This window comes from Tamandua tetradactyla, chromosome 4 (assembly GCF_023851605.1).
Source record: "Tamandua tetradactyla isolate mTamTet1 chromosome 4, mTamTet1.pri, whole genome shotgun sequence".
NCBI lineage: Eukaryota > Metazoa > Chordata > Mammalia > Pilosa > Myrmecophagidae > Tamandua > Tamandua tetradactyla.
The window spans coordinates 9462167-9736941 of record NC_135330.1 but is presented as its reverse complement, the minus strand read 5'-3'; the positions used below and the strand labels follow the sequence as shown (position 1 = coordinate 9736941).

Here is a 274775-nt window from a genome sequence, read left to right as displayed (position 1 = left end):
GCTCCCTGGGGTGTCCCCACCAGGAGCAGGCTCTGCCTCCGAGAATCTGAGAAGAGAGACAGCTGTTGCTTCAGGGAGTCCCAGCTAAGAGACAAAGCCCCTAGTCTTGGGAAGTTCTACCTGAGGAGAAGATGGGACACAGAAGACCTTAAATTAGTGGTGGGGCTGGGGAAGGATTGTCAGCCCAGGAAGGAGCCTTGGAGAAGAGGGATGGAAGTGGGAAGCTCCCTCTCCCAGCCTCAGCCCACCTCATCTCTGCCGATTCCTGCCTAGGACTCCCCCAAACGTCCCAAGGAGGTTGAGGACCCTGAAGGGGAGGAGAAGGAGGCAGCCACCTTGGAGGGTGAGAGGCCTGTCCCTGTGGAGGTGGAGAAGAACAGCACCCCCTCGGAGCCTGGCTCTGGCCGGGGGCCTCCTCAGGAGGAGGAGGAAGAGGAGGAAGAGGACGAAGAAGAGGCTACCAAGGAAGATGCTGAGGCCTCAGATGTCAGAGATCATGAGAGGTAAGTGAGAACCTGCCTTTTCGGCAGCTGGGCTGGGAGGGCCCAGCCACCTGTGGAGAGGAGGCGGCGGGCCTGTGGTCAGCCTCTTGGGAGGCAGGGTGGGCTCTCCCAGGAGACCGGCACAGGCTGGGGTGAGGCCAGGCCAAGGCCACCCCATTAACCCTTCTCCCCTCCAACCCTCCCCTGCAGCCTGTAGCCACCAATGTTTCAAGAGGAGCCCCCGCCCCGTTCCTGCTGCTGTCTGGGTGCTACTGGGGAAACTGGCCATGGCCTGCAAACTGGGAACCCCTTCCCCACCCCAACCTGCTCTCCTCTTCCACTCACTCTCCCTCCCCCCCTCCAAGCCCAGCCCCAGGAGACTGGCCTGGTTGGGGCAGACCACCAGGCCCTTGGCTCCATGTTCCCACTCCCCTGTAATTTGAGTCAGGGCTATGTCCCCTGCTCCCTGGGATAAGATGAGACCATTGTGTCCCTCCCTGCCGGGAGCTGTTTTCCACGGCTTCTCCTGGGGCCTGGACCAGCTGTTCCTATCAGCTGACACCCCCTCTCCACTCCTCCAGACATTGTTGGCCTCTGAGTTGGGATTAGGGGTAGGTGTGGAAGGGATGGAGGATAAACAGCAGGGTATACTTCACAGGGCCTGGGAAGCACAATTCTCAAATTGCCCTGGGTGCAGGGGTGGGGAAAGGAGGGTGGCATCTTCCTGAGCTCCTCTCCCTCCCACACCTAACATCCCTGTTGCCTAGAATCAGGGAAATTGGGCCAGCTTGTGGGGGAGGGGTTTGCTCCCTTCCATAAAACCTTAATAATTGGCAATGCCCATTTTTCCTTTTGCTGACCCAGGGAGTTCTGGGAATTAGTTTATCAAAAGATTTGGGGACTTCCAAGTTGTTTGGGCCAAGGATCTGAGGTGTGAAGGATTGACTTCATCCAGCTTGGGTAGTAGGGGAGTGGTGAGAAGCATCTGAACGTTTTTTACATCCCTGGGGCCAGCCATGGAGATGTCATGGGGAGACCCCTAGCTGCCCTTTTCCCTCTACCCACAGCACTCACGGCCAGCCTGCAGTCATATATAATCACCCAGACATAAAGGAAAAACACATTTTTTAGGAAATGTTTTTAATAAAATAAAATTGCAAAAAAAAAAAAAGATTTTAAAGATCCCCCACCCTTTTGTGTGCCCCACTCTGCTCCTATCTGCCCCACCACTGCCCCCGTTTCTGAGGTGCACTGGGAGGCTCCCCTTCTGTTTGGGGCTTGATGACTTTCTTTTTGTAGCTGGGGCTGTAGTGTTCCTTCTGGTGTCATTTCCCATCCATATATCCCCACTGGTCCCCTCAGTGCTGTCACCAGATCTGATTTGTAACCTACCGAGAGGACACAGGGAAATAAGTGCCCTCTGCCAGCCTCTTCCTAGTCCACTGTCTGCCTCTCTTCAGACTCTTGTCTTTCACCTTTGCCCCTTTCCCATGGGCTCTGATGAAAAATTGCTGACTGTAGCTTTGGAAGTTAAGCTCTGAGAACCGTAGATGATTTCAGTTGTAGATTATTTCAGTTCTAGGAGAATAAAACCCGTTGATTACTATGTTGGATTCTGACTGATTCTTTGGGGGTATATTGGTTAACTGAAGAGGGGGCGTGGGGAAGGAGAATGTGAATGATTTGCGAATCGTCTCAGTTTGAGGTAGGGGGTGTCAGCCTTTCCTCTATTCCCAGGTGGTTAGAAATCCAAACTTCTAGATGAAGACAGAGTCTCAGAGTAAACCACGCCATTCAGTGCATCTCTCCTGCCCAGCCACTGTCTAACGGGCTCCTCCATGAACTGGAAGGGTTTAAAAAAAGAAAAAGAAAAGGTCACAAGAAAGTGGGGTGCAGGGGGATGCCAGTATAGCCAGTTTGTGATAGCACAGAAGTGGGATGTTTGAACTGGCTGTAGAAACAACTTTGACCCCAAGGGCAGACCAAAGAAAAGAAACCCTAACCTTTTCTCCTTGCTATACTCGCAGGGGTGTCTGTCCCCCTTAACTGATGGCGTGTGGAAGGTTGGCGCTGATCTCTGGCTCCGAGTCTGCCGCTGATTGCTTGTGCGATTCTGGGCAAGTGTGTTTTCTTTTTCTTGGTCTCCTCAACCTTTCCATCAGTTAAATGGGACAGCCGAATCAAATAATCTTTTCCTTCCGTGTCTGACATTTTGTGACTAGATAACTATCTTTGGCCTCCATTTAATCCCTTCCCCTAGAAGCCCTGTAACAGTTTTAGGTTCTGTCCTAGTCCCCTCCAGCAGAAAAGGACGGGAAGAGTATTAGTAGTAATCTTATCTGTAAAGGGGACCCGCTGCCTCTAATAGGAAGCCACAACCCAACACCAGAAAATGGAGCCATCTTCCAGAAACTGCGCTCTTCAGCCGCCAGCACGCGGAGCATGCGCAGAGACGGGGCCGCCCATCCTGTTTTTGCCTTCAACTACCGGCGTGCTTCACCGCGGCCTTGCTTCCCACTCCCTGCCAGATTTCCGGTTCCCCGCGTGCTTCCTCGCGGTGGACTACAGCTCCCAGCATGCAGAGAGGCTACGTCCGCGCTGAGCGGCCGCTCTGCGACGAGACTACATTTCCCAGATGGCCGAGGGGTGGGGCGGGCGGGGTCAGGGGCCCACGTGCCGAGGTGACGGGCGGCAGCAAGGCAAGAGGCGCAGGTGAGGCCCGTGCGGCCCGGGGGTGTTGTAGTCCCGGGGTTCGTCCGGGAGGCGGTGCGGAGAGGGCTCTCCTTCTCCCTGGCCTGGGCCAGAGCGCCTTCCCAGGCGTCCCTCTTACCGGTAACTTGAAGTGGGTGTGTGTTGAAGACTTTAAGGCCTGTCGGTGTCCAGGATCCGGATCCGCGCCCGGGATGGGGTGGTCGGGGAAGTCCTTGGAGCCGGAGCCGGAAGGGTCGGCGTACGCCCCCAATACCTTGAACGGCGTCTCCAGAGCACGAGGTGATGAGCCGCATTGTCGAAGGGGCACCAGCCTCTCCAGGGTGTAGAGATAAAGAAAGGGAAGGCCTAGGGGGCGCGCAAGCTGCCCTGGTCCGGCTCGCTCCTGGGATCTCCTCCCAGAGCCTCAGAGCTACAATAACTGAAGTTAAGGGACTTCTTACAGCAATCACGCTGGGAACTTGGGCCTTAAGATTGGCCTTGCCATATAAAGCTGAATGAATGAGGGCAAGTCACCCCAGCTCTTGGCCTTGGGTTTTCTCTTTAAAATGATACTCATGGTGTTTGCACCTAAGAACACCAAATGCCAGTAACAGTGAAATTCCCGGCTAGATCTGTCACATAGTAGTTGCTGCTCCGTAAACATTTGTTGAATATGAATGGGAAAACTGTGCTGCTTACATTCAACCAGCATTAATTGAAAATAACATTAGGCCTTTTTTTCTTCTTTTTTCATACTGAGAAGTATAAAGGAAAAAAATGACCCTGATATCTTACTGTTCAGATAAACTCAGTTGATATTATGAAAAACTGGGGAGCACAAATGAAACAAGAAGGAAAGATAAACAATAAAGACTGAGATGGTATAATCTAAGAATGCCTAGAGTGTGCAATGATAGTGACTAAATGTACAAATTAAAAAATGTTTTTGTATGAGGAAGAACAAAGGAATGTCAGTATTGCAGGGTGTTAAAAATAGATGGTCATTCATATTTTAAAAGTTATGTGTGAGACGAAAGAAGAAGTTTGTTTGGTACAAAATTTATATTTTGACTAATGCTTTTCCTAATATAATTTATATGGACAGTTTAGTTGAACATCATAAGTACATGGAACCTTGAATAGGGCATCAGATTTTGTAGGTTTATCCAGAGTGATGCCCTGATAAATCCTAGAGTAACTTGAACAGTGAATAAAAAAGTATTTGCAAAAATCCCCTTGGGGGAATGAGGAGAAAGCAGGAAAATTCAACTTCCCATTTGGAGAATCCCTGATATTCTTGCAAGCAGTGGGGACAACCAAATCAATAGGCTGAACCCTCAATCTTGGGGTTTGTTCATATGAAACATCCTGGTAAAGGATAGACTAAGCCTACTTAAAATTAGGCCCAAGAGTCACCCACAAGAGAACCTCTTTTGTTGCTCAGATGTGGCCTATCTGTCTCTCAGCCAGCACAGCGAGCAAACTTACTGCCCTCCCCCTCGCTATGTGAAACATAACTCCCAGGGGTCTAAACCACCTTGGCAACGTGGGACAGAACTCCTAGAATGACCTGGGACTCAGCATCAAGGGATTGAGAAAATCTTTTCGACCAAAAAGGGAAGAGAGAAATGAGACAAAATAAAGTGCCAATGGCTGAGAGATTTCTAACAGAGTCTAGAGGTTATCCTGGAGGCTATTCTTATGCATTTTATAGATACCCCCTTTTAGTTTAAGGTGTATTTAGAGAGATTGGAGGGAAGTGACTGGAACTGTAGAGCTGTGTCCCATAGCCATGTGTCTTACAGATGAATGTATAATTGTATAGCTTTTGCAGTGTGACTGTGTGATTGTGAAAACCTTGTGCCTGATGCTCCTTTTATCTACAGTATTGACAGATGAGTAAAAAATATGGATTATAAATAAATAAATAATGGGGGAACAAATATTAAAAAAGAGAAGGAAAATGCAGATGGTTAGAAAATGCAAGTGTTTTGTTAAGAAACAAGATGGAAAGTAACAACCCTCCCAAACATTTCCTCTCCCTAAAAGTAAGTACAGTTAGTTATTTCCTGTTTACTTCCCCAAAATGTTTATACCTATGTCAAAAGTTGTATTTTTTCTTTAATGTTTCAAAATTTTTGTTGTAATGATATGTACATATACAACACAAAAAATCCCTGTTTTAACCACTTTCATTGTACAATTCAGGGATATTAATTTCATCACCAAAAGTAGGAGCTCTGTGCTCATTAAGTAGACTCCTCCATCCTACTTAGCTCCAGCCCCTTAAATTTACCTTCCAACTTTATGTATTTGTTTATAAGTAAGATCATACAATATTTGTCCTTTTGTATTTGGCTTATTTCACTCAAAGTGAGGTCTTCAAGGTTCATCAAGGTTGTAGCATGTATCAGAACTTCTTTCCTTTTTATGGCTGCATAATATTCCATCGTATTATATACCACATTTTGTTTATCCATTAATCTGTTGATGGACACTTGGGTTGCATCTACCTTCTGGCTGTGGTGAATACTGGCCCCAACATTGGTGTACAAATATCCGAGTTTCTGCTTTCAATTATTTTGGGTATATATATATCTAGGAGTGTAATTGTTGGGTCATATGGTAATGGAATATATATTTTAAAAATTGTTCGAAAGGGATAATACTATTCATATTATTGTACACTTTGCTTTGTTAACGAGTACTTAAAAATCATTTAAATGATACCAATAACTCTGAAGTTTTATGGGTGATGAAACCCAAGCTCAGAAGATATGTAGTTGCCTAGGGTCACACGGTAGGATAATGGCAGAACCCAGGTTCTCTGATTGCCAGCCCAGAGCTCTTTATACCATTACAGTACACTTCATTTGTACTTTGAGGTTAAGCTTCATTCCTACCTATAAAACAAGATTAGTAGTACCTTTTTCATGAGTTTGTCCTAAGGCTCAAATGAGATGATACAGGAAAGCACTTAGCATGGCAGTGGCAGGTAGCAAATACCCAATAAATTGAAGCACTTATTATTTTTGTCCACAGTTCCCTATCAGCCCATTAATTTAGTCCCTTACCCAAACTTGGGAGGCTTGGAATGGATACTTAGTTGGTCGGTTTAGGACCCAGTAAACCTAGTCTGGGCCTGGGTCCTTTTCATTTAGAAACTACTCTGTATTAGAAAGGGGGATTATCTCCCGTCTGAGGGTAGGAATGGGAAGTGGGATAAGGACGTTTTAACTCGGTTTTTATCTCTGCTAACAATTTCTTTGTTTCATCTTAAAGCTGCTTGCCTTATGGCCCTGGGTCAGTGTTTTCTTCGTATTCTACTGATCATCATTTATTGAGTAGCTATGTGAGCACCACCTTTGCGCCAGCACTACTGAGGTCTGCTGTACTGGAGAGTGAGCCAGATAGCGGTCTCAGCCTCAGTGAACCCTTTGACTTTGAAAGCAGATACAGGTGGGCATTAGCTTTGTGACCATGGGCAAATCATTTACGCTCTCTTGAGTCTATGTCCTCATCTGTGAAGTGAAGATAATATCATCTTGTGAGGACTCAATGAGATGAGTTCCACTGAGCAACAAAGTGTTTTTTAAAAAAAATGTTCCTTCTACCACAGGTTGTTTATCCATTCACCAGTTGGACAGTTGGATTGTTTCCAATTTTTTTATCAACATGAATAAAATTGTTATGAACGTTAAAACAAAATCTTGCTTCTTTGCCCTCTTGTTTCTGCCTGTCTACTCCAGAGTTGCCTAGTGAGATTTCTGAGTCTTTCAACGGCAAGGGGATTTCTGTCAGCCTCCAGCCATGCGTCTCTCTGCCCTCCTGGCCTTGGTATCCAAGGTCAACCTGCCCCCTGAATATCGGTATGGGATGAGCCGCCCAGGCTCCCTGGCAGACAAGAGGAAGAACCCTCCAGGGACCAGACGGCGCCGGGTGGCTGTAGAACCCGTTTCTGATGAAGACTGGCATCTGTTCTGTGGTGACATGGTGCGAGCATCAGACGGGAGTAGAATGATGGGAAAGCTCCTGGACAAGAGTCCCCCTCCTTGACCCTTGTGTCTTCTCACAGGTCGAAATCCTGGAAGGGAAGGATGCTGGGAAGCAGGGTAAAGTGGTTCAAGTTATCCGGCAGCGAAACTGGGTCGTCCTGGAGGGGCTGAACACAGTAAGTGATGGGGGAGGACAGGGGTGCTCAGGAAGCCTGTCCCATCTGTCCCTCTCTATTAGAACAGCATAGGGAAGCAGGAGACTGGCTGAGGGGATGCTAACACGACTGAAACTCCTGTTTTTCAATTTGGGCTTAATTCTGAGTGGAAGTGGGCTAATTTCCCTTCACATCCCTTGGTTTCTGACATCCTTCCTCTCTTGGACAGCATTTCCGCTACATTGGCAAGACCAGCAATTACCGGGGAACCATGATCCCTAGTGAAGCCCCCCTGCTGCACCGCCAGGTCAAACTTGTGGATCCTGTGGACAGGCAAGCACACGGGGCTCTGGTCAGAGGGTTTCCTCCCCTCTGAGTCACTTAGGTGTTGACCACAACAGGTGTGCACAGCCCACTTCTCCAGTGGGAATAGAGAGGGTGGGGAGGTCAGACAGTATCCGAGCAGATAAGATGGGGGGTTGGATGCTCTAGGGATTGAGAGGGGCATCTCAATGGGCATGACCCCCCTGTGGGCAATCCCAGCACCCAGAACAGGAGGTGGCAGGGAAATGAGGTGGGTGGCCTTGGTGCTCTCAACAGTTGAATCCACTTTTAGGGAGGAGTATGGCAAGGGGCCTTGGCTCCTAAGCCAGGCTCATCCTGCCTCTCCCATAGGAAGCCCACTGAGGTGGAGTGGAGGTTCACTGAGGCAGGAGAACGGGTACGGGTCTCCACAAGATCAGGAAGAATTATCCCCAAACCTGAATTTCCTAGAGCTGATGGCATCGTACCTGAAACGTGGATTGGTGAGGCTGGGTAAAGGACAGGAAGGTGGGAATGGGGAGTGATTGGGTGGGTAGGAGTTGGGTGAAGGGATGTTAAGGAGACTGAAGTTGGCAAACTTTCCCACCCGCCCATCTCCTTTTCTCTGGCCCAATAGATGGCCCCAAAGACACATCAGTAGAAGATGCTCTACAAAAAACCTATGTGCCCCGTCTAAAGACACTGGAGGAGGAAGTGATGGAGGCAATGGGGATCCAGGAAACCCGGAAACACAAGAAAGTCTATTGGTATTGAGCCTGGGGAGAGCAGTTTCTCCCCCACTTATCTGTCTAAGCTTTGAAATCTGATCCCACTTCTTCTGTGGACTCCAATAAAGAGCCATGAATAGTCTCCTGTGTGCAGCTGCTGTCTTCCAATAGACCGGCACCCTTAACCCCAGTGTACCCCAGCATCAAGGACTCAAGGGAGGGAGAATCTGTCCTGATGTTATGATAAAACCTGAGTAGAAGTTAGCCACCTTTAAGAAGGCCTTCCAAGGGGCAGAGCCTACAGATTCTGGGATGGACCAAAGGGAAAGGGATTCCTTCCATGGAGACCTGTGAGTAACAGAACGTAGAGCCTAAACCCCATTATGGAGGACTGTGGGATTGGGGGTGTGAAAACTAATTGTAGGGCCTCTGAAGATCTCAGTAGAGAAGATGCATGTCTGTCCTTTTCTATACTATAGAAATAGAAGGGAAATAAAGATTTCAATTTTTTAATAAAAATAAAATTTTCCATAATTTTACATAACACATGGAGGGAACATAAGAAAATGAGACAGAAGGTTTGTGGGGAAGCAGGAGGCCAAGGAAGATGCAAAATGCTGCTTCTCTAGGTGAGGAGGTACAGACTCTGCCACCCCACTGGGGCATCTCAGTGGCTTCACATAGGGTCTGGGATGTGCCCTTCTTCAGACTGTGTCAGCCATCTTCAGTCTCCAGGACAGAGAAGGCCTGCCCCAGGGGCATCTTAGTGGCCACCAGAACCAGGTTTCTGGGAGAGAGTTCAGGACTAAAGATGGGCAGGAGCTCAGCATGGAATCCTGGGAGAAAGGCAGGACTACTCAAAAGGTGAGAAATATATCAAACCCTCCCTCAGCTACTACTTCCTTCTCAGTCTGTAGGCATAACCCCCTTTTCCCATGGAGAGGCTCCAGAGGGACTAAGGAGACCCAGTTCTCTACCTGAGGCCCCAACTTGGAGGAGGCGGTCCTCAGTGCACTGTAGATTCTTAAATGCCTAGGATGCTTGCTCAAAATGCACCCCAGGTGGGACTGAGAAAACCTCGACCAAAAGGGGGAAGAGTGAAATGAGACAAAGTGTCAATGGCTGAGAGATTCCAAACAGAGTCGAGAGGTTATCCTGGAGGTTATTCTTATGCATTAAGTAGATATCACCTTGTTATCCAAGTAATGGAGAGGCTGGAGGGAACTGCCTGAAAATGTAGAGCTGTGTTCCAGTAGCCATGTTTCTTGATGATGATTGTATAATGATATAGCTTTCACAATGTGACTGTGATTGTGAAAACCTTGTGTCTGATGCTCCTTTTATCTACCTTGTCAACAGATGAGAGGAACATATGGACTAAAAATAAATAATAGGGGGAACAAATGTTAAAATAGATTTAGTTTGAAATGCTAGTGATCAATGAAAGGGATCAGTAAGGGGTATGGCCTGTAAAATTTTTTTTTTCTGTTTGTTATATTTTTCTGTTGTCTTTTTATTTATTTTTCTGAATTGATGCTAATGTTCTGGGAAATGATCATGATGATGAATATGCAACTATGTGATAGATATTGTGAATTGCTGAGTGTATGTGTTGGAAATGTTTGTTTCTTGTAATTTTTTTTAATTAAAAAAAAAATGCACCCCGGGGATGGAGACCCAGAGGCTGAATTAGCAGGAATCTGCCTTTTTAACCAGTTTCCCACCCCAACCTACTGGTGATTCTGAAGCAGGTGATTCAAGAATCACCGCAGTGATGAACCCACTCCCAGATGTGGGAGCTAGAAATCGAAAGAGGAGCCCCAGCCCTCCACCCCTTTGGCCTGGGTCCCTGCTGTCGGCCACCCTTACCTTGCTCCTGCAGGTAGAGCAGCCGGTCCAGTAGAATCAGTGTCTCTACAAGTGGGGCCAGCAGGAGGGCCAGACTGAAGAAGGCCACTACACGGTGTTCCTGGGCCTGGTGGGCCTGAAGGGCAGCCAGGTTCAGTGGGAGCTGGGGGTCCAGCCCCACCCTCTGCAGACCCCGCTGCACGTATCTATGTGACCAGCACAGACAGCACTCAGTTTGGTTTTAGGAACCCCCCACCTCCCACTTAGGCTTCCTAATTTTATTCCAGCTTTGCTTAATTTTCTACACTAATATTCATTCTAAAATATTTCTTCAGCTGTGGGTGGTCTATCCAAGAGAAAATCGATCCAAAAATTTACTTTTAGCCATATTTTTAGCATTTAAAAACTATTTCTTTGATAAAATTCTCCAGATAAAAAAGTAACAACTCCTTAAAGGAATTTGGGGAAGCCACTCAAGGTATTCTGTGTACTTTTAGATTTTCTTTAGGACATGCTAACAGGTGAGGGTGGGAGGGGAATCAGATCTCCAGTTGGTGACACTCCCGTCCCACCCCACCACCCCCAACCTCACTCTTCAATCTTGAGCTCGTGGACCCTGGGGATCCCCTGCACGCCTGGCCGTCGGAGCTCGGGCCGGGCACGGCGGATCACCGTCTCCAGTGCTGCACGATAGCAGTGGGTTCGGAGGCTGGGGCCTGCTTTCTGTAGCCGCTCAGCATATTCCTCTAGAGCATGGCAGGCCCCCTCCCGCAGCCTGTAGGGCAGTTCACAGCCAGGCAGCCCAGCTACCCAGTGGCTCAGTGGGTAGCCACCAGGGTCACTCAGCTTCATGTAGCAGCAGCCCACGGAGGCCAGGGCTGCAACCTCAGAGCAGCAGGAGAAGTGCCTCAGCAAGGCGACACTCAGATCCCCACAGGCATGGAGGCCTGCCAGCAGCAAGCGGGCCCCACCCTGAGGCAGGGGCTCCAGTGGAAGCAGGAGCTCCTCACACAGGGCTGTGGGGTCCACCCACCTAACCATGTGGTGTGGAGGGTGGCGAGGGCCAGCTTGAACCACCTGTGGAGGCAAGAAAGGACAAGGGCAGATGGGAAGTCTGCTGTCCCCATGCCACTCAGGCCACAGGAAAGGATCTGTCCTGTGTTTCCTCCCAAGGAGGAACATGGCAGAGAAGCTGGGGCATAGCAGAGAGCTGGACCATGAATGAGGAGATGGGATAAATTCTGGATCCTACCAATTGTTAACTTTGCAAAACTTCATTTTGATCTCCATTCACAGGATGTATCCGTGTGGAAAGCACTTTGTAACCTAGTGAGTGCCTGTGAGATATGGAATGGCTTTGGGGAAGAGGGGACCTGGGGAAGAGGGAGCAGATACAGGGGCCATACCATCTCAAACCGAGAAACCTGAAAGAGAATTCAGCCTTGGTGCCCAATTACAGCCAAGCAGACCCTATTCTTAAAGTCCTGGCTGCAGGAGGGAGTGGCTTACCTTTGGGTTCCTCTTCTCCTCTTTCTCCAGAGCCTGCAGGAGCGCTTCATCCAGCCGCTGGGCTCTCTCCACCAGTCTCTGATCTCCTTCAATGCTCTTCACCAAAAGCCCCAGTCCCAAAGACATGAAGCGGGAGAGATGGCCCTGAAGTCACGAGAGGGTAGAGACAACCCTGTTTAGTGCCTATTCGACTATCACCCCCCTTTGGACCCACTGAAGGCTTAAATTCTGTCCTGCCTGGTTCCACCATTCTCAGCATTTGCCTCCCTGGCCTGTAGGCCTGACAGCCTCTCCCTTCCAGCTGTTCTGTCCCCCACAACTCAAAAGAACAGTATATAAGAGGTCTGGCTCACCTGGCCTGAGCCTACATCCACAACCTGGGTGCAGCCTGTGAGGTCACTCAGCTTCTTCACCAACTGAAAAAGGAGGGACTCCTGGCCATTTGTTCTTGATTCCCAGGGAAAACCCCCGTAATGAAAGTAAAGGAACTGAAGATGGCAGAGGAAGATGGACAGAGAGAGCCACCGAAGAGGCAACAGATACGGAAAGCAAAATGGGCGAGGGGAGAATGGGTGCTGACCCCAGGTGCAGGCTACTCTCCTTACTCCTCTCAGGTTAGTGAGTCACCCTCCCTCATAAATGAGGAAGAGCCCTGCTGTGAATCCATGAGCAGGTTGTGGACATATGAGAAGAGGAATAAGATTGTTATTCAGACATAGCCACTGACCAACCCAGAAAGAGGTGGGGGAAAAGAAAAAAGGAGCATGGAAATATGATTATATAGTAGGTCTACCAAGGAAGGGGGCTTCTAGGAACTCTGGTCCTGCATGTGAGGTAAGGAACATGTAATTTTGTACCCCAGGACTCCCAGATACCACCTATATGCCCAGCCATTTCTTCACCTCTCCCAGCCTTCGGATCTCATGTTGCTTCTTGGGCCTGACATGTTTCCGGAAGGGAGCTGTCAGTCGGGAGCTCTGGCTGGGGTTCTCCAGGAATTCTGAAGGTGTCTGGAACCCAGGAGTCCGGGTAAAGGCCAGGGCAAAGGCTGTGGACTTCAGGGCCAGCAGGGTGAGTGGCCACACTGACCTGTACCTGAGATAGCCCGGCCCAGGCCAACAATGAAGAGTCCCATCACACCCTGAGTGCAGCAATTTACAACCCAGGGGACCGAGAAAGCCCTTGTGCGATTCTCTGAGCAATGGCTAGCTACAAGGCTCAGTGCCCTGAGTTCTCACCCATACCTGACCACCTCCCCTTCCCCAGGCATCCCCAGCAACATCGTGGCCAGCTGTGGTGGGTTCAGTCCATCCAGTGCTTCCTGCCATGAACAAGGGAGTGTGCCCCACAAGTTGTCAGTGAAAAATTCCTGCAAAAGGGGAAAAGCCATCAGCAGACCACTACCATTCCCATTCTACGCCACCCGACTCACAGCTCCCATCTTGTCTCCTGGCTTTTCCCAGCACTGTTGCTACACAGGGCCACTGGCTGCAACCAGCAAGTATCTTGTACTCATCCTTGAGACCTCTTCTCTGAAGTCTGCTCCAGCCTCCCACAGTTCCCAGGTGGTTGACTTCTTCCTCTGTGCCCAGACTGCATTCTGGACAAACCTCTCTGTTTAGAAATCTCCTCACTTATCTATGACTTGTTTTCTCTACTCAACTGCACTTCTTAACAGCAAGAATGGTGTCTTGTTCACGTCTGCATCCCCACAGTGACTGACAGACAATAGTATGTTACCATTTAGTAACCTATCATTATTTGTGCCAGACATCAAGTGTGTTTATTCATTCATTTGGTTAACACAAATTCTGGGGCACACAAATTACTGTTCCAGGCTTGGGATACAGCCCTGAACCAGAGATGATGCTCCTGCTCTCGTGGGGTTTACATTAAAACAATTTTTTTTTTCAGATATCAAATGCCACAAACAATAAAACGCTAATGAAACAGTAGTGGAGGATCTGAGAGATGACTATTTTAGATAGCGTGATGAGGGAAGACTTGTCAGAGGAGGTGACATATGAACTCAATCTTGAATGACAGACACGAATCAGGCATATAAAAAAAATACAGGTAATAGCAAAACTGATGTAATACTTTAATCTGCCAGGCACTGTTCTAGACATTTTAGATGAATTTATACATTCAATCTCTAGAGCAACCGTATGAGGTAGGTACTGTTGTTATCCCCCATTTTACAGATAAGGAAACTGATGCACAGCTATTAACTGGCCCAAGTCAAGAGATTCTAAGTAGCTGAGCCAATTTTGAAAGCCGTACAACTCTAGAGACCTTGCTCTTATCCATTCTGCTCTATTGCCTCTCTCTTGAAAGAGCCGTTCCAGTCTGAGCAGTAAGTGTGGAGGCCTGGAAGCCTACAATCTGTGTGGAACAGGAAGCAAGCCAGTGTAGGTGTGGCACAGTGAACATGGGAGAGAATGAAATGTGAAGGGACTGAAGAGGCAGCAGGAGCCAGATCAAGTAGGGCTTTACCTTATATATAAGGATTAGGACTTTACACAAAGCACCCAGGAAGCAAGGTGAGTAATCATGTTCAGGTTTACATGATAGAGATCAATCTGGTGGCTCTGGAAATTTGGTAATAGAGGGCCAGAGCTAAACCCAGATCTGTTAGCTATTGTAGTCGTTTAGAGCAGAGGCAGTGGTTTGACCCAGGGTGGTAGCACCGGAGAGGAAGAGAAGTGGATAAATCTATTATCTATTCTGGAGGTAGAGGCAACAGGACTTGCTGAATGATTTAACTGGGGATCAAGCTAAGGAAAGAGTGGAATCAAGGATGACTTCTGGGTCTGAATATTTCAGTGGATACTGGTGCCATTTACACATTATCTAATTTATTCGTCACAATGACTTATTCTTCCCTTCAGACAGAGATCCATTTTACAGCTGAGGAAACCAGGAAGAGGGAGATTTGTAAAAACAATCTTGTTTTAAGGCAAACACAGAAGGGGAGGATTCTAGTCCAGTCTGTCTGATTGCAAGCTGAAACTGTCCACAACACAAACACACGAGGTCAGTCAGAACTGGGTGAACATACGTGTTCTAGAAACACCTCACATGTTCCTAGAATGGGAGTTCAATGTGACTGCAATACGGCTCACATGTCTATGCGTTTATTCACCTTGATTTGGGAAAATTAGAAAACCACCTACGTATCAGAAATATTAATATTTGCAGCAGATGAAAAAAAATGGGAGTGGGGGTGGAAGAACCAACCCAATTTTAACCCTTTTCGTAGACACAGAAGACTAAAATTCATATAAGAAAAGTGCTCAGGGCCAACTCCGGATTCTCTCCCTGCCGTGGGCACCTAAGCGATCACACACCCAGTACTTGCCCCGGGAGCACCCCCCACACCCCTGCGGCCTCACGATGATGTAGGCGTCCAGGATGGAGCGGTAGAGCGCCAGGACACGGGTGAGGTTCACAGCTAGCCGCCTCCTCGCCTCGAGAGAGAGGCCGCGGGCAGAGACGCCCGGCATCCGGGGCTCCTGCCGGTCGAGAGGGCAGCGAGATCGCGCCGAAGGATCCAAGGTCACCACCACGCAGGTCCAAGACGCGGGCTGGATTAAACTCTGCGGGGGGCACGGGAAGAAAAGGTTTGGGGTCTGGCCCCCAACGCTGCCTTTCCGGCATCTCAGGCTGGGGCTGAAGATATGAGGCACCCCCTTGACGTCATAGATCGCAACTTCTCACAGCGCTGAGATGTCAGCGTCGTGAGACAGGAGGGGCAGGCTGACAGAGGACTGACGCCACAGAGGCTTGCGGCGGAGCCACGCCCACGAAGGGGGCGGGCCAAGTTCCAGATCGCGCGCCTTCCTGTACACGCCCCTCCCCTCCCGGAAGTAAGGTCACGTCTCGGCGCGCTTCCGTTCTGGTTTGTCGCGGCTTCCCCGCACCTTCGAGTTGTACCTCCACGGGGCTAGAGGGGCCGGGGAGCGCATCCCGCCCCCGCCCCCACCCACCCCGCCCCCCCCACCGGCGCCGCTGCCGCTCCTCACACACTCGGAATCCCTAACTTCGCTCCCCGAGGTAGGGGCTCTGCGGGCGCGCGCGCGCCGGCCGCCAGCGCGTTCCAACCCGCGCGCCTTCCGTCCCGGCCCTCGTCGACGGGCGCCAGTTTCCGCATCCGGCTCCGGGCGCTTCCGGTCTTAACAGCGCACACCCTGAAGGTAGGTTTGTTGGAGCATTGGTCCCGGCCTGGGTGTGTTGGGGAAACGATCTCCGTGGCGAGAATCAAAGTGCTTTCGCCGAGGTGGGCTCACCGAGCCTGAATTTCCCTCCGCTCCTCCCCCCCGCTGATAAGTGGCCCCTTCTTGGGAGAAGGATTTGGATGAGATGTATTGGAGACTCCCCCCACCTGGAGCTAAGAGAAAGGGGTACCTGGATTTGTATTTCTATTGGTGGAACCCGGGGATGTCTAGATAACCTAGAGGTCATCTGTGCCATGCCCGTCCCTGCGTTTGAGCATATTTATAGTACCCTCCCTGGATAAATCTTTATAAAACTCAACTATTCTGGTATTCCAGACTCACAGAGAGTTCGAGCTCCACGGGCTCCCCAGCCCTTTCGGTTAACAAATGAGGCTGAGACTTAGAGAGGGAACGACCCTCCTAAGACCATGCGGCTCCCAACTCAGAGCAGTGTGCTCCGTTCGTTAATTCCCTTTGCATCTCATTCCTCTTCTACCTGGGAGGTTGCTCTGCTATCTTAACTTCTTCCTTAAGTCCTACGGAGATCTGTCTTTTCTTATTCTTCTCCCAGGTTTATGGGCTCGATTATCAGGGTAACTTTCTTCCCCAGGGTATACTACAAACTTCCAGATGTTGGTTTTGGGGATTCAGCAGAGAATGAGTCCCACATCCTCCTTTCATCCATAAGCCACTCTCCCCAACTGCTTTCCCACCATCTACTGTCTTCATGTCTACCTTACTTCTAAATCTGGATTTTGGGGAACCTCCCCCCAAAAAGACATTAGAGGGGAATGCCAAGCACCGAAATTTTGTCAAGAAGCGGCGGCTCTTGGAACGGAGAGGCTTTTTGAATAAGAAGAACCAGCCCCCTAGCAAGAATCCTAGGTTGCACTCAGAACCTCCAAAGAAAGGGGAAGCTCCTAGGGTAGATGGCACTTGGAAGGGTCCTCCCATCCCAAAAAAGAAGAAGAAAACTGTGTCCAGCAGTGAGTCAGAGCAGTCCCTGGACAAGAAAGCCACAGTGTCTTGGCTGACCCCAGCCCCTTTACAGAAGCCTGGATCTGTTGTAGCTAAAGTAGATTTGCTGGGGGAGTTCCAGAGCGCCCTTCCAAAGGTTAAGAGCCGCTCAGCTCGCTCCCAGAAGAAGGGCCCCCAGAAGAACCCTCCTCAGAAGAATGGTCCACAGAAGGATTCCACTCAAGCACACTCAGAGAGTAAATGCACTGGAGCATCCCAGAAAATACCAAGAAAGATGGTGGCAATTGACTGTGAGATGGTGGGCACAGGACCCAAGGGGCATGTCAGTTCTTTAGCGCGATGTAGTATTGTCAACTACAATGGAGATGTGCTTTATGACGAATACGTCCTTCCCCCCTGTCGCATTGTGGACTACAGGACCAGATGGAGTGGTATCCGGAAGCAGCACATGGCGAATGCCACACCCTTCAAGATTGCTCGGAGCCAGGTGAGGGACATGGGGCATGCTGGTGGCAGTAACGTGGGTAGGGGAAGGTCCGTGTCATTTTTCTGGCAAAGGATATATCACCTTGGGAAGATATCAAAAGGATTGGGAAGGTTGGGAGGGGGATATTAGATGATTAAGGCTCCTGTTGGGGTAAGGTGAAAGGCAGGAAGTTTAGAATTAGGTGATGTAGCAGACTTCATTAGCCTGCACCTATTTTAGGTGCCAAGTAGGTTCCTGATTTGGGAAACCGGAAATCTGCATAGAGAAGTAACAGCCACTGATGTAACTGGACAGAACAGCAGCACGAGTGCTGGGGAGAGGGCTGAACTCGGAAATACCTTATAGAGTTTGTGCCTGTGCTTACGAGCAGAGAGGTAGAGAAGGCTTCCAAGCAAGAAGTAGCCTGAGCAAAGTATTGGTGGTAGGAGAGGGCAGAAAGTTGAGAAAACACTGAGGCATATTTATATAACTGGAATAGGAGGGCTGTGATAAAGAGATATAGAGGGCTGGTTGTGTCTGGGTTCTCATCTCATTCATTGATCAAACCTACTCATTCTAGTCCTGTGCTGAATGCTGGGATCACAACAAATGAACAGGAAAGGAGAGTGAGGGAGGAGAGGGGAAAGGAGGAAGTGGAGAGAGGAAGAGAGCAAGGAGAAAGGAGAGCCTGCCGACCTTTGGAGGCCTCCAGAGGGCACCCTTGGTCCACTGTTTTGCAATTTCAGCTCTACTTTTTTGCCATTCCTAGACAACACTGTTCCAAGAATTCCTTTTATTTCCACAATATGGTCAATTGTTGGGGGATTCATCAGAGGTGGATTGCCAGTTTTTTAGGAAGGACTTGGAAGGAAGCAATGAAGAAAGTCCTTTGCACAAGGGGCACAGTTTAGGCACAGGCTCGAGAGGGGCAGAATATGGGGTGGGTCTGAAACAGCAGATCCTCTTAGCTTTAATGCGAGCTGTGTGTTGAGGTTAATACGAACTAAGGGTAGTGGTGGAGAGTGAACCCATATGCATACCCATTTGCATACAATCTGGAGCTTCTGTCACCTCTTTGGAGCCCATCTTTGACTCTCAGGGTCCAGCCACATGTCTAAGGCCAGCACAGTAATAATGGTTAAAGGGCTTGTACGGGACCAAGCAGCAAACCAGAACTGAACTAGTTACATGAACATCTCAAATGCAAGTGTGATTTAGGGCTGAAATCAAATTAATTTGACATTAGAGTAGACACTAATAGGAAGGTAAGGAGGCACTGGTGATACATGTTCTCACGAGGTTACACTATGGAAATTACTTACTTGTCTGAAATAGAGGGAGTGGGTTTGGGGGGAAAGAAAACTTACGGGAGAATGGGCATTTCAAGGATGGGGCACGTGGGCAGTAAGTGGAAAGAACTCTGGACTGCGTTGGGCTTTTAGGACACAGGAGCTCCACTTTTGATTCCTCCTCACCGCCCCCTCTGCCATGCCTATTTCAGATCTTGAAGATACTGGCAGGGAAGATAGTGGTGGGGCACGCCATCCACAACGACTTCAAAGCTCTTCAGTACTTTCATCCCAAGTCCCTCACCCGTGACACCTCCCACATCCCCCCTCTCAACCGTAAAGCCGACTGCCCGGAGAACGCCACCATGTCTCTGAAGCGCCTCACCAAGAAGCTGCTGAACCGGGACATCCAGGTACCTCTCCTCAAATGCTGCCTGGTACCTGGCTTGGGCACAGAGGAGGCTCTTGTTGCTACCTCGCCCCAGGAGGTGGCCCCAGAATTCCTCCGGTTGTAGAGGTCTCGGAGGGCTCCTTTGATGGGACGAGCTTTGAGCTACAGGGCCCAGTATTCTCTGTCCGTCTGTACACCTGGGAGAACGAGTCCTGTTCTCTACCACATACAGTTAGAGATGATAGCTGAAAGGATACTTTGGAAAAGGAGAAAAAACCTAAATGGGTGTAAAACTCCAACTAACAAAGGAGGAAATCGGGTAGAGCTGGTGGTGGTCTGGAAGCCCACACAGCAGAGGTAAGGACGTCACACATTTCGTGTTTGGTATTCAGGGAAGAAGTGGGCGAGAAGAATGAGAACATGAGTCATACATAGAGCGGTTAAGGGACTGGGGAAAGTGGAAGGCTCGGAAGGCCTGTCCCCACTCCTCGCTTAACAACATTTATTGACGGACTGCTGTGTGCTCTCGGGCACTGTTATGGCACTTTAAATGGCCTTGATTTTCATAGGGACCATGGAGCAGAAAAAGGAGGAGTTAGTGTAGAGAGAAACCAGGGGTGAACAGGGAGCTCCTCAAGGCCAGTTTTGGAACCTGATCCTTCAGGGTCTGCTACAGAGACCCTAGATGGAACCAGGATGCAGAGAGCCCCATACCAGCCAGTCACCCCCTGCCAGGACCCTCGCTGTTCATACCCACAGGCCACTCTAAGAACATTGCCTCTGCAGGGCGGGCCAAACCTTAAAGGGGAAAGGGCCACAGGGCACTGCCCCAGGTTGCAGGAGCAGAGGGCAGGGTTCCTGGACCACCTACGAGAAGCTCATGGGTTCCTGAAGCTCCTACTTAATCTTTTGAATCCTGAACTGGAAGAAAGCCGAATAGACAGGCTCTTGTAAGAATTCCATAAAGTTCTTAAGCTGTGAATTTCCCCATCACTTTGTGAACTCTTTTTCAAGGTTCACAGTCAAGGGCCCACTAGGTAGGCTTCAGGGCAGCAAGAAGGGGTTGCTGGGACGCAACATTTGTACATCCCTCTCAAAGCCAGGAGAGGGAGAAGAAGGAAGAGCAAGGTGCTGCAATGGGTGACTTCTTGGCAGGCTCCTGCAGACCATTCCAGGCCGAGGGCTGGCTCCTCCCCCACGGAACAGATGATTTTATTCAGCTGCTGCAGGCAGGAGCTGAGCTTATCCCATCACAGTTGGTTTTTTGTCTTTAAGAAGGCCTGTCTTTGAAGGGGAAAGGAGATTCTTTCTCCAGAGCTGGCAGATTAGCCAGTAGGTAGATTATAACCTAGTGTGAAGACAACTTTTCTACCCATTGGAGCCAATAATGGAGAGGGCTGCCTTGTGAGTTATCCCTGTTGGGTACTTTTTAAAAGGCAGGTTGGCCTCCTGTAGTTAGATGTTTTGGGGTAGGGGGTACTGCATGTCTTCTTTGTGTTGAACTCAGTGATTCCCCAAAGTCCTTCCCATCTCTGAGAGTTTCTGCTCCCTTGGCAGCTGTAGAGAAATACCAGCCTTTACAAAATCCCTCCTGTTCCCCAGATCCCCAGAGCCAAAGGCGAAAACCTCCAAGGAAGAGGCAGCTAAAAGGGGACCCAAGGAAGTTTAGCCCATTATATTCTGTCTTTACCTAACATAGAATAAGTTGGCATACACGTTACCACAGAAAGCATGGAGGTAGACAGTAGTAAGGACTTCCTAGAAGTTAAACTGAAGGGAGACGAATCAGGAGCCAGGCCAGACCAGAGGTACGTCTTTGCAGCCCACTGACTGCAGGAGAAACAGCATGTGTGTTAGGTAGTGGCCAGGTGTCGGAGTTAAATTGGAAATTGGGAAGAGAAGAAATAGTCTCTTATAGCTTCATCGTCTTCTCTTCCTTTTTCTTTCTTCCTTTTTTTTTTTGGTTGTTGTTTGTTTGCTTAATTTTAATTTTTTCCTTTCTTCTCTTCCTGTTTTAGGTTGGGAAAAGTGGACATTCCTCTGTGGAAGACGCCCAGGCAACCATGGAGCTGTATAAGTTGGTTGAAGTGGAGTGGGAACAGCATCTGGCCCAGAACCCCCCAAAAGACTAGCAGCAGTGGGGATACTGGTGATGGAGGCAGAGGCAGCCCCAGGAGAAACAGCAGCGACCCGTGGATACCTCTACCAGCTCCACACCCTTGGGAGATAGGGTTGCTGGGGAGAGTCAGGCTCTACTCCAGACTTAATATCCATTGAAATTTCACCTCAGATGTTGTGTTCTGTGTCTGGTTAAGTGTCCATGGAAGTGGAAACCCTCCATGTCAGAACCCAGCCCTGTACTGTTTACCTCTTAAATGGTGCTTACCACAGGTCCCAGGCTGTTTGCTCCAGTCAAGTTTTTTGACTTTCAAGGGGCAGGGCATACTGGGAAATGTAGTTTCTCAAATTGCCTTACCACTAGGATGGCCATGCTCCCAGTTCATGCTTTTTGTCCTTGAATAACTGATAGCACCCTGTGTCACTCTTAAAAGTATTCTGGTTTGGACAGTATGCTGTGTGGTCACATTGCATATCACAGACTCCGGGCTCTGGGCTCAGAGTCTCTATCAGACCGTGTTTGAATGTTCACCATTCTTCCTACTGTGACTTCCAGAGGAGCCATTCTTGGCGAGGTTTAGTTCTCCTTAGGGTTACAAGGCAGTAGAGGTAAGAGACTATAGCTTGGAAATGAACTTTTCTGATTTAGGAAAGCAAGGAGCCTCTTTCCTAATGTAATAAGAGGATTTATTTAACTTAGGTCCTCCTCAGTTATAAAAAGAATTTAAAGTGTTTTAATGGTTTTTAGTCTTTCAACTTGCTGAACCAAGTCTCTCAAAACTCGAATTAGTCCCTTGGTAAATTTTTTTAATGGAAAAACAACTGTGTGGTGTTTTATTTTAAACTTCATGTTAAATGGCTTTGACACAAGGTCTTTTATGAGCTCAGATTCTGTAAGGGAGTTCTCAGGGTCTCTGCGGAAGGCGCTGCCAACCTGGGGCCCTTGTTTGCTGAAACCCATCACCAAGAAGTGCTGACCAAGCCTTTGTATTTAACCCGTGCACTCTTGTGCCTTGTCCTCGTCCTTATCACAAATCGGCGAGCACACCTAAAACGACACCCCAAGCCATACGAACACTCTCAGACAGAAGGGCGTGTAATGAGAGTGAAGCAGGGAGTGAATCAGGGAGTGGGCATGCGGGAGGGACAGCAGGGGAGCAAGGGTGTTGGTGACGCTAGTCTGGTCGCCGCTGCCAGCTTTTCCTCAGTGGTGCACACCCGCATCTTGGGGAGATGAGTCATGGCTCTGACCTGGTGTCCAGGGTTCTTATGTCTGCACTCTGTCTTGAGAGAATGGATACTCTGCGTATACAGCAGGGCCTGGGCCCTTTTGAGTGACTGGGCTGGCTCAAGGGGCCAGAGTCACAGTCATGGCTTCCCGTAGAAGGGAAGTTCCTGCAGCCAAACTAGACCCCAAACGTTGTCTTACTGTCCTGTCCTACACTGCAGGATTGCTTGCACAGGCAGCGGCTGAGCAATGAGCAAGTTGGTTCCTGTTGAGCCCAGTGTCTGTAATGTCCATGACTGTTCACAAAGAGGTGCCAGGCGCCCTGGTACAGCTCTAAGTGGGCATAATCCAGGAAGGCCACACCAAAAACTGGGAATGCACATAAAAAGCAAGTTTTAATTACAGTGTGACTTGTAAACTGGAAAGATGACTGGAAAATTCTCATTTGGGTTCAGAATTCAAGGTACCGGTTGGCGGAAACAAACCTGGCTTTGTGTGTGTCACAGTAAAGTAGCAAATGGCTTTTATGCTCCACCCACCCCACCCATGTCCAGAAAGGTACCTGGTCTCAATCTAATGTTTGAAGGAGCTCAGTCTTACTTTTTGCCTGCCAGGAAGAACCTGGGAGACCAGAGGACTTTGCAGCCTTTTCCTTCCTATTTCCCCTCATGGCACTTTCTGATGAGAGCCCCACCCACCTCACAAGGGTGCCTAGGAATTCCCTCAACTTGAGTCTCCTTCCTTTTCTGTCCCTCTATCCTCACAGTCCTGGCTTCATCCAGCTGTTGGCAGACAAGCTTCCTTCTATATTGCTTCTTGAATCTAAATTAGCAAGTCCTGTTTTGATTTAAATCTAATGTCTTTCAGAGCGTAGCACACACATAAAATCTTTTGCTAACCAATATCATTCTTTTCATAGCATGATGATGTTTTGAAGTGCCAAGAGATGCCCCTGCTGCAGGTGAAAATGGGAAAGGGCAAGAGATGTGAAACTATCCTGCCAAACATACTTGGATCATCTAAAATTTCATTTGACAGTGAACTCAAAAGTGGGGAGGAGGGCATTTGACTTGAAATTTCAGGTGATATTGCTGCCACCTTAAGAACCACTGGTCTAGCAAAGCCTTCAAGGAGGAATAATTTGATTCTAGCTTAACCCATGGGTACAGCTGACAATAGGAAAGATCAGCACTATTGAAATTGTGAACTTGCCGGAGAGCACATGAGCCCAAGTTCAAGTTGAGAGAGACAAACAGCCGTGTGTGCTATACATCACGTTTATGGAAATACATCTACAGTCTGTGTATTGTAGTTTTCAAAGCACTTTCACTTACCCTAAATAATAAAGCAGGTTCATCAAACAGCAGCCAGTTAGCAATGGCAAGTTACATGGTATTGATCCTTGCTTCCAAGTTTGATTTTGCCATTGACTAAATTTGTGACAATGAGTAAGTCACTTTGCCTCTTGAAGCCTCAGTGGCTCTACCATCAAAATCCTGGATCTTTTCTAACGTCGATGCTTAACTGATGGTTGCTATCATTAATAGTAGCAACCATTTATTGAGTGTCTATACCAGGCGCTGTGCTAAATCCTTTATGTGCATTATCTCATTCTCTGTAAGTCAGGTGGTATTATCCTGCTATTACAGCTGAGGAAACCAAGGCTGACAAAAAGGTAAAAAACCTTCCACTAGCCAAATAGCTGGAATTGGCAGTGCTGGCATTCAGACCTACCAGGTCTGTCTGCTGGAAGCCTCTGCTCTTAACCACTGCCCTACTCTACTGTTAATACAACCAAGAGGCATCTGGTGAGACTTAGAATCCTTTCACTTAAACATTTATTAAGCACCTGCTATGTGCCAGGCATTGTGCTAGGCACTGGGGAACAGCATTATCTTTGCCCCTGAGTTGCTTACAACAACCTGAGTAAAAGAAACCAGTAAATTAATTTCAGCACACTGTAGCAAGTGCTGCCCAGAGTTACTGAAGTCTTTAAAGCAGTGGAGCAATGTGATCAGGTTTGTGTTTTAAGAAGATGGTCCTGGCAGCCACATGGCAGCTAGCTTGGAGAAGGGCCAGGAGGTGAGTTGGTCTGCTGGGGTGATTTGGATGAGCAGTGGCGGAGGCCTACAGCAGTGAGGTGGAGGATGCATATGAGTGTCACTGAGGAGGCAGAACCGACAGGACTGACTTAGACGTCAGGGCAAGAGAATAAAAGGTTAACTTGATACTTCTGATTTGGAGTAAGTAGGCAGTGGTAGGGCTATTCACGAAGATTGAGAATATGGTGGGCGGGGGAGGGGTGGGGGCAGGAGAGCAGGTTTGAAAATGAATTGGGTGTTGATTGACTTGACTTGAAACTATCTGAAGATATCCAGGTAGAGATGTCCAGCCAGCAGCTAGCTACACCAGACTGGAGCTTAGCAAAGCAGAGAGATCTAGGGCTGGAAATTAAGGCTTTGGGACAACAGTGTAAGAGTGGGATGGAAGCCTTGGATTGGGGTGCAGCCTTTCAGGGAGGGTAGATAAAGAAGAGTAGAAGAAGGTCAAGATCAGAGTCTTGGGAAATACTAGTACTTTAAGACTGCAGGAGGAAGAAGCCTAAGATGGCTATTGGACAGGTAATAGAGAAAGCAAGAGGACACTGTTCAGAAGGGCAGTGATAGTATCAGGTACTATGGGGAGGGTCAGCAAAATGAGAGCAACAGGTCCGTTTATTGTAGCAATTTGGTGCCGCTCATCTGAGCAGTGTCCAGTGGTGGTGGGGAGAGCAGAAGAAGCTCTAGTACAGTGGACTGAAGACTAAATCGGAGGTGAGGAAAAAGAGAAGGTGGGTGTGGACCACTCTTCTTGGCTCTAAAGGGAAGCAAATGAGGGTAACTACAAGGGCTGCGGGATGGATTCAGTAGAGAATGCAGGTGAATGCTATAATGGATCCCAAAAGAATGGTGGATGGAATCCCAAGCTGAGCCTAAGCCAGCAATAGGGACACCTTGTCTTCTGAGACAGAAAGGAAAGCAGAAAGGGTGAAGGCAGATGGTCATATTTCTGCATGGTGGTGGAATAAAGGGATCATCTTCTGGTGACCTTGATTTTTCATTAAATTGGAGGCAGAGTGGTCTGCAGAGAGCGAGAGGAAAGCCAGTGGGTCAGAAACTTGGAAAAAATAAAGACAGTTTGAAGAAGCCACTGAGAAGAATGAGAGAACACCAGGCAGGGCTGCTAAGCAAATGTTGAAGTTCCCAAATGAGGTCAGAAATTGTGAGTTTCTGGGTGCACTGCAAGCTGGTTGTAAGGTTTTATTTTGTTTTATTTTCTTCCAGCACCATCCCAATCCCAGTACCATCTTCCAGCTGCATCCCAATCCACTCCATATAGAAGTGGAGAGTTTAAGGGGTTGGGGCTGTGTAGGCTGCAATGGAGGGACAGGGTGTGGTCCCAGAAGCAAGTGTCTGAAAGGGAACGGAGACGGGTTGGTGGCGTCCAGGGAGTGAAGGGACCTGGAAGCTAAGCTGTTGCATTCGTGCTGAAGGCCCCAGCTGGAGGCAGGGCTGGGGGCAGAGGAAGGTCAGGAATTTGAGTTACATCCTCAGCGACCTGAAGGGGCAGTTGCAGCAGATGAGGCGTGGAAGATGGGATAGGTGCGTGGCATGGCCCTGAAAGTGGGGTGAGGGACTTTGGGGAAGGGCAGCGGAAGCATAGGAAACATCAGTGAGAAACATGGAGCGTTCAGAGCACTACAGCGAGCGGTTAAAGTCTCAGCCAGGGCTGTGTCTCTCACGTTTTCAGACCAAATAAATTTTTCAAAGTATTTATTTGATGCATGAGACCTCCCATCAAGGACAATTAAATGATTAAATCAAGAACAAATGAAAGGCACAGATATTTCTTGAGCTTTAGTAGACCTTTACCGGTTGCTGGAGTTAGGCTGAAAATGCATTTGCTTACGTTTTATTCATTGTTCAACACATATTTATTGAGCCCCAACCATGTGGCACATGCTGTTATAGGTCAGCGAAGCCTACATGGACTTACCTTCTGGTGAGGGGATGATGAGAGATAGGGAGAAAAATGAGATAGAACAGGTATACATACATAAGATTTTACATGGGCTATTTTGGGAAGACCTCACTGAGGAGGTGACATGTGAGTAGAGACCTGAATGAAAGGAAAAAGCAGATCAGGTAAATAGCCAGAAGAACATCCCAGACAAAGGAAGTGGTCAGTGCAAAGACCCGGAGGCAGGAGTGTGCTTGGTGTATTCAGGGAGCAGCGAGGAGGCCAGCATGAGTGAGCGGAAGTAAGAGAAGAGGCCACAGAGGAGACGGAGATGCTGGGCAGATAATGTAGGACCGTAGAGGCCATTGTAAGGACTTGGGCATTTACTCTGTATGAAAAGGAGAGACTTGCAGAGTTGTTGTTCTTGTTGCATTTTAACTGTTTAAATTATAATATACGCAAAGCAAAGAAAGAAAAAAACAATAGTTTTCAAAGCACTCTTCAACAAGTAGTTATAGGACAGATCCCAGAGTTTGTCTTGGGCTGCCATACCATCATCTCAGATTTCTCCTTCTGGCTGCTCCAGAACACTGGAAGCTAGAAGGAATAAATATTTTTTTACCATCACAATCGACTTTTTTTCTTTTTTGCGAAAAACAACATATATACAAAAAAACAATAAATTTCAAAGCACAGCACAACAATTCGTTATAAAACAGATTTCAGAGTTTGGTACGGGTTACAATTCCACAATTTTAGGTTTTTATTTCTAGCTGCCCTAAGATACTGGAGACTAAAAGAAATATCAATATAATGATTCAGCACTCATACTCTCTGTATAAGACCTTCTCTGTATAACTTCACCATCACCTTTGATCTTTCTATCCCACTCTTTAGGGGTGCTTGGGCTATGGCCATTCTAACTTTTTCATGTTGGAAGGGGCTGTCGCTAGTATGGGGTAGGGAGATGGAACTGGTTGATGTTCTGGAGAGGCTGGGCCCTCTAGGTTTTAGGACTTCTCTGGCCCAAGGAGTCATCTGGAGGAGCAGAGGAGCGGCATGAATGACTTGCAGTTTAGAGGGCTCCTTCTGACTTCTGTGAGGGGAAGAGAACTGAAACAGAGAGAACCAGCAGGGACATGCTTGCTATCCTCTCGGCAGGAGACAACGAGAGCGGTGGCTGTGGTCTGATTTGGGACAGATTAACTTTGCACGCATTTGGATGACCTTTAATGCTGTGGATGCTGAGCAAATGTTTAAGCCCAGGCTGACATCCTTGGCCTGGCCTCCCAACTCTCACCCGAGCCCCTGTGCACGCTGGCCCACCAAAGAGTGCTCGGGGAGTGCACGTGCCCCCAGAAGTGGCCAGCCCAAGTGTGGGCAGGGGTGGCGGTGTGCTGCACACCTGTGTGGCTGACAGTCGGCACCCCATGATCATTTTTAGGCAATGAATAAATATGTAAGTGACATCTACTCACACCCCTAAGGGCCGAGGACATGGTGAGCCAGGCCTCTCTCCGCCCACCCCCTCACGGCCCCAGCCCCAGGCCTGTGTGAACTGCTGCAGTCTTTGTTCCCCTCTTCACTGTGCCCTCCCATCACTTAGCTGCCGTGACTTACTGGTTTTGCCTCATATTATTTTATAAGCGTATGGCTCCTGGCCTTGTGGGGGACAATAAATACATCGGAATGGAATTTGGTTGAGCCTGGAAGAGAATTAAAGAATGCTTTTCTCTCTATTCCAAATTCTTTTCTCCCCTCTCTCTAACAAAAGCCTATGTATTATACATAAGCCCTTGCAAAGACAGTCTAGGGTTGATGGTGGTTAAGAGCAAAGCTTTGGGATCGTGCTGAGCCAGGGCAGCGGGTGTAAACTTCTGCCACAATGGTAATTCCAGAATAAGTGCCACTCCTCTCCCAGGTCTGGCCACCGAGTGGGGGGCCCATGCTGCGACCTGACCCTTCTGTCAGAGCACAAAGCAGCACCAGAGACGTAAATTGTCTGGCACCCCTAGACCAGAGGCCGATTCCTCAGAGACAAGCCCTTTGCTCCTTCCCTGTGGAATCCTGCGTGGTCGCTTCCTTGGAAGGATTCCATGAGAGTGCTCCAAACCATGACCAAAGGAGGAAGAAAGCAGGCTGCCCCTGCCCTAGGTGCTAGGGGAGAGATGGAGCCCACACCCAGGACAGACCGACAGGAGGCAGAGGCAGGTAATCCAGCCTGGCAACTCTAGACCCAAGGGCTGGGGCTGATCTCTAGGTTGCCGAGTGAGTAGATCCAGGAAGGCTTCCTGAGGGAGGGGAGGGAGGAGCTCAAGGTGGGAGGAAAAAGGCCAGGACTAGGGAAAGGACAGAATTCTCTTGGCTTCTTCCTAAGCTTGAACCCCCCTCCGCTGCAGAAACCCCCAAGGCGGGGGCCTGCCTCCTTTTAGCTTTGGAATCAATTCTCTGGGACTCCTGGGAGTCTGGCACCTGGGGATCCGGGAGCCTAAAAGAAGAAAGGACCATTGGCCCAAAGAGAACACAAGCACCCACAAAGAGTGTGAATGGCGGCCGCAGTGAGCATCCTGGACCCTGGGTTTGGGCGGCTCCCTCTCCAGGTCTGTGGCTGTGAGCTTGGCGGGAAGACTGACCCAAACTCCAGAGCATCTGGGAACCGGGCGCGTAGGGTCCCAGAGCGCTGGCATTTAGGAGGTGTGAGACTGCGGCCAGGAGGTGGGAGGCTGTGAAATATGGGAGCTGCCAGCTCCTTTGATCCTCAAGAGACATGTCCCCACGGATCCCCAAGTTCCAGAGTTCCAGCCCTGATGCCTTCCTTGCCCCAGGTGGGTCGAGGACTAGGGCAGGAGGAGGCTGCGGGCTTCGGCAGTGCGATGTGCATCCTCCACCTGGCTAACCCTGAAATTCACAGGCATTAGCTCAGTGCCCTCTGAGACAGGCTGGGGGGCCCTGGTGGACGGAGTAGGGTAGGGGGTACTGGTGTGGCGGGGACTCTTCAGTCTCGCCTTTGACAGCTGATATTTTCCAGAGCTGGCGCCCGCAAGGAGAGGAAATCAGAGCTTCCCACCTCACACATCTTTTTCCCATTTTGTTCATGCTGCCCAGGGAAAGCCATTAGAGCCGGGTCAGTCTGGGGCCTCCCCTGCCCATCTCTCTGGCTCCACTATAAGGAGGGGTGGGGGTGGGGTGGGGTGCGGTGGGGTCACTGGAAGGACAAGGCCCTAGCCCGGCTAAGAGGCCAGGCTCTGAACTCTTGCATCCCTTCTTAATTCCCTGCCCGCTCAAGATGAGAGGGTGGGGGCAGGGACCAGGAAACTAGGCTCCTGGAGCCCTCCCTTACTCTACCCAAATTCCCCTGAACCACTAACTCTGTCTCTAGGGAGTCTGGTCCCCAGCTACAAAGGAAAGGGTCTGCGGGGCAGCTGGGCCTGAGCTGGTCTGCGGCAGGAAGGGCCCAGGGGTAGGGGAGGCTGGTCCTTATTACTCAGCTCCTGGGACTCCAGCCTCCTTCCTGGAGCCACTGGAACAGGTGGTTTCCATAGGCCTTTGGGAGTCAGGCTAGGAGCTAGAAAGAAGAGGCTAAGAAGCCTCGGAGAGAAGCTTAGTCTTCCCTGGAGCTGCCTGATCAACCCTCTTATCTCCAACCCCCCCACCTGGGACAGTAAGGCGAATGTCATTACTCTTTCTGTCCCTATCCAGAACCTCAAAGCCCAGATCTGAATCCCCCTGTCTCCTCTTCTCTGGGACCTTGTCCTTCTCTGCTCACTCCTGCCTTTTCTTCCATTCCAGAATCTGGTGATGTGGGCACTGAGGGGAACATACCCCCAGTCTATAGCACCCCTTATCCCTCCCAGATCTCTTCCTCCTCCCTCCAGAAACTACAAATCATCTCAGTGTCGGGGTGGAAGAGAATCCCCCCAAGCCCAGCTCTTCTTCTATTTGCGGTCCTCAGAGAGTGGCAGAAGAGGCATCTGGGAGATGGCGTGGGGTCCCCAGATGCAGCACGCGGGGCAGCCGCGGAAGGAATGGAGGCCAGACTGCCGGCTGTTCATCTGCTCCCAGGGCCGGCCGCTTCCCGTGGGTGCCACGCACACCCAGGTTCTCAGCCTGCCAAGCTTGCCAGGGCCACCCCTCCCGCTCCTGTCCTGGGCTGCCAGGGGTTAAGCAGCAGATGCAGGGCAGGGGGTGGGAGTGGCAGGGGGTCTGGCCCTCGTAACTGGATCATAAAAGCCATGAGGAGTTTAACTGCAGGTCGCTCTGCTCACCCACTTCTCCATCTAGCAAAGCCGCCCTGGGGGGATTTCTTCAGGATGGGGGGAGAGGGTGTCACAGCCCGGTGGGGTCAGGCCCAGGCCTGCCTAGCTGCCACCAACAGCCCCAGCCCCACCGGCCCCCACCTCAGCCTGGAGGCTCTCTGTAAAGCAGGGAGGGTCCAGAGGAAGGGGTGCCTGCCCTTGCTTCCATTCACTGTAGGTGGAGAGAAAACCGAGCAGGGGCCTGAGTCCGGGAAGAGACTAGCCCCATGCCAGAGTGGAGGCAGGCAGAGGGACGGAAAAGCCGAAACCCCAGGGACAGAGAACAAGACAGCGCAGGAGGCCATGTGCCCCTCTGCAGTGTCTCCAGGCCCTTCAGTGGCTGTCCCACCTCTGTGCCACCCTTCTGCAGGGCCGAGCTGAGCCAGGGGCCTCTCCCAAAGGGACAGAGACCCAGTCTGGACACGTCCTCAGCCAGTGCATCCCCACTCCTCCCTCTCCCCTCCCTCGGCTTAGCCTGCCCAGCCCAACCCTAAAGAAAGCGTTGGCAGCTGGAGCTGGGAACAAGGTGGCAGAGCCAAGAACAACAGAGGTGCTGCCTGGGTGCTGGGTGCTGGGCAGTTCCTCTCCTGGTCTAACTGCAGTCCCTCCTATTTCAGGCAGCCCCCTCCTACACCCAGTGGGCAGACAGGAATGGGTCACTTCCCTCCATACTGAGGATCAGACCAGCCTGGGAGGCGGGACTTCGGGCTGGGTTGGCTTGGTGCTGAGTGGAAGACTGAGGGACTGTCCGCCCTGGCCACCCCTGACCTCGCCCTCCCACTCACAGACCTCCCCAGCTTCTATGGGAGTCCTGCCCTCTTTCCTGCTCCTATTCGGAGCCGCAGAGACCCAGGTGTCCAGCTCCACCTGGGTTTAATTTCTACATGACTCCCAGCCAACAAACCCTCTGACCCAGCAGATACAATAACAGCGCTCAGGGCGAGGCTCTTCTACAAGTGCTGAATTTGGCCAGAGAATCTGCTTGGTCCCGGTTGGGGTTGAGGGGTTCATGACTCTCCCACTCTCATCCCCCTCTTCCCCCTCCCCCCCCAGCGACTGGGCTCTGTGGTCCCTCCTTCCCCATCCAGTCTGAGAAGCAGTGATGGGGAGGATTGGGGTGTCTCTGCTTCCCAGCCCTCCCCCCCAGACCCCTCCATGGTGCACTCATCCATGCCCATTCACACTCCCACTCCTTCCGAGTCTTCCGCACATCTTTCCTTCCCGTGCAAACCCAGCTACTTTCCTCTTAGCCAAACTGTAGTGAGACCAAAGCTCCAGAATGTTCCTTTCTTAACTCTCTCAAGCCTCAGACTGTTTCCTCCCCTCCCTACCCCCAATCCTGCCTCTGCTCCCCCAGCTTCTTTCACCTACTTTGGGCCCTCCCCCGACTAGAGTCTCCAAATTCCTGGGGGAGCCTTGAGAAAGGCTCCTGGAGAGGGGGAAGGGGTCGCCCTGGGCAGATCTGCAGCAGATTTGGTCATAATTAAAAGGCCAGCGACACTGGGAAATTCCTTCTCCTTATTGATCCCGGCGGGAAATTAAAGCCAGTTGTTTGTGACTGAGGCTGGTGCAGGCAAGCTCCTCCCCATTGCCTGGCTCCAGGCCCCAGCCCCTTCCCCTAGGCTCCTCCATCCTCCCAGGCTCCCCTCCACTCTCTGCACAGCCCCCCACCCCAACCCTCTCATCTCCCACTCCCATTCCCCAATGCCCTTCCCTAGTGTCTCCCCCAACACTGCCAGTTCTCATGGGGGTAATGGAGGCTTCTGGAGGCCGAGACCTCCAGCCCCAGCTGTTCAGCATCGTGCTCCAGGACCCTCTACCCACCTCCCTCGGCCAGGGTTGGGGTGCTGGAGCTGGAGCTCAGGCCCAGAGCTGCCAAACCGCAAACACACACATCTGGAAAGAATTCCCCTCCCAGCCCGACTTCTCTTTGTCTTACTTCTGTCTCTTTGGAAATCCTGCCTGGCTGGCTGGCAGGGGGAGTAGGGAAGTGAAGGGAGGGGAGTGGGCCCAGACTTCCCTGTCCCCACCCCGGGAAGCCCACCTCTCCCTGGCTCCAGCTCCCACAGAACGCTTAGCCCAGAGCCACTGAGCCAGGGAGGCTGCTCTAGTGTCAAGGGGCCAGGCAACCTCCCTGGGTTCCCTCCTCCTAGTCATTGTCTTTGGGGTGAGGTTTTAACATCCCTAGTCCCAAGGCTTGTGGGGGAGAGGGACTGCAATGGGCCCTTCCCTTCTGTAGTGAGAGGGACGCCTGGAGCAGAAGATTTGATCCTTTTGGCTGGAGGCTCAAGAGGGCTGGAGTGGAGCTGGAGAGAGTGGAGCTGGACACAATGACCTGGGTGGGAGAAGCAGGGGGCAGTGAGGGGGGGGAGGGCAGCTGGAGTCTGGTTTCCGCCAGCCACGACCGCCTCGTTCCCTCCCCCAGCCTCTCCTCATCCCTTTGGCTAGGTGCCTGATTACACTGTCAGAACCTAATCCCTGTCCTTTTACCTACAGCGCTGCAGGGCCGGCAGGGGGGCGGGGGGGGGGGGCGCTGGGCAGTGCTGCAACCCCAGGCCCCAGGCACCCCCCAGACACCCTCCCTTCCTCCCCCCCCACCCCGCCTTTGTCTGTCCTTCCTTAGAGAGTTCCTCGACCTGCTGCTCTTACTTCCAGAAACCCAGACCCCTCACACCCCCAAATAAACTCTCTCACACAAATCCTGAACCCCTAAAGCAGGGCAAAGCATCCAGCTTCCTTCTTCAAATGTTAGTTTATTGGCTACTCCTGGGTGGAGTCCCACCAAGATATTCCTTCTACAATCTAACCACCATGCCTCCTGCTGCAGTCAGCCTAGCTACTTTTTTTCTCTGTCTCTCTGAACACTCCATTATTCAGAGTTCCCTTGTCAGAGCCCAGAGGCCAGACCATAGTACATCCTCCAGCTTTCGGATCTCAACACCACATCAAATTCTCCAACTCCTCTCCGCCCCCACCCCCCACCCCGGCCCGGGTCCCTCCGGGCTCCTCCCCAGCTCCCACCAAGGCCCCCAGCCTGTTAGACCGCTGCGGAGCCTTAAGAGTAGGGGCTCCAGGATCCAGAGAGCCTGCGGGCTGCTGACCCCTAGCCACATTGGCAGGGAGGGACCAGGGCGGGGACCCAGGGCTAGGACCAGATGCGGGATTTTCCGTTCGGCCCCCGCCGTGGGCTGATCTGAGAGGGCGGGTCCCGGGAGGGTGAGCGTCCGGGCAGCGGGGCCACGTGCTGCGAAGCCGCCCAGGGGACCCGGCCGCAGCGGTTCTTAGCGCCGGACAGGCCGGGGCGCTCGGGCACCTCATCTCGCCCGACTCTCCTCTTTGGTTTCTCATTTTGAGTCTCCCGGCCTGGCCTCCATTTCCGTTTCTCTGCCTCCCAGTCTTTGCCGCTGGGATCTCGCCCACTCCCACCCGGGTCTCCTCCTCCCCCTCCTCCCCCTCCTTTGATCTCCCACTTCAAAGCCGCTCCTTCGGCGCGTTTCACGGCTCAGGAAGGTGACACCTGAGACCCCTGCGCCGCCTCCTCCCGAGCACCCAGACTCTTTCCAACCTGGGTGGCAAAGTGGCGCGCCAGCGCTCCGCGCCGGTCCCGCCTCCCCTTCCTGCCGCCTACCGCGACCCGCTCGGGGCCTAGGGAACCGAGCTGCCGGGAAAGCGCCTTCATAAAGAGTTTGTGTCGAGTGATCGGCTGTGACCTCTGCCCTCCCCCAGTCTTGCGCCCCGGGCTCCTGCTTAACCCTTCGAAGGTCACCCAGCACCTTAAGAGGAATGAGTCACCCTTCGCGGACTTGAAAGTGCCCAGGCGCAAGCCCGGCCGGAAGCCCGGAGGAGGGGGACGGTGCCACCCCCGTGGAGTTGTTCCAGCAGGGGGCGCCGTTGCTTTGCCAGGTGGCTGCCCCAGCCTGGGCCTCAGGGCCGCCCACCCGCTCACCCCTGAGACCCGCGCCGGCGCACCCCTCCATTAAGGCATCAGAGCAGCGGGGCCCGGCCGCCCGGCCTTTCCCGGCTCTCGCTCGCCAACAGGGCTTCGCCTGCTGGCCCGCTCGCTCTCTCGATGGCTCGCGGGTGGGGTTGCAAGGTGTCCTACTCCGACGAGCCAGTGCACCCAGTCAATATGGGGAGGGGTAGGAAGCAGGCGAGGTGCGGCCCTGCGGCCCGGGCTGCAGGACGTGGCACCCAGGCGTTGGCGCCCCGGCCTCGGCGCCCCCTCCTCTCGGCCGACAGCCGGGTGCGAGGGCTCGCCCTCCTCCCGCCTCCCCATCCACCCGCTGGCGCCGGAGCAAACTGTCAGCCCCCAGCTTATCCTGAACCCACCCAGGGACTAGATGCAGAGGCCAGGGTGGGGGACGGGAGTGCGAGGCCCGGAGCTGGGCCCCCCAGGTGGGGCGATGGGCGGGGCGGGGGCGGGGCCCCCTCATTCCTGGCCAGGGGCTGGCCAGGCGCCGTGTATAAAAGCGCCCCGCGCGGGCGCCCGGGCCAGCGTTGGGGTTGCCCTGGACGTCTCCCAGTTCGTGAGTCTAGCGATCCGGCGAGGGCGGCCACTTCTCCCTCGACTAGAGAGCTTGGTGTCCATTGCTCCAGCCGAGGGACCTCGGGAGCCCGCCAGCCGCGCCGCCACCATGCCCAACTTCTCCGGCAACTGGAGGATCACCCAGTCGGAAAACTTCGAGGATTTGCTCAAAGCTCTGGGTAAGGAGGTTTCCGAGCACCCGAACAGAGTGAGAGGGGCTCTGGGATCCTCCGAGGCGGGCACAAGAAAGAAAGGGGAGCTGGATCGGGAGGGGCAGGAGTTAGGGCGTGGGAGGCTGGGCGCCCGCACCCAAGGAAAGGTGCTGGACGCCTGGGTCCGGACGCCTAAGCCCTGCGTCTCTCTCACGGGGTGCCCACCGGTGCCAGCTCCTGCGGTGACTCAGAGCCTGTGAACCAAGCAGAAACCAGAAGCACGAGGCCGGTTTCCCTAGTGGTGGTGGCGGGGGGGTTGTGCTAGCCTCGGGGCCCTGGCCGGGCTGACCAGAGCACTTGACTGCGCAATTCCCAGGCTGCCAGCCGGGAGAGTCTGAAACCCTGCGGCCACGCTGGAAATCTGGGCACCTATCCAGCAGAGCCCCTCAAAGACATTCCGGCCTCCTCCTTATCCCTGTGTGTGTGGTGTCGCCCACCCCCGGCCCCCACGTAACCCAATCCCTCCGGCTGGTTCTTGCCCCTCTGAGCCCGCCTCCACCCACTAGGTGATTCACTGCCTTGGCGCCCCCTGCTCCCCATTCTCCCTTCAGCTCTCTCCCCTCTGCTCCCCGCTCCTCACCCCACCCTCCCACCCCCACCCCCATCCCATCTGTGAGACAGATATTTTCCTACAGCGAGCAGCTCCAGTGTCCTAGAATCGCTCTGGATAATTATCACTTTCTTGGATTTCAGCAAATGGCTTCGTGTGAAGCCCCAACCTCTCTTTTGCAAAAATCCCTTTCCCGGCCTTTCTCCCTCCCTCTGTGGAGAAGGGCTCTGACCCCCTGAGGCGTTGGTCAGAAGCAGGGGGAGGCTGGACCAACGCTGATGCCCTTCCAGGCTTCCCCACCGGACTCCTGCAGCCCCCTCTGGGGCTGGGCTGGGTTGGAGGCTCAGGGGACAGGGAGGGGGCAAGGGCTCCTGGCCAGGAACACTGCTAGGGAATGGAGGTCAGACCTCCTCCAGAATGGCCCAGCAAGCCGGAGGGTGTCTGGGAGCCCCAGAAAATAATAGTACTCAGGGTTTCAATTTCCGGACTGAACAGAGGTCCAGTCATGCTGAGGGGTAGCCCTGGCAGGGATTGTAGGACTGATACAGGGCCTAGGAAGGGTCTGGAAATGGTGTGGGGAGATTAGCTATTTCCATCACTCCTTGATGTTAGGAATCCTTCCTGCAATCTAACCACAAATACTTCTTGCAATTGTGTCAATCCTTCTTGCCTCACCCTTTCTGAAATTAAAGACCAAAGGATAGAAGTTTTCCCATCAGAAAGCCTAGATGCCACCCCCCTTCCCCCATCTTCTCTGGATTCTGGCCCCTCTCTCCCATGGATGAGGTTGTGGCTTGGCACAGCCCCCAGGCCCCAGCTGAGAGTAAGATCCAAAGCCCTGCCTTGTTGTCTGTCTGTCTTCAGTCTGTTTGTCCTCCCTGCAGGGTCCCCCAGAGCCACGTGCCCTCCTCAGGCCCTGCTGAGGGACAGATTAGAAACAGACCCTTTATACAAACACAGTCCTGAGTCAGCCAAGGTCAGCTGAGCCTCTGCTCCCTGCCCCCCACCTCCCACTGCCCCAGGCTTCTTAGGCACCAGGGGCTGGCTGGGGGTGGGGGGTGGGGGCGGGTGTCTCCTTCTAGCCAGCCTTACTTCCAAAGAAACCTTAGTGACTTCTCACCCCCCTCTGCTTTAGTCACAGGCCGACCCCCCCTCCTCCTGGTTAGGGATGCTCATGCATTTAGAAGATATTTATCCCATCCAGGGTGATGGTCATAGGACATAACAGATTCTGCTTCTGAAACAAGAAAAACAGATGTTAGAAAACAGGAAGGATTTCCCAGCCAGTAGCAGAGAGTGAAGTAGTTTCCATCTAAGATGGGGTGGCACATGTCTCCTCCAACAAGTCAGTGGGCTTGGGGGACCTGAGTCAGTTCTCCTTGGCCCCACGAGATCAGGTCCAAGAAGCAGGGCTTCTAGGTCTCACGAGGGGCAGGGCTTCCTGCCTTCTTCCCCTCCCCTCTGTCTGGAGCCGGGGGTCTGCTTTAGTGTGGAGGAGGAAGAGGATTTGTTTCTCTAGGAACCCAGGTCTGGGGGAGGGCCAGGTGTGGGCCAGCCAGGGCCAGGGAGTCAGGGCCTGACCAGGGGCAGGGCAGCCCCGCTTGCCTGGCCCAGCCCAGTTTGGCCCTTTCCTCCCCACCTTTTGCTTCCTTGGAGGATTCTGCTCCAGCTCAGGGTGGGAAGCCAGGCGACGTGAGGCAGGGACGTGGAGCTCAGGACTGGACCCTGGTCAGAGGTGCCTCCTGCCTGCTGGTCTTTCCGCCACAAGGGTTCTCTGTCCCATCTGCAGGGGAGCAGAGAGAAGGGGCCCAGTGGATGTGGAGAGTGGGGGAGGACAGGAACTCTGAATCCACAGAGGCTGAATGAAAAGGCCTGACCCACTGGGGGGTGGGGGTGACCTTGGAGTAGGGGACACATCAGGACCAGGGGCGAACAATGACCCTTTCTGTCCCTGCTCTGGGACAGGAAAGAGTCCCCTTGAGGGGAGATTTCAGGAGAGCAGATGAGCTGGGAATCTGATGCCCCTTTTCTGGCTCTCTCTTTGCCTTCCCTTTTGTCAGAAAAATAGTAGTAACGATAACAATAGCAGCAGCTGCCTGAGAAGCTGAGGGTGTGGTGGTCCTGCCGGGTGAGCCCCTCCTAAACAGCATCATCCCAGTTCGTGGCTTTTAAGGAAATTATTTCCATTTTATAATTGAGGAAACTGAGGCTCAGAGAGGTTAAGCTATTTGCCCAAGCTTACTCAGCCAGGAAGGGGACCAAGCCAGGTGGAAATCACAGCCTAATGGCTCTTTTTTCCTTTTTTTTGTCCCCAACCTGTTTTTTGGGGGGAGGATGGTGGTACGCCGGCTGGGAACTGAGCCCGGGTCTCCTGTAGGGCAGGCAAGAACTCTGCCACTGAACTACCCTTACACCCTGTGCCCAGTGGATCTTGCTCCAGAGCCTCTGGTTTCCCCAAGTTGCTGGCCGTTTTGCAGAGAGAAATAGCTGCCTCATCTCTTTCTTTTCTGAGAACCCCTGCTTCTTCTATTTTCACTAAAGAAGCAGAGATTGGACAAATGATGGCCTTTCTAGCACCAGATCTCGGGCAGGGGTGGGAGGAGAAAGGGCAGAGAGGGGAGCAGTGGGGCCCAGCGGGGGAGGGTCCGCCCTGCCCTTGGGCAGCGATGAAGACACTGTGACCCTGATGGTCCCACTCCAGCAGGGAGTCTGAAGCCAGGATGGGCGATGAGGTAAACAGAGCAAAGCCCCACAGTGGTTTGCTTGTTGGAAGAGGGGGGTGAGGGGAAGTCTAAGAGCTGACACGTGGGGAGCCCAATAGACCTACTCACTCACCAAGTTGGGGCCACAGCCAGGAGCAGGGACTCCTGGGGGCACAGCACGGTCTCTCTGCCCCTCCTCCCTAAACCCCGTCCCCTGCTGTCTCTTCCAGGCCACTTTCCTGGATGCTCAGGCAGACCCCGTCCCCCCCACCAACCACTCACTGCACAGCCTCCTCCACTGTCCCCACGGGGAATGTGAGCCAGGTGCTTGGAGCGCCACTCAAGGAGAGCCCCTCCCTCTCCCTGCAGGGGTCAATGTGATGCTGAGAAAGATTGCAGTGGCCGCAGCGTCCAAGCCAGCCGTGGAGATCAAACAGGATGGAGACACTTTCTACATCAAAACCTCCACCACCGTGCGCACCACGGAAATCAATTTCAAGGTCGGGGAGGAGTTTGAGGAGCAGACCGTGGACGGCAGACCCTGTAAGGTGAGGGTCAGGAAGGCTCTGCCTCTCATCGCAGCCTCTTCCAGTCTCTCTTGCATTCTTTTTCTCCGTTTCCAGCGGAAGAGAGGCGTGGCAGGGGACAGAGCCCTCGCCCCTCCTGCCGCAGCGCCCCTGCAGGGCCCGAGCTCACCAGGCCGCCTCTCTCCCGCAGAGCCTGGTGAAATGGGAGAGGGAGAACAAACTGGTCTGCGAGCAGAGGCTTCTGAAGGGAGAAGGCCCCAAGACCTCCTGGTCCAGAGAACTGACCAACGATGGCCAGCTGATCCTGGTAAGCCTGGCCTCCCGCCTTGGGCCATGAGGTTCAGCGACAACCATGGCTGGTCTCCCTACTTTCCTGAGAGGGCTGCAGGGGCAGGACCAAGCTGTCCCTTTCCCTCACGGTGCATTTGTGTGAATTAGAAACGATGGCCCTTCGGTGGGCACACAGGCTCCCCGCCTATGAGGTGGCAACAGGATACCGTGTGCCTACCATCTGGAACATTCTGTCTTGCACGTCAGTAGGGACATGCACAGGGGGCCCAGCAGTTCTCCTAGGGGATTTTCCTGACTTGAGGAGGGGGAGGGAGAAGGGCCCCTGGGACCCTGTCACCTCCCTCCCTCCCCAGGCATTCTGGGGCCAGCTCCTGCCTTCTGGTCCTGAGCCAAGAAGGAAGGATCTGGAAGCTAAGCAAAGTACCTCCTCCGCCTCCAAAGCCCTAGGACCCCAGGGGCCTCCCAGGTCAACAACTACTTCTTCCTTCCAGACCATGACGGCAGATGACATTGTGTGCACCAGAGTCTACATCCGAGAGTGAGCACCGTGCTCCAGGAGCTGCCGGGCCGCGTGCAGTCCACGCCACTGCCCTGCGCCATTGCCCGTGGGCCACCGCCCTCCCTCCCACTCCCTCCCTCTAGACTAGCCTCTCCCCTTACCTGTCACTTCTGGGGTTCACTGGGAGGCCTCCTGCAGGGCCTTTGTTTTTTCTGACCCCTTAGCCTCTCCCCTACACCACCGAAGGGGGATGGATGGCAGGAGCCCAGAGCACCCATTCCGAGTCACTACCCGCCCCGCCCAAGTCCGCACCAGCCCCAAGCCAGGGTCCCTCTCTCTGTGGGGGAACTTGAGGGCCAGAGTAAAAAGGACTGGCCCTCTGGCATCTACTCCTTGTTCCTGTAGCCTATACAGTTTAGAATATTTATTTGTTAATTTTATTAAAATGTTTTAAAAAAATAAAACCCGCTTCTGGTTCAGTGGGAAGGGGGTAGACAAGTCGCCTGAGTGCAACCTCGCCTTTGCAGAGAAGCGTTGATGGTCCAGAAACGTGGATTTGAGTCAGACGACAGAGAAGACAAATCTTCCCCTCCCCTTCTCACCAACACCACTTCACTAATGCTGAGTCCACGAGCACCACCCCCCTTCCTTGTCTCCAACCCCCCTAGTCCCCTGCGCTGGCCTCCAAGGTCACGGGAACCACCACCGCCTCCTCAGCAGGGGACTGAAGAGCTGAGCCCCATCTTCTCCTCCCGTGTCTGCTGTGACGGGGACACAGCTTCCTCCTCGTTCTCCAGTTCCTTCTCTCCTCCCGCCCCCCACGGCTCCCCACATGAGCTCACCGAGACCCACACACTGGCCCTTTTGCTTAGGTCTCTTGAGGAGATGTCCCATCCCTCCTGTTGGAGACACTAGTCCATCTCTGCTCCCATCCTTCTTCCTCCTTCTTGCAGGCCCCCCACACCCTCTGCCCTTGGCTCCTGGCTGTTCCAGGTCCCTTGAATACCCCATCTTCTTAAGCTCCCACTTTATACCACGTCTTCTCAAAGCCCTCCATGGTGGCTCTCAGATACCCTCCTTCCCTGTTCACTGCCCTTGACCAGGCCCTTCTCACTGCCCACCTGCTCGGACACAGCAGCGGCTCTTCTTTGGTTCACCTGTCCACGTTCTCCCCACTCCCTGGCATGGTGGGCTGAGAGGGCACAGGTGTTGGAATGAAAAAGGGATTCAAATTCCTGGTTCTGCCATGTACTAGCCATGTGACCTTGGACACATTTATTAGTTTCTCCAAGCCTTAGTTTTCTGTTAAAACACACACACACACACTCACAAACACACAAATGCAATTGAATGGCTTATGTTCTGGTAAGTTCCAACTGGGTCGAGCTTCAGTTGTGGCTCGACCCAGGGTCTCAGACCAGGTCATCAATTTCTCCATTTTCATCCATTGTTCTGCTCATCTGTCTTCTTTGTTCATTGGCCATAGTCAACCAAAACTCAACAGTGTTTTCTCCAAGTCATGGGAAATTGGCTTCTGACACCCTAAGTGCACATGGCTACAGCTCGAGATCCAAAAAAGACAGGCACTCCCCGAGGGTCCATACTCCAATAATCTAGGACTCAATTTGGTCCTGCCTGGATTGCATGGACCACCCCCTGGATTAGTTGCTGTTGGCAGGGCAAGGGGTCTACGTGATTGCCAGGCCAGGGTCTCATGCCACATCCATGGCCCAGGAATAAGTGGGGAAATGGGATTGACAACCCCACCAGAATCCTTTGGGAAGGAGCAGTTTTCCAATAAAGAGGGCCACTCTGAGACTCGGTTTTCCAATCTATAAAATGGCGGTTATAACAAGATTGTTTTAAGAATTAAAATAAGTTCACTAAGCAGGTGGCACTAGCAATTATAAGTTCTCAAAAAAAAAAAAAAAAACAAAAAAAACGATGGGCCTAGTCTGGCCCTGGCACTGTGGGATCAGCAATGCCATGCTGATCAAAAGGGGAAAAGAAGTGTAATAAATAAGGTATCAGTGGCTGTCCTAGTTTGCTAGCTGCCGGAATGTAGTATACCAGGAACAGAATGACTTTTTAAAAGGGGAATTTAATAAGTTGCAAGTTCACAGTTCTAAGGCCGAGAAAATGTCCCAATTAAAACAAGTCTATGGAAATGTCCAATCAAAGGCATCCAGGGAAAGATACCTTGGTTCAAGAAGGATGATGAAGTTCAGGGTTTCTCTCTCAAGTGGAAGGGCACGTGGTGAACACAGCATCATCTGCTGGCTTCTTCTCTTGGCTTCCTGTTTCATGAAGCTCCACAGAAGGCATTTTCCTTCTTCATCTCCAAAGGTCGCTGGCTGGTGGACTCTGCTTCTCATGGCTATGTCCTTCTGCTCTGCTCTCTCTGAATCTCCTTCATTCTCCAAAATGTTTCCTCCAGAAGCTCATCAAGACCCACCCAAATGGGTGGAGACATGTCATCACCTAATCCAGTTTAACAACCACTCTTGATTAAATCACATCTCCAGGGAGATGATCTGATTACAGTTTCAAACACACAGTATTGAATATGGATTATTCTGCCTTTATGAAATGGGATTTAGATTAAAACATGGCTTTTCTAGGGGACATACATCCTTTCAAACCAGCACAGTGGCTGAGAGAGTTCAAATAGAGTCAAGAGGCTACTCTGAAGGTCACTCTTACTCAGGCCTCAGTTAGTCATTGCTACCTATCATAGCTTGCCAAATCCCAACCAAAGCCATTCCTGCCAATCTTTTTTTTTTTTTTTATTAATTAAAAAAAGAATTAACAAAACAATTAGAAATCATTCCAATCTACATGTACAATCAGTAATTCTTAATAACATCACATAGTTGCATATTCATCATTTCTTAGTACATTTGCATCGATTTAGAAAAAGAAATAAAAAGACAACAGAATAAGAATTAAAACAATAATAGAAAGAAAAAAAACCAAAAAAAACAAAAACAAAAAACCTATACCTCACATGCAGCTTCATTCAGTGTTTTAACATAATTGCATTACAATTGGGTAGTATTGTGCTGTCCATTTCTGAGTTTTTATATCCAGTCCCGTTGTACAGTCTGTATCCCTTCATCTCCAATTATCCCTTCTCTTTTTTTTTTTTTTTTTTAATTAACGGAAAAAAAGAAATTAACCCAACATTTAGAGATCATACCATTCTACACATGCAATCATTAATTCTTAACATCATCACATAGATGCATGATCATCATTTCTTAGTACATTTGCCTTGGTTTAGAAGAACTAGCAACATAACCGAAAAAGATATAGAATGTTAATATAGAGAAAAAAATAAAAGTAATAATAGTAAAATCAAAACAAAACAAAACAAAACAAAACAAAAACCTATAGCTCAGATGCAGCTTCATTCAGTGTTTTAACATGATTACTTTACAATTAGGTATTATTGTGCTGTCCATTTTTGAGTTTTTGTATCTAGTCCTGTTGCACAGTCTGTATCCCTTCAGCTTCAATTACCCATTGTCTTACCCTGTTTCTAACTCCTGCTGAACTCTGTTACCAATGACATATTTCAAGTTTATTCTCGAATGTCCGTTCACATCAGTGGGACCATACAGTATTTGTCCTTTAGTTTTTGGCTGGATTCACTCAGCATAATATTCTCTAGGTCCATCCATGTTATTACATGGTTCATAAGTTTATCTTGTCTTAAAGCTGCATAATATTCCATCGTATGTATATACCACAGTTTGTTTAGCCACTCTTCTACTGATGGAGATTTTGGCTGTTTCCATCTCTTTGCAATTGTAAATAACGCTGCTATAAACATTGGTGTGCAAATGTCCGTTTGTGTCTTTGCCCTTAAGTCCTTTGAGTAGATACCTAGCAATGGTATTGCTGGGTCGTATGGCAATTCTATATTCAGCTTTTTGAGGAACCGCCAAACTGCCTTCCACAGTGGTTGCACCCTTTGACATTCCCACCAACAGTGGATAAGTGTGCCTCTTCATTCCTGCCAATCTTAAAGAGCACTTAGGGCTTTATATAAGATTCTACAAAGGTCCCATGCCCTAGGGTAACTTTCCAGAAACCTACAACCTCCAGATGGGTCCCTGGACCTTGTAAGTCCTGAAATGCAGAGGAGGCCAGCCTCTCCAGAACATCAACGAGTTCCATCCCCCTATCACTTATTATCAACAGCCCCTTCCAATATGAAAACGTTAGAATGGAAATAGCCCAAATACCCCTGATGAGTGGGATAGAAAGATCAAAGGTGATGATGAAGTTATACAGAGAAGGTGGGGTTTAACAAACAAGTAGGACTGCTAAATCATTATATTGATATCTCTTTTAGCCTCTAATATCTTCGGGCAGCTAGAAATAAAAACCTAAAACTGTGGAATTGTAACCCATACCAAACTCTGAAACCTGTTTACAATTAATTGTTGAGCTGTGCTTTGAATTTTATTGCTTTCTTTGTATGTATGTTATTTTTCACACACAAAAAAATTCTCCTAGCCTCTAGTGTTTTGGAGCAGTGAGAAGGAAAAATCTGAAATAGTGGAATAGTAACCCAAACAAACTCTGAAATCTGTTCTGTAACTACTTGCTGAAGTGCACTTTGAAAACCATTGCTTTTTCTTTCTTTTCTTTGTATATAAGTTATATCTAACAATAAAAAATGTTTTAAAATCCCCACGATGGTTCTACCTCTCTGGTCCATCCTCCACAATGGTGCCAGGGGACTGTTTCTAAATCATAAATTTTATCTTGTCAGAGCTCTGCTTAAAATAGTAACTCTCTTCTCTCTCACATGTAAAAAGCTTTAAATTTGGTTTTCATAATATCATTTTGAAAAATAAAGCTCAAGACAAGAAAGGCACTAGAAACAGACAAATTTATCTCCCAAGAAGCATTTTTAATGTTAACTCTCTTCTCTCTCACATGTAAAGAATCTTTAAATTTGGTTTTCATGCCTGCTTAAATAAAACAAAGCAAGGCTCACCTTAGCTGCGTCCCCTCTTTGGGTGCACTTAATAAAGCTCAGCCGCGTATTAAGACCCATTAGGACTCGGCACCCGCCCCTCTGCTCCGACCCCTCCGGGCTGGTGGACCGGCCCCAGCTCTCCTCCAAGCCCAGCTCCCGGCATAGCCCAAAGCAGCCTCTCCTCCCTCCATGATGCTCACAGCCAGTGGTCCCCTCCATAGCCTCAGGGTGCGCAGGGTGCCCGGGGCCAGATTGGCCCTCCTGCTCCTGTCCCAAGAGAGGCCACAGGCTGCAGTTGCAGGCCAGGCTGGGGGCGCGTGTTGGGAGTCCCAGGGCATGCGAGCTTCCCTCTCCGAGTGCAGGGTGTGGCAGTACGAGGCCCTCCCATTTAGTCATCCAGCAATTGCTTCTTGAGAACCACCTAGGAGCCCTGTAACTTGCTAGGTGTTGAGAACCCAGCAATGAATGAAACAGGCAAGATCTCTGCTCTTGTGGGGCCTGTGGGGAGAAATAGATTTTTTAGTGGGAAAATGAAGGTCATCAAAAAATGAATGCAGCGATAAATAGATCATGCATATTGTGGTAAGTGGTAGGAAAGAAAAGAACCGGGGTGCAGGGGGCAGTGGAGGACAGAATGACAGGGGAGACCTCATTTAGACTGGGGTGAGAGCAGGGGTGTCTGTTGAGGAGGACTCTTGGAGGACAAAGCACTTAAGGTGAGGCCTGGAGGAATGAGCCAAGGTCCCTTTGACAGGAGGGCAGGGGTGGGAAGGCTGGCCAGAGCCTGGATCACGTGAGCATTTCTTATTTCATTCTGAGAGCAATGAGAAGCCATTGAAGAATTTTTTAAAGTTTTTAAAGTTCCCTCTGGTTACTGGGTGAAGATGGATTGGAGGAAGGAAGGAGTGAAGCAAGAGCCAGCAGGAGGCGGTTGAGGTGGGGAAAATATGGTGGAGGGTGGGGCGTGGGCGATGGGGGAGGGTGCGGACTGGGCGGTGTATTAGGTGGAGGGTAAGGGAAAGGGAGGAGTCCAGGACGGCTCTCAGGCTTCTGGCCTTGGTCACTGGGTGGCTGGTGGTGATGTTTTCAGAAATGGACAAATGGACCAGGGTGGGCTGACTGCTGAGAGGTCTCTCTGGGTGCCTGTTTTTTTGTGATTTGTTTTTTAAATACTACTAATAATGATTTGTTTGACTCCAGAAGAACACTAACTGCTCAGCCTAACCTCTGCCTCCTCTCTTCCTTTCTACATCACCGTCTCCCATCTCTCTCCATCCTAGACTCCCAGTTCCAGCTAATCCCCAACCAGGTTTCCTGGCTTATAGAATTACCACTAGAGAAACCCATTTTCACACCCGCCTTGACCTGGACTTATTTTGTCTCATTTTACTCTTTTCCCTTTTGGTCCAGAAGTTTCTCTCAATTCCCTGATGCTGAGTCTCAGCTCATTCTAGGGGTTTTCTCCATCCCTTGATGCTGAGTCTCAGCTCATTCCAGGATTGCTGTCCCATGTTGCCAGGAAGGTCCACACCCCTGGGAATCATGTCCCATGTAGAGAGGGGGAGGGCAGTGAGTTTGCTTGTCGTGGTGGATGAGAGAGAGAGGCCACGTCTGAGCAACAAAAGAGGTTCTCTTGGGGGTGATTCTTAGGCCTAATTTTAAGTAGGCTTAACCTATCCTTTGTAGGGTTAAGTTTCATATGAACAAACCCCAAGATTTGTTCATTATAATCAGCCTATAGTTTGATTGTCTGCACTGCTTGTGAGAATATCAAGAATTCAACTTGGGTAAGTTGAATTTTCCCCCTTTCTCACCATTCCTGGAAGGGGACTTTTCCATATACAAAAATTTAACCTAAATCTACAACTCCTGCTTTAAACATAAATTAACTCAAATGGATCATAGATCTAAATATTTCAGGTGAAACTATATACATTTATTAGAAAACATGAGAAATCTCTGTGAACTGTGGTTAGACAATGAGTTCTTAGATAATTTACTAAAATCAAAATCCACCAAAGAAAATATTGACAAATTAGATTTATCAAAATTAAAATATTTTGCTCTGACAAAGACATTGTTAAGGTAACACAAATGTAAGGTACAGACTGGGGTGGACATATTCACATCACATATCCAACATAGTAAATATATATATGGAATAGAAAAAGAAATTTGAAAACTCAGCACTAGAAGAAACAACCTAGTTAATAAATGGACAAAAAAGTTGAACGGACATTTTACTAAAGGTGCTGTATGGAAGGCAAATAAATAATTGCATGATAAAATGCTCAACATCAGCAGCTATTATTAAAATGAATATTAAAAACAAAATGAGATCATGCTACATAAGTGTTTTAATGGCTAAAGTTTAAAAAAATTAAAAAAATAGGTATCAGAATTGGTGAATATCACATGGTGATGACTTTGATTGCATGAGCACTGAGTGAACCAATGTTTCTAATATATTTGTCCATCTATCTATGCATTTGTCTTTATACACGTATGAACTTATTTCTATTTCCTATAGACTCAAAATCTCCTCTGATGAATTTTGTGATTGCATGCCCACATATATGTTGAAGGTAGTATATAATGAAAAAATTCTACCATTTTCTAATATCTAGAACAACAGGAAACAATTAATCTGACGTAGATACTTGATTCTAAGCTGGATGCAATGACAACTTGGAGTTTAAGTTTTGAACATTCAGGCACGTTCTGGGTAGGAAAAGAATTGCACAAATTCATAGTTAAATTTCCATTATTAAAACCATTAGTTTTCACTGATATTCATTCTCCTCTTATTTAATGATAAAGAAAGTCTTGGGTAGCCATGGTGGTTCAGTGGCAGAGTTCTCACCTGCCATGCCAGAGACCCGGGTTCGAGTCCTGGTGCCTGCCCATGCAAAAAAAGGAAAGCCTTAGCTGGTCACACAATGAGAGTTATTTTCTAGACTTTTCTCCAGTTTTGTGTGGTTTTGTGACTAAATTTAGATGAGGGAACATGACTGGAAGTTCTGCCTGGTATTTCCAATTTGTACAACTAAAAAGGAGTAAGTAAGTGCTTCTCATTATCTCACTTAACTAGCATCCCCACCCCATTTTCTATCGTCTGGGAAATGATAAAGGTAGAGCTGGCCAATTGTGATGCACGGGTGAAAGACTCACATTGGGGATGACATCACTCAAAGGGTTAGACCTCTTTCTACTGAATTTTTCATAGACAAGAGACTTCTAATTAACTTGAGACTTTACTTTCCCATCTTTTATAGAATATCTTAATTTAAACCCCACGTAATTATAAATTTCTGATGTTCTCAATGCCTCGATTTCTCAATAATCCCAGAAAATAAATTATTCCTACAAAGCTGATTCTTGTCTAGCATTTACTTGAAATGGTCTAGAAAACAAGTGAAGTGTTTTATAAATATAATCATAATTAATACAAGTAACACATCTATGGATGTAGAAATTATAAGTAACTTTTTAAATTTGTATGAAATAGATGGAAATATAAAACCTGTTAAACGAAATAAAACAAAATAAGAGTTTCAAAAAAAAATGGATACAAGTGAGAGTCAGTCACAAGGCTTTTACAATCACTGAGGCAGAAGATAAAGGTTATGCAATCATTATCAGAGATCAGGGCAGCTGGGTTGCAGTTCAGAAATTCCAGGTATTCCCTTCTATCTGTTCTAATACACCAGGAAATAGAAAAAGGAATCTATATAATGATTCAGTAATCATAAGCATCCCAAACTTCTCAGTTATGGTACATTTGAGCACATATTCTTGCTTCTCTGCCTAGTTCCTCGAACAAAGTTGTTGGAAGGGGAGCGAGGGGAGGCCTATTCCTTTTTCCTGGGGATCCCTTAGAGTAGGAGGTATGTCTCCCCCATAAGACTGGGGGCTCCTGAAGGCAGTGGCTGTGTCCCCGCCCGCTCCCCACATACACACACACACACACACACACAACCCTGACGGGTGGCTGGGCCCTACCCTCTGGGTCTGTGTCTCTAGTCCTTTCCTGCCTGCTGGGCTGACACATCAGGGATGGTGAGATTGGATCAGGGAGGGGCCGCCTCCTCCAGCCCGCCTGGCCGGGCCCAGCCGGTGAGAAAATCTCTCCATCTTCCCTGCCCACCCCTAAGGCTTTCCTGGGCTCCTCTCCCGCTAGCTGTGCCTTCTCCCTGGGTCCTCGTTACTCAACTGTGCCTTGGGGAGGAAACACAGCAGTCCCTACCCTCTGCCTGTACCCAGGAGCCCCGTGGGACTCCGTGGGCAGTGTTCTCAGAGCCCCACTACAGGCGGCCCCCAGCCACGCAGGCAGCAGTGGGCCTGCAAGGGCAGAGGGCATGGTGGAGAGGCCCTTGGGGTTGGTAGGGTGACCTGCGGCAGGGTACTAGAAGGGTCTGCACCAACATTTTCGGGAAACTGAGGCTCGCACACCAAGACAGGAGAAAGAAGCTGAAAGACTCAGTGATGAAATACAGAGGTTCCGGGCAGCCCAGGGCCCAGGCGCGCTTCTGAGGCCCCAGCACCCATGCCGGTGTGTGGCAGGAAGAGCCAAGTTCAAGAAAACCAGAGAGGAGGGCGCACGGAGAGAGGAGCTAGAGACCGGAAGGCCCCCGACGACCGACGAGAGCGCGCCCCGCAGGAGAGAAGGGCAGCGAGGAAGGGGGAGGAGGAAAGCAGGAGAAAGGGGGAGGGAGCTCCTGACCCGAGGAGGCGAGACCCCGCAGGGGGTAGAGAGGACGCGGGAAGCCAGGGCCCCGGTGGTGGGGGTAGGAGGAGAGGGGGCGTGCCTGGCTCGGCCCTGTGACCCCGGTTCCCTCCCGACAAAGGGCTGGACGGACACCACGGGGAGAAGACGGATGGGCTGGGCCGGCCGCGGGGCCCCCTGAGGCGGGGACGAAGGCGAGCGGGCTCGGAGGAGAGAGTCCGGGGGGGCCCCCAGCCCTGCCTGGCTCCCTCCCCCCGCCCCCCGCAGCGACAGACCCAGGGGGTCCTCAAGCCGTGGGGGGGGGGCGGGGGTGAGTGACCGAGGAAGAAGGCGGGGCGGGGGGCGGGGCCAGTCCTACCCGCGGGAGACGCGGGCCAGCAGGGGAGGGGACGGGGCCCACGGTGCAGGCAGAAGGTGGGCCGACCACGTGCGAACGGGATGCCCCGCGCTGCCCACGGAGGCGCCGGGGGTTCCCGTGAGCGCCCCGAGCACCCTCCCCCCTCTCCTCCGGGCCTGGCACTGCCCTCCTGACCTCTCTGTCTCCTCCTGCCCTTCTCCCCCTTGGCGCTGCCAGTCGAGGAACCAGTTCTGTTCCTGCCCGGATAAGGATCTCTGGGCTGGGCGCTTCCCAGGCAGCGGCAGGAACCTGGCAGGCGGGCCGCGCCCCCGCCCCAGCCCGGGCTGCCAACCCCGCGCCCCAGGCCCGCCCCGCCGCCTGGCCCGCTCCTCGCCGTCTCCCAGCCCGAGACGCCCGGCTCCGCTCCCAGGGTCCAGGCTCGCCTTCCTTCCCCGCGGGGCGACCCCCGCCGGCGTCCGCACTCCGCCGGAGCCCCCTCCTCTCCCGTTCCAGCCCCAGCCCCTGGGAAGCGGCCCCTGCCTCTAACCTCCTCTCCCAGTGCCGTTCAGACCTCTGCCTCGCCCGGCCCCTTGCCCGCTCGGAGAGAAATTCTCCTCCCAAGATCTTTGCAGGAGGCCGATCCCTCTCCTGGCTTTTTCCTTGGGGGCATTGCAAAAGCCTTCCCCTGCCCACTCCCATTTCCCATCAGTTTTTGGGCTCAGCCACCGCTGCACCCCCCAACCCCCCCCCCCCCAGCCCTGGGATCAATCCCTGGCTCCCCTGGCCCAAAGGGGGTGGGGTGGGATCGAGCTGACCCCATTTAACCCCAGCCCATGGGCTCCTCTAGGACCATCACTCATGATCCATGACATTCCATTCCCTTTCTTCTCCCTCGGAGCTGCAGCCCACTCCTCCAACTGGAAAGGACTTTAAAAGGTCATCTCCTCCATTCTTCCGCTCCCCTCACCAAACGTCCGCCTGACCTCTGCCCCTGCCCGGCACCCCAGAAACCTCAGACTGCTCCAGCCACAGGGAGACCAGCCCCTCTGCAGAGATGCACCCACTTGCAGGAGGGGTGAGCAGAGAGAATGGCAGAGGAGAACAATTCTGGGAGCCATCGTGGGGGGACCCAGGGGCACCTGGGGGAGTTTGGACTGGGACCTCAGCTCCCACCCCTTCCCCTTGAGATGAGCAGGTGTGTCAGGCCAGGCCAGGAGCGGCCACTGACTTGGTCCCCAGCTGCCCGACCATGCGCAGTCCTCGGCCGTGGGCATTCCCCTCCCGCCACGCCGAGCTGCGATCCTAGAAGCTGGGCATTCTCGAGCCAGAGAAGAGAGTCCCAGAATCATGCTTCTCTCCTTTGTGGGAGAAGAAAGGGGTGCGGACAGCTTGGGGTCACTCGGCCATCAGGGAAATCACTGGCCACACAGGAGTGGCCTACTTGGCCTTAGTACAAGCCAGCTGGGTCAGCTAGCCACCCCCACCCACCGCCCCCACATCCTCTGTCTCCCCAGCAAGGGGAGTGGGTTCTTCAGTGCAGAGAAAGAGGTTAGTCTTCCCATAGTCTGTAGTCTAACCTTCTCTCATCCTGAAGCAGGGCAAGTCCTTCCCCCGCTCTGGGCCTCCTTCCTCTCCTTCCTGGCGGCAGATTAGGAGGCTGGGACAGGTGTGGGGCCCTTCAGGCCCAGGTGGGAGATTATGGGCTAAGGTTTCAGCAGGAGCCTGAGGGCAGGGGCTTCCTGGGCTCAGTCCAGAGCTGCAAGGAAGAGCCACCTGCCCCTGACCCGGCTGGAGGAGGGGCATGGGAGAGTCCTCAGAGGCCCCACCGAGCCCCTAGCCCCATCTCGGCCCATCCAGGGAGGTGCCTGAGGATAAGGAGACCCAGGAGGGGACGCGGACACAGCGGCCATTGCTGTTCCAGTGTTACCATGTTCACTGGGGTTCCTACAGGGCAGGGCCCAGGCCAGGCCTGGTCGTGGGCAGATGGACAGCATTCCTGCCCTAGACAGACAAGAGCAGGCCAATACAACCCTGACCCAAAGCTGCCCTCCAGCCTTCATCCGCTCATCCAATCTTCCATCCATCCATTCCTACTATGTGCCAAGCACCTCCGTTGCCACACCTCCCTCCCTTTCAGTTCCAGAGGCAGGGTGGGCCCTCTGCAGCAAGCTCTGGCAGACAAGGGGTCGAGGAGGGTCCCTCTTTGGGCACATCCCCTCCTCCGCTGTCCTCTGGCTGCCTAAGCTCCACCTCCTTCCTCACAGCTGTAAATAGAGGCAAAATCTTTCAGTGAAACTATCCTGCAATCGGCCTTCTGTCATCACAGCTCCTGACTCAGAAATCAACCAAGGAACGTGGGAACACAGAGGCAGACAGGTGAGGTCATCCTGTCAGGACACTTTCCACAGCCCAGCTGCGTCCTAGGACATACCAAGGAGAGACCACACCACCGCAACCCTCTCTGGCACATCCCTTCCCAATGTTTGAGCCCATTCTGCCTGGGAAGTCCTTCTTAAGAGCTAACTTAAGTGCCTACTGTTATAGCTTTTGCCCTTAACAGGAATGGAATCTAGGGGACAGAAGCAGTGTGGGCGCCCAGGTGGGAAAACTTTTTCCATCTTTCTGTCTGGCCTTTCTTTTCTCTTTCTCTTCCTCACCCCTCATTCTGTCCTCTTCCCTCCTCTCTCCAGAGTCTCCCCCACTCCCAGCTCCTGGCTGGGGGCCAGCATTGTTCCCGGCTGGCTCCCCTCTCCCCTCCTCCTTCCCTCCCTGCCCCCTCCAGCCAGCCCATGGGGCACCAGCCTACCAGAGCGCTGGCATGTGGCAGCCCCAGCCTGGGGGGCGGGACAGGAGAAGGAAACTTTCCTGCCCCATCCTCTGCTTCCTCATCACTCTGCCCTTCCACTCCCCAGTGGTGGCCCCTGCCCCTGCAAAGAAGGCTGGGGAGCTAGGGTTACCGCGGGCCCCCGGTTATTTTTAATGCCACCACTCAGCAGATAAATACACTTCCCCCTCCCCCCAGCCCCCTGGGGCAGACCCACCCCTCCTCCAGATTCCCTGCTCCTCCTACCACTCACCCAGTCTCCTCACACTCAGTTCACCCCCAGTGCCTTCTCACATTCTTTCCTAATTGGCCCCCTCCACTCTGGACCCCCAAATTGACCCCCTAGAGCCCATAAATGGTGTGGGAGAGCCTTGTGTCCTGCTCCCCCTCGTGGCTGTTTGAGGCATCACACTCAGCCCAGGGCTGGCGCCGGAGCCCCACCCTCTGTGATGGCAGGGGCCGCAGCAAGGAGCCAGTGTGTTCTAGGGAGGGACCCAGGACCCAGGACTGAAGCTGCTCTTGCAGGCTGCTCTCCCTACTCGGCCCCAGCCTCTCTGCCCGGTGCCCGCTCCTTCTTGGCTAGAGGTGGGACCGGTGGTCAGGAGCCCACCACCTCTCCCTCCTTCTTATCCTGCTCCACTTCTGTTTGCTCCCCCTATGCAGGGAATTTTAAAATTTTTGTTTTTAATTGTAGTAACGTACACAACATAAAAATTTCCCATTTTAACCACTTTCAACTATGCAACTCATTGGTATTAATTACACTCACAATCCAAAACCAACCACCCATTACCAAATTTTTTCCGTCACCCCAAATAGACTCTGCACCCATGAAGCATTAGCTCTCCACTCCTTCCCACTGTCTCTGGTAACCTGTAATTTACTTTTCTATCTCTATGAATCTGCATATTCTAGCCATTTCATGAAAGTAAGATCATACAATATTTGTTCTTTTCTGTCTGGCTTATGTCACGCAGCAGGAGGTCTTCAAGGCTCATCCATGTTTTCACACATCAGAACTTCATTCCTTTTTTATGGCTGCACAGTGTTCCATTGCAGGTATATATGGCATCTTGTTTGTCCACTCATCCGTTGATGGATTCTTGGGTTGCATCCACCTTTTGGCTATTGTGAATAATATTGCTGTGGACATTTCTGTACAAATATCTGAGTCCCTGCCTTCAATTCTCTTGGGTGTAGGGCAGTGCGATGGTGGCTCAGTGGCAGAATTCTCACCCGCCATGGTGGAGACCTAGGTTTGATTCCTAGTGCCTACCCATGCAAAAAAGAATTAAATTAAATTCTTTTGGGATATGCCTAGAAATGGGATTGCTGGCTTGTATAGTAATTCTATGTTTAACTTTATGTCAACAACCAAACTGTTTTCCATAGTGGTTGCACCATCTTACATTACCACCCAACGATGTCTGAGGGTTCTAATTTCTTCGTATCCTTGCCAATATTTGTTATTTTCTATTTTCTAAATAATAGCCATTCTAGTGGGTGTGAAGTGGTATCTCATTGTGGTTTTGATTTGCATTTCCATTATAGCTGATGATGTTTAGCATCATGTGCTTATTGGTCATTTGTGTATCTTCTTTGGAGGAATGTCTGTACCAGTTCTGTGCCCATTTTTTAATTAAGATATTCGTCTTTTTTGTTGTTGAGTTGTAAAGGTCCTTTATATATTCTAAATATTACATCCTTGTCAGATATATGGTTTCTAAATATTTTCTCCTATTCTGGAGGCTGTCTTTTCACTTTCTTGATAATGTCCTTTGGTGCACAAAAGTTTTCAATTTTTTACAGTTTTTAATTTTGATGAAGTCCTATTTATCTATTTTTTTCTTTTGTTTTTCATGCTTTAGGTGTAAAGTCTAAGAATTTATTACTTAAAACAAGGTCTAAAGACATTCCCCTAAGTTTTTTATTCTAAGAATGTTATAGTTTTAGTTCTTCTGTTTAGGTTATTGATCCATTTTGAATTAATTTTTGTTTATCATGGTAGGTAGCGTCCACTTTCATTTCTTTGCCTGTGGATACCCAGTTTTTCCAGCCCTGTTTGTTTGAAGAGACTATTTTTTCTTCATTGAGTAGGTTTGGGACCCTTGCCAAAATCAGTTGGCCAGAGATGTGTGGGTTTATTTCTGAGCTCTCAATTCTATTCCACTGGTTTATATATTTGTCCTTGTGCCAATACCACACTGTTTTGATTACTGTAGCTTTGTACTAAATTTTTAAATCAGGAAGTGTGAAGTCCTACAACTTTGTTCTTCTTTTTCAAGACAATTTTGGCTATTCAGAATCCCTTGCCCTTCCATTTGAATTTGATGATTGGCTTTTCCATTTCTGTTAGGAAGGCTGTTGGAATTTTATCGTGACTGTTTTGAATCTGTAAATCACTTTGATTAGTATTGGTATCTGACATTACGTCTTCTAATCCATGAATACAGGGTATCTTTCCATTTATTTAGGGCTTTAATTTCTTTTGTTTTGTACTTTTCCATTTACAAGTCTTTTGCATCCTTGGTTAAATTTATGCTTAGATAGTTTGTTCTTTTAGTTGCTATTGTGAATGGAATTGTTTTCCTGGATTTCCTTTTCAGATTGTTCATTGCTGATGTATAGAAATGCCACTGATGCTTGCGTGTTGATCTTGTACTCTGCACTTTGTTGAATTTATTTATAAACTCTAGCAGCTTTCTTGCAGATTCTTCGGAATTTTCTATGTATGAGATCATGCCATCTGCAAATAACAACAAATAACAATAGTTTTATACTTCTTCATTTCCAGTTTGGATGCCATTTTATTTCTTTTTTCTGCTTGTTCGCTTTGACTAGAAGTTCTGATATGATGTGGAAGAGCAGTGGTGTGAGCAGGCAGCCTTGTCTTGTTCCTATTCTGAGTGGGAAAGCTTCCAGCCTTTCATCGTCGGGCATGATATTCACTGTGGATTTTTACTGTAACCTTTATCACATTGAGGAAGTTCCAAGGAAGTTCTTCCTGGGACTAATTTCCAGGTCTCTCACTTTGGCCCAAAGAGCCCTCTTGGGAGAGTTCAAGGCAGAGATTGTGGCTCTCCAGAAAGGCGACAAGTGGGACCCAGTGGGATCAAGCTGTAGTTTCATTTATTACTAGGTTACTGGAGTCTCCAGTATTGAAAAAGCCACCAAGGCCCGCTAGGACAGAGCCCCGGGTGAGTGGTCATCTGGTCTGTGCCTGAACCTCTAAAAAAAAGGGCGCACCCGCCCTCTGGTGGCAGCGTGCTCCAGCACAGAAACGCATAGGTGACCTCTCCTTGGTCTGGGCTGAAATCTGGTCCCTGTAACTTCCATCCATCAGATCTAGCTCTACCTCCTGGACCCACATAGGAGAAGTCTGGGTCCTTTTATCCAAGAGTTCTTCAGACACTGAAGAGAACCCCACCTTACACATTTACTTACTTTTGAAATATTTAATATAATTGATTCTATTCCCATCCCATCCCAACCCAACCCAACCCAACCCAATCTATCCCATTCTATCCTATCCTATTCAACAGTGGTGTCTTTGCAGGCATCCCTTCCTTCTCCCCAGAGGGAACCATTCTCTTTATTTTATCATCATTTTACCTTTAAAAATATACCTACTACACATGGAAGTATCTCTATGTAATCCAGTGTTCGGTTTTGCAGGGTTTTGAGCTTTTCTGTAGGTGGTGTGGTGGTTTGAAGCATTTACGTACCCCAGGAAAGACTGTGTTCTTTTTAATCCATTCCCATGGGTGTAGACCTGTTGTGGGTGGGACCTTTTGATTGGTTGTTCCAATTGAGATGTGCCTACCCCATTCAAGGTGGGTCTCAGTCTCCTTGCTGGAGTCCTTTATAAGAGGAGAAAAGAAGAGAGAGAGAGAGAGAGAGAACTCAGAGAAGTTCAGAAAAAAGTCCCAGAGAAGCTAAGGGAAGACCCACAAAGAAAGCCTGTGGAGCCCAGAAGCTGAAAACAATGAAACCCAGGAGCAATGGATCAGCAGATGCTGGTCACATGCTTTCCCTTGTGACAGAGGAACCCTGGATGCCAGCAGCCTGTCTTCAGAGTCCAGGTATCATCTTGTTGATACCTTGAGTTGGTCATTTTCATGCAATATACCAGAAATTGGTTGGATTATACAATGGGGATTTATTAACTTACAATTTACACTTAGGTGGTGAAAATGTCCAACTCAAGGCATCAACAGGACTCTGAAGTCAGGTTGCCAGCATCCAGGGTTCCACCGTCACACGAGAAGGCACGTAGCTGGCTTCTCCTTGCTTCACACACAGGTCTCATTGCTTTCAGCCTCTGGTTCCAGTGGCCTCCTCTCTGAGCTTCTGCGGGTCCTCTGTTAGCTTCTCTGTTTTTTTTTTCTCCTTTAGTTTCCCTTAATTTCATCTCTTCTCTTCTGTAGGTGTTTTATTCTCTTAGAAAGGACTCCAGTAAGGGGATTAAGACCCAACTTGAATGGGGTGAGTCACATCTCAATTGAAACAATCTAATAAAAAGGTCCCACCCACAGTAGGTCTGCACCTACAGGAATGGATTACAAGAACATGGCCTTTTCTGGGGTACTTAACGGTTTCAAACTACCACAGCATCCCACTGTGTGTCCCTTACTGCAGATGGCTTTACCTGCTCAGCATATTTGTGAGGTCCTTCCATGCTGATGTCTCTTCACTGTTGTATAATATTCCCATCAAATGAACATGCCTCACAATAGCCCAAACTTAAAAAGCCTGACAGTACCAAGTGTTGGAGATAACATGGGACAAGGGGAACTCGTCATACAGGGCTGGGGGACAGAACACCTGTGTGACCACTTTAAAAAACAATGTCATCAGCGAAGTTGAAGATGTGCCATCCCTGTGACCAGCAGTTCCACTCGCAAGTTACACTTGGGAGAATGGTGTGCACACAGGTACCAGGAGGCACGTGCAAGAGTGTTCACAGCATCAGGGGTGGGACCAACGTAACCATCCCCAACTTATTTGTTCTTTTATTTATTCATTCTACAAATATCCTCCAAGCACTTGTGGTGGCCCAGACATTGGGAATTTGAAACAGACAGACCTAGTCCTTGCCCTTGCACAGCTCACTCTGTGCTCAGACGAGATGGGTATTATTGTGCCCATTTTACAGATAAGGAGGCTGAGACTCAGTAAGGTTAAGTGTCTCACTGGGACTCAAACTCAGGTCTGCCTCCAGAGCCTGTGCTCTCAACAGCCTGGGCACACTGCTTCTGGACTCTTCACCCTTCACTCATGGGCACAGGGTGGGGGGGGGGTGTCTCTGCCCTTCCTCAGTGGGGTGCTTAGAGCCAAATTCATCCCTGCAGGTGAGGTCAGACAAGCATAGCTGGACATTCAGTCAGCAAACACCTCAAGGTATGTCATGTGGCAGGGCATGAGGCACTGGCATACTGGTGGGAGATGGGGTGGGGAGAAGACTAGGTTTTGACCAGGAGAGAGGGTTTTGAGTCCAGTGTTGGCCCTCTCCTGGCTCCATGGACCCGAGGTGGCCTGAGTAAGAAGACAGGAGAAGCATGAGGGATGGTAGAGCGAAAAGACTTCTCTTCAAGTTCCCCTCTGACACGTCTTCTGACCCCCATCATCACCTTCTCTCCCAGAGACAGGGAGATGCAGGCTGGTTCATAACTCCGTGAGACCTTAACCTCCCTGAGCTGTGTCCTCATGTAGAAACTCACGGAGGATGATGATGTTCTTACCTCTCTAGGGGTCCAGCGGAAGGTAACTTTGCTTGAGGCAATATCGGTCCCTGATGGCTAAGCACCTCTGCGGCTCCTTCTGTTTCCTACAGGTTGAAACCCAAGCTGTGAGACGGGGAGCTGCTCATCAAACCACCAACCAGAGGGACGGATCCAGGATGCAACAGCACCCCGCGATGTGCCCACACCCTCTGTCCCTGAATGACCTCGTCCTCGCTCGCGTCCCCCTCACCCCTTCCATTTGTGCCCCCTCCTAAATCTGAGCCCCAGCCCTGTCCCTGCGGCAGCTGCCCTGACGTTCCCCATGCGGGTCCCACGTGCCTGTCCGATCCAGATGGCCCACCCCAGGTTGCTTACTCTTCCCCAAACCTGCTCCTCTTCTCTGGTGTCCATCTCAGGAGGGCAAGGCCACCCTCCCCAGCCCTCCCCAGGACACCCACGCCATATACGTGGGTCTTCTCCTTCTCTTCCGTCCCTCCCCACATGTTCTAGTTTGCTAGCTGCCGGAATGCAATGTACCAGAAACAGAATGGCTTTTAAAAGGGGGAATTTAATGAGTTGCTAGTTTACAGTTCTAAGGCCCAGAAAATGTCCCAGTTAAAGCAAGTCTATAGAAATGTCCAATCTAAGGCATCCAGGGAAAGATACCTTGGTTCAAGAAGGCCGATGAAGTTCAGGGTTTCTCGTCAACTGAGAAGGCACGTGGCAAACACAGTCAGAGTTTCTCTATCATCTGGAAAGGCACATGATGAATGCAGTCAGGGTTCCTCCCATCTGGAAGGGCACATAGTGAACACGGTATCATGCGCTATCTTCTTCTCCTGGCTTCCTGTTTCATGAAGCTCCCAGAGAGGCATTTTCCTCTTTCATCTCCAAAGGTTGCTGGCTGGTGGACTCTGCTTCTCATGGCTATGTCATTCGGCTCTGTTCTCTCTGAATCTCCCCCATTCTCCAAAATGTTTCCACTTTTATAGGACTCCAGAAACTAATCAAGACCCACCCAAATGTGTAGAGACCTGTCGTCACCAAATCCAGCTTAACAACCACTCTTGATTTAGTCACATCTCCAGGGAGATGATCTGATTACAGTTTAAACATACAGTATTGAATAGGGATTATTTTGCCTTTATGAAATGGGATTTTGATTAAAACATGGCTTTTCTAGGGGACAGGCATCCTTTCAAATCAGCACACCGCATCTAACCAATTCTCATCCTGGAACTGATGCACCTTAAACACTCTCACCCCTTCTCTCCACCCCTAGGTTAAGATCCCATCACCTCATTCCTGGATGGCGGCAACTGCGTCCTGAGTTGCCATCCTGCCTACCTCACCTCCCCATTCCAATCCTGCACTGCCTTATTTCTAAGATGCAAATCTGACCAGGCTACCTTTTCAACGGAGGGTTAAAACTTCAATAGCTCCTCACAGCTTTGAGGATTGTCATGGTCAGGTTCATGTGTCAACTTGGCCAGGTGGTGGTACCTGTTTGTCTGGTTGGGCAAGTGCTGGCCTGTGTGTTGAGATGAGGACATTTCATAGAATTAAATCGTGATCATGTCGGCTGCATCCACAGTTGGTTCCATTTGTAATCAGCCAAGGGGAATGTCTTCTGCAATGAGTGATGCTTAATCTAATCACTGGAAGCCTTTTAAGGGGGATTCAGAAGAGACAATCACTCTTCCTGCTTTGGCCAGCAAGCCTCTCCTGTGGAGTTCATCCAGACCCTCCATCAGAGTGGTCGGCTTCGCAGCCTGCCCTGCAGATTTTGGACTCTGCATTCCCACGGTTACGTGAGACACTTTTATAAATTTTATATTTATGAGTGTTCCCTGTTGATTCTGGTGCTCTAGAGAACCCTAACTAATGCAGTCATCTTCCTCTGGGATGAATTCCAGTCTGTCAAGGTCCCTCTTAAAATACAGTGTCCAGAACAATGCTCCAGGCATGGAAGGCAATGGGAACGGAATATCTTGCATCTATTAATCTCTTCTATCCTTCTTAATTTTTTTTGACAGTCATTTCACAATGTTGGCTCATACCAAGCTTGTGGTCTTCTAAAACTGTCAGGTCTTCTTCGCTAGACATACTGTGCTCTTTAGTTGGTTCTTCATCCACCCCTTCTTATGTTGATGTTATCCTATCAGAACTCTCAGTTCTTGCATAATCTGTAGATTTGATAAACATGGCCCTTACCTTTTAATTCAGGGCTTCATTAGGAACTTTTAATAGTCAGGACCAAGGATAGAGCCCCGTGGTGCAGCCCAAATTGCCCTGCTAAGCTTGCTCATGGACACCTCTAGGAATGGCTACTGAACTGACTTTGGATCCACCCACTGTAGTATTGGGCAACCTACATTCCCCTCCTGGCCCCAGGAATATGAGAAGAGATGCAGTCAAAGGTCTCATGAAAATTTGGTAACACAGTAGAACCCTGGGAGGAAAGAGGCGGCCTCCCGGACTGACTTATGCCACCTGAGCGTCTGCTGGCCCCCAGGGAGGGCGCTTGTTCTTTAAGTGCATCAAATCATTGGTTATCTGTTTAGAGTCTGCTAAGCACTGATGTCAGCTCCACCTGGCTGCGGTTGACAGACGCTACCTTCTCCTGCCTTAGGAAAATCACACTCTTTCCCAGCCTTCTTAGCCCATGTCTGCGCCCCACAATCCCCAAAACTCAGTGAGAGTAATAGTCATGGCTGGGTGGGCTTTCTTCAGCTTAACGGCTTCCATGTGGTCCTCAGAAAGTCTCTGTACAAAAGCCTCTTCATGCCTGGTCTGACCTTGACCCTGGAACAAACATATGGAAATGGAGAAGTGTCAGCCCCCTTTACCAAACAGTTACCTGAGGCTCACTCAGGCTCTATGACTTGCCCAAGGTCATTCAACTAGACAGTGTTAAAGCCAGACCTGGCTCTCTTTGCCTGAGACATAGTGCCAAGCGCGTCCCTGTGCTGGTCTGAATCTGGGGTGGACCCCAGAAAAGCCATGCCCTTTGATCCTCATTCAGTCTTGCCGGGTGGGAGCATTCTGATTGTTTCCATGAAGATGTGACCTGCCCAGTTGTGGCTGGTAGCTTTTGATGAGATGATTTCCATGGAGGTTTGTCTCCACCCACTGAAGGTAGAGTTGCTTACTGGAATCCTATAAAAGAGGAAACATTTTGGAGAAACAGATTCAGAGAGAGCAGAGAATGCTGCAGCACCATGAAGCAGAGAGTCCACCAGCCAGTGACCTTTGGAGATGAAGAAGAAAAATGCCTCCCATGGGAGCTTCATGAAACAGGAAGCCAGGAGAAGAAGCTAGCAGATGATGCCATGTTCACCATATGCCTTTCCAGATGAGAGAGGAACCCTGACCGTGTTCACCATGTGCCTTTCCAGATGAGAGAGGAACTCTGACTGTGTTCACCATGTGCCTTTCCAGATGAGAGAGAAACTCTGACTGTGTTCGCCACGTGCCCTTCCACTTGAGAGAGGAACCCTGAACTTCATCGGCCTTCTTGAACCAAGGTATCTTTCCCTGGGTGCCTCTGATTGGACATTTCTATAGACTTGCTTTAACTGGGACATTTTCTGGGCCTTAGAACTGTAAACTAGCAACTCATTAAATTCCCCCTTTTAAAAGCCATTCTGTTTCTGGTATATTGCATTCTGGCAGCTAGCAAACTAGAACACTCCCCTCTAGGTGGGTGGTGAGGGTCCCAGGGAGGAGCCCCTATTTCAATGCCACTTCACATCTCCAGGGGATCCTCTAAGGATCCAAAAGCAACTCAAATATTCCTAACTCATCTCCCTGCAGCCAGGAGGTGGAAGAGGAGGAAGAGCCCTGCATCGGCTCTCCTGGCTGCAACTCTCAGGCACCCCCAGCTCAAACCAAACCGCAGGATTTGTGAGGTGCTGCGAGGATGGAGAGACCTGGATCCTGGATCCTCAGGCTCTGAGTCTGCACCAAAGCTCAGTCAACCCTCCTAGTGGCTCTTCCCCAGCCTCTACCCCATATGCTGGTAATTAATTCTAAAGCCCCTTGGCCTGGGGAGAGGCACGGGGTAGAGCCAGACTCAAGATTGGTGGTATGGCTCCTGGTCATTGGCCCTGCTGTGCCCTCCGCCCAGAAACCCTCTCCACCCTACGTGCTTCCCCAGGCCTCCGTGGACACCTGACTCAATAGTGCAACCATTACGGCGTTTACCTCCACCACCAGACCGAGCGCTGCCATCCCTGCTGGCCTCACATCATGGCTGTGAGCTCCTCCAAAAACTCGGACACGCTCCTGGAAAGCCCTACGGTACAGGCACATAGAAGGTGCTCAATAAACTTGTGTATAACTAAACTGGATTTACATGAGTGGAAATCCCTTCTGCAAAGATTCCCTCTGTCTCATTATCCCTCATCCTCCTGGCCCTGCATCCCTTCTACTCTCCGCATCCCAAATCCTACCCGACCCCACCACCTGGCTCAAGGACGCCCCTCTTTCGGAAAGACTCCTCAACCACTCCCATCTTCAGTGAACTCTGTTTCCTGAACTGTATCCCCCTCAAAGGGATGTTCTGAGGATAAAGTCAGATAATGTAAGTGAACTGTTGGTGCAGGAGCTGGCATACAAATAGGCTTAATACACTTGGGCTAATTGTGACGAACAAAAGTGTTGACCCTTCTTTCTGCTTCCTCTTCTTGTCCTGATCTGTGTGAGCCACCAGGGGGCACCCTCTGTCCCCCCCAGAATCCCCTGATCAGCTACGGGATGGGAGGCCCTTCCTTGGGCACGCAGGGAGGACTTCCCCTCTGAGAGCATGTGAACCTCAGATTATATGGCAAGGTGTTATAGGAAGGATGGGGACGCAAATAATGGGGTGGTGTTTCTTCATCCCATGATGTACCACTGGTTTCTCTGATTTCCTGATGGAGATCACCAGGCACTTAGGGAGTGTATGCAGCGTGCGTGTGGGTGTGGGCTGGGTGGTCTCCCAATCGCAGATACTTGTCCCTTTTCCAGGCAGCATCTCCCCAACTCTGTAATGCTGGTCTCCTGCACTCTAACAGGGATGAGTGTTCACTCTTTACAAATGTCATCCTTTCAGCAGTCCCATGAGGGGTCCATCATTGCTTCCATTTTATGGATGAGGAAACCGAGTCTTTGAGGAATTAAGTGACACCTCCCTTGGGTGTGCTAAGTAACTGAGACCTGCGTCCCCTCCAGGCTCAGTTCTGTACATCATCTGCTTTTCTCCGGGCTTAGGGCCCCTCCTCATGGCTCCCTCCTTGAGAAAGCCACTCTTGTGGAATTGGATTCTCCGTGGTGTGTGCTCCCGTGGTCCCACTCCCCAGCACACGGGGATGCAAGGACAGAGGAGCGGTGGTCTCTCTGGACTCTAAGGGGTTAAGACCTGATCCCGCCCTTTCCCCCGCCCGGCTGGCAGGAGTATGAATAGCGTCGCTCCAGCTCTCGACACACAGTCGCTCGGCTGCTCCCGGCGCCCCGCCCTTCCCCGTCGGGTCCCGGTCGGTCTTTTCTTCCCTTTCATTCTAAGAGTGGAGAGCGGCGCCAGTCTCCCAGTGCGCTGCGTCTCTCCACACCAGGTGGGTTAGACGAGAAGGATGGAGGGCTGCCTGGGAGAGGAGTCTTTTCAGATGTGGGAGCTCAACCGGCGCCTGGAGGCCTATTTGGCCCGGGTCAAGGCGCTAGAGGAGCAGAATGAGCTGCTGAGCGCGGAGCTCGGGGGTCTTAGGGCACAATCCGGGGATACGTCCTGGCGGGCCCGCGCCGACAACGAGCTGACGGCCCTGCGGGCCCTCGTGGACCAGAGCTGGCGGGAGAAGCACGCGGCCGAGGTGGCACGCGACAACCTGGCGGAAGAGCTGGAGGGCGTGGCGGGCCGGTGCCAGCAGCAGAGGCTGGCCCGGGAGCGGGCGGCCGAAGAGGTGGCCCGCAGCAGGCGCGCGGTTGAGGCGGAGAAATGCTCCCGGGCCTGGCTGAGCACCCAGGTGGCGGAGCTGGAGCGCGAACTGGAGGCCCTGCGCGCGGCTCACGAAGAGGAGCGCGCCAACCTGAACGCGCAAGCCGCCTGCACCCCGCGCGGTCCCCCGCCGCCTCGCGGCGCCCCCGCGCCGGCCCCCGAGGTGGAGGAGCTGGCGCAGCGGATGGGCGAGGCGTGGCGCGGGGCAGTGCGCGGCTACCAGGAGCGCGTGGCGCACATGGAGACGTCCCTGGGCCAGGCCCGCGAGCGGCTGGGCCGCGCCGTGCAGGGCGCCCGCGAGGGTCGCCTGGAGCTGCAGCAGCTAAAAGCCGAGCGTGGCGGCCTACAGGAGCGCAGGGCTGAGCTGGAGCAGAGGCTGGAGGGCCGCTGGCAGGAGCGGCTGCGCGCCACTGAGAAGTTCCAGGTGAGAGTGTCTGCGTCTGGGCCAGACTTCCCGGAGAAGTTCCACTAGGGCTCAGCGACGTCGTGAGGGAAAGGAGTGGGAGCGGGACGGCTGCCGATTCTGGGGCCACCGCTCAGAAAACCGAACCCTGGTGCGGCAGGCCAGACTAGAATGGGTGGGGATGATGGGGGTTCAGAGGCCTCTCCAAACACACCCTGCAACCTCACCTTGCACACGGCTCTTGGGCTGATCGCTGCCCACTGGGCCCCTCCCCCAGATCTGCTACAATGCAGGAGAACCCCAGGCCTTCCTCCTTCTGCGCAGAGTCTTATGGTCTGGCCTCTCAGAATCTCCAAGTTCCCCAAAGCCTCCCCCTCCCCTGGCAGGAGGGCGTGAGGGACCCTGGGTAAGCAGCCCCCAGCCCCTCTCCTGTGTCATGGCTTCTCAGCTCTCTGGGCCACATTCCAGTGGCTTGGGACAGCGGTTCCCCCTCACCCTGCACAGCTGTGACCAGCAGCTGAGAAAACAGCCTCTCGCCTGGGCCAGACAGAGGTCTCGCCATTGCCACCCCCCCCCCCACCCCTGCTTCTTGGAGCAGAAAGATTCCAGAGCATGTGGGAAGCGGGAGGGGGTGGGGGCCCAGTGCGAGGAGCAGGAGACAGCAGACGGGACCAGGCTGTTTGGCTTCCAGTCTGCGGACTCCTGGCCTCTCTGTTAATCTTTTTTCCTTCTGCTTCCACTGTGTTCCCTCTCCTCTCTGTAACCCATCTCCTCTCCTCCCTCACCTCCCCCTTCCTGTGGGAGCTGAATTCTGAGCAGCATGTGCTACCATTTAATCAGCATCCTCAAAGGAAGAGCCAGGCCGTGGGAGAGGGCTGAGAGCGGCCGCTGTGCTCCACTTGGAGACTCCAGAGGGGGGTCTACGGGCAGGATGTAGGGCAGGGGATGCAGGGGGTTGCCTCTGCAGAGAAGTCAGCAGAAGACGCTGCTTTAGCAGCAGAGAAGAGCACAGGTTAGTAAGCAGGAAGGACACACACACACCCCTTTGCTGACTGCCTCTGGCTTACTCTGCAGCTGGCGGTGGAGGCCCTGGAGCAGGAGAAGCAGGGTTTACAGAGCCACATCGCCCAGATCCTGGAAGGACGACAGCAGCTAGCACACCTCAAGATGTCCCTCAGCCTGGAGGTGGCCACATACAGGTGCGGGCTAACCCCGACCCACCCAGGCACCCTGAGGCACACACGCGGGACGTCTTGGCCAGCAGGGCCCCCGCCTGGTGTGGTGGTGGCAGAGCCAAGGCTGGACACTTCCAAACCAGGTCATGTCCCAGCTGAGCCCACCTGTTCCCCCATGGGTGCAGGACCAGAGAAGTGTCCTGTGCCTAACCCTCCCCACCCCCACCCCGGCCCAGGGAGAGGTGATATTGCTGGTGGAGCTGCCTCGGAAGGGGGACGCTGGACACAAGTGGTGCAGCTGCAGCCACACCCTTAGCCCAAGGGGCTGAGAAGCCCCGAGTCCCTGTGTGTGCTCAGGAAGGGGGAAAGGCAGGTGGAGGCTGGCGGCACTGACTTGCCACTTGCGCTGAGCCTCAGCCTCGTTGTCCGGGGGATGAGAGACGGCCTGGGTGACTCCCCAGGTCCCTTCCAGCCTGAATGTCACGGACCCGGCGCCCTCTCAAGCCCTGGGTCCTGCCCTGTCCTGCCCTTCTAGTGACCACATTCCCTGCCACTTCACAAAGGGCTGAGACCAAGGAGGTGCCGCTTCTCACTGGCCGTGTGGCTTTGCGCAAAGCCCTGGGTCTGTTCCAGGAAGCTGTCCAGGTTGACTGTGCTGAGGAACTAGTGATGGGGCTCGGGGAAGGGCTTCAAGACCCAGGAAGCGCTGTGTCCACCAACACCACAGGTGGGGCTGGCGCTGGGTGAGCTGGTAGGCTGGTGCCCCCCCCCCCCCCCGGCATCTTTTGGTGAAACAAGGCAGGGGACCTGGGACAGGTTCAGGAACAGAGGGAAGGCAGGACCAGAGAAGAGAGTCAGGGAGGAGGGAAGAAGGAGAGGACGAGAATGGCTCTCCCTGGGACAGAGCCAGAAGGGAAGGACAGAGGTGAGACCTTAGGAAGTGCAAATCAGAGACCTGGAGGAGAGCAGAGAGTAGCTGTGCAGCACAGCTTGCTGAATTGTTTGTCCTCTCTCTCCCCCAGTCAGCCCCATGGGACACTGAGGCAGGGGAATGGACACAAAGACCTGCATTGCCCTCGGGAATGGGGGTGGGGACAGGGATCCAGAGTGCTTAGAGATCCTAAGATGAGGGCCTTGACCCCCAGTCAAACCAGTGAGAGAAAGGGGGCGGGCAGGCCCCAAAGGAATCTAACTGCTGTTTTTTTTGAGGCATGAAAAGGATTTGGAGAGAGGAGACTGAAATTCCTTTACTTTTGTCTGTGACCAGCACTGGGGGCCCTGTGGGGAGGAGCGGGGGTGGGGGACACCCATCCCATGGGAACGGCCTGAGAATTCCCACTTCCCCCAGGAAGCCCCCCTTTGCAGACCCTCCAGATGGCCGCCGGCACAATGGCTGCCATTAGCATGAGAATTGGCCCCCCACCCCGAGGATGAGGTCATCAGCCTGGGGTGGGGAGGAGCAGCCGCCGCCGCATCTAAGCGATAAGAGGAAATGTGCCTATGCCACTGTCAGCCTGGGTGGGAATCTGCTTGTGTGACTGTGAGCTCAGCCGTGGGCCCCAAATAAGTGTGTGACTGTGTGGCCCGGTATGCGACGTCTGTGGGTCCATAGCCATCTGACTTTGTGCACGCAGCCAAGCACAACTCTGTGTGTGGCTTTTGTGCGATAGTGATGAAAATGGAGCCTGCAGTGCAAGCTCAGCCGGCCTGTGCAGACAGGGCTGACCCGCCTTTCCTCCCTCATTCCCAGGGCCCTCCTGGAGGCTGAGAACTCCCGGCTGCAGACCACTGGCAGCGGTTCCAAGGCTTCCCTCAGCTTCCAGGGTAAGAGGAGTGGTCGGATTGCTCCTGAAATCCAAAATCTACCTTCCCTTGCCCTTCAAATCCTGGACCTGCTCCTTTCCTAGGAGGCCCAACTCTTAAGTCTTGATATCTTAACCTCCAACAGTGAGCATATGCTCAGCCCACCTGGGGGCCTGGGGTTAGGTCCCCTGAGTATTCTTACCATAAATGGGTGGCTGCTATCTGGCTGTCCTCCCTGCCAGTGCATACTGACCCTATTTCTCCCCCCTCTGCCTTTCCAGACCCCAAGTTGGAGCTGCACTTCCCTGGGACCCTAGAGGGCCGGCATCTGGCACCCCTGCTCCCTGCCCTGAGCCCCACCCCTCTTTCCTCACCCTTGCCTGACACTCTTGGGACACCTGTGCCAGCCTTTCTGAAGAGCCAGGAATTCCTTCAGGCCCGTACCCCCACCTTGGCCAGCACCCCGATCCCACCCACACCCCAGACCCCCTACCCTGCTACAGATACAGAGATTAGTGCCCAGGAGGCCCCTGTCTCCTTCCTTCAGTCACAAGGAGGCGGGCAACAGGCTCTAGAGCCCCTGCAAGCTGAAGCCAAGGTGACCATGCCTGTCAGCATCCTGCCAGGACCAGAGGAGCCTGGGGGGGAGCAGAAAGAAGCCAGCTTAGGCCAAGCCCCTGGGGATCACGTCTCCTTGGCCCCACCCCTCAGCCCTGACCACCCCAGTTTGGAGGCCAAAAATGGAGAGCCCAGTGGGTCTGGAGGATCCAGGATATCCCAGGAGGAAGGTGAAGGGCAAATCTGGGGGATGACAGAGGAAAGAGCAGAGGTGAAAGTGGTGAGCAGTTTGCAGCAGGAAATGTGGCAAGAAGAGGGAGCTCTGGATAGGGAGGAAGTCCAGGACTCCCAGGGTCCTTCAGGAAAAGAAACTCTGAAGTCTCCAGAAGAGGAGACTCAAGGGCCACTGATGTCTGTGGAAAAGCAGATTCATGAGACACTGAGATCTCCAGAGAAGGAGAATCAAGAATCTCTGAAGTCTTTAGAAGAAGACAATTTGGAAACACTAAAAACTCTAGAAAAAGAGAATCAAGAGCTATTGACATCTTTAGAAGAAAAGGACCTGGAAGCAGTGAGACCACTAGAAAAGGGGACTCTAGAACTACTTAAGTCTACAGGAAAAGAAGAGCCACATGCACAGCAGACTCTAGTTAAGGAGAATCAAGAACTCATGAAGTCTCTTGAGGGTAACCCAGAGAGATTTTTATTTCCAGGAAGGGAAAATGATGAATTAGTGAGGTCTCTAGAAGAGGAGGACGTAGAGTCATTAGGAGCTCTAGAAAAGGAGACTCAAGAACCACTGAGCTCCCAAGAAGAAGAGAAACAGGAGACATTGAGACCTGTACCCAAACAGACTCAAGAGCCACTGAGATCTCCAAAAGATGAGAAACCAGAGACATTGAGATCTCTAGAAAAAGGGAATCAAGAGTCAGTGAGCTCTCTAAATGATGAGACCCAGGAGACACTGAGATCCCTAGAAAACAGGGAACTAGAATCACTGAGGTCTCAAGAAAAAGAGAACCAAGAGTCACTGAGGGCTCTAGGGGAAGAGGAACAGAAGACATTGAGTCCTATAGAAAAGGTGAATCTAGAGCCACTGAAGTGTTTCGGAAAAGATCAAGAAATACTCAGTCCATTTGAAAAAGAAAATCAAGAGCTATTGAACTCTCAGAAAGAAGGAATTGTAGAGGCAATGCAATCATTAGAAACAGAGGACCTCGAACCACTGAAGTCTGCAGAAGAGGACCTAGAAATGTTGAGATCACCAGAAACTCAAGAGCCATTGAAGTCTCTAACAGAAAGGAATCAGGGGACTGTGAAACCTCTAGAAAAGGAGTTTCAAGAACCACTGGGGTCCGTGGAAGAGAACCAAGAGACATTGAAACCCCTAGAAAAGGGGACTCAAGAACAAAGATCTTTGGGAGAGTGGGATCTAGAAAATTTGAGATCTCCAGAAGAGATGGACAAGGAAAGTCAAAGATATCTAGACGAGGAGAGGAACATGGAGAAGGGAGAGAATCAAGAGTCATTGAAGTCTCTGGGAGAAGAAGGACAGGAGGTACTACTATCTGCAAATCAGGAGAAGTGGGAAGATGTGATGAGAGGGGACCAAGAGGTGGGCCAGGAAACTCCCCCTGGGAGAGCTGGAGTAGAAGATGAGGATGAGGCAGAGCTGGGTCTGAGGGGACAAGATGGCTTCGCTGGGAAGGAGGAAGCTGTAGAGCAGGGCGTGCTAGGGCTGAATGCTGCAGGGGAGGCCCCCCCAGGCAGCCAAGAGCCTGAGGAGCTGGTGGTCTCAGCTGAGGAAGCCAGGGGAGAGGGAGGCACTGAAGGCCTCCAGGAGCCTGGAGGGCAGTCGGAGCAGGTGGGGGCCCCAGGCCTCGGAGCTCCCCAGGGAATGCCAGCCGAGATAGAGCCCCTGATGGAAGATGAGGATGCGGCTCCAGGGGAAGACCCATCCTCCCTCCAGATCACCTTGGGGTCAGAGATGGCCGTGGGTGAGTCTGATGCTGGAGCCACAGAGGGATGGGAGCAGGAGGTGATAGGGATGGAGGACCAGGGCCACCTGGCTAAGGAGAAGGGTGTGGAGCCACCCCTGGGGAAGGAAGATGTGGAAACAGAAAGGGTGCAGGGTTTGGAAGGGCTCCAAAAGGACCTAGAGGAGGCAGATCTGGAGTCAGAGCTCTCCAAACTGCCCGGGAAGAACAGGGGTTCTCCGGAGCCTGAGGGCCCTGAAGGCTGGGAGAAGTCAGAGCATGAGGCTCCCCTGGGGGCCAAGGGGGCATTCCCCGCTGAGCCGCTGAGCCTTGAGGGGGGCAGCTGTGGCCCTCAGGCCAGGCCCCTGGGGTCAGACAGAGCCGAGGAAGATGCAGACGCAGGGCCGGAGCCCCGAGGCCCGAGGCCCGCTGAGCCCTGGTTGCCCACCCTGCTCCCCCAAGATGCCCCGGGGCCCCAGCCCCAGGCTGAGGGGATCCAGGAGGATAGCTGGGGGCCGGAGGGCGAGGGGCAGCAGGAGGAGCTGGGCTCTGGAGGAATCCCTGAGGACCTCCAGGGCGAGGAGAAGGAGAGTGGAGAGGAGAGTGAGGCTGACGAGCTAGGGGAGACCCTCCCCGACTGCACCCCCCTGGGCCTCTACCCGCGGTCCTCTGCTTCCCCCAGCTGGGGCCTGGCTGGAGAGGAGAGGGCCTCCCCGCAGGGTGGGGACCCCAAGGAAGGCGGGGATCCCTCCACCTTGGCCCCTGAGGGCCTCGGGACCCAACCCTCAGAGGAAGAGGAGGGAGATGAGGAGGAGGGGCGCCGCCCCGACTCCGACCTGTCAGAGGACTTTGAGGATCTGGGGACGGAGGTGTCGCTTCTTCCTGGGGTCTCCGGGGAGGAAGCAGAGCCCCTGGGACGGGTGCCCCGGCCAGGATGGGAGCCGGTGGCCTGGGATAGGGACAGGGAGTCGGACGGGTTTGCGGATGAGGAAGAGAGTGGGGAGGAGGGAGGGGAGGAGGGTGGGGAGGGAGGGGCCGGGCCGTGGGGCCCAGATGCCCTGGAGCCCGAGCCCCCGGGTTTCGGAGTTCCCGGGGATGGCGGCGCCCCCGCGACCATCCTGGGGACTGAGTCCCAGGACAGCGCCGAGCCTTCCGGCTCCGAGGAGGGGTCTGATCCGGTTCCCTTGGAGGGGGAGGCCCAAGTCCCTGGTCCTCTGGAGACCCCCAGTGGGGTTGAGGACACAGGCCGGGGGCCGGGAGACCCACTCAGTGTGAATGGCCAGGGCTCCAGCCTGGAGGAGGAGGCAGAGCGCGTGGATGGGCGGGGGGTGGACGGGCTGGGGTGGTCTGAGGGGGTGGGCCAGGGGAAGCCCCTGAAGGCCCCCTGGGAAGGGGTCCCCCTTCACCTGGGCCCAGGCCACTTCCTGAAGTTCACCCAGCGGGAAGGAGACGGTGACTCCTGGTCTTCCGGGGACGACTAGAGAAAGGTCTCCTGCACTGAGGGCTCGGGGTGGGGCAGCCCACAAGGTGTCTCCTTGCTCAGGGGCACCCTTAATTTATGACCTTTCCACCTGTGCTTTCTTCCCGAGAGGCCTGGCTGCCCAAGGGGAAATGGGTGTGGCAAAGAAGCACATTCTAAGAATGAAGGCACCAGGGAGTAAAACTAGCCTGTGGATCTTTAAAGTGGGGCTTCTTGCCCGCACCGACCCCCGAGACTTATGCCAGTTGAGACCCTCCATTGCTAGGCCCCCTTTCCTGCACCCCTTCCCCCACCCCCCCCCACCCCCGTCCTGCCAGCTAGAAGAGGCGGGGAGCCCAGCGGTCCCCCTGAAAGGAGGGGCTGTTGGTGTCCGGGGCAGGGCTCTCCAGGCTGTCCCCTTGTCACCGCAGCTGCAGCGCCCTTGTGGGCCGTCCAGCAATGGCCGTGGGGACCAAGGACCTGCCCCCAGGCCTCCCCCTTAGCCTGCCCTGCGGCCCCGTCTGCCTCACCCCCACCTGAATAAAGTACTGTCTCCTCCGCGGAGTCTGGACTCTTCCCTTCTTTGGCTGGGGTGTGGATGGGAGCATCCCCGGGGCCGCCACAGGAGCCAAAGGATCTGTGGGGAGACTGGGGTGGGGGGAGATGCCGTGCTAGAGGGGGGCTGCCTGCCGGGGGGAGCACGGCGGGGTTGCTCGCGGGGTGCACAGCAGTGCCGGGGAGCGCTGCTTGGCCACAGCAGGCCTGTCCAGGTGACCTCAGCCTGCAGAGCCCAGGCCTGCCATTGAGGCAATAGGCCTTGGAGCCGGCCCCATCCCGGACACCCTCCCCACAGGTCCCGCAGTGCTGCCAGCATAAGTCCCCTCGCCGCCAAACCCAAATGTTGCCTGCCTGTGACGTCTGCTCATACTGGCTGGGTCGGAGCAGGCTGAGGGAGAGGGAAGCCCTGCTTTGCCGCAGACAGGCTGTGGGCCTCGGGGCAGCCATTTGGCGTCTCTGGACCTCCGACCGTGAGGAGAGCTGGGCCTGGGCGACTTAGGGGTCTCCAGGGACCTGGGGGGCTGTGACGTAGGTCTTCAGTGGGACTTTCCCCCTCTGCTGAAGAGGAAGGAAGGGGAGATGGCAAATGGGGTTGAGGGGAATGGAATGGAGCTCTGGGGGTGAGATGAAAGAGCAGGGGGGTGTGCTGAGGTCTGGGCCAGGCCGAAACAAGGTCAAACAGAGGGTTCGCCCACACAGCTTCCCGTGCCCCTACCCCCCACTTCCCAGTAGTTCCCTGGGTCCTTGGGTAGAACGGGGAGGGGACCAGGGTTCCTGGATCAGGCGGGGCCTGAAGGCCTTGAAGTCAGGATACCCAAATAGAAACTAGCCCAGCAGTTCAGCTCAGCAGGGGAGGAAGATCTGGCGACACCTCTAAAATATCCTGGGTCGGGGAGGGGTGGGGGCTGCCAAACAAATGTTTCACATTTGGAAATCATCCCAAATCCAGGAGCAGGCTCCTTCTCTCCTTGGGCCCCAGGCTGAGAGCTAGGGAAAGAAGCCAGGCAGAAGCTGCTGCCTCTCCAGCCCCCACTCAAGCCCTCTGGCCAAGGAGCCAGCACAAGGGGGCTTTCCACCTCCCTGCTTCTCCGCCTGTGCCTTTCCCCCTCTGCATCTGGGTGTCTCTGTTTTGGGCACCCGGGCCCTCAGTTCACCAGCCCCCGTGTATACCCCTGCCCTGGGGCCCAGGGCCCTGCCTGTCCGCACCCCACCCTCCTGGCAGCCTGAGCGTCCGCTCTTTCCTTCCTGTCCACACCAGTAACAAGGCCCTGTTTGAGGCCGCCAGATCCCGGGGCCAGTATGTTGGTATCTGGGTCGAGCAGAGTCCACTCCCTGGCCCTCCATGGGGGCAGAGGGGCCCTGTGCTTGGTCCCCACCCAGGCCCTTGGGCACCCCTGCTTGGGCAAGGGCCTAGGACAGAGGCTGAGCCAAGTCCTCCCCATGCCACGGTGACCACCAGGGTCCCTGGCCCCCCACAGAGCTACTGAAACTGTCCTCTCCTTGCCAACGTTCCCAAACAGAAGCAGGGATGTGAGTTAGACAGAAGTGAGGACGTTCCTAAAAGGGGTACAGAGTGGAGGTATATTCCCTGGAACTGATATCTGTCGATGCAGCAAGAGAAATGGGTGTTAGACAGTAAAAGGGGTATTCCTGGTGGCAATAATAAGGATGACTCATTTTCCAACAAATATTTGCTGAGTATCTACTACGTGCCATGTACGGTGCAGCCTCTGGAAATCCAGAAATAAATAAAAACGTGGTGTCCCGTTCCTGGGGCTCTCCCTTTCCGCTGAAATGCAAGAGATTATGGGAGCTTAGAGAAAGGGGGCCTCACCTGACTCAGGGCTGGGGAAGTGTGGGCGGGGCCAGCCAAGGAAGGCAGCCCTGAGTCCCTGAAGGATGAGCAGAGCTGGCTAGTAAGGAGGGGAGGGAGAGGGAGGAAAAGGATTCCAGCAAGAGGGAACAGCATGTGCAAAACCCTGAGGCAAGAAGAGAGCTTGGGTATCTGGGGGACAGAAGGCCGGTGTGGCTGAAAGGTAGAGAATGACAGGGATGAAGGTTCACAGTGAGACTGGAAAAACAGTCAAGGGCCGGAGTGCAGGGACCGCTCCAGACAGCCAGGGAATGCAGACTTCTTTCTAAGGGAAAAGGGAAGTCTCTGAACGGCTTTAGGTAGAGAGGTGCATGGCCAGGTTTGCATTTTAAATAAAACTCTCTGGCTGCTGTGTGAAAATAAATTGGCGTGGGCAGGAGTGATTTAGGGAAGCTGAGGCGGTGCTCCAGGCAGGAGATGGTGGCAGTGGGACCAAGAGGAGGGGATGGACTGGAGGTATGTAAGGAAAGTTGAACCTCAGGCCTTGGTGATCCGTTATGGGAGGTGGAGGGGGCGTGGCAGCAAAGAGCCCGACCTTGGTAGCTGTCAGATGGTCCCACTTTCTGAGATGGAGAACTCCAGAGGGGCTGCCCTTGGGGAGGAGGTCGCTGGCTTAGGGATCAGCCAGGAGTGGGTGCAGAATGAGATGAGAGAAAGGCCCGGAACGGAGCTTCCCTCTCCCCACCAGGAACTACCAGCACAGGAGAAGACACTTGGGAAGGAGCCAGAGGACATGAGGCCAGAGAGTGGGAAGGAAACCAGGGGAATGTGACATCTCAAAAGGCTCTGTCATTGTGGAATGTACCAGGAAAGCAAGGACTTTGTCCAGTCATCGCTCAGAGCCCAGCACAGTGCCTGGGGCCCAGAGTATGCTCAATGAACATGTATTGATGAATGAATGAATGAATGAATGACTATGATGAGGTCAGACAACAGAAAGCACTTCTGGGGGAGGTATCCCAGAGGAGGGAATGAGGAGGAAGCAAGGAGGGGCAGCTCCCCCTCCATCCCCCGCCCCCCCCCCACCACCAGGACAAGTGGGAAGTTATTCTGGGGCCTCCTCTGGGTAAATATAGCCTCAGTATGCAGCTGGGGGGCAGGGTGGGGGGCCGGAGGTGGCTTCCTGGTTTGTTTGGGGCACTTCCTTATAAGGCTGTGCAGGCTGAGGCGCCTTGGAGGGTGAGGTCAGGGGCTGAGCACCCATTCAGCCCAGCCTGCTGCCGCTGCCACTAAAGACTGGAAGGAAATCACAGGCCTAGGCTCTGGGCCAAGCATGAGGGAGTTTGGAAAGAGGCCTCTTAAAGGGTCCCCTCATCTGTCACTTCTGATTGGGAGCTCAGCCTTCCAAGGGAGGCCATGGGGGCAGGGATGGGACGGCAACTCACTCCCCCTTGGGGCCTCGGTTTTCCCATTTCTGCAGTACTGGCTGGACTGGGTCATTTGCTGAGGCTCCCCACGGCTCTGATACCCTGTGGCGTAACCTCTGACCCTCCCACTGCAGGGTCTGACCCTCTTGCTCTGGTCTCTTGAGATCAAAGAATCAGAGCTTATTCACTGCCTCCGAAGGCCCCTCTCCCTGAAATCCCCTCAGCCTCCCCCTACCCTAGCCCCTCCTCGGGGAACCAGCTGCTGCCACTTGACCCTGTGGTGGCACAGCTGCTACCAGCAATGCCATCCTCATCAGGCCGGGAAGGAGGAATGTGATTTAATTTCAGCCAGAATGCGCTCTCTGGAGCTACCCATAGAAGGGAGAGGGAATGGAAACCAAGCCCACTCACCCCCAGGAAACCCAAGAGGACTCTGGGTCCCTAGTGGGCCCCTGTCCCCATCCCACAGGGGAGGCTAAGTTCCGAGATGGGTTCTGCAAGAGGGAAGATGGAGGTTAGCCTTTCAAGTCATCCTGGGAGGTAGAAAGAGACGGCAGCTTGGTGGAGAAAGGACCTGGCACCCTGTTCTTGAGTCCACAGGCCCACCTTAGGTAAGGAAGAGAGTTTCAATTCACCAAACCCAGGAAGGGGCTGCTTGGCTCAGACGTAGGCGGAGAGTCAGAACGGCCTCAGAGGAGGCCCACAGAGTCCTAGATTGGAAGCAGAGGAAAATAGGATCCACTCTGCTCTGGTTTCCATTCTCAAGGCACTGAGATCTCCTGTCCATAGCCCCTGCTTTCTTCTACCCTATAAGGCCCTCTTTCCTCTCTCTTCTTTTTTTTTAAATTTTTATACAATATAACATTTCCCATTTCTCCACTTTCAGTTATATAATTCAGTGCTGTTAATTACATGTGCAACGTTGTACTCCCATCACCACCATCCATCACCCAACTCTTTACACACACACACACACACACACACATTCAAGATCAGGCTTCTGCTTTCTCCATCATCTCAGGAGAAGTAGGTTTTGCCTCCTGCTCTCCAACCCCTTCTCCAAGCCTCATAATTCCAGGGACTCCAGTGTGGCAGTCCCTGCTGTACTCTAACTCCCATTCTCGTTGCTGCAGCATCAGCCCCAACTGTCCCAAAGGTTTAGACCAGGGTGACCAACCCCAGGTCCCAGAATCCCAGGCCATAGAAGCCTCTTCCCACCCCCTCCACCCCCACTTCAGCCCCTCTCCTCTCCCAGTCACAAACTTGCCCCCCTCCAGGCCCACTCACCCCCCTCCCATGACTCAGCTGTGGCTCCAGAAATAAACCAAGGCAGGTGCCAGGAGGCCTCTGTCGAGGAACCCCCTCCCCGCAGCTGTGGCTCAGCTGTTCATAAGCCAGCTCAGGGCCCCAGGACGGGTGGCTGGGAGGCTTGGGGGGCGGGGGGAAGCCCAGCTGGCTCCGCGCCTGTCGTGGGCCCTGCTGGACTCCATCCTCCCACTCAAGGGAGACGGTCCCGCTACTGGCCTCACGCACCAATTCTCCTTCTTTCTCTTCTCTTCCTCACTCTCTTCTGGCTTCCATCCACTTCCCTCCCTCCTCCCTGGCCTTCCCAACTCATCCATCCCTTGGTCTCTCCCTGATCCCTCCCTTTTTCATTCACCTCATCTGCCAGGAAGTTGCACGTCAAGGAGAACCTCAGCTCACTTTGATGGGGAAACTGAGGCACAGAGAGACGTTTCTTGCGAATGATACTAGGAATTCTTAGATGTTACCTGGAGCCTAAAGAACCTGGCCTGAGGCTATGGGCTGCTCCCCGCACATATTTAGTCCAAAGTGGCCAACAGCCTTCCCTCTGTTGACAAACCATCTATTTGTAAAATCTAAGGAACCACCAGGAAATAAGAGGCCACAAGATGTAGCCCCTCAAACTATTAACTAACATCTCAAGTCCCACACATACAGCAGTGGGGGCTATTTCCTCACGCTCTTCTTCCTTCTCCCTTTTTCTCTCTTTCCTCCTGCTCTGCCCTTGAATCTTTTAGTTCTCGCTTCTCAGGGGGAAGTACCCTGCCACCTTGCAGCAGGCAGGGTAGCAGTTAGATCTCAGGAAGGACCTCCAGTGTGGGGGATGGAGCCACTCCTGCATAGATGGGAGGGAGACCATCTGGGTCTTCACTCGGGCAGGGGCCTGGTTGCAGCCCCCTGGAAAGCCCTCCTGCCCGCAGAGCCCTAGAGACCGAGCATTTTCGGAAATCTTGGGGAGCTGCTGTGTCACGGCAGGCAGCCAGAACAATGGGGTCCATTCTCTCCCTGCACAGGAGACAGGCCCACAGACAAGGCCTTAGGGCTGGGACAAAGGCCCCACTGAGGTCAGGACAGGACTGTGGGAGTTCTAGGCTGGGGGTGGGTGAGGACAGGAGGTGGGGGATGAGTGGATTGGAGCTTCCTGGCAGGGGGGAGGGAGCTGGGGACCCTGCAGATGGGTGATTCTGGAAGGCCCATTTCTCAAGGCTCTCTGGTTACCCTGACCACATACACCCACTCACTCTTTGACCAACCTCACCTCCAGGGACCAGGAAATGCTGCCAGGGGAACCCTATGCTAGAGATGTGAAAGAAGACTGAGAGCTTAACCACACATCCAGGGGGCTGGCAGGGTGGGGGCAGGGTCAGATCTGTGCTGCACCCCGAGGCAAAGGCAGGGACAGACGCACATGCACCCTCACACACTGGGCCAAGGACTGGATTCTGTGTAGGGCGCTGAGTCATTCCCGGACCAGCTCCCTCTTCCCCAGGATGAGGCAACAAAGCCAGGAGAAGGCTTCCGTTTCCGGCCCTGTTCAGAACAGCAGGTGTCCGGGAGGGGCTGAGGGGAGGGGAGGGATTTTATATCTCCTCCTGGAACACTCCTTATCCACAAGTCAGGGAAGATGGACCCCTGCCTACTGCTATGGGGAGATTCAGTGAGAAAACGTTGATGAGAGAGCTGGGAAAACAAGGCCCCTTCCAGCTCACCACCAGGGGCTTTATGGGAAATCCAACATGCTATCTAAATGACCTCTGTGATATTATGTTTTGCAGAGAACCTCTCTTAAAAACCCAAGGACCCCCAAGCTCCCCCCACCAAGCTTTTCCTTCAGGTCCCACCTTCAAAGGCCCACCTTGTTCTTCCCCCACTTACAATTCCAGCTGAGTGCCCTGTCATATCTAAAAATTGATTAAATAAGAAATTACAGGATAATGGAAGACAAAGTTGTGGGGTAGGGAGAGGTCTGCTTTGACCCCAGGATCATCTTCTTCCCTGTAGCTCCTTAAGAAACAGCCCCCACCCCCCTGGCCATGCTAGGATGGGTTGTGTGGAGAGGGCAGATGGGTAGATGAGACCCTGGGTGAGGTGAGTGAGGGATGTAGAGGTAGGTAGGAGCGGTAGGGCAGCTAGGGTCTGGCACGTCACTGCTGGTATCTCAGAGACGAGTTGGTTTGGGCTTTTGTTACCAGGTGGTGGAAAGCCTTGGACCCCAGCTCTCCACCCACCCCCACTCCCCACGCGTCGCTCTCTGCCTGTCTTGTCTGTCTCCGTGACTTTCTGTATCTCAGATTTTTGCTTGCTTTTTTTTTTTTTTAACTTGACTTTTAGGAAAAGGAATAAGAATTATCATGTGGATGAGTGTGGTGTAAATAGGTTCGCTCCAGTAGGAGCGTGTACACATGACAGCGTGCCCGCGCGCGTCTATGTGTGACGGCGTGTCGTCAGGTGCCAGGATCTGAAGCCACAGGACCCAACCCCTTGCCAGCCTCTCCAGAACACCAGCTTCCGTCCCCCTACCCCGTGTAACCGACAGCCCCCTCCAACGTGAAGAAGTTAGAATGGGCGCAGGAGAAGGGTCAAAGGAGGAGGGGGAGTAGAACAGAGAAGGTAGGATTTAACTAACGGGTATGACTGCCGAATCAGTATGTTGATATTTCTTTTAGTCTCTGGTGTCTTGGAGCAGCTAGGAGGAAAAACCTAAAACTGTGGAATGGTAACCCATACTCAACTCTGAAATCTGTTCTACAACTAATTGTTGCGGTGTGCTTTGAAATTCATTGCTTTTTTGGTAGATATGTTATTTTTCACAATAGTAATGAAAAAGATTCACACACCCCCCCCCTTACAAAGACAGGTTGCATTCAGACACACTTCTGGCACACAAGAGTTCAGACACACACACACAGCCGGCCACCCGCTCCAGCCCGCAGAGAGTGACCTCACCATCTCAGCCCCCGCTGACTCATCGCCCACAGGCCCGCGCCGCCCGGCCGGAAGCCACCCTCCGCTAGTCGCTCCCTAAGCCCGCGCCCGGCCCGACCCCGCCGCCTCGCAGCAAAGCCCGCGGCGCCCCCTGGCGGTCCCTGCGCCTCCTCTGCGCCTCCCGCCCGCCTCCATGCACGCATGCGCACATCGGCCTCTCCGTCCGCTGGGCCTGCCGTCGCAGAGCTCTCCGCGGGTCACAGCTGTGCGATCCGCTGGTCATTCCCAGAGCCCCGCCCAGAGCCAGGCTGGGGGCCTCGCCTGGGCCCTTATCTCTCTTCCCTATTCCTGCAGCGCTGCCTCTTCTGCTGGCACCAATCCGGCTTTCCCTTCACCCTTATTCCCCCACCCCAACCCCAGAAATGGGACACTAATGGGCACCCCCTCTCTGAGAGGCCCCTCCCTCTCCTGAGAGATTAGGTCTGCACTCCCGGCACTCGGTCTCCTAGCAGACATCCTGATGCTGCTCCACTCCGGCCGTCCCCAACCCTTGTGGCTGTTCCTTCATCCCACAAATTCTTACTGGGCATCTGTTCTGTGACAGCCACTGTTCTACCTACTTACAAATTGAGGACTTCTCTGATCTTCGGAAGCTAATAAACACAAGAGCTATGTTAACCCTACGAGGCCCTGCCCAACTCCACTTTTCTCTCTCTTTCACCCACACACAGAGGCGTTAAACTTGCTTGGGCTCAAATGCAGATTTATTTCCTGCTGTTCTTGTGTGTCTCCATCCTGCAAACCCATTCCCTTGGAGAACAAAGAATGAGTGGGCACAATGTCCCGCGGGGAATGGAAGGGACAGGACTGCTGGCAGGGGGAGGGCATGAGGCACTTAGGGATTTACCCGTTGCTCTAAGGGAAAACAGAGGGGACTGAGGGCCTGGGCTGGGCTGGGCATCCTAGGTGTTTCCCAGAAGTACCTTTAGGCATGCCACCCACACTCCAGCTTTACCCCTCTCACGTCACTTCCTGTAGTGAGAAGAGCACATGGTGCAAGGGAGGGTTGGGGGGCTGGGGGCAGCAGTGTTCGAGGTCTTGCCCCCTAAGGACCTGGAGTGGGGCCGGAAGGAGAGGTCAACCACACCTTCCAGCGCCCCAGAAGCCTCCCCTGATGTCCTTCTGAGGCCTTCATTGGGTGCACAGCTCGGGTCTGGGGAAGACACACACACTTACCCTCTATCCTGGGCTCATCCTCCTTCTCTCTTCTCAGAGTCTCCCTCTGATGCTCTTGCACTTTGGACCCCTGACCTCATCAAACACTTGCCCTGGTTTAGCCCTTAAGAGCCCGGAGTATAGCCACATGTTCACAGACATCAGACAGAAGGGGACTTCAGAGCATCCAGCTCACCTCCCTCCCTTTGCAGAAGAGGATCTGGGACTCAGAGAGGGTCAGTGATTATCCAAGGTTACACAGCTCATGTGGGAATGAAGCCCAGGACTCCGTGGGTTAGTGCCTCCCGTCTACCTCCTCTTGGACACTCACAGGCCTGCGGGGCACACAGGAGATCTGAAGAGGCTCCCAGTGACCATTCTCCTGGCAGCGGATTAGTGGCAGGTTGCGCTGGGCCAGCCCTTCCCGGCAGCGGTATCGAAGCACGGTGTCCACCTCATAGCGCAGCCGTGGGCGGCCAAACACCTGCGCCAGGGGCATCTCCGGTGGGGGCCCACAGGACACTGCAGGGAGGACATGGTCAGGAACTGGGAACCTAACTCTGTAGGTGACAGTCCCCAGAATCTGTATGGGGAGGAGAGGAGCGGGCCACAACCTGACATGCGAAAAAAAGCAGGGGTTCCAAGTGGACCCACATCATATGTTATCCCTCCCAGGGTCCGGGACATATTTCTAGATCCCTTTGTGCTGCTTTGCCTTCCTTCTAGCCACACATCAGTCCCCTGGATCCCTAGCCCCATCCCTCCCCTCCACTGCGTGGACCCTCCCTTTCCCGCCCTCACCCAGCCCCATCTTGCAGGTGTAGGACAGGTGGTAGTTGCAGGGCACATCACTCCATTGTCCCTGATCATGCCACACCATGACCACGCAGTTCTCTCCAGAGAGGAAGTAGCTATCAGGCTGCCCTGGGTTCCAGTTTTCATAGAGCTGGCGGGAGGTAGAGGGGAGAGGAGGTGGTGAGTAGCTCTGGAACACCAAGAGAATTGGGAGGAAGGGGCCTGGAGGAGCTGGGAGAAGACGGAGGGTGGGAGCAGGACACCTGGAGAGGCAAGGCTAGAGGCCCGGGAGAAGGGGGGCACTGGGAGGGGAGGATGGGGGCCAGAGAAGAAGAGAGAGGGGCACAAGGAAGGGTTGGGGCTCAGGGAGAAGAAAGAAGGATGTCCAAGGGCAGGAGAGGGAGGAGGGCAGAGAGAAGGAGGGCAGAGGGAAGGGCCACTGGAGGAGGGTGCTTCGAGGAGCGACCGCGGCTCGCACCAGGGGGACGCCGTCTGACCACAGGAAATCGCCTTCAATGGTCCGGTCATTGAGCCCGATCCACTGGTATTCTCTGTATCGATCTGGATAATGACCGCAGGGAAGAGAAGGTGTGCAGTGAGCGCCGCTGCCCGCAGATGGCGCCCATTCCCCGTTATCGGGCGGTCTAAGTGGCCCGCGCGGGGAGGTCCTGCAATCCCAAATTCACTCTTCCCTCTTTTTTTAATTCCTCGCGCCAGTCTCTGTATATGAGCCAGATGGAAGACAGGAGCGTGGGGAGAGGGGAGAAGGAACAAAAATACCAACCAGGGATACAAAAGGGAAATTCTGGGGAAAAACAATAATAACTGTCAACAAGGTAAGAGTCGGGGAAAGCAGGTGGAGAAGAGAGGCAGGGCGACGGGAGGGGCTGGAGGCGGGGCCCTGAGCTGTGGCCAGGCCCATACAGGAGTCATTTCTTGCGCCAACCCCAAAGCTCCCCTGACTGAAGCTCTTCAAATGCAGAGTGGGAAAGAGTGAGCGAGAGAACAAAAAAGCGCCTGACAATGAATGAGGCAAGATAAGTAAGGGGTGCTTAAATGAATGAATAAGGAAGTTAATGAATGACTGAGTCAGAGAGTGAGAGAGCAGGGGATGGGGCCCCGCCCATTGGGGACCCCACAGCCGGCTCACTGTTGATGAAGTCCTGCTCCTCAGGTGTGCTGATGCTGGCCAGGTGTGCCCCATACAGCCGGCACTGGGTCTCTGCCTCCTCCCAGCTCCTCCGTGTAGAAAAATGCTTGTAGCAGGCGCCCTGGAAGGCGTCCCAGCCAGGGCTGCAGAAGCGCAGGCCTGGGCACCAGAGGGTGAGTAGCTGAGGTCAGGTGGGAGATACCCCCAAACCCAGAAGAGCCAGGTACCCCGGAAAGCGATTGGGCTCCTCCCACCATGGCACAAGGCGGGGCAGGGGAACAAGGGGGCCTAAGGGCAGTGCTAGAGAGCTAGTAGGAAATAAGGGGGTGAGGGCCCTTGGGCAGGGGACATGATGCCTTTTCGGAGAGATAGGGACCAGGGGGAAAGATGGAGTCCTAGCCTGGGCCTCTGCTCGCCTCCAGTCCAGAGAAGAGCTGGTTCCCTCCACCCGTCCCAGGAGGATGGAAACTGGCAGGTATTGAGTGCCTACTAAATGCCAGGAGTATGCCAAGCACTCCTTTAGCCCCCCCATCCTATACCCCTTTACCCCTTCCCCCGCCCCCCATACCAGAGGCATTTTGGTTCCACTTAGCAGATGAGGAAATTGAGGTTATGTGACTTGTCTAAAATGGGGATTCATCAATGACATAGTCAAAGCCAGTGCCCTTCCCCGCCGACCTAGCACACTGCAGCAGGGGCCAGTTGCCAGACCTGCCCTTCCCCCTGCCCCCCAACACACTCACCAACATCACACAGGTTCCCCCCATAGCCAGGCAAGCACAGACAGCGGACCCCCTCCTCCTCCTCCATGCATGTCCCACCGTTGTGGCAGGGGCTGGGGACACAGTCACCTGAGAGCAGGAGAAAAGCAAGTTGAGGGAGTGGGGGGTACTTTGCAGCCTGAGCCCTCCCGGTGAGGGTCAGAGTCTCCCAGCCGTGATCTCCTCTGCCGGAGAGCTACCACGGCCCTCTCACAGTCCCGCTCTGAGTTCTGGGAGCCTTCCCCCTCTGCTCCCCTCCCCTCCATCAGCATCAGCTCAGCCCTGGGTCACCCACCAGTGTGGCCCAGTCCAGTGAGTGCCCTGCAAAGCCCTCGTACCCAACTGCACCACGGGGTGAGAAACTGGGTTGTCAGCTATGGGACCTGAACTCCTCTGCATGACCTTGGACAGGTCTCTTCTCCTCTCTCAGTCCAGAAGTTAGTAACCCCCTTTGTTGCCCTTTCGGTGCCAGGCCCCAGGGCAGTTCTGTATGGTCTAGTTGGACTGAGGCAATGGGAGGTAGGGAGAGGAGAGTTGCCATTGCACTAGTGGGGCGTGGCCTGCCCATTAGTGGGTGCTAACTATCCCCCCTGCTGTCCACTGGGCAGAGTCAGTCACTCCCTGAAACTGTCAGTGGAGAGCCAAAGCACCTCCCTCACACTGTGTCCTACCCCCTCTCCCGCAGCTCAGGAATGAAGTTGCCGGTGGGTGGAGGGTTTCCCCACTGTCCCGCAGTGCTTTCTTGCAACATCGCCCACCCTCTTTACTTCTTTGTCCTATCTCCCAGGACTATTGCCCCTCACCAGCCTCCGCCTCTCCCCCACCTCCTATTCCAGCCTTGTGCAGCTCTCCCAGCCCAGAAACCCTCCCATCTGTCTGCTACCACATCCCCCGAAGGCCTGGAGTGCACTGTCAAGACCCAGCTCCCTGGGGCTAGGCCCCCGCCCAATGCCCTGGATGCTCTTTCTCTCTCTTTGAACCCCAGAATGTGGGGTGCTGCCCTTAGCTGCAGCCTGGGTGCTGGGAAGGCTTTCAGATTCCACCCCTTTCAGGGCTGGATGATGCCCAGACTGGCAATGCAGGCCTCAGCCCCGGGAGTTCTCCCTGGCCCGGGACCTCGGATAGCACCACGCAGCCCTGTTGGCAGAGGCCACGGCCCACAGAACTCCCCTCTGCCCAGGAGCCCATTGCCTGGCTGGGAATCAGGCTGGGGGCGGGGGTGAGGTGCACAGAAGCTGGAGCTGTTTCAAGGAATTTTGCTGGGATGACCTGGCTGTTTTGGTTCCAATGAATCAGCTGTTCTAGTACCACTCCTCCTGTCACCTCCTCAGCCAATGGGTTTCCCAGGCTGGTAGTACTGTCCGCCCCCCCTCCTGGGACAAAGGCATTCTACTTAACCCATTAGGCGCCAGACCCTGCTGAGGGTACCCCCGGACACTCCTCCCACCTCTCGTACTTTCCTGCTCCTCCTGCTGTCCTCTCTGCTCCTCCCTGTCCAACCTCTAGTCCTGTGGGACAAGACTCAGCCTCAGTCTCCCACACAGGCCTTGGGTTCTCTCCCTGGCAGTGGTCTTCAGAATCTGAACTCAGGACATGCAGGATGAGGTGAAAATACCATTCCTGAGACTTCGTCTTCCTGCCTCCACTACCTCGGGGCTGACAACTATATACAACCAGAATGATTTTCCCGTGATCTCACACCCTTCCCTCCTGCAGTAATAGCAGGCCAGGTGCCCTCTTGTTCATCTTCCAGGCTGGTCACATGTATGCGGCAACTAAGACGCTGCAGGTACCTCCCATGGTGCTCCTTTCCCCACCAACCCCAGCCCCCCCCCACACACACACACCTCATGCAGTGTGGAACTCCAAGGTCAGCTGGAGAGGGAGCCAACAGGTGGAAATGCATGAGCCTGAATGTGATGCAGGAGCACCAGGCCTACCTATGGCAACCTGGGAGGGGGACCAGGGGTGGCAGACTCCCAGCCTCCTCCAGGGGCCTTCACTGGGAAGCTCAACCTTCCCCCAACAGGTAGGGCTTCTTCCAGACCCCAGAAATTAACTCCCTACTTCCTCCAGTGTTCCATCTCTGATTTGTGTCTTCTCCAACATCAGGGACTTCAAGATCCTTTTGGTTTGGCAGGATGAAACCATTCCCTCTGGAGTGTGGGGGTGGCTGTCAGAGCACGGGTTAGTGGATGGAGGAAGGCGGTGGGCAGTGGGATGAGAGTTAAATGCCATCCCCCATCCTGAGATGCAGGGGGGAGAGGGTGGGGCACTTCTCTGCTAAGAGAGACCCTCGGTCACTTTCCTGTCTACATGGGAGTAACTTGGATGGATCAGAAATGAATAGAAACACACACACACACACACACACACACACACACACACACGTGTGCCCCCCAGGCTGTGTAGGTTTCTCCCCCACAGAGGTGTGGGATTACAACTCCCAGCCTCCCCCAAGTTAATGCTGAATTCTCTAGGACAATGTATGGTCAGATCTGGGATCCCAGCAGTCAGGCAGGAAAGTGTAGACAGGACTGAGGGAGGAAGGAGGAGCAATGGGCTGTTAGACTGCCAAGACAGGAAAGGGTGAAGGCTGAAGATGAAAAAGAGAGGCAGAGAGGCAGAGGCACAAACAGTCAGAGGGAGAGAGGAAGAGGGAGAGGTTGGAACCAAAGAGAAGCGTCAAAGAGCTACCCCAGTCATAGATCCATGGAATGAAAAGGTCAGACAGCTTGAGATGGAGACGGAGGGTGCCAGAGTTTTGGTTATAAAGCAGTTTAATAGAGATTTATTTCCGAGGCTTGTTTTCCTTGAAACAGTCAAAAAAAAAAATACTTCACAGAAGTAGTCGCTTAAGGCTCCATGGGGATATGGGCACTCCTGGGCCCCAGGGGTCTGCTGGGGAGTGGAACCCCAGGCTTCCCTGATGTCAGCGGGAGGCAGCTGAAAGGGGTGGCCCATGGAAGGGGGGACAGGAGCAGTGGTGGAAGACAGGCCTGGACGCCAAAGAGTACAACAGGGGATGGGGCGCCCCGAGGAGGGTGTGGGGGTGCTCTGTGGGACAGGTGGGATGTGAGCCTCAGGGTAGAGACCCTGAGAGTAGGAAAGGGCCACAGGTTGTGAGGCTGGGGGTCACAGTGAGTGGATTTCAGGGATAGGGTCACAGGAGATAGGAGAGAGGCAGAGAGTTAGCATGGAAGTCACGAGGTGAGGTGTCCGAGATTGGAGACCTACAGGTAGAGGTGGCAAAGGACAGGAGGGTGTAGGGTAATGGTGGATTTAAAGGACTACAGGTCAGGTGACCCAGAGTTGCAGGGGGAGAGAAAGGAGGAGGGTAAAGAGGGAGGTGGAGCCTTGGGCAGAGTTACCTGCTGAGGGGGCCACGGCCACTCCACTGCTGGCGCTGTCAGTGGGCAGCACCGGCTGGGTGCGCACCGAGGTCCCTTCTGGGGCCATTCTTCCAGAATTCTCTTCCAAGGGGGACTCCAGCTCCCTGGTACTTTCAGGGGCTCGTGTGGCTGGAAGCAGGGAAGGTGTCTCCTCGGAGCTCCCTGTCTCCTCGCTCTCTCCTCGGGGGACCCCAGACAGCTCAGGACTCCCAGTCTCCTCCCCCACCTCTCTCACCCCAACTGGTGTGGAAGGTGGTGGGGATGCCAAGTCCCCCTCTCTGGAAGGGGGCAGGGTCTCCGTGGGTGGTCCACGGACCCTCGGAGGCCCGGAAGCCTCTGGCTCTCCATTGGGAGGTGCCGATGCATGAGGCCACAGGACTTCCCTTGCTGTTGGGGATGCCTGGGACGGCGACTCCTCCATGCCCAGCTCAGTGGGGAGAGAGGCCTCTGGGCCAGGGCTGCTGAGCTCACTGGGCCAGGCCCACAGGTCCTCGTCCTCCACTTCCTCCTCTTCTTCCTCCTCCTGGTTCTCTTCTTCATCCTCGTACTTTTCTTCTTCCTCCCACACCTTGTCTTCCTCTTCTAAGGACCCCGTGGGCGGTACAGTGGATTGGGTTTCTAATTCTGGACAAAACACAAAAGGTTCAGCACCAGGGACAGCGACCTGGCAGTCTACTGGGGAAAGGAAGGGGAAAGGGATGGTGGGACACAGGGAGAGGGGAGGGCTGCTCTGGGGAAAGGGTCTTTGCTCCATACTGAAAGCAGAATGTCAACCTCAGGTTCAATACTGAGGTGATACTTGAGAAGGTTCTGTGAGCAGTTATTAGTTCAGGAGGACAGGGTCACTGCATCCCCCTCTCCTAGTCAGTCAGCACTCTCTAGTCTGTTTTGGGTAGGTGAGGAGAAGAAGGAACCAAGGAAGGGAAGTTCCTCTGTCCAGGGGATGGCTCCTCAGTGTAAGCATTTCCAGCCCTTTCCGAGCTCTCTGAATCTACTCTGGGGACTTCCAGTGCAGCAGAAAGAATAGAGACAAAACAGCAGAAAAGATTTCCCAGAGAGCTGGGGCAGAATTTTCTGGAAAGGCAGAGGCTGGGAGAAGGACAAGAGAGATGTCCTACACCACAAACTGCTGAAAAAGTGTGGGACAGACTCATCCAGCCATGACCCCATCATCATCCTGGGCTCCCCTGTCCCCAACTTCTCTCAGGTGGAAACATCCCCAAGTTAAGGGATTTGAGTTACCTAGGAGGATCCTAGGAGCCTCTGCAGGGTCTTCTGGAGTGGAGCTGCCGCCTCCGCCATCCTCCATGATGGGAATGGAGTAGATGGCTCCACGGGACTCGCTCTCCACAGCTTCCTGAGGCAGCTGCAGCTCCTCCAAGGTCTCCGTCACAGTGACGATGGCCTCCAGTCCCTCAGAGCCTGGGTCAGAGCCTGGGTTGGAGGCCACAGGCATGGCAGAGGGCTGGGCAGTGTCTGGGGCAGGAAGAAAGTGCCAACGGGCGGCTGAGAAGGTGGCCCTGCCCGCCCAGACCATGGCCTGCAGCAGTGTGAGGATTTGGGGATGGACTATCAGAGACCATGGAATTCTCTCAATGCTATCACATCTCCCTCTGGAGCTGCCATGGGGCTCAGGGAAACACTCCAGGGCCTCATCACTCATTCCTCAAACAACTACCCAGTGCCTACTCTGTGTCAAGCCAAGCGCTCTTCTGGATACAGTGGAGAACAAAACAGCAAACTTCCTGCTCTCAAGAATTCTAGATAAAGATAAACAAACATATATTACAGTATTGCAACATAAGGAACGGTTAAGCAGAGTAAGGAGCTGGAAAGATGGGAAGAACTACTGTAGACAGAGTGGTCAGGAAAGGCTCAGGAAGGAGACAGTGGGTAGGGCGGATGGAGGCGGAAGAGTGGATGGGATGGTCTCAACGCCTTGGGACCTGGGCTGGTGGCAAAGTGTGAGGGATCTGAGTCATTCTTGAAACGGAAGCGCACAGGCTGTCATCACCACAGAGAGGCAAAGGGCAGAGTGCAGGAAGAGCATTCAACAGCCCAACCTAAGACGATCTTAGGTGAGGAGCAAGAGGGTAAAGAAGGGCCACCCCTTTTTCTGGGGTCAGCTACCATCAAATAACCGGAGGTTTAGTGTGAACTGCCTTTTCTTCTGAGAAAGGGAGCAGAAAGGAGAAAACCAATGAAGCAAAGATGGAACTGGGCTAAGAAAAGCCCTGAGGACCATCTGCTAAGCCAGGCGAGACAAGACAGGACGTCCCTGCTCTCATCATCTGCTTCAGTGGGCCCTGCTCCCTACCAACGAGCAACCCTGTGCCCTTGCCTGCCTCTGCCCTCCATCTGCTCCCAACCACAGTGATCCTCTTTCCTCCTCCTGATCCCACTCTTCATTCCATTTGTTCCTAGAACAGTCCTTGGCATATAGGCAGTGTATTATTTTAATTATCATCATTGTTGTCATTACTGACCCTCTTCCAGGAAGCCTTCCTAGATGACCCATCCTCCTTCCTTCAATTTCCAACCCTGCCCCAGCCTCAGGTCAAAGATGTGCAGAGATGTATTTCCACGGAAGTAACGCTTTTCTCAATCTCTCATCCTGGGAGGGAGGCATCCCGTCGCCCCTCAATTTGGGTCCTTCCATGGCATAAGCTGGGTCTTCCACCTCAGACTACAGGTTCCCTAGGGAAAGGGCTTTTCTCTCCTCCCCATTCCATCTCCGGCCCTTGCAGCAACACTGCAGGCTCAGGTGAGCCAAACCCAGACACACTGTAGTTATTCCTCTCTGATGGTCAGTCAACATTTGGCCTGGGACCTGTGCCTCTGAGGGTCCCAGACACTGCCTCCTTTCCACCTCCCAACAGAAGATACATGCAGGAAGCATCTCTACACCCAATCGGCCTTAAGGCCCAGCTCCCTATGGGGGAATTATGTCTGTCGATCAGTAAAGATCTGGCATCTTCAGGCTGCAGGTTCTAGAAACCCATTGAGGGCGCCGGGTTGACTGGGAGAACTTAAAAAACATGTCTATTTAGAGAATGTCAGTCATCTCTGCTCTGCCAATGAACTGACGAGAAATGTGACTTGGTCAGCAGCCCAATACAGAGAGGCAGCTTTCAAACTGGAAGAGACAAGGCACAGATAGCTGACTATCAGTGGGGATGGCAGGTCTGAGGTGCAGGGAGGTGACCACTCCATGGCCACACAGTTCAGTGAGACCAAGCCAGGGGCACGTCCAGAATTAGAACCCTAGGTGACAAAGCTGCATATCACCCAAGACTACTTCAGGCAAATGGCACAGACCTGAGAGAGTTCGATCAGCACTGGGACAGGACTCCCAGGACTCAATCCTGCCTCTCTGGGCTGGGTCTTAGCCCTTTCAGGGAGGCGGGCTCACCTCGGAAGCAATAGACGTTAAAGCGGCTGTGCTTGTTGGGGAAGCCGGTCTGGTTGGGGAAGAGGAAGAGGGTCTTGACGCCAGGCAGGCCTCCTCCACATCGCTGGCTGGGCGTGACAATGGGGTAGCGCACGCTGCCGTCCGCCAGCCAGCCTGGGCTGCAGCGGTCCAGGCCACCGTCCCAGGCTGCATACAGCTGGCCTGTGGTGGCAATCTCTGCACCCCGCTCCTGGCAGTATGCCCGTGCCTCCTCCAACGTCAGCTTGTCCGGAGGAGCACCCAGGAACAGCTCTCCTGGGTGGCAGAGAGGGCTGGCTTACTAAGCGGTTCATAGCCCCTTCTGCCCTGGGTTCTCACAGGGACCCTGTGCAAGCTTCTCTGGGCCTCAGTCTCCCTATCTGTTGTGGGCTCAACTACCCTACTTCATGGGATCTGTGTCTGGAAGAACCTCAGGATGGCTATTAGAGTGGAAGAGAACCTGACCCAACTTTCTCATTCTATGAAGAAGGAAACTGTGCTAAGAAGCTGGGTGGTGCAGGGCAGTAGTAGCAGAGTCAGACCTGAAACTCAGTCTTCTGCCACCTATCTGGGGCTTTGATCATGAACTTGCATCTATGACAGTGTTTGGAGGGAAGGACACTGGTTATCTCCTTAATGCTGACTGTCCCCTTAAACACACGAGGGACCTTCCCAGATGGGCAGGGCCTCCCCCTGCAAAGGCCATGGGAGAACCAATGGACAGCACGGGAGAAGGGGCTAAGCACGGGCATTCCATCTCCTGGGAGCCCTTCACCCCCAATCACCATTTAGGTCTTCAGCATAACAGTAGACATCATAGAGGTCATCTGGGTCCACCACCCCATAGTTCCGGACCCCAGGGTAGCCATCCATGTCTCCATAACAGGCTTCTCGTGGGGTCTGGATGGGATACCTAGGGAGAGAGGACAGAAGCTCAGCACAGCCACCTCCAGGGAGCCGTCCCATGTTGACCCTACTGAATCCCACTGCCCTCACATGCAGCCAGTTGACAGCGGGACCAGACCCTGAGCAGGGGCCTCCCCAACTCTCTTGGAACCACCAGCACTTCTCACAGGTAGAGGGGTAGGGGGACCCTACAGCCCAACCCCAAGCAGCAGGCAGCGACTTGTAGGACCAGAGACCACGGCCGCAGCCCAGAGCCAAGTGGAAGCCCGCGGCGCGCAGCCCCCGGCCCACCTCACGGTCTGGTCGGCCAGCCAGCCGGCGTCACACTGTTCATAGCCTCCGAGGTAGGCGGCGTAGAGCTGCTCCGGGGTGGCTATGCGGGCCCCGACGCGGGCGCAGGCCTCCTGGGCGCGGGGGAAGGAGAAGGCGTAGCGCGCGGAGCCCTCGCGGTAGAGGAAAACCACCCCTGGGGGCAGAGCGCACTCCTGGGTCCAGCGCTCCCCACCACCCCCGGCCCCCGCGCACTGTGTCCCCGCACCCTTCTTCTCCCTCCTCTAAACACAAAGCGGGGTCCGCATTGCCCTCACTCCACAGCAAAAGGAGCTTAAGCTAGACGGCGGTTAGAGTTCCTCCTGAGGAGAGGGGACGCCACCAGGGACTGCGACCCCCCCACCCCGTTCCCCAGCCCCCCCCCGGCTTCTCCCCGGCCCCCGGGGACTCGGGGCGGCCTGGGGACAGCAGGCCTCTTCTCCCCCCGCCGCGTCCTCCCCGCCCCGGGACCAAGCTCCGTCCCGCCCACTCACCTTTGACCTTGACCTCCACGGCGTCGCTGCCGTCGTCTATGCCGTGCTGGACCTCGCAGCGGTAGATGCCGGAGTCGTTGGGCCGCAGCTCGCTCAGCGCCAGGGAGACGTCGGTGAGCGATGCGGGGTAGGCGGGCAGCGCCACGCGGAAGCGGTAGGCCTCGCTCACCTTCACGCGCAGCCCGCGCGCCACCAGCACCTCGGCCTCCCGGCCCCCCGCCAGGAAGGTCCACTTGACGCGCGGGGAGCCCGGGGCGGCCCGGCGGCCCGTCGGCGGCCGCAGGTAGTGCACGTGGCACGGGATGGTGAGGGCGCCTCCCAGCACGCCCTGCAGCGGCGCGCCCCCAGCCGTGCGCACGCGGAAGGCCCGGTCCTCTGGGGAGGTGGGGGCGGGACTTCACACGGAGGACCGACCGGGTCCTCGCCCCAAGAGCCCCCGGCCCCGCGCCCAGAGGGCTGCAACCTGCTCTAGGGCCCCTGGTCCTCCAGGTTGGTTCCCAAAGTGTCCCAGGCAATACCGCCCCCAGGGTTCTCCACCCAGCTCCCTCCATCCTCGCTCCCCGGGTCTCCAGCCCTCTCCCCAAAGTCTCCCAGTCTATCCCCTTTGGAGTCTCCTCCAGAGTTTCCTTCTAACCCCATCCCTGTTCCCCTCCCAGCTCCACGTGCCCTGCCCCCAGGGTCTCCCATCCTCAGCTTGGCTGTAAAGTACCTTAGCCTTGCACCCAGGGCCTCTTCCCAGCCCTACCTCCAAGGTTTCCCCACCTTATCCACAGTTCCACAGCCCATCCCTTATTTCCAAGTGATCCAACCTGGACCCTTCCCCAATCCCTCCCTGTTCTCTCTCCTTCCTAGGTACCTCAGGGTTGGAGGCAGTTGGTTAGGGCTTGACAAGAGGCCGCCCCTATGGCAGGGGAGAAGAACTGCAGTGACCCGGTGGCTTACCTGAGCTGTCCCCTTCCAGTGAATCAGCTAAGGCTGCAGGGACCTGAGCCAGGGCCAGGGCTGCCAGCAGGGACAAGAGCAGTGGGGCCATGCCCCAGGCTGATGGAGGAAGGAAGGGGTTAAACCTTAGGATGGGTTCCCCCGGGGCCCTACCATACCCACTTGGGCTCACGCAGTTCCTGGCCCAGAAGCCTACTGCCCCACCTCACCGTTGATTCTGTGACTCTCCCTGCCAAGAGATCCCTCCTCAGAGCGAAGACCTGGGTCCTACCTAGTCAACTCGCTGTGTGACCTTCGGCAAGTTCCTTACTCTCTCTGGGCTTTTGTTACCTTGCTTGTGAAACAAAAAACACCACTATCACCACCTCACAGGTTGTGATAAAGTGGCTATGATGCTTTGAGAATACTTTGTAGCTTAAAACAAACAAAAGCCTATACAAGTGCACAGCACCAGGCACACAGTAGGAGCTCAGTAAATGCTTATAGCAAGAATGGTGCATGCTATTATACTTAGGATTCCCTCTGCCCCTTCCGGTGCCAAGTTCCTTTCCGGAATGCAGAGCTTTCTCCTCCCACAGTGCTCTTCCTGTCCCTTCCTACCTGGCACTGTACCCTCCTGGATGATGCCTCCGAGACTGAACCCAGGCAATGCACAACCTCTCCCCAGGCCCCACCTCCCTATTCCCTATAAGGGAACTCTTCTCTTTACTCCCCAGCACCCTCCACTCCCCTTCCCTGGAAACCTCCTCCCTTCCTCCCCCAGCTTTTACTTTCTGCCTGGCACGGGCTTTCCCACTGGATCTTCTGGCTCAGAAACCGGCGGGGACAAAGCCCCCCGTCTCTGCCAGTCTGGCCCCCATCCAGCCTCTCCCTTCCCCCATCCCACCTTTTGTGAAAGCTCTGGGCTGGGCGGCTGGGATAAGGGGACTGAGGATAAATGGGAGAGGCCGCCCCCCTCCTAGGCCTGGCTATCAGAAGCTCTGAGAACCCAGAATATCTCAAAAATAACTCTAAATATCTCAAAGCACTCATACTCTCATAATGGAGGGGTGGGGATGTGACATTGAGAAGTAGAGACAGAAGTCCAGAGAGTGATAGGGCAGACATGGCCAGGAGGGAAGCTACAGAGTCAGTGTCTAAGGTCACTTTTAAGGGTTGGGCTAGATTTAAAAGAGCAAGGGGACTAGGTATGCTGTGGCCTGGGCCAGTGATGCAGCAGGAGGGGTGAAAGTTAGACTGCAGGTGAGATTTCCTAGAGGTTGAGTGTATTCCCACTTTCTACCCACTCCCATTTCAGGGCTATTGTTCGATCTCCATTTCCCCTGCCCTCTCAGGCTCTGCATTCACACATCAGCCCTTTCCTGAGCCGGGGCTGATGGGGAATTTTCTTCTTCTCCCAGATCCTCCCAGGCTGCAGTCCTCACTGGCCTACCTACCACCGTAACCTCCATGTCTCCCACTGTGACTAGGTGTCATTTCCTCAGGGTCAGAGTTGGGGGAGGAGTGACAGAAGCCAGATGCCCAGGGTCTCTCTCTGATCTGTAAGGAGGAGGGGGTTCTTGGTGAGGGGCAGATCAGAAGGAGCTGAGATCAGTTCCAGGCATAGAGCACTTGGGAGGGCTGTCTGACATGAGCAGCTGATGCCTGCTGGGTGCTGGGGAGACTGTTTGCCATGCACTTGAGCTATGTATGAGCCTGGGCCAAGCCCCTTCCTGGCGCCCTCTGTCCCCTCTCTGGGCTGGAGCTGGAGCTCTCACAGAGCTGGCTTCCCGCTCCCGACAGGCAGCCCAGAAACCCATAGAGCTGGAACTACTCTGGGGCCAAAACCCTGGACTATCCTTCAACCCTGTTCTGAAGGCCATGAGGACCTGGCTGCCATGGAGCACAGAGGACACCCCTGCCCCCAGACCAAGAGCCACTGCCCAGGAAAGACACAGGGTGGCTTTGAGTCTAAAGGCACTGAGAAAGCTCCACCTCGCCACCCTCGTCTCACCAAGTGTGGGCCTCGGCCCCATCCTGGTACAGCCGGAGTCCCAAGGAAACTCCAGGCACACTTTCATCTGGCGCTAGACTCAGAACCCAGGTTCCCCATTCCACACCCGCCTCCACCTCCATCCTGTCTTCTCTTCCCTCGGAGCAGGAGGCACCACTCCATCTCTAACCTCGAGAGCTCAGCATCCGTCCAGTCCCTTCTCCTACCTCCCTGCCATCCTTCCCTCTCTCCAGCTCTATCACGCCCCAGCCTCTAGATTTCTGGCCTTATCCTAAGTTCCCCAAGCTGTTCAGGAACTTACTTCTTGTCACATCATCATTCCTATCTGACCATAGACATTCACCTCCCTCATCTAAGCCACAGAGAATCCAGATCAGCCTCCGTGTGTGTGTGTGTGTGTGTGTGTGTGTGTGTGTGTGTGTGTGTGTGTGTGTGTGTGTATGCGTGCGCACGTGCACTCAGCAGAGTCAGTAGGCATGCAGGCAAGGCCAGAGCTTCAGTTACAGCGGAAGGGACCCTCTCGCTGTCCCCTTAGTGGCCGTGTGAGGAGCAGCGGGAACCCACAGAAAATCAGCAGGTATCAGCAAGGCCTTAGCAGGACTGGCAGGGGCAACTGCAGTAATTGTATAAATAGTCCTATTTATTGGAAGCACAATTAGTAATCCTATGAACAGGACCACCAGCCCAGCTATTGTGATTCTTCTTAAGCATAAAATCTGAAATATGGATGACGCTATCATTAATGGCAAAGTGATCCCTGACAGCCCAGGCACTGGTAGTGCTGGGTGGGCCTACCTGTACCTGTGTTCCCTGAGCTTCCTGGTATTACCTGGAGTCTAAATTATGCTGCTGCTATTGGGGAAATTGCAAATCTCTTAGTCCTGTTGGAACCATGTGGCCAAGCTACTCTGCTCAGAGGGGGGAGGGGAACATCTGGGGGCGGGGATTCCCAGCCCCCTGGCAGTGCTGTGAACCAAAGCAGTGATAACTGGAACTCCCACAACAGCTACTGACCACCCACTAGTACTTCCCATGGAGAACCTCAACTGTGAGAAAAGCTTCAAGTCTATGTTTTTGTCATCACAGCGATAAGGAACCTGAGGTTCAGGGAGGTCAACTAACTTGCCGAGGGTCACACAGCAACTAAGTGGCCGAGTTGGGATTCCGGTAGGAGCCGGGGACACCCGCTACAGCGCCTCCTTTCGGCCGTCCCGCTCTCTGCACAGAGGTGCCCCCAGAACCGCGGCTCATCGCCGCCCCTCGGGTGGTGTTGCCGGCACAGCGGTCACCTCGTGGGAGGCTGGCCCGGACCGCCACCGCCCTGCCCGGGACAAGGTCAGAAATCTTGGCGGTGGCGCTGGGGCTGGTGCGCGCAGCAGGGAGCACGCGAGGACCGAAAGGGCTAATTCTCCTAGCCCGAGGATCCGAGGGGTTGCGGGTCAGCCAGCACGCAGCCATGAGGGTGGCAGTGGCAGGGCTGGGCGAAAGGGGATCGGAAAAAGCAGCGGGCGCCCAGGTGTCCGGGGCTGGCGAGTCGGGCGCGCCGGAGCCTGGGAGGCAGAGGCTGCGGGGCGGGGGGCGTGGACCCCGGGGCGGCGGGTGGGCGCCCCTTTCTCGGCGCTGGGCTGCCGGGGCACTCACCTGCCGTCAGGCTACGGACAGCCGGGGTGGGGGTGGGTGGGGGCGCGGCCCCGCGAAGTTTGCCGCCTCCTCCGGGGGCTCCTCCGGGTCCACGGCTCGGTCCAGCAGCTGCAGCCGAGACTGCGGCGGGAACTGCGCGGGCGCAAGGAGAGGCCGGGCCCACTGGACGCGCAGAAGAGGGCGCCGGGCCGCCGGGCGCAGCACAAAACCCCTTTTCTTCCCCCCGCCCCCGTCCCACCCTTCTCCCGGGCCGCCCCCGCCCCCGGGTCGGGAACGCTGGGGGTTCGGGTCTGTCACGAGACCAGCTGACTTGTCTGCGTCGGTTCCCGGCGGCAGCAGCTAGAGCAAGGACGAGCGAAGTAGGACATCGTTCCAGGGATGAGAAGCCGAGCAGGGAGGGAGGGCAGGAGGGGCGGGGAGAGAGCTCTCGCCCGGCGAGAGAGGATGATGTTGCAGCTGAAGGGATGGAAGTTAGACAGCGGAAGGACTTCCCGTTGGTCAAGGGGAGCAGAGAAGGAACTCAAGAGATTCAGATTTGCTGGGGTACAGGAGGAAGGGAGGACAGGAGGATTCTTTCCTGGAGAGAAAGGCACAGCCCCTCCTGGTTTGGGTTGGGGGATAAAAACGGGAGTGGGGGTGGGGGGAAGGTAGGGGAGGGTAACTTTTTCAGAGGCAGGGATGAGGTGCAAATGACCTTGACCCTGGAGGAAGCTTTGATTGGGTTTTGTCTCCTGTGGGGCTTTCTCTCTGCCCAGAGGAAAAAGCTGACTTTGCAGTAGAGGGGAGGTTCGACAGCAGAATGGTGAGTTAAGTAAAGCAAGTCAGGAAATCTCTAGACATGGGGGTGGGGTGTGTGAGGGGTGTGAGGGGAGTGAGGGGTGGCCTCTGTTAACAGACATTACTGATCATGCAAACCAATGTGCAAAACGCGGGCGTTGCTGGGAGCCCAGAGAGCCCACTGGCCAGGACTGTTGCTACTAAATGTGTGACCTGGTGCCAGGAGGCGGTCCTGAGCACTGCCCAGCCTTTGGGGACTCCTCAGTGCCCAGAATACCAATGACACCCCCACCCCCAACCCTCCAGTCCTAGGGCCTATGCTTCCTTCTACTTTCCCAGGCTCCCTCTCCCCTCCCCTCCTCCCTCCTGGGACTCCAGGCAAAGCGGCTGGCACAGACACTGGGCAGGACTGCTGCACGCCTGGATTTGCTCCATGGATACCAGTGGCGGGAGTGGGGGCGGTGGGACTTTGATCCCCATAATTTCCAGAAGCACCCCCAAAACATCCCGAGTAAAGTGGGGTGCCTGTAATGCAAAAGCAGCCTCGGGCAGGTCCCCCAAGCAGCTCACTGATCCTTCCATGTAGCATGCACCCTAATTCATGCCTGTGTGGGAATCCCAGACTGCCCCCAGCTGGGTGCCCCAGCCCACCCCCAGCCCCTACCTGCTCTTCCCCTCCGGTGCTCTGAAGGTTTTGAGAAGCTCACAGAAAACTCCTCCCCCGAATCCTTGATGATCTGATACAGGATTCTGGCCACTCCCCAGAGACCCACCTACTATAGGGTCAGGACTGGAAGGCCTGGGAGAGTCTGGGGAGTAAGACACCTCAGTTTATTCATTTCATTAAACAAACAGGAATTGAGTGCCAGTGATGTTCCAAGCACTATTTTAAGCCTTGAGGGTGCCGTCTGGTGAGGGGGAGGGGATCTGACGAGGCCTCTGAGGATGGAACAGGGCAGCACTTGGGTGGGCCTAGAACCTCCGTTTGCTCCCTGAGAACTTGCATCCCAGGTTGAAAGGCCGCTTCCCACCCCAGGGCAGTCTCCGTGTGGGTGCAGACGCTCAGCCTAGCTGACTGGGGCTCTCAGGGACTCTAGGCAGTCAGGCTGAGCCCGACTACCAAGTGGCTGAAATTCAATCCCGCTGGTGGCTCAGATGTAACCATAGTTCTTGCATGGGGTGACCTGGCTGTGAGGGGGACAGGTCAAGAAAGTGACCTTCTTCACCAACTGCCCTCAGGACCTGAAGTGTGGCCACACATTTTGGTACCCTGGGAGGGGACCTGGCCCTGCCCGAGGCCGGCAGCACCTGGGCTGGCTAAGGGAAGCCACTGGCCCATGACTTGGGTTTGGCACAGGCGCACGCACACACACACACACACAAACACACACACTCACACACACGGGCACACTTTCAGGGGAAAGACAATGTCCAAGGCCTCCCCTTGGCCAGCCCCTCCTGGTTTCGAAAGGGGATAGTCAGGGACTGGCTGAAAGCAAATGCAAGCAGGAAGAAGGGAAGTCAGATTTTACATAGACTCTCCTGTCCCAGTGTCAGAAGGAGAATGTCTCAGGTAATCTCAGGTATCTTCTGGATAAGGTAACTGAAACCCAGATAGGGGAAGTGACTGTCCCGGGTGACAGAGGAGTCTCCTGACTCCCAGGCCAGGGTTCCCCACCTGTCTCCCTCTCAAGGGAGAGCAAGGAGTGGGAGGAGGAGGGAGGAAGGAGAGCGGGTAGGGAGGGTGGGCCGCTCTCCTCCCACTTCCACGTGCAGCCCAGCTGGCTGGCCTCCCAGGCCCTGGGGAGTTTGCCAGCCTTTCTGCATGAGAACAATCTCCTGCCTCTACATCCCCCAGACCCCCCGTCCAGACCGAGGCTGAGGCCATGACCCAAGCTGAGGAAAAAGCACCTCCCTTCCAAGTTCCTACACCCCAAGCTCCCTGCATCTGCAGTGTCAGCCCTGGGCCTTCCCGCTGGATTCCGAACCACAGTGGCCTGCCCTCCCAGCCCCCTGAACACCTGCCCCGACCCCCCCAGACTTGGGAGTGGGGCATTCAGGGAGCTGAGTTCCTCTCTGAGTCTCTGTATGTCACCCAGGCACCGGGGTCCTGTGCCGTGAGGACATGGGAATGTGGCTGAAAGGGACCGGGCTGGGGGGATGGACGGAGACAGATGCCACACTGAAGGCTGGCACAGCTGTCCTCAGAGAAAGGGGGCTTTGATAGCTTCTGAAAGGGGCCAGGAAGCCCAGGACCCCAGTTCAGGCGAGGGAGGGGCCAGGAAGAGCTCTGAGGGCTCCTGCAGCTGGACAGGGAGAAGTGGGGTGGTGGGGAGCTAGCGGGGAGACCTGCAGGCTGAACAGCATTGCTGGAGTTCACCTGCTGTATTAGCAGGAGCCAAGTGATCCCTGAGCTGGGCCGGGCCCCCTTGCCCTGCTTTGAGGGGTACAGACTCATGTGGTCAGAGGGGAACACAAGCCTGTTCCACAAAGGACATCAGAAGGTCTGGAGAGCTCAACTAGAGAACATCCAAATCTACCGCTTGAGAAAGAGTACGTTCTGCCTGCAGGCTCCCTGTAGCCCCTCTCTCTGCTTCCCAGAGGGGCAAGACCACTCACTTCTCTATGGGACTGGGCAACGTGCCAATCTCTTGGAGACTCAGTTTGTTCACCTGTAAAATGGTAATAATACCCTGTTTTATGGTTTTGATGTTGGAACCATGTCAGTGTTTCATATAATTAAAGCAACATTAAATTTAGAAGAAAAAAGTATAAAATTCCTCCAAAATCTAAGACAAACAGAAACAAATGCACCTCACTTTATATGGAGTTGGTGGCACAATCACACATAGGAGAATTCTCTTTCACGTGAATGTAAAATTCAGCAGCTTCACTCTATATCTTTGGCCTTCTAAGAACAAAAGGAATCACGGAAAAATCTTAATGTTGGCATTATTTTGAAAATGCTATTTATTATGATAAAGCAAATAAGTGATTACATTACTGGTGCTAGGAACCAAAATTTTCAGTGTCAGAGAAGGGAAGTTATGAGGAAAGTCCTAATTTTTAATTGGAATTGGAAATATCAGCATGAACTCACAATTTGTATTTATATCTTTTGCTCATGGGAGTCTTAGAAGCAGTAACACCCCAACAACAATGTGTACCCCAGTATCCAGATTGTCCTCTCTAAATAGCACTTCCTACTGAAAGCAACCAGAATTCTTTGAAGAAATTCCAGGTCTGGGGCAAGATAGCTTGTCATGCTTGAAAATAAGCAAGTATCAGACTCAGGGTCATATCAAAAGCACCCAAGAGCCGACTTGAGAAGGGCCCCACCGGCCAAAGATGAAACAATTTGAACATTAAAATGAATAGTGATTCAGATTGAAACACATATAAAAGTTCATGAGTTCACACCATACTAAAAAAAAATATTCACTGGTCACTTTTGGACATTGCTAGGACACCAACTCACGAATTTTAAAAATTAATAGGGCATAGCAGACTGTTGGACCCCACCCATATCCCCTTAGCGCTCACCTCTAGAAACCCTGAGGATTTTTTTTTTCTAGCTGTGGAGGTATGCTGGGAGTACACAGCAAGTCAGAAGTGCCAGAGAGTCAATACCTCTGAAACAGCCCTCAACCAATGACAGATGCCTCACCTCTCAGGTGGGGAACTCTGTCACAAGTTCTACACTGTGTCCCAGCATTCCCCGGCAGGAGTTAGTCCCAGTTTCCCCTTCATTGGCTTCCTTCCCTTTCCCGTCTTACTTGCTCGTCAAGATCTGGAAATGTTCAGACCCACAAGTCATAAGAGCAGTCAGGCATAGCCACAATCCATTGGGAGATAGAAATGGCACATGTGTGACTCGTGACTGGTGGGAGCATGTTCAGAGGGCACAGGTCAGCTCCATGAGCACTTAGCCCAGATTCTTAAGTTCCCAGCCTCTGTTGCACCGATGCATCTCTCTCAGCTCACACTATAGCCTTGTGGGGCTTCTCTGTGACCAGACTTCGGAGGAGGAAAAAAACCCAAATCTGGGTCATGGATGGATCAATTGAGCTAAAAAACAGACTGTGGCCATACCCTAACCCCACTCAAGGATGGCCTTGAAAGACGGTGGTGAGGGAAAATCCTTCCAGGAAGCAGAGCTTCAAGCAGTACACCTGACCATCTACTTTGCATAGGGAGAGAGGTGGCTTGAGGTCTGGGGTGTACATGGACTCCCGTGCAGTGGCAAATAACTTGGTTGGAGGGCCAGGAAACAGCAAGATCAGAAGGTTGGAGATGAGGTCTGGTGGCGAGGCATATGGATGGACAGACAGGAGTGTTCAGATCTTTGTGTCTTATGTTAGAACCATTAACGAACATCACTGAAGAGGAGGCTGAACAGCGAGAGGGACAGAATGACTTCAGTGGCCAACAGCCAGTTTGTGTCCTCCCCCATCCCAGTGGGTCTGTGATAAGAAGTCTTGACGGTAGATCTGAAGACTATTCGCGGACCCACCACTAGGGGCGTCCAAGGCTGACCTAGCTGCTGTCCTACTGTCAAGGCGGAATGTTTGGCGTGTCAGCAGCAGAAAGAGATGCTGAACCCTCAGCGCGGTACCATCCCTCAAGGAGACCGACTAGCCACTTGGTAGCATAGTGATTACAGCGGGCCTCTTCTAATCCGAAGGAGGCAGCAAAATGTCCTTATTGGGATTAACGCCTATTCTGGTTATGGATTTGCCTTCCCTACCTGAGTGCTTTGATCAACACCAATATCAAGGTCTCCAAGTAAATGATTTATGATTGCTAGATCCCAGGTAGTATCACTTCCAACCAAGGGGATCCGCTTTACAGTGAAGGCAGTGTGACAATATGCATGTGACCGCAGGATCCCCCAAGTCTGCCACCTTCTCCTGGAGACTCTCAGCCTGGTTACATCGGTATGACCTCCTTCAGGCACACCTAAATACCAGCAGTCCTCTGGGATTGTGGTGCTGTCCTTCAAAATATATTTTGAAACAATGGCCATTATATGGTGCTGAGTCTTAGATAGCTACACATCACGGCTATAGGAACCAAAATGTGGAAGTAGGAATATCCCTCTCACCATCACTCCCGCCAGCCCACTTGGGGAGTTCGAACTTCCTGATCCTATAAATTATGACTTTGCGGGGTTAGAGGTCCCAGTTTCTGGGGTGGGAGATGCATCTACCAGGAATGACAGTAAAGGTATCACTAAACCTAAGGCTACAGCAACCACTGGGTTATTTTGGGGACCTCATGCCAACTGACCAGGCAAAGAAAGGAATTATGAACTGGCAGAGGTATATAATCTTGATTATCCCACATCCAGAGGTAACCATGCACAGCACATTGCAGCAGTGGTGGCCTGTCAAGGGCATGGTAACGAGGATTTCAGATGTATTTTCATGGGAAAGCCCCCTAGACCAACCAAATGGGTTGTTGTCCTAGTTTGCTAGCTGCTGGAATGTGATAGACCAGAAACAGAACAGCTTTTAAAAGGGAGAATCTATTAAGTTGCAAATCAGTTCTAAGGCTGTGAAAATGTCACAACTAAAGGAAGGCTATAGAAATGTCAAATCTAAGGCATCCAGGGAAAGATGCCTTGACTCAAGAAGGCCAATGACAGTCAGGGTTTCTCTCTCAACTGGAAAGGCACATGGCGAACATGGTGGCATCTGCTAGTTTTCTCTCCAGGCTTCTTGTCTCATGAAGCTCCCCCAGGGGCTTTTCCTTCTTCATCTCCAAAGGTCTCTGGCTGTGCGGGCTCTTTAGGTCTTTCCAAAATGGTTCCCTTTTAAAGGGGTCCAGTGAGCAACCCCACCTTGAATAGGTGGAATTACACCTCCGTGGAAAACACCTAATCAGAAGTTACCACCCACAATTGGGAGGGTCACATCTCCATGGATAATTTGAAAACTCCCACCCAGCAATCTTAAATGAGGATTATATTACTTAGGGTTCTCTAGAGAAATAGAATCACAGGAAATATCCGTAAATATAAAATTGTCTCACGTAACCATGGAAACATAGAGTCCAGAATCATAGGGCAGGCTGTGAAGCCAACAATTCAGATGGAGGGTCAGGACAGGCTCCGCAGGAGAGGCTGGCCAGCCAAAGCAGGAAGAGAGCCTGTCTCTTCTGAATCCTCCTTCAAAGGCTTCCAGTGATTAGATTAAGCATCACTCATTGCAGAAGACACTCCCATGGCTGATTACAAATGGAATCAGCTGTAGATGCAGCTGACATCATCATGATTTAATTCTATGAAATGTTGTTAGCACAACAGACAGGCCATGCTTGCCCAGCCAAACAGGTACCAGCACCTGGCCAAGTTGACACATGAACCTGACCATGACAAGGATTAAAGGACATGGCTTTCTGGGTCCCACAAATTCAAACCAGCACAGTTGTGGAGGGGGGAAATGTTGAAGATCAGTTACAGCCTTGGAACCAGATGCAGCAATGGTTAGTATAGTTTGTCCTGCTAATCCTCCTGTTGTGAGACTTGAAAAAATAATAATAAAATAGAAATTGTGATAAGTTACCACCTTGAAGAATCAGTGATAGGACAAAATGAACTTAACCTGGGGCACAAATGGATCTTAGCAGTGCAAAGATGGATCGTAGCTGCCACCCATGTCCTTCAGCACTCACCTCTACAAGGAGAAGATCTGAGGACCTTACTTCTGACTGGGAAGGCGTGCTTGTGCTCAGAGCAAGCCAGGAATGCTAGAGTGGGGATTCTCCCAGAAGCAGTCCTCAGCCAAGGCTAAACTGAGCCTGTGAATAATGCCCTAGTTTCTTTGCCCTTCGGGTGGGATTCTCTGAGGCAGATTCCGGACTGCTCTCGAGCTCCCCAGCAGGATTGAGCCCCAGTTGCCACATCGGTAACCTGCTCTATTATACACAGCTTACTTTGCTTCCTTCCCTTACCTGTCTCATTTCGCCATTCCTATCAGTGCTCCTAGCATCACTCCTAAGTAAGCTACTTGTACTCGAATCCTTGACTTAAGATCTACTTAGCAGGGACCCTGTCTAAGACAAAGGAAAGAGCATCAAGCATTATTCTTACCTTTCTTGAATGGCTGTATGTCCAGGTAACAAAGTAGCCAATGAGGGACAGTTTTTATAGATGAATCATAGCTAATAAAGGAGGAATGACATAGCTAATAAGCAAAGGAGGAATGACAAAATTAGAAAATCCTCATTTTGCAACGCCTAATGAAATAACGGATCTAGGCAATGGTCGTCTGCAGCTATTAGATAAAAAGCTGATGGCGAACTTTATAATGACTAGGTCAGACTGACGTGACCTGGAATTACCGATCAATCTTAGTGGAAGGTGGGAGCACCGGACACTAGGTGCCTTCCAATATGACGAAAGAAGAAGTATGCATATCACTTATGAAATATTCCTGAAAAAAATTGGATGTAAATCTAATCAAACTTCTAAATGTAATTGGGGTTAGAAATACAGGGGACAGAGAAACATGTTAAATAACACCACAAGGATACACTCAGCCAAGTCTAGAATGTGGGAAACTTGAGAGGAAAAACGATCCAGTTTCCTAACAAGCAGACACATATAAAATGGAGTGGAACTGTTATAGTTTAAAAGAAACTAAAGAGACAGCCAAATGCAGTGTGTGAGCCTTGGTTGGGTCCTGGTGTGAACAAATTGACTATAAAATTGCACTTTTTAGACATTCATGGGAAATTGACCATGGACTAACAATTAGATGAAATTAACTTAATTTTGGTGAGAAAGTATGTTAATGGAATTGTGGTTATTTTTTTTAAGTCATTGTCTGTTAGAAATACATGCTGAGTATTTACAGGTGAAATGAAAGGATGTCTGGTTTTTGCTGTAAAATATTCCAGCAAAAACAAACACAAGAGAAGGAACTCATGAAACAGGAAGGACAGAATTTTTATAATGGTCAAGGTGGATGTTGGGGACATGGTGGGTCATAATATTATTCTCTCTACTTTTGTATATTTGAAAATGTCCATTAAAAAATGAATGGTAATCACACTATGCAAAATCATTGTAAGAATTAGTGAGCACGTGTTTTACTGGTGAAGAAACAGAGTTGTGTAGCAAATGGAGAGGCCGTTTCTTGTACCGTCTCTTGCAAAAAGCCAAAGGCGTTATGCTAAAGGTGTTATACTGCCGACTGAACTGCAGGGACTCAGAGCCTGGGCTTTTTGGAGCTCTGACTTCATACTAGGTCATGTGCCGGTTTGAATCTGTTAGTACCCCAGAAATGTCATGTTTTAATCTTGATCCTATCTTGTGAGACCTGCTGTTTCTTTTAATCCTGATTCAATACTGTAGGGCAGAAACTTTTGATTAGATTATCTCCATGGAGATGTGACACCCAATTGTGGGTTGGCCTTTTTTCTTTTCTTTTCTTTTCTTTTTAAGTTTTTTAATTGTATAGTATAACATACACACAAAGCAAAGAAATAAAAAAGCAATAGTTTTCAAAGCACTCATCAGCAGGTAGTTGCAGGAAAGATCCCAGAGTTTGTCTTGGGCTACCATTCAATCCTCTCAGTTTTTCCTTCTAGCTGCTCTGGAATACAGGAGGCTGGAAGGCTTAAATATTTTTTTTTATCACCGCAATCGACTTTTTTTCTTTCTTTTTTGTGAAAAACAACATATACGAAAAAGCAATGAATTTCAAAGCACAACACCACAGTTAGTTGTAGAACAGATTTCAGAACTTGGCATGGGTTACAATTCCACAAGATTACGTTTTTACTTCTAGCTGCTCTAAGATACTGGAGACTAAAAGAGATATCAATTTAATGATTCAGCATTCATATTCATTTGTTAAATCCTACCTTCTCTGTATAACTCCACCATCACCTTTGATCTTTCCACCCCTCTCTTTAGGGGTGTTTGGACTATGGCTGTTCTAAATTTTTCATGTTGGAAGAGGCTGTCACTAATATAGGGTAAGGAGATGGAACTGTCTGCTGTTCTGGAGAGGCTGGGCCCTCTAGGTTTCAGGTGGCTGTGACTTTTTGATGAAATTACTTCTACAAAGATGTGTCGCCCAATTGTGGGTGTAGCCTTTTGGTTAGATGGAGCTGTGACTCTGCCCATTCAGGGTGGGTCTTTTAAAAAATTTATTTATTAATTAAAAAAAATTAACAAACGAAATAAAACATTAACATATATAATCAGTAATTCACAATATCATCACTTAGTTGCATATTCATAATTTCTTAGAACATTTGCATTAATTCAGAAAAAGAAATAGAAAAAGAAATAAAACAATAACAGAAAAAAAGACTATACATACCATACCCCTTACCCCTCACTTTCATTTATCACTAGCATTTCAAACTAAATTTATTTTAACATTTGTTCCCCCTATTATGCATTTTTATTCCCCCTATTATTTACTTTTATTCCATATGTTCTACTCGTTTCTTGACAAGGTAGATAAAAGGAGCATCAGAGACAAGGTTTCTCACAATCACACAGTCACATTGTGAAAGCTATATCATTATACAATCATCTTCAATAAACATGGCCACTAGAGCACAGCTCTACATTTTCAGGCAGTTCCCTCCAGCCTCTCCATTACTTCTTTTTTCTTTTTTAAATTTATTTATTAATTAAAAAAATAAAGAAACAAAATAAAACAACATACATAATCAGTAATTCACAATATCATCACTTCGTTGCATAGTCATCATTTCTTAGAACATTTGCATTAATTCAGAAAAAGAAATAAAAAGACAACAGAAAAAGGAATAAAATGAACACAGGAAAGAAAAAAAAAGATTATACCTACCAAACCCTTACCCCTTGCTTTCATTGATCAGTAGCATTTAAACTAAATTTATTTTAGCATTTTTCCCCCTATTATTTATTTTTATTCCATATGTTCTACTCCTTTGTTGACAAGGTAGATAAAAGGAGCACCAGACACAAGGTTTTCACAATCACACGGTCACGCTGTGACTGCTGTATCATTATGCAATCATCCTCAAGAAACATGGCTACTGGAACACAGCTCTACATTTTCAGGCAGTTCCCTCCAGCCTCTCCATTACATCTTGACTAACAAGATGATATCTCCTTGATGCATAAGAATAACCCCCAGGATAACCTCTCCACTCTGTTTGGAATCTCTCAGCCATTGACACTTTGTCTCATTTCCCTCTTCCCCCCTTTTGGTGGAGAAGGTTCTCTCAATCCCTTAATGTTAATTCTCAGCTCATTCTAGGGTTTTTCTCAATTCCTTGATGCTGAGTCTCAGCTCATTCCAGGATCTCTGTCCCACGTTGCCAGGAAGGTCCACACCCCTGGGAGTCATGTCCCACGCAGAGAGGGGGAGGGTGGTGAAACTGCTCGTCATGTTGGCTGGAGAGAGAGGCCACATCTGAGCAACAAAAGAGGCTCTCTTGGGGGTAACTCTTAGGCCTAAATTTTAAGTAGACTTGACCTATCCTTTTTGGGGTTAAGTTTCATATGAACAAACCCCAAGACTGGGGGCTCAGCCTATAGCTTTGGTTGTCCACACTGCTTGTGAGAATATCAAGAATTCAACTTGGGGAAGTTGAATTTCTCCCAGTTCTCACCGTTCCCCGAAGGGGGCTTTGCAAATACTTTTCCACTCACTGATCGAATCACTCTGGGATTCATCGGGGCTTCACTCTGGACAAACCAACATAATCTCATGTCCTACCTGAGATTCCAAGTACTTATGGTGTTCAATCAAACCATCTACATAAGTTATATTAGGAAATGCACTAGTCAAAATATAAATTTTGTAACAAATATTTTTTGCTTTCGGCTCACACAGAAGGTAACATTTTAAAATATTAATTACCATCTACTTTCAGCACCCTGCCGTAATGACATTCCTTTGTTCTTCCTCATGCAAAAACATTTTTAAAATTTGTACATTTAGTCAGTATTATTATACACTCTAGGCATTCCTAGATGATACCATCTAAATCTTTAACATCTATCTTTCTTTCTGATGTCATTTATGCCCCCAGCCCTTCTCCCTCTATCATTCTCACATGCAGCTTCATTCAGTGTTTTAACATAATTGTATTATAGTTAGGTATTATTGTGCTGTCCATTTCTGAGTTTTTGTATCCAGTCCTGTTGCACAGTCTGTATCCCTTCAGCTCCAATTACCCAATATCTTACCCTATTTCTATCTCCTGATGGTCTCTGTTACCAATGAAATATTCCAAGTTTATTCATTAATGTCAGTTCATATCAGTGAGACCATACAGTATTTGTCCTTTAGTTTTTGGCTAGACTCACTCAGCATAATGTTCTCTAGGTCCATCCATGTTGTTACATACTTCATAAGTTTATTCTGTCTTAAAGCTGCATAATATTCCATCGTATGTATATACCACAGTTTGTTTAGCCACTTGTCTGTTGATGGACATTTTGGCCCTTTCCATCTCTTTGCAATTGTAAATAACGCTGCTATAAACATTGGTGTGCAAATGTCCGTTTGTGTCTTTGCCCTTATGTCCTTTGAGTAGATACCTAGCAATGGTATTGCCGGGTCATATGGCAATTCTATATTCAGCTTTTTGAGGAACCACCAAACTGCCTTCCACAGCGGTTGCACCATTTGACATTCCCACCAACAGTGAATAAGTATGCCTCTTTCTCCACATCCTCTCCAGCGCTTGTCATTTTCTGTTTTGTTGATAATGGCCATCCTGGTGGGTGTGAGATGATATCTCAATGGTGTTTTGGTTTGCATTTCTCTAATGGCCAGGGAAGTTGAGCAGCTCTTCATGTGCCTTTTGCCCATTTGTATTTCCTCTTCTGAGAAGTTTCTGTTCAAGTCTTATTCCCATTTTGTAATTGGATTGGCTGTCTTTTTGTTGTTGAGTTGAACAATCTCTTCGTTAATTCTGGATACTAGACCTTTATCTGATATGTCATTACCAAATATTGTCTCCCATTGTGTAGGCTGTCTTTTTACTTTCTTGATGAAGTTCTTTGATGCGCAAAAGTGTTTAATTTTGAGGAGTTCCCATTTATTTCTTTCTTTCTTCATTGCTCTTGCTTTGGGTGTAAGGTCTATAAAACCGCCTCCAATTATAAGATTTATAAGATATTTCCCTACCTTTTCCTCTAACTGTTTTATGGTCTTAGACCTAATGTTTAGATCTTTGATCTATTTTGAGTTAACTTTTATATAGGGTGTTAGAATGGGTCCTCTTTCATTCTTTTGCATATGGATATCCGGTTCTCTCTAGGCACCATTTATTGAAGAGACTGTTCTGTTCCAGGTGAGTTGGCTTGACTGCCTTATCAAAGTCAAATGTCCATAGATGAGAGGGTCTATATCTGAACACTCTATTCGATTCCATTGTTCAATATATCTATCTTTATGCCAGTACCATGCTGTTTTGACCACTGTAGCTTCATAATATGCCTTAAAGTCAGGCAGCGTGAGACCTCCAGCTTCGTTTTTGTTCCTCAGGATACTTTTAGCAATTCGGGGCACCCTGCCCTTCCAGGTAAATTTGCTTATTGGTTTTTCTATTTCTGAAAAGTAAGTTGTTGGGATTTTGATTGGTATTGCATTGAATCTGTCAATCAATTTAGGTAGAATTGACATCTTAACTATATTTAGTCTTCCAATCCATGAACATGGTATGCCCTTCCATCTATTTAGGTCTTCTGTGATTTCTTTTAACAATTTCTTGTAGTTTTCTTTGTATAGGTCTTTCGTCTCTTTAGTTAAATGTATTCCTAAATATTTTATTCTTTTGGTTGCAATTGTAAATGGAATTCATTTCTTGATTTCCCCCTCAGATTGTTCATTACTGGTGTATAGAAACACTACAGATTTTTGAGTGTTGATCTTGTAACCTGCCACTTTGGTGGAGTCGTTTATTAGCTCTAGTAGTTTTGCTGTGGATTTTTCAGGGTTTTCGACATATAGTATCATATCATCTGCAAACAGTGAGAGTTTTACTTCTTCCTTTCCAATTTTGGTGCCTTGTATTTCTTTTTCTTGTCTTATTTCTCTGGATAGAACTTCCAACACAATGTTGAATAACAATGGTGATAGTGGACATCCTTGTTTTGTTCCTGATCTCAGGGGAAAAGTTTTCAGTTTTTCCCCATTGAGGATGATATTAGCTGTGGGTTTTTCATATATTCCCTTTATCATTTTAAGGAAGTTCCCTTGTATTCCTATACTTTGAAGTGTTTTCAACAGGAAAGGATGTTGAATTCTGTCAAATGCCTTTTCTGCATCAATTGAGATGATCATGTGATTTTTCTGCTTTGATTTGCTGATGTGGTGTATTACATTAATTGATTTTCTTATGTTGAACCATCCTTGCATACCTGGGATGAATCTTACTTAGTCATGATGTGTAATTCTTTTAATGTGTTGCTGGATTCGATTTGCTAGAATTTTGTTGAGGATTTTTGCATCTATATTCATTAGAAAGATTGATCTGTAGTTTTCTTTTTTTTGTAATATCTTTGTCTGGTTTTGGTATGAGGGTGATGTTGGCTTCATAGAATGAATTAGGTAGCTTTCCCTCCTCTTCAATTTTTTTGAAAAGTTTGAGCAGGATTGGTACTAATTCTTTCTGGAATGTTTGGTAGAATTCACATGTGAAGCCATCTGGTCCTGGACTTTTCTTTATGGGAAGCTTCTTAATGAATGATTCAATTTCTTTGCTTGTGATTGCTTTGTTGAGGTTGTCTATTTCTTCTCGAGTCAAAGTTGGTTGTTCATGCCTCTCTAGGAAGTTGTCCATTTCATCTGCATTGTTGTATTTATTAGCATGAAGTTGTTCATAGTATCCTGTTATTACCTCCTTCATTTCTGTGGGGTCAGTGGTTATGTCTCCTCTTCCATTTCTGATCTTATTTATTTGCATCCTCTCTCTTCTTCTTTTTGTCAATCTTGCTAAGGGCCCATCAATCTTATTGATTTTCTCATAGAACCAGCTTCTGGTTTTATTGATTTTCTCAATTGTTTCCATGTTCTCAATTTCATTTATTTCTGCTCTAATCTTTGTTATTTCTTTCCTTTTGCTTGCTTTGGGGTTAGTTTGCTGTTCTTTCTCCAGTTCTTCCAAGTGGACAATTGATTCCTGAAGTTTTGCCCTTTCTTCTTTTTTAATATAGGCATTTAGGGCAATAAATTTCCCTCTTAGCACTGCCTTTGCTGCATCCCATAAGTTTTTATATGTTGTGTTTTCATTTTCATTTGCCTCGAGATATTTACTGATTGCTGTTTTAATTTCTTCCTTGACCCACTGGTTGTTTAAGAGTGTGTTGTTGAGCCTCCACATATTTGTGAATTTTCTGGTGCTCTGCCTATGATTGATTTCCAACTTCATTCCTTTATGATCTGAGAAAGTGTTTTGTATGATTTCAATCTTTTTAAATTTATAGAGACTTGCTTTGTGATGCAGTATATGGTCTATCTTTGAGAATGATCCATGAGCACTTGAGAAAAAGGTGTATCTTGCTGTTGTGGGGTGTAATTGCCTATAAATGTCTGTTAAGTCTAGCTCATATTGTAATATTCAAATTCTCTGTTTCTTTATTTATCCTCTGTCTAGATGTTCTGTCCATTGATGAGAGTGGGGGAAATGAAGCCTCCAACTATTATGGTAGATGTGTCTATTTCTCTTTTCAGTGTTTTCAGTGTTTGCCACATGTATTTTGGAGCATTCCAGTTTGCTGTATAAATATTTATGATTGTTATGTCTTCATGCTGAATTGTTCCTTTTATTAGTACATAGTATCCTTCTTTGTCTCTTTTAACTGTTTTACATTTGAAGTCTAATTTGTTGGATATTAGTATAGCTACTCCTGCTCTTTTCTGGTTGTTATTTGCATGAAATATCTTTTCCCAACCTTTCACTTTCAACCTATGTTTATCTTTGGGTCTAGATGTGTTTCCTGTAGACAACATATAGATAGGTCCTGTTTTTTAATCCATTCTGCCAGTCTATGTCTTTTGATTGGGGAGTTTAATCCATCAACATTTAGTGTTATTACTGTACAGGCAGTACTTTCTTCTACCATTTTGCCTTTTGGATTTTATATGTCATATCTGATTTTCCTTCTTTCTACACTCTTCTCCACACCTCTTTCTTTTGTGTTTTTGTATCTGTCTCTAGTGCTCCCTTTAGTATTTCTTGCAGAGCTGTCTCTTGGTCACAAATTCTCTCAGTGATTTTTTTGTCTGAAAATATTTTAATTTCTCCCTCATTTTTGAAGGACAATTTTGCTGGGTATAGAATTCTTGGTTGGCAGTTTTTCTCTTTTAGTAATTTAAATATGTTATCATCCCACTGTCTTCTCGCCTCCATGGTTTCTGCTGAGTAATGTACGCATAGTCTTATTGGGTTTCCTTTGTATGTGATGGATTGCTTTTCTCTTGCTGATTTCAAGATCCTCTCTTTCTCTTTGACCTCTGACATTCTGATTAGTAAGTGTCTTGGAGTACATCTATTTGGATCTATTCTCTTTGGGGTGCAGTGCACTTCTTGGATCTGTAATTTTAAGTCTTTCATAAGAGTTGGGAAATTTTCAGTAATAATTTCCTCCATTAGTTTTTCTCCTCCTTTTCCCTTCTCTTCTCCTTCTGGGACACCCACAACATGTATATTTGTGCGCTTCATATTATCATTCAATTCCCTGAGTCCCTGCTCATATTTTTCCATTTTTTTCCCTATAGTTTCTGTTTCTTATCGGATTTCAGATGTTCCGTTTTCCAGTTCACTAATCCTATCCTCTGTCTCTCGAAATCTACCATTGTAGGTTTCCACTGTTTTTTTTTCATCTCTTCTACTGTGCCTTTCATTCCCATAGGTTCTGTGATTTGTTTTTTCAGACTTTCCATTTCTTCTTTTTGTTCATTCCTTGCCTTCTTCATATGCTCCCTCAATTCATTGATTTGGTTTTTGATGAGGTTTTCCATGTCTGTTCGTATATTCTGAATTAATTGTTTCAGCTCTTGTATCTCATTTGAACTGTTGGTTTGTTCCTTTGACTGGGCCATATCTTCAATTTTCCTGGTGTGATTTGTTATTTTTTGCTGGAGTCTAGACATTTAATTCCCTTAATTAGTTTATTCTTGAGATTGCTTTCACTTCTCTTACCTAAGGTTTTCTTGCTGGATGAATTTGTTGTCTATCTGTTCTTTGACATTCAGTTCAGCTTTTTCTGGACCTCTAGCTTAGGTTTTGTTTAACAGAGGAGAATTTTTCGGTTCTTGTTTTCTTGTTTCTTGCCCTGCTTGTATGGTGCCTCTTCCCCCCACCCTTAGGAGGGTCTACGTAGGTATTATAGACCCCAGCTGGGTTTTCCCAGACCAAACTGGCCTCCTGTCAGGGGAAGGAGTCACCTGCGTCAGTTTTCCCTCAGGGTGAGACCCAGCAGGTTGACAGACTTTCCTGTGAAGTCTCTGGGCTCTGTTTTTCTTATCATGCCCAGTATGTGGTGCTTGTCTGACTGCAGGTCCCACCAGCATAAGATGATGCGGTACCTTTAACTTTGGAAGACTCTCCCTGCTGGGGGCGTGGTGGAGACAGAGGAGAGGTTGTAGGCTGGTTTTAATGGCTTCAAATTACCAAGCCCTGGGGTCTGAATTCCTTGAGGGAGGGATTCCACCTGAGTTGGTCTTCACCCCTCCCCTGGAGAAGGCATAGACTGGAGACCAGCCCTAAAAGGAGCTTGTTTCTGCCTATGCCTGGGGCAGTTGCAGCCTGAGAAGTCCTGCCACTGAATCCAGAGGCAGTCAAGCCTTTATAGATACACAGCCACAAAAACCTCTGTTTCTTTTCTTTTTTTATTTTTCCATTAGCCCAATGAGCAACCTCCGCTTTGACCAGATTCACCTAAGCTGGGGCCTATTTTTAGTAGTCAGAATTTGTTAATTAATTCCACAATTGGTGTTTGGTTGGACTCAGCCCCTGCTGCTGGTAAAGTCTCTTTCCTTTCCCCTCTGGGAAGCAGCTGTGGGGGAGGGGTGCCAGCCACCGCGGGTTGGGGAACTCATGGTTCTGGGGGTGCTTGCAGCCAGTTCAGCTGGTCCAGACTGGGGTACGCTGTCTGTCCGGTCACTGACGTGGCTCCAGGAGCTGTTCTGTACTGTTTCTCTGGGTCTTTTTTTTACGTTATATCTTTGTACAACTGTCTTCAAAAATCAAGGTTACTGGAACACAGCTCAACAGTTTCAGGTACTTTCCTCCAGCCCCTCCAATACACCATAAACTGAAAAGCGATATCTATATAATGCATAATTATAACTTCCAGGATAACTTCTCAACTGTGAAATCTCTCAGCCACTGACACTTTATTTTGTCTCGTTTCTCTCTTCCTCCTTTTGATCAAGAAGTCTTTCTCAATCCCTTGATGCTGTATCCTGGCTTATCCTGAGATTTCTCTCCCAGGTTGCTAGGGAGATTTACACCCCTGGGAGTCGTGTCCCACAAGTAGGGAGGGCAGTGAGTTCACCTGCCAAGTTGGCTTAGAGAGGCCACATCTGAGCAACAAAAGAGGTTCTCTGGGGTGACTCTTAGGCCTAGTTGTCAGTAGGCTTAGCCTCTCCTTTGGCAGAATAAGTTTCATAAGGAAGAACCGCAAGAGTGAGGGCTCGGCCTATTGATTTGGTTGTCCCCACTGCTTGTGAGAATATCAGAAATTCTCCACATGGGGAAGTTGAATATTTCCTCCTTTCAAGGTGACCTTGAAAATACTTCTTTATTCACTGCCCAGGTTACTCTAGGATACTTCGGGGCATCACACTAACCTGGACAAACCAACAAGATCTCACACCCCAAGATTCCATGTACTGATGGTGTTCAACTAAATTGACTATACAAGTTAAATTAGGAAATGCACTACCCAAAATATAAATTTTGCACCAAATAAACATCTCCCCCTTTGGTCTCACATAGAAGTTGAAGTTTAAAATATTGACCATATCATCCTTTACCCTGTATTCTGATTTACCTTAGTCCAGATCAACTTATTTCATATCTCTACTCAAAGTATGATCACGTTTTCAACTCTTTGAACAGTTTTTGTATGGGGTACTGCTGACTTTCATAGCTTCAGAGCTCTAACTCTGAGTCTCAGGTGTCACATAAATACCCGAAGTTTCTGAGAATGACCAGGTTATAAACAAACAGCTCAGTATCTCAGAATTTAGAAATAACAATTACAACTCCTGAATAGATGTGGCTTCTGTAAGAGCTTATAATCTAGGACCCTTTACAGTAGGCCCCGACCTGATAGCCCATGCTCTCGACTTCTGTTCACCAAGTTTTTACATTATAGTTAGTCCATATGATTGAGGCATGATGAGATTTGTCTTTTCGTTCCTGACATTTCATTCAACATACAGTCCTTAAGGTTCATACACCTAGTTACAAGCCTCACAACTTCATTACTTCTTGCAGCCACTCAGTAGTCCATTGTATGTATACACGATAGGTCCCCCTTCCATTCTTCAGTCTTTGTACCCTTAGGCCACCTTCATCCATTGTGGATCTCGAACACTGCCACCATAAACCCCAGTGTGCAAATGTCCATTTGTGCCCCCACTCGGTTCCTCCAGGTATATACCTAGCAGCGGGGTTGCAGGATCATATGGCAACCCCACCCCAGCCTCCTGTGGAAACACCACGCTGCCCTCTGAGGGGCTGCACCTCTCAGCTTCCCTACTGACAGTGAGTAGGTATATCTCTTTCTCCGCATTTTCTCTGGCACTTATTTCTCTCTGTTCATTTTTAAACAGTTTTATTCACACATCCTACAATTCAACCTAAGTGTACAGACATGCCTTTGCCACCATAAACTACATGGAGACATTTCCTTTCCTTCCACAAAGAATCCATACCTCTTCCCCACGCCCTCTGCCTGTGGACATTTAGTTTTGGCATAATGCCTTTGTTGCATCCAGTGGATTACACTGTCACTGTTGACTATAGACCCTAGTTTGCATCGATTGTACTTTCTCTCAGGGTGGATCTTTTTTTTTTTTTTTTGCATGGGCAGGCACCGGGAATCGAACCCGGGTCTCCAGCGTGGCAGGTGAGAACTCTACCGCTGAGCCACCATGACCCGCCCTCTCAGGGTGGATCTTGATTAGTTTGCTGGGGTCCCTTAAAAGAGGAAATATTTTGAAGAAACCAAAGAGGTGATGTTTAGAGATCGAGACTGAAATAGCCTGGGTGCTAAGCAAGGACTCACAGAAATAGCCAGAACCTGAAGAGAAGAAATCTCCAGCCTCAGCAAATGCTAAGCTAAGAGATGAAGCCCAGAGTTTTGTCCTGGAGGAGCTAAGTGTGGGCCCGCAGAGGCTTAGAGGGGAAAACCTGGCATCAGGAGCTGGAAGCAGCAGAACCGGGAACAAGCACCAGCAGACACCAGCCACGTACCTTCCTAGCTGACAGAGGTGTTCCAAGCCCATTGGCCTGTCTTGAATTAAGGTATCTCTCCATGGATACCTTAGTTCGTATATTTTCATAGGTTTAGATCTTTAAACTTGCAACTTATTAAGTTCTGTTTTTAAAGGCGGTTCCGTTTCTGGTATATTGCATTCTGGCAGTTTAACAAAGTACTACAGACCAGAAAACCCAAAAAGGGGGCAGATGTGTGGTGACTCCCCGTACGTTCAAGAATCTAGACTGTGTTCCTTGGTGTTTGTTCATCAAATTCCCAGTTCTCCTACTTTTAGTCCAAAGGATTGCGCTTTGCTGCCCCCTTGTGGTTGGGTGGGGGCATGGGCTTAGTCTGGCTTTGGAGTTGTGAATACAGGGTCAGGTTTCTCTTTGGATCTGGAATAACTAATTGCTCATATAAGAATCTCCAGAACGATTTCATATTTTTTTCCTTCTGGTTTTTTCCTTCCATTTGAGATGGTGGCTGCTCTGTCAGCCTGGGTTCAGACTGAAATGAAAATAGTCCCCTTGCCAACCCCACTGCATATGTAGCTGGAATGGGAAATAAACCTTTGTTGTTTTAAACCACTGAGCCTTGAGATTGCTTGTTAGCGCAGCATAATCTAGTTTATCCTGACCAATACAGTGTCATACAGCAACCAATCCTATAGGTTGCTGTGTAAGAATCTGAATAATAATACTCAATTATGTTATAATTATAATTGCAGGTACAATTTCTGGAGTTTCTCCTATGTATCAGACATTGCATTACTACCCAGTATAAACACTGTCTCAACTAAACCTCGCAACAAATCCAGGAGGCAGGTATTATCCCATTTCCCAGATGAGAAAATTCAGGCTGAGAAACTGATACATATATTTCATTTGCTTTATAATGTTTTTTTTTTTAAATAATGGTTATCGAATATGTTTTTCATTCTATCATTCCCTGTCCCTTATACAAGATCCTATGGGATGAATTTTCTTTAGCAATTATAGTAAGAACCCTTTTGGTCTAACAGGAAAAACTAGGATGGGCATAGCCCAAACACCCTTAAAGAGTGGGAGAAAGATCAAAGGTGACGGTGGAGTTATGCAGAATGAGTAGGGCTTAACAAATGAGTGTGATTGCTGAATCATTGTATTGATATTTCTTTTAGACCCTAGTATCTTAGAGCAGCTGGAAGTAAAAACCTAAAATTGTGGAATTGTGACCCCTACCAAACTCTGAAATCTGTTCTAAAACTAACTGTTGCACTGGGCTTTGCAATGCATTGCTTTTTTTGTATCTATGTTATTTTTCACGAAAAAGAAAAATAACGTTGATTGTGACGATAAATGCATGGCTATATGATGATATTGTGAACCACTGATTGTACACTTTGGATGATTACATAGTATGTGAATATATAAAAAATTAAAATAAAAAAAATGCTCTTAGAAAGCAACTTTACAACATGCATCAAGTCCCAGTAAAATGTCCATATTCTTTGCCTCACTCATTACTCTTGTTTCCTCCGGGCTTTTTGTGGCACAGAGTGCATGAATAAACAAATATGTGTTGAAAATAAAAATTAATCAAAACACCAGAGTTTGTTTCTTACATTGTGGCTCCTTTATCCAGATGTTAAGAATGTTACTGGCCCAGATTGATGCCCCGATAAATCCCTAGTGATATAAACAGTGAATAAAAAAGTGTTTGCAAAGTTCCCTTGGGGGAATGGTGAGAAAGGGAAAAATTCAACTTCTCCATCTGGAGAAGGCCTGATATTCTTGCAAGCAGTGGGGACAACCAAATCAATAGGCCGAGCCCCCAGTCTTGGAGTTTGTTTGTATGAAACTTAACCCTACAAAGGATAGGTCAAGCCTACTTAAAATTAGGCCTAAGAGTCACCCCCAGAGAACCTCTTTTGTTGCTCAGATGTGACCTCTCTCTCTCTCAGCCAACACAGCAAGCAAACTCACCGTCCTCCCCGTCTCTAAGTGGGACATGACTCCCAGGGGTGTGGAACTTCCTGGCAATGTGGAACAGAAATTCTAGAATGAGCTGGGACTCAGCATCAAGGATTTGAGAAAAGCTTCTCAACGGAAAGGGGGAAGAGAGAAAAGAGACAAAGTTTCAGTGGCTGAGAGATTCCAAACAGTGTCAAAAGGTTATCCTGGAGGTTCTTCTTAAGCATTATATAGATATCCCCTTTTTAGTTTAAGGTGTATTAGAGTAGCTAGAGGGAACTGTCTGAAAGTGTAGGGCTGTGTTCCAGTAGCCATGTTTCTTGAAGATGACTGTATAATGATATAGCTTTCGCAGTGTGACTGTGTGATTGTGAAAAACTTGTGTCTGATGCTCCTTTTATCTACATTATGGGCAGATGATTTAAAAATATGGATTAAAAATAAATAAAAAATAGGGGGAGCAAAGGTGAAAATAAATTGGGTAGATGGAAATACTAGTGATCACTGAGAGGGAGGGATAAGGGGTATGGTATGTATGAGTCTTTTCTTTTTTCTTTTTATTTCTTTTTCTGGAGTGATGCAAATGTTCTGAGAAATGATCATGGTGATGAATATACTACTATGTGATGATATTGTGAACCACTTATTGCACACCAAGTATGGAATGTTCATAGGTTAAGAATGTTCGTATTTGTATGTTGTTTGGTTTTATCAGTTAAAAAAAAAAAGCAGTACTAGACAACACTAACAGTGAACCCAAATGGAAATTGCCAACTACAGTGAATAGTGTAATCATAAGAGTATTATTTCATCAATTGTAACAGAGTAATCGTGCTAATATCAAGTGTTAATAAAAGCAAAGTCTGCGTGTGGGCATGGGAACTCAATTTTCTGCATGATTTTTCTGTAAACCTAAACTGCTCTAAAACAATAAAGTCTATTGACAATTTCAAAAATTAAAAAAAGTTAAAGGTGAAAGTATCCTTTTTCCCCATATCCTGGAGAGCAATAGCTGTAATGAGCTCTTTCCCATTTTGACCTGACATGGTAGAATGTATCTCACTGTTACTTTAAGTAGCGTTTCCTAGACTACTTATGAATTTGGACATCTTTGCCTATTTGTTGGCAGAGGGTTTTCTCTTCTGTTCATGGTCTAGTCATATTACTTATCCATTCTTCTTTTGGATTTTATCCTTGTCAATTTATAAGAGCTCTTCATAGATATGGATATTAAAAGAATGTATAAAATTAAAAAAAAAAAAAAAAGAATGTTACTGGCCCAGTTGTCCCTTCCGTCTTGGCGCCTTTGGTCTTGGTGGATATTAATCCTAACGTACAATCACGGCGCGGTGTCACCTGCAGTGCTGGAATTGCTTGCCTCTGCCTTTGAGGTTTACAATTTCTCTCCAATTGTAACAACGGTATGACTTTCCTATCTCTAACAGCAATCCCTCAAACGCGTATGGGAGATCCGCAGGATACAAGCATTCGGAAATATTTTTAGGTTCATCTTGCATTTCTTCTGCAGGGCCCCGAGGATAAGCCTGGGGATAGGAGGGCCCCCCGCCGCATTGAACCTGGTAATTGGTGGGTGCGCGGCGCCCCCGCGTGGCGCCTGGTGCAACAACACCCTGGGTTCTCCGGCGTCGGTCCCGGGACAGGCCGCCCACAGGATTACCCGCATCTCTCTTCCCGCGTGTGGAAATTCTGTCTCCGTGTCCCTTTGATGTCCTCTCCTCGCACTCCGCCCTAGCCCGCTAGCTCACCCAGTAGCGGCAAAGGTCGCTCCGTTACCCTGTGTTAGGCTCGCAGTCTGCGCGTTGAGTGCAGGGTCCGCCTCCTCGGCCCCGACGCCTTTAGCTCCGCGAACACACAACTCCAAGTCATTTTATTGCTGTACACAAGGATCAGGTAATGCCCCCGTGCGCCCCTCCCGCCCCCATCGAGGGTCCTCTGCAGGAGACGCAGGGACAGCTGCCGGTCCTCGATCCGCGAGTCCGAGGTCGCTATCCGCACCCCTGCCCGGGGGCCGCCACCCCCTCCGCTCCCCGACGCCGGGCCAGCCGGAGTCCGTGGCCCGCAGCCTGGGCGGGCGAGACGGGTCCGAGGGGGCCGCTCCTCGTCTGCGGGGCAGGCAGCGTGCGGAGAAGGGCGGGAAGGACTGCGGTGCGCCCCTAGTGCGCGGCGTAGCAGTAGGACCCGTAGGCCGCCTGCTGCGGGCTGGGGAAGCCGAAGCTGCGAACCCCGGGGTCCGGCAGGCCCCCGCATCGCGGCCTCGGCGCGGTGATGGGGAAGCGCACGCTGCCATCCGCCAGCCAGCCGCCGTCGCATTGGTCCAGCGCCGCGAACTTCCAGGCGGCGTAGAGGTGCCCGACCTTGGCCACCACGGCCCCGCGCCGCCGGCAAGCCGCGTGGGCTTCGGACAGCGTCAGCCGCCCGGGCACGAAGAATACCTGGCCTGGGGACAGGGGCGGGTCATCGACCGGCCGGGGGCTGGGCGGGTGCCGCAGGGATTCAGACGCCTCGGGAGCGGAGGAGTGGGCGAACCGCGGCGGTTGGGTGTGGGTGGGGTGGCGGGAAACCGGCTGGAGCGGGCCGGGGCGGGGAGCGGGCACAGGGCGGGCCCTGGGCGGGGGCGGGAGCGGGGACGGGGCGGGCCCTGGGCGGGGCGGAGCCTTGGAGGGCCGACGAGCCCCGCCCCTGAATCTGTTTGGTTCAGCGCTCTACTTCCCCCGCCCCGTTCCTCAGGCCCCGCCCCAAGGCCCCGCCCCAGCCCCGCCGCACCAGGTTCGCTGCCCCCGGCCCCACCCTCCAGGCGCCTCCCGCTCACCCGCCAGCGCCGAGGTGAAGCAGAAGGCGTCGTAGCGGTCGCGCTTCCGGTCGCGGGGCCCGTAGCTGCGGATCCCGGGCCGACCGCGGCCGCCGCACGGAGCGCGCGCGGTGAGCACGGGGTAGCGCACGGAGCCCTCGAGCAGCCAGCCGGCGTTACACCAGTCCAGGCCCTCGGTCCACGCTGGAGGGGAAGACCCGGGGGGGATGAGAGGCCGCGCCGGCGGGAGCCGGACCCCGAGCTCGCCCGGCTCCCCGGTTGGGGCCGCTGGGACCGCCCGCGCGGGGGCCTCGAACCCGGGTCGCTGGGCTCACCCTGGTACAGCTGCGCGTAGGTGGCCAGGCGCCCGTCCTGCTCCTCGCACGCCTGCTTCGCCTCGTAGTAGTTGAACTGGTACCGGCCCCGGCTGGGCTGGTACGGAAACACCACGCCTAGGGGTGGGGGAGAGCCTGGGGAGGGGCCGGCGGGGGGGGACACAGCCTAGGAGAGGGAGCCGAGGGGGTGGTGGGGAGCCCTGGGCGCCGCGCCGCGAGCCCCGCCGGGGGTCCGGAGCCCGGGAAGGGAGGACCTTACCCTCCAGGCGCAGCGTGAGCGCGACGCTCTCGTCGTCGATGCCGTTGATGAGCTCGCAGCGGTACCGGCCCTCGTCCTCCAGGCTCACGGCCGCGATGACCAGGGAGGCGTCCAGTCGATGCCCCCGCCGCATCCTGGTACGCCCCCCCAGGGGCCCATAGCCGCGGGCCTGGAGGCCGTTGGTGATGAGGATCAGCGTTTCCCGGACCTCTCCCGGCTCCACCTTGCTCCAGCGCACCTTGTAGCTGGGAGGCGCGGTGCCCAGGACGCAGGGGAGGGTGGCCGTGGCCCCACGACGAGAGTGAATGACCTCGTGGATGGGGGGCAGGAGGTAGTGGGGTGCTGAGCAGAGGGGGCCACAGTGGCAGGAACCCCCTGATCTTCACTGCCCCAATGCCCATCCCAGACTGTGCTCCCGCCCCCCCCAATGCTTTCCCTCGCCCCCCACCCCAGCCCTCCCCTCCATTGCCCACTCAGCCGTGGCTCTCCCTTCCTGGATACTCCCAACAACTGCCCTTTCCACTCTCTCCAGTCCTTGAGCCTCCACCCCAGTGTTGCTCAGATTCTGGCTGAGCTGGGACCTTACCTTGGTCCCCCCGGGCTCTGTGGAAGAAGGCAAAGGTCCAGGGAAGAAGGAAGCGACAGAGTGCAGGGAGGGTGAGCCAGCCTGGCATGGTGGGAGCTCAGCCTAGCACTGTCTGTGGGGCACAAGGGTGGGCATTGGTGTGGACTGAGGGGAAGGGACAGGGGTGGGAGCCGGGTTGGGGGTGAACCCCCAACAGGGTTGCCTCAGAGGGGACTGTCAGGTTGGAAGCCCTGAGGGCAGAAAAGGGGCTGATGGTGGTGGCTAAAGAAAGGTAATGGGGAGGGGGCCATACCACACTCCTCCTCCTGAGCCCCTCCTTTTCCTTCTCTCGCATCCGTCAGTCAGCAGGTCCTGATTCAACATCTCCTCCATCTCTCCCCTTCTCACACTTGCTATTTCCCTCGTCTTGCAGCTGGATTGCTCTAGACTCCCCCCTTTCCCAACACCTATTCTCCATCCTTAAGCCAGAGCAACTACCATCACATTGCTCTCCTCCTTAAGACAGTGGCTCCCTGTTGCTCTGAGGTTGCAACCCCATCGAACCACACTTCCTGGCTTCCAGGGCTCCAACCTCAATTGCGCCTCCAACATCACCTCCCCCCCTCCCCCAGTGCTCCCTGCACTGTGCCCCAGACTCCCCTAGTTCCCCAAAGAGCTCAAGTGTGCTCTCATTGCCTTTTCACAGGCATCAGGTTTCCTGAGTCCCCAGTTTGCCACACTCTACGGCTGTGACCTGCTACTCTGGCTCCCCTATTGGACAGGACTGGGGACTTCTTTGCTCCCTTAGAAGTACTTTTATTAGCAGCTAAATTTACAGTGTGCATTTGAAAGTAATACATATTTTTATTATTAAAGTATACTTTATACTTGTTCTTAATTCAGACTGACATCTCTAAATATAGAATATAGCAATGAAGTTTTCCAGCAAAAACTTAAAAAGCACTATTTCAAATGCAATTGTCTATCTCAGGGGCTCCTTTTTCGTCCTTTATTGTATCTATTTTTAAATCACCTTGACTCTTTTTTTTTTTAATTGCACCTGCATCTCTTGACCTAATTTCCATGATTCCTAGATTCATTTTCCAATTCTGACTCCTCCATTTCCTAATTGCATGGCTTCGAGCAAGTTACTTCTCTTGGCCACAGTGTCCTCATCAGTAAAATGTGGGTAGTAATAGTGAACCTCTCTTACTGGGTAGCTGTGTGAATTAGATGAGTTAATATATGAAAAATGCTTTAAATAGTATTTACTCCATAGTAAGCGCTATGCGTGTGTTATCTTCAGCCCCCTGCATAGTTTCTGACACACAGTAGCTGCTAAATAAACGGGTGTGTTTTAATGAAATGAGCTTGTATTAAGAACTTCCGGGAAAAAGAGAATGGGTATGGGGAGCTGAGGTCAAGTTTTAAGAAACTTAGCTTGCCGTATGAGAAATAGAGGTTGGACAGAGAAGGAAATTTCCAGTGGTTAAAAGTGAAACTATCTGGAACATGACCGAGAGAACCACTTCTCCTTTACAGGAGAACCTGGTAAATGGAATGGGGAAACTTTAGGGACCAATAATAATGATAGCTAGCATTAACAAATGTTTAAAGTTTAACATGTCTGATACTGCTCTAGGCGCTTTACATATTACTTTCGTATTTCTCCCAGTAATCCTATCAGGAAGGAACTATTATGAATCCCATTTTATAAATGAGGAGGCAAAGGTGCATAAATCTTAAGAACCTTAAGTGAGGCCACACAGCTAGTAAGGGAAGGGGGCGTTGCCCCAGCAATGAATCCGGATCTGACAGAGACACTCACGCTCTTAATCACCAATCTATATTTCTGTATTTCAGAACAGATGCACACATATCATCTCCGTACCCTTTACAGAAAATGAGAGCAGCCAGTAGTTCCATTGCCTACCCGTTAGAGCTGGTCTCTTTGCAGAATCAGAGAAAGTGATGGTTAGCAGCTCTTTGTCCTGCTTGAGGAAGAGTTTCCTGATGAAAGTGTAGCTGAGGTTCCCGGGAGGTCCAAACACCTTAAAGCTTCTGGACTTGAGCAGCTGATCAGGGCAGTTGCTCCTTTTGCACCTTGAAGGAAAGGTTTTTTCCCTGAACTCAGAGAAGAGGGTGAGGTGCCGAGAACTGCCCTGCCACTCACCCACCTCCATCGCCATCCTCCACAAAGCCAAGACTAAGGGACTAGTGTCTTGCCCTGTGACAGGGCACTGCATCTGTGCAGCCTGCTGTTCTGGGGCCAGAAGATGCTGGGGTGGGGACCAGTGAAGGGAGATGGAATAAAGAAGGCTGTCCAGGGAAGATTACCTGGGAGAGTGCGGAAAGTATGGCGCCTAGTTGCTTCTGAAATGCTCTTGGACCAGAGAAGGGGTGGGCTGATAGGTGGGTGGGAAGGTTCAAAGATCCTTCAAGCTCCCGCTGCCCCTGCAATTCCATATGAGCCTCATCTAAGCACCCCTCCCAGCACCCACCACACCCACACACCACGTCCTCACCTCTGCCTTCCGGTGCCCGGGTGCTCATTCCATACGGGAAGAGGCTCTCAGATGGGAACCAGACTGCCAGTACTTCCAGCTGCTTCAAGAAACCTGACTCCTTCTGCCCAGCCCCCCGCCTGTCATCTGTCTGTCCTTTCCTTTTCTGTCCCCACCCCATCGGAAGCACAATTTCCCATTGTCTCTGTCTTTTCCCCTATTGTTGAACAACAGGGCCCCTTTCTTTATCCCATGGGTAATGGCAGTGAAATGTCAACAGCTGGGGTTGTGGGATGCAGGGCCGGCTGGCACGCACAACCGGAAAAAGGCCTGGGTGGAGGGCGGGCTCAGCACAGGAGCTCCTCAGGCAGAAGAGAGTGGGGTACAGGCCAGAGGATAGATGGTGAGGAGTTGGCATACATCCCCCATCCCTGCCGAATGCTCCAACCTAAAGGCTCTGAAGAGAGTTTGTCTGAGCCCAAGGCTCTACGGAGAGCAAAATGAACGGCTTTGGTTTTTGCTTAGGCTGATGAAATTGCAATATAGCAGAAATGGGTTGATTTTTACAATGGGGATTTATTAACTTACAATGTACAGTTCTCAGGCCTTTCTCAGGACAATACCTGGAGTCTGAAGACAGGCTGCGGCATCGGGAACTCCTCTGTCATATGGGGAGGCACGTGGCAGCGAGAGAGGCGTCTGGCCTTTCTCTGCTGGGTGGTGTTGCTTGCAGCTTCTGGCTTCAGTGGCTTCCTCCCAGCTTCTCTGGGGCTTTTTCTGTGAACTTCCCTTAATTCATCTCTCAGCTTCTGTGTCTCTTAGCTTCTGTCTATCTTTTATTCTTCTAAAGGACTGCGGTAAGAGGATTAATCTCAATGGGAACAACCGAGAAAAGGTCCCACCCACAATTGGAATGGGCTAATTTAAGAACACACTTTTCTGGGGTCCATAAAGCTTCATATTACCAAAAGGAGATTTGGAAATTAGACAGCAAGAAGGATTTTTCTGACTCTGGGACGATTCTAAGGTCATCTCTGGTTGGGGACACGGGAATTTCTGAGGCTGGAGGGAATTTGGAAAGCTCTCCAAAGGAGAGGTCATCTTATTTGTTCCCTAGTTTTCCACCTCCTCCTTCAGTCCAGACAGGTAAGCTTCTTAGTTTAGTTTTCAAGGAAAGGGAGCTCTTAACCTCTCGGGTGGCAATTCACTGTCTCTAAAGTCCCCCTTGTTAAATGTTCTTTCTGAAGTCTAAACTCCTGCTGGAACATAAGACCATTTGCAAAACCTTTTCACTAAGAAGTAATGTGCGTGCAGTAAAGAGCTATCTTTACAGCTCACTGGGTTTCTGCAAGTGTACACACACGTGACCACTCACCTATCAAGCTACAGAACACTTCCCAACCCCAGAAGAAGCCCATTTCTTTCTTTTGCTATCAATGCAGAGGCAGAGTCCCCCTGAAGAGAGTGGTTGAGAAATTTCAGAACTTTAAATCACGTCTTACCCTTCTTTTTTCTCTGCTGAGCTCCCCCCATGCGGCAGCTTCGCCTTATGGGAATCATGCACTGTCATAACCAGAGGTGGCCTTTGGGTGCCCAGCTTCCTCACTTGACCACATGAAGAAGAGGAGATGGAGAGGAAGGCAACCTGCCCAGGGTCACACATAGGTGTTTGAGTCAGGTCTAGAACTTTCTTTCCACCTTCTTTACCAAGTCCTCTTCTGCTCCTGTCCTTGCTTCTCCAAGTCAGAGGAGCCCCGGGAGTCCACGTGGGCCAGCTCCAAGAATAGGGGGTCCCCCCCAACTCCCCTCTCCCAGGATCCGATTGACTATCATTTCCCTGTCCATTCCATCGCTATTTCTAGGCCCTTCCCTCCTCCTCGTGGGACTATCTCATGAGAGAAGACAAATGGCCCCCTGTCTCCTTGAACAGGACGCCCTGACCCAGCACATCTGATGGGCTTCGGCCCAACTCAGACAAACAGCTTCCCGACCGAGGGAGGGGAGGGCGCGGAGAGTTCCCAAGCCTGGGTTGCCACAGCCTCTGTCCCAGTGCTCGCTCCTCACGGCCCCTTTCTCCCTAATCACTTCTGAACTGTGCTTTGGAAGTCACTGGCATGGAGAGCCAGAAAAGAAAGAATTTAGCATGGAGGAAGGCCTAAAACTATTGATAGATGTGGAAACTTCTGAGGATAAAATGGGGAAGGAACCGACAGGACTAAATTTATAGTCAATAGCCAAACTGCTTAATATGCCCAAGTTCATTTGCATTCTCAGTTCCCCCCCAAGACACTGTTAAATGGGCATAGGGTAAGATTTTTCAGGCTCAGTTTGGCATATTTCACTGAACAGCATCTTCTGAGGAGCGGCTTTGCCAGCCCTGCTGGCTACTGACTAGGGTGAGGTGGAATGTTCTAGGACGAGCACAGAGTCCTGACACCCCGCTCCCTAATAGCTCAGGTTCAGTTTCCACCCTCCAGCCAGATCCGGCTGACGAGTTTTCTTGACCCCAGGTGATGGCTAACTCGGTCCCAGTTTGCTGCTAGGATTGTTGCATGAACGACTGGAGAGTCTGGCAGTCTGGCCCGTTTGGGGCAACTGCAGGGAGGCCCGGGATGTGGCTGACGGAGCCGCCCCTCCTTTCAGTAAAGTTCACACTCACATGCACATCTTCTCCCTCCAGGAGGCTCCTCAGAAGATGCTGGGTGGAAGCTTCACACCTCTCCCTCTTCTGGCTCTTACTTTTCTCCTCCTCCTGAGGAGGTCCCGGCTTGGGCCTTTGAGGGGGGCCTAATCCCGGCTGCACTGCAGGATACTGTGGTGAGTGAGCTTAGGGGGGTCAGCCTTGAGGAAAGTCACATTTCCCCCCCAGCAGCCCTCCGGCGCCCTGAACCGCCTCTGTACTGCAGATGGCAAAGCTGAAAAGGAAGGAGGAGATGGGCTCTGAACCTTTGGGGGTGCTGGGGGCAGTTTATAATCTGGAGGGGACATGAGGTCACATGGGTGAATGCAAGGAACACTGGCCCATGCATTAGGAATCCTATTGCAGCCAGATGCTAACTGCAAACGACACCCCCTGCCAACCTCTTAGAGCCTCATTCTCTCTGATTATCAAATGGGTATCAGGGCCTGGGCCCCACCGGGCTGGCTGGTGAGAGGGGAAAGGAACAGCATCCTACAAAGTGAAAAGCAAGCTATGAATTAGGTTTTTGTTATACGGTTCAAACTAGAAAAGGGTTAGACATAACCCAAACACCCCTAAAGAGAGGGATAGAAAGATCAAAGGTGATGGTGGAGTCATACAGAGAAGATGGGGTTTAACAAATGAAGATGTTTGCTGAATCATTAAATTACTATCTCTCTTAGTCTCTAGTACCTGGGGGCAGCCTGAAGTAAAAACCTAAAATGTGGAATGGTAACCCATATCAAACTCTGAAATGTGTTCTACAACTAATTGTGGGGCTGTGCTTTCATATTTACTGCTTTTTTGTATATATGTTATTTTTCACAAAAAGGAAAAAAAGGCAATTGTCACTTTTTTTTTTTTCATGGGCAGGTACTGGGAATCAAATCCGGGTCCCCAGCATGGCAGGGGAGAATTCTGCTACTGAACCACCATCGCACCACCCAAAAGTCAATTGTGATGATAAAAATTATTTATTCCTTCTAGCCTCCTATATTCTGGAGCACTAGAAGGAAAAATCTGAGAGGATCGTATGGTAGCCCATGACAGACTCTGGAATCTGTCCTGTAAGTACTTGTTGAAGAGTGTTTTAAAAACTATTGCTTTTTTATGTTTTTGCTTTGTATATATGTTATATTATACAATAAAAAAAGAAAAGGGTTAGAGAGGAGGAGAACGAGATGGGAAGGAGAAGAGCCTATTAGACCCACTCATCCTCTCACAGCCACACCCCCTAGAGAATAGGCAGCCCCTCCTTTTGTGCAGTGAGGGTCACCTCGGGGTGTCCCAGTTTGGGTTTTTTCTGCAGGTCTGAGACTGCAGTAGAAAAGAAGGAAAGAAAGTTGTGGTGTATAATTCTTTTCATGTGTTGTTGTATTCTATTTGTTAGTATTTTGTTGGGAAGTTTTTGAATCTTTATTCATTAGGGAAATTAGCTGTAATTTTCTTTTTTTGTAGCATCATTATCCGGTTTTGGTATTAGAGTGATGTTCGCTTCATAAAACGAGTTAGGTAGTATTCCTTTTGCCTCAAGTTTTTGGAAAACTTTGAGCAGGATTTCACCTGACTTTTTTTTTTTAATACACAAAAAAAACCCCACCAATTAAACGCAAACATTCTTATTTTGATCATTCTGTTCTACATATATAATCAGTATTACCTGACTTTTAAAAGGACATAAAACACATACACACATAAAAGTCTGTGACCCACCTACTTAGTTACTTTTATTTAAAACAAATGAAAAAGAATTCAAGCACTATCAAAGGGATAAAATGAAAAGTAAAAACTTCCCACCCATCTCCCTCCCTCCCTTTCTCCTTTCTTTCCTTCCTTCCTTCTTCTTGTCTTCTCTGGGAACAATTAAACCATTGCTAAGTTTCTTCTGTGTCTTCCATGAAAACTTAAAAAAAAATGCAAAACATACACCATACATATATTTATATATATATTCTTTTTTAACCTCACTGAAATCACTTTATACAAATTATTCCTTACTTTACTTTTTTCACCTAATAATATGCTGTGAGGGTCTGCCCTATCAGAGTGACATAAAGCTCCCTTATTCCTTTTCACGTCTGCATAGTATACCAGTATAGAGCATAATGCTACGGCTGCTTATTTAATGAGATGCCCACTGATGGACATTTGGGTTGCTAGATGTTGAGACAACTGGTTAGACAGATGGTAAAAAATTCAGATCTATAACTCATTCCTAAAGCCAAACTGAATTCTAGAAAGCTTAAATACTTATATGTAAAAATGAAACCATCACCCACGTGTGTATGGATCTACTTCTGGATGATTTATTCTGTTCCACTGATGGATATTTCTATCTCTGACAATACTATACTCTCTTAGTTAACCTACCTCTATTGGAAGTCTTAAACTTGGGCACAGTAGGGGATGCGAGGTTAGTTAAGTGGTAGAATTTTTGCCCGCCATGTGGGAGACTGGGGTTCGATTTTCCGCCTGTGCACTTCCCCGTGAATCAAACAAACAAGCAAACGAACAGAAAGCCAACCAAACAAAAGACTCAACAAATGGTGCTGCAATAATGGGATACTCAGGTGGGAAAAAAAAACACAAAATTGTCACACAGTGTCAAAAAAAAATTAAATAAGTAAATAATAAGGTAGAGTGCAATCCAGTGCTCAGTAAAGAAAGGGTAGAGGATGGGGAGTAAGGGGTATGGGCTGTTTTTTTTTCTCTTCTTTTTATTTCCTTTTCTGGAGTACTGCAAATGTTCTAAAAATGATCATGATAATGAATGCACAACTATGTGATGGTACTATGAACCAATGATTGAATACTTTGGATGGGTTGTATGGTGTGTGAATATATCTCAATAAAATTACATTAAAAAAATGAGACCACTGAATTACCAGAATAAATCACAGGATAATATATAGATTTTTCACAATTGGAAGGCAAATTTTTTTCACATTACACAGTGATACACTAAATTGTAGACAATTAAACACAAACATTAAAAAAAAAAACCCAATCCCACCAAAGAAAATAACTTTTCATTGTCTATTCTTCCAATCTTTCAAAGCATTTATTTACATATATATTACACGGATCACTTTTTTTAAATGTATGATTTCAAATATGCAGAAAAGCAGACGACCAGCAGGTGGGGCAGCAGGCTGCCTTACAGCACTGCTCTCACGCGGCAGAGTTCTGGGGACTGCATCCCAGACCCGGCACTGCGCACCCATCGCCAGGTGTGTGTGTGGGGGCGGGGTGGCATGCTCAGGGATGAGGTATTGGAGCAGAGCCCCCAAAGTTCCAGGTGTGCGCGAGGCTCAGAGCACCCTGCAGGCCCCGCCTTCTCCCGCACTTGGCTAAACTCTAGGACCGAGGGAGGAGGTGCCAATTGCTCAAAGCCTTTTTCTTCCTGTTTGTGGCAGTAGTGCCAGGAGGAAGAACGAGGATGGGGTCGCTTGCTGATTTTCTTTCCATTCTGGTCCTCCTTCCCATTAGTTTTGGTGCCTTTCACACTGTCTCTTTAAGATCTGTTTCCCCACAGCGTTTTTTTAGTAGCTCGGTTTTATTTTCTGCAGTAACATTTAAGCACTAAACAAAGCAAGTAGATCGAGAGTGCCCAAGGGCCAGTCCAGGCAAAAAAAAAAAAAAATGATCCAATAATTAAATGGCAGCTATTCCAGGAGTCAATGACCTAGGGAAGGAGGCGCTGTCGCCTAGGAATGGACAGTCAGCCCCCTTTTCTGGTTGAGGCTTAGCAAACCTGGGGTGCCCGGTACACCGCCTGGTCCGAGCAGCAGGGGAGGCGGGCTGGGCATGGAGGAGGCCGCGCCCCCCCGCAGTCACTCACTGCCTGGGGCCCTGAGCTGCTTCTGAGCCCTCCCTGCGTGGGGTTCAGCACCTGGGGCCGGGGCCAGGGCCAGGTGGGGACCTGGGCGTCCAGAAGGACAGGAAAGGCGAACTTCGTGGCTCTCCCCACTACCCCCTCCCCGGCCGCAGCACCCTCCTCCCACCCCCACCCCAGATTGGCCGCAGCACCCTCCCTCCCCTCCCCCACCCCCCCTGGCCGCAGCACCCTGCCCCTGCCTCCCCCTCCCCGACTGGCCGCAGCACCCTCCCCCCTTCCCGCCCCCCTCCCCCGCTGGCCGCAGCACCCTCTGCTCCCGGGGGCCGCTGAGACCACCTCGCCCCATCAGGGCTGCGGCCGCGCTGTGCCGCTGGTTTCCACAGCACTTTTACTGCTTTACCTAGAAATATTTCATTAAGAAATATTTTAAAAACCCAATCCAAACAGGTGGGACTGCTACCTTGTCCCCTAGGACACCTCTTGCCCCTGTCAGGCCCCCTGCCCCCGCGGCACCCCGTGACCCCGCAACCAGCACCTGCTCACGCGGGGGTGTCGGGCTCCGCTAAGGAAGGAAGCGCTGAGGCCTGAGCAGGGCTGAGACCTGAGCCAGAGGGACTCACCCAGGCTGGAGGGCAGTGACAGCCGGCCTCAGAGAGAAAGAAAGGTTAAATCCACCCACCCCGGCTGCCTGGGAGAACAGGGGTCCTGGAACCATGCCGCTCCTGTCACTTCCCCTCTCTGGTCTCGGCAGGGTCCCCAGGTTACTTAGGTAGAAATAGGGACAATTACAGCCGGGAATTATGGATAGGATCAAATGTGATAATGTTTGTGAAAATGATTTTTAAACAGGAAAGCACAGTACACAAGGGATCGCTGTATTTTTATCATGAACTGTTTGTGAAGTAGGAAAATTAAAACCCGCCTAGGCTAAAAATTAGGAAAACAATCCCTGTCCCAGAAAACCCCTTGTGAGACAGACACCTTTCATCATCAGAGAGGAAAGGAAATCATATTCTATGATGTGAACATGCTAGTATTTGTTATATAGGCTTTTAAAAAAATGCCACATTGTGTTGTAACCACAAGCTATTTTCTCTTTCTTTGATCTCAGATTTCACAGACAGAAAAAATGAGCAGTGCCTCTATGCAGAAAAATGAGCAATGCAACTAGGTGATGATATTGTGAATTACTGATTATACATGTAGAACGGAATGATCATATGTTAAGAATGTTTGTGTTTCTTTCTTGTCTTTTTTTAATTTTAAAATTAATAAAAAAAATTTTTTTAATGCCACATTGTGTTGTAACCACAAGCTATTTTCTCTTCCTTCGGTCTCAGATTTCAGGGACAGAAAAATGAGCAATGCCTCATTGTTCAGAGAGAAGTGGAGGAAGAGAGGTGACAGGCTGGTTTATGAACCATGGTGACTTGTGGACACGGTGTGATTTTTATAAAATTGTGCATGGATTCAAACCCAGATATAAGAAGAAGCAGAAAAATAACTCAGGACTTAACTCTGCTCCAGAAATTGTGTTAATCCCAGGGCCATACCTACTTGGCCCGAAGGCTTTCCCTGCGGCTGATCATACTTCTCACCTCTTTGCCCAGTGCCCCTCTCTGAGGAACTCTAGTCTGTATCCATTTGCTGTTTTCACATTATTTTTTCATGATAAAACATGTTAATTGTAGATCATTTTAAATGCAGGGAAAAGGTATAAAAAGGGGCAATACTTACCAGTAATCCTTTCACCTAAGATTGGCTGCTTATAATGCCGATGTCCTTCCCTTGTTTTTTTAGTGTTCCTGTGATTATATTTAAAGATATAAATCACATACCACGAAATTCATCCTTTTAAAGTTTACAATTCAATAGTTTTTACTTTATTCACAAGATTGCATAACCATAACCACTAACTAAGTCCAGAATATTTTAATCACCCCTGGGAAAAAACCTATACCCATTGGCAGCCACTTCCCACTTCCACCTCATTACTAATCTGGCAACCACTAAGCTACTTTCTGTCTCTATGAATTTGGCATTACATATGTAATATGTGGCTTTTTTGTGTTTGGCTTCTTTCAGTTAGCATAATGTTTTCAAGGTTCATTCATATATCAGAATTTAATTTCTTTTTACAGCTGAATGATATATCACATTCGTTTTGTTTATCCATTTATCTATTGATGGACACTTGGGTTGCCTTCATCTTTTGGCCACTGTGAATATTGCTGCGGTTAAAATTAGGGTACAAATAGCTGTTTTTTGAGTCCCTATTTTCAATTCTTTGGGGTGTTAACCTAGACATGGAATTGCCAGGTCATTTGGTAATTCTATATTAACTTTCTGAGCAATTGCCAAACTGCTTTCCACAATGGCCACATCATTTTTCATTTCCACCAACTATACATGAAGGTTTCTATTTCTCTGTATCTTCACCAACACTTGCTATTTTCCTTAAAAAAAAAAAAAAGCCATTCTAGTGGGTGTGAAGTGGTATCTCACTGTGGTTTTGAGTGGCATTTTTCTAGTAGCTAATGATGTTGAACTCCCTGTCATATACTTATTGGCCATTTGTATATCTTTTTTGGAAGATGAATGTCTATACAAGTCCTTTGCCCATTTTAAAATTAAGTTGTTTGTCTTTTTGTTGTTGAGTTGTGGGAGTTCTCTCATATTCTCGATATTAAACCCTTATTAGTTACAGGCATAATCTGGAGATACTGTGGGTTTGGTTCCAGACAATGAATATCGCAATAAAGCAAGGGACATGAATTTTTTTTCCCTAGTGCATGTAAAAGTTATGGTTACACTATACTGTAGTCTATTAAGTGTGCAATAGCATTATGTCTATTAAGTGTGCAATACTGTGCTCTATTAAGTGTGCAATAGCATTATGTCTAAAACAACAACAACAACGTATACACCTTAATTTTGAAAATAGTTGGAGTTCCATCTGGACTTGCTGGGTGCTGTGTGGACTTGGGCAAGGATCTGCCTCTCTCTGGGCCTCAGAGAGCCCAACCAGTATTGGGAGGGAGTTGCTTTCATTTGGAGTCTTGTCTAGCCCAAGACAATTTGCCGAAGAGAATTATTATACTACTTAGCAGTCTTTTTTATTATTATTATTATTATTTTTTTTTTAATTTTTTTTTTTTAAAGGAAAGACAGAGAGAAGGAAGGAAGGATAGAAGGAAGGAAGGAAGGAAGAAAGGGAAACATCTTTTAAACATTTTCTTGTTTTATTGTATTTTGTTTCTCCGTTTTTGTTACATGGGCTGGGGCCGGGAATCGAACCGAGGTCCTCCGGCATAGCAGGCAAGCACTTTGCCCGCTGAGCCACCGCGGCCCGCCCCTTATTATTATTTTTAAGAAGAAAAAATATTTTTAAAATAATGCATGCTCATCTCAAAACTTTAAAGTACAAATGTGTGCAAAGTAAAGAGCAAAAGTGCCTACCCCTACCCCCCCACCCCCACAGCCTCAGTTATTCACTAAATACTTTGTGGAGTATTTGTCTGCTCTGGGCCTGGCCCCCGTTCAGAGGGTACAGTGGGAAACAAGACAGCAGGTTTTCTGCCTTCATTGAACATGGGAGAGGCAGACAAAAATCAACTGAATAAGCAATATGACTTCAGGAAAAAATACTTTATTGCTAAAAAATGACAACCTCATCATCTGAGCCTTCAGCCAGTTGTAATCTTTTGCAGGGAGAGGGTCTTGCCTGGATGTTGATGGCTGCTGACTCATCAGGATGGTGATTGCTGAAGGCTGGGGTGGCTGTGCCAATTTCTTAAAATAAGACAGTACTGAAGTTTGCTGCAGCAGTTGACTCTTCTTTTATGAAAGATTTCTCTGTAGCATGCAAGCCTGTTTGATAGCATTTTACCCACATTAGAACTTCTTTCAAAATTAGAGTCGATTCTTTCCAACCCTGCCATTGCCTTATAAATTAGGTTTATGTAATATTTTACATCCTTTGTTATTTCAACAATGTTCACAGAACCTTCACCAGTAACTTTCATCTCAAGAAACCACTTTCTTTGCTCTTCCATAGAAGCCAATCTTCATCCATTTAAGTTTTACTATGAGATTGCAGCGGTTCAGTCATATCTTCAGGCTCTACTTCTAATTCTAGTTCTCTTGTTATTTCCACCACATCTGCAGTTACAATAAAACGAGGTATGCCTGTATATGGTTTCCAAATATTTTCTCCCATTCTGCAGGTTGTCTTTTCACTTTCTTGATAATAACTTTTGAAGCATAAACGTTTTTAATTTTGAAGACATCCAATTGATCTATTTTTTTCTTTTGTTGTTCATGGTTTTGTTATAAAGTTCGGGTTGATTTTTGTAAATGGTGTGAGATAGGGGATCCAACTTCAGTCTTTTGCATGTAGCTATCCAGTTGTTCCAGCACCATTTTTTTGAAAAGACTATTCTTTTCCCCACTGAATTGTCTTGGCACCTGTATTAGTTTCCTAGAGCTGCTGTAACAACTGACTACAAGCTTAGCAGCTTAAAACGACAGGAATATTCTCTCATACTTCTGGAGACCGTAAGTCTAAAATCAAGTTGTTAACAGGGCCACGCTCCCTCTGAGGTCTCTACAGAAGAATCATTCCTTGCCTCTTGGCATTCCTGGGTTTGTAGCTGCATTATGCCAATCTCTGCATCCCTTGTCATATGGCCTTTTTCCCTCTGTGTTCCTGTCTCCATATCTCCTTATCCTTATAAGGACACTAGTCATTGAATTTAGGCCATACCCTAATTCATTATGACCTCATCTTGCTTTGATTACATTTGAAAAGACCCTATTTCCAAATAAAGCTGTATTTGCAGGCACCAGGGGCTAGGATTTCAACATATCTCTTTTGGGGAGACACAGTTCAATTCTCCACAGCAACCTTGTTGAAAATCAGCTGGCTATAGATGTGTGGGTTTATTTCTGTACTTTCAATTGATCTATGTGTCTATTCTTACATCAGGACTACACAGGCTTGATTGTAATAGCTTTGTCGTATGTTTAAAAATTGGGAAGTGTGAATCCTCCAATTTTAATCTTTGTCAAGGTATGTTGGTTGTTCTGGATCCCTTGCATTCCCATATGAATTTCTGGATCAGCTTGTCAATTTATGCAAAAGAGCCAGCTAGGATTTTGAAGAAGACTGGATCTGCAGGTCAATTTGGAGAGTACTGCCCTCTTGACAATATTAAGTCTTCCAACCATGCACATAGAATGTCTTTCTATTTATTTAGGTCTTCTTTAATTTTTTCAATGATGTTCTCTAGTTTTCAGCATGTAAGTCTTGTACTTAATTTAGGTTTAAACCCAAGTATGTTATTATTATTTATGCTATTGTCTATGGATTTTTTTTAGCACAGGGAAGCTCTTTCTATAGGCACCATTCTGTATCTGTTTTTTTTTCAATGGTATCAGAGATATTTCCCGAAGTTATTAAGAATTCTTTAACATCATTTTAAGACTACATATTAATCTGTTATATGGTTGTACATAATTTACTTAGTCATTATCCCATTATGGGATATTTAGGTTCTTTCCAATTTCTCCATTTTATAGATATTGCTGTAATAAACATCTCTATGCATTTTTCTATGTTTGCATTAAAGATCATTTCCTTAGACGTATTCGTGTATTCTTGTCTCTCATAAGGTCTTGCTTCTACGCTTGGCTTGTAAGGAGGCATAAGACCCCGTCTAACTGCAAACTCCTTGAGGCACTTCTCTTTTTTCTGCAATCCCACATAGACCCCAGGGACAGGTGAGCAGTCTTGGTCCCTTCAGGAAGTTCCCAAGGGCCCCAGACTGGGTCAGGTACTTCTTTTTTTTTTTTTTTTTTTTTTAACATGGGCAGGCACCGGGAATCAAACCTGGGTCCTCGGGCATGGCAGGTGAGCATCTTACCTGCTGAGCCACCTTGGCCCACCCGGTCAGGTACCTCTTATCTCACTCCACAGCAGATGTCCTGACCTTACGTAGCCCTGACCACCCAGTGTTATAAATGCCTAGTGACAGGTTCACACCCCTACAAGATCAGGAGCCCTGAGAATACAAGGGCTAGATATTTTTACACCTCTAGCCCCTCATCTTTTGGCTATCCCTAATGTTTGTTGAATGAATGAGCCAGGCAGAGCAGGGAGCTCAATGCCTAGGCCAGACTAGGAGTCTTGAGTCAAAGAATTGCAGCCACTTGGTTTTCGGAGTGGTCTACAAAGTGCTGCACACAAACATTCTGGGCTGGACAAGCCCTTAAGGTTACCCTATTCATGAGTTTTAAAACCTCTTTTATGACCACAGTATAAGATATATAAATATATATCACATATTATATATAATAAAATATAAAGCAGATAAAAGTGGTAGAAGAGATCGGAGGGTGTATAAGAGATGGGTGGGTAGGTGGTGGGAATTGTCATTTTCTCAGTGTCCCCTGAAACACCACAATAAATCCAAGTTTTGAAGATGATTGAACTAGTCTAATACCCTAATTTTACAGACCAGAGAAATAGCACAGAAATGTTCAAGGTCATACAGTAAGCGGCAAAGTGGGAAAGAACGCAGATCTGACTTCATTCACCAAATGTTTCTCTATTGAACCTACCTAACCTTTTGAAAGAATACCTTGAATTACTTCTCACATCCCCTTCTGCAAGCATCTAACATTCCAGAAAACAAGATACATTCTTTAGAATATTATGCTCACAGTGGCTTATCTTAACAAAGCCACCTATTTTAAAAGTAAATTTTAGGAAAAAAATCTTGTGGGTATGATGGGCTATGACATAGCAAGCAATTGTGACATTGATGCTTTACTGTGAAATGATAATTTTTTTTCTTTGTAAGTTAGTTTCAACGGAGACGAAGTGTGGGGAGACAGGTTGAGGGCTACTTCAGGTTTTAAGTTCTGGGACATTGATTGGGAAGGGTGGGTGAGTGAAACCTGGGGACTGCTTCTGGGGGTGGAGGCGGATGCAACCCTCTTGCTGGTTTCTTTGCAATATCTTCTTCCCTTTCCTGCTTAATAGTTCCTTGTAGTTACAAGGCAAGTCTGTACTTCTCAGCCTGGCATACATTCCAGGATCCTGCATCCCTCTCCATGCCCCACCCTCCATCTCCTCCAGTCCCACTCAAGGACCAACTTTCCTTGGCTAGACTGGGTGCTCCCCTTTATCAGGGCTCATGTCTTATGCGTCTTCGTATCCTCAGTACCAAGGCGCAGGTCCTGCAAACAGTGGAGTCAAAAAGTGTTTGACGAGCCTACTGAAATCTCTAGCCTCTAGGTTTTTAATAAATAACTGTTCCCGCAGGGTGAGGATCCATCCCCGCAAAATCACGGCAGAGGTGCCACCTGTTTCTCTGCCTCCACGAGCCTCTGATGCCACTCTCGGGGATTCTCCCAGCTTTCCTTCCTCATATTTGTGCCCGCCACAGCCGAGCGCCGGAACCAAAGCTGTTCTCGGGATTCTGCGAGGGCCAGTCAGGACTGACATCCCTTGGCCTGTCAGGGCCTGCAGGAAGGAAGCAAGTAGAGCACTTCAGGAGCCTCCGGAAACGGATGCGCTACGACAACTATAGAAGTCAATCGGTCCTCCTGATAGTTTCCCCTGGGAGGACCGCGGTCCGGCTCTCACGGCCGTCTCTATGGTTCCGACAGCCTAGAAGGGCAAAGCGGCATCTCCCGGAAGAGGCTGTGCGTGTCTGATCTGGCACGTGGTCCCGCCGCCTGGACCCGCAATGCCGGTAAGATCTTCTGTCCCTCGGAACGGTGGCAGGTGGAGCCCAGGCTCAGGAGCAAACGTGAGGGCAGGAGAGTAGTCTTACCCAAAGGAGACTGCGGCGGGGATGCTGGAATTTAGACCTCACGAAGTAGGCTTAAGGAAAGGGCAGTCGGCTCTTGAGTACAGCTGTAAGAATAGTGGCCCTTGGCCACTCTTTCTCCAGAAAACAGGTTGACTGGACAAAACCACAGTGCCTCTAAATGAGCTCCGAGCCTTCACAGAGACTGCAGCTCACGGCCTGGGACCTAGTCCCTTCTTTAAGTCCAGTCAAGCGATTCCCACCCATGTGCAGCAGATATGACTGAATGCACTCTCGATTCTGACGCTGCATGAAGTGCACTGGACTTGGTGAATAAAGCCCGTCTCAGGCCTCTAGGACGTATAGGGCTAGGCTATGGTGACTCTCATTGCAGAGAGCACAAACAACTGTACAAGACTGAAGAGTGTAGTGATTAAGAACACTAGTTCTGGAAGGTGGAGTACCAATTCTAGACCCCGTTTGCTAGCTGTTTGACTTGGGCAAGTAATTAAACCTCAGGGTACTCAGCTCCTCATTTGTAAATACAGATAATACCTCCCAGTAGAGTGGTTGGAAAGATTAAATGAGATAATCCATGTGAAGCGATTAGCAATAGGCTGGCATCAAGTAAATATGCAACAGGCATTAGGGATAATTGTTATTATTGAAATCTGGGGATTGAAAGATCAGAAATGCCTCCTGAGAGGAGGCCGAGTTTGAAGATGGTTTTAAAGGCCTTTGTGTTTGAATTTCACTTCTCTTACAGTATTGAGAAGCAAGAAACGGCCATTTCTTCACCCAGTCTTTTCTGTTGGGACTCTCAAGGTATCAGTCAGGTTTTCAGGTAATTCTTCTTCACAGCAGAAACATGGTAGTGCTCCGAATCAGCCTGAATTTGCTACTCAGAGACAAAGAGACTGGTCACAATTCTAAACCTAATATATAATATTTAGGAGGAGTGACTTTGTAACAATATTTTTTCTAAACATATGTACTAGACCTCAAACTCAAATTTTAGCTTTCAGAGTTACCACGTTGGAAGGCTACAGAATTATTCCAGTAGTGTTTTAATCTGCCTTAAAAACTGCCCTCAACACTTCTAATAAATGAAATGTCTACAGATCTTAGTACAAATTGACTGTAGTAAGTCAAACGACATTGACAGTCTTAGTTTTCAACGTCTGCGTGATAGGCTGTCTTAACCATTTTGGATACAAATCTGGTATGATGATGTCATACCAAATTTGTTAGGTATGACACTGATTTGGTTGGATGATGCCATTCTGGGTCCAAAGGGAGGAACACATGAGGGACTATAAAGAAATGCACCAGTTGGTGATATGACAGAAAGAGAAATGATTTTGGAGTTAGGCCACTTGGGTTTGTAGTCCAGCTCTGACTTTTTCTGTCTGTGTGAACTCAAGCAAGAAACTCAGGCCATATTTTCCTCATTTGTAAAATAAGGATAAGATCTATCTTACAGGGCTGTCAGGACAAATGAGACAATATGATACTACATTTAATCCACTTTTTGTGCATTAAATGCTCAATAATAAGTGCCGTTCCCTAGCTGGACAGTTTCGAAAGAGGAGTTTCAAGAAGACTGAAAGCCAGTGGCAGTGTGGGAGCAGGTCTATGGCCCCCATACCGACAGGCCAGTGTAAACTCTGGGACATGGGTATAGTATCTGGGCTCTTTTGTTTTTTTAACTTTTTATTATTTTTATTTTATTTTTTTATATGGTCTTTTAAGTATCATTGTGTAACTCAGGTTAGGAAACACCTCATAGCTTTGTTTTATATAGTAATAGACTTTGGGAATTATTACATTAGTGGTAAAAAATGTAGACTGTGCAGACAAGATGCCTGGGTTTGAATTCTAAATACATTAGCTGTGTGACCTTAAACAAGTCCTCATTTGTAAAATAGGGAAAATAATACCTTCCTGAATGGGCTGAGGTGACTAAATGAAATAATCCATATAAAACCTTAGCCACAGCCTGGTATATGTGAATTCTCTGTAAACTTAGGTATTATTATTAACCTCAAGTACCCCTGACTTCTTGATGTATTGATGTTGGCTTCTCTGATCAGACGGTGCTCCCAGAGGACCAGGCCTCCTCTCACCAGGGCTCAGAAGAAATTCTTATAAGAGCAGTCAGAATGGAGTTGATGGATGATTTGGGCAATTTTCTCTTCTTAAATGTATGACAGTTTCCTCTTCTCTGGTGAAGGCCTGAGGACAAGCATTCTTTTCTCACCATGAGCGTTACCCCAGAGGTCAGGAGCCGGGGGATGAAGTTTGCGGAGGAGCAGCTGTTAAAGCATGGATGGACTCAAGGTGATTTCCACAGGATCCCTTCTGCATCCCCCCAACTCCTTGTCAATGCTTTGCCCAGGGGAGAGACCAGACACAAGCATTATTTTGGGATTATCTCCATGTATCCACCCAATTGAAGGAAGAAAAGCTAATTTAAAAGGAAACTTGGAGGAAAAAATTTCTGACTTTTCCAGAAAAGGGAGAAATGGCAGAAATTTTATAGTGGATAGTGAGAAAGAAGGGGTTAGAAGGGCTCTGAGAAGGAGGAAGAGACATAGCCTTTGTCCTTAAAGAGATATGAAGGAAGAGGCAGCCTCTTAACCACACTTTTCATCTCTAATCTCATTCCCCTCCCTAAACAGTCCATTCTCCACAAAGTATCCAGAATATTCTAAAACACAATTAGCATGAGTGGAGCTAGAAAGAACAGACCTGGGAGGGCTTCTGGCAGGGACAAAGGATGCTTTAATACTAGGCTTGTGGAATGATTAAGCAATGGCATGTGGGGATGGGGGGAGCGGGGTTTGCCATGTGAGGTGAGAGCAGGCAGCAGAATGAGCCAAGTCACTGACTGTCTTCTGCAGGCAAAGGCCTGGGCCGGAAGGAGAATGGCATCACGCAGGCCATCAGGGTGACACTGAAGCAGGACACTCATGGGGTAAGACTGGGCAAGCTGAGGGAGGTGCACATGGATGAGAGAGGGGGACCCTTGCGGGCAGGTGGGACAGCTGCTCAGAGCTCATATTCTTCCCCTGGCAGGTAGGACATGACCCTGCCAAGGAGTTCACAAACCACTGGTGGAATGAGCTCTTCAACAAGACTGCAGCCAACCTGATAGTGGAAACTGGACAGGTATAAGCTCTAAAAGATAAGCACATGAAACAGCAGGGCCGGGGACATGTAGGAATGAAGGAGACATGGTGTCTCCCCCTCACTGATACTTCCCCACAGGATGGAGTTCAAATAAGGCACCGTTCTAAGGAGACCACCAATCAGAATCGTCCCAAGCCCAACTTGCTGTATCAGAAGTTTGTGAAGGTATTAGGGGCGGGGTGGGATGAGAGACCCATCCTTTTTCTTTCCCTCGTCTCCCCAAGGGCCTGAACAATTGCCTCTGTGCCCTACCTGTTCTCAGGACTGACCTAACATTGCGGGATTCCATGACTGCCTTGTTTTGTTGACATAAGCTGTCCTCAGGGAAAATTGAGGTCTCCAGGTTCCACTGATCTGCTGAGGGGTTAGGTTAGCACTAGGGAATGGGAGGCAGGGCATAGGCCTGTGAATCAGGAACTGTCAGATCTGAGGGGAGGTCTTCAATTCAAAGGACTTAGAAGCCAGAGGGGACCTGAGAGATTATCTAGTCTATCCTCCTTATTTTGCACATGAGGCCACAAGGGTGGAAATGACTTGCTGGAGAACCCACAGCTGGTTAGCAATAGCAGATAGGACTAGAGAGAACCCAGGTCTGCAGATTCCGCTTTCTACTATCCTCTGCTGGCACTGCACCAAGAGAAGGGAGAAAACACTTAAAATCATTTATTACATGTTAAGGACTTTATGTTTTAATTAACAAGCCTTTCCCGTTTCTATCTCTGTCATCTACTCCCCCAGTACAAGCCATCATGTCTTATCTGATTTCCTTAACAGCCTCCTAACCACACTTTTCACCTCTAGTCTCATTCCCCACCAATCTTCCAGTGTGTTCTAACACAAATTTCATCATGAAACTAACTCTTTTTTGATGTAAGGCAGTATGAACCCTGATTTATTACCAAGGCTTACATGGCCCTCAGTGCCTGGACCCCGTCTTCTCTTCCAGTCTCATCTCTTACCACATCTGTCTAGCATCTTTATTTATACTTTGCCAGATGGAATCTCTTTCTTTTTTTTAAAGGTACCATGTTCTTTCCTTCAGGTTTTTGCACATGCTATTCCCTCTGCCTGGAACATTCTTCTGTCTTTACCTGCTCACTTTTTGTTGTCTTCCCGAGTTCAGTTTACACATCATTTACTTCTAGAAACCCTTCGTCGAATCCTGAAATCTTGAGTTAGAAGCTGTTCCTCCTGTACTTCCATCATAACTGCCTATGTTTTGCTATGCTGTCCCCCCACATGTAGGTTTCATCTCATTTTTATTCTGCTCATTTTATTCTACTCTGTATCCCCAACCTCTCAGCCCATAATAGGTTCTCAAATAAATCTGGTTAAGTGAAAGTCTATAATAGGTATGGGGTAGAGGATGAGGAGTGGGGTGCCATCTTTTATTCATCAGTTACTGGCAGCATGGGATAACCATCAGGGGTTATTTGTCTCACCATGGAAATCTGATGACCCAGAGTCCCTCCCTTAATGGAAAGAGTTCAGTCACTGCCTCTTTCCAGAGCACTTCTTCCTCTTCCTCGTTCTGCCCAGCAGCCAGCTGTGAGCGAGGGAAGCCAGGGGTGCTCACCCACCCAGCAACCAGAGTCCATCTTCTGCCTAAGCTAGAATATGCAGGATGGCACACACCATGGGTCTACAAGGAACAGTGCTGATGGCTGGCAAATTCGTGCCTATGGCTGGGAATTCCGGGGGGGGGGGGCTTCCACAAGGGAACAGGGAAGCCTGTTGAGTGGGCCCTGTCTACCCCTGTGATCCTTCCTTCTAGACAGCTACACTGACTTCAGATGGGGAGAAGCCAGACAAGGACTTGGAAAACTGCAGTGATGATGATAACCATGGGCCCAAGCCCCCCAAAATGTGAGACTTCATTTTTGTACTAGGAGTATGTGGGAGGAGATGCCCTTAGATCTCAAGAGGACCAAGACTAATGCATGACCATGGGTTGCTTGGGAAGTAGAACTGCATCATACTAATTTTATATCTCCGGCACCTAGGGAATGCCAGGTTGAAGGACTGCTTTAGAGGGGAGGGGAGGTCAAGCCTATGTATCAGATCTGTTTGTAACTTCTCATCTCCCCCTGCCCTCAGTGTGACTGATGAGATGCTTCTCCAAGCTTGCGAGGGGCGAACAGCACACAAGTAAGTAGTGGTCAGCTCCTTGTTTTCTCCCCACCCCGAGCCTAGCTGAGAATGGCCTGTGCCACTGTCTTGATTCTTTTCATCCCGGGGACATCATTCCTACTCGGCCCTTTCTTGCCTGAAGAGAAGCAGTCTCCCCACCCCACAATTTTCTCTGCAATGCCAAGAATTAGGCCTGTTTCCCTTGATATCCTTGTTCTGATTAGGGTCCCATCTATTTTAGAGCTGCCCGTCTTGGGATTACAATGAAGGCCAAGCTTGCTCGGCTGGAAGCCCAGGAGCAGGCCTTCTTGGCTCATCTCAAAGGCCAGGACCCTGGGGCCCCTCAACCACAGTCTGAGAGTAAACCTTCCAAAAAGAAGAAAAAGAAAAGGAACAAAGAGGAAGAGGCTGCAGCAACCAAAAGGAATGGGGAAGAAAAGTATCCAGAGCATACCAACCAGAGCATCAGGAAAACCAAAAAGAAGAAAAGGCGACATCAGGAAGAAAAGGTTTCAAATGAGAGAGAGGGAACTGTGGGCAATGAGGAAGATGCAGGAACAAGAGGGCTTGAGGAATTGAAGAACAGAGAACAAAATGATCAGCCCCTCAGGAAAAAGAAGAGGCGGCAATATGAGAAGGTGGAGGTCTTAGATAAAAGAGGAGGAGGTAAAGAGGCTGCAGGTGGTATCAGGACAGAGTGGGTAGAGAGCAGAGCACACAGTGACCCATGCAGAAGTAAGAAGAGGGGGCAGCATGAGAAAGGGAACGTGACAACAGAAGATGAAGAAGTTAAGGAGGCTGTGGTAGATGGTAGTACCAGGGAAGCAGAGAGAGCTTGCAGTAACCTGAGAAGCAGGAGAAGCAAGAAGAAAAAGCAGAATCGAGAGGAGGTTTTGAATGTAAGGGATGAAGAAGAGGAGACTGCTATGGATAGCAGTACTAGGGAAGCAAACACTGGCCTCAGTAGCAGAGGTAAGAAAAGGAGGAAGCAACATTCAGAGGAGGAAAGAGCTGGAGTCAACACTGGCCACAGAGCTCACAAGAAAGAGAAGAAGAGAGAATGAAGCTCAATCAGTTCCTTTTCAGGAGCTGGAACCTTGGAGACCTTGGAATGCAGGTCTTCTGCATTCCTCCCGATGAGGAGTCCCTCCCAAGGAGGAAACTGAGCTCTGGAGCACCAATCTCTTGAGGGAAGAATGGGAAAGCCACGCCTCATTTAGGGAGCAGGTGCAGCCCCCTTTGCAGCTTCTGTCCTAGAGATCATGAACTCCAGTACCTACAGGACCCAGGCAGCTAAGAGACAAGTGCCTGGCAAGTATTGGGGGCTGTGGAGAACAGGAACACAGAAACCTTTTAAATGGGGTACCTCTGCTAAGAGAAGCTGAAAATACAGACTTAGGTGAAAAGTTCTGATTTTAAAATACTGTGCAGGTTGAGAAAAACATCAAATTTAGGTCTGTGGGCTGACCACATTCAGCCCACAGGTTACTAGTTTCTGACATTTACTATACCAGATCATTGAATAAACATCAGCTTGGGTTCCTAGCTTATATATGTAAGTCCTGACTGGCCTCTCTATTCCCAGTCTAGGTTTCTAAAGGCAGGCCCTGAGTACAAACTAGATTTCCCTTGGAGCCCTTTGAAAAAAGTCCTTCTGTTTAACCTCTATTCTTGTTACACTTCAATGGAAAGAGAAAGCTTAGAGAACCTTGTCCAGCTCCCTGTCTGCAAGAATCACTGTGTACACAGGAGAGCACACTTGCCTTGGAGGCCCATTTCAACATCTAACAGTCAAATTTTCATTGCCCCCAAATGCCATATCAACCTTTCTTCCTGTTCTGTACCCCCACCCCCAGAGAGCTCACACAGTAGCCCAGGTGTTGCCCTCTGGCTCCAGCCACCTGTTAACATTTATTGCCAAAAGAGCTCCCAGGACTCTGCCATTCTGGGAGACAGGGAGTAATCTTTATTGGGAAGAATGCCCACCCACCTTCCATTACTGCAGACGATATACACACTCAGTGTCAGGGTAGGATGGTAGGTTCAGCTGGTACTTCTTTTCCAGAGCAGGTGGCACAAAACGGCCCCCCAGGTAGTGGTAGCGACCAGTAAAATGGATTGCAGACTTCTTGGGTGCTGTCAGGGAGATGAGCAAGTCTGGCTGGATCCCTTCAGAATTTCCCTTTTCCACATCCCATCCTGAAAAGAAGGAGGTATTCAGGACGCATGTGTAAAGGGCCACAGATGTCCAGCCCCCTTGACCCCCACCAGACCAACTCCTGTCTTAGGAGCTCCAGGAATTCTGGGGCTTTAGTGTCCATGGACTCAATGTGGAAAGGGTGCTCCTGAGTTCTTTGCTTCCCAGCCCTGATGTAGGTTCCATAAAGTCATGTCTTACCCCTCCAGACTCAAATTATGTTGGGCCTTTGGGTCAAGAATCAGGACCTCTAGATACCTGCCTTAAAGAGAGCAGGGCCTTGATCCCTCCCACCTCTTTCGGGCCCAGCACCTGAGGGAATGTCGATACTGGCAATAGGTACAGTGAGTCCACTCAGGACACTCAGGATACTCCGAAATGGCTCCCGAACATCACCCTTGAAGCTGAAGCCAAAGATGGCATCCACCACCAGATCATACAGCTCATCAATCAGCACAGGCTGTGGTGGGGCAGGAAAAGGAAAGCATGTTAGAGACATCAGCTGCACAAAGAGCCCTTAATTTGGAGAGGGCTGTCCTCTTTACCCACACACTGAAAACATTCACAGAGGCCTAAGTACAGTTTTACCTTTCATTCCGAGGGCATTCTGACACCTGGAATAAGCATGAGCTGCTCCCTGAGTCAGGTCAAGCTAAGACCAGACACACTCTGTTCTGAGTGCCTGCCTGCCACTGGGGAAGCTACAGTGGGGTGGCCAAAAGCTGGGAGTCAGGAAGGCTGGGTTCTGGTATCAACTCTGCCATGATCTGATTCTGTGACTTGGCAAACCATTTCCCTTTGCTGCACCTCAATCTACCTGTAAAAGTTTTTGTTTTTATTAAGAATAATTTCTTTTTGTTGAGGTAAAATTCATTTAACACAAAATTCACCATTTTAACTATTTTAAACTGTATGATTCAGTGACTTCCAGCACATTCTCAATGTTGTACAACCACCACTATCTGATTACAGAACATTTTCATCATCCCAAAAAGGAACTCCATACCCAGCAAGCATCCACACCCACTACCCCTTTTCCCAGCCCCTGACAACTTCTAATCTTTCAGTGGCTGTGGAATTACCTTTTCTGGATAGTTCACATAATAAGTTTTCAAAGTTCCATGTTATAGCATGTTATCAGGAAATCATCCCTATTTATGGCTGTATGTCCCTTTGTATGGATATGCCATATTTTGCTTATTTATTCATTGTTAGTGGACCTCTTAGTTGTTTCCACTTTTTGGCTATTGTGAAAAATGCTGCTATAAATATTTGTGAATGACTTTTTCAGTTCTCCTGGGTATATGTTTCAGATTGGATTTAGTCATGGTGTATAGTAATCCTTTTAATATGCTGCTAGATTGCGTTTCCTAGCACTTTGGTGAGGATTTTTTTATGTGTACTTGTTAGGACACTGGTCTATAGTCTTCCTCTCTGGTGCTGTCTCTGTTATTAGGGTAATATGGGCCTTACAGGATAAGTTAGGAAGCATTCCTTTCTCTAGTTTTTGGCCGAGTTTGAGAAACACTGATTTTTTAAAATGATAGATTCACCAATGAAGCCATCTGGTCCTGGACTCTTGTGTTATTGGAAGGTTTTGATTATCTGTTATAATAGTGTTTCTAATTCTTCTCAAGTCAATTTTGGCAGTTTGTTTTTAGGATTTTCTCTCTTTCTTCTAGGTTATCTAATTTGACAGGATACAGTTGTTCACAGTATCCTCTTCTATTCCTAAAAATGTCACTAGTGATGTTCCCATTTTATTGCTGATTTTAGACATTTGTGCTTCTTTTTGTTCTTGTAGTCTAGCTAAAAAGTTGCCAATTTTGGTCATCTTTTTAAAGAATCAGTTTTTTGTTTCATTTATTCTATTTTTGTATTTCACTTAGCTCTGAACTTTATCTCCTTCCTTCTGCTGGCTTTGGGTTTGCTCTTTTTTTTAGCTCATCAAGACATAAGGTCAAGTTATTGATTTGAGATCACTCTTTAATGTAGGCTAGTTAGATTTCCCCGAGCATTACTTATATCCATTCCCTTAGGTTTTGGTATGTTTTGTTTTCATTTCCATTAACCTGCAAGCATTTACTAACTTCTTTGATGCACTGCTTAATATAACCTCCACATATTTATCAATTTTCCTTCAACTGATTTCTAATTTCATTCCACCATGGTCAGAGATAATCTGTGATTTCAATTGTTTAAATTTATTGACACATTTTGTGGCCTAACATGGTCTATCTAGAATATTCTATGTGTACCTGAGAAGGTACATTCTTCTGTGGTTGGATGCAATGTTCTGTTAGATCTAGCTGCTTTATATGTTATTCAACTCTTCTACTTCTTATCTTTTGTCCAGTTCTATCCAACAGAAAGTTGGATGCTGAAGTCTCCAACTACAATTGCTATTTTCCCCTTTACCTATCATTTTTGCTTGATATACACTGGGACTCTGCTGATAAGTACCTTTATAATGGTTAAATCTTCTTGATGGATTAACCCTTTTATCACTATATAATGTCTTTATCTCTTATCACAACTTTTGCTCTAAGGTCTATCTTGTCTGATATTGGTAAGGCCACTCTAGTTCTTTCTTTCTTTTTTTGTATGCTGTATGGGTAGGAGTCACATTTCATTCTTTTTCCATGTGAGCATCCCCTTATTGCAGTACCATTTGCTGAATTTTTATGTTTGGTTTTTCATGTGTTTGCTTGTTTGGGAAGTACATGGGCTGGGAATCAAACCCAGGTCTCCTGCATGGCAGGCAAGAATTCTCCCACTGAGAATTCTTAATGTTTGTACGGAGTATCCTTTTCCATTCTTTCACTTTCATTGCATTTGTGTCTTTGGTTCTAAAGTGAGTCTCCTATACACAGCAATAGTTTGCTGTGGTTTCCTTAATCTGTTCACAAATCCCTGCCTTTTAATTGAATTTAACTGACTTTCATCTAATGTAATTATTGATAAGGAAGAAGTTAGGTTGCCATTTGCCATTTGTTTCCTAGATCATAATTTTGTGCTCAATTCCTCCATCACTGCCTTCCTGTTATACAAAGACTGCTCCTATGTGGATCTGTTCCCCACCCCTCCTGTTATTGTTACAAATTACATCTTTATATGTTATATATATATACAACATATATATACTGACATTGACATTATTTTATGTAGTTCTTTTTTAAATGTAAGAAAAAAGAACTACTGGCTAGAAATACAGTTATGCTAACTCTCATATTTACATATGCAGCTAACTTTACCAGTGTATATTATTTCTTTGGACTCAAGTTACTCTCTAGTGCCCTTTCACGTCAGGCTGAAGGACTCCTTTTAGCATTTTTTGGAGGGCTGGTTTACTAGCAACAGGCTCTTAATTTCTGTTTGTCTGGGAGTATGTTAAATTTATTTCTTGGTTTTTTTTTTTGGCATGGGCAGGCTCCAGGAATTGAACCCAGGTCTCTGGTATGGCAGGTAAGATTTCTGCCACTGAGCCACTATTGCACTGCCCTTCTTGTCTTGTTTTTAAGGACAGATTCTCAAGTTCCCCATTCCTCAATCCATGCATCTGGAGAAAAGGTTTTGGATGAGGCAAGCAGCCCAGCCCTGAGAGGGGCAGAGAATGTGTTTACTGCATGGTAGGGGAAGAGGAATGGACCAGGACCAAAGAAGATGACGGAAAGGAAGCTTTAAAGAAGATGATGTTGGGGACTAATGGAGCACACTTCACTGAACAGAAGGCTCTAAACGTGTTATATTCAAACAGCATCCTTTAGGCATCTTCTAGGGTAGGCACTGTCCTGCTCTCTGGGAGTTTATAGTTTAGCTAGGAAGATAAGCAAATGAGGGAAAGGCAGAGCATAGGCAGAGGGTATTGGAGAAATGAGGTATTGAACCGGAGCCTCCTACCTCTGGGGGCATTTCGTCAAGGAAGGGGATGTCCATTTTCTGACATTGGGTCACCAGCGCTGTGAAGAGTGGCTTATTGGGCCTTCTGGGGTAATGGATGGCTGGCTGGTAGCCCTAGGAGGAAAGCAAAGGGGTAATTCCACTCTACATCCTATAATCTTCATGCCCCCTCCCACATCCTCTCTCCACATACTCACGAACAGTTTGAGGTGTCGAGCACAGACCAAACCATCTCCTCCATTATTCCCGGGACCACAGATGACCAGGACAGTAGGAAGGCTCCTGGACATGGAATTCGGGGGATATGCCTAAGGGCAGAGTAAAAAGGGATTCAGAGGGTCTTTAGGCTGTAAGAGCCCAGGTTTAGCACAGCTGTTCCCTCCCACCCAACTTTGTGCATTGGCCAAGGGCTTAGACAGTCATTCCTCCCTCGCTCCTCCGTTCTTCTGTCGGCCGCATCTGCACGGGTCGAGGGTGGCGCTACTGACCTTGGCAATAGCTGTGGCACAGCTCAGGCCAGCCAGCTCCATGAGTTGGTCCACGCTGAACTGGTACTCGTTGAATAGCTCCTCGTCCACGGCCTGGGCCTCCTCCTGGCTGAGGAAAAAACGCTGGTGGGTCCTGGCCCCTCGTGCAGAACCTGAGACCTCGTGCCACCGCCGCGGCGGCCCCAGACCCCGCCCCCGAGAGGAAGGCAGCCCCGCGGCCCCGAGCTTCTACCTCAGGAGCTTCACCGCTGCGCTCGCCATGGCCCCGGGGTCCCCGAGGCTTCCCGAGTTCAGCCGCTGCTGACCCCACCAGGTGGGTCTTACGCGGCAGCTGCCGGCCGGGAACCGGACGCGCGGGACACGCGAGCCAGCAACCAGCAGCCCAAACCCGAGAAGCGCCCGCAGCCGGGACATCAGCCCCTACAGCGCGCGCTCCCCGGCCCGGGCCGCTGTGTTCGCAGCGCATGCGCGGCGCCTCGCCCCGCCCCCGGGCCGGCTGCATTGGCTACGTCGGCTGCGTGGGCGCGCGCGTCCGCAAGCGGGCCTGGGGTGGAAGGAGCGCGAGCTCTGTTAGCTTTTCACCGTGCGGCTGCGTCCCGGCACCTGCCCAAGTACCTTTACATATCGCCTCACGTTCCTAGATGTCCCAAAATAATTTGCTTTGCTCCTGATTGCCCATGAATAATAACAATCCCTTATGGTCCTCTAGGAAGTTTTAAAGAAGCAATTAAGAGCCCGGGTTCCTGTCCCCCCATTTATTGCCGAGTGAACTTGGGCGCTACTGGTTTCAGGACCCTCGTCTATTAAATGGGGAGATTAGTACACCCTTCCTAGGGAAGTAATGCAAGCAAAGCCGTCGGTGTAGGACGAGCCACAAAGGACTCAATAAATTCAGCTATTTATTTATACTACTAAGTGTTTTATATAACTCAAGATCCTTCCTACTACATTAGCTTCCTCGATTTATGTTTACCAGGACAGCTCTGTGTATTTCCCTAACCATACATTATCCTTATCCCCCTTTATCAGGATAATAGCTATAGAAATAGAAAATAATAGACCTCAAAAATATTGGGTAAGGCACAGTTAATGTGTGGAAACCTTGGGCTGGGAGTCACATTTCATGAAAATCCTTGAAGGGTAAACTAAATTTGAGTGCTTTTGAGAATGCAAATAAATTCTGTTAAATGCTTAGGGAGAAGGATGGGGAATAATAAACTAGTTGCCATTAATGCACTAAGGATAAAGATAATTATCCAGGTGGAGTGAAGCTTTTCTTTTTATGCTGGATTTATTCCTATTCTGTATGATGAAATTAATACCTGCCTAGTTCGCTGAGAAAGTTAAGAACCCATCTTGCTTTTAAATACTTTTCTGATATTCTCTTTTTTTTTAATTATAAGAGGTTTAACATCTATGGGATGTACCCTTGGCTTCTAGATATGTTTGTTTTACCTGTTTTTGTGGAAAATTGAACGTGTGTCAGACTGTATTTATGGTAGGGAAAAACCAGTTTTTGTTGGGGTGTGTTTGTGGTTGAAAATAGTTTTACTCATCTAAACTGTTATATAGTGGACATTTATAATTACATAATCTTATCCAAGACCTTGCTAACTTTATTTTTTAACTTCACCAGTATAAGAGGCTTCACTTTTATATATTAGTTAAGACTCTTTACTGGTCTATTTGAGAAAATAAATTTGATGATTCTGAAATTTCTAAAGCACTGTGTGGAGTATCTTTCTTAAACATAACATTCTTGAACACTTCTATGTGCCAGGTGTTTGCATGAATCATCTCATTAAAGCTTCCCAGCAACCCTAGTATTATTCCCATTTTAGAGATGAGAAAACTGAGGCTCCAAGATGTTAAAGGACATGCCCAATGATACAGTGATAGCTGTCAGTAGAGATAGGATCCAAGCAGCCTGACCTACAGTTTGCACTCCTAACCATTATTCTAAACTGAACTGCCTCCCCAAAAGCAGAAATATGTAAATAAAGGATTGTTACTGCCTGCTGACTTGATTCTGATAAGGTGTAGCTATAAAATAGTGATACAAAATATAATCTGTCACACACAGCCAGAATTTATAAAGCTACCAAGTGGGGGCTGTTCTGGGTAAGGGGTGGTGATGCCCAAGACCTAGTCCGCCTTGTTGCTGCTCTTCGAATTTTGGAGTTTTCTTTGGGAAATGCCTTCAAAACCAATTTAGGAAAGGCTCATGAATGGAGCAGGTTCTGAATTCCAGGTGCTTTTCAATTTAATCCTGTCGATCATGTAACTTTTTTTCATATAATATTTTAATTCTCTGTTATAGATGAGGAAATTGAGTAGCAGAGAGAAGTATTTTTCTTAAGATATTACTGGTAGAGCCAGTGATGGTTAATATGGGGTTGGTCTGATTCTTGTGTGGGAGATGCTGCCACTGTCCCCCTAAATACACTCTCCTCTCTTCCTTTGCTAACAGAACCCCTGAGTTTCATGCAGCCATATGGCTGCCCAGCTAAATGCTGCATTTTCAAGCCTCCCTAAATTCTGATCAATGTGATGTGAACTGACATGATATATACAACTCTCAGGTCATACCCTTAAAAAAAATGAATGTCTCTCTAGGCTTCTTCTTTTCTTCTTACTGGCTGGAATGAAGATATGATGCTGGAGCTGGAGCAGCCAATTCAGACCATGATGTGGAAATCCTGTGTTGAGGACAACAGAGCATGCTGCTCGGGTCCCCAGTTCTGTGAAGCCACCACATCAGCCTGGGCTGCTTGTATGAAAAAGGAATAAAATTCTTCCTGTTGAAAGGCACTGTTACTGCTCTCTCTGACAGCACAGATACCAAAGGCACTTTATATTGGTCTTTGATGAATCTGTATCCTAATCAGTACTTCTTGAACACCTTATAGAATAAGTCCATTTGATAAGGAATCTTAACAGCTGTGTTCCTAGCACTTAATACTGTGCCTCGCCCATACAGGTCCTCTGTAAATATTTAAATGACTCCACAAAATCTTGTGTAGTAGTTCACAGTACAGCAGAATCCCTCTTACCTAACATGATCAACAGTGGATTATTTTAACTAATTAAAAAAAAATACATTCATCTGCCATGTGTCAAAGTGAGCCAAGGTCTTTCCTTGGAGGATGGGGCCAGTGAATGGAGTCCCTCATCTTCTTTCTTTCATAAGTCTTATCAGTTATATCACCTGCAATTTCCAATTTGCTTCCTTAAAAATGGAGCAAACAATTAAGGGCACATTTGAAATCATCTGAGTACAGAATTCATCTAGGTTTTTATGATTTTCCCCCAACCTATAGTAATGTTTTCTCTCACATCTAAGTCAGCAGTTTTTCAAATGTCTCACCTACATCAAGACTTCTAAGCATTGAACTTAGTTTTCATAGAAACAGTGCTTATTTTCACACTCCATCAGTTTATATATTTAATTCAATTACAGATTGCAATAACACATGTAACTGGCGTAAATACATTTGGTATCAAACACAACTGATTCTTGGAAAGAAACGGCTTAACTGGGGGAGCAGAACTGCACAGGCATTCTAGAAGGTGCTTGCTGCTTAGGTTCAAATCCCGGCTTCTCCCCCTACTAGCTGTGTGACCTGGCAGGACACGCCACTTAACCTCTTCTTTTCCTCATCTGTGAAAGGGGATAATAGTAGCACCTGCCTTATAGACTTGTGAGGATTAAAGGAGAAAACACTGGTGGAGCATTTAGAATAGTGTGTGGCATGTGGGAAGTTACCAATAACTGTTACATAATCTTGTTGCTGATGCTGCTAGCAGCAGGTCCCACAGGCCTCTTTGTCCTATAGGTGACAGGCCTGAACCAGCCATCCACGATGGCTCACAGAGGAGCTGAGTGTGTGGGTTGGTTATGGTTCATTTTCTGTAGTATTATGAGAAAACAGAGGTCTGGAGAGAGTGATTCTAAAACCACTTGGCCAAGAAGTCACAGTTTTTAGGACTGGCAAGGGCCTTCGCAATCATGAGGTGGAATCCAGAAAGAAAAGGGACAATTCACCTTTCCTTTTATCTTTTGCATACTGAGTCCAAAAATCCCAAGAAGGAGCAAACAGGACCCCTGAGATGCAAAGCTGTCATCCAGGACTCACTGGCCCTGCTGTGCTCCGTGTTCAGCCCGAGTTTGAACAAATGAGTTGAACCCCAGAAACCCGAAAAGTATGTGTTGGGTGCCCTACTGCAGAGGTCAGGGGTATAGCCAGCGGAGGGGGTTACATGATTGTGCAGAAGCCAGACTTGGTGGGTCTCCTCTGTCCCTTCCTGCTGTGGGTTTCCCTGGGCCACTTGGATGACCTGAAGGAAGCAGGGAGGGCCTTGCAGGTAGGGGTGGCTGGGGAGAGCACCCTGCCCTCTACAACCATTTCAGGCCCTTACCTCTGCTGGGGGGTTCCTGTGCCAGAGGGAGGAGACTTAAGCTTCGCTTCCTCCCTTTCTGCCGAGTCTTCCCTTTCTCTGAGGCCTGTAGTCAGGTCATGCAGGAGGCAGGGAAGAGCCCCCGCCTTCGGAGCCAGCTCAGGGTTGTTCAGGTTTCTAAAGGGCAGAGACATGGAGGCTCAGGGCCCTTTATCCCCAAGCACCAGATCACATCTTCAACCTTCACAGTAGTCATGTTCCATCAAAATCATCCCAAGCTACGTCCTCTTCTCTTTTGTCCATTCTGCAAGCCCCTTCTCCTCCCCCAGGGACCCACCTCTTGGCTTGGGGACCACTGGGTACCAGGATGCCAGGGTAGCCCACTCTGGGGGAGCCTGAATCTCCAAATGGGAGACGGGCCCTGGGTCCTGGGCCTGGAGAGGGAGACAAGCACATTCATCACAGACCCGTCCATACCAAGAACCACCATGAACCGTGAGGCAAAGGAAAGCTCTGCGAGAACAAGGAGTGTAGGGAGGGCGTGTGTGTGTGTGTGTCGCGGGATGGGGTAGTCCCTGTACACTGGGAGTGTCCAGACACACACGGGCGAACAAAAGGCTGGGGTTGGGGGAGGCGGGGGCATGATTCATCGGAACCTGGAAGGAAACTCACTAAAAAGACATCTGCGAATGCAAGTCAATTCAATCAGTGGCAAGGAACTCCGCTCCCAGAGTTCGAAACACTTTGGGGAAAGAGACGAGGAGCTACGAGCTCGGGCAAGAAACGCACAGAGCGCCGTGCCAGCGGCCAGAAGCCTCTCCACAAACCTCAGCCCTCCGAGGCGCCCTGAGGACGGGGAGGCGGAAAGACGGGCCAGGCAGAAAGAGCGCGAGGCTGCGAGTCCCGGGCCAGGGCGGAGCCGGGGAGCCGGCGCTAGGTGTCCGCGTCAGCCCGGGGGGCGGGAGAAAGAAGCGGGGTGTCGGGGTGTGGCGGGCGGCGAGGGGAAGGGGGTGCGGGCTGGGGCGGGGGCAGCCCACGCGGACTCACGGCCGGGCCCCGGCGCCCGAGACGCGGCGGGAGCCTGCGCCGTCCCCTCCTCCTCCTCCTCCTCCTCCTCCTCCTCCTCCTCCTCCTCGGGCTCCCGGCCGGCCGGCTCCAGGGCTGCGTCCTCCCTCCCGCCGGGAGACCTGCGGAGGCGGGGGACGTGCCGAGCGGCTCCCCTCCGGGGGGTTCCAGGCGAGGGGCCCCCCACCCCCGCCGCCCCCAAACGCGCGGCCGACACGCCGGTGCCCGAAGCTGTGCGGCGCTGCCTCACCTGCTCTGGGCGGCCGCCGGGCGCCTCGCCACCCGGGCTGGGGTCCCCGCCCCGCAGGCGCCAGCCGGGGCCGGGGCCCTCCGCAGAGCCGGGGCCTGGGGATGAGACGGGTAAAGGAATCCATCTGCGCAAACCGGCGTCGCAGCTGTGCACGGGGGTGGCCGCACGCCCCCTCTAGCCATCGGGGTGGGACGGGGAGGCGCAGTGGCCCCAGAGAGACAGAGAAGTGATAGGCACAGCAAGGTGGGGCGCTTGTTTCTGAGAATGAGGCCCTTGAGTCCGCTAAGGTCGCCACTAGTAAGCCTCAGGGTAGAACCCGGGCCCCCGGCTCGTCAGGGCCCGGCCACCAATCTGTCCTGCCGGGGACCTCGAGGGGCAAAGATGCACCGTGTATGGGCCCTAAGTCTTCTGAACCCCAAGCCAGCCCACTGCCCATACAAGGCTAATCTAATTTTACTTGCAGATATACGATATGTTGTCCTATTATTCTTTGTAAACTGAGAGAATATAAAACCTATTAAATAAATATAATAAATATTAAAGTATGATTTCATTTCGTCTGGGAGGCTCCTGGAGGCGTCTCAGAGTGTGAGGGAGGAGGCAGTTGGAGACACGGATCTGAGAGAGGCTAGGAAGTAGAGACGGTGAGGGGTGTACTGAGGGGAAGGGGGAAAGGGGGAGGAGAGGGCTGAGGGGCCAGAGAAAGAAAGACCCGTTAGAGACCCACAGAGAGCAAGGGAGGGAAAGAGCCCAGAAAAGAGAGGGAGGAAGACTGAGATGTCCTCCAGTGGCGCACTATCGCCATCTTGTGGCTTTATAGGGAACTGCAGCCAGGGACTTAAAACTGTTCTCCCCTCCTCCTGCATATAGGAGCAGAATCCCCAATTGCATCCCTTGAACTTCACCCAGTGGGCTGGTTACCACTCGGGCCGTATCTTTGACGCAGCCCTGTGTTGGAGACGTGCCACAGTTCCCCGCCCACCTCCCCACTTCCAGGTGGCCCCGGGAAAGTGTTATGCCATATGCAGGCCTGGGGCAGGTGAAGGCAGCCAGAGCATCCAAGCAGAGCATCCCGAGGACATGGGCTCCACTTACACCACCCTTCGCTCCATAACCTTCCCTACCCCCAGGTCTCTGTCTTGGGTGTTATCTCACCAGAGTGTGGATGGGGACGAGGCCCCCCTGGGCCAAGTGGGTCCTCATGGCATCAGCCAGTTTGGCCACCAGCCGCTCTTGTACAGAATTTGGCTCCTTCTGGGGGAGGAAGGATAATGGGGTAATGGGGAAGGCCTGGGTTTTGTAGTCACCTGAGGCTCAAGGAAGAAAGAAATAAGAAGAGGAGGGAAGGGGGTTTTGTCCCACCTCTTTTTTTTTTTTTTTTTTCGGTGCCCTTCCCAGAGTCCTTCCACCCCCTGTCCAGACTCATGGATAGAGACTGACTCTTTTTTCACAATAGTATCCCTGGAGTCTAGCACATGATGTGTCCAATGTATGTTTGATAAGTGACTGAATGAGTGAATGAATAGTGGGAAGAAGACAAGGAGGGAAGGTACGAATATCAGCCACAGAAAACTTCCTGGGGGAGAGACGGCAGGGAAAAGTTAGATTCTGGAATGGTGGGTCTCACCTGGGACCGGGCCAGTGCTTCCTTATAGTGTTCCAAGGCCTGGTCATGCTGCCCTAGTCGGGCTGCAGCTGCCCCCAGACCCTCGCAGGCCTGCCACTGCCCCTTCATGTCGCCTGGGGAGGGAGAGCCTGGAGGTCCTCTCATTGCCCCCCACCCCACTGACCCCCATCTGCCTTCCCACCAACCTCAAGGGTCCTCAACCTTTGGGGCCCCCTCCCAAGCCATCTGCTAAAGCCCTTGCCCTCACCTGTATCCCGGGCAGCCTGCAGGGCATGCATGTAGTTGTCTCTGGCAGCCTTGTGGTCCCCCAGCTGGCTCAGTGCGAACGCCAGACTGCCAAAGCTCCGGCCCTGCTCCCACCGCTGCCCCACCGAGCCTGACAACAGATCCACCCATACCAAGAGGGGACCTTGGCAGCAGCGCAGGAGAGTTCCCCAGTACCCTTTCAGGGGACCACAGAGGCCTGAACTCTCAATATCCAGCCTCTCCCAGTCCTGAATTCGCGTCTGGACCCCTCCCCCTGGCTAGTTGGAACCATTCCACCAGTCTGGGAGGTAGGCAAGGCAAGGAATTAATAGCCCCATTTTTACTCCAGTGGAAACTGAAGTTCAGTGAGCTAAAGGGTTAACAGTCAGAGGAGGGGTGGGCCTCCACTTCAGGCCTCCTGTCCTAGTCAGGGATCTTCCCTATGACCTTTGCTGCCTTCTCAACCCACAGGCCCCAGCCTTTGGGTCCACAGCCCTCCTTCTTGTCTGCCCATCCCATCTCCAGCACCCCCAGCCCTCATCTCCATTAGTTCAGGCTTCCAGATCCCCTACCTGGTCCCAAAAGTCCACCCACCATTCAGCCCCTTGAGCCCCCTGCCAGAAGCCCCTCTTAGCTCCCCGGTCCCAGTCCTGCTCCTCAGCCCTTGGCACCCACCATGCAGATCAGCTGCCTTCTGGTGAAGCTCCCGGGCTTCCTGATAATTGCCAAGCGCATTGTGGGCCATCCCGAGGTTTCTCAGCACTGTGGCCTCCTCTCCTGGCCCCCGGCACAAGGGCAGAGCCTGCAGGAAGACCTCCACTGCCAGTGGGAACAGCTGGAGCTGGGAGTAGCCCAGGCCTAGGTCATTATAGAGTTGCCCTAGAGGGCATGGCCAGGGTCACTGGTAGGCAGGTTGGACTAAACTGGAATTGTGATATCATGCATCTCTTGTCCCTCTCTCCAAGGGTCTCCAAGTACCTCCCCTCGCCCTCAGATCCCACACCCTTTCTGCCCAAAGGCCTCACCCAGCAGCCGGTGCTCAGGGCTCCTCTCAGCAAACCTCCGACTCTCCTCCAGTACCTGTACCACTTCACTCACCCCATGCTTCCCGCTCTTCAGCATACACCCCGCCGCAGCCCCCAATGCCAGGGCTGCGGCCCGGGGCCACCCTGCCTGGGCATAGGCCTGGCTTGCTTCCTGCAGGCAACAGGCTGCTTGCTCAGGCTGCCCCAGAGCCTGATAGCACGCTCCCATTTTTGCTTGAGCTTCTCCCTGGTCACCCTGTGGCTGGTAGTGGCCCAGGGCCCTGCGGTACCAGGCCAGAGCTCGAGGTAGGTGGCCCAGCGCATGGTAGGCCAGAGCCACATTGAAGCACTGGTTACCATGGCACTCGCCCTGCGTCTTCTTCTCAGGCTGGGCCCGCAGGAGCAGCTCAAGGCCTCTGACAGGGTTCCCAGTCTCCAGGTAGGCAGCCCCCAGGTTGAAGGCACAGGCCTGGAGAACTTGGGTGTCCCTGGCTCGAGGGGTCTCAGAGGCAAGGAAGAAGGCCCTCTGGAAGCTGATCAAGGCCTCGTGGTTCTGACCCGCCCGCAGGGCCCCACAGCCAGCCCTGGTGAGGGCCTGGATGCTGGTCTGTCGCTGGGCCCGCTCTCTTTCCTTCTTCTTCTTCTCGGATCCTGGCACTTGGGGGCTGTCCTCAGGGATGGAGGAAGACATAGGGCTGACAGTGGGGAGCACTGGGATCAGTCTATCAGCTTTGGCTTCCCCAAAGCAGGATCCCAGCTCTACAACTACCCCGGTGTGACCCTCAGGGTTCCCAGGATTTCTGTCTGCCATCTCACCTCACTTCCTCTAGCCTTCTGGGCACCATATCTACTCTTACTCCAGTGTTCTAACTCTTTGTCTTCCTTTAAGACTCAGCTAAAATAACAGCTTCCCTCACAAAGTCCGCCTTCCCCCAACCAGGCAAGGGCCCCCTTCTGCGCCTCCCTCACTCCTTGTCTTTTATGGTATTTATGACACTGGTTTAGAGTTGTTGACTTTCATGTCTGCCTCTAGATTAAGTTGCTAGATTCTGAGCAACTTACAGGGTGTGGCACATAGTAGAGCCTCAAAAAGATTTACTGGCTGAACTAATGAATAGAGGAATTAACAGAGCATACACAGGGCCTCTCCATCACCTCCTTCATGCCACGCCCCCACATATACTCACCCACTCATAATCTAGGTACTCCTGTGGCCCAATCTCACGCTGTAGTCCAGGTCAGTTCAACAAATACTGTGTGAGCTCCTGCTGGGTGCCTGGAGCTGGACTAGGCTTTGGGGGCACAAGGACAAATAGGCTATTCAATCGGCAAGGAACCAAACTCTGGGCACGTGAGAGCAGGGGTCACTGCCTCTCTCAAGGAGAGCCTCTCTCTCCCCTGAATCCTCAGCATTCTGTCAGATGGCTGGTCCTGGCCCCCCAACATCCTGCTATGGTCTCCAGAGCCTTCTTAAACCCAAGTGCATACATCCCATCAGCATGTGTATCCTGTTAGTGTCTCTCCCCTTGAAAGGCAAAGCTTTTTCATGACCTCTCCTCCCAAGGGACCGGAAACAAAGTGCGAAGTCCAAGCATTTGGACTCAGTCCCTCCTCTTTTCTTCCTCCTCCTCCCTGCCCCCACCTTGTTTATAGAGGGGAGCAGGCAAAGGGATGAATTCTCCTTTTAAAGAAACTACCCCCACACCTCAAACACCCAGGAATGCTGCGTCTTCAAGGCCCCCATCTCCAGGGCATTCTTGACTCCCCCCACCCAGTCTTAGGGCCCCCTGCCGCAGGACACCATACCTCCTTTGGTCCTCTCTGCAGCAGGCTTTCTAGAATGGTCTCTCTGGCTTGGATTACCTTCCTTCCTCCTAGCTCACAGCCCCTGGGGTTACCAGACAACCAGGTACTGCCTTCCACTTCTGGGGAAATCTTTGATTGACAGCTCAGGTGTCCAATATGACCGCTGAACCCTGTGCTTGGGCACAGAGGCACCGGGGTTTCTTTGCCCTTCCTGTACTTCCGTACCACCTCCCTTGTGGACTTATCCCTCAAGTCCCTAACTTCATGGAATGAATCAAAGCATCATGGGTTTGATTCTGGTTACAAATCAAATTACTGGTTACAACCTCAGAGATCATCTAGCCCAATCCCTCCTTTCACAGGGGAAGGGACTGAGGCTCAGAGGGTGAGTATGACTTGCCTAAGGTCACACAGCAGTCACACAGCTGGGGTTAGACCCCAGGTCTCCTGATTCTAGGCTAACCAGCCTAGAGTCCCTTCCACTATACTCTTGATAGCTTTAATTGGGCTCAGGCTGCCCCAGAAATGAAGTAACGCACACACACACACACACACACACACACACACACACACACACATGACTGTTGGTAGTTTCACATTGGGAACAGGGTGAAAGGTTGATGTTTAGAAAGGCCCAGAGATCAGAAGAGCCTCCCTGCCCCCGGACTCCTTTTCCCAGCTCCACTGATCTGCAACCTCCAAGTTTTACTTAGCGAGAGGACAGCAGGCCCCAGGACAATGAGCACCCACTGCCCTAACTCATCAAGGGTGGCCTGCATCAGAAGGCAAATGTCCTCACTTACCAGGGGAAAGGCCTCTTTCAAGCAGAGAGGTCTTTATCAGGAACAAAATTATGAGGAAGCAGTTGGGCTCACCATGTGTTCTGCAGTCTTTGCTGTGAGCCTGCTGTGTGCAGGCGTCGTGCTGGGGACCGCAGATGGTGTCCATGCCTGAGGCAGCTTCACTCAGCTGCCTGCAGCTTCTGCCCACGGGCTGGGCCTGCACAATTCTATCCCAGCCCAGTCAGGGCCAAGGACACAGCTCAGACTGTGGTTCATTCTGCAATTTTCCTTTAAGGATAAAGGATGATCCCTTGAGCATAGATTGCTTGGGGAAAGGGAAGGAACTGAAACTGCTCTCATCAAGGTCCCCAATGACCTCCCAATGATCCAGGTCATTTCTGAATCTTTTTTTTTTCCATATCCTTGCAGCTCTCTTCTCCCTTGACTTTCATGACCTACTGTGTCCTGGCTCTTTCTCCCTCTCTGACAATTCCTTCTCAGTCTCTTCATCCTCATCTACCTCCGAAATGCTAGTCTTCTCCCAGCACTCTGTCCTTTGCTCTTTCTTCTTTTTACTCTATTTACTCTTCCAAGAATATTTCATCCATTCCTCTGATTTTAACAGCAACTATGAACCAATATATTTCTAAATGTGTACCTCTAGATTTTATTGGTCCAAGCTAAACTCATATTTCCCCAAATCTACCCTTCCTATTTTCCCAGTGCTAGTTGGTCAACCACCAACCCAGTCTCTTATGCCAGTAACCTGGGAGCCCTCCTTTACTCCTCCCTCTCTTCTGGCTCTGTCCCATTAATTCTACCTCTGAAATCTCTCTCTCTGCCTCTACTTTCTCTTCCGCAGTTTCATAGCCATGGCCTTGGAGGTGGTATACTATATAGTGGTTAAGAACTCAAGCTCGCAGTTGGACCATCTGAGTTTGAATCTTGACTCTACCAGTTATTAGCTGTGTGATGGTTCTAAGCCTCAGTTTTCCTCATCTGTATTATGAAAATTAAATAAGGTGGCTTTTGTAATGTGATGTTAAATACAGTATTTGGCATATAATAAACACTCAATCAATACATGTTGATGTTGTGTCTTTGGGATCAATGGAGCTGGGAAAAGTTGGTCCATAATATGGCATGTGAGAAATGCATCCCTATTTTTTTCCTTTAACTCAACTCAGTTTCTATTTCAAGCTCCTATTCTACTGGGATGGTGGAAACAATGTGTGGTCAGCTTAGGGGTTTGCCCCTTCCTTTTCTGCAGGGTGCAGTCCAAGGTGGGGAGGTATGTTATGCCAAGACTTGAGAGTGATGGCCCATGTGGTCCCTGGCTTTCTAGGCACAAAGGTATCCCCCAATTCCTCTACATCTACCTGGCCCTTTTAGGCCCAGGGACCATCATCCCAAGCAGAAGAGGAAAATAATTCATCCAGGTACTTCCTTTCAGGCTGGGTTGGGAATTTCTGCATAGCTGTCTAAGGGCACATCTGCCTGGCTCAGGTCCTGTGCTCCTGAGGGGCTTCCCAGGAAGCAGAGAGCAAGACCCCTATTGCTAGGGCCACCAAAATCTAGACTCTCTCTACTTATAGCAGCTAATGGAGGGCAAAGGGGAATCTCTCCTGGTCTTTAAGGGAACTTCTGTTCTCCCAAAAAGTTTTGTCTCAGCGCAGAATCTTCTCTGCTCCTCTGAAGGTTTTAGGTTTGGATCTTTTCTGAAGCTTCACATTTCTCCCCTGAGGCTATGTGCCTAGGCTGCCTAGCTGCTGAAATGGGGTTTTGGGGGAAGGACAAAAGGAGAAATGGCAGATGGGGGAAGCCCATCAGTTAATATTCTAAAAAATATTTTTCAGTACAGTTGTTTTTATAATTATTTTTATTAGTCCAGGCCCTTATTATCCCCCACCTGTGCTCCTGCAAGTCTCACAATTGGTCTCCATACCTAGCCTCACCTCTCTCACACTGCTGCTGCAAAAGGGATTTTTCTAAAATATAAATCTGGCTCTGACCTATCCCTAAAGTGTTCTCTGGCCGGTGGCTGCTCCCTAGACCACATCTTAGCTACCTTTCCGCGGTGCCCAACGGTTCCCTGCAGGATCTGGCCCTGTGCCTCACCAGGCTAGCTTCCCGCCTCTCCCTCTTTGAGCTTTGCTCTCCAAGGAAACTGAGTGGATTTTTAATTTCCTGAACTCACTTCCCTGCTCTTGAGTACGCTATTTCCACTGACTGGGATGCTCCTCTCCTTCAGGTTGATGGATTCCTATTCACTTTTCGACCCAAATCAGCGGTCACCTTGGCCAGGAAGTCTTCCCTGTCCTTCACTGTTCTTAATCATTGCAATTACTCCCTCCCTCTGTACTCCACTCACCTCTAATTTCTTTGACTACATGTCTATCACTTATTCTATTCTAGAGCAGCAAACTTATTTGGAACATCAATTGCGCTTATTTATCTCTACACCACCCAGCTTCCTACAAGCATCCACGAGAACCTCAAACCTTAGAAGGACCCAGGGGTCCTACCGGCAGCAGCGCAGGGGTTAACGGGAATTCTAGGTGGAAATGACAGAGGAAGGAAAAGCGGCAAGGGTAAGGGCTGCTGGAAATAAGGCAGTTAGGGGCGAAGGAGCAACTCAAGGAAGAGCCTGGAAGAGCGCGGCGACCGGACGCTCCCCGGTGATCCCCTCGCTCCGGCGCTCCGCGGCCTGGACTACAAATCCCAGAGGGCCCCGCGGCGCGGCCCGGAAGTGCCCTGACCGACCGGGTTGCGGTGAGGGGCGGTGGCCGCAGCGGCGGGAGATTCAAACCTGAAAGAAGAGGGAACATGGAGGGGCGAGGAGCCGGGCCGGGCCGGACCGTCTGTGAGTACCGGAAGGGTCCGAGGAGGGGCTAGCAGCGGTGCCGACTGTCGGGGGCTCGGCCGTCGCGGGAGAGGCTGGGGCGGGGGGCGGAGCGCGGGGTTGGCCGGGCCGGGAGCGGCCGGGTCGTGCTTGGTGAGGACGGGCGTTCAGTGCGGGCGCCGGCCCGCCGGGCTAGGACTGGGCGGCGAAACGTCCCCTGACGTCTTTGCTGCGCTTCAAAGCTTAGACGGAGCTTTATTCCTCTTTCCTAAGTTCTGGGACTCCGGGGCCGGGAGAATGTAGATGGTCCCGGATGGCTCCTTAAGATTCAGCAGTTATTGCTGGCCACTGTACCTGCGGGCGCTACTAGGGGCCAGAACGCCCATAGACACCTCGGGGGTTCCTGGGCCTTGAGATGCAGCTTTGGTACAATGCCTCTCAAACTTTAGGGTGCTGGAATCACCTACGAAGCTTGTAGGTGATACTATCCCAGAGCTTCAGCTCTAAAAGACAGATTCAGACCCAGAATCTGCATTTACTATCCCAGAGCTTCAGCTCTAATAGGCATAGATTCAGACCCAGAATCTACATTTATAACAAGTACTAGTGTGCTTCTTCCCCACCCCCGGTGATTCTGATACAGGTAGTTCATGGACCACACCATCAGAAACGTTGCTTTAGAAAGAAAGAAACGGATCGAACGGATGGGAGACAGAGAATGTTTCCATCTCACCTCCTGAATGAATGGCAAACCCTGCTCCTTTCTCCACTCCCTCCTTCCTCTCCATCAGGGTTCAAATTGCAAAGTTCAACAATCTGTTGAAGGAAAGCTAGTTCCAGATCTGAGCGAGGCAGAAAGACTGGTTTGGTTTGGTTTTTTTTTTTTTTTTTTTTGAAAAGGGGTGTGTGTGTGTGTACAGTTCCGCCCATCCATCTCAACAGTCTCATAACTCTAAGGTGATGTCACTTACTTACTGATTATTTTCCATGCTTAGTACCAACACTTGTTCCTTGTACATCCTCTTGGAGGAACTGATGGATTTCCTGTGGTCAGCCGGTTCTTTCAAATATGAATGTGGAGATGTTTTGTATTTTATTTGTTAAAACCTTGCTAAGTTGCCAGTTCAAATAAGCCTTATCCCCTCTCTCAAATCAGATTGCAGGCTATGATGAGCTAGTACAAAGATTGGGAATTACATTGAGTCTGAGTCAAAGACAGATTGACTAAGCTCCGTCTCTTTCAAGCCCTCTCATTTTATTTTTTGGCGGGATGTGTATGTAGCTTTCTATCATTGTATCTGTTGGATTTTTGTTGTTGTTGTTGTCTCCCTTAAGAAGAGAGAGATGGGGAAGAGAAGGAGGGAGTAGGGTGAAGGGAGCCTATGGCTAAGGGCAGAGAGTTTAAGTCCTGTCTCATGTGATTCTCTATTCTTGGGTTTGGGTGTCAGAGTATTATTTGCATTTTGTTCAGCTTGGAGATTATTTTCCTCCTTAGGTGACCTGTACTAAAAAGGAAAGTCAAGATGCCTTTATGATTTTTTTTAGTTGTCTTTGTCCTTCTCCTGACTTCCAAGTGGGTGACCTTTTTTCACATCATTTCTGTGTTGAACTGTCGTTTCCCCCTTTTCACCCTGTTCATTCCCTTAAGACCTATTTCATAGGCAGAATCCTTTGCCTCCCCTGCTGCTTCTATAGACTAATGAATGTAAAATCATCTATTAAATTGGAGTCATTTACATTTATTCTCTTCCAATAATCTTTGTATTTCTTGATAATGGGAGTCCACTAGCTCAGTGCCTGACATATAGAAGATATTGAATGAATGAATGGCTGTTAAATGATGAATCCTAGTTAGTTCTTTTTATCTACCCTCTGATTGAATAACCAAGGAGGATGACATCTTGGAGAACTCAAGTCTAAGTAGGGCTAAGATAAGGAGCTAAATTTCCAATCAGGGAGTGCTCTGGAGCTCCCTACTGGGAGATGCTGAGCGAAGGACTGTGGGCTATGAGATAGACTTGGGAAGAAGGGGGAGGACAGGATGGCTGGAGGGAGGGGAAGGAGCCAATACAGGAGGAATCTCTGTGTTACAAGGTAGAGAGGTCAGGATGCTGCTTGGGTAGCTTTGGTGGATGAGGGTGGAAGGTCAGAGGCAGGAGCATCCTGCAAGGAGTGGGGAGGACAAATGGAGATGTGTCAAGTCTCTGAGCAGGGAATTTCTGTTAAAAAGAGGTTTCAGTGCTGTGGCCTCCTGTGCAATGTTCCCTTCATCAACCCTATCCCCTCACTCCACAGATGAGCGCCTCACGGCTGAGGAGATGGACGAGCAGAGGCGGCAGAACGTCGCCTATCAGTACCTGTGCCGGCTGGAGGAAGCCAAGCGGTGAGTGCAGGAGCTGCCCCTTTCCCACCCTGGCTGCCCTAGACGTTTGCCCACAAAGCAAATCCAAGAGGATGAGGGAAAAGGAAAGTTAAAATAGCTTCTTCTTTTTTTTTTAAGCAAATCCTAAATATTGCCCCCTATTATCCCCATGCATATTTCAACATATATCTCTAAAATATGTGAATGTTTTCTTATATAACCACAGTGCCATTTCAATTAAATGCCATAATTTAAAATATGTGAATATTTTCTTACATAACCACAGTGCCATAATGAAATTACCTGTAATTCCTTGGAAGATCAATACCAGGCTCTTTTTCCAATTTCCCTGATTATCTAAAAAAATCTATTTTTGTAGTCAACTTATTAAAATAAGGATCTAAAAAAGTTCACTTATTACATTTGGTTATTATGCCCCTTAAGTCTAATCTAAAGCAGCCCCCCTTCCCCACTTTTCAGTTCTTTATGTCACTGACTTGTATTGCATCTCATCAGGAGGAACTCAGTGTCTGCTTGTTGTACCTTAGTGGTACTAAGTCTCATCCAGTGGTTCAGGTGATAACAACTTGGCTTCTACATTGTAAAATTCCCCATTAACCTTTCAGCTCATGCCTTCATCTGTTGTTGATTGTCACTAGAATCCATTTTTATTAGAGGTTGCAAAATGACTATTTTCTAATTCTGATGTTTCTTCTATATTTATTAGCTGAAATTTTTTTCTACAAAAGAATTTTCCCTCATTCTCTTAGGACTGTTTGGTTACTCTGAAATTCAGTTTACCCAGGAAAGGCAGGATAAATGCTTCATTATTCCTTTTAATCAATAGTATATTTTTAATGCTCTCAAAAAAAAAGTGGATAGGAGCAGACAAGAAATATTTGTGGTAGGAGAGGCATGTAGCAGGGAGTGACTGGTTCTTTCTTTGGAATAAGATATATTTCTGTATTTCCCCATTATGTAGGGGAAATTTGGAGACCTGTCTGAGGATCCCTTATTCTCTTCCTCATACATCCATCAATAATGATAAAACTTTTACATTTATATTCAAAGTGATCCTGGCATTTGCTAACTGATGTAGTGTTATCCTCATTTTGCAGATTAGGCAACCAAAGCTCAGAGAGGTGCAGTGGGGGAGGTGAGCAGATTCAGGAGTCAAATGCGTAACCAGACTGAGTGAGAAGTTATGTTATGTGACAGAATAAAGGCCTGTTTAAGCCACTGAAGATGGACAGGGGTCAGGATCTGCCTGAGAAGACTTTTTGGGGTGGGTAGGGCTGAGGGTTGGCTAATCCATGTGTTTGGGGTTGCTGGGGAGAAGGTGGGAACAGCCAAGCAATGCCCAGAGAGGATAGTTGGGGATAGGGCAAGAAGAGGAGGCAGGGAAAGATCAGGGTTGCTTAGGGGGAGAGAAGGGGAGCAGATCCTGGGTTTAGAATGAAGTTCTGTAGCCTGCCAGAGTGGGTGAGAAAGTGCTCTCATGTCCTCAGCTGGATGGAGGCCTGCCTGAAGGAGGAGCTGCCTTCCCCAGTGGAGCTGGAGGAGAGCCTCCGCAACGGAGTGCTGCTGGCCAAGCTAGGGCATTGTTTTGCACCCTCTGTGGTTTCCTTGAAGAAGATCTATGACGTGGAGCAGCTGCGATACCAGGTGGGGAATAAAGGACATCTCTTTAGGAGGGGCCCACCTTTTACTTTGTTCCTCCAAACTGCCTTTTCTCCTCTAAGCTATGAGGGTAGGGTGACCATATAATTTATTGTCCAAACCTAGACACTTTTGAGGGTGAAAGGGATGCTATGAATAACTGCCTTGGGACAACACGTGTCAGTTAATGCCTCCCAACTGGGTGGGTGTGCTGTCCTTAGTAACAAGGGGTGCTTGCTAGGTGAACTTTGAGATGCCCCTGATATGAGAGCTGCCAAGCAGACTTTTCTACCCACAGTCCGTGCCCAGAGGTTTATAGGCTTTGATGCCTGGAGAGTACTTCCTGTCAGGCTGCCCCCTTCTTATTCTCTAGCCAGCCCAGCGTTCCTTTCTTTCCCATCCCAGCTCTGGATTACCCTTTTCTGGGAAACCTTACTGGATTGTTGAGCCCATCTTTGTGCAATCCTTCCCAAAAATCCAGCTGGGTCATTTGTTCCTGGTGTTTTTTTTCTGTATGTGTCTCTGTCTTGGGGTGGGGTGGGGGAATGGGAGAAGCAGGGTCTGGCTTTGCATCCTACCCCTGAATCCCCAAGTTCTCTGGGGATCTGGCTCTGTCCATAGGGAGTCCTAAGAACTGTAGAAACATTCTCTTCTCTCCTTTCCTTTCAGGCAACCGGCTTGCATTTCCGCCACACAGACAACATCAACTTTTGGCTCTCTGCAATATCCCACATCGGTCTGCCTTCGGTAACCCTGAGCCCACAGATTGGGGTTTATCCTTACTCTTCATCAGCCCTTCCCCTCTCCCCCATTTTATCTCCCTGAATCTCCATGTGTCTTCTAAAGTAGCTTAATCTAAGAAAACAGTTCCTTGGGCTATATGTCTTTGAACCTGGTCACTTGGTCTTTGCCTCCACTTTCTTCTTGGGTAGAAGGAGATGAAGGCACCCTGGCCTGAATTATGCTGCTCCCATTATGCAGTAAAGCCCCTGGGTAATGCAGGAGAGAGGGGAAGGGCTCATTGGCCAGCCTTCTCTCCACCACAACTCTACAGCGTGAAGCAAAGGTGCACCCCATTCTTAGGTGGGAGAATTCAAGTTGGAAGTCTGAGCCCAAGTCTCAAATTGAATACAAGCTGTATGTCTTCTCACGCTTTGAATCTCAGTTTGTTTCTCATCTGTTTAATGGGGATAGTAATCCCTGTCCTGTTGACCTTGTGAGGTTGACAGGAGGATCAAATGATCTGTGTGAATTCTCTTTGTGAGTTGTAAAGAACTATACAAGCTATACAAAGGATTCTACAATGTATGCTTTCTTTTTGCTTTGCTTTTCATCACTATAGAAGGGAACTGTAAGGTGAAACAGCAGTAAAGAAAGACGTTTTGGTGGGAGGCAGGATCAATAGAGGGCCATGTGCCCTCTGTGGGACTGGAACACTTTGAAGTCCCTTTAGTTGATCCTTTGTTATGAACCGAAATGTAACCAAGATGTATTGTGGTTAGACCTCATTACAATTGCTAGGTGGCATAGGAAGTCATGGCTGCAGTGCCTTAGTTCCCAGAGGGGTCTGCATTGATCAGAGGCCTTCTAGCTTGGAGGCAGGAATGAGACACCCTAACCCCTTTGTGGTCCTTGGTCATTTATGCCTTGGTGGACCCTCTGGGAGAACAGGGCCAGCTCCCCAGCATGCCACCCTTCTGAAGAGACTCTGAAGTTAGGGGTACAGATTTACTATGTTTATAGGATGACTAGGAGGCCTGTTTCTCCTGGAAGATGTGCTCTGCATTCTGTAGCCTGGGTAACCTTGTCTGGTGTTTACTTAATGCAGGGCATGCTATGACTGTGTTTGTGGCAGAATCCTGGCTCAGTGTGTGTCCCCAGTGCCTTTCATTTACCCTGGGTTGACTGGAAGTGGTTAGGGAGACTGACCTAGATGCCCCAAGCAATAAACACACACCCCCAGTTCGGAGGGGAAGACTCATTTCTCAGCTCCCTCTTTCTATATGTGGTCCTGCTTAAAGGTCTCCAATTTCAGTAACTTGCTGGTTTCCCCTCCAGACCTTCTTCCCGGAGACCACAGACATCTATGACAAGAAGAACATGCCCCGTGTGATCTACTGCATCCATGCTCTCAGGTGAGAGATCCCAAACTTTTGTCGTTCAGATTTCTCTTGGTGGATGCAACCACTGATGACCAGCAACAAGCGTTGCAGTGGGAAGGACAGAGGGTAGACCATAAGGAGCACTTCTCAGGAGAGTGGATTTTAGATTTATATAGTCATGTTTAGATTTATGTGTGCATGTTTGTGCACACTTAATGTGCCTATTATGTGTGACTCGTATGAGTGGAGGGAAAGGGCAGGGAGAGTAGCAGAGGCAGGAAGGTGGCAGGATAGTCTTCAGATTGTTACTGGAGTACACAGGAATCAGAACAGGACACATCAGGAGTGTCATGCACAAGTTCCTTCTTATGAACGGTTAAGGCTGTTGGTCTTCCTCTCTGCCAGCCATCAGCACCCTGTTATTTACACCATAGAAAGTGATGGGCCAATTCCTTGTGTCCATCACCTCATTTTTTCCTCACTTCATTCCCTATGTCCTTTCATGCTTCTGTGCCTTAACTAAGCAGGTCTCTGCTTACTACACCCTTCTTATCCTGTCTCCATCCAAGGACCTGCTGTTGCAATGTAACTTTTTCTGTGAAGCTTTCCCCAATCCCCCCAGTCCTCCCACAGCATCTTATCTATCTTCTGTGGTACTTGCTTCATGCTGATTTACAGTAACATTTCTCCCTATGGATTGAGGGTGACTTGAGGGCAGGTACTAGGTGGTCTTCATTCTGGGTCTGCATAGTAACTCCTGCAAATCCATTATGGGTAGAGGGTTGAAATGAGTAGGCCCCAGTGCTTTCCAATGCCTTCCATTCTTTCCTAGTCTTTTCCTCTTCCGGCTGGGATTGGCCCCTCAGATACATGATCTATATGGGAAAGTCAAATTCACAGGTAAGCCCAGATCCTTCCTCAACCATCACTGTCTGGGCAGGGTCTTGGGGGTTCTGGAACTAATGAAGGGCATGTGTATTATCACTGCAGCTGAGGAACTCAGCAACATGGCTTCTGAACTGGCCAAATACGGCCTCCAGCTGCCTGCCTTCAGCAAGATCGGGGGCATCCTGGCTAATGAGCTTTCAGTGGATGAGGCTGCAGGTAGGGATGGGGCTCTGCCCTGCCAGGGTTAGGCTCAATGAATATGGGGGTCTCTGAGCCGCACAGCCCTCAGGTGGGTTCTGGCCCTGGCAAGGCCATTAGGCTACCTGGTTTGTCTGGTCGTGCCTGCAGATTGAAAAGGATGATTTCAGAGTGGGCTGCAGCTGGTTGTGTTCTGAGCTGGGGTTTGTTCTGGCCTCCTGACCTGTTTCTGTGCCCTCTTCCAGTCCATGCAGCTGTTCTTGCCATCAATGAAGCCGTGGAACGTGGGGTGGTCGAGGACACACTGACTGCCTTGAAGAATCCCAGTGCCCTTCTGGGGAATCTCCGAGAGCCTCTGGCAGCCATCTACCAGGAGCTGCTGGCCCAGGCCAAGATGGAGAAGGCTGCCAATGCCAGGAACCATGTAAGGAGGAGACTTGTGTAGGGGTCGAAAATCTGAGTGGCCTGGAAAATCTGGAGTGAAAACAGGACTCCTCTTTGCCCCATTCTGTTTCTAGGTTCCAAAGTTGTTTAGAGAAATTATAACTTGTCGGTTGTATTAGAGACTTGGGAAAGGAACTGAGGAGGATAATGAGAGACCAGAGAAGGAGCTCTTGGGGATGGATCTTCAGGGAGGGTTGAGAGGCTCTAGGATGTAGAACTGAGTGAGATTGGACAAGACATTCCAAAGTTTGGTTTGGCTTAACTGTGTCGGTGCCAGGGAATTGAACACCTTGATTTCCCCAAATTCTTTCCTAACAGATTGACTTATGGCCTTGAGAAGGGCGCCAGTAAAAGAAATTTATATAAGGAGGAAAGAGTAGGAGAAGAAGATTTAATTAGTTTTCCCAGGTTCCTCTTTCAAAGTTGTCTTTGCAGGATGATGGAGAAAGCCAGGACATCTATGACTGCTGCCTAACTCAGGCTGAAATCCAGGGCAACATCAACCATGTCAATGGTAAGAAAAATAAGCCAGGAGGGGTTGAGGGAGTGCTCTTAGGGTAAACTCCTGCACTGGGAGATTTGGGGGTGGCTTCTCTCAGGCCAGAAGACCTCATGCCCTCACTTGGGCCAATCTTTGTTGCAGGAAATCTTCAGAGTCAAGGCCTTCTGTGTTCTACTTTCTTGCTGTCAGTGACACGAGCAGAAGTAGTCCTTGTCAGGAGGGCTTCTGTTTGAATGGAAATCCGTGGAGAGTTCAGGGACAGAGTTTCAGTTCTTAGTGCTGAGAGGCTGTTGGACTGGGGTTGTTCGAGAAGGGAGAGTGGAGGATGGATGGGGGGTAGGAGATCAAGGCAGGATAGGGTGGGCATTTACCTGCTTCAGTCAGGATATCCTCAGTGTCTGGGGTAGTGAGGTGGAAATGACTGTGAAGACCAAGCTGAAGAATTTGGACTGAACCAAATGGGCCCTGAGAATACATGGGGCAGGGATAGGGTAATTCTGAACAGGCAGAAAGAGAACGGATTTTTAGGGCTGGGCTGGGGAAGGTGACAGGTGACTTTCTCACACTGTCCCTTATGGGGTCTTGGCCTTTTTCAGTCCATGGGGCTCTAGAAGTTGTTGATGACGCCCTGGAAAGACAGAGCCCTGGGGCCTTACTTAAGGCCCTTCAAGACCCTGCCCTGGGCCTGCGGGGAGTGAGGAGAGACTTTGCTGACTGGTACCTGGAACAGCTGAGCTCAGACAGAGAGCAGAAAGCACAGGTTAGACTCTGTTATTTGCTACCTCCTCTGTCTGGCTATAGGGTTGGAGAGGGCCTCTTGTTCAGCCATCACCGTTGGCAGTTTTTTGTATTCAGTAGGTACATGCTAACTACATGTTTAAATGGTTAAGTCACTCCCAAGCCTAATGGACTAAACTGATTGGCTTCTGCCTTCTGAGAGTTTCTCAGATTGCCTGGTAGCAACCCAGGGGCAGTCAAGTAGGCAGTGATGTGCTCCCATATAGAGGAATTTGGGTTTCATTTTAGAAATCTTATTTTCAACAGTGTTGACTTTCTCCTTTATACCTTTTCTATTTTTATTGCGTATGTTGTTATCTCAGATGTTTGCTAGGTGAAAGAGAGCTAGAGGTTAGAGATGGGTTAATAAGGATGGGTAGGCCAGGCTAATCTGTCTAAAGGAGAGAGGTAGGTTGAGAGTGGGTGGCTGGATGGATCTGGGAGCTCTTGCTGGTGACTCCTAGAGTGTGTCCCTGGAAGAAACCCCTTCTAAGACATCTCTTCCCTCTTCCAGGAGCTGGGTCTGATAGAGCTTCTGGAAAAAGAGGAGGTCCAGGCTGGTGTGGCTGCAGCCAACATGAAGGGTGACCAGGAACAAGCCAGTAAGTCATTCCGAGGCTTGAGGACCGGCTTGGCTTTATCACTGGCCCTTTGCTGGCTTTTGTGTAGGACAATGCAAACTGCTACCCAATTTCCTAACCTGGCAAGGGACTTCTCCCTTCACGTAGTCTGCCATATTCCTGGCCATGTGGAGAGACACTACAGATAAGTTCATCAAGGCCTTAGAGACTCCTCAGAGCAGGCAGTTTCTTTCTAGTTACTTTGCCTGTTATTTTGACAATTTCAACCTGCTTGAGTTCCTTGGGTTTCTGAAACATAGAGATTCCCAAGGTTAAAAAAGAAACTCATGATCCAACTCAGTTTCCCTTAAAAATATTGTATACAAATAGAATTCTTGATTAAAAGAATGTGAGTTAGTAATTGTCTCATCTAAAGGGATCAATCTGTATCACAGGAATGAAGAGAAATAGAGCACCAAGGCACACACAGTAACCTGTGAGCACTAGGCCTGCTGCAAGTGCTTGGCTCAGTCTTGACTTGCTGTCAGGTTTTGAGGTTGCTCAGTAACCATTTACCGTTGTCTGACAGAACTTTCAGACCCTGGCGAACAGGAGCTCCCATTCCACTCCTAGCTAGTTGCTTGCCTTATCAGCTCGGTTCATTCCTGCTTGTTTTTGCCAGAATAATCTTCTTAAAGCCCAGATCTGATCTGTTCTCTGCTGAACATCTTCAGATCTTCATGTGGCCTTCATTATTTATTCTAGATTTTAGTCTTATTTCCTGGCCCTGGCAGATCAGACCTTTCCAGAGTTCTTCCCCATCCCTTTTGTTCACAGTCCGACCAGTCCACTCAAATATGTTCTTTGATTGACCCCCAGCTTTTCCTATCTGCAAGCCTCTGGTCCCCTAGATTACATTTCTCTCATATGTTCATCTGCTAAAAGCAGGAGACGGCATCATCCAAAACCTGTCTCAAAAGCTTCCATCTCTGTGAAGCCTTTCTGTTCTCACTCGGCCAAAATCCCTCCTCCATTGCACCACCACAGCATGTTGAGGGTGGGGAAGTACCTCTAACGTAGAACTGACCACAGTTTACAGTGCACTGTAGGTCTTTTTGTATCTTTATTTCTCCCTTGTAAATTGGGTACCCCCGATGCCAAATGACCATATCTGCTTGGCATTTGATAAGCCCCAATGTTTGAAAACTTTGAAAACTAGAAGTATACTGATTTACCATAGCCCCTCATAATTCGCTCCCTTCCTTTGCAGCCTAAATGGCTCTACCTTGAAGCTAGCTCCCTGTTCCTCTGTGCTGTGGTCAGGGTCTGGTCCCTGAAGCCCCTTGATTAATCTCATCTTAGTTACACTCCATGGCCACCTGTCACTCTTGTGCTCAGCACCTTAGGAACTCATTTCTGCCATGACAGCCACTCTGCATTACAAGCTGAGCTACTCAGTTTCTGGGCCGACAAATTGCTTCTATTACGTAGCCTCTTCTTAAAGCAACCCAGCCCTTTTCCTACTAAACATTTAGAAACATTTTGAACCTAGCAGACCAGTTGTTAAGATCAGTTACAAAAATGCATATTTAAAAACTTTAACTTATGTGAAAGACTAAAGCAAAAAATGTTTATTTGGTACAAAATTTATAATTTGACTAGTGCATTTCCTAATATAACTTATGTGGACAGTTTAATTGAACACCATAAGTGCATGGAACCTTTAGTAGGACATGAGAGTTTGTAGGTTTGTCCAGAGTGATGCCCCGATAAATCCCAGAAGTGATTTGAACAGTGAATAAAAAAGTATTTGCAAAGTCCTGTTGGGGGAATGGCGAGAAAGGGAGAAAATTCAACTTCCCCATGTGAAGAATTCTTGATATTCTCACAAGCAGTGGGGACAACCAAAGCAATAGCTGAGCCCTCAGTCTTGGGGTTTGTTCCTATGAAACTTATCTCCACAAAGGATAGGCTAAGCTTACTTAAAATTCAGCCTACGAGTCACTCCCAGAGAACCTCTTTTGTTGCTCAGATATAGCCTCTCTCTCTCAGCCAACATGACAGGCAAACTCATTGCCCTCCCCCTCTGTATGTGGGCCATGACTCCCAGGGGTATAAATCTTCCTGGCAACGTGGGACAGAAATCCTAGAATGAGCTGGGACTCAGCATCAAGGGATTGAGAAAACCTTCTAGACCAAAAGGAGGAAGAGAGAAATGAGACAAAATAAAGTGTCAATGGCTGAGAGATTTCAAACAGAGTCAAGAGGTTATCCTGGATGTTATTCTTACGCATTATATAGGTATCACCTTTTTAGTTAAGGTATATTGGAGAGGCTGGAGGGAAGTGCCTGAAAATGTAGAGCTGTATTCCAGTAGCCATGTTTCTTGAGAATGATTGTATAATGACAGCTTTCGCAGTGTGACTGTATGATTGTGAAAACCTTGTGTCTGATGCTCCTTTTATCTACGGTATGGACAGATGAGTAAAATATATGAATTAAAAATAAATAAATAATAGGAGGAACAAACATTAAATAAACTTAGTAGATTGAAATACTAGTGATCAATGAAAGGGAGTGATAAAGGGTATAGAAAAGAAATAGGGAAACAAAGGCTAAAATATATTGAGTAGATGGAAATACTAGCAATCAGTGAAAGGGAGGGGTAAGAGGTATGGTATGTATGAGTTTTTTTTTCTTTTTATTTTTCTGAATTGATGCAAATGTTCTAAGAAATGATCATGGTGATGAATATACAACTATGTGATGATATTATGAGTTATTGATTATATACCAAGAATGGAATGATCATATGGTAAGAACGTTCGTTTTTGTATGTTGTTATGTTTTAAAAAATTAAAAAAAAAATAAAAACTATAATAAGATAAATTAAAAAAAAAAAAAGATCAGTTACAAAGCCATTTTCCCCAGCGATTCCTAGCAGAGCCGAGTTGACCAGGAAAGTGGAGATGGCACTGAAGGCTTAGCCTGTATAGCCTTTCTCCCTCCTCCCATGCAGTGCTCCAGGCTGTGCAACGGATCAACAGCGCCATCCAGAAAGGAGTGGAGGCTGACACTGTGAAGGAGCTGATGTGCCCTGAGGCCCAGTTGCCTCTAGTGTACCCTTTTGCTGCAGCTGTGTACCAGAAAGAGCTGGCTGTGCTCCAGAGACAGCAGCAAGGGGTAAGCTGTAAAAATGGCGAGTCCAGCTCTTGGGGCTCCCGAGCTGCTGGAGGGATCAGGGCAGTCAATCCAGAGCAGCCTCTGAGGGTACCCTTAGACACTGCGAGAAATTAGGGGAAGGGGGGCTACCATCCTTGCCTTCCTGAGCATATTGTAATCACCAGTACCCTTGATCAAGCACAGCTGTACACACTGATTTAGTCCTTGAAATAACCCAATAAGGTAAGACTTATTATTTCTACTTCAGAGATGTCAAAACAGAGATTCAATTGTTAAGTAACGTGCTTAATGCAGCTATAACTGACAGGGCTGGGAGTGATTATACAAGAAACCCTTGTAACCACTCTGCTGTCCCACTCCACCCCAATCCATACATCCTCTCTAGCAATAGGGTGATAGGGCCCTCCCTCAGGGAGTTCCCAGTCTGTTGGAAGACTTACAGCACACCTGAGGGTCCAGACAGAGACCCAGTGAGGAAAGAGTAGATGATCTAAATAGAGGAAGACTTCAGACTGGGGGAATGAAGGGAGCAGAGCTGGGGACAATCTGGAAAGTTTTCCTAGAAGAGAGGATCCTTGCAGGAGGTATTAAAGGGCGTCTTCTCCAGGCACAGCCTGGGCACGGGCACGACCCTTAGGAAGGGCACCAGTGCCCGTATGGATAGCTAGAGTCCAAGGAAGCCCAAAATGAATACTTAGAGGTCGAGTACAGTGACTGAGGTGGGGGCTTTAGGGCCAGACTGCCTAAGTCCAAATCCAGCTCTTCTACTTCCTAGTGCTGATCTTAAGCAAGTCCTTTACCTTCTCTGCCCCTCAATTTCTTTACGTATAAAATGAGGTACTAAGATGTTTACCTCATAGGGTTGTCTTAAAAATTAAGTGAGAATGAGTTTAAAAAATTTTAAATGAGTTAACATATGTGCTTAGAAAAGAGCCTAGCACAGAGTTTCATCTAAATTTTAGTTGTTACCGTTCTTATTAATAGTAACATTCTGTTTGTAGAGGAAGGGTGCTTCAGACAGAGGAAACAAATATACATAAGTTTGAAAAGGAGGAGAGGAACTGAGCAGGGCCTCTTGGGTGGCAGTGCAGAATGGAGATACCCACTTTCTCTTCATCCCTGTGTGCCCAGGGCCTATTGCAGTTCCTAATGTGAATAGTCAGGATCAGAAGGGAAATATTACATAACTTACATTTCTTGACTAGGCTCTCTGAGCCTCTGTTTTCTCATCTGTGAAATGAATGAATATTTATAGTCCCTAGGTCACTGACTTGTTATGAAAATGAAGTGATAATTTATGTGAAGTACTTATACATTGAGCACATAGTAAGTGTTCTCAAGGATTGTGTGATTATTTTTTAGCAAATGAACCAGGCCATTGGGGTTTTGGGATGGGACTCTGGGATATTCAAGAATCTTGGAGGTAGGATGGAGGGCTGGCCTCCAGGCCCTTCACCAGCCCTCTTGGGAACTGTTTCCCCCACCGTTATAGGAACTTGGCCAGGAGGAGCTCTTTGTGGCCGTGGAGATGCTCTCAGCTGTGGTTCTGATTAACCAGGCCCTGGAGGCCAGGGATACCAGCGGCTTCTGGAGCAGCCTGCTGAACCCTGCCATGGGCCTGGCTGAGGTGGAAGGAGAGAATGCTCAGCGGTGAGAAAGGTTTAGCCACATGTTGGGTATGGTGGGGGTAAGGAAGTGGAGGCAACGTAGCCAAGACGCATAGTTCCTTGGACCGTGTTTCTTCCTGAGAGTAGGTGAGTTCACAGTCATCCCCCTTTTCTCCATTCATTCATTCTTTCATAGCAAATGTTTGAGAACCCATCCGTGTACCAGATTCTATTCTAGATTCTGGAAAACAGCCATGACTAAAGCAAAAGTGTCTGCTCTCATCAAACTTACATGCTTGTAGAGGGAGACAGACAAGAAGCAAATATGTCAGATGATTAGAAGGATAAGAAGAGAGGAAGAGCTAATGTGAAAATAGAGCAGGGACAAGGGAAAGAAGGGTGGGGACATGATAGGGGTGGTTTTCCTATTTTACATAGTGTGGTTCTAGAGGCTTCTTTGGTAAGGGGGTCATTCTTGAGAGAGACCTAACAGGTGTGTGTGATTGCCATGAGGCTATGCGAGGACAGAGATCTGAGAAAGATACTTTCTTGATGTGTTCAAAAAGCACGTGGAGTGGAGTGAGGAAGGGAGAGTTGGAGGAGGCAAAGATGGAGGAGCAGAGATCGGACTGTGTAGGCCTCTGGCTTTTATTCTGAGTGAGGAAGGATGCCACGTGAGGGAGCAAGGAGGGAGACAAGCTGACCTACTTTTAACAGGATTGCTCTGGCTGCTGTGCTGAGAATTGACTGTGAGGGTTCAAGGGAAGAAGCAGAGAGACCTGTTAGGCAGCTATTGGAGTAATCCAGGCAAGAAGTGACAGGGGTTGGTCTAGCAGTGGAGGTGGTGAGAGGGAGTGGGACTCTGAATATATTCTGACAACAGAACAGACGGGATTTGGCATGTAGTGGAAATGGGATATAAGAGTGGAATTGAGTGCAATGCCAAGATTTTTGACCTAGGAGGTTACAGTTAATATTTGCTGAGATAGGAAAGGCTGCAGGAGATGCAGGTTGATTAGGGGAATCAGAAGTGCAGATGTTGAGATTTTGGGTTGAGATGCTTATTAGATATTCTCATGGAAATACCAAGGAGACAGCTGGGATATGTGAATGGGCTGGAGGTGTAACTTTGGGAATTATTAGAATGAGGGGTTTAGAGCCATGAGATTAGGTGAGATCACCTGGGAAGTATGGAGAGAAGAGGTCTGCAGACAGAGCCTTTGGATGTGCCATTGTTAGAGGTCAGGGAAGATCCAGCAAAGCAGGCTTAGAAAGAACAACTTGTGAGGTGAGAGAAGAACCAAGAGGGTAGGCTGTCCTGGGGGTCAAGTGAGGGGCGTATATCAGGTGTTGCCCCCGACTCCTGCCCATGCTGCTCACCTTGGTCCCCCTCACCCTGCCGCTAGTTACTTTGATGCCCTGGTGAAGCTGCAACAGATACGTGGAGTGGATGGGGCCTTTCTGAGCTGGAATGACCTGCAGGCCGTCGTGAGCAAGGTCAATGCCCAAGTCCAGGAAGAGACGGAACGTGAGTTAAGCCCAGAGTCGGGGAAGACAGCCTAAAGTGGCAGCCCTGTCCCTTAGTCAGAAGTCTGGGGACACCTGCCCACCTAGATCTCTCATTCTCAGAGGTCCTCGCGGTCACCCTTATCAACGAGGCCCTAGACCAGGGCAGCCCTGAGAAGACCCTAACCGCCCTGCTGCTCCCTGCGGCTGGCCTGGACCACATCAGTCTCCCTGTTGGCCCTCGCTACCATCTCCACCTCGTGGCAGCCAAGAGGCAGAAGGCCAAGGTGAGGTTCAGGCTGGCTGGGAGGGTTACCAGAACAGGCAGAACATCTCCTGTGGGCAGAGCCCATGCCCAGTGTACACCCTGGCAAAGCCCCAGTCTGATGAACAGAGTCTGTTCCTGGGGCAGGAGGCAGGAGCGTTTCTGATCTGATGGGGGAAGGTAGCTGCCTTCGCCAGGGCTGAGAAACCAGGGCCCACAGTTGAGCTGGGTGGCTCTAGTCTCCAGCACAGAGCGGATAGTGGGTCCTGTGCTCGGAAGAACACAGGTCTTGGAGCCAGAGACACTCAATAACCATGACACTTGAGCAAATCCCTTATGTTTGTGAGCTCTATCAATTCTCTGTAAAATGCTATATACCTGCTAGAACAGAGATAAAAATCCAGTAAGTTGAACGTGTGACAGAGTTTTGAACTTGTAATGCCCTAAGTATCAGGCAGTATAGAGAGTGGTTGAGGCCAGGATGTTGGATTCAGTTTGCCTCTTGGCATTGTGACCCTACACTTGTTACCTAACTTCTTTGTGCCTGAGTTTCATTATCTACAACTTGTGATAATAATGAACTTTTCTCATGGTTATAGGGTTTAAATGTGATAATATGACAGTAATACTGACTGGCATTTATTGAGTTTTCATTTTATGTCAGGCACTGTTTTGTGTGCCTTACAAGTGTTAATAAGAAATTACTTGGAACAGTGCTTAGTACATAGGCAGTGCTGAATAAAATGTTAATTTGAAAAGTCTCTTGCTGATGAGGAGAGTTGGGAGGGAGTAGTGTCTGGGATTGGGTGAGGTAAGGGAGGGACTAGCGTTTATCAGTCTTACAGTGTGCCAGGCACAGACTCACTAGGCGCGTGTTCTCATATTATCTTCCCACTCCTTCGTGTGGTCGAGGTGTGTGGAACAGGAATGGGGGAGACAGTGAAGGTCAGGGTCAGGCTCAGGACTGAGGAGGTGTGAACTGAGGCTTGGGGAAATGGGAGTGGAGGCCCGGAGGTAGAGCCTCCACTGTGGGCCGTCCCTGGGACATAGCTGAGGCACAAGGGCAGGAACTGGGCTGTTCAGAGGGTGATGGGTGCTGGTGGATACAGGGACTTTACGGAGCCAGCTCAGGGTTCTGGAGGTGCTGTGGCCAGGCTGAGTTGATGCTTGGGACAGCCTGAAGGCAGGGCACGAAAAGTCAGAGCCTTCTGTGCGTGGCCACAGTCTGAGGAGCTACAAGGCCTGCCTGAACAGAGGCAGGGAGAGGGGAGTGAGGCTTGCTGCCCTGCCGCTCCCAACGTCTGCCTGCAGTTTTGTTCCCACGCGCAGCTGGTCCTGGAAGCGGGGAGACGAGTCTGGGGTCTCGTCTTTTCCCACCTCTCTCAATTTGCCAGGTGACAGGAGATCCTGGAGCTGTGCTGTGGCTGGAAGAGATCCGCCAGGGAGTGATCAGAGCCAACCAGGACACAGACACAGCTCAGAGAAGTAAACCTCGGGGAGGGGAGGAGGGGAGAGCTCAGCAGGAGCCCAGATAATCAAGTAGCCCTCCTGGTCACCTCTCCCTCCCTTTCAAGCTCGGTGAGAAGTCAGGCTGGAATCAGAGAGAAGGGGGATTGCTACTTAGACCATGGGATGGATTTCCCAGCAGTCAGCTCAACAGGAAAGGCTCAGGAGTTGAGAGTCCACAGTCCACCCACAGCCTCCTTCTGTGCCTTCTGGCAGGCACATTCCCTGCAGTGTGAGCATGTGAATTCAAGTGGTGGTCAAAAACCCATCCCATTTCTGCTGGTAGCCTGAGTTTGGCTTCTAACAATCAACTCTGGCTAAGAATGTTTCGTCTTGAGAGTGGGAGAAGAGGGGCTGGAAGAAATTTTAAGGGAAAATTGTCAGAATCAGGACAAACAGACATTGGTGCTCTGGTATGGGGTATTTGCTGGCATTCGGTCTCAGTGTCTGAAGTCCCTCTGTCTGTGAGTACTGGAAGCATCAAACACTCCCAATTCTTGGACTCTCTTCCTAAGAAATATGACTTGAGTTTCACTACCCATAGCCTGCCTTTAAGCTAAATTTTCCTTTTACCAACTCCAGCCCAGCTCCAAGAATCCTTCCTTGACCGCTACCTTTTCCTCTAACCACACCTGCAAGCTTTTTTATCAGCTATGCCTGCATCCTTCCTATCTCTTCCATCAGATGGATATTTTTTGTTGTTCTCCTCTGACTCCCTCTCCAGTGACTAGGATGGGACCTGTAGGAGGTGCTCAAAGGGAGGGATTGACTTCTCTCTCCTGTTGTCCCTGTCAGTGGCTCTTGGCGTGGCTGCCATCAATCAGGCCATCAAGGAGGGCAAGGCAGCCCAGACAGAGTGGGTGTTAAGGAACCCCACTGTGGCCCTCCGAGGGGTGGTTCCTGACTGTGCCAGTGGTTACCAGCGAGTCCTGGAAGATGCCATGGCAAAGAAGCGGCGGCCAGGTAACAGCTTTAGCCTATCCATCCTCTTCTCTGTCTACCCCGGCCACCTCTTGTGTCTTCACTGAATCTTCCCAGCTTACCTTTGTTTCTGCTTAGGGGACACAGCTCTCTGGGTTCAGCATGATCTGAAGGATGGTACTGCCTACTACTTCCATCTGCAGACCTTTCAGGGGACCTGGGAGCCACCCACTGACTGCTGCCTCAACACCTCCCACCTGACTTGGGAGGAGATTCAGGTTGGCAAGGGAGGGGGGTCAGAAATGGGGGATTCCCTGTGGGAGAAACTTCTACCCACCAGGGGACCACAGGCTCTCTCCTGCCTCTACAGTCAGCCGTTACCAAGGTCACTGCTGCCTATGACCGTCAACAGCTCTGGAAGGCCAATGTCGGCTTTGTCACCCAGCTCCAGGCTCGCCTCCGCGGCTTCCTGGTTCGGCACAAGTTTGCCCAACGTTCCCACTTTCTGAGAACCCGGCTCCCGGCCATCATCAGGATCCAGGTGGCAAGCTCTGGCTTTCTACGTCTTCGGGGCCTGGTTTTATCTGAGCTTATAGTTTCCACCCTTCTGCCTTTTTGCTAAATAGAGGAAGGATGACCTTTTAGCCTCTAAAGAATTTAGTTAACAGCCTGGATTCCTGAGCTGAGCTGCCTGGGTTTAAATCCTATCTCTCCTCCACTTAGTTACTTTCTCTTTCACCCTCAGTTTCTCAATACCCCTCAATTTCCTCATCCGTCTCTCAGTTTTTGCATCTGCAAAATAGAGATAATGATAGCACACACCATATAGGGTTATTAGGAGGATTAAGTGAAGAAAGGTGACATCTGTAAATGTCACCTTTAGAGCAGCGCCTGATAGGTAGGTGAAAACCTGAAGTAAGTGCTACCTGCCGTCATCATCATCACCATCTACAGAACAGGAGAGTTAGTTTTCCCAGGCGAAGAGTAAGAGGGATTAAATTTCAACCCCAGGAAGGATTTCTTGACTAAAAAAGGAATAGGGAAGTGCTGGTGGTAGTTAAACAGAAGAGAGGTCGACTATCCCTTAGGGAGAGAAGAGTCTTCTATCATTTCTTTCCAACCAGCCCTCTCCAGTTTTTATTCTTCCAACCTATGGATGGTCCAGTGTGACCTCTGAGAGCCACCCCAAGTAACTGGGGACATGAGGCCCATTAGGAAGATAGCCAGGGACATCATACCAGCCAGGGATGATAGGAACTGAGCAGAGAGAGACCTCTCTATGCAGACGTGATCTGGAGAGCCTCCTGGATGTGGTAGCAGGGTAAAGGTACTTAATTTAATTTATTTATTTAAACACCTTGAATGGAAGCGCACCACCCGGCGCAGGGCCAGGGTGGAAGAGGGGTGTGAAACACACAGGCGAGCAATCATATCATCTCCCCCTTACAGGGACCAAAATACAATTGATGTCAGATGCTGTGATACCAGAGACCCCTAAGGGAGACAGATAAGTAAGACTGAGATTGGCAAAATGGCCCTCGATTGTGATCTGGGGCATGTGGGATAGTACTTGAGAGCTCAGACTTTGTATCAGAGGCTGGAGTTTGCCTCCCACTTGTACCATTTTCAGGCCATATTACCTTGGACAACTTAAGCCCTTAACCTTGGGCAATGTAAACCTTCTTCAACACTTGGTTTCTTCATTCATTAATGATGGTACTCACCTCTTATAGTGATTATGAGGATTAAGTAGGAAAATTACATGTAGTGCTGAGTTTGGTAAGTGTTCACTTGGTGGTAGCCATTATGAGATGCTAAATTTCAGGACATTGGTCCCAGAAATCAGTACAAAACCTTAATAATCTATATTTAATGGTCTGAATCATAAGGATTCTTCTTTCCTGATCCCAGCCTGGAATTTTGTAGTAACTCTAAAGAGATGAAAAGCCAAAGCAAGAGAGGAGATGGAGTCAGACGGAGCATTCACCACTAATACTAGAGCTGTGTTGGCTCTGCCCTGGGACCTAGGAGACAGAGAAAGGGATAGGTGGCCTGGATTCTCAAGCTGTGTCCTTCAGCTCTGAGGAAATGAGAGTCTGAGATGAGGCCCCCTGAGTGTGCTGAGGTGTTAATCTTCTGAAGGCTGTGACCCTGGGTAGGACTCCAGTCAGGGACCTGAGTTCTGACCAATGCAGTTTAGGAGCCCCCCTCTTTAAGGAGGAGCCATGTAGGGTGGGTAGGAGTAGGAGCCAAGAGAGACCCCTCTGCCTTTCCCTACAGCCAGCAGTCTAGAGGATATTCCAGGAGATCCTGGAGTAGGGGAGGGAGAGTTGTAGAGGGGGGACATGGGAATGGACTCCTTGGCTTCTAACTTCCTAGATAGAGAACTTGTATCATGGTGCCAAGCTTCCTCTTGTACGCCCTGTTCCAAAACAGTGGTCAATGTATGCCTTAGGGGAAAGCTTGCCCAGGAGAACAGTCTCTAGGGAAGAGCTGGGAAGACAATTGGATGAAAGGGGATAATATTAAATCCCACCAGCTCAGTCCTCAAGGCCTGGGCACTGGGGAGATATTTGACATGGCCCTAAAAGACAGGAAGGATTTCAGTTGGTAGAGATAAGACGAGGGGTCAGTATTGGGAAAAAACAAAGGTTCGGGACCAGAAAATTGTAAGGCAGTTTAGAGGAAAGTGAAATATCTGATGTGGCTAGAGTCCGTAAGAAGGCAGGAGACCCCGGAAAGTCAGATGGGGAGTTGGGGATGGGGGTGTCCTGTGGTTGAGAACCCCTGGAAACTTTGGGGCTGGGAGAGACATAGTCCAATGGTTGCTTTAGGTAAATTAATCTCACATAAGTTTGTGGTGAGCGGTAGTAGACTCCTAGGAAGGAGACCCAAACAGAAGAGAAATCTGTGGTTTAAAGGCCAGGGTGCAGGGGTGGGGAGAATGACTTGTGGAGGAAAAGTCAACTGGACCCTTTGCGGTAGATGACCCGGGGAGAGGCCACCAGACCAGCAGCTGAGTTACTGGGGACTTTGGAGGGAAGATTTACTTAGAGCTGGGGTCAGGAGCTGATGAACTTGTGAGGAGAAGTCTGAGTTATGAAAGCAGTAACGACCTGCTGCTCAGCCGGCCATCAGCAGAGACAGTAGGCACATAGTCCCTGTTCGTCCATGAAACCGTGTGCTCTGCCAGACTGCTCCCCAGCCACTCTCTGTGCTTGTGAGGGAGGGGGACCTGTGTGATAGTGTGTGGGTGGTCTATATATGGATGTATGAGTATATTTTGGGGTGATATGGTGCATAAGTAGTTGGTGAGTAGGTGTGTGCTTTATTAATATCTTTTAAGCCTATATCTTAAGTTGTGTTTCTGTGAGGGTGTTGGGGAGTGTGGGTGGGTGTATTTGATAGTGTTATACACACGTGTGTGTACACTGGGACCAGGGTGAATGACAGGGGCCATGGTTGGGCAGATACCTGGTCTCCCCCATGAGGTTGGAAGTTCTTTGAAAATAGGGAGAGTTTTCCCTCCCCTCTCTTCTTGCCTTCCCTCCTACTTTTCCTGAAGAACCCAGGACAAAGCTTTTCCTGCAAGCCTCTCACCAGGAACCAGCTGAGGTTATCTCTTTTTCTCTCTGCATATGCAGGCTCACTGGCGGGGTCACAGGCAGCGGAAGATTTACCTGGAGAGATTGCAGTACTTAAAAGCAAATGTGGATGCTGTGATCAAGGTAACTTAGTGGGTTTGGCAGGTTCCTGTCTCTCATAGAGGACTTTCTAGAAACAATTTTTAGTCTTCTCACCTCCTTGTGACCTCTGAAGGTGGCTGAATTGCCCTGGTCCCGAGGGTCGGACCCTCAACCATGAGCTCTGAGGCAGTGTCTCTTCTCCCAGATCCAGGCTTGGGCCCGGATGTGGGCAGCTCGGAGGCGATACCAGAGACGTCTGCGCTACTTCCGGAAGAATGTGAGTGTATCTTGCTTCTCCTGCCCTCATACTCAACCTTTGCCCATGAGACAAGGGTAAGGCAGCCAGTGACCCTTTCCCATTTGTGTTCATGGCAGGTTAAGTCCATTGTGAAGATTCAGGCATTTTTCCGAGCCAGGAAAGCCCGAGATGACTACAGGATGTTAGGTGAGCTGCCTGGCCTACCCTCTGTGTGTCAGAGTAAACTGGCTGCTTTCCCTCCTCTCTTTATGTGAGTCTTGTGATTCTCAGCAGTCAGCCTGCAGACAGTCACTCCAGCCTCCACCACCATAAACCTTACTAATTAGGACCCTGGAAAAGTTATTTGGCACTTTTGAGTCCTTTTCTCCCATTGACAGCTGATGTCCCCAATCTTGAGTATACCTTGGGACCTGAGGTGGATGCAGGAATAAGGAAATATCCTCCTGCCTCTGGGGATCTCCCAGTTTAATGGGAGAAATGGGAATCATCCCAGAGCCAGGCACATCTAGCTATCCCTCGGGGCTGCACGGCAGGTCAGGGGAGGTAGTCAGAAGTGCCTGTGCAGGAATGGAGAACAGGGATTATAACAAAGCCCCCCTGCCCACTCCAATAACTGATAGCCTTGTTGCAGGAAGACCTCCTTAAACAAGGTCCTTTCTGTGCCAGGCTTAGATTATCTTCCTAGTCCTATCTCCAAAGCAAAAAGAGAAGGATCTTTCACTTCTACCTAGAGGTCCAGCCCTGTCCCACTTTCCTCTTTTCCCTGGCTCATAACTTCTGCCTCCCGACCTCAGTGGACCAGCACACACAAAGGCCCACAGAGAGTCCTTTGAGGAACTGAGGAGAAGCACTTGGGGAGCCCCATTACCTGCCCCATGTTTCCCAGTAGTTGGGTGTGCATTTAAAGTCTTAAAAGAGGTCCTTCTAGGGAGCCCTTTCCCTTAAAGTTCAGATGTGCAGCCCTTAGGCATCCTCTTCCCTTTTTGTGAAGCTGACAAGTGTGTCCATTTCCGTGTTCACCTCTATCTCCTGGATTTGGGTTGAATACAATGCTCAAAAGTCCCCTCCTGTACCTGCTTTGCCACAGGAGCTCTGCCTATCCCTTCTTTGGCCTTTGGACCCTTAGGCCCATCTGCTTCTGGACAGCTAGCTTCTTTTCCTTCTTCTCACCATTCCCCAGACTGGCCCTTTCTGTTTTTTTCTCTTACTGTTGCACTCATCCCACTGCCCTGGTCATCCTTTATCTTCTGTTTCTTCTCTTCAGTTTATAGTTTTTCTGGAAGAACTTGTTCTTACAAGTTCTGTCTTGCAACTTCTTCACCACCCAAGCTGCCCTCAGAGCTCCACCACTTACCAGCTATGTGGCCCTAGGCAAGTTACTTCATTTCTTTAATGGTTCAGTTTTCATTTATAAAATATAGATATTGAGAGTACCTGTCTTATAGGGTTATTTTGAGGATTAAATGAGTTAATGGACTCTGTTTCATCCAATCCCTGGTGTCATCAGTTGTCTTACCCTTCTTCATTCCTTGAAGATCCATCCTCCACACTGTAGCTGGATTCATTCATTAAACCTGAACAGATGATCTTACCTCTCTCCTGCTTAAAACCTGTTGGTGGCTCCCCATCGCCCTGAGGATAAAGTCCAATCTTCTAACCACGGCTTCCAAAATCTCTCTGTGATCCTTCAAACTTCTCCCTGTCCCTTCAAACTCACTACCCCTCAGCCCTGTCCCTCACCACCTGCACCCTCTGTACTATGTCCCAGACACAAGGGACTTTGATCTCCCCAACAGCTCACATTCACTGTCTCTCACCTCCTTTTCACAGCTCCCAGCGGGATTGGGTAGACTGCTTTTGTTCTCCCGAAGATCCCGTGCTCATCCCTCTCAGAGCAGTAACCATAGTGTTGTGAGCTACAGTTTACAGTTTTCTCATTCTCCTGCTGGATGGGGGACCTTCAGAGACAGGGTTTAGCTCTATTTATCTTCTAAATCTGATTCCTTCATTTTTACTTGCTGTGGAACCTGGGGTAAGTAAGTTAACCCCTCTTTCCCTCAGCCTTCTCCTTAGTAATACTGGACTGACCTTACAGGGTGGTTTTGAGTATGTAAGGCTTAGAGCAGTGTCTGGCCTATAATAAACATTATATGTGTTGTTATCATTCCCTGTAGCTTAACTCAAAGGTTTCTCTGCTCAAATACCAACTCTAAAGGCAAGAAGAATCACCATCTAGCTCTGACCTCCCCTATGTTATAAAACATGCTTAGCGTCCCTTCTGCCCATACTTTGCCCTTGTCTGAGACACTCCTGAGAGAGGAGGGTTGTGTGAGGGGCAAGCAGGGCTGAGAGAAGGCATGTGGGAGACATGGAAGTGAGCCTGGAATGAAGGATGGGAATCAGATTGACCCAGAAGGAGGAGGGAAGCCTGGAGGGAGCATCAGAGGGAGCCGGGACTCTGGCTTTGGTGGGGGAGACCACTGAGATAGATCCAGATAGGGTCTCTCTGGGCAGGGGAAGGACAGCTCTTATGTCATAACTGGTTATGAGAGAAGGCACTCTGGGACAGGACTCACTGCCCACTGCCCTCTGTTTGCGAGCAGAACCGGTTAGAAGAGGGATTAGGAGCCTGCTGGCCTCACACAGAATGGGACTGAGAGTGTGATAACTCGGGAGGAGCTGGTGAGGAGACCTCTGAGGAGGCCATGCCTAATCCTGACGCCTCCTCCTTCCTGACAGTCCGCACGCCCCACCCTCCTCTCAGTGTGGTGCGCAGATTTGCCCACCTCTTAAATCAAAGCCAGCAGGATTTCTTGGCTGAAGCAGAGCTGCTGAAGCTCCAGGAAGACGTGGTCAGAAAGATCCGATCCAATCAGCAGCTGGAGCAGGACCTCAACCTGATGGACATCAAAATTGGCCTGCTAGTAAAGAACCGGATAACCCTGCAGGTGGGACCCTGCTGATCTACCTCTTCCCCCACCTGGCCACCTCTGGAGAGGTGATGCTGGCCATTCCCTGGGCACCCATCACATCTTTTAAAAATGTGTAGATTTTATAACTTAGCTCAGATATTGTCCCAGGGTTCTTCTGCTGTTCTAGTAAGCCATTTGTTGGGAGCACATGATATGGCAGAAAGAGCCCAGACAGAATTGGAAGGCCGGGCTGTGCTAGTTGCTGGTGAGGGGATGGACTGTGAGGTGGTCATTTAATTGCTAAGTCTGTTTCCTCACTAATAAAGTGGGAGTAATGAGAGTGCCTACCTCACCAGGCCAAATACAGTTTACTCCTTAAACTGTAAATTACTGTACAGATATGCAGTGATAGGGTTGTAGTGAAATTGTTATCTCCTCAAATGTATACGACAGCCTAGTAAGAGATAACAGTAAAAACCAATAGACATGATGCCTCAGTCAGGCAACCCAGTTCTCTTTGGGGACTCACCCCTATGAGAGCAGAGGTGCCAGATGGAGTCTCAGAACAGTGAGGGGGCAGGGAGGAGGGCTCTCCACCCCAGAACAATTTGTCCCCTCACTCATGCCTGTTTCTTGAACAGCAGAAAGCCCTGGCTCTCCAAGGGGCTGACCCTAGACCATATGTTCTGCACTCGGTGCTAGCCTGGGCTTGCGTCACCTGCTCCCCTACCCCTGCAGGAAGTGATCTCCCACTGCAAGAAGCTGACCAAGAAGAATAAGGAACAGCTGTCAGATATGATGGTCATGGACAAGCAGAAAGGATTAAAGTCACTGAGCAAAGAGAAACGGCAGAAACTAGAAGCATACCAACACCTCTTCTACCTACTCCAGGTGAGCCAAGGACTTTAGAAGGAGAAGTCTCCACCATCCCTTGAGGGTCTGCAACCTTGAGGCCTTCACGTCTGTGCCTTTATCTCCAAGCAAGTTGTCCTTTCCCAGAGACTACCTCTTCCCCTGTTTGTCTGAAATTGTTTCCAATACCCTGAAACAGCGTGACAGTGCATTCTCCTTTCCGGGTTTCCATCAGGAAAGACTCTGTTCTGATCACTAGTCCCTGAGTGCATTATCAGCCATTCCTGTCTTCCCTGTTGCTTACAGACTCAACCCATCTACCTGGCCAAGCTGATCTTTCAGATGCCTCAGAATAAAACCACCAAGTTCATGGAGTCGGTGATTTTTACTCTGTACAGCTATGCCTCCAACCGCCGCGAAGCCTATCTCCTGCTCCAGTTGTTCAAGACAGCGCTCCAGGAGGAAATCAAGTAGGTTTTCCAGGTGCAAAGGTATGGGAAGAGAATGGGATAAAAGATGCCAATGTTGGCTCCATGACAAGGTGACAGTTTGTTCAGATTTGAGGGTAAGAATGGAATCAGAAGACCTCCTTTCCCTTCCTCCTGTAGAGGAACTGTAAAGTGTCTCCTAGGGTGACAGAATGGGAAGAGGTGTGTTGATGCATTATTGCAAAGAATGAGACAGAGTCATCAGGACGGTCCTTAAGAGGGGACAACAGAGCAACCTTCTAAAAGCTAAAATCTCAAAACAGAATAGCAACTATTTATCCTACACAGAAGCAGGAGACTAGCTTCAATGACCTCTTGAACCATAGGTCAAAGGTGGAACAGCCTCAGGATGTGGTAACAGGCAACCCAACTGTAGTGAGGCTGGTGGTGAGATTCTACCGTAATGGGCGAGGACAGAGTGCCCTGCGGGAGATCCTGGGCAAGGTTATCCAGGAAGTCCTGGAGGATAAGATGCTCAGCGTCCACACAGACCCTGTCCACCTCTACAAGAGCTGGATCAACCAGACTGAGGCCCAGACAGGGCAGCGCAGGTGAGTGGACTGGGGAGAGGGAGAGTTGCCTTTGTTCAGTGGGATCTGGGCCCGCTGGGGAAGTGTGCTTCCAAGTGTAGGATGTAAATGAGCAAGCTGATTCATGCAAATGTGACATCAGCCCTGTAGGAGTAAATAAGGTAGCCTTTTAGACCCCCTCTGGTAAGTAAACACAGAACTGATGTAAATGACTCCAGGCTGGTGGGCTTAACACAGAATAAGCTTAGATGCATATGGAAATTGCTTAATTGCTGTGTCAGTGCTTACAGATGAAATGTCAAATTTGCGGAGAGTTGGGATATGGACTCATTGATAGGAATATAGATGAAGATTCAGATTTACAGATGAATAGGCAAATGATATAGAGAAATAGGTTGGCTTTATATATTGAGGAAATTAATCCAGATGGGCAGTTACTAGGGAAATTGAGCTGCTGGGGAGAGCCGGCAGTGCTGGTGGCTGCTCTGGATGGGAGAGGAGGTTTGTTCATGCAGGGACCACGAGGCTCCCGCCCAGCTTCCCTGCTGCCTCAGTTGCCAAAGACTTAATGCAGGGCCACCCGCTTTCCTGGTTCCTGTTAGGGGTCTTTCCTCAGACATCCAGGTTCTACATTCCTTCCTACTCCCTGTCACCTCCCTGTGGGTACACCAACCCGTTCTTCAGCTTCCACCCACATCTCTCCCTTCTCCTCATTCTGGTCTGATCTCCTTTTTAAAAAATTTTTATTAATAAAACCAATCAATATATAATATGAACATTCTTTTTTTTATCACATAGTTGTATATTCATCATCATGATCATTTCTTGGAACATTTGCATCAATTCAGAAAAAGAAAAAGAAAACAAAAAAATTCATATATACCAGACCCCTTACCCCGCCCTTTCATTGATCACTAGCATTTCAATCTACTAAATTTATTTTGACATTTGTTCCCCCTATTATTTATTTATTTTTAATCCATATGTTTTACTCATCTGTCCATAAGGTAGATAAAAGAAGCATCAGAGGGCAGGCCACGGTGGCTCAGCGGCAGAGTTCTCACCTGCCATGCCAGAGACCCGGGTTCAATTCTTGGTGCCTGCCTGTGCAAATGAAAAAAAAAAAAGAAGCATCAGACGCAAGGTTTTCACAATCACAGTCACACTGTGAAAGCTATCTCATTATACAATCATCTTCAAGAAACATGGCTACTGGAACACAGCTCTACATTTTCAGGCAGTTCCCTCCAACCTCTGCTACGCCTTAACTAAAATGTGATATATACTTAATGCATAAGAATAACCTCCAGGATAACCTCTCGACTCTGTTAGGAATCTCTCAGCCATTGACACTTTATTTTGTCTCATTTTTCTCTTCCCCCTTTTAGTCGAGAAGGTTTTCTCAATCCCTTGGTGCTGAGTCCCAGCTCATTCTAGGATTTCTGTCCCACGTTGCCAGGAAGGTCCACACCCCTGGGAGTCATGTCCCACGTAGAGAGGGGGAGGGCAGTAAGTTTGCTTGTCATGGTGGCTGAGAGAGAAATGGCCTGAACCCCTTTAGCATGCTGGGCTGTCCTTAACATCTTTGCAGTTTGTGTAAGATCCTGTTGTTAGACAAAGTTTAAGGGGTAGACCCTCAGGGAAGGGAAGCTATGGGAGGGGGCTCTGGCTGATGCCTTGTCTCTCTCTGCCTACAGCCACCTCCCCTATGATGTCACCCCAGAGCAGGCCTTGAGCCACCCTGAGGTCCAGAGAAGACTGGACATCTCCCTCCGCAACCTCCTCGCCACGACTGAGAAGTTCCTTGTGGCTATCACCTCATCTGTGGACCAAATTCCGTAGGCGTGACAGGCCCACCGAGCCTAAGCAGGGGATCTCATGAAAGCTAGTCCTGAAGGGGGAAGGCAGGAGGGGAAGTGGAACTGCAGTGCTCAGAGGGATTCTAGGAGATGTATGAAGAATGCTTGAAATCCCTGCTAGAGGTTGAACTTGAATACAGCATGCAGGGTCTGGGGGAGACCCATCAGGACCTCCCAGAACAGAGAAGGGAACCCAAGATGATGACAGGACATATTGTCTCAGAGCAAACAGGGTAAAAATAGGACTCTTCAGTCTACAAAGGCAAAAATAAGAAATACTTCAAACTGGTAAAGCCCTTTATAGTTATCTCCTTCCATGGGCTTGCTGTGAGGATTAAAGGTGGTAAAATCGGCCTGTGGCAAATGCTCAATAAGAGCTGCTATTATTATCATTATATAATTATTTTTTCCTCATAACCCAAAGATAAAGGCAGTATTTACCCCATTTTACGGATTAGAAAACTGAAGATCAAAGGCTAAATGATTTGCCCAAGATTATACTAACTATAAGTGGCAGGGCCAGATTTAAGCCAGGACTTTGGCCCTTATGCTAAGGTTGAGTATGAACCGGTACTTTAAAATTTTGGTCAATAAATGTTCTTTGAAAAGCAAATGAATGAAAGCATTCACAGGTGGTCACCATGAGATCCATCTTTCACCCCACCAGCATTCCTGTAGCTCAGTGCAGCGCAGAGCCAGCGGGGGTGCTGCAGAGAGGAGCCCAGAGTGCATAATCCAGCTCCCCAGACCTGGAGGACTGGATTTATGGTTCGTAAAAAAGGCTGTCCTGGGCTGAAGAAGATAAAGTACACAATAAGCTATAAACCTCTGTCTCCGGTACCCTAGGAAGTGAAAACAGCTTTTAAACAAATTTAATTACGTTTGTAGGTGGCCGGTCCCTAAGGGGAAGAAGAAGAAGATCTGGCACCTTTGAGTAGCACTCTACCATTACAGATTACTCTCACAGACGTCGTTTCATGTGATTCTCACTAAAACTCTGTGAGATTAGGAGGGCAAGCATGGTCATTCCCATTTTCCAATCCAGGAAGTAACCACAAAAGGAAAGGAAATAGCCCAGGATGATATCTCTGGTTAGTGGTGGGGTCAGGCCTAGAGCCTACAGCTTCTCCTCCCAGTTCGTTGTTCTCCTCTAGCCCGGATCAGGCTCCTCACAGTGCTCCTCAGTAGCTGACAGTGTCAGCCTTGGGGCCTGTTGGACTCTCCTGGGACAGGGTTTTGGCTTTGGGTGTCCGAGTACCAAGGTAGGGACTAAAGGTGCCTCTATCAGGGAAGTAGGGTAAAAATGGGATCTGGTGTGTTCCACAGGGAAGATTGGAGTAGGCCAAAGAAGAGCTTCCTGGGTCTGGCTGGAGGCTGTGTGAAGGCCTGGTCTTGGGTACTGATAGGGACAGGAGGAAGGGACAGGCCCAGAGATTCTTGGAGGAAGGCTGTGGGTAGCTGGCTATAGAGGGTGGAGGGACAGTGTTGAGCCCATCTCTGGGGTGGCTGACCTGGGGGTGGAGAGGCAGCCAAGCCCTCGTGCCCGAGCTCTGGTGGAAAGAGATGGGCAGAACCACAGGGCACCTATTGCTTTGTCCCCAGGTATGGAATGCGTTATGTGGCCAAGGTCCTGAAGACAGCTCTAGCAGAGAAGTTCCCTGATGCCAAGGAGAGCGAGGTCTATAAGGCAAGTGTTGGCTCTCCTCCCCACACCTTCCAAGCCCTCCTTTGCCTCCATGCCCATGATCCCCCATCCTGAGCCAAAAGAACAGAAAACCCTATGCTGTAAAAATCCAAGAAGGAAAATATTGTCCACCATGTAGATTAGCCCTGTCTCACCACAAGGCTTCAGATGGCAGTTGGAAAAGCAACACCATAAGTTAACAGAGTGGACAACCTAGATTTCTTGTCAGAAGATCTGGGTTCTAATTCCAGCTCTCACTGAAGTTTGCTATAACCTTGAGCAAGTTGCTAGTCTGCTCTGGGTCTGTTTTCTCTTCTATAAAATGAGGGGTTGGTCCAGGTGGTCCCTTCCAGCAAAGTGAGCAGAGAGAGTGGGGCTCGTGCTGTCGAGGCAGACCCCAGGCACTTCCGTGATAGTCTCCTCTGCCCTCAGGTCGTAGGAAACCTCCTCTACTACCGATTCCTGAACCCAGCCATAGTGGCCCCTGATGCCTTCGACATCGTGGCCATGACAGCGGGTGGCGCCCTAGCCTCCCCCCAGCGCCACGCCCTGGGAGCTGTGGCTCAGCTCCTACAGCATGCTGCAGCGGGCAAGGCCTTCTCTGGGGAGAGCCAGCATCTGCAGGTCCTGAACGGCTACCTGGAGGACACGCATCTCAAGTTCAGGTCTCAGGCCCTGACATCCCATTCCTCTCTGTCCCCGTTTTCTCCTATTTGTCCTCCGTCAGGGTTCACTTCTCTCAGGAATCCATGAGGAAGAGAGGCTAGGGGTAAAGAGTATAGTTAGTGGGCTGGAGAAGAGACGATGGGAAAGGCTCCTCAGTGGAGAAAAGACAGGGCTATCAAAGGAAATTGGAATATGGGGAATATTGGGAAAGAGGTCGGGCAGGACAGAGGCAGTTGCTGAGACCAGAGAGTCACAATTGGCTTACATGATCACTAGAGTACTGGGGAAAGGATGATGGGGAGCAAAGGCATGTAGGGTGCTGGCCCTCCTGTTCTCTCACATGGCCTCCCTCTGGGCACAGGAAGTTCATCTGCCGAGCCTGCCAGGTGCCGGAGCCGGAAGAGCGTTTCGCGATGGACGAGTACTCTGACATGGTGACTGTGGCCAAACCCATGGTGTACATCACAGTGGGGGAGCTAACCAACACCCACAGGGTGAGGGCCACAACCTGGAGGGCACTGGGTGAGTGGGCAGGGGTTGGAAGTCCAGCAGGAAGTGGGGGACTGGCCCCGGGAAGAAGGCCCGGCTCAGACCCCGTGTCTCTTTCTGCAGCTGTTGCTGGAGCACCAGGACTGGATTGCCCCCGATCACACTGACCCCCTGCATGAGCTCCTCGAAGACCTGGGAGAGCTGCCCACAGTCCCTGACCTCGTTGGTGTGTGCTGTCTTTGGCAGGCAGGACCAGCTGGGAGGCCCACAGGGAGGAACGGATAGGCAGGCGGGAAGGGCGCGTGAGCATACCTACTCTTGAGTTTCTGTTCAGTCTGGGATGTGTGCCAGGCGCACTCCTTCCCTCTTTCCCTTCTGGTACTGAAATGGACACAGGGACACAGACTGATATGGAGAGAGTGGACAGACAGCAGAAGAACCCATCATATAATAGCCAATGAATTCATGGGATATAGACATGGAGAGAGAAGGAAGGCTATTTTGGGTGGGCCAGGGGAAGTGCTCCTCTCTTTGTTTCAATTGTAAAAGGTTTCTCTGGAGAAGAGAGGTTTCAGGAGCTATGGAACGAGAGGAAAATACTTCCAGGGGTGTAAGGGCAGGGTGAAGGTGGTGGGGGATAGGAGAGAGCCAGTGCCTCTGGGCTTGGGGAAGGTGCACAGCTCCCCTCCCCTGAGGGTACCCAGGGCTGAGGGTGTCACAAGGGTGAGCTCTGAATAGCAGTCCTTCCGTCAGTGCTCAGCGTTCAGCGACAAGGTGGTGCCACAGAGTAGAGTGGGAAAGCCTCCTGGAAGGGTGTATGTATCGTGAGCCCATCTGTGCATGTGTATTTGTCTGTCTCATTCCTCACCCTGCCTCAGGGGATAACGTAGCTGCAGATGGGAACATAGATCTGAGCAAGCTAGAAGTGTCCCTGACACTCACCAACAAGTTTGAGGGGCTAGAGGCAGATGTTGATGATACCAACGCCCGCAGCCTGCTTCTGAGGTGGGTGAGACCAGCCGCTGCCCTCTGCTTCTGTAAGTTCCCCACCCCTCTGAAGTTGCCATTCAGCCTTCTTGGGCTTCCTTAATTATCCTTCAGGAAGTTCTCCCTGTAGCCTAACTAGCCTTCCCCTTGCTGTATTCTTAGCTGTTTTCCTTCTGGCAACCTCAGCTTTTTGCTGTGTTGTAACTGAAGGCAAAGGAATGGTTAGGATATTGGTGACAAAAGGTGTTTGTATATTGCTGTGCTATTTACCAAATGCTTTTTCATATGTTATCATGTAACAACAACAAGCTATGATGTAGATGGTGATTTCCTCATTTCACAGGTGAGGAAAGAAACTCAGTAGTTAAGTGACTTGCCCAAAGTTCCACTGTTGGTCATTGGCGAAGTTTGTGTTCTGTTCCCTTATTCCTGTTGAGATGGTCAGGATTTGGGCATGGAACTTTTCTTTCCCAGTTCTTCAGAAATGAGGGAGGGCCCCTAGCAGAGCCAGACTGCTTATCTGGGCAGAAGAGGGGTCTTCTGAAGCTACCAGCTCAGTCTCCCTGCCCACAAGGCCAGCCCGCCTGCTCATCCACTCCCTAAACAAGTGAGCTGGGTGCTCTGCTTTGTGCTGCCCTCAAAGGGCAAATAGCAGGGTGGGGCCAGGGGTGAATACACAGTCAGAGAACTATCAGGAGGGAGGTGAGCATTGGGTGCATTGAGACTCAGGGGAAGGGTCCCCTGGGTTGGGAAAGATCTGAAAGAGAAGGAAATGTATGCTTTTGCTGAAGAATAATCCATAGGGAGGATATTTGAGGCAAAGGACACAGTGTGTTCAGAACTGTGGGTAGTTCTGTACTACCAGGCTTCTCCCTTATCCCCTGGGTCTCCCTCCTGAGTTGTGTTCTAACAGCACCTCCCAGCTCTTCCCGTCCTTGCTCACCCTCTACCTCCCAAGCGTCCCGGCACCACGAAGCAGAGCTGGATCCACTACTCTCAACTCTCTGGCTAGCTCCATGCCCGTACCCTTCTCCTGTCACTCCCCTCCTGCAGCACCAAGCAAATGTTGGCCGACATTATCCAGTTCCACCCTGGAGACTCCCTCAGGGAGATTTTGTCACTTTCAGCTTCCAAAGAGCAGGTGAGTGTGACCGGGCCAGTCCACAGGTAATCACTCATTCTTCGATTCACCTCACCCCACTGGCACTGTTGCTTCCTTCCCCTGAACCCCACCCACAGTCTACCACAATCAGACACCTGGGATCCCCAGTAATGGGAGTTCTAGAAGGCTCGGACCTCTCCCTTGGCCCCTGAGACCACAGGCTAAGGGGAACATCCCTAACTTTGGGGAGAAAAGAATAAAGATACCTGTCCCTTGTGTCATTGTTCAGGGTTGGAAGGAATGGCACCAAGACGTAGTCTCAGAAGGCTGTCTTGAGGAACATAGAAGGGCTGGTGCTTAGCAAAGAGAGTGGCTGCATGAAGGCCTGGAAGGACAGGAGAAGGTGATATGGGGGTGGAGGCCAGCTAGAGTGAAGAACAAGCCAGGAGTTCCTGGGGGAAGCAACACATCCCAAAACACAGGACAAAGGGAAATGTCTCCCAAACACCGATGAGCAGTCACAAAGCTCCTTTGTAAGGAAGTCCCACCAGTGTCTGTCAGGAATCTTTATGCTGTAGCTGCTGTTTGGGTCTCCCCTGGGCCACTCCCTGCCTTATGGAGATCTGTGGAGCCCCTCCGTGTCTATGATGCTGCACCCTGATGTTCTTCACGAGCCATCCCCCCACCCCTTTCCCAGAGAGGGTGGGCTGCTGCGGGCACTTGCCTAATGACACCCTGAGAAGTGCCCAGGTCTCCCCTTATTGATGGTGGCCCTGGTACCTCCCCTCGCTTGGAGGCAGAATGATAAGCCCTGATGGACCCTCCAGCATCTCTATCCCCCAGGAATCGGCTCACAAGCGGCTGATGGGCAGGCGCCAGGCCTGTGAGGCCCAGACCCCGGAGCCACTGCGGCGACACTGCTCACTGACAGTCCACTCCCTCCTGCCGCTGGCGGAGAAGCAGCGGCGTGTCCTGCGCAACCTGCGTCACCTCGAGGTCTTGGGGTTGGTCAGCGCTACCAATGGTTACCAGGGGCTTGTGGATGAGCTGGCCAAGGTGACAACCCGGGTCCGGGATTGGTGTGCCTGTGTGTGCCATGTGTGTGCGTGTGTGTTCGTGTCTGTGCGTGCTTGGTGTTGGCACTCTGAGGCAGGCCTCTCCCTACTATCTCCCCGCATTTGTCACCAACGCAAAAGAAGTCCAAGAAACATCCCTAGGGTACTTTTTGAAGGAAAGTTCTTAAAATTAGCCAGGGAGAAGGGTGTTCTTATGACTCTCTTACTAAAAAAGGAACCTTGAAACCAATTACTTCTCATGGAGAGAGGCCCCAAAGAGATCCTGTGAGGACTCGGAAATGGGATCCTTAAGACTGTGTTCCTCCTGGGAAAACACAGGAGATCATCCCCTTCCTTCTTTTTCTGAAGAGCCTTACAGTGAGTTGTTTTGGGGCCTGAGTCAGGCCCTGGGCCCTCCTGCCAGGAAAGGCCAACCCCCTCCCTCCCTTGGTCCCCCAACCCCAGGACATCCGCAACCAGCGCCGGCACCGGCAGCGGCGGAAGGCAGAGCTGCTGAAGCTGCGGGCCACGTTCCAGGGGCTGAGTACCAAGACCACCTTCTATGAGGAGCAGGGTGACTATTACAGTCAGTACATCCGGGCCTGCCTGGACCACCTGGCCCCCAGCTCCAAGTAGGTGCCGCCTTCCCACGTGCTGAGGGTTACCTGTGACCTCTCACGCCTGCCCACGCTGTCCTTTGCCCCACTCCCTGCCAGCTTTGAAAGGGGACTTGCACCTCAGCTCAGCACAGTCCCTTCCTGATTCTGGTCTTTGAGCCTCACTCACGAAGTCTTAGGCTCAAGTGCAGCTCCCCCTCCTTTGTCTTCCTCCAGTGGGAAGTCTTCCTTGGGGCTTAAGTTCCTTCCAACCAACCACAGAGAACTAGTGTCTTTGATGCTGAAGAGTTTGTTGGAAGAATTCTCTGGAACTTTTTTTTAATCAGGAATTCTGGAAAGAGGAAGAAGCAGCCATCTCTTCATTACACTGCTGCCCAGCTCCTGGAGAAGGGGGTCTTGGTGGAAATCGAAGATCTCCCTGCCTCTCAGTATGTGCCTTCAGAGGGCAGGATGTCTGACCTTCCTGTCCCTTAACTTGGGGGTGGAGCTCTGGGCTGGGCACTGGGTGGGAGGGAACTCCCATGGTCCTTGCCTTGAAGGAGCTGCTAGAATGACATGGGGAGACGGGACGTACCCAGACAGAAAGTTAAGGGCTACGGCCATGGTCTGGAACAGTTCTAGGTACCCCAAGGCAGATGATGGTGGAAAGGCTTCCTGAAGGAGAAAAGACTAGGGTAGGGCCAGGAAGGTAAAAGAGAGTGTGTGGTGGACAGGAATAGAATTGGAAGACCGTGAGCTGTGCCCCATGGAAAGTGCTAGGAGTGGAAGCCTGGGGTCTACATGACGACCACCACTGCCTGGGGATGAGGAGCCATCGGCAGAAAGGAGGCGCTATAGCCCTGGGCGGAGACATTGTGCACCCTTTTTAAGTCCTGTTCCTATAGCTTCAGAAATGTGATCTTTAACATCACCCCTGGAGATGAGGCGGGCAAGTTTGAAGTAAATGCCAAGTTCCTGGGTGTGGACATGGAGCGATTTCAGCTTCACTACCAGGTGAGAGGACACTCCTGGGAGCTCTCACGGTGCCTGCTGGGCTTTAGGCGCCAGGAGAGAGTGGACCTCAGCTTCCCTAGGCACCAGCTCTGTTTCCCTCCCAGTCTGTATTGTCTCTTCCTGAAGGGAAAGCTCTAAGCAGCCCAGGCCCTCCTTTCCCCGCAGACCCACACAGGCCCCCCTGCCAAGCATCAGGGCACGTGGAGTGGGGAGGGCTGATGGTGTCAGAAGTGGGGTTAATATTTGATGCCCTATCATGTCAGGAGCTTTGCATGTTACCTTACTTACTTCTCTCCACAGCTTTAAAGCCTTGTCCCTGTTTTTACAGGATCTGAGGCTAAAGGGTTAAGAAGCAGACCTAAGTCATAGACCATCGTGCAGGATAGCAGTGATTTTAAATCCAAATCTTTTTGCTCTGCTGCTTTTCCTTTTGAGTAAGAAAACTGATTTCAGACACTGGGTTTATTTGAATTCACAGTTGGTCTCTCTCGGCCTTGGTTTCCTTATCTGTGAAATAGGGTTTCAGTGTCTGTCCTGCTGATGTCATTGGGTGACTTTGTAAGGCTCCCAAATGTTAGTGTTTTTAGACTGGCTGGTTGGACCACAACAACATGGCCTTAAACTGCCCTCCCTGCCCCCCTCCTTCCTAGGACCTCCTGCAGCTCCAGTACGAGGGTGTTGCTGTCATGAAACTCTTCAACAAGGCCAGGGTCAACGTCAACCTTCTCCTCTTCCTCCTCAACAAGAAATTCATGCGGAAGTGACAGAGGCCGTGGGTGCCACCCAAGCCCCTCTTACCTTGCTGGATGCTTTTCTTAACACTAACTCACTACTCCACTTCCCTGCAGACACGTCGAGCTCAGGACAGGGCAAGCCACAAGGATTCTCCCACTTCCCCAGCTGAGAGGAGTATCTCTACCTGGCCACAAGCAGGGTCTCTTCTAATTGGCTAAAGTGGACCTTGCCCTAGAGTCCAGCTAATGGGCTCTTAAATCCCAGAGTCCCCTGGTGGGGTATGCACCTACCTTGGCCTGGGAGGCTCTTGCTCTGTGTCTGCTCTGCCCTCCCATTGCCACCCCAATATGACAAGCACTGCCCTGGTGGCCTGGTGCCCCCTCTGCCTTCCTTCTCTCTGAAGACCCCCAAAGCCAGGGCCAGGCTCCCCATCCCTACCTCCTACCTTACCAGCACTGGGTGCTTTTGGCCCACGGAAACCCACAGTGCACCGCTGAGGCCTCACACCTCCTGCCCCTCACCCTCACCACTTCCCAGCAGGGCTTTCCAGGGCCTGTGTGGTGTCGTGGCACTGCTGTCCCCTGTTGGGGCAGGGGCATGATGACTCTCCATTAACCTCAGATCTTATCCCCTTTATGGTCCATTTATATGTGGGTCACTAAGGTATTTATTCTTTCTCCCATCCCTACATTCCAGATCATTGTACAGCCTTAATCATGGTTTTAATTCTTTCATCTTTTTGAGCTCTGAGGAAGAGTTCTCATTTCCCTATTCAAACTAACATTCATGTCATTTTTACATCTTGTATTTAAAGTCACCTTGGGTCAGGGGCAATAGGGTTCCAGTTGTGTTCCAGAGCTCGTTATTTCAGCTTCATGCGGTACAAAGAGCAGCCCTTCCCTTTTCTTTTCACCCTCAGGGCTCGCGCCTTAGAGCGGACTCTTCCGGGCAATTTCAGTAGGTCTGCAGCCCTGTCTCTGCCAATGTCTTTCTGTTGTCCCTTCATCCACCCAACTTCCTGCCCCTATTGCCCTTCGGATTTCATTTTAATAAAAGCAGCTTTATCCTCACACCTGAAGTTAGCCCCTTATTAATTTAATACAGCACGGGCAGGCCTCCAAGGCCTGGAACAATTGTTTTCCCAGAGAGCTGGGGAGTCCTTCCTGCAGCCTCCCTAGCCCTCTGCCTGCCTGAGCTCCTAAAAGCTTAATGAGATGTGGCTTTAGTCCTCATTTCCCTCCCCCAGGGGACAGAGAGGAAGGAACGCTTAGGTTTCGATTCTGTTTTTATTGGCAATTTCTGAAGTCTAAAGCTGAGAGGAGGAGAACCCAATCTGAGTTCTACCCGCCATTTTACACACATTTCCAGCAGGTTCTCTTCCTGGTGAGAGGCTCGAGCCGCAGCTCCTTAGTGTAGGTTCTGTACTGAGATCAAAATCCCCCGTCCCTGAGGAAAGCCTCCTTTTCCTTTGCTCCCTGCTCTCAGGAGATGTGGGGGGAAGTCTGGGAGGTGGGGGGTGGGGGGCGGTGAGGACAGTACAGACAAACACCTGTCCTGACATCTGAACTCCCAAGCAGCCCCTTTTGGGGACCCACGTGTTTGCCTGCTCCGTCTGCCTCCCTGCACTCCATTCCATGCTGTCACTCAGGATCTGTCTTGCTGTCACAGTCAATCTCAGTCATAGGCTCTCCCCCCTTAACATGTCACAGCAAAGACTTCAAGAACTGCCTTGCTCTGGGTGACAGTGACACATACCAGTGGATCCAAGTTTCTACATGTGATCAGTCATCATTAAAAAGCTCACACCCAGTGGCTCCGACAGTGCCCAACTGTGATGCTCGCCCACAGCCACATGACTTCAGCCACGTATACCGCATATAGAAATGTCGTAATAGCTACTACTCGACAGGGGCTGGGACACTTACATCTAGTCACTCCTCACGGCAACCCTACAAAGGTAAATGGTCACCATCTTTAACAAAATGATGAGACTGATGTTCAGAATGGTTGGATACCTGCTCAAGGTTCTGCAGCTGGTGAAGGGCGGAGCAGGGCTTTGAATATAGGCCCATTTTGAAAGAAACATTTCCAGTTCCTTCAACCCCCCCTCCTCTTGTGTCACTTTCAAGTCCTTCCCGTCCTCTTCCACCCTGGTCATGGTCCCTGATGCACTTCAGTCCGTCACTGTCCTTCCTTCAGCACCTCATCTGAGGAACTGGCTCTTCCCCTCTGGGTGGGAGTGCACCCTCTCTGGAGGCCAAATTGGCAACATCAAAAATGTAAGTACAGGGGAAGCATTGTTCATTACAGCTGGAAAGGGGAAGCTCCCCAAATGTCCATCAGCTGATAACTGGATAAACAAAATGTGGTGGGTCCATATGATGGAATATTATGCATCCATAAAAAGGAATGCAGTGCTGATAACATGCTGTAATGTGGATAAACTTTGAAATCATGCTGAGTGAAGAAAACCAGAAACAAAAGGCCACGTAATGAATGATTTCATTTATATGAAATGTCCATAGAAACAGAAAGTAGATTAGTAGTTGCCAGGGGCTAGAGGAAAGGGGGAATGGGTAGTGACTGCTAATGGGATGATACATATTCTGGAATTAGATAGTGGCAATAGTTGTAAACTCTGAATATACCACAAATCATTGAATCATATATTTTTAAAGGTGAATTTTATAGTATGTGGATTATATCTCAGTAAACCTTTTTTTTTTTAATAAGTGTACATACACAATGAGGAATTTTTCCTATGGATATACCTGAATAAGTAGGCAAAGAGCCCTGGAGTATTTGTTGTTGCAGCATTGTTTGTAATAGTGGTCAATGTAGTAAGGCAGGTGCACAATGGAACATTATGCAGCCAGTAAAAATGAATGATCTAGATCCATGTGTGCTAATGCGAAAAGCTGTCAATGGTATATGTTGTTTGGAATGATATACGAGAAATATATGGCATTGGTCACCATTCAGGAGGACTAAAGAGGGGAAGTGTCCTGTGCTGTTGTTACAATGAGCTCACATAACTCTTATGAAACCAAGATGTGAGCGACATGGAGGAGTGACCTGTCCCTTATTCTAGAGCAGTGTTTCTCAAAATGGAGGCCACAGGCTGGTCTGCAACCAGATCAGTGCAGAAATTGAGAGCATGCATTTAGAAGCATCACAAGCTGCCAGTAATTTTACACTTGAAACTCATAATAAAAAATTGAGGCTTGTATTTTATAGGTATTTATTTCATTTGTATTGTATTTTTCAGAAATATCAGTCCATAACAAATTGGTAATTTTTTAAATGAGAAGAGCTGTTCTAGGGGCCATATTTTAGTAATGTGAACAGAAGAAGGCATTAGCATTGTTGAATTAAACTAGAAAGACAGTAGTTTAGATCATCCTGTTTATGCAATTTTAGATTCTGCTTTAGTCCCCTAGCTATGAAAAACATTTTTCCATGTCCTTAAAATTTATTTGAAAACATTATTAATAAATGTTTATATGATTGCAATTGGAAAAATTGGGGACAGAAATCAGGCATTGGCAGTTTTTCCATTGTCATTTGTGTGGATTTTTAATATAGTTGTGGGGATATAAAGCATTACTGTAAGTCAAATCATTATCAGTGTCTGTAATACAGCCCATATATTTAATGTGCTTAATACCTACAATACTGAACAGACGTTTTCCTTTTTCACCATTATAAATAATTCTGTAATGGATATCTCTGTATGTAAGATATTTATTTGCATTTCTAATTGTTTCCTAAGAATAGAATACAAAAACAGGCCAAAGTAGTTGACCAAAGAGTATTTACTTAAAAAAAAATACTGTTTTTTTCCAGAGCATAATGCATATTAATTGTAGAAAATTCAGAAACTCCTTAAAAAGCAAAAACAAAACAAAACAAAAAAAACACAGATGCAAATTATGCATGATACCATCCCAGCATGATAACTACTTATAACATTTGATGCATTTTCTTCCAATCATATTCGTGATTAGAATTGCACGATACCTTATTGTATAACCTGCTTTGTCCATTTAACATTGTAAACATTTCCCCAAATTAAATGGGATATACCTAAATTTATTTTATCCATCCACTGGAAAGTAACCATTTAGATTGTTCACACTTTTGATATATAATAAAATAATGCTGCATTGCAAATCCTTTGCGGGGGTTGCCTGTAGGGTTTGTACTTTGGGTCTCTTCCTTTAGGGAAGTGAGCTTCCCTCCTTCCACGTGACCCACAGTGTCAACAGCAGAACCCACCTCCCCCGGACCAGGGCTGTGGCCTCATGACCCTAGACTGGCAGTTCAAATGCTCTTCCCCTCTGCCATGGGAATTTGAATTCTGAGGGCGGCACCCGGGAAAGGAAGTCAGTTGGAGCTGAGTCACCAGCTGGCAGCACCCTGGAGAGACAGCCACCAGTTTCTGGCACGAGGTCAAGTCACCTCACTTTCCCCACAACTCCAAGAACCACCCTCCCAACAAATACCTACCTGCTGAAGTTCCCAGCACCGTGTTCTGTGTTTACAAAGGTTTCTTCCTCATATGGCCTTGGACGGGAACCTTTGTGCCCACGTTTATTTACTTGGACTACATTTCTAGAAGGGAAATTGCTGGATCAAAGTATATGCATTTTATAAATATCTTTTCATATGTGGTACTCCCGAAAATCTGCACCAGAGAGAAAGAAGGGACAAGAAATTAGAGAAAAGTGCCACAAACTAGTGGGGTCAATGGTCCAGGGTCCAAAAAGAAGTCCAGGCTGACTTGGTTCCAGGTCAACACACATCTGCCCGCCCAAGGGAGCAAACCTCTCAGTAGCCTTTGCGCTGTGTGGCATTCCCAGGGCCCCGCTCTCTACTGGGTGCGCGAGCATTAAAAAATATGGACTGCTAAATCCAATGTGATGTCCCGGACTGGATCCTGGAACAGAAAAAGACATTAAGAGGAAAACTGGTGACATTCAAATAAAGTCTGGCATTCAAAAGCAACGTGTTATTATTGGTTCCGTAGTTTTGACAAATGTGCCATTGTAAGATGCTAATCTCAGGGGAAACTGGCTGAGGGGTATTCGAGAACTCTCTGTACCATCTTTGCAACTTTTCTCTAAATCTAAAGTTATTCCAAAATTAAAGTTTATTTTTTAAAAATTATATATATATATATATATATATATATATATATCACCAATTTACAGGACCACCAAGCCAAGCGGGCATGGAAGTGTTAGTCTTATGACAGCCTTCCCAGCATTGAGTATTTTTAAAAATTCATTCCTTCGGTAAATATTTACTGAGTGCCCTCTACGTGCCAGGCACTATCCTAGGTACTTGGGATACATTCTTGAACAAAGCAGACTTAGATCAGTGCCCTCATGGAGCTGACGATGTGGCAAGAAAAGACAGACATCATAAAGATGTAAATTACATGGCGTGTTAGAAGTAATAAGGGCTGTGGGGGGAGGAAAAAGCAGGTGGTGGGGAGGGTTGAAGGGTGGCTTGCAATTTCAAATAGGGGTTATCAGGAAGGGCTTCATTGAGAAGCTCTCCCAGCAACGACCTGAAGGAGGTGAGGAGAGCAACGTGGCTATCGAGAAAAGAGGTCTGAGAGGTAAGGTGGTAGGATGACAGAAACCACCAGTCCCTCGCCAAATACTACACTGACTCTGCTAGATTTCCTTGCCCCTTTGCAGTTAGGTGGAGTTAAGTGACTAGTTTGGGCCAATAAAATGTGAATGGAAGTATAGTGTGTCACTTCCAGACTCAGGCAATCCTATATATGATTCTTTGGTCTTTCTTCGGCTAATGTGGTGTCTGTGTTTGGATGTTGCAGCTGCAAGATGGCAGAGCCTCCATCAGCCTGTGTCCCCGAGTGACTGCAGCAGAGCTCCCTCCACCAACCTATGCGTGACATGTGTCATGAGCTGAGTCACCAGCTAGTAGTACCTTGGAGAGACAGCCAGCAGTTCCCGGCACTGAGACTCTTAGCAGCCTAAGCTACTGAGGTTAGGGGTAGGGGGTGGCATCTCTGCAGCATGACTTAACCCAGCTGGCCTGATACAGGAGGACTTGGCTTTTCCTCTGTGTTAAACAAATCAATTGTTAATTTAAAAAATGCAAGCATAGTTGTTTAGTTTTAATTTCTTTGATAATTAATGAATTTAGCAGATTGTGTTTTTCCAAAATGGCCAAAAGAAACTCTAACCCCATGGTCTTCTCATTGTGACAGTCTCCCATTGAGAAATGACGTCTGTGCTCTCTCTCTCTGAGTTTGGGCAGGCCTGTAACTACAGCGAAAGTGAGGTTACGTGGCTTCTGAAGGTAGGTCGTAAGAAGTGATGCTCTAGCGCCATGCTCTTAGAAAGCTGAGGACGCATGAAGTCAAGTGTGGGTATCCCGGGTGACCCGCCCAGCTGAGGTCCTGGCTGTCCACCAGACACAGGAGGGAGGCTTCGAGGTGCCTCCAGATCTGCAGCCACATGACAGACCTTAAGCAAGAGTCACGTAGCTGAGCTCGGTCAAGCCCAGAACCATAATAATAAAGTAATGTTGCTTCAAGTCACTACATCTTAAGGCAGTTTGTTACCCAGCAAGAAATAACCGAAACAGGGAAGCTGAACAATCCCCACCATTTTAATCTAATATATTGAAGTGTGTTTGCATCAAGAGGCCACCTTCTTGACAAGCCTGCCTTTTCCCTTCCAGAAAAGAGCTCTAAGGCCGTGAATGGAGCTCCCAGAGCCGTTCCTCCAAGCTGACTCAGCCTATTAATGAGATTTTCTGGGTATAGCTGTTCAATTAACATGCAGTCGGCATTCAATAAATATTTGTTAAATGAATGAATCATCCTGTCCACATTTTTGCATCTTTTTAAAAAGATATTATAATCAACCCAATTAAATGCTTTCATGAAATGTAGATGCATTATGCAACACTCCCTAGAAATACCAATCCATTAAACCCTTTTCATACAAAAGGTTTACAGCAAAGTTTTTCTGTGCTTTGTCTTCCTTTTTATTTTCCGTTTTCTTTCCATTAAACAAAAAAAATGTGCATACCATCTCAATGTAAAAGATTTACATACCACATACAAATACAATGTAAAACACATCTGCTCCCCATCTTCCCCAGCAGCAAGCCTTGTTGAAGGTTTGGTATAGATCCTTCCAGCCCTTTCTGCATATTGGCATTCGTATGTATGTCCACATTGTGGTAAAAGTCAATGTCCAAAAATGGCCAGGACAACAGATTTCCTGTCCCATGTGTTTCTCTAAAACCATGCCACTCCCCACCAAGAGGCAGAGGCTCGCCCTCTCCCCTATAACCTAGAGAGGCCCCTGTGACTGCCTCCATTCATAGGTGATGCCCAAGGCAGGCATAAAAGGCAGTAGTGATTCCCCTTGGCTGCCCACCCTCCACACACTTTTGGAGCCCTGAGCCAACAAATAAGAAGTCTGGCTACCCTGAAGCCCCCAGGTTTGTGAGACCAGAAAGAGAGACTAGAGAGAGGGATCCAAGCAATCTGAGCTGTTCCAGACACCCCCGCTTAAGTGTCCCCAGCCCAAGTGGCAGACAGGTGAGAACGCATTTGAGATGACTCCCTGTCCCAAACCCTATCAGATGGCAACAGACCCTCAGCGAAAATCACCCAGCTGAACTCAGCCAACTCCCCAAACGTAAGCAATAATGATGAGAACAGCTGTTGTTTTAAGTCACTGAGTTTAGATCATTGATCAATAGCCAGAGATGCTTATTTGCATAAATGGCCTGAAATTATATAGATTGTTCAGAGACTTGCTTTTTTTTAACCTGGGCAATCTGTCTCTGAGATTGTTCTGTGTTAGTGTGCCCAGATCCACTTTCTCCTTTTTAAGGCTGTGTGGCGCTGCATAGCACAAGTGATTTTCAAGCATCTTTTAGCTGCAGTCCAGCTCTTCAAAAGAAAGCTGACTTGGAAGCCCATTGCATAAAACAAGCAAAAGGAGCCTTTGGGGTAAAGGAGGCAGAATCTTGTCTGTGCACTGAGCCTCTTCTCACCAACCTCCCTGGAGAGAGAGGCCCTGGAAGGATCTCCTAGCTTCCAAAGGCACCTTTAAAAATCACTCACCTGTCTACAGGGTTGAAGAATAGGTTAAAGCAGTGTTTCTCGGTCTCGAATGTGCATTTGACTCAAGTACAGGGCTTGTTAAGATGGAAATTGTGATTAGAAGGTCTGGAGTGGGAGTGAGATTTTGTGGGTTTCTGACAACCTCTCCGGTGAAAAAAGGAGTGGGGAGTGGTGCTTCCTCTCTACCATTGCCACCATTTCTCCACCTGCATGAATAGAAGACCCTTTCCTGACCCTTTTTTGATACTCTTGCTCTAAACAAACCTCCCATCCCCTGCAAAAAGCACATGTACATTGTTTACATTATCTACTATAATCTTGGCAGCACTTCATGAGCATCACCCTTATAATATCACTGAAGAAGCTGAGGCTCAGAGAGGGTCAGTGACTCACTCAAGGTCACACAGCTAGAAATGACCATGCTGGGATTGGATCTCAGGTCTGTCTGACCCAGCCTTCTCTCCTGGCCTTTTCTAATTCAGCAATTCAGAGGTCCTATTGGGACCATGCTGGATTTTTGAGTGCCTTTACCTTCCTTATTAGCTCTTTCAACACTGAATTTATGAGCACACTGTTGCGACTACATTCTGGAATGTTCCCTCCCTGTGGAGTCCTGGCCCCTCCTGTGCCCCTGTGAGGGTTCTCTCCTCAGCAGTAGTGAAACCCGCTGGTCAGACCGGCCTGGGCCGGAGTCCCACAGGCACTTTTTGATGAGCAGGCTCCTGAACTTCTCTGAGCTTCAGGTCCATTATCTGTGAAATGGGGATGATAATTCTGTGTCAAATGGGCTATTGGCTGATGATTAAAATAGTGCACATAAATGCCTTTCAGAGTCCCTGGTATGTAGCAGGAATGAAAACGAAAGAAGTCTGTACCCGATTTATGCCCAACTTCCTACCTTACACGTGGGTCAGGAAGAAGGGGCCTCTTGGAGCCGCCCCGGCTCGGTCCGACGCCAGCCTGAAGCGTCTGACCCGGAGGAGCATATAATATCGCGGCCTTGCCGGGGGGAAGGGGCGGGTGAAGCACACCCCGTTCCCTGTGGAATTCGGGGACCATGCCAGGGCAGACGGCTAGAAGCGATTAGCCAATCGTGCAACCTGTGCAGAGCGGAGCGTGCGACGGGGGAGCCGCAGCTCCAGAGACCCCGGGCAGAGCAGGGACCGGGCGTCCGCGCGGGGCCTGCCCTCCCCACCCCCGGCACCCTGCGGCCGCTCCACAGGTGCTCCCTAGACCCCTGGGGCGGGAGGGCGCTCCCTTCCGGAGGGGCGAGAAGCTGACGGGAAGGCGGCAGGAGGGTGACCACCCGGAGCCAGCGAAGCGGGCGTCTGGCCCTACTGACGGCTGCTCTCCTGGCAACCCAGAGGAGCGGAAAAATACGGATAAAATGAGTAAATAAACAATACGGGAGGACAAAGGGGAAAATAAATTGGGTAGATAGCGGTCAATGAGAGGGAGGGGTAAGGGGCATGGGATGCATGAGATTTCTCTTTTTTCTTTCCGTTTCTTTTTCTGGAGTGATGCAAATGTTCGAAAAAATGACTATGGGGACGAACACACAACTCTGTGATGATATCGTGAGCCATCGATTGTTCACCACGTATGGAATGCATGTGTGCGAAGAGTTCTCAATAAACATATTTTAAAAACCCACAACTCCAGGCAACCTAAAAATATAATAACATTCAACTGACAGCTTCGGCTGTGGACACATCAAGATATCAACCGTCACCTGGGGGGGGTGAGGGCCCCGCCCTGTGCAGGACCCACCCCCACCCCCCCAGCCTCTGTGTGACGCGGAGGCCGCTGCAGGTTCCAGCCAGCTTTTCCTTCGGTCTCTCTACCCAGCTTTTCCCCTCAGGCCTCTGCCTTGACACCCAGGGACCTACTTTTTAAGCAAACGGGACAAGTCCTGGACCCCTCCAGCCAAATCTGTCCCCTGAAAGATGCTCAGCCTTGCCTCCCATTCCCTCACCCGCCCCCGCCGCCGCTGCTCTCAGTGAGGGTCACCCGGGCGCACACACGGTCACAGCATCCCGGAGAAGGATCACACACACAGACACACACAGACACACACACATACACACTAACACACTTCACAAGCAATGGTGTGCACGCCCCCCCTTTCGTATCCTGGGGAGGATGGCAGAGGGGGCCTTGAGCTCTGCCGGTCTTGCTCCTCTCACTGTCTTCCTGCCTCCTCCTGGCACAAGCGGTGCCAGGCCCCCTCCTATGCCCTCCAGGTGCACAGCCTCTTGTTGCTTAGCAACGGCTTGCCTCTTTCCCATACCTCAGCAACCTCCCCGCGCAGCTCTAGTAGCAGCCACAGCAGGGAGAGCCAGGCTGAACCCTACAGGAGTGGCTGCTGCTGATGATGAGAGAACATGTGGGAACAAGCCCCCAGATAGGCCCAAGTGTGAAACCCAAGGCTCTTTTTTTAACTCACAGGTCCCACGATGACTCCTGGAAAGTCCTGCAGGCTCCCCTGTCCAGACGCTACCAGGCTACTGGTTTCCCCCTCTGCACTGGGCACTAAACCTGCGTCTTCTGTGCTCTCACCAGTTGGACGCTCTCTGTGCCCTGGGTCCCTGGGTCTGCCCCTGAGGTTTCTCCCTCCTTCAGGGTTCATGTCCCTTTTGCTACCCCTTGTCCTTTTGTCCCTCCTGTAACTCCACGTCCATGCGTGTCTGACTCTGGGGTCTCTGTGGTGGCCCCAGCCCCGCTCACATCCCCTCCAGCTCAGGCTGTATAACTGCCAGTCTCCCCTTCACCTCCAAGCGCTGGTCCCCATGACAACCTCATGTGGCCATAGCAACCATGACCACACCCCCTTGTCCCCTCCTTTCCAGAAAAGCCTGTGATGGAGGGGCCACAGAAAAAGCCCCCGGGGGAGTCCTGCTCTCCTCACTTAGCCTGCCATGGACTTCACAAACAGTGCAAACTGACACCAGGCTTGCGGCAAAGTAGGGCCCAGGCCCAGAAAGGAAGGAAAGTCCTTCCTGCTGCCTGACCTCCATCACTTCTGCCACAGTCTCAGAGTTCCCCAGAGAACCCCCTTAAGAGGCTCAGCACCTGGGAAGGTCAGCAGCCTGCCCTAACCAGAGCAGAGTCCCCCCTCGCCCCCCACAGCTTACAGCACATTCCCTCCAAGGGCATGGCGTCCACTCCCTGGCTGGACTCACCCTGCCTCGTTCTCTTGACCTCAGCTCCCTGCCACCCCGCTTGCCTCAGTCCCTGAGGCTTGGGTCTCACTTCTTAGTGCCGTAATGTCTACATATTCCTTGGATGCAGAAAAACATTATCTGTGAGTTAAGAATCTAGGACTAGGGAGCAGGTCAGCAAAGACACAGCTGAGGGGAAATATGTCCAGAGCAAAGGTGGTGAAGGAGAGGCCAGCTCCCCGGGGCGGCAGGGGTTGGAAGGATGCAGAAATGAGAGCAGGAGGAAGGAGGAGGGGAGGAGGCGTTCTAGCAGAGAAAGCAGACAGATAGCAGAAAGGACTGGCAGGCAGGAGGCCGGACCAAGTGACCTCACCAAACCCTGTGGTCTGCTGCTATTGCAACCTGGCGAGTCTCCCAGCTCTCCTGGGTCCCCAAACAAGAGAGCTTTTTATAGTTCACTCGCCAACTTGGGTTTGAATAATTAAACAAGATGGACAGAAATAGCAGCCGGACAGCCTCGGAAGGTTATTTTGGGGTTTTCTGGAACACAGAGTGCTCCCTGGTGTCACCCCACCCTTGCAGGGGGCGGAGCCAGCATCAAGGCTGATGGGAGATTCCTAAGGGGAAAACCCACTTGCAGCCCCCAGGGCTTCTTGGGTTGACAGGGTTGTTGGCAGCCAGAGGAGGGTCTCACCACTTCTGCTTGCTCTTCAGGGAAGGAAAGGGCTTTCACTGCCTTCTGCTCATAGCTGTCCCCCTCAGGAAATCCCTTCTGTTGTCTAAGTGTCAGTCCTTCTACTTCAGAAATGAGGACAGATTATTGAAAATCAGATCGATAATCAGCTGCAAAACAGGCTGAACCAGGACGAGGTGGTTCGTCTGGTCAAGGAGCTGGAATCAGGTGATAGGTGGTCTTGTGGCCCCAACTATAACCCTTAGAAGTCTATGGAGGGAATTTCAAGGTCGGCGTGGGAGATAGGAGGCTGGGCTGGGGGACTGGCTGCGGGGCGGGGGGGAGGGGAGAACTGGGCTCCAGAGAAGAGAAGGTTGAAAATGGGTTAATGTCTGGGTTGAGAAACTCTGAAGAGGCTAGAAGCTCCTCTCTTCCTGCTCCTTTTTAGCGTCCTCTGTCTCTGGCAGAAGCCCAGCCTGGGTTTCCTGGGACAGGTTTTCAGCATCTGAGCTGGGGATAGAGAGAGGTGGGGAGGTTCCCCTCTGGTCTTATTGCAGATCAATCATTTGGAGCTTATTTGCATAATATTTGGGGGTCAGCTGCAGAGATGAGCGCTTTGCCCCAACTCTATCTCAAGGCTCCGACAGTATGGAGACTATAAAACCTAGGGCACGGAGGAGGTATAGGAAGAGGTAGGGTGATTTTGTTCCTTTGGGTAGCAACTTCAGGGATGGGTCTGGAGGTCAGATATCACTTGTTTCATAATGAAATCATTTATTCGTTCATTTCCTTCATTCAACAAACTTTTTAAGTACCAATTGTCAGTCCTATGCTTGGAGCTAGGAGTAAATTAGTACTGCAAAGTCCCTGCCTTCAAGGAGCTAATAATTTAGTGGGGAAAATGGCCATCTTAAAACCTACTCTCCACCATCACTGAACGATTACCATGCAATAGGCACCATGCAAGAGCTTCACAGAAATTGTTGCATCTAATCCTTACATCAAGTCTGTGGTCCAAGTAGCATTAGCCTCGGTGGTGCTTAATCTCATATTAAGATGAAGATACTAGCCCAAGGTCACTCAGCTAGTAAACAATACTAATGGAATTGGAACCCAGATTTACATGATTTCAAGTTATGTACTCTTAATCACAGCCCTAGGGTCTCCAAAGCCCGAAAGGAAGAGACAAGATTCATTAAATGCCATGGGAGTTCATAAAAGAGAGAGTTTTCTCTGGCTGTTCATGTATGTTGAGCCCGGTAACTAGGGAAAAGCCTAGTTACCTTAAAGGAACTTAAAGGAATTGGCTTTTCAATGGAATTAATGGATTACTAAACTCATTCTAATGCTTAAACTGATCACCCACTGCAATACAGCAGTGTTCTTGGTGCTGGCGGGGATGCAGAAGTGAACGAAGTCCCTGCCCACATAGTGGAAGGCTGAAATTATCACTGGGCGGGTCTTAAATGCCAAGCCTCCTTTACCTTCAGAATTGTTCTACTCTTCCTGGGTTTCTCTCCCAAGCGCAGATACCCAATCTTCTGGGGAATCTAAAGGAAAGGCTTGACTCGGACCCCACCCTCCTACTCCGGGAAGTCCTTCCTAATCTCCACCCTGCACTTCTTCCTGCTCCAATAGCTTTCCCCACCTCCCTTATCATCTTCTTTCCAAGGCTAAAGCTCACTGAAGTATCCGGGCAAGCCACGAGCGTCTGGCCCTTTAAGACCACCTTCTTCTCCCCACGTGCCGTCTGGTTGGGTTGGCGACACTGACGCACGCGTGACGTCAATGGCAGCTGGCGGAGTCTGGGCACGAGGAGAGAAGTTGGGATGGGGGTAGGGGGCGAGATTGAAGGCGGCTCATTTGCATTTAAAGGGGCCACTCCCGTGTCAGTGATCAAGGATTTAAAGACATGTGTAGCTGGCCTGGCAAACTTCCTCTCCCGGGCTATAGAGCAAGAAAAAAGCGTGGGACAGCTGAAATCGGTGGTGACTCGACTTTGCACTGTCAATTATGTTCTTCCGCGGAAAGGAGGAAATAGTCCGTCGGTGCCGAGGCCTGGGAGCACGTGACCAGGAGGGGGTGGTGCGGGGGGAGGGAAGGAGGGAGGAGCTGGGGAGGCGACTGTCAGCCAGCATTTCAGCTGCCCCCACCCCCACATCCTGCCCACCCTCCTGCAGCTGCCACCACATCCTGCCCAGGCCGGGGGCAGGGAGCTCGTGTGGGGGGATGCACTGACCGAGTACCCGATTTGGGTACCCCTTCCCTGACCCCTTTTGCTGTAGGGTGGGGCTTCTGCCCTTTGCCCTCTCAGGCACTGTAGCACTGAGCCTGGGGCACAGCATTGCCAGCTCAGCTTAGACACCTCTCTGCTTGACTCCACCCCTGTATCCTAACTCAGAGTAGGAGTTGTCAGGCACTATCCTAACTCAAAGTAGGACCTGTCAGGCACTAGAGTAGAGAGCCCCATCCTTGGGCCAGCATATTATCAATGGACAGAGAGATGTTCGATAAACTTTAGATTTTGATGACCTTAACTCAGATACACAGCTACACATACATGCCACACACGCATACACACACACAGAGTCATGTAATAGACATTTGCTGAGGACATCCCATGCCAAGCCCAGCTAGGCCTGAAGGCTCACAGATGAGTTAGAATGCTGCCCCCGCGGCATTCAGGAGCTCAAGGGAAAAGTAAATTGGAGAACAAAAATGTCAGTACAATATGGTGTGTACTGATGGGTGGATACACAGAGCAGAGAGCTCTCTACAAACCGGTGCAGGGGGATACACAAGTCCACATGGAGACGGCAAATAAAGAGGAGCCGACAGTACATATACAAGGGTGGGATGGTCCCTCCCCTCGAGAGCAAAGTGGCAGATGGGGAGAATAGGGGCCTCTGCTGGGATCACATGGAAACTGGAGGAAAAATGATCATCCCAATGGAAGGGATGAGGCTGGAGATGGTCCAGATGGCTATGGAGAAGGTGAAAGGGTACAACCAAGCTGTCCGACATAGAGGAAATCAGTAGTAGTGACTTCCCAGGGTTATGGCAGGACGAGAAGCAGCCTTGAGGGACGAGGATGAGACCTTTCCAAATTAAGTTGAATTAGGAATGCTTGGGGGAGATGTGAATGAAAAGAATTGCCGGTATACTTTTGTCATATAAACTTATGAAGCCAACACCCTTGGGTGTCTACACACACTTTTTAGGACTTTGGCGGGCATCTCAGTGCCTGCCTGTTAGAGGATTTCACAGCAGTTTGGGACTTTTGGAAGCTTTTCTCAAGAAAGATAGGTGAGTAGGCAGAAGGGGGAGATGGGAAATTCGTCTCTGAGCCCCCTCAGGCATTTTCCACCCAGAGGATTCTGGAAAGGGTAGTCCCGGGGCTGGAGGAAAAATATTTTGGGACTTGCTTTCAGGGCGTCCTTATCATGATCTAACTTCCAGCAATATTACACCATTTTCTTACTTCTCTGTGGAAATCAAGATCTCCTTTTTGTGGCTTATCCCCTCCCATGAAGTCCTCTGCATATTCTAACGCTTATCCCACTTGTAGTAGCAGCTTTTCCCACTCTGTACTCTAGTGAGTCCCCATTTCAGCATCTCAGAGTCTCGGACACTGCTTATCCTCTACGGAGCTCTTCCCTCCCCTCTTTTCTTCCAGCTCCGGGCCCTTTAACATCCTCCCCAGGTGACTCACCTTCCTTCCTCATTCCTTTGTTAAGGACCCGACATTCCGAGGCAGGGAGGACCGGCGAGCCAATCAGCGTGCTGGCAGGCTGCCTGGAGCCGGAGATTGGCTGGAGCTGTGGATGGCGGGAGGCTCACCGTGCAGATCTATAGGAGACTGGGGAGGGGGTTTCTAGGTCTCAGCCCTGGTAAATAATTCGTTCTGGGGCTGCTTGTTTTTAGAGAGAATCCTTAAAGTACAGCTGGGGCCACAGGGGTCTCAGTCATGGAGAGCCTCAAAACCGGAGGCTGCCCACTTTGCTTTTTTTTTTTTTTTTTTACTATGCTCTGGGACCCAAATGGCCTGAAGGCTGAGTTCCCAGGCCTGTTCCTAAGAAGTCTTTTCTAGCAGCGCTGAATCTCTCCAGTCTCAACATTCTGCTTTCCCGACGTCGGAAACAGCCGGAAAATAAACACCCTGATGACTAAACGGTTTCTCCAGCTAGAGCCTGGGGAAGCACTAAAAATAGAGGCCACAAGTGAGGGGAGGTTCCCCACTTTTGGGATGGGGGGGCAAACTTTCCCATCCTGCTACTGCACAGGCTCTGCTCTTCTCGGAGTCCTCGGGGAAGGGACAGGTGGACTGCCCTTGCCTCATCTGAAGTCTTCGCAGCAAGCTAGCCCTTCTTGGCATAGAAAGCTGCCATCTTCTGGTGCTGGATGCCCTGTCTCCCAGGCTTGATGGAGAGCTCAGAAGATTTGGGGACAAAATGGGATACTGCTTAAATCAGCTTTCCTGAGGAGGGGCCAGGTGGGCAAGTTGGAAACTGAGGCCGAGAAAATAGGAGCCTGTAGGCTTCTTGTCCTGGGATGTGCAAGATAAGCCTCCAACCTATTTGCAGAGGAGTGCCACTGAACTTGCCTCCTTTGAGGCTTGAAGGGACTAATGGAGGCTTAATGTTTTCTTGCAGCCTGGCCCTTGGTCCAAATATCTGAGTTATCATAATGCAATGTAGTTTCTAAGCCAACTACTTATAAGAACTAATTTAGTCCTCACACCAAATATATGTTAGGTACTATTTTATCACCATCCCCATTTTACCAATAGGGATCCTGAGGCATACCGGAAGTTGAATAAGAGCCTATGTTCACAGATGATAATTGATGGGGAAAGGATTTGAACCCAGGCAGCTTGACTACTCCGAAGTTGATGGCTTTAACTAATGTAGAGATTGATCTTTCCATACTTAACCCAGAGACGAATCTTAGTCGGGTCAACCAGGCTCAACCAGACAGAAATGTGTGTGAAGAACTGAGCACCCTTCTGTCCCTCGTGGTGCTTTGAGATCTAAGTCAGATTCCATCATATTCTCAAGCTCCAGGTAGAAAGCAGCAGGACTTGGAGGTAAAAAGGCTGCTGGAGAGGAAGCGTGACCCGTCACCTGCGCGGTCAGCACGGGGCCCCGCACTCCAGTGGTAGAGCATGTAAAGACTCGCCATTCCCTGGGGCAACCAGGGATTTTTACATTTTTTATTTGTTTTTAAGAGCTACTACTGCTTCTTTATAAGATGCTTCTGGGTGTTTCCTGTGCTGGGGGAAATTGGGGCCCCGCCCCTTTAAATTGCCCCCTCGGCAGTAAGTGCTCCGCGGCCGCTGGCTCTGGGGATTAGGTCACCCAAGAACTATGAGCTGTCGCTTTAAATTGTTGGGCGTCTGCCGAGCCGGGCCCGGGGAGGGGAGGAGGCTTGTCACAGGTGGAGGGAGCAGCCAAGCTCCCCAGGTAACCCCCCAAGAAAAGAACGAGGCCCTTTAACTGGGTCTTCGTCACACACTAAGTGGGAGAGATGGAATCTTTTCGCCACTTACAGTCTCCTCTTAATTTACCTACTTAGGCTCCCACCTCCCAACTCCCCTGGGATTTCGGGGCTGGGGTGGGTGTCGAGGGAGCGTGTGTGTATAGGAGTGTGCGCGCTGCCCCGCACCCCGGAAAGGGCCTCCTAGAGCGCAGGGTGGCGGCAGCGCTAGGCGGCCGTCCGCTGGCCTGGGAGAGGGCGCCACGGGCGCGGGCCGAGCCCTTTAAAGGCCTCTAGCTCTTGCCTCCCTGCCCTGCCTCTCCCGGTCCCTCTGTCCCCTCCCTCCGGGCTGGCGGAGGGATCTGCCGCTCCCGGCGCGGCAGCCAAGCCTGGGGGGTGGGGGGCCGACCCGGCCGGGCCCCGCCGGCCCGAAGGAAGCGAGGGGCGGGGCCGCATCCCCGGGACCGCCCCGGCCCCGGCCCCGCCCCTCCGCCCCCACAGGTTCCTCCCATTGGCCCCCCCGCCTGTCCATCACCCCCGTTCCCCCCACCCCTCAAGCTAGGCTGAGCTGTGCCTACGTCGGCCTCGACTCCCGGGGGCTGGAGGAGTTACCTTTGGAGCCCGAAAGGAGGAAGGAAGCAAAATATCAACAACAGCCGAGGCGGCTCGGGCGCTTGGCCCCGGTCCCCCGCCTGCCCGCCGGCCGCTTGCCCGCCCCCGCGCCCGCGACGGGGGCCCAGGCCCCCCGGCGCCGCCCAGGGCCCGCGCGGACGCCGGCCTCATTTATTATTCCCTCCGCCCGGAGCTGCGGCTTCCCGGTATTGAAGATCCCCCGGACAAGGGGCAAAGACTGTCCCCTTCCCGCGGCGACACCCCCTTTCCCCCCGCGGGGCCGGTGAGTAGAGAAAAATAATGCGTCTGCCACTTTAAGAGGCCCCCTCCCCCACCCCGTCCAGGGGTTGGGGTGGAGGGTGGTCTAGACCGTCCCCCTGAGGGGTGGGATGGGGTGGCCCCTTGGGCTGGGAGGAACTCGCAGAGCGGGCTGTTTTCGTGCGGCGTTGGTGGGAGATTCCAAGAGGGTCTGTCTGTGTTGGAAGTCGGCGGTGGGGACAAGTGGTGTGGGCTCTAATTCCCTTGGCTGTTGGGGGTACAGTGTGGGGACGGGTGGCTTGGGGGTGTGCCGATCTGTCGGTGGACTGGGGTTTCGACGATCTCCCAGGGACCTAGGAAGGGGCGCCATCCTCAGAGGGGGTCTCCGGTGACAGCCGGGAGCGACTGACATTTTCACAGCCGGCCCTCCCTCCCTTTCTCCCCTCGCGCCGCCTGTTCCCTCCTCCTTGGCCCGAAATGGTGCAGAAGGGGGCCTGGGAGGGCGGCGCGAGGGTGGGGGCGGGGGGAGCCGCAGCTGTTTGGGAAGCGGGGGAGGGAGGGGGGATGTTGTTCAGATGACACCGGGGTGGTGGGTTGGGGCGTGTGTGTGTGTGTGTGTCCGCGGCCCGTGTTTGCGGAGTGCCTGTGGAGTTGAGACTCCAGTCGCTACAGAGGTGGGCACGTGGGGACCCTTACTCCGGACCTCCCAGCTCCGCTCCCCGAGATCCCCGATCTGGCTTGTCTGTCAGCCCCTGCTAGAGAACCCCGGTCCAGAAGTTTACAGCTGTTCAACATCTGGGCAAGAGTGCTCCAGTCCCTCCCTCCACCTATGGCAGGCTGAGCTGGGCTGGGAGTGGGGGTCTAGGGAGAGGGAGGCTTTGCCCAGGGAGGGTCAGGGAGACTAAAGTGCATTTAGTTTGCCACCCCATTGCCAGTCAACCCCCTTCTTTCCAGGTTTGGTCTTACAGGAATGGGAGAAAGGAGGTCCCTCTTCTTAGTGATTAGGTTGACCTCTCGACCGCCTTCTGGGGTCTCTCCACCATGAGAGAGGGGCTCCTGGGTGTGGGCACAGCTGGAACCACTGGGTGGATTATCCCAGGTTTGTCCTGAGTGGCGGTTCACTCCGCCTTCCCTCACATTGCATTGTTGGTGAGTTGGGGGAGGGCACAGTGGGTGGACCCTGTGTCCCTCTTTCCCTGAGCCCAGGCCCCATTTGAGATCTCCTGGGAAGCGTGGTGTCTTCGATGGGGGGGGGGGGGCCCTCACCCACCCTTTCCCCTTACCCCCTCATCAGATTTCTGCAGCAGTTCAGGGGCCAGCCGGGACTATGGGAAGTTTGCCATCTGGGGTGGTGACCTTGGGTTGCTCGAGCCTCCTCAAGATAGGAGGGGAGCCCAGACCAACAAGAGATTGGGTGTTTTGGAGTTAGGAAGCTATCCGTTTCCTACTCCCTTCCAAATCCCCCACCAAGGAGATCTCCACAGTTGAGGACATATTGAAAAGGCACATGTTAGTGTTCACAGATGTCCATCCTCCTGTGGCCACTGGGTCACACCCGCCCCAGGACTTAGCCTGGCTGTCCCAGCTCCCACGGCCTGCCTGGGAATGAATTTCCTTCCTGTGGTTTCTCAGTGCGTTGGGCAGGAGATGGGGGTGGGGTGGGACTAATCTGAGGGCGGCTGAAGACCTGTTTATAGGGGGGACACTGGAGCCTGTGTGTTGTCCTTATCCCCCTTGCCCCATCATAGGCATTTGGGCCCTTGGAGATTCAGCAGTCATTTGTTCTTTGTTGTAACTCCCTTCCCCCAACCCACCTCGTGTGTGTTTGTATATGTGTATGTGTGTGCATATGCATTTGTAAGGAAAGGGGTCTCTACTTTCTGTGCAGATGAAGGAGCTGTCACTCAAACTCCTTTATAGACCCAGAGAGGTTGAGTTGATTACCTGAGATTACACAGCAAATCTGTCAGCACTTTAGCCATCTGCTCTTTCAAGCGCAGCTTCATAGTAGGGAAGGACCCCCACAGAGAGGAAACCATGCAGTCCTTGAGGTCCTGGTCCGAGGGGAGAAGCAGGATCCAGTGAGAAACCATCTTAACCCTTGTGTTGGGGGGTGGGGTTGGGCTAGAGCTTCTGTCTCTTGTACCCAGTGACTGGAGTAGAGTGATGGGGGACTTGGGAGGCTGACAGGTACTGCCCAGTGATCACCCCACTCTGTGCTTGGTGCCCCTGGGCTGGGGTGGGGGCCTGAGTTTCCCCTCCTCTGCCTCTTTTGGCTCCTCGTTCTTCTCATAGGCCCAAAGATATGATAGTCTTTCTTTCTGCTGTTATATAATCTCCCCAGCAGGGCCTTTTTTTTTTTTTTGAATCTTTACTGGGAAGTATGAGGGATAAAAGAAGATAGAGGAGAGACTGCCCAGATGTGGGGCAGGGGGAGCAGCAGCTAGGGGGCTGGAGGAGGGCCTCTGCCTCCTGAGTGAGCCCAAGGAGAGGGGACTTAGGGGTAGACCTTCATCGGTTGTGGCCTAGCCCCCCCCACTCTCCTCCTCTGATCCTGCCCTGGGGGTGCCCTAGTCCCTGTTCCCGCATAGAGGCCTGGCCTCTGCTCATCTTGTCACCCTTCTCCTGGCCAGCTGGTCCCTTGCTGTCCCTAGTTGGCACTGGGTCCAGAGTCTCAGTGCTTACCCTAGCCTGGTGCAAGTACAGTGTTGAATACTTTACCAGCAATTCCTCTGTACCCCCCAGGGGTAGAGGGTACCCAGGGACAAATGGGAGCATCCAGAATTTCCTTGGTTTTATGTGGAGCCAGGCCCCCTGTTTCATTGCCCCTCCAGTTCAGGGGTTAGTGGCTTTACTGGAGAAGAGGGGGTAGAAAGCCAGGGGAGGAGTAGTAAAAGGCCCGAGACCTCTTGTACTCAAGTCGGAGCTGGTGTTTACCTGGAGTCTTTGAGTGGATGTGATGATCAGGCATGGATTTCAGACCCATCGTGGAGAGTCAGCTTCTGGGTCTGACCTTGGCCTAGCACCCTGGACGTTGTGGTGGAGGATTTTCCCCACACCAAGGCTGGCACTCTCCAGGCTCTCTTAGGCCAAATGGTTTGAGGCAATTATCCCCCTTTTACAAGGGAAGGAGGAATGGTGGCGGGGCCGCACAGCCTCAGCATCACTGTAATCGCTGGTGGCTTTTATGAGCCAGTCATGGGGCCAGACTCCAACCAACCATGTGTTGGTCTGTCTGTCTGTCTTAGCTGGTGACTTCACTCATAGGGGGAGGGGAAGATGTTGGGTGCTCAGACCTCTGTTCTGGAGGTTGGACATCTGAATGTGTTGTGGTTGATGTCACCCTGTCCATCCACGTTTGCAGCAGGCAGGATTGAGCTTAGCCTACAGGAAAAACTTCCCAGTGGGGCTAGTTTGGGTATTCTAACTTGTCTGGGAAAGGAGGAGATCTTAAAATACTTTTTCTTCAGTGGCCCTTGGTAGCTCTGTTCAAAGCCCTTGACCTTTGGCCTAGTGGGGATGGTGCTGTTTGGCTCATATTTATTTTCTCTCCTCTCCCCTTGCCTGGGCCTGAAAGTATTCTGAGAGTTTGTCCTGGAGCTATGGAAAAGCAGGCATTTGGGCCCCTGTCCCCAGCAGAGTGGACTGGGTGAAGGTCTTGTGCAGACTGGCGTGCCCAGATGTGCCTGGCATGTCTGCAGCATTTAGTGGCACACATGCATGAAGGTGTGCAGCACGTACACACAAGTGTGTAGACACCCACAGAGCAGCTGCCACCTTGCAGATGAGTAACAGGGATAGGGTGAGGGACTGGAAGCAAGAAGAAGGACATGGCAGGACTCTGAAGAGAGAAGGGTTGGCTGGAGCAGGAGGGGTTGAGATTAGACCACAGATGGGCCGACCGAGCCCTGTTTGTGAGGTAAAAAGCATGGCTTGCGAGTCAAGGAGCCCTGGCTGACTTCCATCCCTGTCTCTCTCTACCCCCACCTGTCCCTCTCTGTGGCCCTGGCCCTGCCCTTCACCCTAACCATACGACCTTGGGCAAGTCACTCCTCTCTCCGGGCCTCCACTTTCCAGATGCACAAGGAGTTCCCCTAACCCTGCAGCCATCAGCCCTGGTGTTTGGGAGGTTTGTCTGTGGTCTCTGTGGCTTCCCCACTCATCCTGATGAGCACACTCGGAGGTATCAAGGCTGTGTCTGAGCCCTCCTGCATTTGTAGGCAAACCTGCCCTAGGTGATCCCCAAAGCACTTCGCATCTGACGTTTTGCTTTTCCTGAGTCCAAGGCCACAGTCTCCCTTTCCTGGGGCCAATCCATGCCCTGACTGGCCCTGGCAGGTGTGGATGCGTTCACTGACTCTGCACAGGACCCTGATACCCGTAATTAGGGGTGGTGGGGGGATGGGACAGCATCTGTCAGCTCTCTCCCTTCTGTAGGCTGGGCATGGAGCCTTTGAGGAGGGGAGAGGAGCTTCTGTCAGAAGCTCTGGCCTTTCGAAGGCCACACCCAGGCAGGACCATATTTACTCATTTAAACTCACCCTCCCAGGAGGCTCTGGGCTGGAGGCCTGGTCACTGACCTTGGCTTGGTGCCTCTGGCTGGGTGCTCTGGCCACTCCCCTAGGAATTGGGCTGACCGAGGAAGCTTATAGAGAAGAAACTTTTTCTGCCCCCTTGGCCAAGGGAATTTTCCCCTCAGGCAGTAACACCCACCCTCCCCAATTTTCCAGTATAGTTTTGAGACCAAAAATTGAAACTTGAGATCCCTGAAGACCAGAGGGAGGAAACGTTCATTTATTATGACCCTGTGTGCCAAGCTTTGTGCTGAGCATAGTAACATAAGAGGATGCATTTTTATCCACACTTTTTTTTTTCAGAAGTTGGGTAAACTGAGTCTCAGAGATTTAAGTAAGTTGCCCAGACTTTCTCCAATTAGGGAGCATTTTGTCTGTTAAGGTAAAACCCTACTTTTTAGGAGGGGTAATGGGAAAGGGGACCCAGGGAGGCCTTCCCTGCCCTCAGTCCAGGTCATCTGAGAAAGTCCTGCCCCTAGCAGCCAGCCTGCCTTACTGGTGACCTTGGGCAAGTCCTTGCCCATCTCAGAATTAGTTTCCGAATCTGTGAAAGGGAAATGCTACCGCTTGCTTCATGTGAGAATGGAAGGATGTTTGGGGGGGAAATTGTGCCCAGATCAGAATAGGTGTTTCCTTCCAGACCTGCCCAGGACCTGCCTGCCGAGGCAGCCACTCAGAAGTTGAGGTGGGGGCAGACAGGCTCTCTGGTGTCCTGGGTATCGACCTTGATGTTTGTGTGTGTGTGTGTGTGTGTGTGTGTGTGTGTGTGTGTGGTGTGAGGGGTAGAGTGGTGGCAGCGGGAGGAGTAGACTGAAGAGTCCCTGAGGGACCTTTCAGACTTGGGCTCATACTGACTCTGAGATGAGCTTGGGAAGCTGAGCCCACCTGCCCTTCCTGACCAGCCGTCTCCTTGTTTCAGAGCCTGTCCCCTCCACATTCTGCCATGTGAGTTTCACTAAATCCCACTAACTGCGTGGAATAAGCAAGCCCTACTTTCCCATCCCCCACCCCCTCCAGCAAATACTTGGGGTGAGAGATGGGAGAACCTGTATTCATTCTCTGTCACTTCTAGAGACTGCAGATTAAGAGAAAGCCTGAACCCAAACCTCAAGAAAAAATACACCAGGGGTTGGAAGGGAGAAGGGACTGGCTACTTCTCGTGGGGTCTTCCCACTGTTGCTGTTTCAAGTTAACTTGGAGGCAAAGGAATGGAGCAGATGACCTCGAACCTCAAGTTTTTCCCTCTAGAGCATGCATATGTTATGTGTTTGATGAGAGATGATGGTTGGAACAGGAGGAAAAGCAGATCTTAGAGGGGGGTGCTTCAGGCTTTCCCAGTCACCTCTCTCCTTGACCTCTGAGTCCCTGTCCTCCAGCCCCCACAGGTGCCTGCCTCTGTACTGACGCCCCCATACCCCATGAAAGGCTTGGGAGGCCCGGGCTGCCTGGGTGTGGACAGCTGTCTTGGCCCAGTTGCTCCTTCTTGTCTCCCCCCACCTGTCAGCACAGGGGGTGAGGAGCAGAGGGGGAGGGGAGAAGGAGGAACCCCTCAACCTCTTCACTTGCTCCCAGGGATAGGGCCCTGATTGTAAAATGTAGCACAGGGATAGAAAACAGACAATTGGCAGGACTTCCCATTCAGAGGAAGGATAGCCCCCGATCATAGCTATGGCAGGGAAGTCTTCGTAGGCAGGGGTCCTAGCTGGCAGCAGTCAGAGAGGTCCTTGCACAACGTCCTTACAGAAGGGTAAGAAGCCGGGTATTGGTGAGGGGCACAAAGCTAGGGCCATGTGTTTGCATAGAGGTGTGTGGGTACTGAAACCACCCTCTCCCCCGCCTGCCAGGCCCCCCTGCCTCTGGCTGAGCATCTTAGCCTCACCTGGCACCTTTCCTGAAAGCAGCAAGCTAATCCCGTAAGAGCTGCCTGGCTGACCGCCTCAGCAGGCCCACGCGCCAGCACTGCCCACCCTCCTCTGCCAGGAGCTTAGAGGACTGTCCTTCGAGGCAGAAGGAGACCCAGCCACCGCCTTGCACAGCCCCTTTAAGTCCTCGGTGGCTTCCTGAGGTCATGATGTCTCTAGGAGGATTTGCTTTCCCTGATTGGATTGGCCTCCTTCGGAGAGTCCCCTGTTGTAACTGTAGGTGGACACTTCACCTGCAGATCCACTACCTACCCCTCCTTCAGAGCTGGTGCTGTCCAGTCTGAGGGCCTCGCAGTCCTTCCCTTCTTTCCTTGCCCTCACGTCTCAGTACTCAGGGCCTGGCCCCTCATCTGCTCCAACCAGACCAGCCCTGCCTCTGTTTGTAAATGAGAAGGGATCCTGCTGCTAAAAACAAGAGGACAAACTCTTGTCCTCTAGAAGAGAGTGCCTTTCTGGGACTGTCTGCTGCTTTCCTCACTCCATTCTTTCCTCTTCACTCTGCTCTTTCTTTGGCTAGGAGCCCAAGCCCCATCATTACTCCATGGCCTCATTTCCATGGGAAGTCCCTCCCCTGATCTAACCATCAGCCCACCTGCTGCTGTGGCAGGCAGCCCAGACCCAGCACTGATAGCATTATGCTCACCCCAACGGTTCTCTGAGCTGACCTGCCCCCAAGGCCCCAGCTGCCACTTTCACTTCTGTCTCCTGAGACCCCAGAGGGAAGTTGGGTGGGGAGGTGGAAGGTGACACACTAACCGTCCCAACCGCCCCCACCTCTCCTCAGCTGAGGCTTCTGATGGCTAGGGGCCCATGTGCAGTACTCCCATGTAGATGACTGAAACAGGCTTAGATTGCAGTAGAAGGTTTGGCTCCAGTGGAAGGGATGGTGGTTAGGTAATAGAAAGAAATTCCCAGGAGAGGAGGCCCCTGCTGGTCTTCATTGATTTAGAAGGTATGACTAGAAGTGTAGATACTAGAGCTGGACAAATGGAGGTCAGACTTTTAAAGCAAGGCAAGGGGCTAGTCAAGTGCCAGCTTCCATTGGTTGGAATGCAATGCCCAGGTTTCCATGCTCCACCCCACAAATGTCACCAGCTGCCCATGTTTGGTTAGGTGGCTTTTGACAAAGCAAGTTTGAGCTCCAGAGACTACTCTAAGTCCAAGGACTTGGCTCTAGGAAGTCTTTGTGGTCTTGTATTTATCTTGCCTCCTGTACTAGGCCATTTCCTTTCATTCTCCACTCTCGGGAGTGGATTTTAGAAATGGGAATAGAGACAGAAGCAAATGAGAGTCCATTCCCCCTTCCACCTACGCCGCCCCGGCTTTGGCAGTAAGGAGGGGAATGGGAATCTTGTCCTAGGGAACCCCAGGCAGTGGCTGAGCCCCACTTGAGCCCCACTTACCCAACCCGTCCCCCAGCTTGGGAACGTGGACAAGAGTAGAGGACCTGGTTGGATTAAGAGTTCTAGACTGTACTGCAGGGGTATTTATCAGTTCTGGAAGTGTTTCTGAAGGAGAAGGATGGGACTGGGGACCTCTGATGCCAGTAACCCCACTTGGAGTCCCTAAGGTCCCGTGAATTCTGGGTGGGAGTGCCCCAGGTCCTGGAATGGGAAATTAAGCCTAAGGGAATAAGGTCGGAGACGCTATGCAAATCCCCATGCAAATGAGCAGCAGTGAGTCATTGCTGTTCAGGCCTGCTGGGGTCGGGCATGGAGCAAGGCTTACCCTTGGTTCCAGAACTGGCCCTGCTAAGGCCCATGACAGTAAACTTGAACCAGTCACTGCGCTGTGACCCACAGCAGAAGGCTCCAAGCCCTGGATCTGATTCCAAGTATATTGAGGGGATTGGGATGGCTGAACACTTGCCCCAAGGGCCTCATGTGCCCCACCTGACACCTGCCCTAGCTGACCATGAGAGGACCCCTTGGCCCTCTTTTGGAGGGTTGCTTTGCAGAAAGCACCTCCCTCTTCATCAGCCCTATTCCTACTCTCATGCCCCCACATTGTTCCCCTGCCCCCAGCTGGAGGAAGATGGACCCAACCAGGACATCTCTCCATGGAATCACCTATTCCTGACCTCCTCTCCACTTGTGCCTCTCTGAAGAAAACAGGCACAGAAAGTCTGGAAGGGGGCACCTGCTTCCCCTCACCCCACACATTTTTCTGGCTGGTGGGATGAAGCCTGGAGGGAGCAGTGACTTGCTCAAGGTCACATAGCAAGTTAGGACCAGAGCAAGGACTCACACCCAGACACCCAGAATCTCAGCCGAAAACCCCTGTTTCCCCAGGCTTTTCATTGCCCTACTTCACTCCCCCTTTTCTCCTAGGACTTAATCTCCTGTTCCCCAAAGACTTTTCTGATAGCAGCCTGGGTGACTCCAGAAGCATTGCAGGGTGCCTAGGAGCCAGCCTGGAGGCCATCAGGGAAAGGCCATAGCTAGGGCTAGTGGTGTGAGGGGAGAGAGGGGGTGTCTCCCCAGGGAGCCAGGCAGCCTCACAGCTGCTACAGGAAGGATGAGAGCTAGACTACAGGAAGGATAAGCTGGGGTGGGGAAGCAGCGGGGGAGGCTCAGGAGATAGACCCCTCATTCTTGAGGCATCTCCTGGGCAGAGAACAGGATGACCCCATCCCAGGAGGTTTGCCAGGAGGGAGAGGGAGGGAAGCCTGGGCTAGGCCGGGGAGGGTTACCCAGTGGAAGCTGGCTGAGGGCTCCCGGCCTTGCTCCCCACACTGGGTGCTCCTCTTGGCAAGTCAGTTCCTGTCCCTTAAGCTAAGGCTGTAGTACCCGCCTCCCCACTTGCATTCCTTGGGCGCCTGGGACCTGAGACCACCCCCGCCCCAGGCCCAGCCTTCCTGAACTGGCCTTCTCCTCCCCACCCAGCCTGCCAGCCCGCCCCCGGGTCCCCTGTCGGTGAGTTAAAATTAGCTCAGTGCCCAGGCTAAAAATAGCCCCTGCCCAGCCCTGAGCTGCTGGGGACTGGGGGAGGGGAGTCCCAGAGGGAGGGGAAGGTGGTGGGAACCAGGGGTTCGGGTAGCAAGCCAGCCAGACAGATCCTGGAAGGGAGGAGGGTTGGGGCTGGGGACCCGGATGGGAGAGAGACCCTAAAAGAACCCTGGCCATGTTGGGGGCGGGGGCCGAAGGGTAGTGGGGAGGGGGACAGGCTAGGGGAGAAGCCCTGCCTGTGGGCCTTAAACGTGGCCTGTGTGTGGGACGGGGCCAGGGCCAGTGTGGGAGGCCGGGCGCTGCTTTGCGCAGCCCTGGGAGGCGGTGCCCCTCGCTTCCCGTCAGTTCAGGGCCTGCTCCCCGTGTCCCCCGGGCTGTGAACCACAGGGAGATGGCCCTGGACGCCTTGCTTGGTTCCCATCTCCTAGGGTTTGGAGGAGGCCCTGGCTTCCCCTTCCCACCTGCCCCCAGAGCCCCTAGGCGTGCGACTCGGCTTCGAGGGAAGAGGTCCCAGGGCTGAGGTGCAGAGAATGAACAGGACGCCTGTGAGCCCTGGGGCTGATGGGAGACTGAGAAGGCCCCCCCAGGCCCCTGGTTGTCTGGGCTCGGCCTGAGCCGAGTCCAGAGCTGCAAGAGCCAAGATGCTCCTCTCGGCCCTGCCTGGGCCCAGTCCAGGTCCCCAAGGACTCCTTTGCTTCTCCTTACTCTTGGCCCTAGGTGGGACCTGCCCCTCCGTATCTGTCTTGTGGCTGGACTGCAAGTCCTGAGAAGGCAGGGATGGTGTCCTGGGAAGTTCTACCCCTGCACCCAGCCCAGCAGCCTAGGTCCTGCAAGCAGTTGTTGAACCTGCCTCTCCTTCCCTCCCTGTTTATTCTGAGTCTTTGTCTCTGTCTGACCATCTGTCTGTCTGTCTGTCTGTCTCTGTCTCCCTCTCTCCCTCCCTGCTTTGGCCATCTCCTTGTCTGTCACTGCCTCTGTCCCACACCCTGCCTTCCTCTTGGACTCTGCCTCTTATTTCTGTCTCTTTTCCTGCTTCCGTATGTCTGTCCCCCTCTACCACCCCCTTGTGTACGTCTGCTTCACCCACGCCTCCTCCTTCGTTAGTGAGCAGGCTGCTCGAGGCCGCCTGCCTGTGGGGGTGACAGGTGGATTGGATTGTCACCCCCTCCCCCCAGCGCCTGCTGCTTATTTCATGCCCTGCAGCCCAGCCACAGGGAAGGGGCGGGAGGGGGTGACAGCTGTCTCCAGCGCCTCCTGCCTTCCCCTTCAGTCCACAGCCTACAGCCCTGAGCAGCCCGGGAGGGAGGGATGAAAGAGCAGCTAATGAGAGCACCTTTTCTCACTGAGGGGAAGAGCACGGCTGAGGCCTTTTGCTCTGTGATACCAGGCCACTCACTCAGCCTCTCTGGGTATCTGCTCCTGTTTGACTTGCGCTGGTGTGGGAGCTCTGGAAGCAGATGCCGCAAGGATCCTTGGGCCTCTGGGACAGGGGGCATTTGTGGGTGGAGGGGTATGGGATGGGAGGGAGGAGAGGTTTGAAACTCCCCTGACTACAGCAGGAGAGAGGGAAAATAATTCTCCTGCAGCTGCCGGGGAAGAACAGACCTGCCCAGCCCTACTGCAACTGCAGCTCCGAGGAGACTGCCCTGACTGCCGCCCCCCTGCCCCGCCCTACCCCCCCCACCCCGGCCCCAGGCCACCCTCACACAGGAACTGAGATAGCATCATTCTGAAACCAGAGAATGGTTTGAATATTGCTCAGGTACCAAGAGGTGCTACATTGGGGGAGGCAGGGGCCTGTTTCTTCCCCCATGCCCCCTTCAAACCAAGACCCCCCTTAGGGTGCTTTTTTGTATGATATTTGCATTTTATTCACATATACGTACAATCCACAATTTCCTATTGGGTCAGTAGCCCAGCTTGGAAAATTGGCTACCTATTTACAGGGTCCTTCTGGATCCCCCATATACTCTGGCCCCCTCAGCCCCTCCTCCTTGACAAGGGTGCTATCAGATGAATCTCCTGCCTTGTATCCTCCATGGGGCTTAACCCAGCTGCCCTCCTCCCTCCCTCCCTGCTTCTGCATGCCCCACCCCCCTGTAACCCCCAGGATGTCTGCCCTGCCCAACTCAACCCTGTGTGCCATCCTTGCCCGGGAGTGGTGAATCAGAATCAGAAGCAGTGGTAGCTTTGAGGGGCTTAGTGATACAGATGCTGTCAGCCCAAACTCACAGCTGTGGCCTGAGGTTAGGATTGGGCAGGCCCTTGGGTCATCAGAGTAGAAAGGCTGTCCTGTTCAACCCCCTGTCTCCATGGCAGTCTTAAGCCTTAAGGCCTGGATTCCAGGCGTAGCCAAGGAGAGAGGATTCGAGAAATAACCAAGGGCTAGATCATCTAGGAGGGCTTACTAGGGAAGAAGCAAGCTGAGGAGAGGGACAGGGCAGGACAGGGAGGAGAGTCGGGAGGTTCACATCTGGAGAACAGATGCCCAGGCCTCTGGCTCCTAGCAGTTGGTTAATTAATTAGGCAGAGGGCTAATTAAGGAGGTCCAGGTGTTTATTAAAGTCTGTCTAGTTGGGTAGGAAGGATTCTTGGACAGGACAGGCCTCTACATTTTAGAAGGAATCAGTTTAGGATCCTTTATGGGCACCCAAGCCCCAGTTACCCTTCATCCAAAGGCAAAATTAAGTTCATGGTCCCCTGTTCCAGAGCTTTCAAAGACCCTGCAGCAATGTGGAATGGATAGCAGAGGGAAAAAGAAATCATATACAGACTGAGCCTGCTTTGTAGAAAGGCTGGTGGCTAGATAGGAGGAAGGACTGCCCAGGGCAGGGGAAACTCCTCCTCTGGCAGTGTTGGGCAGAGGTGGGAGCAGCAATGGGGAAGGGGCCCTGGGAAGCACGGGGTTATAGAAAGTTCTTTGGGCTCCCTTGGCAGGTCGTGCAGGTAGATGGAGCCTGGTCTTTTAAACCCTGACTTCCCTCTGTCAGAGGATGCTTAGTGGGTCTTTGTAGCTTCCCTGCCTTCTCAGCCCTGATCTCTCTTGCATCCCAGCTCCCCCAGCATGAGGCGGGGGTGGGGGGGCGGTGTAGGAGATCAGCTAGGGAGCTGGTTGCCAGGCGACAGTTGCCTGAGCAACCCCATCCTCTCCATCTCCATGTGTTCAGGGCTGCTCCTTAGAAGACTTTAGAGTCTTACCCTCTGTACCAGCCATCCTGAGAGTGGGGAGGATTGAGGTCTGGGGTGGCAGGGGTGATTGAGGGTAGATGATGTCCAAACAGAAAATATTCAGGGACAGTTAGGAGAGGAAGGGTTCTACCTCCACAGAGAATAGAGTCAGAGGAGCTGGTACTGCATCAGGATGGATGGAGGTTAGACCACAAGAGGGACTTCCTACAGGGTCACATTAATGAAACAATCCTTCCTTCTTTTCCACAGACATTTCCTCACAAAGGATAGAGTGGTAAAAAAAGACAGATGTAGTCCTGTCCTCATGGAGCTTCAGTCTCATAGGAGAGCCAGGGATTAAACAGAAACACAAAACTGTAATTGTTTACAGTTGTGATAAGTAGTAGAAAAGATCAGGGTACCTTGAGAGTATATAATTGAAGAAACCAAAAGAGTGAGATTAGATTGCAGGAGTGACTTTTCTGAAGTCATGAGAGCAAAGAGAGGGTTCTCCCCCAGCTTGTAGGAGAGGCACTAGACGGTGCCTCTCAGCAAGAATCTGCTTATGAACAAAGGGTCTTAGGAGAGAGGTAGTAAAATGGGAGAAGCAGTGAGGGTAGATGCTGTAAGCACAGGAGTACAGTTGTTACTGCCTTCAGATTGGGGCTTTCAGGGCCAACCCAGAAAATCCTATTTAAAAAGTTAACTCTTTTTTAGCTTCCCCCACCCCCACCCCAGTGTGTCCTCTCGCCCTTCCCTACAGGCGGCACCACTGTAGCTGTAGAAGATACAGCCTTTGGATTGCATTGGAAAGCAGGGGAGCTGAAACCCTTGAACTGGAGCCTTTGCAGTGGGGGATGGCAGGGATTGGGGTCTCAGAGGAGGAATGGGGTGACTGCACTGGTTCTGGGCCCAGGTGGGTTACCCAGGGCTTGCTGGGCTGGTTTTGACGTCCCAGGGTGTGTGGGAGGGAGGCCAGTAGGAAACTCAGGGCCCATGGAGTGCCTTAAGGACAAGGAGAAGAAACAGACAGTACTGGGATCCTTCTCTGGGGAGATCATCACGAAAGATAGAGGTTAGAATGTGAAAGGATTCCTCTAGGAGTGGGAAGGGAGCCACGTTGTTTATCGTAGACTAGACAGAGCAGAAGCTCTTTCCAGCCAGGCTGTGGAAAGCCTTGAGGAATGGCGGCCATGGTGCTGGGGAAGGTAATGAATGGAGGTGTTCCTGGCTTCTCCCAAGTTCATAGATTCCCAGCCTCTCCCTCATCCCTCACCATCCATGACCAACATGCCAAGACTGAACCATTGCATCTACTGTGGTACCTTGAAGGCCATGTCAAGTAGGGCTAGAGAAGCTTCAGAGAAGCTCAGCAGCCATTGTTAATGGGGGTGGAGAGGGGCACTGAGAGATGCCCCAATGACACTTCTGTCCAGGTTGGGGGTCAGGGTCAGTCAGAGGCTGCCCAGCAAAGTCTCTGGGAAGATCTCTGTGGAGGGGGAGCTCTCGAGGGCAGGATTGGACTTCAGTGGTCCAGGTTCCCCCTAGTACCCACCCAGAGTGGTTTTAGGAGGCCTGGAACCCTTGGTCACTGCCCTCCTCCAGCATCTCCTAAAACTCTACCTCTTAGCCAAAGACTCTTGGGATTTTCGAGCTCCAGGGCTCTGAAGTCATCTGGTGATACCGTCTTCCACCTTGGGTCCCTCTGGCCCCTGGAGGGCTCACCTATCCCTTGTGGGCACTGCCCGCACCTGAGAGCATGTGACCTTTTCTGGCTTGGGCTAGGGTGCCTTCTCTGTGCCCTCTCCCCATCCCATTGTGCATCCTGGAGTTGTGCAATGCAGGGCCCTTTCTCCCATCCTGGTTCTAGAATTAGAGCTGTTCATTCAGTGAACTATGGCTTATAGATGTGCCGAGGTGGGGATCGCTCTACCTGGTACCCGCGTCCCCCTGGCTGCCAGCACCCTCCTCCGTGTCTGTCGGTGGGCCCTGTGTATCGTGATTTCCCTGTGTGCTTCAGGGTATGCAGGTTGGGAGGCACTGCCCTTAGAGTAAGCTTGGGTCTGGACTCAGGACTCATTCCTCTAAAGCAGGAGTCAGCAAACTATGGCCTATTGGCTAAATCTGGCCCGTACCTGTTTTTGTAAACATAGCTTTATTGGGACACAGCCACACTCAGTTGTTTACATATTATTTACAACTTCTTTCATGCTACAGTGGCAAAGATGAGTAGTTAAAACAGAGACTATATGGCCTGCAACACCTGAAATAATTATTATCTGGCTCTTTACAGAAAAATTTTCCAAACCTTGGTCTAGAGAGGTGGTTTGTTTGCTTGTTCAAAGCAGCAGAACCTGTTCTTCAAAAAAGAACTCTAGGACATTTTACTGAGAATTTTACTGAGTAAAACATATTGGTGTGGAGTTGCTGTGGTTGAAGGGAGGTAGGGCCCTGAAGCCCCGAACTTCCCTAGGGAGCCCGGGGTTCCACAGGTGGGCCTGGGGACTGCCGCTGTTGATGTGCTCCAGGGACACTCACATCCCCACATTGGGCATCAGCACAGGAACCCCTTCTGGGCCAGAGGGGCAGTTGGTGAGCCCAGGTGTCGCCACTGCAGGCCAGCTCTGGGGAGACAGTGGGGAGTGTTGTCCCTCTAAGACCCAGACTCTTCTAAGCCAGAGAACACTATCCGATCTAGAACCTGGGGGGCAGCAGTGACAGGGAGTAAAGAGCCTGGACCAGAGTCCTGAGCCCTGAGTATGCATTACAGCCTGGGCCTGGCCATGGCAGGCCGTTGCCTCAGGTAGCCTTTATTTCCTCATTTTGAGAATGGGGCTCAGAGCCTGCCAGTCTCTCACAGGGGTGCTGTGAGGCTGGCCCTGGTGCCCAAGGAGTAGGTCTGGGGGTGGTGGGGACTGACAGTCCTCTTGTGACCCTCCCCTCCCAGGAGGCTGTGCAGAAGGTGTCCTGCAGACCATGAACTGAGCGCTGGTCCTGGGCTGTTCATGAGCACAGTGTGAGGAGCACCGAGATCCAGCACCCAGCAAGCCCCTCCCCTCCCTGGCACTGAGGACCCCCAGAGAAGATGGGGAGGAAAAAGATTCAGATCCAGCGAATCACCGATGAGCGGAACCGACAGGTGAGGGGGATTTGGGGCCACATAGAGCTGGTGAGGGCAGGGAGCTGGCCTCTGCCTCCCATCCTTTCATGCTTCTTGGAAGAAGGGGTAAGCTATGATGGAAAGGGAAGGGCTGAGTGGAGGGAATAGGAGTCCCCACCTCCCTGCAGCCCGTAGCACCCTGTGTCTCAGGATTCCAAGGCTCATCTGCTGTTACAACCAGAGGGACCTGTGCCCCCACCCAGGAGCCGTATGTGAACTTAGGCCACACCTGGGTACTTCCCCCTTTTCCAAAATGAATCCTTCCCTTGTCCCCTGACTTTCCTAGCTCCCAGCACAGAGTTGTGGAGTTTTCTCCATCTAAATCCTCTCCTTTCAGTGAGTTGTCTTTTGACTACATCTTGTCCGTGAGTTGGCAGACCAGGGGCTCTTGAGGGGAAGGTTTTGAAACCCTGAAAATGGGGGCTAGCTGTCTATAGGCTCGGGCTCCTGGGCAGGCCTTGACTGAGCCAGACTTGGCCACCCACCCACCCACCCACCCACAGGTGACCTTCACCAAGCGAAAGTTCGGGCTGATGAAGAAGGCATACGAGTTGAGCGTGCTGTGTGACTGTGAGATCGCACTCATCATCTTTAACCACTCCAACAAGCTGTTCCAGTACGCCAGCACCGACATGGACAAGGTGCTGCTCAAGTACACGGAGTACAACGAGCCGCACGAGAGCCGCACCAACGCCGACATCATCGAGGTGGGCCCACACACGCACGCGGCACCCCACTGCCTGCAGCCGTGCCTCCCCCTGCCTGTGCACGCCACCTGCACTGGGCTGCCCCCACAGACACAGGTGTGCACCCACCCCTATAGCCCTCACCTGTGTGTGCACACCCAGACAGTGGGAGGAGAACTGACCTCTCCAGGGCTGCCAGGTGGGGCCCCTGCATCCTGCCCGCTCCGTTCCTCTCTGAGAGTCTCTCCTTGTTGGTCAGGCATGACATGACAGCTCTCTGCTGTCTTCTCTTGTGTTCTCTCTCTCCCTGTTTCTCTCCTTCTCCATCTTTTGGTCTCCTCCCACATCTGACTCCCTTTCTTTGTCTTTCTCTTTGTTTCATTCTTTCCCAGCCCTCCATCCCTTTTTGGGTCTCTGTAGCTCTGTTCTCTGTTTCAGAGGGAGCCAGCACTGAGAGCTCTGGAAGGACACAGGCTTTAGATCCAGCCCCGGCCTTTATTGGCCCCGTGGCCTTGGGCAGGTTGTTCAGCCTGCGTAGCATGCCTTGGTGTCCACCTCCACAGGACAGGCCCCGTGCCTGCTTTGAAGGGTGTCGTGTGAGTTGAAGAGGACAGCCCAGTTCCTGTTTCTCACACTGAAGTGCGCACACCTGGGAGATGCAGACTTGTGCAGAGGATGAAGGCGTCTGGGGAGCCGCAGCCCTGCCTTCCAGGACCAAGAATTTAACTTAGTGGAGGAAATTCCCTTTGTTTTCCATTACACAAAACAGATTTACTCTAGACCAGAATATAAAATTTACATTGATTTATATTTTACATAGACAAAACAAGTATCTGTAAAGATATTTTAAGCATGGAGAAGTAGCTTTGGGGTCTACTCCAGGCCTACAAGTAGCCTCTGTTTTGTTCCGGCCACTGCAGTTCAGGGTGTGAGATGCTCTGAGCTGTTGGCAGTGCATCGTACTGGGCGGCACACAGTAGGGCCTCAGTCAGCGCTAGTTCCCTCATTGCCTTTCAGCATCTTAATTCTCTCCCCTTCTCTGTCTTCATCTCTCTCTCCCTGTTGTTGCCACTTTGTGTCCCCAGAGACTCCCTGCCACCGGGGTCAGCCCCTCTTCTCCTGAGCAAGGCTGCAGACAGTCAAAGCCAGCCCTGACTGCCTTCCCTGGGGAATGCGTGGGGCTTCTGGCCAGGCAGGGCTGGCCCAGGGCACCCGCCCCCCCCCTCCAGCCGATTCCCCCCAGAGCCACCTCCCACCTGTCGCCTTTGTGCCCACTGCATTCCGGGGTGAAGCCCCTCCTGCGCTGCCCACCGGGTCCTTAGGGCTCAAGGAGGTGTTGCCACTGGGGTGGGGGGCGCACCAGGAGGGGAGGGTTTGAAGGACTCTGGGGGCTGGCCGGGTGGGCCCTCACCCGGCTGATGGCAGTGGTGCGGTTACAGACCCTGAGGAAGAAGGGCTTCAACGGCTGCGACAGCCCGGAGCCCGACGGGGAGGACTCGCTGGAGCAGAGCCCCCTGCTGGAGGACAAGTACCGGCGCGCCAGCGAGGAGCTCGACGGGCTCTTCCGGCGCTACGGGGTGAGCCCCACTCACGCTCTCTCTGTCGGCCCCTCCGGCCCCTCCCCCAGGCGCTGCACAAGAAGCACAGGGAATGTGAGAGCCCTGAGGTGGACGAGGTGTTTACCCTGACCCCCCAGACGGAGGAGAAATATAAAAAGATAGACGAGGAGTTTGATAAAATGATGCAGAGTTATAGACTGGCCGTGAGTAGTCGCGTGGAGAGCCCCCCGTGGTGCATGGTGTGGCTTTGCGCCCCGCTCCGAGCCAGGCTGCGGCTGTTGACGACCACTGAGGATTCTCTGCCCTTGATCCTAAGAAACTTGTGACCCTAGCTGGGATTCATCTTGGAAGGGGAGTAAGCCAGGAGGGGTTTGGATGCCCCCTTACCAGCAAGACATTTGTAGATGACGTGAGGTCCTTAGATGATAGGAAGCTAGAGAGTCCGCGTTGTCCAGTCTGGAGAGAGGCCCCTTTGGCGCACTCTGATGCCTCCAGCCTGAGACACACGGTAGGATTGTTTAGGGAAAACAGAGCCTGCTAAAGGGAAGGCTGTGAGTTGGGGCTGAACCCCCTCTGCAGCAGGCCTGATGGGTGGAGACTACAAGGGCGACGTCCCTGGTCCCCGGTGCAGGCCTTTAACAGCTGTGTGTGTGAGTTTGGGTCTGTACTTGGGGCCTCTAACCCGCTCCCTGTGTGTCCTGCCTGGCTGAGGACTAACCTGCCTCCATTCAAGGGCGTCCCTGGTCCTGTCTGCAGCCAGCAGAGCCTTGTTCTCACTCTCCGGGCCAGAACTGTACCCCAAAGCATTTCTACCAACAGTCTTTCTTGGTGGAAGTGGCAGGCAGGACTCCAAGAGGGCCCAGGGCAGAACATTTGGACTCTTGGCCCTAGGGTGCGTGGCCCAGAAACTAGAAGAACCCCTGCCTGCCCTCCAGGGTGGGGTCTAGGGTGAGGGGTCAGCCTGGCCTGACCCTGCTCCTCCATCTTTTTATGCAGTCGGCCGTCCCGGCCCCCAACTTTGCCATGCCTGTCACGGTGCCCGTGTCCAATCAGAGCTCACTGCAGTTCAGCAATCCCAGCGGCTCCCTGGTCACCCCTTCCCTGGTGACATCATCCCTCACGGACCCGCGGCTCCTGTCCCCCCAGCAGCCAGCACTGCAGAGGAATAGTGTGTCTCCCGGCCTGCCCCAGCGGCCGGCCAGTGCGGGTGAGCAGACTGCTGGGGTGGTTGGGTGAGACAGGAGTGAGGCAAGATGGGGATTCAGGGATTCCATTTTCAGTTGTGAGTATTTCTTTTTCCCCACCACAGCATTTCCCCATTTGTGTCGCCCCCGAGGGAAGGGACTATGACTCCTCCTCCTGGGGTCCCCTCCCTCATTCAGTCCCCAGGACTCACTCTGGAGGTGGGGAGTCCTGTCAGCTTATCACGGTTCTTTTTTCCCCTCAGGGGCCATGCTGGGGGGAGACCTCAACAGCGCCAACGGAGCCTGCCCCAGCCCTGTTGGTGAGTGCAGCTGCTCTTCTCCTGGGAGGGCGTTGATTCTGCCCACCCCATGACTCAACGGATCCAGGTCCCCAAAAGACCTGTAAGAGAGGATAGGAACATCCTGTGGTGTGAGTGGATGTATACTCAGGATTTTAAAGCCCGTGGATTTTGTTGTCTACAGCTGTGATTGATGTGGGTCGTGAGGAGAGATGTTGGCTCAGGGCGTTTGGGGCAAACTGGGGATGGGACAGCATTTCTGGTTGGAAGGAAGTGGTTCAGATATTTCCAGTTGAGTAGGGTGGTCTGGGAGGGATCTGGAGGATGAGAATATCCGGCATTGCCCAGAGGGACGAAAGCACAGGCACACAGTCGCTCATACATGTACGTGCATTCTCACTCTCACGCAAATACCTTGATATCCGATGTGCACTTGTGATCACGTGTCCGTAAGTCACAGAGGGAAGGCTACTCCCCCCAGCTCCTCACCCCCAGCAACTGACAGCCCTTCCAGCCTCGTGCTGTTGTCTGGCTGGATGACTGTGACTTCAGGTGTCATCATTGACGTCATCCTGACATTCCTGTCATTCCCAGAGTGATCTAGGAATTGGGATGGGGGCAGTCGCAGACTTCTGGCAGCACAGCGTGCTCTTAGGGGACAGAGCAAGGTGGTCACCCCCATATCTGTGGCCTTCAGAGTCCTCCAGCTCAGCCTGAGGCATTAGAGAACACACACTACTGGGGTCAGGAAGTTGGGGGGATGGGTGGATACCCCTCCTTCAAGAAGAGAGCCAGAGAAGTACCTGTGGACCGTAAGGAAACATTGATACATATAGGCCCTTGAGCCCAGCAACTGGGCAGCAGATGAGAGCCCTGGCTTGGCCTGCAGCTGGCTGTGTGGCCTGGACACGTCATCACTCCTCTGCCAACCAGGCCTCGAGTTTCCTCCTCTCCGTGCAGGACTAATGATACATGCCATGTCTGCCTTGCCGGGGTATTGTGAGGATTAAATGAGATAATGTGTGTGTGAAAGCCCTTTGTACAAGATTGTGGAGTGTGGGACAGATGTAAAAGATTGTTGTTATGGTTGTTAGTGCCAGTCTGATTATGGTGGTGGCTGTGTCATCAGTCTCCTCAGTAACAACGCCACCAGCAGCAAATGGCTCGTCTCCCCCAGAGCTGGAGGCGGCTTGACATGTGCTGATCCCAACCACAGTGTCCCCGGCTCCTGGGGAAGGGAGCAGTCCGGGTGCTTAGTGGTTTTCTTTGGTGACCAGGATCCTCACTGGAACCCAGATTCCATCCTGGGTGATTATGGGCCCAGGTAGGAGTAGGTTGTGGGATCTTAGGGTGCTGGGCTTCCAAAGATCTCTGGTCTTCTTGTCTGTACAGACCCAAGGAGAGAAAAGGAGGGAGACGTTTGTTTGCAGAAGAACCTCTTGGGGGACAGAGGTTGCAGTGCCCTTCCAGTTCTCCCACCAGACTTAGAGGGCCCCTGACCCAGCCCCATCACATGCAGCAGAAGCGGGGGGTGGACTCCAGGATTCAGGATTAAGGGGTGTTCTCTTCCCTTATTCCCAAGTTAGGATGGTTTAAGGGAGAAACCAGATAGCTCAGCACCCATTGCTTTGAGAGGTTCTGGAAACCTTTGGCATGGGGGCCACTAATAGGGCTTTATTTTTCCTTTTACCCTCCTCTCTTCGCTCTTCCAGGGAATGGCTATGTCAGTGCACGAGCTTCCCCCGGCCTCCTCCCTGTGGCCAATGGCAACAGCCTAAACAAGGTCATCCCTTCCAAGTCTCCACCCCCACCTGCCCACAGCGCCCAGCTTGGAGCCCCCAGCCGCAAGCCTGACCTGCGGGTCATCACTTCCCAGGGAGGAAAGGGATTAATGCATCACTTGGTGAGTGGGTGTCTGGGCTGAGGGGCAGGGGCTAGGGAGTGGGGGCGTGGGCAGAGAGCAGGAGGGAAGCAGATTAACCACAGGTTGGATTTCCCTAAGAGAGGGGATGGAAGCATGGCTTTTCTTGAGCTCCTTCTTCCAAGAGGGCCTTATAAGAGGCTGAAACACCCAAGTACCAGCCTCAGGTGTCGTAAAAAAGGACAGGAGGTGGGAGAAAAGGTTGTGTGATAGGAGGGGTTTGTCATTACAGCAAGAGGGATGGTAATTTGATTGTGAGGATTCCCTCAGTGGTGGAGTCTGGAAGATAGCATCTTCTGGAGATCAGTCAGGGTAGTGAGGACCTCAGACCCCTAGGCTAGGGAGAGCCATCAGCTCCTGTGCAGAGAGGCAGATGGGAGGAGTACAGGGACGGGTGTTGGAGTAGGGACAGAGGCCAGAAATTGAACCATCCCTTTGGTTTTATTTCTGCTCCCAGACTGAGGACCATTTAGATCTGGTAAGTGAGGCTGTGAGATGTTTGCTATGGCTTTGTATGCTGGGTTAGCCCGTTGCTCTGCAGCCACCCCGCATGGAGTACGTGTGTGCCCCTGTCCTTTTACCCGTGTGTACAGCGTGTGCTGTTTGTTTATTTGGTTATTTGCCAGGAACTGTGCTTGGTGCCAGGCTGGATAGAGATGAACAGGGTGGGGTGGGGGTTAGCCATGCATGTGTGTGCCCCTGTGTGGGCACGAGTACCTTTGTGTGGCGTGCTCATGTAGATACACTTTTCTCTGTGTGTGTGTGTGTGTTGGGTATGTGTGCAAGGGGCGGGGGCCAGTCCCAGGCCTCAGACATCCCATACTGATGTGTCAGACAGAACGCCTGTATTAGACCCTTGGGCCAGGGAGCTAAATTCTACCTCCCTTTTCACTCCACTCAGGCCTCCAGAGCACTCTCAGAACCCAGGACAGGGATCTCCTTAGGAAGGACGCCATTCAAAAAGCAAAATTAATTTTCCAAGGAAAGCTGAGGCCCAAACCCAGGCCAGAGTTGTCCTCTGTGTGGGGCTTCCCTGCCTTTCCTGTCTCCTTGTGCTCCCTCCTGCATGCAGCCCGTCTCACAGGCGCTCAGAGGCGTGCACAGACGCTTTTCCTCGCTCTCTCTCTCTCTCTCTCTCTCTCTCTCTCTCTCACACACACACACACACACGCACGCGCGCGCGCACACTCGTCCTCAGCCAGGAATGAGGCAGGGGCTCCTCCCTCCCCAACTCCCTGACGGGAGGCCAGAGAAGCTGGAAAAGGCAGGCAGGCTTTGACGGCCAACACGGCGGCAGTTTCGGCCCCAGCGTGGAGTTGGAATAAACAAGTGACTCAGCGGCAGATGGAGCCGACAGCCCCACACACGTGTGTGCATGCACGCAGGCACACGCCACGCCAGGCCCCGCATTCCCCTCATGGTTGCCAACATGCTTCTCCCAGGGTGTGTGTGACAGTGTGCTGGATGAGAGGTGCACTGAATGGGCGAGGCGGGAGAAGGACGCTGCCTCTGCGCTCCCTTGCTCTGCCCGAGGACACTGGGCCATGTTGGTGCTGGGGCCGCAGGGCCAGCATGTGAGTCCCGTGCTTTGCATGTGTGTAGATGTGAATGAATCTTGTGCGCATGGTTCTCCCCATGGATCTCACTTGTCTCTGAGCACACCGATGTGTATCTGTGTGTCTGTGGGGCCTCCACGCTAAGGGAAGCCACCTTGGTTTGGGATTCAGGGATTCCTACAGTTCCTCCTTGGGACAGAGGGCCAGGATGGCGCAGCCCCATCGGCCGCCCTCTCACGGACGCTGCTCTCTCCCTGCAGAGCAATGCCCAGCGCCTTGGCGTCTCCCAGCCTACCCACTCGCTCACCACCCCGGTGGTTTCTGCAGCGACGCCAAGCTTACTCAGCCAGGGCCTCCCCTTCTCATCGATGCCCACTGCCTACAGCACCGGTGAGTGTCCCGCGGCGGCTAGATGCGTGCGAGCTAGGGGCAGGGGAGGCGCCAGAGGGCACACGCACCATCCCGAGCAGGTCCTGATCTGTGAAGGCAGTTCCCCAGCTAGGCTTGCCTAATTGTGATTCGAAATTCAGATTTAACTGGGCATCCCATCTTTTTCAGTTTAGAGCCTAATGGAGGAGGGAGGCCCAGCCTCTGTCCCCAGGGAGTGTCTAGTCTGAGGAGGAATCAGGACAAAGTTGGACTGAGCCAATGATCCAGGCAGAGGAAGCTCTAGACTGCACAGTCAGAGAATGCACAGGGGGACATGGTCGGTTCAGAGACACTTCTAGGAGGAGAAAAATGGAGTAAGGAAGGGAAGGGACAGGGCAGGTGAAGAGGCCAGAGAAGAAGGATGGTCAGGGTAGACTTGTATGGCCAAGGGGGGGCTCCAGGCCCAGGGTGGGGGAGAAGGCAAGGGGTCTCTCAGCTTGATGCTAGCTTGGTAGAGGAGCGGTGGCAGGGGAGAAGAAAGAAGACTGACGAAGGTCAGAGAGTGAGGTCTGAGGGCAGAGAGTGCCTTGAGGGCATGAGAAAGGTTTCTGGGTAGAAGAATTCAAACAGGACGTCCAGTCCCTGGGTTGTCCTGGGCCCCCAGGGCTGTCCTGGCCCATGTCACCTACTACCACCTGGAAACAGTCTGACACTGTGTCGTCCTCACTTGCAGCCTAAGCTCTGACGGGGAGGACTTCCGAGTGGGAACGGCCATGTCACCTTGTTTCAGAGCGTTTATGTGGCTGGGGAACCAAGGCTACTGTAGCTGGCGACACCTCTGCCTCCCCCCAGGCTTCCTCACCCGTGAATGACTGGGTTAGGGCTCTTCCTATTATGGGGTTAGCTTGGACCAAAAGACCACTAAGCTTCTCCTGCCTTCCCAAACTCCCTCCCCAGAGTTGCAGCATGCTAGGTGCCAGGCACCAGTACAGGTGCCCACAAAATCCTGCCTCCTCCCTATGTAAAAAAAAACACAACCCAGTCCTGTGCTTAGAGAACTCCTTGTGGCAGGTAAGAGAGCTGGCTTCGGTGTTTATGTCCAGAGCTTCTGACCCAGGTGTCTGTAAAGTCCTTTGTCGCTTGCATGTTCCCCCACATGTATACCCACCCCCAGGTCACTGCATCCTTGGGCAGCTTCAGAGAAGACTGCTTCTGATGGCCACCCTCTGGTCTCCTCAGCTGGAAGAGGAGTGGGTGACAGGAGTTCTCTGAAGCTCTTCCAGCCCTGTTGCTTGGGGCACTGGGGCCCTGGGGCCCGACTAGGAAAGCCATCCCTGAGCGTGGTGGTGGGTGGGGGGGGTTGTGTAGGGTGGTACAGACACCCTTTCAGGAGGTGTTGTGTATTTGGGAACCCCCTGGGGATGGGTTTTCTGCCAGGCCTCTGGCCACCGTCCCGGCTCTTGCCGGTGGTCTTTGTGAGGCAGCGGGGAGGCTAGTGCCTGTCAGTGAGCCCGGGACAGGGCCTCAGCAAGTCCTGACTTTAGACTCTTATTTGTCGTTGTGAGTCTGGTGTGAAAGCAGATTCTGACACCGGTCCTGCCCTTGGAGCCCTCCTTGTGGGATTTGTCCCGTCCTCTTCCTGAGGTGGTGAAGCAGAACTCAGTTTAAACAGCAGGTGTTTTCAGGTGACCCTGAGTCTATCAGGAACCCCCAGTGAACACATTGCTATTTAGGTGCTCACCGTTTACAGTCCTTGGCCCCAGTTCAAATTCTGTCTGCGGTGCTTAGCTTGTGGCAAGGCTTGGTTGGGGGGCGGACCTGGTTCCTCGCTGGCATTGTGGGGGGGGGGAGGGGGCCTGGCTGTGGCCCCTCCGGGAGTAGACAGAGCCGGCCTCCAGGGGCCCCAGAGCTGCTGCCTTCTGGCCCGGGGAGCTGAGCGTCCCAGGAGGTGGGTCTGGAGGGTGGTGAGGACAGCCTGGGCCTGGTCTGGCGTCTCCCGTCCCCTCTGGGGCCTCCACTGTTCTGGGCTTGGCTTCCTTATTTATAAAACGAATGTTGGAAATAGTTGATTCTAGAGGATCCTGGAGGATCTGTCCTTACGCTGCTTTTTAAATGTGAGCATATCAGAACTCCTAGCCGATGCTGTCCTGAGGCCAGAGGCGCGTAGGCCCTCTCTGGGGTGAGACTGGAAGGTAACAGGGGCCTTGTTGTCTGGGCTATGCTGCTCCCCTTCCTGTAACCCGGGGCAAGTTCTTCAGACTTGAGGCTGCAGTTGCCTCATTTATGAAGCAATAATAATAATAGGTAAATCCTTTGAATATTTGCTATGTGCCAGACACAGCTGTACCGCTTTGTGTGTGTGTGTTAAATCATCCGGTCCTCATGTGAGCTGTGGCAGAGCTGGCTCGCTGCCTCCAGCCAACAGGTCGAGGTTGCGTGACCTGTGCGCCGAGGAACCCGGCACATGGACCTCCCAGCGCCAGCCTGTAGCCTTGGTGCTGTCTTGCAGATATACTGCCTTCTCTGCACCGAACAGAGGGCTGCAGCACAGGACCCCCTAGCATTGGCCCAGTGCTGGGCGCCAGGCGGGTGTACGCCCGCAGCCACATGCTCTCCCACCACTGCCCGCAGCCCCCTGCATCTCTCAGGAAAGTCAGCTTCTGAGCAGCCCAAACCAGGATGCAGCGGCACCTAGGACGCTGCCGCGAGGACTGTGCAGCACTGCCTGGCCCTGCTTGTTCTCTGACAGTGGAAACACCACGTCCTCTTCTTTAACATGGGCATTTTCAAATGATGAGCGCCACCTCATGGGGACGTCTCCCTTGGCTGCTTGTGCCCCAGCCTGTTTCCACTGCGGTCCTCTGTGCCCTCACGCTGCTGCTCCGGAGTGGCGGATGCCCCTCCCTACACGCGTGTGTGTGGGTACAGCATCTCGAACCCTTGCTGCTACTTATTTTAGGTATTGACAGTCTCCAGGAGACTTGGGTACTTCACAGAAGGTAGAACAATCGGGTACTTTTCTTCTGATGTCCAGTTCACTGTGACTTCTCTTGCCTCGGAAGGGCGCTTGAGGACGTGGCAGCTGAAAGGGTGACAGTTAGACATGTATTAGACCTTCCCTACTTACTGGTTCGGTTTTTTTTTTTTTTTTTTTTGTCATTATAAAAGTGATATCTATATATGGTATCATCACCAAGATAAAAACCATTCATAGTTCCTTGTATGCCCTTCCAAGAATAGTTTGTCTGCTTGTACAAACAGTTCTGTGGCTATCCTGTGTTTTTTTTATCCTTACATGTAAATGGACTTTCTCCTTTTTGCTTTTTTCTTTAGATAATTATCTGGAGATTTCTTCATATTAGCTTACATTAAAAATGTACCTCATTTGCTTTAATCACTATGTAATATGCTATTGAATGGATGGACCATAATGTACTTAATCAAGCTCTATTGCTCCATTGTTGAGGATATGGAAATTTTCCTGCTTTTTTGTTTCTGTTTGTTTATTTGGGGAGGTTGTGTATATGTGTATACATAAATAATGCTGCAGTGAAAAGCTCTGTATACGTGTTTATCTTTTTCTGTTTGTTTGAGATGATTTTGTAGCCTAAATTCCCACTAATAGAATTGCTAAGTCAGAGGATATGGGCATTTTATATTTCGATAGATACCGCAAAATTGTCTTTCAAAAATGTAAGCTCCCACCTGCAGGGATGAGAGTGCTTGCTTCGCTGTGCCCTCACCCACACTGAGTTTTATCCCACTTTCTACTTTTTGCCAAATGTGTTAAAAAACAGCACATCAGGGTGGGCCACGGTGGCTCAGCAGGCAAGAATGCTTGCCTGCCATGCCAGAGGACCCGGGTTCGATTCCCAGTGCCTGCCCATGTGAAAAAAAAAAACAAAAAAAAAAACCCAGCGCATCAGATTATTATGATTTGCATCTCTTTAAGAGTTTATTTAATTATTCATTCCTGTCATTAAATAGAACCCATCCCCTCATCTCTCTGCGGTCCTGCTGGGGCCTCAGGTGCCCTCTCTCCCATGCCAGGCTCAGCCTCACCTTTTCCCTGTGCAGATTACCAGCTGACCAGTGCAGAGCTCTCCTCCTTACCAGCCTTCAGTTCACCTGGGGGGCTGTCACTTGGCAGCGTCACCGCCTGGCAGCAGCCCCAGCAGCCCCAGCAACCACCACAGCCGCAGCCGCAGCCGCAGCCACAGCCGCAGCCGCAGCAGCAGCAGCCGCAGCCCCACCTGGTCCCCGTATCACTCAGTAACCTAATGTGAGTCCTCAGGAGAGTCTCCACGTGGATGGCTGGTGAGGGAGAGTTGAGGGGTGAGGAGAGGGGGGCCTTCTGGAGAGCTGGGACCCCAGGCACTCTTTCATCTGGCCGTCGTGCAAGGCTGTGCAGGCTGTCCAGTGCTCAGCCTGAGAGGCAGTAAGTGGAGCCCCTGTGCAGGCTGGGAGACCCGTCCTGAGCCCGTGCCCCTAGCCAGACCTGGGCGGGGGGGGGGGGGGGGTTGCCCGGACTGCACTGCAGGAGATGTGTGATAGAAAGAAAACTAATGTTACTTATTTCCCTTCTCTTCCCCTCTCTTGACCCTCTCTCTTCTGGTCTCTCTGGCTCCATCCACTTGTCCTGCCTTATTCTCCTCTCCCCTGCCACATTCTCTGTCCTTCCTCTCTCACTCTGTCCTGTGACCTCACGTCACTTTTTTGCCCCTCACCTCTGTCTCTCTCCCTTGTACCCCATTTCCACTGCCTGCCCCAGCCCGGGCAGCCCCCTGCCCCATGTGGGCGCTGCCCTCACCGTCACCACCCATCCTCACATCAGCATCAAGTCGGAGCCGGTGTCCCCCAGCCGAGAGCGCAGCCCGGCACCGCCCCCTCCTGCTGGGTTCCCGGCTGCCCGCCCAGAGCCTGGCGACAGTCTCAGCAGCCCGGCTGGCAGCTCCTACGAGCCGGGAGACCGGGAGGACGGACGGGGGGACTTCGGGCCCGCCCTGGGCCTGTTGCGTCCAGCCCCCGAGCCTGAGGCTGAGGGCTCGGCTGGGAAGAGGATGCGGCTCGATACCTGGGTACTGTAGCCTTGCCCGCCCACCTGCCAGCGTCTGCTGCACCCAGGGCCCACCCTGCCCTCTGGGTCCCCAGCCTGGCTTGTCTCCCACCCGAGAGGCCTCGTGGCCAGCGAGCACTTCCATCAGCCCTGCTCGGGCAGCGCCAACACCCCTCTCCTCCCTGCAGCACCCATCCTCCTGCTTGACACCTTCTTCCCTCAGAGCTGCCCCCCTAGACTCCCGGTCCTGCTGGGGAGAGGGGCGCGGGGGTGCATGTCCCGTAGCTTGGGCCACCCCCTCATCCCCCTTTTCCATCTCCTCTCTTCACAGACATTAAAGTGACGGGCCCCACTCCCCTCCTCCCAGCCTCCCCGATGAAGAGTTGACAATCTCACCGCCCACCCCTGCCCGTCCTGGGATCCTCCCGCTCGACCCCCACTTCCTTTCTTGTGCTCTATGTCCTGTTGACGGTTACATTTGTGTATAATTATTATTATATTATTATTATATTTTTTTTAAATTTGGACTCTCGCTTTGGAGAGGGGGCCGCTCCCATCCTCTCTTCTACACCCCCACCGCTTTCACTGGTTGGGGTTTCTCTTTTTTTGCGGGAAGGGGGGACACTTTGCACGTTGTACACATATGCTGCAGGAGGGGCGGGAGCCCGCTAGGCCTTGGGGGAAGGACAGGAGCCGAGCCCTGCGTGTGGAGCCCTCCCTCTCCAGCCCCCAGATAGAGGGAAATAACCAAAAACTACCAAACAACAAAAACCCAATACAAGAGACTGAAACCCCAAAGTCTGGCTTGACGGGTGGGTTTGTGTTTCGGAGGTTCTGTGGAGGGTCTCGGCTTCGGGGCTGTTCATGTGGCCAGAGGCGCTTGGAGCAGAAAACCCAAGCCTGGCCCAGCACGTGCCCCTCCGTGCACACACGACACGCCCTCACTGATTCTCATGCAAGCTGCACCCCAAAGTGTGTGGGTGCCGGCCGAGGGTTTGGGCTGGGGAATCAGAAGGTGGGGGGAAGGGGCCAGGGTGGGGGCTCCTCTCGAAGCACATTTGGAGAGAAAGATAGAGAGCCATGAGGAGAGGGCTGAGAAGGGACAGAAGGGTTAGTGCAAAAGGTCAAGGTCCCCTCCCTTCCCCGGCGTTTTCTCTATAAGATTTACAGTGCAATAGCTCCCCACCCCTCAGCTGGCACCAGTTAACTGGCCACGCCCTGCAGGGAGAATTGGGGAGAGGAACTCTAGTGAGGTGCCCTTGGGCTTTCCTGGGGGCCTGAGGACCTGAAGGGAGGCAGGTGCACCCTAAGACCCTTTCTTTCCGGGGCAGGTGTCAGTGGGGGGACACCCTCTTCCTTGCACGCACACGTACCCAGAAGAGTGGACCTTGGGTTGCTCTGCGGGGGGTGGGAGTGGGGGGCGGATGAGGTCTGCTCAGGCCTGCTTCCCTCGTCCCTCCTCGGCCCCTCCCCAGCTGCTGCTCCTGGCTCCTCCCGCCCCTGACCCGCCTCCCTGCTCTTGGCGCACTCAGCACTCACTGTCTCGCTACCTCCTGTCCCACAACCCCCAGGCCATACCCACCTTCCCTCTTGGCTACTGTAATTGTAAATAGTGACCTTTGGAAAACATTAGCGGTGTAACAGTCCAGGAAACTGGGTTTTTTGTTGTTGTTGTTGTTGTATTGATATGAAATGAGATTCTATTTTTGTCAAAGTATATTGTAATAATAATGACTCAAACGGCCCGTACTGTACAGATGAGATTCTTCTGCTGTTGTCCCTGCCCCTTCCCTCCCTCCTGAGTCGGCCCCCTCCTCTGCCTCCCCGGTACGGGCAAAGGCAGGGGCCGGGGCAGCCGAAGCCAGGGGTCCTGAGACCTCGGGCTGGATCAGAGATCAAACTGGAGGGGGCAGGTCCCCAGCCCCACACCTACCACCCCCACCCTAAGGGCCTGGGCAGGGGCAACATGGGCAGTCGGGGGGGTCTGCCGACTCTTTCACCCCAGCCCAGCTCCTTTGCCCAAGGAGTGCAGTGCTCCCTTGGGATTTCATCCCTGTTGGAGAGTAGAGTGAGACAAGGCCTGGTATTAGGGTAGTGACTGTCTTTGCCCACCTCTGTGACCCAGCCGCTTGCAGTATTCCAACACTTGACACAGGGAAGGAACCAGAAACAGCCAGAGCTACGGGGAGTGTGTGTGACCGCATGTGTATACCTGAGTGAGTTCTTGAGAGCATCTTGTATTTATGTGTCTGAGTGTACCTTTGTATTTATGTGTGTGTGGTTGCATGGCTGTACCTTTGTGTGTGTGTCTGAGCCCTGCTGGGGGTATACACAAAGCTTGGTGTAATATGAGCACAGAGGGCATCTCTGTCGGTGTGCGTCTGGGCGTGTGTTTACAAAGGGCCAGGTGGATGTTCCAGCTTCCAGCCCTGGCTTCCAGCTCTGCGACCCTTCCTCCTGAGCCCCACTTTCTTCCGTGCTCCTTCGTCTGCTCTCACCCTTGGCTCCAGCATGTTTGTACTGCACGCTTGGCCCTTGGCCCTTGGCCCTCTCTGTTCTCCTATAGCCCTACCTCTCCCAGGGCGCCTCCCTCCAGGAAACCTTACCTCCACCCACAATTGTCAACTTAGCCCCCCACACCTTTAGACCCAGTTCTCCTTTCCTGACGTGTTCTCTCCCCCGCCTCCAGTCCTGCTCTAAGTGGAACCCAAGCTCCCCTTCTCCCGGAAGCTTTTTCCTTGACCAGGCTGCAGCCCTTCCTTCCTTGAAGCTTAACCCCCACCCGCCAGCAGGGCACTCAGCACTTGTGGTCTTTCCACCTCCCCTGTAGGTTCCTGGAGGGAGTTTTAAGGATCAGTGAGAGTTGATCAGGGCCTTGGAAGAAGCCAGAGTATAGTCTGGTGCACACACATGTCCCCAGAGCCTTGCCCAGTGCCAGGCCCGAAGTACACGGTGAATGACTGAATGTTTACCGAGCTCGGTGCTCAATGATCATTGAATGACTGGCCTTTCCTTCTCGGGCTGCTCCCACTATCAGTCTGCCCACCTTCCTAGGCCAGGCCTGGCCATTAGACATGGGACGGGGGTGAGGGCCCCTGCAGTTCATGGTGCAATATTCACCAGTTTTGCCCTCTGCCTTGTAATGGCAAACCTGGACTTCGATTACCATGTGTGAATGCGTAGATGTGCATGTGTCCTTCCTTCTCTGTCCCTGGGGGCAGGGGACGGTCTGTGAATGAATGTGACATTTCTGCAGTTCAGTATCCCAAGGTTTCTCTTGGGGGTAGGGGCTCCTGGCTGGCCAGATAAATGGGTCCCTGGGAACCCAGACCTCAAGTGAGGACTTAATTTCTTCTTCTCACAAGCCAAAATTGCCTCCACCCACTCGCTCCTCTGACGAACTGGGCATTTGCCAAAGTAACCACTGGAGTCACCCGATGCCCCTCCCCTCCCCAGGTTTCCTATAGCGTCCAGGGACAGTGGGCAAGAGCAGTCCCCCCATCCCATGCACCCCAGCGGAACACATCATTCCCCCCAACAGCGCACTCAGTGCAGCGAGACTGACCCCTAGCCCCCAGCCCTCCCCATCTTGGACAGGAAGGAAGTAATGCACCTTCTCTTGCTGATTATTTATTTGTTTGGAGAGACAGAAATGATGTAAAAGTGTATCTAGAAATATCTTTATCTATATATTTTTAACTGACTCTTTGGAATCCCCTGGGGTGGGTGGGGGGTTAGTTTGGGCTTTCACAGAGGGGAGGAATCACAGAGCCTGGGAACTCTGCAGTCTCCCCTCTGCCACCCCTCCCAGCCCCACGGGAAGTTGGCAGAAGGAATGGGATTTGTATGGGGGTTGGGGGGCCTGGAATGTTGTACCGAGAATCTGGATTCTCTCCATATTCCCCATTCAAGTCCCAGGAAGGGAGGGGGACAAGTGGGGGAGGGCAGGCCTTAGAGCTGCCCCACCCCCAAACCCGACAATCACCCACACTCCTGGGGCTCCTCCTGGGTCCTGGGGCAGGGCGAGTCCAAGTGTGTGGCTGTTGATTTGTTTTCAATATTTCTTTTCGTGCTGTATGGTGATGCTTTCTTAGTATTCTACACAATAAGAGAAGACAAAGTCCTCGAGATTCTTACGAGTTTTGTTTGAAAACTCTTTCACTATATTTGTTGTAAAGAGGTTTACTATTAAAAGAAAAAGAATACACGTTTCTGATACTTTGGCTTGGGTTCTGGTTTCTTTGGTGCGGCCAACTGAAGTGGGGGAAGGCCGGGGTGGCCTTGCCGTGGTGAGAGGGCCGAGCCGGGCCCCAGCAGAGGAGCCCAGGTGAGCCTTTGTGGGAGGGCATTTCAGGGGGTCTCAGGTGGGATTCTCCAGGGTGATAGTTTCTTCCAGGTGCTTCTGTAGGAAGCAGGGGCAGCCCCAGGACTAAGGAGGGCCGTCCAGTTAGAAGCTGCAGGAAAGGATCCTGGACCAACAATAACAGAAATCCCACTCAAGGTCACAGGGTGTGACTCAAGGTCACTGGGGCGAGGGGTGACCTTTATCTACTGAAGGCCATCCTTCAGCAGAAACACACCTGGGCACCGTGGTCGGCACAGCTGGGGTCCACACCGTCCCGGCTCTCATGGAGTTCACCCCAGCAGGGGAGTCTGCCCTTCCTCTTCCTTAGGAAGCAGTTGAACAGCACCACGGAGCCTCTGCCTGCACTCCTCTCCTTTGGCAGGGACAGGCTGTGCTGCTGCAGCCTTCCCACCCCCATGCACAGCTATGCCATGGGGTAGAGAAAGCAGCTGTGGAGGGAAGTGTGCCAGCCTTGGCCCACACATAAGGGATTCTGCCACTTCTCTGTGCCAGGCCCACATTAGGTGCCACAGAGGCAAAGAGGGAGCATCAGTGGCCCAGATGTGATGGAGACGGGCCTAAGATGTCTCAAATCGACATGGCCTGATTGATGCCTCGGGTGCTGCATGTGCAGGCCACTGCAAGAGCGCCTGGGAGTCAGGCAAGTCATGGAGTGTCTTTGAGTCTTGGGTTTCCTCATCTGCAGAAGGCAGCAATCTCTTCCAACCGTCCTCCCTCACAGGGCCATTGTAGACTTTACCTCACGGCAGCCCCAGCGGGGCAGAGAGGAAAGGTGAAAAGGGCTAGGAAGATAACATCCTCCAGATAAAGTGCCCCTGTTGGCTGCTTATGGTGGAAGCTTCCTGGGTGGATTCCAACTATCCCCGCCTGGTGTTCTCATGCCCTTGTACAGTCCCCTCTCACAGTGAGTCAGGGTTGGTCTATGTGACCATAAAATACAGCCAAAGTGATGGTTTGTGACTTCCAAGGCCAAGTCATAAAGGACGTATGGTTTCTGCCTTGCTCTCTCATCATTTACTTTGGGGGAAGCCAGATGCTGTGTCATGGGACACTTAAGCATTTCCATGGAGAGGCCAACATGGCAAAGAATGCCCTCCTGCCGGTAACCAGCTGAGTAAGGTTCTCCTCTCCTGTCCTTCCTCACAGTTTCCAAGCTCCCCCCAGACACTGCTACAGGTGAGAACGCACTGATACTATGCCCACAGAAGAGATGACCACGCCCTGGGGTGACCAGAACAAACCTGACCCAACACCCAAGTCCTGAGCCAAATCTTTTTCCTCTGTCATCTCTTATCTGCTCCTCAGACTGTCCGGCCTGCCCTTCCTTCCCCACAGGCCCCACCCCATGGTGGCCTGGGTAGTAGGCACCACTATTGTCCACAGATATTTCCTGTTCTCCTTCCTGGACACACAGAAGACCACATTCCCCAGCCCGTCTGCACTCAAGCAGGGCCGTTGGCCTCGTTCCAGCCACTGGACTCTAGTGGGAAGCATTATGTGTCTCTACTGAAAGGAGGCACTTAGAAGCTGGTTCATAATCCTCCCAATGTTTTTTCCCTGTTGTGAAACTGTGGAAGCACATTTTGGATAGAATGATACAAAATCAAAGCTGCCTGGAATGCTAAGTTTCCTTAAAGGGTTGTCCAGCCCCACGGTGGACTTGGTGTGAAGAGTAAGTAAAGGTGTTATGTTAATATGTTGGGGTGGTGTCTACATTATAACTCTCCCTGTCCTTACTGGCGAAGTGTCCATATCACACTTGGACAAGCTTGAAGCCCCATTCCCCGGATACCCTCTGTGGTGTGGGACGAAGATTTTACAAAGACGTGGCATAGTCAAGACCTAGTCCAGGGCCTAGTCCTGCCACTTACTAGCCGTTTTTGGCCTTAACTCAGTTTCCCTCTGTTTCATAATGAAACCTCTGTTTCTTCAACCATATAACAGCTAATAATTGCCTGTGTTCTCTGATCTCAGCTCCTCTTCTCGAATCCATCCTCTCTCATCACCTTATCCCTCAAGGCTCTCCCCTGCCCACCATACAAAGTCCAGTCTCCCTGGCCTGGTTCCCAAGACCTTCAACAAGACACCCCTTTCTCCAGGCTTAGTCTGTGCCCCTCCCCTGCCCATCTCCGGACTCTAGGCAAATCAGCGACCTATTTTTTAATAAACCCTTTCTATCTTTGCCCATGCTGTCCTGTCTGAAATGTAATATTTATTAAGCCCCTATTCTATGTGAAACCTGTTAGACGTGAGGAACACAGAGAGGATGAATCAGCTCCTGCCTCTACAGAACTCACAGTCTAATGGGGACAAGAGACAGGTGAACCAACAGTTCACACTGAGCCGGCAGTCTGTTAATTGTGATACAGGCAGGATGTGAGGGGGCTTTGGGAAGAGATGAAACACACCCAAATCCAAATGAGTGGAGATAAGGGAAGGCTTCTTAGTGGAGGAGGTGTTTGAGCTGGATTCTGAGGTCATGTTGGAGTTCCCGGGGCAAATGGGGGAGGGGAAGACATTGCTCATAGCAGGAATGGCATGTGGAAAGAAAGGTATGGAGAGGGAACGGTGCCTTCAGTAAGCTCAAGTCCTGTGATGCCACGCAAAGGAATAGCACCCACAGCTGAATAGGTAGGCAGAAAGCTTCACTGTGAAGGGCCTAGATAGCTATTACTTGGACTTTATTCCGATGACTACATTGGGTCATCAGAAGATTGTAAGTACAGGAGGGACATGATCAGATTTGCATTTCCGAAATCTCCTGGCCATAAAAACTCCATCTGATAACAATGCTGACAGCAGGATTGCAGGGAAGGCCGAATTGGATGGAGGTGGCCCAGTCAGGAGCCTCTGCAAGTAAAAATAATGTGAGCGCCTAACGCCTTCCCAACCAAGAGGGGGAAAAGAAATGCAACAAAATAAGTTATCAGTGGCTAAGAGAGTTTAAATAGAGTTGAGAGGCTATTCTGGAGGCTGCTCTAATGCAAACTTCAGATAGATATTGCTAATTGCCACGGTTTGCCAAACCCCAACCAACACCATTCCTGTTAACCCTAAAGAACACCAGGGCTCTATCTGAGCACTACAAAAGTAGTACTAGCTACAAAAGTTTCATGAACTAAGATTACTTTCCAGAAACCTACAACCTCCGGATCAGTTCCTAGGCCAGATAAATCCTGAAACCCAGAGGGGCCAGCCCCTCCGAAAACATCAACTAGTTCCATCCCCCACCCCATATTAATGACACTCCTTTCCAATATGCATAAGTTAGACTGGGCATAGGCCAAATATCCCTAAAGATTGGGAGAAGGATCAAAGGAGAAGGCAGAGTTATAACAGATTTGTAACCGAGAAGACAGAATTTAACAAATGAGTTTGACTGTTGAATCATATTGTTGATATTTCTTTTAGTCTCTAGTGTCTCGGAGAATCTAGAAGGAAAAACCTAAAATTGTGGAACTGTAACCCATACCAAACTTTGAAATCAGTTCTATAACTGTTACAATGTTCTTTGAAATGTATTGCTTTTTTGTATATATGTTATAATTCACAATTAAAAATGTGTAAAAAAAATTAAATGAGAGCCTAAACCCAAGGAAGGCACAGACAGGGATGGAGAGAGGAGGAGGAATTTAGTAGCTAGTTAGGAGGTAGAATAACAAATTGGACATCTCCAAGGAGAAGAATTGATGCCTCTCAAATTCGCGCTGGCACCACTGACTGGGTGGCGGCCCGGTGGCTCCAGACAGGGGTTGCAGGCGTGCTGCGCTTGCTTGGAGATGGATTTCATTTTGGGACATGAGGTTGGATGTGCACACAGAAGCCCGGGAACAATACCAACAGACGGCCACCCAGGGGTGTCAGGCTGGTAAGGGTTAGGTCACCCTGTGGGTAGGGAGAGGGTTTTTTCTGAAGAAGGAAGGCATTTATGGTGTGGATCACTTGTGAAGAAGCTGTCCTCAAGAAATGGGAGCTCCAAGGAGCCATGGAGCCAGGCTGGGAGTCTGGGCGAGCAGAGGCTTACGGAGAGGGCCTCAAGCTGCACATGGGCAGTGGGTCAGGTTAACCAGAAATGTACCCCTGCCTGTGATCTAGCTTTAGTAAAGGCTCGCTGAACTCGACTGGTCTTGTGCTAACCCGGACAAGGGCAAGCTCACTGGTGCATTCTTTGGGACATCAAAAGGTGAGTGTGCGTGTGTGTGCACTGCTCTGTGGGAAGAGTTTCAGGGTTGGGTGTGATGGTTAAGGTATGGGAGTCTGAGGGGCATCTGAATCTAAAGGCCCAACTGCTCCTTCACAGGGACCCCCAGCACAACCTTTGAGGTGCTTGGTTTTCTTTCTTTCTTTTTTTTAACAGAAAAATCAGTTGTATTTCTATACACGTTCAATGAACAATCCAAAAATGAAAATAAGAAAACAATTCCATTTATAGTAGCATCAAAAGAATAAAATACCCAGCGATGAATATAACAAAAGAAATGCAAAACTTATACTATGAAAATTACAAAACATTGTTGAAAGGAATTTAACAAGATCTAAATAAATGGAAAAACTTCCCTCGACCATGGCTCACAACACTCAACAGTGCCAAATGGCAGTATTCTCCAAGTGGATAAACAGGTTCAACACTATGGGACTCCTTCCCAGCATCCTTCATCAGCCTGTTTCATAAGAATTGTGCAAAAATTTATTATAGAACAAATATTGTTAGTTTTCTTTTGATTAGGAAGGATGACACTTCTTTACCACGTACCTGGCACATATTCCAGAAGGAACCATCTGGAAGGCCTGAACTGGAGGAGATGAGAGGAGACTGGGAAACATCAGCATCAAATACCTCAGTATCTCCACCTCTCAGTGGCTTCCTATGTGAAATGCAATTTAAATAAATGATACATGTAAGTCACTTAGAACCGTTTTTCTGGTCCATAATCACTGCTCAACAGTGTTATTACTTTTATTCCTGCTAGTAATTGAAAATGCATGAAAACAGATGAGCTTAGGGAGCACTTGGGTAAAAAGAGGGCTAAGGTTGAAAAATTGCTTTACACCCCTATTTCTATCTTTGAAACCTTCCTATTATTCAAGTTTTCACACTCACAACTTTCCCTCCATAAAAGTATCTGGTCTTCTGCAATTTTCCTAATCCTCCCCTCCTGCCCTACCAGCTGGCTGTAATAGCCTTTTCCAATGAGATGGCTTGGAGTTGGCCTCTTCTCTACCTCATTCCGCCTGGAAATATAAGTACTGGTGTTTACTTTTCTCTCTACTGGACTGAAAGCTCCTTTTGGGAAACAAACAAACAAACACACTGCCTAATCCCTCCCTGTGTCTGGCTGAGTGCCCTGCACACAGCATGTGTTCACTGAGGCTAAAACGAGATAAGGCACATGAAGATGTACCTTTTTTTTTTTTTCTTAACTCAGTGGCAGTGACTTTCTAGTTTCTCAAGCTACCACCTCCAGGATCAGGCCCAAAATGGTGCCAGATCCTAGTGTTGCAAATGTTCTAAAAATGATTATGGTGATGGATACACAACTATATGATGACATTACGAGCCATTGATTGTACACTATGGATGGATTGTAGGTGTATGAAAGACTTAATAAAAAAAATATATATATATAAAAAATAATAATAAGGGTGCCAGATCAACGGATGCTATCAAGAGGTGAGGGTCCCAGTTTCCTGGGCTCAGCTATCCGTCCACGGAAGAACTGGGCTCCTATCCGCACAGAGGTGGCTTTTCGGAGGCTGGAAGCGAAGAGTGGTTATTTGATTGTTCCAGCCAAGGAGGCTAGGCCAGTTCTCTGTCCCTCATGTTCTTCTGACTCACCCCTCAATCCCATGGGCTGAGTAACTTTTCCAGCCTTGTGATTGTGGAAACTTGTTTCAGGAACAGCGGATGTGGAAGGAACACAGATTTACCCCACCCCATCCAAAGTGGCTCCTACTGGAGCCGACACAGCCCGCTCATTTCTCTGTGCAGTCTTCTGTCATTCCGTGTCACTACCCAGCTAAGGGGCACGCCAGCCCCCCTGCTCTGATTCAGTTGGTAAACCCAAGGCGCAAAATAAAGAAGCGGCTCTGGAAGCTCACACAGCCAGAGGGCAGAGGAAGCCGGCCCCCGCCCCCACCGGGGTCTCTCCTGGGTAGGTCTAGTTCGGGTACCGCCACCAGCCCTGCGGCCCAGGACTCAGTGCTCCCTTTCGCCTTGATTTACATCTGTCCCCTCCGCTTTGTACGCGCTTCCACGTGTTTGTAGCTGGGAGGCCTCGCTCGGGAGTCTGTCTGGTCTTGTAAAGCGCGGTCCCCGCCTTCGCGGCGTGGCCTCTGGAGTGCCTCCCATTACCCGCGCATCAGCTGCCACGTGCCCAATAAAAGTTGCTGACTGACGACGCCGGCCCGAGCGGGGGAGGGGAAGGCCCCGCCCACGCCAAGGGGTCACGCGCCCGCGCAGCCCCGCCCTCACGTGACCCGCGGCGCCCGTCACTCGCCCTTGTCACTACCCCCCGATGGGAGGGAGGAGGTCCGCGCAGGCGCCGTGGCGCCCAACTCCCTGCCCTGCCTGCGGGAGCCGGTCCCGATGATCCGGCGGCTCCGGGGTCGGCCGTTTCTCAGTCCGCCAGGAGAGGTCCCCCAGTTTATGGAGGCCTGAGAGGCAGAAGAGAATGGAAGAGAAAATCCCTATCTGAGGCGAAGAGGTAGAAGGGAAGTATAAAGAAGGCTTAATCTTCCCCTCTAGACTGCAAATCACACTGTTTCGAAGCAGTGTCTGACACACAGCAGGTGCTCAATAAATGTTTGTTGACTGGCGGCTACTCCTGGGACACTGTTCAGGAGCATTGACCCCGCCTCACCGGTCCTTTCTCCCCGCCGCTTTCCTCCCCGCGGTGACATGGCAAATAAAACAGGGGTTCGGAAGCGGGGCCAACCAACAATTCCGAGCTTCCTCTCGCATCCCGGATGGCTCTCCGCCATCGATTAGTCTGCCCTGGACTGGGTGCGGAACAAAGACTCAAACCTGCCCCCGCCTCCGCCGGGCGGGAAGTCACCCTCGTGGCTCACTCTATTGGCACTCCCAGTGACGGGTGGGATCATCAGCCAACCGTAGCTTGCATAAGGCGCATGCGTGTACCAAAGATTTAGCCCCTATATGGGAAAAAAGCAGAGCCGAGGGATCCAGTTTTGGCTGGGTCTCACCGCGGACGCGTGGGGGAGATGCGCATGCGTGAATTTACACCCCGGTAGCTCCTTGTCTAATTGAAGAGCGCACTAGCTCCCTCTGGCCTCCTGGCAGTTTTTCTCGGTCAACACCACGTCCGGACCTGGAGCTAACCGCGTGGGGTGGGGACGGGATCTAGAAGAAAAGAAGAAATTCACTCCCTTCCCTTCGATCTGAGTACATGCTGAAGTCTTCACATTCTAAAAACACTGCTCCACTGACCTATATCTCTTCTAGGTACTTACCATTCTTTCTTTCTTGTTCCCTGTCTAACACATTTCTTGACAGAATTAATTGCATTTGCTGTCTTCACTCTCTAATCCCCTTAGAAGTTGGTTTTCCACCTCAGTTCACTGTAGTAGTCTGACGTTTGCCTCCACCACGCCACTAAAGCCTTTCTGACCAGGGCATAGGTCTCTGTTACTAAATTCTCGGACACTGCCCCAACTAGGCTAAACTCACACTCAGAGATCAAATATTATCCTATTTTATTTTAGCAACTTAGGAAGTCTTCAGTCAATATTGAATGGAAGGGGAAAGTATTTTCAAGAAAGAAGTATGGTTAGTGCCCCCAGAGTTGCAGGAAGTTCAAAGACCGATGGCCAAATGAAGACCATTGGATTAAAAAATAAGGAGGTTATTGGCAAGTTTTAAGAAGGCAGTTTCAGTTGAAAAGGTTGGATTTATATGGCGGTGGTTTATAAGGAGAAGGGTTGTGACCTGATGGCAGAGAAGTTTAGATAGTGCTTTGGAGAAGTTTGGCGCATAGAGAAGAAAAATCAAGTAGGAGATATTGGAGACAATAGTGCTAATTGGAGTTCATTTTAAGGTTGAGAAATTCTGGCATGTTTTTAGGTAAAGGGGACAAAACCAGTGGCATGGTAGTTGCTGAAATGCTTGGAAAAGGGAATACTTGAGAGTACAGCATCAGAAACAATGGGTGAGAACTGAGAATTCAGCCAGTTGATGGGATTGATTGGCCTTTACAAGGTGGTGAGAGGTTCCCTCCTCTTAGGAAGGTGGAGGGTTAAAGGCATAGGTAATAATTATATACAGACGCTTGAGATGGCAAGAAGGGAAGCAGGAGAGCTCCTGCTCCTCTATCAATAAGATGAAAGCATGGTTACAGCCTACAATAATGGGGTGGCGTAGTAGATCTGTAGAACATTAGTTATCTTCGGGATATTATTCTTTGCTGTCTCTACTCCATCTGCCTATCCTGTAAGTACGATTGTCTCCTGGGAGTCTGTCCTTGACTGCCCTCTGTTCTGTACTCCTTTTCTTTGCAATTTCATCCAGTTCTGAGTTTTAAGCAACCACCTAAATGCTAATGACTCCCAATCTATGACTATAGACTAAATCTCTCTGTTTAGTTTCAGACCTAATAGTCTAACTACTTATGTGATATATCCCCAAGATATTTTCACAGATCAAACCAAACAGAAACTCAGTACTTCAGCACTGAACCTGTTAATTTCTCCTGAATTCCATATCCTGGCTAATGGTCACATTACTTTCCCAAACTATATGCATCTTTCTCCTTCTTTCCCTCCCTCTCTCTTCCTCCCTCCCTCTCTTTTCCTCCCTCCCTCTCTCTCTCTTTCTCTGTAGTTAAAAGAATAGGAACAGTATTTCAAATGCAAGAAATGAACAAATAAAAAGCTTGGCTGTGGGGGAAAAAAAAGAATAGGAACATACTTATATTTTATGTATTGTGGGGGTTTTTTTTGCTTATTAATGTCATGGTCATTTTATCAGACCAACAAGTACTTTTCCATAACATTTTTAGTGGCTGCATAGTTTTATCTCCTGCACATGTACTATATTCTACTGCATTGTTGAGAATTTGGTTTAGAGGACCAAGGAGTATGTATGTTTAAAAGCTTTTAATACATGGTGCCAAAATGCCTTCCAGAAAAATTTTACCAGCAGCATCTGGCAACATCCATTTGCCAACACTGGATGTTATTATTCTTAATTTTTGCCTTCTTAATAAATTATATCTGACCCTCCAACTCTCAGCCTCTGTGTTTCTCCTAAATCCTTTATCATTCCCTTCTGAGTATGCTTACAACTTCCCTGGGGATATATAACTTACTTGAAAGGCAGAGGGTAAAGTGACACCAAATTTCCCATAGGGATAATTCCCAAATGTCTCCACTTTCCTTAAGTTTTTAACACTGCTTTTGCTCTCAGTGGTTTCTAAGCCATGCTATGCACGCTTCCAAAATATTTCTTTAGTGACTCTTTAGTACCTTTCTTTATCTCCCTCTTTCCCCAAATTTCTATCTATGAGAGGTTATTTTAGCTGCTCCTTATGAAGGCTAACCCTCCAAAAGCACTCCTATCCTTCCCTTGTCCTCTGGAACCTTTGCCTTACATCAGCACTATCTCTCATTAATAGAATATTAATCTCTTCTCTTCTGCCAACAAATATACTCAAGTCCCTATGCAAAAGAGAGAGTTCTGTCATCCCCTTTACCCTCTCAAATTACTATCCTTACTTTCTCCTTCCCTTCACCAAGAGACTTCTCCAAAGAAGAATCTAGAAGTATCTTGCTGACTTTGATTTTTTCTCAATCCCTTGAATTCTGGGTTCCAGCCCCTTCTCGTTCTTGAAATTGCAGTCTTAAAGGTCCCACGCGACCACAAAGCCCTATGGAAAGCTGTCTCTGTGCTCTTCCTTCGCCCCTTGGTAGCCTGCGATGCTGGACTGTGCTCTCCAGGGAAAGGCTCTCTCCTCCTGGCTGCCTAAACCTGCCCTTTCCTGGTTCCCTCTCTCAGTGAGAGCTTCTGTGATTCTGCGCGCCCTTTAAATGTTCAAGAACCTCAACCCTCAACGCTTCGTGCTCTATCCTCTCTCTTTGGGTTTTCTTGTCTTCCTCTGTGGCTTCAGTTATTTCCTGTACGCTAATGATTCCCAGCCCCTCTCTTGAGTGCTAGACCCAAATTACATAGTTGCTTGCTTAGGCTCTGCCTAAATGTGAGTCCTCAGATTTCACAAGTCCCAAACTGAATTAGTTAGCCAACCCCTCCCCACAACCACCGAGCCTTAAGCAAAACCTGTTCCTCCCACTGTGTGTGACATCTCAGTAAATGTCATCACCATCCGTCTAGTGATATGTTCAAAACGATAGGCTGTCCCCAAACTAGCTGTCGTGTACTGAGTACCTGCTATATATCAGATGTTTTACATGTATCATCAGAAGGAATCCTCCCCCGATAGTCCCGTAAGGCAGATTTACTATTCCCACTTTTATAGGTGAGGAAACTTCTAGTAAGTGGTGGTATTCAGTGATTCTCGCTAGTGCTAAAGCCTCCGTATGGTGTTTTACCCCATCAATTCTTCCTGCTTCTCAGAACCACACCCAGCCAGTTTCCAGGTCCCCGGATCCCTGCCTGTTCCCTGTACCTCTACTCACCACCAACTCTTTAGGTCAGTCTTACTGTTCTTTTTGCCTGGAAAACAGCCAACTCTCTTCAGCCGTCACTGGCAGATTCCATTCTAAAGCATAGTTTTAAACTGATCACTCCTTTCAAGTAAAAATCCAAAATGCCTCTTTTTACTGAATGAACTTTTAGCCCTTTAGCTTGGCGTCCAAAGCTGTCCACCCTCTAACACCAGCCTTACATCCTCCTAGCACCCTTTGTGAACCTTGTATTCCTTCTAACCTAGAATGGGAGGCTGCAGCCTGCCCTGCACTGTCCCTGCTCTACATTGCTGTTCCTGCTATTTTTTTTCCATCTCTAATTCCCTTTCTTCCTTATCTAACCACCCCCCACCATCTTGGTCTATCGAAATCTTATCCACCCTGAAAGTCCAGTTCAGATGCCACCACCTGTATAAAACCATTTCAAAACCTCTTCAAGGAGTCGTTTATATCTACTTTTGCCAATCCCACAATTAGTATTTTTGCCTTTTAGCATATGCTTCTGTGTCTTAGAGATATTTTTGTAAATGTTTGTCTCCCCCACAAGACTCTCACAAGTTCTCAGAGGATATGGACTATTCCTTTGCTATCTTTGTATCACCCACAGTATCTAACGGCAGTGTCTAGAGTAGGCCTGTGTATAAATTTTGGTTTGACTTATGTGGCTAAGTAAATTAACATTTGGTTTGTTCTTGTTAATCCTTCAACTTCTGGATCCCAAGCTGTGTCAGGAGAGGTTGTCGTGCTGTATTTCTGAACCAAATTGCCTTCTAGGAGAGAGTCATTCCTGGAAGATGTGTTAATCAGCGATATCCCTAAGAAAAGAAATTGCTTTTCCATTGGATGCTGACATAAGCAAGCCTTCCCAACTTTAACAAGAAGATTCTTTGGAGTCAGATATGGGTGCAAGCACTTATTCCACCACTTAAAACTTGTGTGATCCAGCACAAATTGCTTAACCTTGCTGAGTCACTTCTGAGTACCTACCTTATAGAGTTGTGAGGATTAACTACAATAATGCAAGTAAAGTACAACAACAGTGCCTAGCAAAGATTAAGAGTTTAATAAATATTAGGTATAAGTAATAATCGTAGGAATAAATAAAACACATTCAAAATGGGTTTTATCTATTTATACTTCCCTATGAATGCACCCTACCTTTCTGGAAATCCACATCACTGCAGATTAAATGACACTAGTTCCAATCCAGCTCAGCCCCTCCAGCCCCTCTCCTGCCTTTTCTCTTCCCTACCTCTCTTCCTAAGGAGAGGACATTGTCATAGCCTGGTATGGCCACAAGGAGGAACATTTGTGCCACAGAAGGAGTCCCAACTCTCAGGAATGAGCCAGCCTCAGGCTCCTTCTCTGGAGCACGCTGCTTTCTCAGGTTCTGTTTTGTAATGTCACCACTGCCATCCTCCTTTCTCCTCCAGCCGGACATACAGGAAGCTCTTTAGTTCTAGGGTTCCATTTTCTTCTCTAGGACACCTGCTCGAATGAAACAGACCCTGATTGGGGAGCTAGAAAACCTGTGACTCACCCTGCTTTGTTACTATCTGGCTCAGTTGCTCTCCGTTGCTTAACTAGTTGACTTTCTTTAGCCTCAGTTTGCTCACCTGTGAAATGGGGAGACTAATACCTGACCTAGGATCTCACTGGCTAGCTGTAAGAATTAAAACACCTGGCATCTATTGACTATTCACTATAAAGTGGCGAATAGTTTATAATTTTGTCTAATCTCATATTGTGTCAGTCCCCCTTCCCACTGTCCTTTCAGTTGACACTACACTCCCATCAACTCTGTGCATTTGGTTGAAAACTTGTCATTAGGAAGAAATTACAGAGAACCTGTTCTCTGCTTTTGATAACAAATGAGAATGAGTTTGAGCAATAGCAAGAGGGATTGGACATGAAGTAATCTGTAGTATTTAGAGGAGAAAGGCTGGTACTGCATTTATGGGGAAGGAAAGAGCAGAGAGAACCATCTAGAGCAGCATGAAAGCAGAGATTCCTGGAAACACATGGAGGGATGAAGTGACTTGCCTCCATGACTGGCCAAAGGAAAGGATGAACACCATTATGTTGAAAGATTGAGTGAATCGGTGAATCGAAGAATGAATGTATAAATGAATCTGAGCGAATGAATGGATGAATGAAATACGGTTCCGCCCTAGGCTAAAGCGTTTAAACGTCTTGGGACACTAGGGGGCAGCACAAGGCAACAAACCAAGAGACCACCGCGTCTTCCGCGCTCTCCAGGCGGAGGGGCTGGAGGGGCGCCTCGGCCGGGTTCTCCTGAGTTTGTGCACCCTTCCTTTCCTCTACATACATTTTCCTCAAATGATAACAGCGTCTCCAATGGTTAAACACTGAGGCGGGCAGGGAAGAAAACACCTGGAAAGAGGCTAAGTATAATTACCTAGGTATCCCCCACACCCCACCCCCAGCTGCCCCTGGGATTGGCGCGCCCCAACTCTCCGCAGTGGGTAAGAAACCACCTGAAAACTGGGTGAGGGTGAGGAGGCAGGTAGACAGGAGGCCCTGAGCTACACTGATTTGGAGAAGGAATTGGTAACAACTTTTTGTTTGTTTGTTTTTAACCCAATAATGGTCCCCAGGGGAAGGTGCTGGATCTATTTCCTGCGTCAGCCCCCTCAGCCTCCTCTCCTCCGATTTCTCCATAGAGGGAGACCCCACCTTTCTCAGCAAAGCAGGAGCAAAGTAAACATCAGGCCACGCAGCTAATGGAAACTCTTCCTTTTACCCTTCCACCGGGTGTGTTTTCTTTGCTAGAGGAAATCGGTGCTCTGCCAAAGCCTTTGAATAAACCCCACCTCCACCAGGGGACCCTGACGAATTCCTGAGGTCCGGGGTGGCTGCGGGAGTTGCTGGCATTCCACCTTTGCCAGCCTGAACAAATCTTTGTCATGAATATGGTCCCGGGGGAAGGATGCCGCTTGCTCCTCAGCTTCACTCTGCTTAGGTTTGGTAACTTTAAGGTTTGAAGGGTTTGTGACCTTTCTGTATAATTTCTGTCGCTCTGGCTGCTCTGTTCAGCAATCCTGTTTTAGCAGCCATCGATGGGCGTGTAGCCCAGTGATACCCCTTCGAATTCCCTTTCGCACAAAAGAACCAAGACCACCAGCTTACCCTCTGCCGTCTCTCTGGGCTCCTGGCTGTGACTCCCTGGTCCTTTCTGTTTCTCCCAGACCTCACTTTTCCCTGTGGTGGGGGGTGGGAGGGAGCTTTGTGCTTTTCCTTTCACTGAACTTCTGCAACAGTTCCTATGTTTGCAATAATGCATATGAAGCACTTGAAAGCAAACACCCAAGAAATGTCAGCTATCATCATTGCCACTTCTAACTTTCCACAGTATTTTACAGTTTACAAGAATTTTGGCATGCATTGTCTTATTCCATTCATTCAACGATTCAGCAAATATTTATTGGATGCCTTTTATAGACCTGGCACTCAGATAGAGAAGTGAACCAAATGGGTATGACGCCTGCCTTCATGGAATTTTCAAGGAGGAAACATATGATTTTTTAATTTAACCCAACATATCCACGGCCTTGTATTAGAATCTTAACATTGAAAAGAATGTTAGAAAGCAGTTAGTTCCAGGGTGCATGGTGATTAAGTGGTAGAATGCTTGCTGGCCCTGCGAGCAGGAGACCAAGTTCGATTCCAGGTCCATACACCACCCCCCACCCCACCCCCGAGAAAAGGCAGCCAGTTCAATCACTTATCCAAAACAGAAATTCATTCTTTGACTTCTTTGGTGGGTGGCCATTCTTGACCAAATGTTCTCTAATATTTGCTCTATTCTGGCCACATGAGCATTTTCCCCCCTCCAATGCCCTAATCTGCTTCCTTCTCATTTCCATTCACTGATTCTTCTTCTGTACCCTTAAAACAATCTACCTCTCTTTTACACAGATGACCCATGAAGTAAAGACAGATACCATGTCCCCAGTATCAGTTTTTTCACAATTCTTCATTTATGAAGGGTTCCCCTTGTCCAGGAATCACTTTAAGTATTTCCCATGTGCCAGACGCATTGGTAGTTTAATCCTTTTTGTGACCCCTGGGCAGTAAATATCCTTCTCATTTCACTGAAAGAGAAAATGGAGCTGGGAGAGGCAAAGTGCCCGCCCTCGATCACAGAGCCCCTCACCTTCTGCGTTAATCCTCCTCTCCAAACTCCCAAATGTGAGAGCCTTAGTTCAGATGGAGCTAACGCACCTTTCTCCATCTGGCTGTGACTCTTCCCCCCATACAGCGAAAGGCCACATTAGCTTTTAGCAGTTACATCATGTTATTGGCTCATAATGAGCTTGTGCTTACCGCAATATCCCAGTCTTTTCCACGTGCCTTACTGTCAGGCACGGTCTCGCCCATTCTCAGCATCCAGTGCTGTCCCTTGCACTTTGCCTGGTTCAGGCCCCAGCTGTCCTTCAAGGGCCACCCAGCTCAGGCCACTTCCTTAATGAAACCTTTCCTGATCCCACATTACCCAACCTGAACGTGATCTCTTTCTCTCTCCTTAGAATTTCTATTTCATTTTCTGAGCACTTATGTTCTGCTTTGTGTGCCAGTAATTTGTGTCCTTGTCTGCCTTCTTTAAGCAGGGCCTATGTCTCATTCCCCTTCAGGACCCTTAGTGCCTACTACACAATTGTATCCAGCAAACACTCGTCAAGCAAACAAATCCTGTAACCGGGAAATTCATATTTTGCTCCTAAATGCAGTACTTTACGCATCCGTGTTAAATTGCTTGAGCAAATCCTTTCTAACTTCTCTATGGGACTGGGGCTCAGTCCCCTCTTTGTCTAGCTCAGTGTTTTGCATAAGAGCACCCACGAGGAGCTGTACATTATCTCATTCAGTGTTCACAGCGGCCGGCCAGAGGAGGAGGTAGGCGTTATCTCGGTTTTACAAATGGGAAAGTGAGAGACGGGAGAGCCAGAGCCCGGCAGCCAGGCCCAAGAACACGTAGCTGGTCAGCGGCAGAGACGGGCTTCGTGACCGCGATGCCTTCTCTAAAGCAAAACGCGCCCCTCCTGGGTACCACTTGTGTCTGGGACAGAGTCACCCCAGACAGGCGATTGCTTGGCAAAGTTGGAGAGCCCTGCTTCTGGGGGGTGTCCCGCAGAGGCCGGAGACCGGCTGCTGGGGGCGTCAGAGCTAAAGGTGATGGGGGAGGAACAGAATGGAGCGGGGACCACGACCGTGAGAAGAGACTATTTCCTGGGTGCAGAATCTCTCCCCTGATCTCCTCTTAAAATACTCTCATCGCCTGAGTCTGGCTCATATGCCCCCTTCTCAAGGAGACCCCACCCACCCGGCACTCCCTTATTTCATTTATTTTCCCTAGCACTCATCACCTTTTAATACTGAACTTGCACAATCTCATTCCGGAAGCCGGGTTGTCCATGCCCACTGCTCCTGGTTCCAGCCATAAAACCCTGGGAGACTTGGGGTTTGACACACGCCTGCCCCCCTCCCCACCCCCCAGCCTCTGCCCCAGTTACAGGGACCCTCTCGGCAAGGGAGTCAGAAGGAATGAGACAACAAATGTGAAAAGCCTGTAGAATAAATGACTTTTAGGTAGAATCAAGTTAGCATTTATGTAGATTTTCTGTGCCCGTTTCCCCACAGTTCTGCCAAAGGAGGGATGAGAGTTAAAATCCCGTAATTATTTCCCAATAGTTATAGGTGGGAGACACTGAGAGACTAGAAAGAAGGAGAGAACAAAAATGGGCTGGGGCGAGGGTGACCTCTGAGCAGGGACAGAAGGAGGACAGGGCACAGAGCCGCCTGTCCCACACCTCCACAGGGGGCTGATCCCCAGAGCCCCCCAGGGCCCCAGGACCGCCCCTCTCCCCCTTCCCATCCTCGCAGGCTCCCGAGAAGAATGCAGGTCAGCACCATCCGTGACCTTTCACACCTCAGACAAGCTAAGTTTGTTTTCTCCTTTTCTGTCCAGCCCGCAGCGGGAGGGAGGGGGAAATGGGACCGGCCTTGTCGAACTTTCTCCCGCTACAATACCCCAGGGGAGTTGAAGTGGAGGGAGTAAAGGATCTATTTATTTTGGCTCAGGAGGGACAATGTAAGCAGATGGTCTTTGATGGGATTAGCGGCGTAATCTCTAAGACCCTGGTAAATTGGAAAATGATCCATTATATTCCAGGAACCTTTGGCGGCTTCAGCTCCTGGAGAGGGAGGGGTAGGGCTCGGGGGCACCTTGTTAGAAAGGACCCCCCTCTGGGAGCAGCCAAATCCCGCCCAGAGAATTTGGGCAGAGGTTTGTTAGCTGCATGGACACAAGCCCCTCTTCTCTTGACAGAGCGCAGAAATAAGAATTGTCCCTGCATCCTCTTGGAGCCTCTTTTCTCTCCTCTCCCCCACCCCCGCCCCCTTTCGGATGTGCTGGGATGTCTTCACTGCATCTCCTGTCTCCAACCTTTCCCATGCCCAGGGTGCTCAGGGGAGTCTTCGGGGAGAGAATGGTACAGGGTCTTCTTCCTTGGAGGATCAGAGATTGTTTTCCTTGGAATTCAAATTCTATCTGTCCCACTGCAATCTCAGTCCGTTTCCCACCCCCTCACCTCCAGACAGCTGGGGGGGGGTTGGAGAGAGAGAGAGAAGGATGAAGAGGGTTGGAGAACAGATAGAGAGGCAACTTAAGCAAATGACTGAATTCCAGATAGAAATTCCATCGCTTATGTGTGTATTAATTTTAACTGTAAGTGACGTGGCAAGTGGTTGTATGTTTCACTCTACAGATTTTTGAGAGCCAGGTGGAGAAAGAGCCGCGAGAAGGGGGGAGGGGCAAGGGACAATTGGGGGAAGGAACTGGGGAGGGGGGAGAAATGTGAAAGGGGAGATGAGGTGATAATGAACCACTCTGCCCCATACACACCTCCACCCTCTAACTCACCTCCTTTCCCCAGAGTCCAAGTGCCCCCAGGGCTAGGGTCCCCTCCATCTGGAGAATCTGTGCTGCCGAGACGGGGCATATGGAAGACCCATTCAGTAGGAGGTGTGTTGTCAGTATGTCAGTAGGAGGCATTGATGTAGGTTAGGGCAGATAAGGTATTTGCAGTCGGTAGAGAAAAGGAGGTGTGGTATTTTGCATTCATATAAGCCCTCTGCGGTTTATAAAAAAACCTTGATGTACAGAATTACATTTGAGTCTTATAACAACTGAGTGAGAACGTTCGGAAAACTGGAGAACAAGTGTCGGGAGGGTCACTAGGCTAAGTCCACCTAGCCTAGTAAATGACAAAGCCAGGACTGAAATTTAACATTTTTGACTCCTGGCTTTTCCTTTTTCCCAGTCAGCCGTCTTCTGAGCTTTCAGGCTTCCTGGAGGCTCATGCGGAACACGCAGTTTCTCTTACTTTGACTCTCTCTGTGTCTCTTTCCTTAATACACATACACACTATGGACATGTATTTCTTTCATGTGTTTTTAATCTTTATAAATGGGATAATGTTAGCTCATTCGACTTTTAACTTTTTCACCCACTTTATACTATGAGATCTATTCCCATGGGTGAATATAGGTCTAGCTTTTTCTTTTAACTACTGCATTGCATTTTGTTTATTCATCTGGACATTTAGGTCATCTCTAAAACGTCGTGGTTATAACCGTTCTTGAACAGATACCTGATTGGAATTTCATTAAATTTACAGATTTAATTAGGGGATTAAAAACCAAAACATGAATAGTCAAAACACATTTTCCCCACACATAGAGTCTCCAGTTCCCTGGAAAGAAAGAGAGAGGAGGAAGAGGGCTGGACAACACACGGAAAGGCATCGTAAGCAAATGGGTGGATTCCAGATATTCCATCGCTTGCGTGTGTGTTAATTTTAACTGTAAACGACGTGGCAGTGGTTGGCTGGAATTTGACTTGTATTTTATTTGAAGTTATTTGAACGTACTGAGAGATGTTCTACTTTATGTTAGTGTCATTAAAAAAAAAGTGACACTATGTTATCTATTTATTTGAAATGAAAATTTGAGGCTGACTGGTTAAAACAAGAAGGCAGAGCAAGCCAAAGCCATTGCCGGCCCCCTGCCCCCAAACAGGAAAATCGAAAGGTTAACAGGATGTTCCTGACGTGGGAGAATTACTATCATTCCTTGAATGTCTATGAAGTGTCAAGCAAGCAGACACTGGGTGCATCGATACTTCGAGCCCTTAGGACAGGACAACCAATAACTGGGGAAGTAGGCTGCTTTTCTCTCCTGCATTTTACCTTAGAATGGATGCTCAGAGACTTTAAGTAATTGGCTTAGAGTCACACAGTCAGTTAAGCGGACTGCTCTTGCCACCGCTCTGTGTCTTCTCCCAAGCCGTCTAGACTTTGGGTGACCCTCTTCTGCTTGTGGGTGCTCGCCTCGCGGCAGGAGCCCTCCTGGGGAGCCCTCTTCTTCCCTGTTCCCCCTGCACGTCTCTCACAGAAGCAGCCCATTCCTCATCTCCCTCCACACCGTGCTCCAAAGTACCACAAAATGTGCTTCCTGTTGCGGTCCAGATGTTCTGGAATAAGACTGACTGGCCCGCCAAATCTGGGGGATCTCATCTGGACCGACTGGTAAATCCTCTTCGTTCATGTTCTGGTCCCCTCCTCAGTAGGTGCCTCCAATCGTCCTTGCACTGGAAGGACAGGCAGGGCTTTGGGGAGCCCAGCCCCAGCCCCTCCTTTCATAAAGGAGAAAAGGGACGGACAAAGTGACTCAGCCAAGGCCCTACGTACAGCTGGTCATTGCCCAGAGGCCGTCCCGACCAGCCCACTGAGTGTGGGGGAGGAATGTGCATCCAGGAGTGTTAAATGGCCACTGACACACACACACACACACACACACACACACGCACACACACACACACACACACACCTCGCCGTCAGCGGGGGCTTAGGATGAACTGAGTCTGGACCTGCCGCGCCCGTCCCTGGACGCCGACCCACACGCGCCTCTGCCCCGGGAGGGAGGGAGCTCAGTGCCTGGGTGCTTTTCCCAAGCGCCCTCTCCATCTTCCAACCTGACGGGTGTTCCCGCCGCCCAGTCTCTCCATCCCCTTTCTCTGCTTCTGAGAGCCAAAGCCTGGTTCTTCTCCCCAAGCCAACACGTTTTCAATTGTTTGGATCCTGGCCCCACCCGTTATTGGGGACCAAGGATCTGGGGCATAATTAAGCAGTTTAGGGAGAAAGAAAAGAAAAGATGGGGAGAGGAGAGGCTGGCAGTAGGGGTGCAGGGGAAGGGGGCGCAGGCGGCGGCAGAGATTCGGGATCTTTAGCCAGACTCCTTGAGGGGACTCGGTGCCTCTTCCAACGCCCCTTTTCGTCTCTTTTCTCCTTTATTTACTGATACTTTCCCATTTTTTCTGGCCTCTATTGCCAGCCTCGCTCTTGGCCCCTCTTTTCCCGACGTCTCCCCCTCCCTTCCTCCCTTCTTCCTTCCTTCTTTCCTTCGGCTCCTGGGTCTGCCAGGCTCCCCTCTTGCCCCAGCGTCGCCTAGTTATAAGTGTTCACCCCCAGTCCTGCTGCCCCCAACGACAGTCCGAGATCGGCCGCGTGGGACTGGCGCGGAGGGGATTGTGCCCACTGCCCCCCGGGCCTGGGGCTGGAGCCGCGGGGGGGGGGGGTGGCCTGGGCTCCGGGTGGGGCGGGGCCTTCCCGGGGCTGCTCTGGGCGCCGCGAA

The 274775-nt window shown here is 50.6% G+C and overlaps 13 protein-coding genes and 3 long non-coding RNA genes across 59 annotated transcripts in view; 9 read left to right on the top strand and 7 right to left on the bottom strand.

The window, feature by feature from the left end:
* HDGF (heparin binding growth factor) overlaps window positions 1-2088 on the top strand; it is a 10131-nt gene extending 8043 nt beyond the window's left edge. For all 4 annotated transcript variants that reach the window (XM_077156513.1, XM_077156510.1, XM_077156512.1 and 1 more), the window contains exons 5-6: window positions 274-503; window positions 693-2088. In XM_077156513.1, coding sequence (XP_077012628.1) covers window positions 274-503; window positions 693-699 — 237 coding nt within the window. In that variant the 3' untranslated portion in view covers window positions 700-2088. The remainder of the gene's footprint in view (window positions 1-273; window positions 504-692) is intronic.
* A 1039-nt stretch (window positions 2089-3127) lies between these two features.
* MRPL24 (mitochondrial ribosomal protein L24) lies at window positions 3128-8496 on the top strand. Of its 4 annotated transcripts, none has more exons than XM_077156507.1 (7): window positions 3141-3194; window positions 6456-6632; window positions 6923-7166; window positions 7249-7344; window positions 7553-7656; window positions 7999-8129; window positions 8264-8496. In XM_077156507.1, exons 3-7 carry the CDS (start codon window positions 6984-6986, stop codon window positions 8398-8400), a joined length of 651 nt encoding a protein of 216 aa, XP_077012622.1. In that variant the 5' UTR covers window positions 3141-3194; window positions 6456-6632; window positions 6923-6983; the 3' UTR covers window positions 8401-8496. The 4 variants fall into 4 exon arrangements, with proteins under 4 accessions (XP_077012621.1, XP_077012622.1, XP_077012624.1 ...); XM_077156508.1 differs by lacking the exon at window positions 3141-3194 and adding an exon at window positions 3353-3473; XM_077156506.1 differs by lacking the exon at window positions 6456-6632 and having other exon boundaries at window positions 3128-3194.
* A 61-nt stretch (window positions 8497-8557) lies between these two features.
* Window positions 8558-15835, bottom strand: METTL25B (methyltransferase like 25B). Of its 16 annotated transcripts, none has more exons than XM_077156503.1 (9): window positions 15737-15835; window positions 15107-15310; window positions 12956-13080; window positions 12614-12806; window positions 12065-12127; window positions 11712-11855; window positions 10795-11279; window positions 10224-10408; window positions 8560-9207 (listed from the first exon to the last, which is right to left on the bottom strand). In XM_077156503.1, the coding sequence occupies exons 2-9, from the start codon at window positions 15215-15217 to the stop codon at window positions 9059-9061; spliced, it is 1455 nt and encodes a 484-aa protein (XP_077012618.1). In that variant the 5' UTR covers window positions 15218-15310; window positions 15737-15835; the 3' UTR covers window positions 8560-9058. The 16 variants fall into 16 exon arrangements, 9 of the variants coding, with proteins under 9 accessions (XP_077012617.1, XP_077012616.1, XP_077012618.1 ...); XM_077156497.1 differs by having other exon boundaries at window positions 8562-9207; window positions 15741-15834; XM_077156499.1 differs by having other exon boundaries at window positions 8567-9190.
* On the top strand, window positions 15776-21341 carry ISG20L2 (interferon stimulated exonuclease gene 20 like 2). Of its 2 annotated transcripts, none has more exons than XM_077156504.1 (4): window positions 15776-15907; window positions 16539-17393; window positions 18874-19074; window positions 21071-21341. In XM_077156504.1, the coding sequence occupies exons 2-4, from the start codon at window positions 16656-16658 to the stop codon at window positions 21182-21184; spliced, it is 1053 nt and encodes a 350-aa protein (XP_077012619.1). In that variant the 5' UTR covers window positions 15776-15907; window positions 16539-16655; the 3' UTR covers window positions 21185-21341. The 2 variants fall into 2 exon arrangements, with proteins under 2 accessions (XP_077012619.1, XP_077012620.1); XM_077156505.1 differs by lacking the exon at window positions 15776-15907 and adding an exon at window positions 15909-15990.
* A 13819-nt stretch (window positions 21342-35160) lies between these two features.
* Window positions 35161-40462, top strand: CRABP2 (cellular retinoic acid binding protein 2). Its single transcript, XM_077155699.1, has 4 exons — window positions 35161-35396; window positions 39051-39229; window positions 39399-39515; window positions 39991-40462. The coding sequence occupies exons 1-4, from the start codon at window positions 35327-35329 to the stop codon at window positions 40039-40041; spliced, it is 417 nt and encodes a 138-aa protein (XP_077011814.1). The 5' UTR covers window positions 35161-35326; the 3' UTR covers window positions 40042-40462.
* Window positions 40463-64076: 23614 nt separating this feature from the next.
* NES (nestin) lies at window positions 64077-72504 on the top strand. The gene is made up of 4 exons (XM_077156493.1): window positions 64077-64996; window positions 66050-66174; window positions 67901-67974; window positions 68235-72504. The coding sequence occupies exons 1-4, from the start codon at window positions 64214-64216 to the stop codon at window positions 71966-71968; spliced, it is 4716 nt and encodes a 1571-aa protein (XP_077012608.1). The 5' UTR covers window positions 64077-64213; the 3' UTR covers window positions 71969-72504.
* Window positions 72505-80720: 8216 nt separating this feature from the next.
* BCAN (brevican) lies at window positions 80721-93459 on the bottom strand. Of its 3 annotated transcripts, XM_077155697.1 has the most exons (13): window positions 92427-92541; window positions 91915-92027; window positions 91503-91630; window positions 90700-90993; window positions 88530-88763; window positions 87267-87911; window positions 83878-83985; window positions 83135-83293; window positions 82463-82545; window positions 81991-82135; window positions 81521-81711; window positions 81122-81187; window positions 80721-81006 (listed from the first exon to the last, which is right to left on the bottom strand). In XM_077155697.1, the coding sequence occupies exons 3-13, from the start codon at window positions 91588-91590 to the stop codon at window positions 80995-80997; spliced, it is 2025 nt and encodes a 674-aa protein (XP_077011812.1). In that variant the 5' UTR covers window positions 91591-91630; window positions 91915-92027; window positions 92427-92541; the 3' UTR covers window positions 80721-80994. The 3 variants fall into 3 exon arrangements, with proteins under 3 accessions (XP_077011812.1, XP_077011811.1, XP_077011813.1); XM_077155696.1 differs by having other exon boundaries at window positions 80721-81187; XM_077155698.1 differs by lacking the exons at window positions 80721-81006; window positions 81122-81187; window positions 81521-81711; ... (2 more) ...; window positions 83135-83293; window positions 83878-83985 and adding an exon at window positions 93369-93459 and having other exon boundaries at window positions 86672-87911; window positions 91915-92089; window positions 92427-92801.
* A 27884-nt stretch (window positions 93460-121343) lies between these two features.
* Window positions 121344-123264, bottom strand: HAPLN2 (hyaluronan and proteoglycan link protein 2). The gene is made up of 5 exons (XM_077156491.1): window positions 123177-123264; window positions 122591-122932; window positions 122332-122448; window positions 122018-122200; window positions 121344-121645 (listed from the first exon to the last, which is right to left on the bottom strand). The coding sequence occupies exons 1-5, from the start codon at window positions 123262-123264 to the stop codon at window positions 121362-121364; spliced, it is 1014 nt and encodes a 337-aa protein (XP_077012606.1). The 3' UTR covers window positions 121344-121361.
* Window positions 122066-146866, top strand: GPATCH4 (G-patch domain containing 4). Of its 14 annotated transcripts, XM_077156478.1 has the most exons (13): window positions 122066-122127; window positions 128340-128476; window positions 129213-129406; window positions 137851-137958; window positions 139505-139937; window positions 140761-140838; window positions 142228-142334; window positions 142898-142971; window positions 143073-143165; window positions 143265-143351; window positions 144961-145052; window positions 145284-145334; window positions 145558-146866. In XM_077156478.1, exons 7-13 carry the CDS (start codon window positions 142256-142258, stop codon window positions 146378-146380), a joined length of 1299 nt encoding a protein of 432 aa, XP_077012593.1. In that variant the 5' UTR covers window positions 122066-122127; window positions 128340-128476; window positions 129213-129406; window positions 137851-137958; window positions 139505-139937; window positions 140761-140838; window positions 142228-142255; the 3' UTR covers window positions 146381-146866. The 14 variants fall into 14 exon arrangements, with proteins under 14 accessions (XP_077012593.1, XP_077012596.1, XP_077012594.1 ...); XM_077156481.1 differs by lacking the exon at window positions 137851-137958; XM_077156479.1 differs by lacking the exons at window positions 122066-122127; window positions 128340-128476; window positions 129213-129406 and adding an exon at window positions 136675-137248.
* Window positions 146867-147194: 328 nt separating this feature from the next.
* On the bottom strand, window positions 147195-152376 carry NAXE (NAD(P)HX epimerase). Its single transcript, XM_077156492.1, has 6 exons — window positions 152134-152376; window positions 151902-152010; window positions 151611-151721; window positions 151414-151527; window positions 147826-147973; window positions 147195-147515 (listed from the first exon to the last, which is right to left on the bottom strand). Exons 1-6 carry the CDS (start codon window positions 152313-152315, stop codon window positions 147313-147315), a joined length of 867 nt encoding a protein of 288 aa, XP_077012607.1. The 5' UTR covers window positions 152316-152376; the 3' UTR covers window positions 147195-147312.
* Window positions 152377-155330: 2954 nt separating this feature from the next.
* Window positions 155331-162435, bottom strand: TTC24 (tetratricopeptide repeat domain 24). Its single transcript, XM_077156762.1, has 13 exons — window positions 162319-162435; window positions 161700-161804; window positions 160513-161207; window positions 160163-160366; window positions 159489-159617; window positions 159242-159354; window positions 158770-158868; window positions 158536-158644; window positions 157569-157709; window positions 156972-157232; window positions 156637-156733; window positions 156321-156476; window positions 155331-156239 (listed from the first exon to the last, which is right to left on the bottom strand). Exons 2-13 carry the CDS (start codon window positions 161705-161707, stop codon window positions 156158-156160), a joined length of 2094 nt encoding a protein of 697 aa, XP_077012877.1. The 5' UTR covers window positions 161708-161804; window positions 162319-162435; the 3' UTR covers window positions 155331-156157.
* Window positions 162436-165866: 3431 nt separating this feature from the next.
* Window positions 165867-204406, top strand: IQGAP3 (IQ motif containing GTPase activating protein 3). Its single transcript, XM_077156476.1, has 38 exons — window positions 165867-165963; window positions 168238-168325; window positions 169813-169969; window positions 170633-170710; window positions 172022-172098; window positions 172898-172965; window positions 173056-173169; window positions 173397-173575; window positions 174031-174109; window positions 174694-174857; window positions 175389-175476; window positions 178454-178617; window positions 180110-180267; window positions 181631-181752; window positions 181854-182017; window positions 183390-183480; window positions 184297-184464; window positions 184561-184700; window positions 184793-184963; window positions 188067-188150; window positions 188314-188385; window positions 188484-188553; window positions 191107-191315; window positions 192018-192170; window positions 192438-192601; window positions 192946-193170; window positions 194847-194987; window positions 196611-196695; window positions 197125-197357; window positions 197720-197852; window positions 197971-198073; window positions 198726-198852; window positions 199888-199975; window positions 200780-200992; window positions 201457-201623; window positions 201935-202036; window positions 202493-202601; window positions 203252-204406. The coding sequence occupies exons 1-38, from the start codon at window positions 165927-165929 to the stop codon at window positions 203363-203365; spliced, it is 4899 nt and encodes a 1632-aa protein (XP_077012591.1). The 5' UTR covers window positions 165867-165926; the 3' UTR covers window positions 203366-204406.
* A 1168-nt stretch (window positions 204407-205574) lies between these two features.
* Window positions 205575-210284, top strand: LOC143679971 (uncharacterized). Its single transcript, XR_013173993.1, has 4 exons — window positions 205575-205615; window positions 209185-209356; window positions 209581-209672; window positions 210057-210284. It is a non-coding gene; the product is annotated as an uncharacterized LOC143679971 (long non-coding RNA).
* Window positions 206462-219409, bottom strand: LOC143679972 (uncharacterized). Its single transcript, XR_013173994.1, has 3 exons — window positions 219005-219409; window positions 208164-208275; window positions 206462-208023 (listed from the first exon to the last, which is right to left on the bottom strand). It is a non-coding gene; the product is annotated as an uncharacterized LOC143679972 (long non-coding RNA).
* Window positions 219410-221506: 2097 nt separating this feature from the next.
* Window positions 221507-254257, top strand: MEF2D (myocyte enhancer factor 2D). 7 transcript variants are annotated; one of them, XM_077156470.1, is made up of 13 exons: window positions 221672-221846; window positions 234520-235457; window positions 237197-237388; window positions 237913-238116; window positions 239535-239672; window positions 240651-240861; window positions 241102-241158; window positions 242850-243040; window positions 243516-243536; window positions 244875-245004; window positions 249061-249265; window positions 249755-250061; window positions 250371-254257. In XM_077156470.1, the coding sequence occupies exons 3-13, from the start codon at window positions 237335-237337 to the stop codon at window positions 250380-250382; spliced, it is 1530 nt and encodes a 509-aa protein (XP_077012585.1). In that variant the 5' UTR covers window positions 221672-221846; window positions 234520-235457; window positions 237197-237334; the 3' UTR covers window positions 250383-254257. The 7 variants fall into 7 exon arrangements, with proteins under 7 accessions (XP_077012588.1, XP_077012584.1, XP_077012590.1 ...); XM_077156473.1 differs by lacking the exons at window positions 221672-221846; window positions 234520-235457; window positions 239535-239672 and adding exons at window positions 221507-221662; window positions 239723-239857; XM_077156469.1 differs by lacking the exons at window positions 221672-221846; window positions 234520-235457 and adding an exon at window positions 221507-221662.
* A 4551-nt stretch (window positions 254258-258808) lies between these two features.
* Window positions 258809-260807, bottom strand: LOC143679970 (uncharacterized). Its single transcript, XR_013173992.1, has 3 exons — window positions 260629-260807; window positions 259159-259270; window positions 258809-259066 (listed from the first exon to the last, which is right to left on the bottom strand). It is a non-coding gene; the product is annotated as an uncharacterized LOC143679970 (long non-coding RNA).
* Window positions 260808-274775: the final 13968 nt, after the last annotated feature.

What these genes read in the sequence shown, in the direction of transcription:
- MRPL24 (XM_077156506.1), top strand. Translation starts at nt 6,984, where the DNA reads ATGCGTCTCTCTGCCCTCCTGGCCTTGGTATCCAAGGTCAACCTGCCC. An exon ending in ATCTGTTCTGTGGTGACATG is followed by an intron (nt 7,167 to 7,248) that starts GTGCGAGCATCA and finishes GTCTTCTCACAG; the next exon opens with GTCGAAATCCTGGAAGGGAA. An exon ending in CGTACCTGAAACGTGGATTG is followed by an intron (nt 8,130 to 8,263) that starts GTGAGGCTGGGT and finishes CTGGCCCAATAG; the next exon opens with ATGGCCCCAAAGACACATCA.
- CRABP2 (XM_077155699.1), top strand. Translation starts at nt 35,327, where the DNA reads ATGCCCAACTTCTCCGGCAACTGGAGGATCACCCAGTCGGAAAACTTC. An exon ending in GGATTTGCTCAAAGCTCTGG is followed by an intron (nt 35,397 to 39,050) that starts GTAAGGAGGTTT and finishes CTCTCCCTGCAG; the next exon opens with GGGTCAATGTGATGCTGAGA. An exon ending in TGGACGGCAGACCCTGTAAG is followed by an intron (nt 39,230 to 39,398) that starts GTGAGGGTCAGG and finishes TCTCTCCCGCAG; the next exon opens with AGCCTGGTGAAATGGGAGAG.
- METTL25B (XM_077156494.1), bottom strand. Translation starts at nt 15,371, where the DNA reads ATGCCGGAAAGGCAGCGTTGGGGGCCAGACCCCAAACCTTTTCTTCCC. An exon ending in AGATCCGAAGGCTGGGAGAG is followed by an intron (nt 12,128 to 12,613) that starts GTGAAGAAATGG and finishes CTCCTTTTTCAG; the next exon opens with TTGGTGAAGAAGCTGAGTGA. An exon ending in TGGATGTAGGCTCAGGCCAG is followed by an intron (nt 11,856 to 12,064) that starts GTGAGCCAGACC and finishes TCGTGACTTCAG; the next exon opens with GGCCATCTCTCCCGCTTCAT.
- IQGAP3 (XM_077156476.1), top strand. Translation starts at nt 165,927, where the DNA reads ATGGAGGGGCGAGGAGCCGGGCCGGGCCGGACCGTCT. An exon ending in TGCGCTACTTCCGGAAGAAT is followed by an intron (nt 188,386 to 188,483) that starts GTGAGTGTATCT and finishes TGTTCATGGCAG; the next exon opens with GTTAAGTCCATTGTGAAGAT. An exon ending in GATTTCAGCTTCACTACCAG is followed by an intron (nt 202,602 to 203,251) that starts GTGAGAGGACAC and finishes CCTCCTTCCTAG; the next exon opens with GACCTCCTGCAGCTCCAGTA.
- NAXE (XM_077156492.1), bottom strand. Translation starts at nt 152,315, where the DNA reads ATGTCCCGGCTGCGGGCGCTTCTCGGGTTTGGGCTGCTGGTTGCTGGC. An exon ending in TTGACGAAATGCCCCCAGAG is followed by an intron (nt 147,974 to 151,413) that starts GTAGGAGGCTCC and finishes GCCCCACCACAG; the next exon opens with CCTGTGCTGATTGATGAGCT. An exon ending in CAGTATCGACATTCCCTCAG is followed by an intron (nt 147,516 to 147,825) that starts GTGCTGGGCCCG and finishes CCTTCTTTTCAG; the next exon opens with GATGGGATGTGGAAAAGGGA.
- HAPLN2 (XM_077156491.1), bottom strand. Translation starts at nt 123,264, where the DNA reads ATGCCAGGCTGGCTCACCCTCCCTGCACTCTGTCGCTTCCTTCTTCCC. An exon ending in GCTCACGCTGCGCCTGGAGG is followed by an intron (nt 122,449 to 122,590) that starts GTAAGGTCCTCC and finishes CCCCACCCCTAG; the next exon opens with GCGTGGTGTTTCCGTACCAG. An exon ending in CTTCACCTCGGCGCTGGCGG is followed by an intron (nt 121,646 to 122,017) that starts GTGAGCGGGAGG and finishes CCCTGTCCCCAG; the next exon opens with GCCAGGTATTCTTCGTGCCC.
- ISG20L2 (XM_077156504.1), top strand. Translation starts at nt 16,656, where the DNA reads ATGTCTACCTTACTTCTAAATCTGGATTTTGGGGAACCTCCCCCCAAA. An exon ending in TCAAGATTGCTCGGAGCCAG is followed by an intron (nt 17,394 to 18,873) that starts GTGAGGGACATG and finishes TGCCTATTTCAG; the next exon opens with ATCTTGAAGATACTGGCAGG. An exon ending in TGCTGAACCGGGACATCCAG is followed by an intron (nt 19,075 to 21,070) that starts GTACCTCTCCTC and finishes TTCCTGTTTTAG; the next exon opens with GTTGGGAAAAGTGGACATTC.
- BCAN (XM_077155696.1), bottom strand. Translation starts at nt 91,590, where the DNA reads ATGGATGGCTACCCTGGGGTCCGGAACTATGGGGTGGTGGACCCAGAT. An exon ending in GGGGAACCTGTGTGATGTTG is followed by an intron (nt 83,294 to 83,877) that starts GTGAGTGTGTTG and finishes TCTGGTGCCCAG; the next exon opens with GCCTGCGCTTCTGCAGCCCT. An exon ending in CACCTGCAAGATGGGGCTGG is followed by an intron (nt 81,712 to 81,990) that starts GTGAGGGCGGGA and finishes TCCTCCCTGCAG; the next exon opens with TGTCCTGTGGGCCCCCACCG.
- TTC24 (XM_077156762.1), bottom strand. An exon ending in CCCTGAGCACCGGCTGCTGG is followed by an intron (nt 160,367 to 160,512) that starts GTGAGGCCTTTG and finishes CATGCCCTCTAG; the next exon opens with GGCAACTCTATAATGACCTA. An exon ending in GCAGGCTGCCCGGGATACAG is followed by an intron (nt 159,355 to 159,488) that starts GTGAGGGCAAGG and finishes CTCCCTCCCCAG; the next exon opens with GCGACATGAAGGGGCAGTGG.
- NES (XM_077156493.1), top strand. Translation starts at nt 64,214, where the DNA reads ATGGAGGGCTGCCTGGGAGAGGAGTCTTTTCAGATGTGGGAGCTCAAC. An exon ending in CTGGAGGTGGCCACATACAG is followed by an intron (nt 66,175 to 67,900) that starts GTGCGGGCTAAC and finishes CCTCATTCCCAG; the next exon opens with GGCCCTCCTGGAGGCTGAGA. An exon ending in GGCTTCCCTCAGCTTCCAGG is followed by an intron (nt 67,975 to 68,234) that starts GTAAGAGGAGTG and finishes CTGCCTTTCCAG; the next exon opens with ACCCCAAGTTGGAGCTGCAC.
- MEF2D (XM_077156469.1), top strand. Translation starts at nt 237,335, where the DNA reads ATGGGGAGGAAAAAGATTCAGATCCAGCGAATCACCGATGAGCGGAAC. An exon ending in AGGGATTAATGCATCACTTG is followed by an intron (nt 243,041 to 243,515) that starts GTGAGTGGGTGT and finishes TTCTGCTCCCAG; the next exon opens with ACTGAGGACCATTTAGATCT. An exon ending in CTGAGGACCATTTAGATCTG is followed by an intron (nt 243,537 to 244,874) that starts GTAAGTGAGGCT and finishes CTCTCCCTGCAG; the next exon opens with AGCAATGCCCAGCGCCTTGG.
- GPATCH4 (XM_077156481.1), top strand. Translation starts at nt 142,256, where the DNA reads ATGAGCGTTACCCCAGAGGTCAGGAGCCGGGGGATGAAGTTTGCGGAG. An exon ending in TGAAGCAGGACACTCATGGG is followed by an intron (nt 142,972 to 143,072) that starts GTAAGACTGGGC and finishes TTCCCCTGGCAG; the next exon opens with GTAGGACATGACCCTGCCAA. An exon ending in TGATAGTGGAAACTGGACAG is followed by an intron (nt 143,166 to 143,264) that starts GTATAAGCTCTA and finishes ACTTCCCCACAG; the next exon opens with GATGGAGTTCAAATAAGGCA.